Source organism: Phocoena phocoena, chromosome 5 (assembly GCF_963924675.1).
Source record: "Phocoena phocoena chromosome 5, mPhoPho1.1, whole genome shotgun sequence".
NCBI classification, from domain to species: Eukaryota; Metazoa; Chordata; class Mammalia; order Artiodactyla; family Phocoenidae; genus Phocoena; species Phocoena phocoena.
In genome coordinates this window covers 19,737,893-20,010,722 of record NC_089223.1, presented here as the reverse complement: position 1 = coordinate 20,010,722, position 272,830 = coordinate 19,737,893, and the positions used below count along the sequence as shown (strand labels likewise).

The 272,830-nt window shown below is 40.4% G+C and overlaps 2 protein-coding genes and 1 pseudogene across 3 annotated transcripts in view; 2 read left to right on the top strand and 1 right to left on the bottom strand.

The window, feature by feature from the left end:
- MANBA (mannosidase beta) overlaps positions 1 to 7,325 on the top strand; it is a 117,575-nt gene extending 110,250 nt beyond the window's left edge. The window contains exons 15-17 of the mRNA XM_065877569.1: positions 2,613 to 2,755; positions 3,606 to 3,863; positions 6,793 to 7,325. Coding sequence (XP_065733641.1) covers positions 2,613 to 2,755; positions 3,606 to 3,863; positions 6,793 to 7,017 — 626 coding nt within the window. The 3' untranslated portion in view covers positions 7,018 to 7,325. The remainder of the gene's footprint in view (positions 1 to 2,612; positions 2,756 to 3,605; positions 3,864 to 6,792) is intronic.
- Positions 7,326 to 46,865: 39,540 nt separating this feature from the next.
- NFKB1 (nuclear factor kappa B subunit 1) lies at positions 46,866 to 168,845 on the bottom strand. Of its 2 annotated transcripts, XM_065877633.1 has the most exons (24): positions 168,693 to 168,845; positions 145,919 to 145,964; positions 141,393 to 141,468; positions 137,157 to 137,197; positions 132,838 to 132,936; positions 103,825 to 103,973; positions 92,901 to 93,064; positions 90,932 to 91,090; positions 89,381 to 89,485; positions 80,779 to 80,870; positions 78,344 to 78,482; positions 72,235 to 72,378; positions 70,867 to 70,956; positions 68,992 to 69,177; positions 67,676 to 67,817; positions 63,958 to 64,072; positions 57,105 to 57,306; positions 56,507 to 56,676; positions 56,067 to 56,169; positions 53,338 to 53,462; positions 51,927 to 51,993; positions 51,454 to 51,626; positions 50,545 to 50,725; positions 46,866 to 47,822 (listed from the first exon to the last, which is right to left on the bottom strand). In XM_065877633.1, the coding sequence occupies exons 2-24, from the start codon at positions 145,955 to 145,957 to the stop codon at positions 47,665 to 47,667; spliced, it is 2,919 nt and encodes a 972-aa protein (XP_065733705.1). In that variant the 5' UTR covers positions 145,958 to 145,964; positions 168,693 to 168,845; the 3' UTR covers positions 46,866 to 47,664. The 2 variants fall into 2 exon arrangements, with proteins under 2 accessions (XP_065733705.1, XP_065733706.1); XM_065877634.1 differs by lacking the exons at positions 145,919 to 145,964; positions 168,693 to 168,845 and having other exon boundaries at positions 47,665 to 47,822; positions 137,157 to 137,194.
- Positions 168,846 to 254,207: 85,362 nt separating this feature from the next.
- On the top strand, positions 254,208 to 254,744 carry LOC136123118 (60S ribosome subunit biogenesis protein NIP7 homolog pseudogene; annotated as a pseudogene).
- Positions 254,745 to 272,830: the final 18,086 nt, after the last annotated feature.

The following is a 272,830-nucleotide window of genomic DNA, read 5'->3' as shown; positions in this document are numbered from 1 at the left end:
TGCCCCTTTCTCTCTCTCTTCTCCTTCTGAGACCCTGTAATGTGAATATTAGTGCACTTGATTTTGTACCAGAGGTCTCTTAAACTGTCCTCTTTTCTGTTTATTCTTTTTTCTGTTCAGCTTCAGTGATTTCCACTACTCTGTCTTCCATCTCCCTGATCCAGTCCTCTGTATCATTTCATCTACTGTTGATTTCTTTCAGTGTAGTTTTCATTTTAATTGCTGTAGTTTTCCTCTCTGTTTAGTTCTTTGTATCTTCCTTAAACTTCTCACTGTGTTCCTCCCTCCTTCTCCTGCATTCTTTGATCATCTTTAGGATCCTCACCCTGAACTCTTTCTTAGGTAGATTGCCTATCTCCACTTCCCTTAGTTCTTCATCTGGGGTTTTATCTTCTTCCTTTGTTTGGAACATGTTCCTCTGTTGCCTCATTTTGCCTAACTTGTTCTTTTTTTATTTCTATGTATCTGGTAGGTTGGTAATGTTTCCTGATCTTGGAGAAGTGGCCTTTTGTAAGAGGTACACTGTGCATCCCAGCAGCTCACTCCCCTCTGGTCATCAGAGCTATACGCTCTAGGGGTGCCCCCTATGTGGGGTGCGTGGGTCCTTCTGTGTGGTGGGCTTACTGATGTCGTTGGTCTAGTAGGCATGGCTGGCCTTTGGCCCGATTGGTTTCCAGGCCCTGCCTTGTGTGGACCCTGCCAGCCACTGGTTGGTGGGGCTGGGTCATGAGGCTGCTGGTTGCAGAACCCTGGAGGGTCCCAGGGCTACTGCTGGTTCACTTGTGGGCAGAGCCAGGTTCTGGGGTGGGTGGTTACAGGACTGGGGTTCCTGGATCTAGTGTTGGCCTGATGGTGGGTGGGGCCAGTTCCTGATATGGCTGGCTGCAGGTTCTGGGGTATTCCAGAGCTGGTGCTGGCCCATTGGTGAGTGGAGCTGGATCCCAGGGCAGCTGGCTGAGGCATCCAAGGTTTCTCAGAGCTGATGTTGGTCTGCTGGTGGGTGGGGCCCAGGCCCGGGAGTCCTGGGGCTGGTGCCAATCTGCTGTGTTGGCTGTGTCCAACAAGGTAGGCTGTAGGGCTGCAGTGGTCCTGGGGCTGGTGTCTTCCCATTGGTGGGTGGAGTTGGTGTCCAGGGGATCCTGGAGCCAGTAGGTGAATCTGGGTCCTGGGGCTAGTGCTGGCCCACTGGTGGGCAGAGCTGACTCCTAGGGTCTCTGGCTGCAGGGCCCAGTGTCCCAGAGCTGATTTTGAATTGTTGTTGGGTGAAGCCAAGGCCCAGGATGTTCTGGGGCTAGTGCTGGCTGGCTGGTGGCTGGGGCTGGGTCCCAGGATTTCTAGCTGCCAGGCCCTGGGGGTCCTGAGGCTAGTGCTTGCACACTGTTGTATGGCACTGGGTCCTGGGCCCTCTGGTGGACAGGACCATGTCCTGAGGTGCCTCGGGCTCAGGAGGTCTTAAGGCAGCCTGTCTGCTGGTGGTTGTCCAGCTAATTGCTTGGCCTGAGGCGTTCCAGTACTGGTGTGAACAGGCTGGTGGGTGAGGCTGGGTCCTGGTGCCAGTCAGCTGGAGGGAGAATTCCAAAATGGCGCTTGCCAGTGTCTGTGTCTCCAGGGTGAGCTCCAGTTGCTCGCTGCCTCTTTGGCAGGCTCTCCAAGATCAGCAAATGAGTCTGACAGGCTCCTTTCAAATGACTGCTTCTGCCCTGGTTCCTGGAGTGTGTGAGATTTCGTGTGAGCCCTTTAAGAGGAGAGTCTCTATTTCCCCCAGCCCTCCGAGACTCCTGAATTTAATCCCTGCAGGCCTTCAAAGCCAAACATTCTTGTGGCTGGGGGCTTGTCTTCCTGGTGCAGGATCCCCGGGCTGGGGAGCCCAATATGGGGCTCAGACCCCTCGTTCCTTGAGGAGTACCTCTGCAGTTGTAATTATTCTTGCATTTGTGGGTCACCCACTCCTGGGGTGTGGGTCTTGACTATGTGCAACTCTGCCTCTCCTACCCATCTTGTTGTGGTTCCTTCTTTATACCTTTAGTGGTAGATGATCTTTTCTGCTAGATATTGGTCTTTCTCGTAAATAGTTGCTCTGTAAATAGTTGTGATTTTGGTGTGCTCACGAGAGGAGGTGAGCTCAGGGTCTTCCTACTCCAACATCTTGGCCAGCCTCTATAATAGTAGTTTTGCTAAGTAATACTAGCGAAATGAATATTTGTAACAGATGTTCACTGCCAATGCTACTGACTCCCTTTTTCATGTGTATGTAGGGAAAAGGAACATCGGTACACTGAGCTTCTGGAAGCAGAATTGCATATGAGAAAGTGCTAGCTAGGAATCAGGTCTGGGCTCAAAATACTGCCAGTGGCATGTTTGACTTAACTGCTTGAGCTCCATTTCCTCATTTGAAAAGTGCGATGTTAATGGCTGCCTCACTCAGATTTGAGGCTGACATGAGGTGGTATTCAAAAATGCTACTTGCCCTCAACAAACATGGGTTCCCTCCACTGTCTGCTCTCCCTTCTACGCTCAGTGCCCTGAATTATGACAGGTTACACAGCTGGACCCTGTGGATGATGACTCCGACTGCTTGACCCTTGTTTCCTAACCCAACTGATTACTTTTAGAGTATGGAGGAAAGTGGAAAATGCTTCATTATTTTGCTCGGCATTTCTTCGCTCCACTGTTGCCGGTGGGTTTTGAGAATGAAGATGTGTTTTTCATCTACGGTGTGTCAGACCTTCACTCAGACCACAAGATGATGCTCACTGTAAGTTGCTTGGATTTTTTTCTCTCTGTGGTAGAGGGCGAATTTTAGATTTCTTTAGTTATTTGGTTCTATTCTTTTTTGGAAAAAAGAAAACAGAAATTAATTTGTATCAAAATGTTTCTAGTGCTTGCAGCAGAAAATGAGCTGTTCTTGGAATTGGAAAACCTATATTCAGGGGAAAATTCTGCTATTTATTCTATGACCTTAATGTCTTGGTTCAGTTTCCTCATCTGTAAAATGACACCAGCCTGCCTTCTTAAAGGATTTCTATGGATAGTGAATACAGTCATTAGATGACTGTGCATTGTAAACTGTAGAATGCCAGTTAAATCTAAGGTTATTTATAATCATGAGAAGCTGGAAATAGGCTAGACTTCACCGAAAGAACTCATTTAAAACAGTATGTTAAAGTGGAAATCAGTAAAATTATTCAGAATATATATGTGGAAAAATGAACTTGTATTTAAAACAATTTTAGGTAAAAGAAAGGACAGAAACTCAAAGAAGTCTTGGGTGGCTGCAGTTAGGAGGACATTGAGAACAGGTCGAGTCTGTGAATTAACTATAATGCGCCAGGTCCTGTGCCTTCCCTAGACTGCTTAATTCTCACAACAGCCTGTGGAGTTAGTGCTGTTATTATTCTCATTTTATGTTTGAAGAAACGGATACTTTGAGAAGTTAACTTCTTGGTTACATGACAAGTACTTGGTGGGGCTATGGTTAAACCCGAGTTTCACAGTCTCTTAACCAGTTCTGCTATTCTGACTTTCATCTATTATTACTCCTATTATTCTCTAAAAAAAATAGTAACTAAGAATGTTTGGTTTTTGTCTGTCTTGTTTCTCCCCAGGTGAGAGTCCACGCATGGAGTTCCCTGGAGCCCGTGTGCTCTGAGACGACGAAGCCTTTTGTGATGAAAGCAGGGGAGTCTGCTCTTCTCTATGATAAGCCAGTAGCTGAATTATTAAGAGGATGTACAAATTGTACACGACAAAGCTGTGTGGTTTCCTTTTACCTGTCAACTGACAGGGAGCTCTTGAGCCCAACCAACTATCACTTCCTGTCCTCACCAAAGGAGGCCAAGGGGCTCCACAAGGCAAATATCAGTGTAAGCACCAGTGGCCTGGGGTCACCGTGGCTTTGTGGAACTGTCCTGCTTTTTTGCAAAATTTCTCCTTGGTATTGAGCTTACCTGGGACCTGGGGAAGATTGGCCCCTTCCCACTGGAAGCAAAGAGCAAATAATTTTTATTATTTGTATTTGTCAAAGCTTAAGGTTCCTGCCACTCCTGCTGTCCCATCACATCTCCCTAGTCAGACTGGTGCAGTGGAGGGCAAGGCAGCAGGAGTCATCACCACTGACTGCTCCTCCTCTAGGTTCCAGGCTCTGTCTGTCCTGGGGGCTTTACTGCATCAACCGTGAAGTATTATCATCTGCATATACAAGTGAGCAAACCTGTTTGATAAACCATAGCCAGGAAACAATGGAGCCGGTAGAGGCACTCTTAATTTTGCATTTTTAAGGAGAGTCTATTCATTTAAAAAAGTTTCACTCTCCTCTCTGATTTATTGCTTCCATGTGGCTCAGTCACCAAATCTCTTTATCACTGCCAAGGGAAAAAAAGAGATGATCAGGATAGGATGTGTTGTTATAAAAATTGTGTAGCTAGGGCTTCCCTGGTGGCGCAGTGGTTGAGAGTCTGCCTGCCGATGCAGGGGACACGGGTTCGTGCCCCGGTCCGGCAAGATCCCACATGCCGCGGAGCGGCTGGGCCCGTGAGCCATGGCCACTGAGCCTGCGCGTCCGGAGCCTGTGCTCCGCAACGGGAGAGGCCACAACAGTGAGAGGCCTGCGTACCGCAAAAAAAAAAAAAAAAAAAAATCGTGTAGCTAGGAAATTTGGAATCTGTCTAGTTGATTGAAAACCTTTCTTTCCCTTTCCCCCCTCCATGTAGTGACTGAAACTTTCTAGAAAAATATTTTCATTCTCTATTTTTAATCAATTTTAAGTTTGTTTTAGATTTCATTGAAAAGACTTAAGTGAGAGGATTTTTTACATTTGCTTTGGAAATCATATCAAAACTCAGTCCTTGAAATGAAAGCATAGCTTCCTTCCCAATTAATAATGAAATATTCCCATAATGAAATCTGTAACAACTGATATAGGGCAAATATGAAGGAAATGACATACATTTACATAGCTTCTTTCCAGAAAAAAAGCACAAAACTATGTAGTAGACAAATCTGTGGTCTCTAGACAGGATTTCAACATCTTTCTTTCCTCGTCTGGGCCTCCATTACTTTGAGATAACTGGGCTGGGGGAGAGGTAGGACTTCTTCCTTTGTCCTCCCTCAATTGGATTTCAGTGAGACTTTGCCTATCCTAAAGGGATATAATAACAGTAATAATAGTAATGATAGCTAACGTTATTGTAGGCTTAATGTAGGCCAGGCACTTGGATGTACTATCGTCAGGGGGATGCTGGGGACTGAGTTTTCCTCCCTGTGTCCCTGAAGCCAGAATACAAGCTTGAGCTCTGGGCTCTGCAGTCAGATATGCAGAGAGGAGGTTTCCAGTCAGAAGAAGGCAACGAGAGTGAGCAGGTGCCAGTGTCCCTTCTGGCCTTGGCCTTGGGACAGAGTAGCTGAGGCTTCCCTGCAGGCTTGGTGGCAGCCAGGGCCAGCCACGTAAACTGTGTGCCTGCAACTGCTTTAGGGTCTTCATCAGAATAGGTGGGTGGCATGATTTGGGAATTTGACATCTAACTTCAAGCCTGCATCTCTGACCCTCTGAAAGCTACCGAATACATTTTGTTTCTTTTTTGCTTCTACCAAAGTAGGGTTTCTTGTTAATAACTCAGAACCCTGCATGCTGTCTCAGGCTAAGTTATATATAGTAAAAATTGCCCTTGGAAATTCTTTATGTCACACATAACCTATAATGTCAAACCTACAGCGTGGCATGTATGCATGTTGAAGAGTCATGTTTCATGACAGATGCACGGCTTGAATACCAGGTCCCACTCAACTGTGTACTCACAGTGAGAGAGGTTCACAAACCCCCAGCCTCCAGGAAGCAGCTCTGCCTCACTCTCTGCCTGTGCTAAGAGGCTAATGAATGACAAGACTTAAACTGTGCTCTCCTTTGCTGATATCGTGTGGGATTCACACGTTAAAAGTGCTAATGTAAAGCAACTATACTCCAATAAAAATGAATTTAAAAAAAGAAGGAAAAAAAAAGTAAGGAAGTTAAGGGTCAGATTACAAAGCTGAGAATTCACATTACAAAGACTTTTTCAAATATTTCAAAGTTGGATGGACTTATATCCAAATGAATAGGAAAATAAATAATTTCATTTAGATGGTTCAGATTAAATAAAACGAATACTTGAAAAATTCTAAATAAGTACAATGTGATAGCTACCTAAGAATGAACGTTAGTAAATCTGTCAAGAGTAATATGAAAAGCAAATTAATTTGAGCTGAATAAAAAAAAAAGTGATAATAATGTGACTTTACTGACGATGCAATAAAAGAGAGAGCGCTCTAGTGGTAGAGCTTTTGGAGATGCCCGGCCGGCTGCTGCCTAGATTGCAGGATCTCCTCAGAAGGTGAGCCCCGTGGCTGTGCTCTGCAGCCAGCTCCACACAGATTCTGAGAAAGTCATTTAAAACACCCAGCCCTGGTGCAGAAATGTGCCTCTCTTGATGAGACACTGAGAAAAAGGTATAAAGCTGTAAAAGCTACAAAGCCTTGAGATTCGTGTGAAATATTCTCCTTAATAATTGGAGACTACATATCCCCCCCCTCCCCGCCTGGTTTGAGATTAAAATTTGGTAATTTTCCACAGCCTTCAATACGTTTCCACGTATTTTTTAGCATCTGACCCAGTGCATGGAATGTACGACTTTAGCAGCTGCAGAACCAAAGCTGTAGGAAATGCACTCCTCGTTAGCCACATCGATGTTCTGTTAGGCGCTGTATATAGAATAGAGAGCTCTGCCCTCGTCCTTCACTTCATTTATCTTTTTCTTTCAGGCCACCATCTCTCAGCAAGGGGACACATTTGTTTTTCATCTGAAAACCTCAGCTGTTGCTCCCTTTGTTTGGTTGGATGTAGGAAGCCTCCCAGGGAGATTCAGTGACAATGGTTTTCTCATGACTGAGGAGACACGGACTGTATTCTTCTACCCTTGGAAACCCACCAACGAGAGTGAATTGGAGCGATCTTTTCATGTGACTTCACTGGCGGATATTTACTGAGGGAATCCAGGCTGTATTGGCAGGAGCTGAAGGCAACCAGAAACAAGTTGAAGAAGCCAGGAAACGCGTCTGCTTGCTGTCAGGTGTCTGCATAACCACTTGGTGAAGAGCTTGTACTAGTGCATTCTCCCAGGGAAGGCTGTGTACTCAGGTGATGTCCTCCTCCAACAAAGCTGTGCCTAGGTGCCGTCCAGTCTGCACCAGGACTGTGGTTTTAGCCCATTCCCCCACAGCTTTTGCACCACATGAACCAGTTATAACCCAGCTGCCTCTCCAAGCCCCGAAAGGAGGTCTGTCCACGTGCAGCCCTTTAAGGGAATCACAGGTATGTGATTATTGCCGTATCTGTGGAATCAAATGTGGAAGGTCGTGAGGTCATGTAGGCTCTCGTGGTTAGCTTTGAGAAATACCAAATAATCGGAATGAAACTGCTTTGTTGTTATTTCCAGAGGAAATGGAGATTCAAATGTCACAACAGAAAGAGATTTCTGGGTGGTAGCCGTATTGGTTGCTATTGCCGGAAAGTTTGGGGGGTTGATTGTTGTCATTCAGTTACTTTTTGGGTAGGAGTCCTTTTTTCATTTGCAACATTTTTAAAAAAATATTGTTTTAACAATAATAATTTATTTTTTCAAAGGCCATTAGAGTGATTCTTCTTTGGAGAAAAAGCTCATATTGAAATGGACATCACCATGGTCACTTCGGAAACTTTCGGGTGTCCTGACATAGGTCACCCATCGTTATGTATGGGCTTCATGTTTGGTTGAATCCAGTGAGCTTTCCAGTTCAAGGCTGTGGTTAGATTTGTACTTGGTGATCCTGGCAGCAAAGTGATGTTCCCTTTAACTTGAGTTTGAACCATCTTAAAAAACATTGATTAATTATAATTGCTATGAAATCATTTTATTCTGCATTATCATGTTTATAAAATCACACTGGTAATGAAGCAAAGAGGGCAAAGTGTTAATAAGTAGCCAATTTGGGTAAAGGTGTGTAGGAATTTTTTGTTCTGCTTTTGCGACTTTTCTGTAAGTTTGAAATTATGTTAAAATTTTAAAGTTGTATAAATTGCATTGACAACTTGGTGTTTCATTTGTGGCTTATTTCCTCATTCCGTGAACACTCAGTTTTGCCCAGTACCATGCTAAGCATTAATTTCCGTTTAGCTCTGGTCAAGTTTTTAGTCTATTTGATAAACTTGAAGAGTTTGAAGAATCTAATCCAGGATATTTGAGGGGTCTTCTCTAAGAAGAATCGGGTAATTGGTTATAGAGTGGACTGGCAGTGAGAGTTTGGCTTTAGAATCAAGACTAAATAGATAATAGTTTTGGTTTTAAAGCTGAGAACTTTTGGCTATGGTTCAGAGACTAAAAAGAAAATAAATGCAGCCAACCCAGGCCTCTCCTTCAGTATCTATGAGTTCCCTCATTTTATGTGTTATTTCAAAATATATATAACAGCCTTATGAAAGGCTGTGACTTGGGGATGTAACCCAGAAGATTCTTACCTGATAAATATTATATCACTTTCTTGTCACTGTTGCTGGGGGACAGGGAGGACACACCTCTCCATTCAGTAGAGCATTTTTCTGTGCTAGGTATCCTGTGAGGTGGGGCTTTGAAGTTGATGGGCCAAATTTACTGGGTTGGCCAAACCCAAAAAGTTTGGGTTTTTCCCTAATTCTGTAACGACCCAATACATTGCAATTCTGCCCTTACTAGCTCTGTAACCTTAATCTAGTTATTTAACTTCTACATTCAGTTTTCTTGTGGTACAGTGGGAATAATTACGCTCACCTTGTAAGTGTGGGTTTTAAAAAATAATTAATTAATTTATTTTTGGCTGCATTTGCTCTTCGTTGCTGCATGCGGGCTTTCTCTAGTTGTGGCAAGTGGGGACTACTCTTCATTGTGGTGCGCGAGCTTCTCGTTGTGGTGGCCTCTCTTGTTGCGGAGCACAGGTTCTAGGTGCGTGGGCTTCAGTAGTTGTGGCACGTGGGCTCAGTAGTTGTGGTTCGCGAGCTCTAGAGCACAGGCTCAGTAGCGCACAGGTTTTGTTGCTCCGCGGCATGTGGGATCTTCCCGGACCAGGGATTGAACCCGTGTCCCCTGCACTGGCAGGCGGATTCTTAACCACCGCACCACCAGGGAAGTCCCTGTAAGTGTGCTTTGAAGAATAAATTAAAAATGTGGTTCAAGGGCTCGGTCCAGTACTGACAGTGAAGGCTCTGTAAATGGAGACACCATTCTGGGGTGTGACCCTCTTGTCTAGAGAGGGCAGGGCTTCCACCCACACTGACCTGAGTCAGAATCCAAGTTCTGAGGCTTAGTGGCTGTGTGACTTTGGGCAACCACTTGATCTTCTAGATTTTAGTTTTCTCATCTGTAAAATGGAGATAGTAATCTCTAACCTTCAACGGTAGTGGTAAAGATTAAACAAATAGGGTCTGGAACAAAATAAATGCTAGTCATACTTTTTTATTTTTTGTGGTATGCTGGCCTCTCACTGTTGTGGCCTCTCCCGTTGCAGAGCACAGGCTCCGGACACGCAGGCTCAGCAGCCATGGCTCATGGGCCCAGCCGCTCCGTGGCACGTGGGATCCTTCCTGGACCGGGGCACGAACCCATGTCCCCTGCATTGGCAGGCGGACTCTAAACCACTGCGCCACCAGGGAAGCCCTAGTCATACTTTTTTAACATCATTATCACTCAGTACATGAAGCAAGGATAAAAATGAAGCAAATAAAGGCAGATGCCTTTTTTCTTTCTTTTTTTTAAATCAAAGTATAGCTAATACAATATTGGATTAGTTTCAGCTGTACCGCAAGGTGATTCACTTATATATATGTATTTTCAGATTATTTACCACTATAGGTTATTACAGTATATTGAGTATAATTCCTTGTGCTATACAGTAAATCCTTATTGTTTATCTGTTTTACATATAGTAGTGTGTATTTGTTAATCCCATACTCCTACTTTGCCCTCCTCTCTCCTCCTCTTTGGTAACCATAAGTTTTTTTTCTCTGTCTGTGAGTCTGTTCCTGTTCCTGTTTTCTTTTTTTTGGTTTTGTTTTTTTTAATATTTTTTGATGTGGACCATTTTTAAAGTCTTTATTGAATTTGTTACAATATTCTGTTTTTTTATGTTTTGGTTTTTTTTGGCCGCAAGGCATGTGGGATCTTAGCTCCCCAACCAAGGATCGAACCCGCACCCCCTGCATTGGAAGGCAAAGTCTTAAACACTGGACCACCAGGGAAGTCCTTCCTGTTTTGTATATAGATTCATTTGCATTATGTTTTTAGATTCCACATGTAGGTAATAGCATATAATATTTGTCTTTCTCTGACTTGCTTCACTAAGTGTGATATTCTCTAGGTTCATCCATGTCGCTGTAAATGGCAATATTTCATTTTTTAAAATATTTATGTTTTGGCTGCATCGGGTCTTAGTTGCAGCATGTGGGATCCTTTGTTGAGGCACGTGGGCTCTTCGTTGTGGTGTGCAGGCTTCTCTCTAGTTGTGGTGTGTGGACTCGAGTGCGTGGGCTCAGTAGTTGCGGCATGCGGGCTCTCTAGTTGTGGTGCATGGCCTCCAGAGCATGTGGGCTCTGTAGTTGCAGTACGTGGGTTTAGTTGCCCTGTGGCATGTGGGATCTTAGTTTCCCGACCAGGGATTGAACCAGCGTCCCCTGCATTGCAAGACAGATTCTTAACCACTGGACCACCAGGGAAGTCCCAATATTTCATTTTTTAAGGCTGAGTAATATTCCATTGTATATATGTATATAGCACATCTTTTTTTTAGTACTGTAGACAAGAGATCCACTTCAATTTTTTTTTACTTTTTATTTTTTTAATTAAAATTTTTTAATTGAATTATAGTTGATTTTTAATGTTGTATTAGTGTGTGGTATACAGCAATATACTGTATATACCAGCTGGTATACAGTAGGACCTTGTTGTTTATCTATTTTATATATAGTAGTTTGTATCTGCTAGTCCCAAGCTCCTAATTTATCCCTCTCCCACCTTCTTTCCCCTTTGGTAACTATAAGTTTGTTTTCTACATCTGTGAGTGTGTTTCTGTTTTGTAGATAAGTTCATTTGTATCATACTTTGGATCCCACATATAAGTGATATCATAAGGCATTTGTCTTTCTCTGTCTGACTTGCTTGACTTAGTATGATAATCTCTAGGCCCATCCATGTTGCTGCAAATGGCATTATTTCATTCTTTTTTATGGTCGAGTGATATTCCACACACACACACACACACACACACACATATACACATACACACATACACATATACATACCACATCTTCTTTATCCATTCATCTGTCAGTGAACATTTAGGTTGCTTCCATGTCTCGACTATTGTAAATAGTGCTGCTGTGAACATTGGGGTGCATGTATCTTTTCGAATTAGAGTTTTCTCCAGACATATGCCCAGGAGTCGAATTGTTGGATCATATGGTAACTCTATTTTTAGTTTTTTAAGGAACCTCCATAGTGGCTGCACCAACTTACATTCCCACCAACAGTGTAGGAGGGTTCCCTTTTCTCCACACCCTCTCCAGCATTTGTTATTTATAGACTTTTTAGTGATAGCCATTTTGACTGGTGTGAGGTGATACCTCACTGTAGTTTTGATTTGCATTTCTGTAATAATTAGTGGTGTGGAGCATCCTTTCATGTGACTTTGGCCATCTGTATGTCTTTTTTGGAAAAATGTCTGTTTAGGTCTTCTCCCTGTTTTTTGATTAGGTTGTTTGTTTTTTGGTATTAAGTTGCATGGACTGTTTATATACTTTGTATATTAACTTCTTATTGGTCATATTGTGTGTGAATATTTTCTCCCAGTATGTGGGTTGTTTTTTCATTTTGTTGATGGTTTCCTTTACTGTGCAAGAGCTTTTAAGTTTGACTAGGTTCAATTGGTTTATTTTTATTTCTTTTGCCTTGGGAGATTGAGCTAAGAAAAGATTACTATGATTTACGTCAGAGAATATTTTGTCTGTGTTCTCTTCTAGGAGTTTTATGGTGTCCTGTCTTATATTTAGGTCTTTAAACCACTGTGAGTTTATTTTTGTATATGGTGTGAGGGAGTGTTCTAGTTTAATGGATTTACATGTAGCTGTCCAGCTCTCCAATACCACTTTTTGAAGAGGTTGTCTTTTCTCCATTGACTATCATTGCTCCCTTTGACGTAGATTAGCTGGCCGTAGGTGCATGGGTTTATTCTGGGCTCTCTATTCTGTTCCATTGAGCTGTTTGTTTTTGTGCCAGATACATGCTGCTTTGATTACTGTGATTTCTGTAGCTTTGTGGTACAGTCTGAGGTCTGGAAGGGTTATGTCTCCAGCTTTATTTTTTTCTTCAGGATTGCTTTGGCAATTCAGGGTCTCTTGTGGTTCCATATAAATTTTAGGATTATTTGTTCTAGTTCTGTGAAAAATGTCATGGGTATTTTGATAGTGATTGCATTAAAGTATAGATTGCTTTGGGTAGTATGATGCCATTTTAACAGTATTACATTCTTCCAACCCAAGAGCATGGGTTATCTTTCCATTTCTTTAAATCACCATCAGTTTTCTTTATCAGTGTTTTATAGTTTTCAGTGTATAGGTCTTTCACTTCCTTGATTAAGTTTATTCCTAGGTATTTTTTTGACACAATATTAAATGGGATTTCTTTTTACTTTCTGTTTCTAATATTACATTATTAGTGTAAAGACATGCAACAGATTTCTGTATATTAATCTTGTATCCTGCTACCTTGATGAATTCATTTATTAGTTCTAATAGTTTTTGTGTGGAGACTTTAAGGTTCCCTATATAGAGTATCATGTCATCTACAAATAGTGACAGTTTTATTACCTCTTCCCTTCCAATTTGGAAGCCTTTTATTTCTTGTCTGATTGCTGCGGCTAGGACTTCCGATATTTTTTTGAATAGTAATGGTGAGAGTGGGCATCCTTGTCTTGTTCCTGAAATTAATGAGAAGGCTTTCAGCTTTTCACTGTTAAGTATTATGTTGGCTCTGGGGTTATTGTAAATGGCTTTTATTATGTTGAGATTTGTTCCCTCTATATCCACTTTGATGAGAGTTTTTATCATGAATGGATGTTGAATTTTGTCAAATGCTTTTTCTATGTCTATTGAGATGATCATATGATTTTTGTCTTTTCTTTTGTTAGTGTGGTATATCACATTGATTTGCATATATTGAACCATCCTTGTGACCCTGGAATGAATCCAACTTGATAGTGGTGTATGATCCTTTTTATGTATTGTTGGATTCAGTTTCCTAGTATTTTGTGGAGGATTTTTGCATCTATATTCATCAAAGATATTGGCTGTAATTTTCTTTTCTGTAATGTCTTTGGTTTTGGTATCATGGCAATGGTAGCTTCATAGAATGAATTTGGGAGTGTTCCCTCCTCTTCAAATCTTTGAAACAGTTTGAGCAGGATAGATATAAGTTTTTCTTTGTATGTTTGGTAGAATATCCCAGTGAAGCTGTCTGATCCTGGACTTTTGTTTGGAGGGAGTTTTTTTGTTTTTTGTTTTTTTAAATTACAGTCTGTTTCACTTCTAGTGATCAGTCTGTTCAAATTATCTGTTTCTTTTTGACTTGGTTTTGGCAGGCTGTATGTTTCTGGAACCTTGTCCATTTCTTCTAGGTTGTTCACTTTGTTGGCATATAACTGTTCATAATATTCTCTTATGGTTTTTTGTATTTCTGTGGTATCAGTTATTTCTCCTCTTTCATTTCTTATTTTATTTGGGTCCTCTCTCTTTTCTTCTTGGTGAGCGTAGATAGAGGTTTGTTGATTTAGTTTATCTTTTCAAAAAACCAGCTCTTGGTTTTATTGATCTTTCCTATTGTTTTTAATCTCTATTTTATTTATTTCCTCTCTGATCTTTATTATTTTCTTCCTTCTGACTTTGGGTTTTGTTTGTTCTTTTTCTAATTCTGTTAGCTGGTAGGTTAGGCTGCTTATTTGAGATTTTTCTTGTTTCTTGAAGAAGGCCTATATCACTATGAACTTCCCTCTTAGCATTGCTTTTGCTGCATCTCATAGATTTTATATGGTTATGTTTTCATTTTTTTAATAAATTATTTTAATTTATTTTCATTTTTGGCTGTGTTGGGTCTTCGTTGCTGCATGCAGGATTTCTCTAGTTGCAGCGAGTGGGGACTACTCTTCATTGCAGTGTGCGGGTTACTTATTGCAGTGGCTTCTCTTGTTGTGGGCTCTAGGTGCATGGGCTTCAGTAGTTGTGGCGTGTGGGCTCAGTAGTTGTGGCTTGCGGGCTCTAGAGCTCAGGCTCAGTAGTTGTGGTGCACGGGCTTAGTTGCTCTGTGGCATGTGGAATCTTCCTGGACCAGGGCTCGAACCTGTGTCCCCTGTCTTGGCAGGCGGATTCTTAATCACTGTGCCACCAGGGAAGCCCTGTGTTTTCATTTTTATTTGTCTTTAGGTGTTTCTGATTTCTTCTTTCAGTTCATCATTGACCCATTGGTTTTTAGTAGCATGTTGTTTAGTTTTTGTGTGTTCATTCTTTTCCCATTTTTCTTTCTGTGGTTGATTTCTAGTTTCATACTCTTGTGGGCAGAAAAGATGCTTGAAATAATTTCTGTCCTCTAAACTTGTTGTGGTTTGTTTTGTGACCTAGTATGTGGTCTATCCTAGAGACTGTTCCATATGGGCTTGAAAAGAATATGTGTTCTGGGTTTTTTTTTTTTTTTGGATGTAGTATCCTGTAGATATCAATTAAGCCCAACTGGTCTGTTGTGTCATTTAGGACCTCTGTTGCCTTATTGATTTTCTGTCTGGATGATCTGTCCATTGATGTCAGTGGGGTGTTAAAGTCTTCTAGTATTATTATATTACTGTCAGTTTCTTCCTTTATGTCTGTTAGTATTTGCTTTCTGCATTTAGGTGCTTCTATATTGGGTGCATATATGTTAATGCGTGTACTATCCTCTTCTTGTATCGATCCCTATATCATTATATAATGCCCTTCTTTGTCTTTCTTTATGGCCATTGTTTTAAAGTCTATTGCGACCCTGCTTTCTTGTTGTTTCCATTTGCATGAAATATCTTTTTCCATCCCTTCACTTTCAATCCGTGTGTGTCTTTTACCCTGAAGTGAGTTTCTTGTAGGCAGTATATTGTAGGTTTTTGTTTTTTTTATCTAGTCTGTCACTGTGTGTCTTTTGATTGGAGCATTTAATCTATTGACATTTGAAATAATTATTGATAAGTATGTGCTTATTGACATTTTAATCCTGTTTTCCAGTTGTTTTTGTAGTTCTTCTTTGTTTTTTTTTTAACGTCTTTATTGGAGTATAATTGCTTTACAGTGGTGTGTTAGTTTCTGCTTTATAACAAAGTGAGTCAGCTATATGTATAAATATATCCCCATATCCCCTCCCTCTTGTGTCTCCCTCCCATCCTCCCTATCCCACCCCTCTAGGTGGTCACAGAGCACCAAGCTGATCTCCTCGTGCTATGCGGCTGCTTCCCACTAGCTATCTATTTTACATTTGGTAGTATATATAAGTCCATGCCACTGTCTCACTTTGTACCAGCTTACCCTTCCCCCTCCCCATGTCCTCAAGTCCATTCTCTACACCTGCATCTTTATTCCTGTCCTGCCCCTATGTTCTTCAGAACCATTTTTTTTCTTTGTTTCTTCTTTTTCGTTTTTCCTTTTGTAGTTGACGATTTTCTTTCAAAGTATGCTTGAGTAACTTTCTTTTTGGTGTTTGTGAATCTATTGTATGTTTTTGACTTGTGGTTACCATGTTCAAGTATGTTGACCCATAACTATATCTATTTGCTTTATTTTTTTAAATTAATTTTTTTTTAAAATTTATTTTATCTTTATTTTTGGTTGTGTTGGGTCTTAGTTGTGGCACACAGGATCTTCGTCGAGGCATGCAGGATCTTTCATTGCGGCGCGCGGTCTTCTGTCTAGTTGTAGTGTGTGGGTTTTCTCTTCTCTAGTTGTGGCGCACAGGCTCTAGGGCATGTGGGCTCTGTAGTTGTGTGTGGGTTCCAGAGCACATGGGCTCTGTAGTTTGTGGCACGCGGCCTCTGTCACTGAGGTGCGTGAGCTCAGTAGTTGTGGCGTGCAGGATTAGTTGCCCCATGACATGTGGGATCTTAGTTCCCTGACCAGGGATCGAACCCACATCGCCTGCTTTGTAAGGTGGATTCTTTACCACTGAACCACCAAGGAAGTCCCTATCTATTTGCTTTAAAATGATAGTCATACAAGTTCAAAGGCATTCTAAAAGATCTATATTTTTATCCACCCTTCCCTCACATTTTGTGATTTTGGTGTCCTATTTACATCTTCATTCTTATACTTTTACTGTTAATTGTAGTTATAATCACCTTTACAGTTCTTTGATTTTTTTAAATCCAAGTACAGGCTTATTTAAATGATCTTCAACCCTTTTATATATTTGCCTTTCCTATTGTGATTTTCCCTTTCCTATAGATTTTTGCTTCTTTTCTATTTAGGGAAGACCTTTCAATATTTCTTTCAGGGTTGGTTTAGTATTGCTATTTTATTTTACTTTATTTTAGTATAGTTGCTTTACACTGTTGTGTTAGTTTCTGCTACAGTGAAGTGAATCAGCTATATGTATACACATATCCTCTCGCTTTTGGACTTCCCTCCCACCCCACCCCCATCCCACCCATCTAGGTCACTACAGAGCACCGAACTGAGCTCCTGTGCTATACATCAGGTTCCCATGAACTATCTATTTTACACATGGCAGTGCACATATATCAATGCCAATCTCCCAATTCATCCCCCTCACCGTGTCCACATGTCCGTTCTCTACATCTGCATCTCTATTCCTGCCCTTCACATGGGTTCATCTGTACCATTTTTCTAGATTCCACATATATGCCTTAATACATGATATTTGTTTTTCTTACTGACTTGCTTCTCTCTGTATCACAGACTCTAGGTCCATCCATGTCTATACAAATGACCCAATTTCATTAATTTTAATGGCTAATGTTCTGTTGTATATATGTACCACATCTTCTTTATCCAGTCCTCTATTGATGGACATTTAGGTTGCTTCCTGTCCTGGCTGTTGTAAATAGTGCTGCAATGAACATTGGGGTGCATGTGTCTTTTTGAATTATGGTCTTATCAGGGTATATGCCCAGTAGTGGGATTGCTGGGTCATATGGTAGTTCTATTTTTAGTTTTTCAAGGAAACTCCATGCTGTTCTCCATAGTGGCTGTATCAATTTACATTCCCACCAACAGTGCAAGAGGGTTCCCTTTTCTCCACACCCTCTCTAGCATTTATTGTTTGCAGATTTTTTGATGATGGCCATTCAGACCAGTGTGAGGTGATACCTCATTGTAGTTTTGATCTGCATTTTTCTAATAATTAGTGATATTGAGCATCTTTTCATGTGCTTCTTGGCCATCTGTATGTCTTCTTTGGAGAAATGTCTGTTTAGGTCTTCCACCCATTTGTTTGCTTGGGTTGTTTGTTTTTTTGATATTGAGCTGCATGAGTTGTTTTTATATTTTGGAGATTTATCCCATGTCAGTTGCTTTGTATGCAATTATTTTCTCCCATTCTGAGGATCGTCTTTTCATCTTGTTTATGGTTTTCTTTGCTGTGGAAAAGCTTTTAAATTTCATTAGATCCCATTTGTTTATTTTTGTTTTTATTTTCATTACTGTAGGAGGTGAGTCAAAAAAGATCTTGCTGTGATTTATGTCATAGAGTGTTCTGCCTATGTTTCCCTCTAAGAGATTTATAGTGTCCGGTCTTACTTTTAGGTCTTTAATACATTTTGAGTTTATTTTTGTGTATGGTGTTATGGAGTGTTCTAATTTCTTTCTTTTACATGTAGCTGTCCAGTTTTCCCAGCACCACTTTTTGAAGAGACTGTCTTTTCTCCATTATATATTCATGCCTCCTTTGTCATAGATTAGTTGACCATAGGTACATGGGTTTACCTCTGGGCTTTCTCTCCTGTTCCACTTATCTGTTCTGTTTTAGTGTCAGTACCATACTGTCTTGATTACTGTAGCTTTGTAGTATAGTCTGGAGTCAGGGAGCCTGATTCCTCCAGCTGATTCAACCAGCTGGTGTTGAATTTTTCTTTTCCAGATTGCTTTGGCTATTGGGGGTCTTTTGTGTTTCCATACAAATTGTAAAATTTTTTGTTCTAGTTCTGTGAAAAATGCCATTGGTAATTTGATAGGGATTGAACTGAATCTGTAGATTGTTTTGGGTAGTATAGTCATTTTCACAATATTGATTCTTCCAATCCAAGAACATGGTATATCTCTCCATGTGTTTGTGCCATCTTTGATTTCTTTCATCAGTGTCTTATAGTTTTCTGAGTACAGGTGTTTTGTCTCCTTAGGTAGGTTTATTCCTAGGTATTTTATTCTTTTTGTTGCAATGGTGAATGGTATTGTTTCCTTAATTTCCCTTTCTGATCTTTCATTGTTAGTGTATAGGAATACAGGAGATTTCTGTGCATTAATTTTGTATCCTGCAACTTTACCACATTCATTGATTAACTCTAGTAGTTTTCTGGTGGCATCTTTAGGATTATCTGTATATAGTATCATGCCATCTGCAAACTGTGACAGTTTTACTTCTTCTTTTCCAGTTTGGATTCCTTTTATTTCTTTTTCCTCTCTGATTGCCATAGCTAGGACTTCCAAAACTATGTTGAATGAAAGTGGCGAGAGTGGACATCCTTGTCTTGTTCCTGATCTTAGAGGAAATGCTTTCAGTTCTTCACCATTGAGAATGATATTTGCTGTGAGTCTGTCGTATATGGCCTTTATTATGTTGAGGTATGTTCCCTCTATTCCCACTTTCTGGAGAGTTTTTATCATAAATGGGTGTTGAATTTTGTCACAAGCTTTTTCTGTATCTATTGAGGTGATCATATGGTTTTTATTCTTAATTAATTAATATGGTATTTCACATTGATTGATTTTCATATATTGAAGAATCCTTGCATTCCTGGGATAAACCCCACTTGATCATGGTGTATGATCCTTTTAATGTGTTGTTTGATTCTGTTTGCCAGTATTTTGTTGAGGATTTTTGCATCCATATCCATCAGTATTATTGGTCTGTAATTCTCTTTTTTTGTGACATCTTTGTCTGGTTTTGGTATCAGGGTGATGGTGGCCTCGTAGAATGAGCTTGGGAGTGTTCCTTCCTCTGCAGTTTTTTGGAAGAGTTTGAGAAGGATGTGTTAAGTCTTCTCTAAATGTTTGAAAGAATTTCCCTTTGAAGCCATCTGGTCCTGGACTGTTGTTTGTTGGAAGATTTTTAAAAAAAATAAATTTATTTATTTATTTTTGGCTGTATTGGGTCTTTGTTGCTGAGCGTGGGCTTTCTCTAGTTGCTGTGAGTGGGGGCTACTCTTTGTTGTGGTGCATGGTCTTCTCATTGCAGTGGCTTCCCTTGTTTTGGAGTATGGGCTCTAGGCGTGCGGGCTTCAGTAGTTGTGGCACGCGGGCTCAGTAGTTGTGGCTCGTGGGGTCTAGAGTGCCAGCTCAGTAGTTGTGGCACACGGGCTTAGTTGCTCTGCGGCATTTCCGGACCAGGGCTCGAACCCATGTCCCCTGCATTGGCAGGCAGATTCTTAACCACTGCACCACCACGAAAGTCCCTGTTGGAAGATTTTTAATTGCAGTTTCAATTTCATTACTTGTGATTGGTCTGTTTATATTTTCTATTTCTTCCCAGTTCAGTTCTTGGAAGGTTGTACACTTCTAGGAATTTGTGCCTTTCTTCCAGGTTGTCCATTTTATTGCCATATGGTTGCTTGTAGTAGTCTCTTATAGTCCTTTGTATTTCTGCAGTGTCAGTTGTAATTTCTCCTTTTTTATTTCTAATTTTATTGATTTGAGTCCTTTCCCGTTTTTTTCTTGATGAGTCTTGTTTATCTTCTCAAAGAACTAGCTTTTAGTTTCATTGATTTTTACTGTTGTTTTCTTCATTTCTATTTCACTTATTTCTGCTCTGATTTTTATGATTTCTTTCCTTCTAACTTTGGGTTTTGTTCGTTGTTCTTTCTTTAGTTGCTTTAGGTGTTAGGGTAGGTTGTATTTGAGATTTTTCTTCTTTCTTGAGGTAGGGATTAAATTGCTGTAAACTTTCTTCTTAGGACTGCTTTGCTGCATCTCATACGTTTTGGGTCATCGTGTTTTCATTGTCATTTGTCCTCCCCACCCCCCAAGGCCTCTTCTGGCCATGGGGGTCCTGGGCCTGAGCCCCACCCCAAGACCTATGCCGGCCACGTGGGTCCTGGGCCTGAGCCCCACCTCCGCAGAAGTCTCTTCTGGCCGTGTGGGTCCAAGGCAGGCTGAGCACCAGCCTCCTCCAAGGCCTCCTCTGGCTATGTTGACCCCTGCGGCTATGCCTGTGGAGGCCTGTGCCCCAGCTGGTCTGCACGGGCATGTGTGTTATGGGACAGCTGGTGAGAGGAACACATGCAGAGATGGGGCTGACGCAGCGGGTCCAGAGACCTACCTAGAGGTCTTGGAGGCCTACTGGGGAGGCGGGGGTAGGCTGTAGCTCCCTGTGGGGGCAAGGACACTGATAGAGGAGGCACCAGGGAATTTTTAATTTATTTTATGTTTTAATTTTCTTTATTTTATTTTTGTTTTGCTGTTATGGTTCTGTTTTTGTTTCATTTTTATTGTTGTTTTTTCTAATATATTTTTTATTTTTCTAATTTTATTTTAGTTTTCATTCTTTGTTATTGTTATGCTCTTTTCTGTTAGTTGCTTTTATGGTGTTTTGTTTTTGTTTTTGTTTTGTTTTGCACACTGCGTGGCTTGCAGGTCTTGGTTCCCAGTCCAGGGGTCGGGCCTGAGCTGCTGTGTTAGGAGCACTGAGTCCAAGCTGCTGGATTAACAGAGAACTTCAGGTCCCAGGGAATATTAATCAGTGTGAGGTCTCCCAGAGGTCCTCATCTTGGCACCAAGACCTGGCTCCCCCCAGCTGCCTGCAAACTCCAGTGCTGGATGCCTCATGCTAAACAACAAGCAAGTCAGGAATACAGCCCTACTGATCAAAAAAAAATGAGATGACAAAAAGCATGCTACAGATGAAGGAGCAAGGTTAAAACCTGTAAGACCAAATAAATGACGAGGAAATGGGCAACCTACCTGAAAAAGAATTCAGAGTAATGATAATAACGGTGATCCAAAATACTGGAAATAGAATGGAGGCATGGATCGAGAAGATACAAGAAACATTTAACAAGGACCTAGAATAACTAAAGAACAAACCAACAGTGATGAACAACACAATAACTGAAATGAAAAATACACTAGAAGGAATCAATAACAGAATAACTGAGACAGAACAATGGTTAAGTGAGCTGGAAGATGGCATGGTGGAAGTAGCTGCCATGGAGCAGAATAAAGAAAAAAGAATGAAAAGAAATGAAGACAGTCTCAGAGACCTTTGGGACAACAATTAAATGCACCAACATTCAAATTTTAGGGGTCCCAGGAGAAGAAGAGAAAGAGGAAGGGTCTGAGAATATATTTGAAGAGATCATAGTTGAAAACTTCCCTAACGTGGGAAAGGAAATAGCCACCCAAGTCCAGGAAGCGCAGAGAGTTCCACACAGGATAAACCTAAGGAGAAACATGCCAAGACACATATTATTCAAAGCAACAAAAATTAAATTGAAAGAAAAAATATTAAAAACAACAAGGGAAAAGCAAAAAATAACATACACAGGAATCCCCATAAGGTTATCACCTGATTATTCAGCAGAAACTCTGCAGGCCACAAGGGACTAGCAGGACATATTTAAAGTGATGAAAGGGAAAAACCTACAACCAAGGTTATTCTACCCAGCAAGGATCTCATTCAGATTTGACGGAGAAATCAAAAGCTTTATAGACAAGCAAAAGCTAAGAGAATTCAGCACCACCAAACCAGTTCTGCAGTAAATGCTAAAGGAACTTCTCTAGGTGGGAAACACAAGAGAAGAAAAAGACCTACAAAAACAAACCCAAAACAATAAAGAAAATGGTAGTAAGAACGTACATATGGATAATTACCTTAAGTGTAAATGGATTAAGTGCTCCAACCAAAAGACACAGACTGGCTGGATGGATACAAAAACAAGACCCATATATATACTGTCTACAAGAGACCCACTTCAGACCGAGAGGCATATACAGACTGAGAGTGAGGGCATGGAAAAAGATGTTCCATGCAAATGGAAATCAAAAGAGAACTGGAGTAGCAATACTCATATAAGATAAAATAGACTCTAAAATAAAGTCTGTTACAAGCTGCAAAGAAGGACACTACATAACGATCAAGGGATCAAACCAAAAAGAAGATATAACAATTATAAATATTTATGCACCCAACATAGGAACACCTCAATATATAAGGCAAATGCTAACAGCCATAAAAGGGGAAATTGACAGTAACACAGTAATAGTGGGGGACTTTAACACCCCACTTACACCAATGGACAGATCATCCAGACAGAAAATAAATAAGGAAACACATGCTTTAAATGACACAATAGACCAGATAGACTTAATTGATATTTATAGAACATTTCACCCAAAAGCAGCAGAATACACTTTCTTCTCAAGTGCACATGGAACATTCTCTAGGATAGATCACATCTTGGGTCACAAATCAAGCCTCAGTAAATTTAAGAAAATTGAAATCGTATCAAGCTTGTTTTCCGACCACAACGCTATGAGATTAGAAATTAATTACAGGGGAAAAAACTGTAAAAAACAAACACATGGAGGCTAAACAATATGCTACTAAATAACCAAGAGATCATTGAAGAAATGTAAGAGGAAATTGCTGTGTTCTTATAGTTTTTGCATTTCTGAGAAATTCTTTCTCTCCCCTATTGTAAATGATAATCTTGCTGGGTAGAGTATCCTAGGTTGCAGGGTTTTCCCTTTCAGGATTTTGCATATATCATGCCACTCCCTTCTAACCTGCAAATTTTCTGCAGGGAAATTGGCTACAGCCTTATGGGGGTTCCCTTGTAACTGACTCTGTTTTTCTCTTGCTGCCTTTAGAATCCTCTCTTCACCTTTAACTTTTGCCATTTGAATCATGGTATGTCTTGGTGTTGTCCATTTGGGTTCATCTTGTTTGGGACCCTCTGTGCTTCCTGTACCTGGATGTCTGTTTCCTTCTTTAGGTTTGGGAAGTTTTCAGCCATAATTTATTCAAATACATTTTTTTTTTGACATTTGGGGAAAATTTTATTGCTCTTGATGGAACATGGCACCAGTTCAACGAATAAGAGATGGTTAGGATTCGTCACCTTTAATCGACAATATGCATTTATACGAAAAGTGCTTAAAGCCATAGTTCTGGAAAAAGTTGAGGATGAGAAATTTTTGTGTTGTATATTTTAAATACGTTAACTACTTCATTAAACAGATGAGCAATCTATTCCTATTTAAGTGATATCAGATTTGCTGTCAGTCTGATTATCAAATCCACAAATACAAAGTCAATTAAGGGACAAAAACATTATTCAAACTTATAAAACAAGTTAGAACATTATAAAGTAATTTTTATGCCAAAAATATTTGTTAATTATTGCTTAAATGTACAGTTGATTGCACTCGTGAAATTTTCCAAATCATAAGTGAGAAGATTTCTTCTGAATGCTAACATTTATCCCAAGGAAGAGAGAAATATTTAAGGGATGTGTAGGCATTGCTTAACCACTGTGGAAAATAGCCCAGTTTCCCCCAAACAATTTTAATAACGAACATCACTGTGGTGACTCAGGAACTGGAAACAAGACTACAGGATCATACTCAAGCTCTGTGAAGTCAGCCAGAGGATTTCTTCATGATAACTGCAGCCGGCACTTTGTCAGTCTTTAGAAGGTAGGATTTTATGTAAACTTCTTGTTCTAAAAGAAAAGGTCTGAATGGATAAATCGCTATGTAGAAGTACAAAGTTTTTTAATGCAGTCTTCTGTAAGAAGTAATTAAAATGTAAAAGCCAAACAATCTAACACTTTATCCATCAATCTCTCTCTCTGTCCTCCGACCATCTGAACCGTCAGTCACTGCACTGCTAATCCTCATAGTGAAACGGGTGCTGTCTTACTTAAACTAGCTCGACTTTCTGTAACAACAGTCTCAGGAGTGGCGTTTTTAAACATAATTTTACCCAGCATGTGCATCCGTCATATTTGAGGGCAGGCACAAGACTTCTCATAAAGTTGGTGAAGCTGTGGAATACCACCTGGGGCTGGAAACATGACCTGTATCCTCGAGGGGAGAGAAAAGCCAAACACTTGTAAATGAAGGGGATTTGGGATACTTAGGGTTGACGTAGAAAAGAAAACAGAATTTTATATTTTCATCATTTTTGTGAAGATAATGTCTCCATGATCACATTATCAACGTCATTCTTTATATGTGTGTGTGTACATATACATATGTACATATACATATATATATAATTATTATTTTTTGGGGTGATGCAGGAAGCTACAAATGAGAAAAGGACGCTGCGGTTTTAATAAGGGGAACAAAAAGTTCTGTTCACCAGTATAGATTCACATTACAGTACACCAGTATAGATAGCATTTTCTTGTCTATTTTTGGTACAGAAGATGGTACCTCTCTACATAACCTTGTAAGGCTTCAGTAACTAAAGCATAAAACAAAGAAAATACATTTTTGATGCCCTTCTCTCTCTCCTCCCTCTGCAACCCCTATTGTGCATAGGTTGGCACACTTTATATTATCCCGTAGATCTTGTACGTAGCTTTCATTTTTTAAAAAATTTGCCTGCCTGCTACTGCTGTTACGATTGTGTGATTTCCATTATTCCATCTTCCAGGTGACTTACTTGTTCTTCTCTGTCATTTAGTCTGCTATTCATTGCTTGTAGATTGGTTTATATCTCAGCAGTTGAATCATCTATTTTTTCTTTAATTTTTTATTTTTAACATCTTTATTGGAGTATAATTGCTTTACAATGGTATGCTAGTTTCTGCTTTATAACAAAGTGAATCACTTATACATATGTTCCCATATCTCTTCCCGAATCATCTATTTTTGACTGGTTCATCTTTGTAGTTCCTAATTCTTCGTTACAGTGATCTGCGTTTCTTTTTTTTTTTTTTTTTTTTTTAAACATCTTTATTGGGGTATAATTGCTTTACAATGGTGTGTTAGTTTCTGCTCTACAACAAAGTGAATCAGCTATACATATGTTCCCATATGTCTTCCCTCTTGCGTCTCCCTCCCTCCCACTCTCCCCATCCCACCCTTCCAGGCTGTCACAAAGCACCGAGCTAATATCCCTGTGCCTTGCGGCTGCTTCCCCCCAGCTATCTACCTTACTACGTTTGTTAGTGTGTATATGTCCATGACTCTCTCTCGCCCTGTCAAAACTCACCCTTCCCCCTCCCCATATCCTTAAGTCCGTTCTCCAGTAGGTCTGCGTCTTTATTCCTATCTTACCCCTAGGTTCTTCATGACATTTTTTTCCCTTAAATTCCATATATATGTGTTAGCATACGGTATTTGTCTTTTTCTTTCTGACTTACTTCACTCTGTATGACAGATTCTAGGTCTATCCATCTCATTACAAATAGCTCAATTTCATTTCTTTTTAAGGCTGAGTAATATTCCATTGTGTATATGTGCCACATCTTCTTTATCCATTCATCCGATGATGGGCGCTTAGGTTGTTTCCATGTCCTGGCTATTGTAAATAGAGCTGCAATGAACATTTTGGTACATGACTCTCTTTGAATTTTGGTTTTCTCAGGGTATATGCCAAGTAGTGGGATTGCTGGGTCATATGGTAATTCTATTTGTAGTTTTTTAAGGAACCTCCATACTGTTCTCCACAGTGGCTGAACCAATTCACATTCCCACCAGCAGTGCAAGAGTGTCCCCTTTTCTCCACACCCTCTCCAGCATTTATTGTTTCTAGATTTTTTGATGATGGCCATTCTGACTGGTGTGAGATGATATCTCATTGTAGTTTTGATTTGCATTTCTCTAATGATTAATGATGTTGAGCATTCTTTCATGTGTTTGTTGGCATTCTGTATATCTTCTTTGGAGAAATGTCTATTTAGGTCTTCTGCCCATTTTTGGATGGGGTTGTTCGTTTTTTTGTTATTGAGCTGCATGAGCTGCTTGTAAATTTTGGAGATTAATCCTTTGTCAGTTGCTTCATTTGCAAATGTTTTCTCCCATTCTGAGGGTTGTCTTTTGGTCTTGGTTATGGTTTCCTTTGCTGTGCAAAAGCTTTGAAGTTTCATTAGGTCCCATTTGTTTATTTTTGTTTTTATTTCCATTACTCTAGGAGGTGGGTCAGAAAGGATCTTGCTGTGATTTATGTCATAGAGTGTTCTTCCTATGTTTTCTTCTAAGAGTTTGATAGTTTCTGGCCTTACATTTAGGTCTTTAATCCATTTTGAGCTTATTTTTGTGTATGGTGTTAGGGAGTGATCTAATCTCATACTTTTACATGTACCTGTCCAGTTTTCCCAGCACCATTTATTGAAGAGGCTGTCCTTTCTCCACTGTACATTCCTGCCTCCTTTATCAAAGATAAGGTGTCCATATGTGCGTGGGTTTATCTCTGGGCTTTCTATCCTGTTCCACTGATCTATCTTTCTGTTTTTGTGCCAGTACCATACTGTCTTGATTACTGTTGCTTTGTAATATGGTCTGAAGTCAGGGAGCCTTATTCCTCCAGCTCCTTTTTTCGTTCTAAAGATTGCTTTGGCTATTCGGGGTCTTTTGTGTTTCCATACAAATTGCGAAATTTTTTGTTCTAGTTCTGTGAAAAATGCCAGTGGTAGTTTGATAGGGATTGCATTGAATCTGTAGATTGCTTTGGGTAGTAGAGTCATTTTCACAATGTTGATTCTTCCCATCCAAGAACATGGTATATCTCTCCATCTATTTGTATCATCTTTAATTTCTTTCATCAGTGTCTTATAATTTTCTGCATACAGGTCTTTCGTATCCTTAGGTAGGTTTATTCCTAGATATTTTATTCTTTTTGTTGCAATGGTAAATGGGAGTGTTTTCTTGATTTCACTTTCAGATTTTTCATCATTAGTATATAGGAATGCCAGAGATTTCTGTGCATTAATTTTGTATCCTGCTACTTTACCAAATTCATTGATTAGCTCTAGTAGTTTTCTGGTAGCATCTTTAGGATTCTCTATGTATAGTATCATGTCATCTGCAAACAGTGACAGCTTTACTTCTTCTTTTCCGATTTGGATTCCTTTTATTTCCTTTTCTTCTCTGATTGCTGTGGCTAAAACTTCCAAAACTATGTTGAATAAGAGTGGTGAGAGTGGGCAACCTTGTCTTGTTCCTGATCTTAGTGGAAATGCTTTCAGTTTTTCACCATTGAGGATGATGTTTGCTGTGGGCTTGTCATATATGGCTTTTATTATGTTTAGGAAAGTTCCCTCTATGCCTACTTTCTGGAGGGTTTTTATCATAAATGGGTGTTGAATTTTGTCGAAAGCTTTCTCTGCATCTATTGAGATGATCATATGGTTTTTCTCCTTCAATTTGTTAATATGGTTTATCACATTGATAGATTTGCGTATATTGAAGAATCCTTGCATTCCTGGAATAAACCCCACTTGATCATGGTGTATGATCCTTTTCATGTGCTGTTGGATTCTGTTTGCTAGTATTTTGTTGAGGATTTTTGCATCTATGTTCATCAGTGATATTGGCCTGTAGTTTTCTTTCTTTGTGACATCCTTGTCTGGTTTTGGTATCAAGGTGATGGTGGCTTCGTAGAAGGAATTTGGGAGTGTTCCTCCCTCTGCTATATTTTGGAAGAGTTTGAGAAGGATAGGTGTTAGCTCTTCTCTAAACGTTTGATAGAATTCACCTGTGAAGCCATCTGGTCCTGGGCTTTTGTTTGTTGGAAGGTTTTTAATCACAGTTTCAATTTCAGTGCTTGTGATTGGTCTGTTCATATTTTCTATTTCTTCCTGATTCAGTCTTGGCAGGTTGTGCATTTCTAAGAATTTGTCCATTTCTTCCAGATTGTCCATTTTATTGGCATAGAGTTGCTTGTAGTAATCTCTCATGATTTTTTTTATTTCTGCAGTGTCAGTTGTTACTTCTCCTTTTTCATTTCTAATTCTATTGATTTGAGTCTTCTCCCTTTTTTTCTTGATGAGTCTGGCTAGTGGTTTATCTATTTTGTTTATCTTCTCAAAGAACCAGCTTTTAGTTTTATTGATCTTTGCTATTGTTTCCTTCATTTCTTTTTCATTTATTTCTGATCTGATTTTTATGATTTCTTTCCTTCTGCTAGCTTTGGGGTTTTTTTGTTCTTTCTCTAATTGCTTGAGGTGCAAGGTTAGGTTGTTTATTCGAGATGTTTCCTGCTTCTTAAGGTGGGCTTGTATTGCTATAAACTTCCCCCTTAGAACTGCTTTTGCTGCATCCCATAGGTTTTGGGTCGTTGTGTCTCCATTGTCATTTGTTTCTAGGTATTTTTTTATTTCCTCTTTGATTTCTTCAGTGATCACTTCATTATTAAGTAGTGTATTGTTTAGCCTCCATGTGTTTGTATTTTTTACAGATCTTTTCCTGTAATTGATATCTAGTCTCATGGCGTTGTGGTCGGAAAAGATACTTGATACAATTTCAGTTTTCTTAAATTTACCAAGGCTTGATTTGTGACCCAAGATATGATCTATCCTGGAGAATGTTCCATGAGCACTTGAGAAAAATGTGTATTCTGTTGTTTTTGGATGGAGTGTCCTATAAATATCAATTAAGTCCATCTTGTTTAATGTATCATTTAAAGCTTGTGTTTCCTTATTTATTTTCATTTTGGATGATCTGTCCATGGGTGAAAGTGGGGTGTTAAAGTCCCCTACTATGAATGTGTTACTGTTGATCTCCCCTTTTATGGTTGTTAGTATTTGCCTTATGTATTGAGGTGCTCCTATGTTGGGTGCATAAATATTTACAATTGTTATATCTTCTTCTTGGATCGATCCCTTGATCATTATGTAGTGTCCTTCTTTGTCCCTTTTAATAGTCCTTATTTTAAAGTCTATTTTGTCTGATATGAGAATTGCTACTCCAGCTTTCTTTTGGTTTCCATTTGCATGGAATATCTTTTTCCATCCCCTTACTTTCAGTCTGTATGTGTCTCTAGGTCTGAAGTGGGTCTCTTGTAGACAGCATATATAAGGGTCTTGTTTTTGTATCCATTCAGCCAATCTGTGTCTTTTGGTGGGAGCATTTAGTCCATTTACATTTAAGGTAATTATTGATATGTATGTTCCTATTTCCATTTTATATATTGTTTTGGGTTCGCTACTATAGGTCATTTCCTTCTCTTGTGTTTCGTGTCTAGAGAAGTTCCTTTAGCATTTGTTGTAAAGCTGGTTTGGTGGTGCTGAACTCTCTCAGCTTTTGCTTGTCTGTAAAGGTTTTAATTTCTCCATCAAATGTGAATGAGATCCTTGCTGGGTAGAGTAGTCTTGGTTTCAGGCTATTCTCCTTCATCACTTTCAGTATGTCCTGCCACTCCCTTCTGGCTTGTAGGGTTTCTGCTGAGAGATCAGCTGTTAACCTTATGGGGATTCCCTTGTGTGTTATTTGTTGTTTTTCCCTTGCTGCTTTTAATATGCTTTCTTTGTATTTAATTTTTGACAGTTTGATTAATATGTGTCTTGGCGTGTTTCTCCTTGTATTTATCCTGTATGGGACCCTCTGTGCTTCCTGGACTTGATTAACTATTTCCTTTCCCATATTAGGGAAGTTTTCAACTATAATCTCTTCAAATATTTTCTCAGTCCCTTTCTTTCTTTCTTCTTCTTCTGGAACCCCTATAATTCGAATGTTGGCGCGTTTCATGTTGTCCCAGAGGTCTCTGAGACTGTCCTCAGTTCTTTTCATTCTTTTTTCTTTATTCTGCTCTGCAGTAGTTATTTCCACTACTTTATCTTCCAGGTCACTTATCCGTTCTTCTGCCTCAGTTATTCTGCTATTGATCCTATCTAGAGTGATTTTAATTTCATTTATTGCATTGTTCATCGTTGCTTGTTTCATCTTTAGTTCTTGTAGGTCCTTGTTAACTGTTTCTTGCATTTTGTCCATTCTACTTCCAAGATTTCGGATCATCCTTACTATCATTATTCTGAATTCTTTTTCAGGTAGACTGCCTATTTCCTCTTCATTTGTTAGGTCTGGTGGGTTTTTATCTTGCTCCTTCATCTGCTGTGTGTTTTTCTGTCTTCTCATTTTGCTTATCTTACTGTGTTTGGGGTCTCCTTTTTGCAGGCTGCAGGTTCGTAGTTCCCGTTGTTTTTGATGTCTGTCTCCAGTGGCTAAGGTTGTTTCAGTGGGTTGTGTAGGCTTCCTGGTGGAGGGGACTAGTGCCTGTGTTGTGCTGGATGAGGCTGGATCTTGTCTCTCTAGTGGGCAGGTTCACGTCTGGTGGTGTGTTTTGGGGTGTCTGTGGCCTTATTATGATTTTAGGCAGCCTCTCTGCTAATGGGTGGGGTTGTGTTCCTGTTTTGCTAGTTGTTTGGCATAGGTTGTCCAGCACTGTGGCTTGCTGGTCGTTGAGTGAAGCTGGGTGCTGGTGTTAAGATGGAGGTCTCTGGGAGATTTCCGCTGTTTAATATTATGTGGAGCTGGGAGGTCTCTTGTTGACCAGTGACCTGAAGTTGGCTCTCCTACCTCAGAGGCAGAGCCCTGACTCCTGGCTGGAGCACCAAGAGCCTTTCATCCACACGGCTCAGAATAAAAGGGAGAAAAAGTAGAGAGAATTAGTAGAAGTATGAGGAAAGAAAGAAGGAAAGGAGGAAAGGAAGGAAGGAAGAAAGAAGCAAAGAAGGAAAGAAAGGAGGGAGGGAGGGAGGGAGGAAGGAAGGAAGGAGGGAAAGAAGGAAAAAAAGACAGAAAGAAAGATGATACAGTAAAAATAAAATAAAGTATAATATAGTTATTGAATTAAAAAATATTTAGAAAAAAAAAAGGGACGGATAGAACCTTAGGACAAATGTTGGAAGCAAAGCTATACAGAGAAAATCTTACACAGAAGCATACACATACACCTTCACAAAAAGAGGTAAAGGGGGAAAAATCATAAATCCTGCTCCCTGAGACCACCTCCTCAATTTGGGGTGATTCGTTGTCTAAAGGAGGGAGGGAAGGAAGGAAAGAAAGAAAGAACGAAGGTAAAGTATAATAAAGTTATTACAATTAAACGTAATTATTAAGAAAAAGAATTTTTAAAAAAAAGTCATGGACGGATAGAGCCCTAGGACAAATGGTGGAAGCTAGAGTATACAGACTAGATGTCACACAGGAGCATACACGTACACCTTCACAAAAAGAGGAAAAGGGAAAAAAATCATAGATTTCGCTCCTAAATTCCACCTCTTCAATTTGGGATCATTCCTTGTCTATTCAGGTATTCCACAGATGCAGGGTACATCAAGTTGATTGTGGAGCTTTAATCCGCTGCTTCTGTGGCTGCTGGGAGAGATTTCCCTTTCTCTTCTTTGTTTTCACAGCTCACAGGAGCTCAGCTTTGGATTTGGCCCTGCCTCTGCGTGTAGGTCGCTGGAGGGCGTCTGTTTTTTCGCTCAGACAGGACGGGGTTAAAGGAGCCGCTGATTCGGGGCCTCCGGCTCACTCAGGCCGGGGGTTGGGGGATGGGGGAAGGAGGGGCACTGCGTGCGGGGCCGGCCTGCGGCTGCAGAGGCAGCGTGACGTTGCGGCAGAGGCCGGCGTGACGTTGCACCAGCCTGAGGCCCGCCGTGCGCTGTCCCGGGGAAGTTGTCCCTGGATCCCGGGAACCTGGCAGTGGCGGGCTGCACAGGCTCCGCGGAAGAGGGGTGTGGAGAGTGACCTGTGCTCGCACACAGGCCCCTTGGTGGCGGCAGCAGCAGCCTTAGCGTCTCCCGCCCGTCTCTGGGGTTTGCGCTTTCAGCCGCGGCTCGCGCCCGTCTCGGGGGTTCGCGCTTTTAGCCGCGGCTCGCGCCCGTCTCTGGAGTTCCTTTAAGCAGCGCTCTTAAACCCCTCTCCTCGCGCACCAGGAGACAAAGAGGGAAGGAAAAGTCTCTTGCCTCTTCGGCCGGTGCAGGCTTTTCCCCGAACTCCCTCCCGGCTAGTCGTGGTGCACTAACCCCTTCAGGCTATGTTCAAGCCGCCAACCCCAGTCCTCTCCCTGAGCTCCGTCCAAAACCAAAACCCGAGCCTCAGCTCGCAGCCCCGCCCGCCCCGGTGGGTGAGCAGCAAGCCTCTCGGGTTGGTGAGTGCTGGTCGGCACCGATCGTCTGTGCAGGAATCTCCCCGCTTTGCCCTCCGCACCCGTCGCTGTGCACTACTCCGCGGTCCCGAAACTCCCCCCTCTGCCTCCCGCAGTCTCCGCCCGCGGAGGGGCTTCCTAGTGTGTGGAAACTTTTCCTCCTTCACAGCTCCCTCCCACTGGTGCAGGTGCCGTCCTTATTCTTTTGTCTCTGTTTTTTCTTTTGCCCTACCCAGTTACGTGGGGAGTTTCTTGCCTTTTGGGAGGTCTGAGGTCTTCTGCCAGCCTTCAGTAGGAGTTCTGTAGGAGTTGTTCCACGTGTGGATGTATTTCTGGTGTATCCGTGGGGAGGAAGGCGATCTCCGCGTCTTACTCTTCCGCCATCTTCAAGGTCCCCCGATCTGCGTTTCTATCGATAATCTTTCTGAATCCCTTTAGCATTTTTTTTTAGGTCCTTTTTGAACTCAGGATCTAGTGGACTGGTGAAGTCTGTTTCATTATTTGTTCTTTCAGGGGATTTCTCTTGTTCTTTTAATTGGGAGTAGCTCCTCTGCCTTTTCATTTTACTTAACTGTTTCTCCTAAATTCACAGAGACAGAGAAAGTTATCTACTGTGGCCTTAAAGGGGTGTTTTTTTCTTTTAACTTTACTTACTTATTAGCTTTTGGCTGCGTTGGGTCTTCATTGCTGTGTACAGGCTTTCTCTAGTTGCGGCGAGCGGGGGCTACTCTCCGTTGCGGTGCGCAGGCTTCTCACCGCAGTGGCTTCTCTTGTTGCGGAGCACGGGCTCTAGGTGTGCGGGCTTCTGTAGTTGTGGCACATGGGCTCGGTAGTTGTGGCTTGTGGGCTCTAGAGCACAGGCTCAGTAGCTGTGGTGCACGGGCTTAGTTGCTCCGTGGCGTGTGGGATCTTCCCGGACCAGGGCTTGAACCTGTGTCCCCTGCGTTGGCAGGCGGATTCTTAACTATTGGGCCACCAGAGGAAGTCTCTAAAGGGGTGTTTTTATGTGGGAGTGTCCTGTGTATTCTCTGTGTTCAGTGTTTTTGGTGCAAGGACTGGCTTTGGTATGGATGCCAGCCACGCCTTTCCTAAGAGTGTGCTGGCTGTTTTCCCCTAGACTAAGGGGGAGTGGTTGGTGTTGTAATGTCTAGAGCCTGTGCTGGATGTGAGGTGGGGCTTCCTCTTTCCCCTGTGGCTGTCACCACCCTGTCAGTGGCAGGGTCTGCTGCCCAGTTGTTGGAGTAGAAGCCCTGAGGGTTGGGTTTGATCAGGTTCCCTTGCCCTTGAGTGTGTGCCCTGCCCCAAAGGTGATGCATGTGCCACCTGTGTAGGCATCCACGGTTCCGCTTAGAAGCAACCCAGGGCCACATCTCTTTCTCTGTTGTGTTTGTCCCAGATCTAGGGCTAGGCTGTGGTGTGGAGTGGGCTGGGACTTGGGGTCGGGGCGTTGTGTCTGCAGGAACTGAGGTGGCTTATCCCTGGATCTGTGTGCCCCAGGTCTGGTGCTAAGCCACGGTGTGAAGCGGGGGGAGCCAGGGCGCTCTCTCTGGGAAACAGCCGCTGCCTGCGCCTGCACGCTTCCTGGGCCTGTCTGCCCAAGATTCAGAGCTTAGATGCTGCTCGTCCTCGTGGTGCTGCCCGGTGCGCGTGCTGACGATGTCTGCCATGGCTGGACCGCCAGCCCAGAGCACGTGCTGACAGTGGTCTCGGTGGCTCTACCTAGGTCACTCCCCAGGCGCCCCAGTCTGTCTCTGTGTAGCTAGACTGAATCTTTGCCCAGATCTCACAGCAGGCGTGAGAGTGGACAGGAGTGGGCAGGACCTGGTTGTTTGACCCTTCATATTGGGAAGTGTGCTGAGGTGGCAGCCGCCAGGTCAAGGCTTTTTCTGCCCTGACTGTTAGCATGCCTGCAAGCGTGCACACTCCTTGCGAGTGAAGTCGAGGCTTCTCCAGCCCTTCTGTCTGTCCCAGCAGATTTCCCGATGGGCAAGGGGTCTTGTCTCCTCCTTGCAGGACCCCAGGACTGGGACGCCCAGATTGTGAGTCAACCGGTTCACTCCTCTGGGCGAGGGTCCACCCATGCGGACCTTGTTTCCTTACAGATCTCTCCCAGGAGCACAGGTCCCGGCCTGATGCTTTTTTCCCCGCCCTACCCAGTTACATGGAGATCTTTCTAGCAGCTTTGGGTGTATAGGATTTCTTCTGCCAGTTCCCAGTTAGTGTTCTGTGAGAATTGTTCCACAAGTGGGTGTTTTTTTGCTCTGTCTGTGTGGGGATTGGGGGGTGGGGAAGCTCTATGTCCTCCATCTTAATTCCCCTCCTCAAGGCAAATGTCTTTTAAGAATTTTTTTTTTTTTCGGTACGCGGGCCTCTCACTGTTGTGGCCTCTCCCGCTGCGGAGCACAGGCTCCAGACGCGCAGGCTCAGCGGCCATGGCCCATGGGCCCAGCCGCTCCGCAGCATGTGGGATCTTCCCGGACCAGGGCACGAACCCGTATCCGCTGCATCGGCAGGCGGACTCTCAACCACTGCGCCACCAGGGAAGCCCTAAGAATTATTTTTAAAGTGTGTGTGTAGGGGGGAGATGTCAGAAACTAATGAATTTATAAAGGAAGAATAAATTAATGAATGGACATAAATATATGCTGACAACAATTTATAAAAGGAGAGAAATGTGTTGTATATACATTATTTCTGTAAGAGAATAGTTACATCCAAAACGTTCTTTCACAGTTTGTATGTGGCACTGAGGTTAATAATTTCTACCATTTTAGTAGATTTATTTTGCCACGTTTGCTGGCATAGAATTGGATGTAGTCACTCTTGGCTTTGGATTTCTGAGAAGGCTTTTCTGTTAGTGGTTATGCAAACATTAATAGAATGGGAAGACCAGTATCCGGTCCTTCTGCCGTGTGGCTGCAAAGCGCATTCCAGAGAGTGAGATGGAAAGAGGTCAGCTCGCAGGATTACATCTTCCCAGTTTAGAATCAAGAAAACAGCAAAAATGGTAATATTCTCAATCACATTCACTAAAACTCTTCTCCTTTTTCCTCTTACTTGACTTTGGAAAATAAACAGGAAGATTTTGTTCGCTATTGGAATGAAAGTGAACCGGAGTACAGGAGAGATAGATGTATTTCCCAAGCATTCCTAAAGTGACACAGATTTGAGACAGAAGAATATTCTCTGGGGAGCAACGTAGGATAAGGCCATCTTGTTCAACACTTTAGGAAAGTTTTTTTGAAAGTTTATGATAAAAAAAAATAAATGAAAGAAATGTCAGTTGAGAAAGGAGTCTTAAAAGGCTGTCACTGTAATTAATACACGAGGGAGGAAAAGCACAAGACCAGCTGGTCAGCTAGGCTGGGCTCTGAGCTTGTGATCAGTAAGCTGAAGGGGACTAACCTGCCATGACATCCCTGAGCCCTCAAATAGGGGCCAAACAGTGAACAGGCTTTGCAGAAATACGGGCATCACGTCACTGTGTCATGTTTTATAACTGTCTCTCATTTTCTTTAGACAGAGGTTACTGAATCCTGCCATGAAAAGAGAGTATGCACCAGTGATGCAGCTGAACTCCTTAGGTCAGGTCTCAGCCTTTGCACGGGATTTATTGAGCACCAGCTTGTGCCGCGTTGTGCTATGTATGCAGTGAGTACAAAGGATGACAGCAACACCAGAATGGCCTAGAAATCTGGGGAAATGGGGTGTTGGGATCATGGAAATTTCTGGTTGACAACTGGTACTCATTCCTGTCTCATAATGTATGTGGGAACAACCCTTTGTTCTTATTCTGTAATGTTACTTATTACAGCTTTTGTAAGATTTACTGGATCCTGGGAGACAATTCACATGTTTCCTGTAGTTGGAACAGACATTATTGGCAGGCCATCCTACAGCTATTTCCTCCTGTTCTCTGCTAATAGAAGTGGCTATACGTGCAGCCCCAGGGACTGAATCATAGTTGGTTATACTAATCCTATTCTCCTTTGCCAGTGATTGGTCTAGGGTTAGGCATGTGACTCAATTCTGGCAAATGAAACATGAGGTGATACTTAATGGGGGGTTTTGAGGGAAGGTTTTCCTGCCTAATAAGAGAGAGACTTGAGGAGGAACCCTATGCTGTTGCCAAAGTTAGGAGGCTGTTGTGTGAGGCCTGATACTTGGAGCTGCTGCAGCCTTTTTGTGACCTTGAAGAAACAGTGTTGAATAGGGAGATGTCAGGGATGTTGAACTACTGAACTAGCCTTGTAATCATCTCACTCTGGTCTTATAAAAAAATAAGGCCTATTTGTTTAATCCAGTTGTAGTCAGGTATTCTGAGTTTATAACCAAAAGCATCCTACAACAGTTAAAGTTATGGGCTTTGAAATCACATATGTTTTGAAATACATATGTTTGAGTTCCAGATCTACCATTAGTAGGCTGTTTGACATTGCATATAAGTTACTGGGTCTTTCTGTACACGTGGGATAATAATAATCACACCTCATATGTTAACTGTGAGGACTAAATGGGTTGATGCATAGATATTGATAGCATACAATACTTACTCAATAAATGTTATTATCATTATCATTACCTCTGTGTTACATCATCAAGGAAAGCCTAGGGAGGTGGGCAGAACTGGCACTTGCTCAGGGCATTGGATGAGGGTTGGAAACAGCACCATCCAGGGGAGCCCATAGGAATGAGGGGGCAGCAGTGGCTCCTGGAAGGGGAGAGGTAAGGACCTTGATTCTGTCTCAGAGCTGTCAGCTCATCACTCTGCCTGGTCATTTTTTTTTTAATGTATTTACTTTATTTTTGGCTGCATTGGGTCTTCATTGCTGCACGCGGGCTTTCTCTAGTTGCGGCGAGCAGGGGCTACTCTTCAATACTGAACACGTGCTTCTCATTGTGGTGGCTTCTCTTGTTGTGGAGCACGGGCTCTAGGCATGTGGGCTTCAGTAGTTGTGGCACGCGGGCTCAGTAGTGGGGCTTGCAGACTCTAGAGCACAGGCTCAGTAGTTGTGGCGCACGGGCTTAGTTGCTCCGCGGCATGTGGGATCTTCCCGGACCAGGGATTGAACGTGCGTCCCCTGCACTGGCAGGCGGATTCTTAACCACTGCGCCACCAGGGAAGTCCCCTGCGTGGTCATTTTGAAAGTACGATTGGTTCAGGTCATACACAAGTCATATTTGGCCAGCAGATGATTTTGTAGGCCCACGCAGTGTTTTTAAAAGTTGTATTACTTATTAACATTTTTAAAAGGCAAGATTCCATGTAAAATCTAGATCTATCTCCGATCGTCTTACAATGATTTTTTTTTTTTTTGCGGTACGCGGGCCTCTCACTGCTGTGGCCTCTCCCGTTGCGGAGCGCGGGCTCCGGATGCGCAGGCTCAGCGGCCATGGCTCACGGGCCCAGCCGCTCTGCGGCATGTGGGACCCTCCCGGACCGGGGCACGAACCCGTGTCCCCTGCATTGGCAGGCGGACTCAACCACTGCATCACCAGGGAAGCCTCCGCAATGATATTTTTAAAAGAAAGTCTCTATTTGTTTAAGCCACTCATAGTCAGGTGTTTTGATTTTGTAATCAAAAGTATTCTTGTGGGTAAAGGCAGGGCTTGCAGGGAGACATAGCCAGACCTTGGAGAGGGCAGTACAGGCTCTTGGTCTGATAATAAACCTCCAGTATGCAAGTTTGGCTCTAACACGTACTGAACTTGGACAAATCACTTAACTTCTAAGCCTCAGTTTCCTTATCTTTAAGATGAGGTTAATAGGAATTACCATCTCATAGAATTGTCAGGACTACGTAAGATAAAGGACGTACAATGTCTAGGATGGGTAAGTGAGTTGTAAATGCTGGCTATGATGATTATTCCTCAAAGAATACAGTTGGCTGGGGCCGGGATGATCAGGCCTAGGGGTCTGACATTTTCCTTGCCAAAAGAAACAGAATGATTTAAGTTTTCTCTACCAAAGGAAAAATAATCGTCAGTCTTCTGTGACCTGAGTTGGAGGAGAAATTTTCAGGCAGTCAGCCGAAGAATTTCTAAATTTCTTTCTTTTGGTGAGCCTCCTTCCAATTTTACTGACGCAAAAATTTGAGTAACAAGAGGTATGCCAGCTGTTTGGTGATGGTGCAAAGTTCTGCTTCTTCCAGCAGAGGCCTCTTGTGCACAGGAAATGAGGCTGGTGGTGGCTGGAGGGGGCCCTGGGCCAGGGCACTGGTTTCCCATAAGCTCCCCCAGAGTAAAGCGGGGAGGGGAGTCTAAGGAAGAGCTTGTGGGGACCGCCCCCCACCCCCCACCCCCGTCCCCTGTCCAGGCTTCAGAGAGCTGGATGCCAGTGTCCTGGAATTCTGGAGTCTTTCTTGAAAGAAAGAGACGGGGAGAGAGAAGGAGAGAAGGAAAGAGGGATGGATAGAGGGAGAAAGCGGGGAGGAGGGGGAGAGGGAGGAAGGAAGGCAGCAGCTTTGTTTAAGCTCCCCGGCTCAGCGGCAGGGCACCCGTGAGGCTGATGATCCCAAGGGTCAGACCTGCAGAGAGACTCTGCTGTCTGCCTTTCAGTTTACTTCATTTCCCTTCATTGTTGCTACCTGGGCAAAAGGGCATCTAAATGATTTTTAATCCCAATTTAACTGCTACGGAGCTATGAAAACTTGGCACAAAGCCTCCAGCATAGCTGATTGATGGGGGAGAAGTCAGATGATCTCTTAAAAGCCACAGTGACGCAGAGCGAGAAGGACTGAAACCATGAGTTACTGAAACCGTGAGTTACGGCATGGTTTGCAGAAAGGCCCAAACTTCTGGTGATGGAGGGAGCAATGGAGGGTCTTTCCTGGTCCAGCATGGCCTCTTCTGTCTAAGGTGGTGACCCTGTGGGTGACTCGCTGGCCACACATTCTTTCTTGAAGCTTTAAACCTGGAGTCTCTTTGCCTTTCAGAACTAAAACGAATGGTCCCTGGTGCATTTGCTGTGTGCATATGTTGATCATCATTCAAGACGTGCTTTTGGTGAGGGAGGAAAGCAGTCGGGGCCAAACGGTGACTCTGACCTTCCCAGATCAACACTGGGAAGGAGAAGACGGCTAAGGGCTGCTTTGGCATCAGGCTGACTTGCCCAGTCGTCCATGAGCACATAAATACTTCCGGGGCATGTATGTCCCCGTCTGTGGGAGAGGTAAAGTCACCCCTGGTGCTGGGGCCCAGGCAGTGATGGAAGGGGTGCAGGGGGTGGTATTTAGGAAGGAGACGGGAATGTTTCTTTTGGGCGGCCCTGCTCCGGTGGTGGTACCTGCCTGTGGAGCTGCGGTGGGTCCTCACAGGGATGTGATTGCTGATCCTTCGGCCTCTCTGGGCCAGGCTGAGACAGGACTCTGCATTAACGCGGTGCCCCTTGGGGAGCATTTTGGATGCCCTGGCTTGAATTGTGGTGGGATGGAAGGGACACAAGGAAATGGGCAGGACCAGGCAGGGTGTTGAGAGGAAGCTTCTGAGGGCTCCAAAGCCAAAGAAGGAGAGTGAGGCTGAAGGAGGATGGGTAGGGAGAGAAAACTAGCATGACTCTGGCGGCCCCTCTGGGGTTCATTTGCAGAGACTAGCGTGAGTGCCTCACGTGCTGAAGCCACCGAGTCCTTTGTTGATGGGATGCCAGTTTCCCACTGGTGTACCAGCCTTCAGTGCCAGCACCTGGGCAGCTTCGCCTACCCCCTCTTGGGCACGTCTGTGCCACCTTGCCTTTCAGAGCAGTCGTGCAGTCCGTGATTGGCTGTGGAGAGAGGCCCAGGAGCACAGTGGGAGCACTGATGGCTGAGTCCAGCCCCTTACACTAGGCTGGGGACCTCCAGGCACCTCAGCATCTTCTGTCTGTGGAAAATGGCAGGAATTACTCCCCCTGCCTGCTTTTTACCTCTCAGATTGTTATGAGAATAAATATTTGAAAATATCTTGTAAAAGACAGCGTTCATGTTTACAAGTTCTGTTTTTATATTTTTTCAAAATTATGAAAGGAAGTTTATTTCAAAAGCAAAAGAGAACATTTACATTTGAACAAAGTGACAAACTGGTTGTCCTGCAAAAGAAAAAAAATCATGGCATGAAGTTCCTCATTTAAAATTTTTTTTTTTTTTTTTTTTTTTGCGGTACGCGGGCCTCTCACTGCTGTGGCCTCTCCCGTTGCGGAGCACAGGCTCCGGGCACACAGGCTCAGCGGCCATGGCTCACGGGCGCAGCCGCTCCACGGCATGTGGGATTCTCCCGGACCGGGGCACAAACCCGTGTCCCCTGCATCGGCAGGCTCAACCACTACGCCACCAGGGAAGCCCTTCATTTAAAATTTTTGAAGCAAAAATAACTTCAGTTGTGCATTCTTGCCTTAGGAAAGGGAAGGAAAACTGTAAAACAGGTTTGGAAAGAAAAAATCTCTCTCTGGCCAGAGAATAGACCTAGCAACATGGTTATCTGATATCCGGCATCAACTCGTCACCCTCCCTGAGCTGATGCCATCGTATTCAAGGTTTCATCTCACCATCTTTAGCACCAGCTCTGCTTCCTGAGTCCCAAGAAGGAAGCCTGGGAGATGGGATTGCTAGAATTCAGTTTCATCTGCTAGTCTTCTGCCAATTCTCTGCAGACTGAAAGAAAGATGAACTTGCTTGTCCCTCTCCTTTGGGTGGGATCCCAAGCACCACGGCCACTTGAAGACCTTCAGCTTTAGCATCAACATGCCCAGGGGCTCTTGCACGGCACTTAAGGGACTACAGACCATGGAAGCTGGAGAGCGGGAGTCCTCCTGAGTCAGAGCAGGGATAACAAGACTTTGCTGTGGTAACTGTCCCTCCCCTCATCCTACCTGATCTAATACCCTTGGTCATCTCTGAGGATTTCTGTAAGAGAACCTGTGACATTGTCCTTCCAATGCATCTTTCCTTCTTAATCCAGGGAAATGATTTTGCCCTTGATGATGGCCATTTACCATGATTGCAGGTGACTTTCAGAGTGAGTGGATGTTTGCACACAAGTTGGAACTTGAAGGAACTTCAGGTTCAATCTCCATCCTTTAGGTAAGGAATTTTGATTTGTGCCAGAAACCGCAACCTGTTTGCCAAAAGCAACCTCCCTCCTGATACTGGGAACAAAAGTAGATCACCCACGTAGGTAGCCTCCCAGCTCTTGCTGTGGCCATGGGACTAAAGTTTTTTTCCAGTGCATTGTGAGGGAGGAAGGGGCCCATTCTAAACCCCCACACGTACTTCTCCGTGCTCTCCCTTCCAGCTGACTGGACCATCACCCCCAGCAAGACCTTAGGAGCCAAGGGTTGGAGGGAGAGTCACTGTCAGCCTGGATCCCTTCATGACTATGTGGAAGAGAGACGCCCTACTCACCCCTGTCCCCTACTGCAAGTGTGGTTTATTGAAACACATGAGTGGAGACAGGAGATCCTGTGGGTTAAAAGCTTTATGTGTGCCTCAGTCCCCTCATCTGTAAAATTGCAACAAAGTTCTTACTTCACAGAGTTTTTGAACAAGTGATATGGGATAATGAGTCACCACTCACTGTAGAGCCTGGCAGGTGACAGATGCTCGAGAAATCTAGACCGAATACGTATCTTCGTTCCTTGAGGGTTGTTGTGATATCTTAATGAAATAATCATTTTGGAGAGAGATATCAACATGGAAAAGCTAATTGCTGGAGGTGAGAAAATGCTGTCTCAGCCCCTTCCTCCCTCTTATTCTAAGAAACTTTTAACAATTTGTGGACCTAGTCACTTGTCCAGGGTAATGGAAGCAGGCTATTACAGACACAGTGGAATCTATAATCACGGAGAATGCTATCCATTTAATTTCATGCCCCTCCTCAGCACCTCCCTCAACCCCAAACCCAAGCGACAAATCTAGAAAACCCATGGGCAGGAACTTGTAGTCTGTGGGATTGGTGGTGAAACAAAGCAGCAGCTATACTGAGGGTTATAGGGAGGAGATGTTTTCACGTCGTAGGTGTTTAAAAAAAGATGGCAATTTGGATGATTTATTTAGATGATCTTTAAGATATTGTCTAGCCCTAAGTTCTGTGATCCTTAAGAAAATAAAAGAATTTTAGTTCCTTCTTCTCTGGACTTCTGTGCCTCCCTAAGTCCATTACCTGCGGAAGCACAATCAGAAAGAAAGTTCCCCCAAAAACACAAAATAAGGAGGAGAAAGAGATGCAACTAGAGACCTCCAGTCTACGAATAATTTATAGTTAAGCCTCTTAGCCTGTTATTACAGGGAAAATCAAGTCATGTGAACATTTAAGCAACATATCTTTTTAGTGATACTCTGGGTTCACTTTGCATTTTGCCTGGGGTACATTATGACTCCATCATCCTTATACAGATTTGTATGGATTTTTTTCTTTCTCTCTTACATACAGGACTTCAGGTATGGCTAAAGAATAACCTGTGGAATCAGACACACCTGGATTTGAATCTGGGGTGAGTTAGTTAATATTCAGATTATCTGTTTCCTTATTGTAAAATTGGGGTTAAATATGTACCCCGTGGGGATGTCATGAGAATTATCACTAGAATTCATTAAAGCAAAGGGGCTGGTAAATAACAAATGCTCAAATCTGCCTGACTCCTTCCCCTCTTTTCTCCTGCTAAGATGCAGAGGGTCCGGTTTGTGGGTTTGTGGGGCTGCCCTCCGAGATGGTGCTGGGAATATCCTCGCCACATCCAACTACTGCAGGGGACTCCGGTGGGTAAATGAGCAGCGGGCTGGCTTCCTACAGCCAAAAAAGAAAGACTGCCGATCCTGAAAAAGTCTAGGTTATGCTTGCAGGGTATAGAAAGCTCAAAAGATGATGAAGGTTCTAAGGGAGCTATTTTTATTTAATTAATTAATTTATTTTTATTTTTGGCTGCGTTGGGTCTTTGTTGCTGCGCGTGGGCTTTCTCTGGTTGTGGCGAGCGGGGGCTACTGTTCGTTGAGGTGCACGGGCTTCTCACTGCAGTGCCTTCTCTTGTTGCAGAGAATGGGCTCTAGGTGCACGGGCTTCAGTAGTTGTGGCATGTGGGCTCAGTAGTTGTGGCTCACGGGCTCTAGAGTGCAGGCTCAGTAGTTGTGGCGCACGTGCTTAGTTGCTCCGCGGCATGTGGGATCTTCCTGGACCAGGGCTCGAACCCGTGTCCCCTGCATTGGCGGGCGGATTCTTAACCACTGCACCACCTGGGAAGTCCAGGAAGCTATTTTTAAATGGCTTCCTGCTGAGAGACAGCTTTCTGGGAAGGTTTATTTCAGGCCCATTGTAGCTTTCCACCTGTCTCCTGCATTCCTTCTGGTATTTTTCCTCATCTACTGGTCCTAAATGAAAAACACTCCTTCCTCAGAGGCACAGACAGCGTTGGTAGCCTTTTTGTCTGAGCACCATGCAGAGGCTCAGGCCAGCGCTGCAATCTGGGAGGAGAGAGAGGAAGTTTCTGGAACAGAAGCAGGGCTTCTTATTAAAGTAGGGGAATGTTATTTTTAGTCTGGGCATGAGTTGCTTCGTTGTTCCTGCTGTCAGCTTCTCTTTAAAGTGACCTCCTGGTGTGGGAATTGTTGGGCTAGAGACCTGGAAACGGTAACAAGCCACCCCACACCTAAGATTGAAAACATCAGCCGTTGTTTCATTTACTCCTGAATCTGCCACTGGGGCAGGCCTCCGCGTGCCAGCTGAGGCAGCGTGAAGGCTAGTCAGGTGTGACTCTGGCTGGAATCCTCTCAAAGCTTCACTCCCTCACACGTCTGCCGGCTGACGCCGGCGTTGGCTGTGACCTTGGTGAAGGCTGTTGGTTGAACACCTACACGTGGCTTCTCCACGTGGCCACTGGCTCCCAGCCTGGTGACTGGGTTCCAGGAGGGAGAGACTCGACCCAGGGGGACTGAAGTTGTATTGCATTTTCTTACCTAACCTTGGAAATCCCTTAGCATCGCTGCTCCCCTTGTCACACACCTGGCTAGATGTACAGGGAAGGAACGTAGGCCCCTCCCCTCGGGAGAAGGAGTGTCTGCACGATACCGTAAGGCTGGAGGCCTCGTCGTGGCCGCCTGGAAAATAGCTGTTTCTCACAGAGGAATGAAACTGGCGGAGGAATGGAGGCATGGGTTTGCTGTTGGAGAATTACGGGAACTCAGAGCTACTGTTTTTACTTTAAAAATACAACTTTCAAAAACTGGAATACAGGCATACCTCGTTTGATTGCGCTTTTCTTTATCGTGCTTTGCAGATACTGCAGGGGGGTTTTTTGTTTTGTTTTTTTAATCAATTGAAGGTTTGTGGTAACCCTGTGTTAACCAGCGCCATTTTTTACAACAGCATTTGCTCACTTCGTGTCTCTGTGTCACAATTTGGTAATTCTTGAAATATTTCGAATTTTTCGTTATTATTGTATTTGTTATGGCGATCTGTGATCTCTGATGTTACTATTGTAATTGTTTTGAGGTGTCACAAACCATGCCCATAGAAGACGGTGAGCCTAACTGATAAATGATGTGTGTGTTCTGACCGCTCCACCGAATGGCCGTTCCCTGTCTCTCTCCTTCTCCTCGGGCCTCTCTATTCCCTGAGACACAACAATATTGAAATCAGGCCAGTTAATAACCCTACAAGGTCCTCTAAGTGTTCAAGTGAAAGGAAAAAGTTGCACGTCTCTCCCTTTAAATCAAAAGCTAGACACGATCAAGCTCAGGAAGGTATGTCGAAAGCCAAGAAAGGCTGAAAACTAGGCCTCTCGCAGCAGTTAGCCAAGCCAATTCCCTTCCGTTCTCGAAGGGAATGAAAAGTGCTCCTCCAGTGAACACACCAAAGGTAAGAAAGCAAAAGAGCCTTATTGCTGATAGAAGATCAAACCAGCTACAACCTTCCCTTAAGCCAAAGCCTATTCCAGAGCAAGGCCCTCCTTCAGACATGTCTCCTGAGGAAGCTGCAGGAGACATGTCTCCTGAGGAAGCTGCAGGAGACATGTCTGAAGCTGGCAGGGGTTGGCTCAAGAGGCTGAAGGAAGGCAGGCATCTCCATAACACCAGAGAGCAAGGTGAAACAGCAAGTGCTGATGTAGAAGCCGCAAGTTATCCAGAAGATCGAAGATAACTGAACGAGGTGGCTACACTACACACCAAACTTTCAGTGCCGATGAAACAGCCTTCTATTGGAAGAATATGCCATCCAGGACTTTCATAGCTAGAGAGCAGAAGTCAATGCCTGGCTTCAGAGGACAGGCTGATTCTGTTGTTAGGGGCTAATGTACCTGGTGGCTTTAAATTGAAACCAGTGCTCACTTAACAATTCTAAAAACCCTAGAGCCCTTAAGAAGTACACTAAATCTACTCTGCGTGTGCTCCATCAATGGCACAACAAAGCCTGGATGACAGCACAGCTGTTTACAGCATGGTTTGCTGAATATTTTAAGCCCACTGTTGAGACCTACTGCTCAGAAAAAAGAGATTTCTTTCAAAATAGGACTGCTCATTGACAACGCACCTGGTTACCCGAGAGCTCTGATGGAGATGTACAACAAGATTAACGATGTTTTCATGCCTCCTAACACAACATCCATTCTGCAGCCGTGGATCAAGGAGTAATTTCCACTTTCAAGTCTTATCATTTAAGAAATACACTTTGTAAGGCTATAGCTAGAAATTCCTCTGCTGGATCTGGGCAAATTCAACTGAAAACCTTTTGGAAAGGATTCACCATTCTAGATGCCATGAAGAACATTCATGATTCATGGGAAGAGGTCAAAGTATCCACATTCCTACCGGAGTTTGGAAGAAGTTGATTCCAGCCCTCATGGATGACTTTGAGGGGGCCAAGATTTCGGTGGAGGAATGAGCTGCAGATGTGGTGGAAACAATAAGTAGAATTAGAGGTGGAGCCTGAAGACGTGACTGAAGTGCTGCAACCGCATAAAAAATCTTAAAGGGGTGAAGAGTTACTTCTTATGGATGAGGAAAGAAAGTGGTTTCTTGAGATGGAATCTGTACCTGGTGAAGGCTGTTGACATGACAATGAAGGACTGGTTTAGTGTGCCCCCAGCAGCTGGGCTGACAAGTCCTTTGTGGAAGAAGGATCTGGGTTGCACATCACAGTGTCCGCCACAGCACCTCATTCAAACACTTTTCACTTCTCCTCTCCCTTATTTTCAACCTCTTGAGTGAAGAGTTCAGCAAAGCTTCGTGCTGGAAGGCTTTTCAATACTTTATGCATCGCAGGGGCACTGGGAACACGCTGAGGGTTGAAGAGGAAACAGTTTTGCATGAGATGATGGCGGAAGATGAAGTGACACAGCCTAAATGCAATGAGCCTGGCAAGGATTTGACAAACCCAAAGCTTTCATCTCAGGTTGAAATATTTTTTTTTTTTTTGCTCATTTCTGGATCAAAAAATTGATTCTAGAGGGAACTGTGAATGTGAGAACCAGGCTATGGAATGATCCCGTGATTATAAGGAATAATATTTGTAGAGATCAAACAAGATGAGCTCATCAATTTACTTTTCCTTTTATTATAAAAGTAAAATAAAAAATAGCATTTATAAATCCAACATTTTTTCCTTTAAAGTATTTGATCTAAAAAACATATTTACAATAGCAAAATGCAGCCAAAGGGGGGAAATACCATTTTCAGGACTGATTGTAACCATGTTTAAATACTGACATGTACATATTCTTTTTTCAAATCACAGAGAGAACCACATTAGGAAAAGCAGTGAGCTTTTTCTTTTTTTCCCCCAGCCACTCAGCTTGCGGGATCTTAGTTCCCCAACCAGGGATCGAACCCGGGCCTCCTGCAGCAGAAGCACCGAGTCCTAATCACAGGACAGCCAGGGAAGTCCTAATGAGCCTTTTTTTTTTAAATCACACACCAAATAACTCTCACTTTAAAATTCATAATCCTTAATCTGAATGCACAACGGTGCTATGGACGGCCAGAAGGAACACCCAGTAGGGACTGTGACAACTTTTAATGACAGTGGGGAAGCAGCAGAGGGACAGCAGCAATGATAACAGAAAGCAGCTGGTAAAGCTCAACAAGCTACCGCACTCCCAAAGAGGCGTCAGCCCAGCCGCGGGCTGTGATCGTAGATACTATCGGTAAGTCAACTGAACTAAAATTCATTTCAGAACCAAAGAAGAAATCTGCATTTAAGGCCTTGAATTACACCCCAGAGCGATCCAAGCAGGCCGGTATTCCTCGGAGCACCTTCGGATGCACTTCCTTCCTCTGGACAACGCGATGGACTTTCAGAGCTTTGGTTTTACTCGGTGTTGGAAGCTACCAGCAGGCTAAATTTTGCCTTCTAGAGGTCCTTCCTGCCCGTAATCGTGGGGCACTTTGTTAATAGTTAGCAAGGAGCTGCCGCTGGTCAGAGACTCTGTGAAGCTGAGTTTGCAGAAGGATGTCTCTACGCCGCTGTCACAGACGCTGTCGTCCCGGAACTCGTCTGGGGGGAGAAAGCACGGACTCACAGAGGTGCACGGGGAACACGGCCATCCCCGCTGGGCTCCCGTGTGCATCTGGAAGGCTCGTGGGCCGCAGAATTCTGCCTGTTCCCCTCCACCAGTCACCACGGGCCCACCTACGCCGCCCCAGGTGTTGTTACTGTTCACGGGGTGGGGGGACAGAAAACACTGAGCTTTATAAAAAGCGTGAAAACGTCAGAGTTAGCCAAGTGTTTTCACCTCTCCTTCTTGTAATCTGGCCTCATGTTTATCAGAATCCTTTCTCAATGCTCTAGACTCAAAGTCTACCTTTTTTTTCTTAGAAATTAGGTGTATTTTTTCCACCCACTGAATTACCTATGTTATAGCTGGGCAAATCGCTGAACGTAGGCAAAATAAATTGGTGACAGAAGTAGGAAATAAAAATGAGATCTCCCTCTGGGCCTCGTATGCTATTAGACACTATACACTGCCTCAAAAATATTTTGGTAGCCAAAAAAGTAAGGTGATTTTGATGAAATTAGGTCAGATTCTCCTTTGGGAAGTGTCTTTAGGGATCTGAGCAATGTGAATCATTTCCTATAGGGAGAGCGTGACCAAGGAAACAAGTCCACTGTACACGAATCAAAGAGCTACCTTCTTGTATATTAAATTCCGATGTTAAAACGTTAAGACCTTAATGGCAGTGGCATGGCTATTGTTATTGGTTTATTCAACCCCTCAATCTTTATGGGTTTCTGTTATGTGCTAGGAACTGGGAGGTATTTTAAAAATGACTATAAATTGAGGGCTTAAGGCTTTTTAAAATATAAGTATTTACCTACTTCTTTGTGTAGACAGAGCGTCAGGTCATATGACAGGAGATGTGGGTGGTTTTCTGGTGGATACGCTATTCCTTGCTAAAGCATGCACAACACCTGTCCTCACTCCCCTAGGAAGGGCCCTCCCACCCCAGCAAGGTGAAACCAGTGCTGAAACTGAACGGCAAGAAGGAGCCCACCAGGTAAGGACCTCTGCAGGGAAGGGGACGAGAAAGCTCAAAGACCCTGAGCCTGGATCGGACTAGTGATCTGGGGGGGCAGAAGGAACAGGCGGCAGGGCAGGGGGGCAGGAGGAAGCGCAGGCGAAAGCGATGTTTGAAAGAGAGAGCAGATGAAGCAGGGACACGGTCTTTGCCGCTCACTGACCCATCTTCAATGCCTGCAACACTGCTGGGTGGGCATGCCAGACGTGCTCAGTAGAGATCTGTTGAATGGCTGAATGAAGGGGAGGGAGGAATGTCATTTTTAAAAAGAATCACACTACCTGTTGTGTAGGGAATGGCCTGAAGGCGGGCGGAGAGATTGGAAACAGGGAGACTGACTAGGAGCTGCCGCAGGCATCGAGGCAAGAGATGGAGGTGGGCTGGATGGGGGTAGTCAGGGCCAGCGAGCGTTCACACGCAGTCGCAACCTCTTGGAGGATGGCAGTGTTTGTGACTGCCATGGCCAGCGCCGAGCCTGGCTGTGAGTGGGTATCAAGAGTCCTGGGCAGGTGAGGACGAGTAAGGAGCGCCTAGGATGGGGCTCTGGAGGCTGCAACTTTAAAAGGTGAGTGTGGAGGTGAGCGTGCCAGGGGAGAGCCCGGAGGGGAGGCTGTCTGAAGAGCGGTCCCCCGGGATGCACGCTGCGAGCGGATGGTGACCAGATGTGAGCAGACGCCGGTCCTCGTGGTGAGAGGGGCCTGGTGCAGGGGTGGGGTAGAGGCCGAGTGCAGGCGCAGGGCATCGAGGAGAAGGAGAGGAGGTGGAGAGAAGAACGCTACAGAGTTCTTCCGGGAAGCCTGGCTGGGTAGGAGAACAGAGAAATCGGGCTGCGGCTAAAGGGGATGGGGGAATCAAGGGGATGTTTGTTTCCGTTTTATTTTGAAAAGATGAGAGAAACTACAGCACGCTTGCGAGGGGATCTAGTCGGGAGGGAGAAAACGCTAAGGCGTGAGAGCGAAGCGAGGGTTAGAGGAGCAGGACCTGGCCGGGCAAGAGGCGGGCCCAGGCGGGCTGGTGGTCTGATGGTGCAAAGATGAGAGAAGTCTAGTGGTTTCTCTGTTCTCGGTGGAGTGAGGCGAGGACACGGGATGAGTGAGGAGTGGGAAGGGGTGTGGGCAGTGTAGGAGGAGAGAGCATGAGAGAAATGGTTGTTAGGGCAGGAGAATACATTTGAAGGGAAATGGAGGACTGCGGCGCTGGGAGTCCATTAGGGCACGCGTTCTAGGTGGGGTGACGGGGCAGCGTTGTGGACGCGGGGGGAGGCTGAAGGGAGGAGAGACAGGACCACAGGAGGGGAGCCTGGGCAGCGGTGGGAAACGTCGCAGCGTCAGTCCACAGCCTGGGGCGCTAGTCCTGCCCCCACCGACCCGGGTCTGCACGTTTCTCTCTCTTTCGCAAATTTAAGCAGTGAGAGAAGTAATGCTTGCTTTCACCACCTGCAGCCTGCTGTTTTGGTATTTACCGTGAACCTGAGCGACTCGGGTGCCCATGTGGCTGTTGTGGGGACAGCCCCTCCCCTGAATGGTAGCGTCCGGAGGGGAAGACAGTACAACCTATGGTCCCCGAGGGAGATGGACGTAGCGGATGGCGTGTCCAGGAGATGGTGGTGGGGAGGACAGGCCACAGCCCCAGAGGCTGAAGGCGCCAGCCTGGCAGGACGGGGAAATGTCTCGATCGCTTTTTCAATCCTTTTTCTTTACCTATTTGCTGCCCTGTGGAAGCAGGCGAGAAGGGCAGCGAGTGGGCCTGGGGGGCAGCCTCCACCGGGCTGGTGGCCGCACTGCCCGACGTGCAGAAGGCCGCTTGGATCACTTCAATGGCTTCGGTGTAGCCCATCTGCCTCAGGGCCTCCACCAGCTCTTTTATTGTCCCCCCAGAGACCTGCGAGACAGAAATGAAGGAGGAGGATGATTCTGCATTCAAAGCTGTGCAGGGACAAACAGGCAGGCTGTGAACATGACAGCACGCCCCTTCCCCCGAGATAGTCGGCGGCCTGGGAGGTTGCTCTCAGGGCAGAGAGCAACTCAAAGATACGCGGTCTTTGAATCAAGGTTCCTGTTTGAGCTCAAAGACCACTCAGGAAATCACGGAGAAGCACTTTATAGTAAGCAGAGAAAGTGCCGAGGCACTAAAACTCTACCCAGAGTGAAGTCTACCCCATATCCCTGAAGCTCTGGAAACCACTGAGAAACGAGCTGATGATGAACTTTGCCACAGAAAGTAATTTCACCCCGTGTTTTTCTACCTTTTCGTTTTAGAAAGGAAAGCATCACCAGGAAATGGCTCTGCAAGGAGTCACGTCACTGGTTCCATGTGCTGACATGCGGTCAAGGCATGTTCTTGGGGAGGGCAAGGCATGAAGGTTGACTACAGTCTTTCGTCTTTGTTCAGCAAGATCAAAGTTCTGGGACCATCCTGACTCTCTCAAGGTGTCTGAAAACAGCCAAGGTGGGTTTCCTGCTGTCCTGGGTCAACCCTCCCAGGACACGGGTAATGACTGATTTTCTTCCTCAGAGTTAAGGGAGAAGGAAAGGGATTTTGCTCCAGCCAGTGGTGTTAACAGAGCAAAGTCAAATAAACGTAGTCAAAGATGTAAGGCGACGTGTTACCTCGTAGTTGTCCATGAGAGTTCTGGAAGGAGCAGGACTCAGCCGGAAGGCATTATTTAGTATCCCCAAACCTAATTTCTGTGCCAGAGTAGCCCAGTTTTTGTCTGGATCAGGAATTTCTAGCAACTTGTAGAGCTGCAACTTCGCATCTTCAGTCAGCTGTTTCATGTCTCCTGAAGAGAATAAAGAAGAAACACGACCGTCCTAACCGACCAGAGACGCTCCGGAGGGATGGATCACTGCCACACAGCTCACCCTCCCGCCCCGGGGAAGCAATCACGCTCCTTCACTTGGAAGTCAGCAGCAGCCCACGCTGTCGTAATTTACAGCCGGACCGTCTCCGTGGCACCCCTCCAGGGTCTCCTGATTCTGAGAGAAGCCCCTGTGCCTTTCACAGCACACCCTGACCCCCCCCTTCAGTGACAGGGTGGAGATGACACTGGCTCAAAGAACCCGCTTCTCCCACAACTCACCTTGTGCCAGTAAATCGTCAGATGTAAACTCTGGCTCATAGGGTTTCCCATTTAATATGTCAAATACCTGTTGGGAGGAAAAGCACGGGGAGATGTTGCACATTACAGGGACCATGACGGAAATCTGCTTCTCTGTAATATAAAGGACTCGGCGTGTCCTCCTCAGGAGGGGCCAGGACCCCAAAGACGGAGGAATGGGAAGAGGGGTCAGTACCATCGCCCGGGGATACGCGTGCCCTCTGGGGGGGCTCTGGGCCTGGGAGGCTGTGCTCCGCGGGAGCCGCCTGAGGTGGGGAAGAAGACCCAACCCAGCCTCACACAGAGCCAAGGCCACGGCCCTGCTGAGGGGCAGAGGCAGTCTAGGCCACCCAGTCAGCCACGTGTCGGTCAGCGATGTTCCCTGAGAGCTAGGGAGGGGGCTGAGCTCACGCTGAGCTGTGAAGCTGGGCTCTGCGGCTGCCCCTCCTCCCTAGTGAAAAGGCTTCTGAGAGCGAGTTTTACGAACGTGCCCAAACTGAGGTGTCCAAACGCTCACAGGGCTTGGGGTCAGCCTCCTGGCACCATCCACATTTTAACTGCGGGGCCAGAAAAGTCTTAGGTTAAAAGGGAGGAAAAAAACAAAACTGCATAGCTCTGGGGGCTGTTCTGCGCTCTCTGCAGTCACTTGGTGGCTGGCTGACCTGGGCGAGGACCACATGGGGTCACTGAAGTGGGTTATCTTTGTGTTCTGTGGTGAGGCTTCTGGGAAAACCAGGCGTTCAACGTAAAGAGAGCCGTGTGGTCTCTCCGCCAGGGTCACTCAGCTCAACCCACGCGGCCCGTGAGGGGCAAGTGAGCAGTTTTGGACAGGGAGCGGCACCTGGCCCTGCGAAGGGTTAATATTCAGCTAGGCCGCCCACCTCCTCCCTCTGGCTCCCCTCCCGGCGCCCAAAAGACCCAGTGACTGCTTTCGCCTTCAGATCTCAGGTCAGCAGAGTTCCGAGGAAAGCTTTAAGGCTGTTTACTTTGTTTACATTTGTGCAGATCCTCAGAAGAATCCCCATTTCTTTTCATGTTCAGAAATCACTTACCGAAGTTCAAGCCAACTGTGACATTTATCCTGGCTTCAGAAACTGAGATGGGAGCGACTGTGGTGTGAGTTCAGAGTGGGTAGCCTGTAGCGTGAATTTCGTGTCTCTCATCTAACTCTGATCTGATTGGGCATATACTTTTACACTCAGAACTCTGCTGACCTAGATCTTTCACAGATAGGCTTTTCAAGATAAATACAGCTCTTGACAAACAGACTTTCTTAAAAAAATAACAGGCATGTGCTTTGGGGAGTAAAGACCGAGGAAGGCCACCTGCTCTGACGTCCCTGGGCCTGCAGCTCCCTCAGGAGCAGCCAGCACACAGGCTGAGCCGCACTCACCTGCCAGCTGGTGGCCATATCCAGAGGGGTGGTTCCTGGCAGGACTCCTTCATCCTCTCCATCCTCGTCCCAAGAGTCATCCAGGTCGTACAGAGGCTCAAAGTTCTCCACCAGGGGATCTGCTCCTGCGAAGTCAAGTTAACACAGCGTTAGGTAAACCCCCATCTTGTCCATTTCTAACTGCCTGCAGGGGTCAGCGTCTATAAATAGATAAAACGTGTTTATTTATAACCATATAAAAACACATTTTCTACTGAAATATCCAGAAACCTGCTTTTAAACTTAAAAATTTAAATTTAAATAAGTTCTAATGCATCTTGACTGTAAAGGTGACTGCAGATACGCCATATGGCCAAGGACACTTTCAAAAACAAAAGACCTGGAACACGCTGACTCTCACATTTAACGCTATAGGATAGTTTTCAAGTGAACGATGCATCTTTAACCTGAGGACTGACAGCAGCAGTTTACAGGGACCAGGGTGCACGCTCAGGATTAAGGTCCTAAATGTTCAAATTGATGCCCAGCGCCGCACGTTTCTCAACCTCTTCACCTGCTGGCTCAAAAGAGCAAAGCTGCTTGCTGTCTAGTGCCAACCTGTTCCGCTTTACTCCTGGGTACGGCACTGATCCTTAAACGCAACATGCCAAGAAAACCTTCTGGTAGGATGTGCAGTTGTTGAAAAAGTTAGGGCCAATCTTGGAAAATCTAGTCTGTTCCTTAGCTAGCAGCGAGAAGCACCGGAAGTGACTCAAAAATTAAGGCTAGAGTTAACTTCTCAAAGGCTTCGAGAGACTATTTTATTGCTGCCTGATCAAGAGCAGGAAGTTCAGCACGCTCCCCTTTTGGAAAGAGGACCTTGTTTTAGTCTTGCTGGGAGGACGTTTGACTTTTGACAACTTCAATAATAGGGAGTGCCTAACGAGAGGATCTGCATGCCACTTCTTACTCTGCAGCCTGATCTCTGGGGCAGTAAGTGTCACCCGACCACGGAAACAGTAGAGAAACTAGGATGAACAATTTGCAGGACCAAAGACGGAGAAGCTGAACTAGGTCTGTTCCTTAAGTGATCTTCTTCATGACTCTGAGCTCAGGACTAGGTTTTTTGTTTTTGTTTTTAAATTTTGTTTATTTTTGGCTGCGTTGGGTCTTTGCTGCTGCGCGTGGGCTTTCTCTAGTTGCAGTGAGCGGGGGCCCCGCTTCGTTGCGGTGCGCGGGCTTCTCATTGCAGTGGCTTCTCTTATTGCGGAGCCTAGGCTCTAGGTGCACAGGCTTCAGTAGTTGTGGCTTGCGGGCTCTAGAGCGCAGGCTCAGTAGTGGTGGCGCGTGGGCTTAGTTGCTCCCCGGCACGTGGGATCTTCCTGGACCAGGGCTCGAACCCGTGTCCCCTGCATTGGCAGGCGGGGTCTCAACCACTGCGCCACCAGGGAAGCCCAGGACTGGGTTCTTCTTCTGAGTTTCTTCATTTATATACTGGAGAAACTGCTACTTGCTACTCCTTTCACGGGATACTGAGAATTAGAGAGAAAGCATTCTTGGAAGGGTCAGAGTTTCTCGTCTGAAGGCATTTCTTAATTATAACCAGTGACTCCCCACACTCTTCATACACACTGCAATCATCGTCTCTTGTTCACGGGAACGTCAGCTTGACAAAGGAGGAAAGAAAAGGCTGCTGCTTTTTCGGGATGTGATGTCAGAAAAATGCGGCGCTGCCAAAGAAAAGGTTCTTATATTTTTCTGGCCTCAGTTTTTTTTAGAAGGTATTTAATCTTCTCTTTTCTTGAATTTGTGAAGCATTTATTTTCTAAAAAAATTTTAATAACCTCTGAGGTAAATCACATAGGCCAGGACAGGCTTGAGATACCAATTCCATGAAACATTTTTTGAGGTTCTAAATACACAAGGCAGTAGAGATTCAAGGATGAGCAGGAATAGTTTTTTCTATATTTCACAGGAAGAGAGGATTGAATTGGAATAACACCTTCAAATTCTTGAGCAAAACAGGGGACAGAAACACAGCAGAGAGAATGGAGTCTGGAAGTTCAGGGTGACGAGGTGTGACTCACAGCTCTGCCCCTTACTGGGGCCCTGGGACCGGGATGCAGAAGTCTCTCTAGTCTGTTTCCTTGGCTATAAAATGGGACTAATAATGGGCTTTGTCTCAAAGGGTTATTGTGGATTAAGTAAGACTAAATGAGACAGTGCATGGGAAGTGCCTATAGCCCAACAGCCCAACAGAAGCGAGCGATGTTTAGTGCCTGGTACATGACAGTACTCAACACATGGCCCACTTGTTTTTTCCTATTACTTTGGCTTCTCAGGGACCTTTCTTGCAAAAGGAAGTCTTTAAATCATTTCTTATACCAATAAACTTTTCCTTCTGAGGACTTGTGACATGACCTGAGGTGGATACTGCTCCGAATTCTACAAGGAATTCGATTCAACGTTAAGAAGATCTCTTGTCATGGGAGTCAATGAAGACAACCCACATCCAAAACAAACAGGTGAACTGGAGAGTAAAAACTAACGTGACTGTCAGCACGAAGCCCAGGATTACTAGTCCAAACGGTGCCTCTACGGCAGCTGAATGTGATTTGCCAGAGAACTTTTATTTACTCGTGCCTTTCCGCAGCGGGTCTGTGGCTTAAGAAGGTGGCATGGCTGCTCTACCGAGGCTGGGTTTGCATTCCTGATGACATTTTCCATCACCGACCGCCAGGCTCCCTTACCTGCTGCCTTGAGAAGAGCTGCCAGCCTCGTGGACCCTCTCCCAGCTGCTATGTGCAGGGGTGTAGTTCCATCATAGGTGGTGCTGTCTACATGGGCATCACCCTAAAATCCCCCCACACAGAAAAGGGTTAGTCCAAGGTTCTCTCGCCCTTTTTTCCCCGCCTCCCCCTGTCTGCATGGCTCCCCGGGTCATATTACCAGCCCTGTTGCTATTTTGGGCAGGCTCTGCCATTGAAGAAATCCCCAGTTAGAAATAACCAGGTAAGGGGTGCCGGGAGAGCCTGAGCTCCTATTCTGAAGCGTCGAGTAGATAGAGTAGATGTTACAAAGGTAGAGCAGAATGTAGGGAGATAACCTGTTCGCGGCATCATTCTCCGAAAAGATTTCCCCCAATCCCCTTTGGGAATTGAATGCAAAGGCAGGTAAGCGCATCCTTCACCTCCAGGAGCAGGCAGCCGGCCAGGGAGATGTTGTCGTGCTCCACGGCCAGATGCAGCGCCGTGCGCCCCGACTTCCGCTCCTGAGCGTTGACGTCAGCCCCTGCGCCCACGAGCAGCAGCAAACACGGCAGGCTGTTGCTCATCATGGCCTCGTGAATGGCGTTCAGACCTGCAGCCCAAGCACAGGCACGGTCACGGGGAGGGAAGGCTGTCGGGGGTCAGCGTGTCAAGTGCCGACAGAATCTCTCCTTCAGACAGTCTTTACAGGTGCTGTAAGTCAGTTGTTCTGCATGTAAACCCAGACTCCTTTCACGTTCTCAGGAGACACTGAGCGCATATAAACATTCTCCGAATAACGGATGCTTTCTACATACCAAGACTGGTGTTTGCTCAGGCCTTTGCTTTTTCCTCCTACTGACTGACTATTCCAAATCATCTTTAAAGGAATTAGCTACAGCCAGCAATGGAAATTTCCATAAGAGATGAATTCTAAGTGATTGAGGAAAGCACTTTGGGGTGCCAATCAAATAACACACATTTACCAGAGAGCTGCTTTTTGTGTAGAAAGCAGACAGAGAGGGTTACACCGTCTCTTACCTTCCCCGTTGGGGTGGTTGATAAGTTGTGCTGCCTTCTTGTGCTTGAGTAAAATGCTGAGAATTTCATCGTGTCCTCCTTTGGCAGCCAGGTGCAAAGCAGAGTTACCCGAGCGGTCCAGAAGGGTGAGGTCGGCCCCGGCCCTCAGCAAGTCCTCCACCACAGCCTCCTGCCTGGTGATCACTGCCAAGTGCAAGGGTGTCTGGCGAGAACAGGCAGGAGATGACACTGGTCAGCGGCATACTTGTAACCCACAGGCTTATGAGCTGTGACTGCAATAGGTGGAGTGATACTGAGGGGCCATTTCTCATTCCCAGATTAACTTCTCACCTTTGCAAATGAGTTACTCTCTGTTCCACATCATATGCTAATGAAGTATTGGGATGGCCAAAAAAGTGCCTTTGGTTTTTAAAGTAAAAACAAGAGACACATTTTTCATTTTCGCCAAGAACTTTATTGAACAACGTATTCACCCTTTTGTTCCACTACCTTCTGCCATTTTTCAGGCAACTTCATAATTCCATCTTCCCAAAACTTTTTTTTTTTTTTTTTTTTTTTGCAGTACGCGGGCCTCTCACTGTTGTGGCCTCTCCCGTTGCAGAGCACAGGCTCCGGACGCGCAGGCTCAGCGGCCATGGCTCACAGGCCCAGCCGCTCCGCGGCATGCGGGATCTTCCCGGACCGGGGCGCGAACCCGTGTCCCCTGCATCGGCAGGCGGACTCTCAACCACTGCACCACCAGGGAAACCCTATCTTCCCAAAACTTTTTAATCTTTTTGCACGATGAACTGTTCCAGGTGCCTTTTACAGTCTTCCAGGTAACTGAAATTTTTTCCATTAAGAGAATTTTGTAAAGACCGAAATGAAATCTGAAGGTGTAATGTCTGGTGAATACGGCGGATGAATCAGAACTTCCCGGCCACGCTGTAACAGTTTTTGCCTGGTCATCAAAGAAACATGCGGTCTTGCGTTATCCTGATGGAAGGTTATGCGTTTTCTGTTGACTAATTCCAGATGCTTTTTGTCAAGTGCTGCTTTCAGTTGGTCTAACTGGGAGCAGTACTTGTTGGAATTAATCGTTTGGTTTTCCAGAAGGAGCTCATAACAGAGGACTCCCTTCCAATTTCACCATATACACAACATCACCTTCTCTGGATGAAGACTGGCCTTTGGTGTGGTTGGTGGTGTTCATTTCACTTGCCCCATGATCTCTTCCATTCCACATTATTGTACAGTATCCACTTTTCATCACCTGTCACAATTTGTTTTAAAAATGGAACGTTTTTGTTACGTTTAAGTAGAGAATCGCATGCAGAAATAGGGTCAAGAAGGTTTTTTCCCTACTTAACATGGAACCGAAACATCAAAGTGACTGACATAACCAAGCTGGTGCACATGATTTTCAAAGCTTGATTTGGATATTTTGAGTATGTCGGCTATCTCCCTAGTGGTATAACGGTGATCGTTCTCAATTAAAGTCTCGATTTGATTGCTATCAACTTCAACTGGTCTACCGGTCTGCGGAGCATCGTCCAGTCAGAAATCTCCAGCACGAAACTTCGCAAACCACTTCTGACACGTTCAATCAGTCACAGCACCTTCTCCATACACTGCACAAATCTTTTCTTGTGTTTCAGTTGCGTTTTTACCTTTCTTGAAATAATAAAGCATAACAGGCCGAAAATGTTTTCTTTCCATCTTCAATATTAAAATGGCTACACAAAAAAATCACCAATTTTGATGTCTTTTTTTAAATGCATGCTGATATGACAGCTGTCACATACAATCTAACAAAATTGTTTTGAATGAAGCTAAAGACAACCAAGTGCTGTGAGAGCCGTCTTACGGAAAAAACCGAACGAACCTTTTGGCCAATCCAATATATTTACTGGACTAACAGTCGCTCAATTATCAAGATTATTTTTTATATTTATAATTCTTAATAGCTTTCTTGTTTCTCACTACAGCCAAGTGATTGTTGATATGTTAACTCATCTACTAGTAAACTTAGTTTTCTTGAATTTCTAGGAGTTTACCTTCAGCTGAAAAATCATATGTTAACAAATCAAATCAAGGCTATGGTTTTACTGAAGAAGTTTAAATAAACTGCCCGATAGAAACCAATTAACAAAGGTGCTGTCATTCTATACTGACATGGAAAAAAAATGTGCTAAATTAAAAACTGCTGTTCCGTGGACTGGCTCCATGAGACCAATCGATAGAACTCTGTCACCCCCATTTTAGAGGATTCTCAAAGTCATACTAGGACCAGAGAACTACCTCTCACTAAGAGGGCTCAGATGGACAGACAAGCTGAGTTGCTGACACCTAATAAGTGTGTAAACAGTCCATTTGATTACCCTGCCCACGAGGCAGTACCTCAGTGAATGCAAATGAGATGTTTTGAAAACTGTTTTCAAAATCAGTTAAGACAGACACAATCATGGAAGTATCTTTCAAAGAACTGAGGCCACTGACACAGAACAGCAATGTATTTTTATACAAGTCAGTCTATTTCACAGAAGCCTGTGAAATCCAGCCTGTCTAGTGACAATTTGCCTAAACTTTCCTTCTCAGTAAGCAGTTAGTGGCTGTAGCAGTGACAACAGGTGGGCCACCAACATCCTGGCCGGGGCGCGGCACATGTAATCAGGATGAAAGATGCTTGTGCTGCCTAAGTCTCATTACAGTGATTATTTTTTTTATAATTAATTAATTAATTTTTGGCTGTGTTGGGCTTTGTTGCTGCGTGCAGGCTTCCTTTAGTTGCGGCAAGTGGGGTCTACTCTTTGTTGCGGTGCGCGGGCTTCTCATTGCAGTGGCTTCTCTTGTTGCAGAGCATGGGCTCTAGGTGCGTGGGCTCCAGTAGTTGTGGCACACGGGCTTGGTAGTTGTGGCTCGCGGGCTCTAGAGCTTGGGCTCGTAGTTGTGGCGCACGGGCTTAGTTGCTCCGCGGCGTGTGGGATCTTCCCAGACCAGAGATCGAACCTGTGTCCCCTGCATTGGCAGGCGGATTCTTAACCACTGCACCACCAGGGAAGCTGCTACAGTGATTATTTAATATAACAGAAATGGATTTTTTTCTAAATTTCCACTCTCACCCTTATTTTTTTATCCCTTAGAACTACATCCTGGCTTGAAATGAATCATGTCCTCAGAACTTTAGACATTATAGCCAAGAGCCTTCCTCTCAAAAAATAAATAAGTAAATAAAAGCTGTGTTTATAATCAGATATGTTATTTGGGGAGATGGGAAAAGGAAAGAGAATGATACTGGAAAAAAGATCTGAAATCACATGATACCATTCAGAGATTTAAAATTATCTGTAGTTTCAATATAAGTTTCATATCATACAAAATCTCTTACCATGAGTAAAAAAAATTTTTTTAAGTTTTTTTTCCTATGATCCCATGAAGGTTTTCTATGACATTTTAGGCTTTAGATCTTAAACCCCGGGATTATATCTTAAGCAATTACACAACGTAGGAATCCAGGAACTTTTCATGCCATGCCTGCTGGCATACGGACTTATACAGACATTCTGCAGAGCCAAGTACACAAATGCCCCAGCAATCTCACTCCTGTCTGTGTATCTGACACAAATCTACAAGGGCACATGGGTGAGACTCTTCCCTGAAGTACTGTCTGTGCAGGTAGGAAGAGAGAAGCTGGTTCAGTGTCCACTGTTGGGGAACAGGTACATAACAGGTGGAAGATGTAAACTATGGGATCCTCTTCAGGAGTAGAAACAAGGAACTAGCTGTACACACAGGTGCGTGGATAAATCGCATAAGCAGTGAAGGCAGAAATATAGTGACATGTAGCACAAAGCCACTTATGCAATTAAAAAATACGTGCATGAAGAACTATATGGACACACACAAATGAGTGCGTGTAAAACTGATGAAACCCAAATGAGATCTGTGGATTCTATCAAGGTCAGTTTCCTGGCTTTGATACTGGACAAGAGTTATGCAAGAAGTTACCACTGGGGAAACTGGGTGAAGGGTACATGGGACTCCTGGTACACTTTTTTTTTTTTTTTGTAACCACCTATGAATCTATAATTGTATTTAAAATTTAAGAAAAAGGTTTATGCAGATCGGGAGCACTATGTATAATATAATGTGGACTCTGTGTAAGGATATACTAAAATATCTATTTAAAGTTATATATTTTTTTATGTAACCAATACCTGGGAAAATACTTATAAACACAATAGTTATATTTGGGAGTGGGGCTGGGAGACGTATATGCTGCCAGGGAGGGTAACCTTGATTCTCTAATGTATATCCTTATGTACTATTTTAAAAACTATGAACACATATTTATAATAATTAGAAACATTAAACAATACATGCGTAAAAACCCCACTAATGTTTTACAGGAACATATGCAAATAAAACAGCTGATATCACACACACTGGAGTTGTTGTTTATGTTGTGCGGAGGGAAATGGGAGAGGAAAAGAGGGTTTAAAGGAAACAGGTTTCAGAAGTATTTTCAGAAAAATCTTAACCCTATGCACTTGGATTATTTTGAGTGTGTCTTTCTCTAGAGGGTGGGTGGCAGAGAGATTTGATCGTGACAGATGGCCACAGAAATGTACTAAGATTAGTGAAAGGTATTCTGGGAGAATGTTTAAGACAATTGCCAAATAATCCAAATTGCTTAGGGAACTAATTTCCCATCACGAATAGCTAAGAGGAAACCTTTACAACAGATAAATGGAAGTCTAGATCTTAGTGGGTTTCTAGTTCTCAAATAAAAGTTGCCATTGGGTGTGTGTGTTAAGACCTAAAAGGCAAACCAGGGGGATCCCGAATCCTTGCCCATCAGTGAGAACAATGTAAGGTGGGGAAAACGGACCTGCATTCTCCTGAGACTCCCCAAATCAGAAGGCACACAAGTGTCAAAGGTGGTGGTTTGAGAGTTTTTGTCTCCAGCACACTGGAGAGTCTCAATATATGTACCCAAACGATACAGTAAGGCGTCTGGCACATAATACATCACAACTACTAATATCCTGTTGTGCGGTGTCCTTTGCAGGTCCTATTTATAAACAGAAAAACAAGCAATTCCTTCAATCTGACCTCCAGGCAGTGAAGTTAAGCTGCCTTCGAAAGGAGGACTGAGAAGTGACAACATCCCATTTCTAGTTTTATTTGTACACTTGAGATGGTGAAAAGGGACAATCAGTCCAAAAGCCTGCGAGAAGCAAGCTCTAAGGGCCAAATGACTTTCCAAATACCAGCAACACCCAAAATGGTATGAAAATCTGAAGAAGCTATCCTTTAAATATATATCTAAAATTAGACCTCATCCTAGTTATTTTATGAGTCAGCGAAGAATCCCCAACTTCATTTTTCCTTTGATCTTAAGCATAACAGCCAAAGAAGAAGCCTAACGCCTTACATCCATTACTTTCCCTTATCGGGAAACACCTGTCCACAGATAAAAATCTATGGAGAGATACATGTAAACACTTCAGGACTTCTGCTTTGAGGAAATAAAAATGATTCACATCACCTGCTTTAAAAAACTGAGAACTGGAACAGAACCTTTACTGTGTACATAATTATGCATGATGGTTTACTGTGTACATAATTATGCATGATGGTCGTCTGTATTTTTAGAGTAAGGGATGTGCTTGAATCAGGCATCCGAGCATACCACAGAGGCCAAGGAAGTTTGGGAAGTCACTCTGGTTCGTGTGAAGGGAAGGAGAAAACAGGAAAGCCGAGAAGGCGGCAAGACCAGGAGGCTGTAGAGAAGACTGACGGGGCCGGGGAAAGGCAGCAGGAAGAGAGAGTGCCCCGGGAGGGAGGAGGGAGCAGCTCTGGAGAGCGGAACCCTGCTCACGTATGTCCTGCTTGTTCGGTCCCTTAGCCAGACAGGTTGGCCCAGGTCTGCCGGCTCCCTACACCCAGCATCCAGGCTTTGGTTCTGTCCAACAGTTTTAATCTCCTTTTCTCACCTGAAATCTGCATGTGCCCAACAGGCAGCCTAACTGAGTCTCCAGTCAACTCCCCTATCTGAAATATTTGAAGACCTCTGTAACAGAGGTCCTCAAGCTGCTTTTGAACCCACCTAATTTCTATGTAAACCTGATTTGGGCAAATCCCTTTGGTGTCCCGTTTTCTTCACCTTGAGCTTTCTGTTTCTGAAAGACACTTTTTCCTTCTCAAACAACCTTTTTACCTTTCTGTATTCTGATTCAGCACCCTTCATTTGATACGCATTTAATCCAGATGCTGTCAACATGTTTAGCAGACTTCAAAATTCTTGTAAATCACTAGCTTTTCAAACTTAACTTTTTTCCAATTGCATTTTTTCTTGACAGATGTGACATATTTATTCTATGCTGGATCGACTGCTTTGGCAGATTTCTGAAGTTTAAAGTTTGCAGTCCCCCAGCAGGCATTGTGGGGTGATTGCTATTACACCCACAGATCAAAGGATCCTAATTCATAAAAGAACATTCCCATGTAACGGGCTTTTAAGATATTACCTTCAGAGACATTTTGTTTTATTAACTGTTAACGTTATATGCTACTGTTAAGAAACACACGCGTGGGGCTTCCCTGGTGGCGCGGTGGTTGGGGGTCCGCCTGCCGATGCGGGGGACGCGGGTTCGTGCCCCGGTGTGGGGGGATCCCGCGTGCTGCGGAGCGGCTGGGCCCGTGGGCCGTGGCCGCTGAGCCTGCGCGTCCGGAGCCTGTTGCTCCGCAGCGGGAGAGGCCGCAGCGGTGAGAGGCCCGCGTACCGCAAAAAAAAAAAAAAAAGAAACACACGCGTGCACGTACAAACGATGGATTTTTATACAGTTGTCTCCTTGATATTTCTGCTTACCTGGTAGAGATCATTTCTCATGTTGATAATTTCTTCAGCAATCAAGCCGGATGTGACTTCTAGCAGATCTCTCACAAGCTGAGCATGAAGGTGGATGATTGCTAAGTGTAAGACACTGGAACAAAAATATAGTGGCAAGAATCAACTAGACTGTTCATGGAAAGAAAAAAAAAAAGATTCCCAAGGTAGGATTAGACTCACAGACTGTATCTGGCTCTCATACCTAGTTTTCTTTGGCCCCCAAGCCCAAGTGTCTCGAATCTATGAAACATCTTGTATCCAAGGTGGGGAGGCTTTACTGCCTACTTATTTCCAGTACCTGCCTGCTCTCTGGTCTCTGGGGGCATTCAGTTTGGACCCTTGAGGTGTAAAGGAACCCGGGCTTCGAGACAGAGAACCTATGTTCAAATCCCAGCTCTGCCTCTGTGCCTTGCACTTTCTCCTCTGACTTTTCCCTGACTTACCCCGACACACAGGTGACGTGTGTAAAATGGCTGCACTAGGATCTGTTCAGAAGAGTGTAGATATCTCACGTAGCTCTGCCACCTCCTCCCGAATACAGTGTGGTGGCTTTTTAAGATCTTCCTAGATCCCAAGAGGGGAGAATGGAGTCAGGCTCTTAACTATTGGGAGAAGACTCTAGACGCAAACTTCTGAAGGAACAATGTAACTGTATCTCTCCACCGAGTTAGTCCCTCTGCCTGGAATGGTTTTGCTCCTCTTCTCTGCCTCAGCGGCACCTCTTTATCCTTCATATGCCAGTGCAAACCTTACATCCTTGGAGAAGACTTCCTCAACTTCCTAGGCAGAGCAAGCTGTCTCCCCTCAAGTTTACTGCTTGGTTGAGCGACTGCAGTTTTCTGTACCTCTTCCTCTCTGGCCTGTGATCCTCTCAGAGGCTGGTTCCCTCTGGGTCAGCCTTATAGCCCTGGCGCACAGTTTAGGCACTAAAATAAGGATGACTGAACAAACTTAGGGCGAACACTAATGAGGCTGAAAATATTGGCAGGTGCCAATCATCACTCCTAGGAACAAATTTTTTTAATTGTTAAAAAAACTTAAAATTAATTGGAAACGACTCCACAATAAAAAGTGGCTACTATTTGTTTAGAGCTTCTAATACCAGACCACACCGAGCACTTGACATCCATCATCTGACTAATCCCAACCATCTTATGAGGTAGGTGATATTATCCTTATTTTTCAGGTGATGAAAGTGAGACTTACGGGTATAACAGAACTCAATCCGGGTCGTATATTAAGTCCAGGACTGTCTTGCCCCAAAGCCATCTCTTAATCCCTTAAGCTCTCCTGCTTCAGGGGCTCATGGGCACTGCTCTGTAGAGTTGCAGACGCACATGGAGGAGGATGAACCCTCCAAAGTATGGACAGGTTATGATGCCGAGCACTCTGAGGATCCCAGGGAGGCCGTACATACGGGATTTGAGGCACAGGCTGGATTTTCCCTAAAGATATTAGGTGTCATTTTATTCAGGCCACCTTCTTGGAAATGGCAAGTGTATATTACTTGGGATTAACGTTGACTCAGGAGAGCCTGAAAAACTAAACTGTGACTTCGTTATTTGAGAGATCTTTTAAATGAATGATTTCAGGGTTTCAGTACTGTCTTTTGAACCGTAGGGCTGGAAGAAGACTGCTGAAAAGGGCCCAAAGTCTGACGCAGACATGATGCACATATACCAAGAAAAAGGTCGTACTTCAAAAACTGCCTAAAAATTTCCATGTACAGCTCAGCATTTTGTAGCAGAAGTACATCCCCCCCTATCCCCCCCCATAGATTTTCACACCCTCATGGGGATTTCCCCAGTACCAGAAGCTTTTATTATTTTTTTTCTTCATTGTATTTTCTGTGATGACTAACGGCCACAGGATTCAGATTATTAGCTGAGTATGATAAACTCAGTGAAAACAAGGGACTGAGCTGTGAAGGCCAAAAGCTATCCCTTGTCTATATTCTTATGAGGACTCCTCTTTGGTCTCCCCAGGTCTCACCCCTCTGGCCTCCAGCTGCGACGAGCCCCGTAGGCCTGCTTGCGTGAGTATGTTTGGGGTCCAGGGCGGGGACTCTAAGGGTTCATCTCCTGCTTGGGCAGGGAAAGCCACCTCCCCAACCTCTCCACATGCATCCAGGTCCTTACACACATCTATACCTTCCCCTCAGTGCCCTCACCTGAATGCATGTGCCTGTGTCCCTTTCCACAATCCTCCCTTCGAACACCAGCAGTCCCTTTCTAACTTACCTATGCTCGTCTTTCTTAGGCTCATCAGCAGGTCCCTAGAAAAGTCACCTGAAATGCTACTGTCCTGTCTTGGTTAACTGCTTTCTCTTGTGGTTATATGCTACTGAATGCTAAATGGATTATTTAACCCTGTAAAAAACATTCTGCTGTTCATGACTTTACACAAAGAAGGCTGTACCGGTTCCTCTCATACTGTATTAACAAGGCCAGTGGTTACACCACATCCTTGGTTAAGCTGCAAGGAATGAGAACAAAGGTCTCTGTCTGAAACCCTGAGGCTGGCACTTTCCTAAAGCACTTGGTTCAGTGTTTAAACTGAGGTTTAAAACACAGCGCCCAAGAGCTCTTCCACAGAGAAGGATTTCTCATTGCTGACCCTATTTTGGGAAGGTTTTAGATAAAGCACTTGACTTGGATTTGAGGGCTGCTGTCACTCGTTATTTTTATAGGCTTTTGAGATCATTTTAGAAGTCTCAATGAAAGGACTAGGAGAACCGTTTTAGAAAGAAGCCAGGTGTCTTTGCAAATACAAGCTCAGTAACACCAGGAATGGGAAGCATGGTGCTTGGAATGTTAGACTCCCACACAACGCGGGTTAGGGCAGTCACAAGACTGATTCCGTCACAGCCTGGTGACCGTCAACAGAGGCAGTAGTAGAGGAACCAGTAACTGGGAGAGGATGACAACGGCCTCCTAACGATTTTGTTGCTGCTGTTGTGCTGTCTCTACTGGGCTTTTCCTTGAGAATATTATTATGACAAATATGCAGCAGGGATAACAAGCGCTTTAGGGATTTGGTAAGACCAAATTTTATTATATTATTCGAATAAATAAAGCAAATATTCCTATTCCAATAAACAAGTGCTTGTTTATTAAATATGATTCTAAATCGTATTCCAACAAGTCAAGCAGGGCTTTTCAAAGAGTACCATTCCCTATATACACTACCAAATGTAAAATAGATAGCTAGTGGGAAGCAGCCGCATAGCACAGGGAGGTCAGCTCGGTGCTGTGTGACCACCTAGAGGGGTGGGATAGGGAGGGTGGGAGGGAGGGAGACGCAAGAGGGAGGGGATATGGGGATATATGTATATGTATCACTTTGTTATACAGCAGAAACTAACACACCATTGTAAAGCAATTATACTCCAATAAAGATGTTAAAAAAAAAAAAAAAAAAGTACCATTCCCCACACCCATCTTAGTTTTCTCACCCAGAGTGCTGTACTCTTAGATGAGTATCCTGGCTATTTTAGAGCCCAAGTGGTGAGAGCCACAGGACAGGAGAAGGAGATTGTGCCACTCAACCTTACTGACACATTATTTTCCTTGAGAGGGTGTTTCAGTTGCAGGACCCAATAACTTTGATCAATTCTCATTTCTAGCCAGCATGCATACAATACTTTTCTCTCTTCGCCCCTTTAAAACAACCCTTGTTTGCAAAAGTCCTGACTTACCTGTCCCCATTCTCGTCCTGCACTGCAGTGAGATGGCGCTGGACAGCCAGCAGCATCTTCACATCTCCTGTCACTGCGTAGTCAAAAAGGGCATTGGCATGCTGCTTGGCAAGCTGCACAGCCTTCTCCAGAAAGAGGTTATCTGCAAGGCAGTGGATCACAATCACAGTTGAGTTTCACTATACCTGCTCTACAGGAATGCCATGCTTGAGGCCAAGACTGTCGGCATCAGTGTTCTGATACCCTGAGACACATCGACTTAGTGGAAAATGCTCCTTTTGGGGCTTTTGGGTTGTGTTCACTAGAAAAAGCACAGCTGGACATTGGCTCACTGACAAATATAGAGGCTGACCTCAAATAAATCTGTCTACAGTTTGTTCGGGGAAAAGAAATTCAGAAGTTTCTGTTATCTTAAGGGGAACAATCAATCTCCAAATAATGTTAACTGGGTTTTGCCACAATTGTAAATAAGCTCTTGGTGAAATAATCCTTCATGGGAGTCTTGAACGACTCTCGTTAGGCAAAAAGTGTCAAAAATCAGTCTCTGCCGCAGAGATACAGACTCTCCGAGAGCCACTGGTGTTTTTGTAAACTTTGCCTCCTGAAGGTCAATGGGAGGAAAACTGTGGCTTGCAGGTCAAATCCTGTGTGTGGCCTGTTTTTATACGGCCCCCTAGCTAAGCATGGTTTGTACATTTTTGAAGGGGTGTTAAAAAAAGAATATGCAATAGAAACCATATGTAGCCCACAACTCTACATATTTATTATCTTTCTCTTACAGAAAAAGTCTTCCAGGCATAATCTAGGATGACCTAGACCCATGACACATACTCTAATAGGTTCTGGTTCCAAATATGCACTGTCCCTCCTAATCCTAATTCGTCAAAGAAGGCATCAGGATAAAGGGAAAAGTCCTTATTTTCAGGCGAAATTCCACTTCAGTATGACAGTCGAGAGAAGGGAGACTGTCAAAGTTATGCAAACTGCTCTCTCTTATCTGTGGTGGAAATGATTTAGGTTCTCTCTCATGATACCCTAAAACTGCATGACGATGACTGGAGAAGCATATGTAAATTTATGTACTTTATATTCAAAGGTAACACTGGGACAGTGGAAATCCCAGTGTGAATAAAATAACCTGGCACATGCTTTTCAAAAGGCACACAGGGCTCTGAAGAGCACGCTGAACTAGATGTTGATGCATCGCCTTGAGGTCAACAGAAAATAAACCTGTCTTCTGGAAATAGGTTGTCCACCTAGAACTGACCCACGTCCTCACCAAGCAGTACAGTGCAGTCCTCTGTGTGCTCACTCACCCTGGGAGCTGTGCTTCTCTTCCTTTACTCCTACTGAGTACGCCAGATCAGCCTCAGTGCCCCGCCTGCAGGACTCTTTATCTTGCTTGGTGGTCTCTGCTGCCTGCCCGGAGAGATTTATGGCCTCTCTGTCATCACTCTTGTCATAACCTTCAGGGTCATTTTTAGATGGGGTGTCTATGGTTCCTAAGATAAAAGCAAAAATTCAGCTTTTCTTCCTCAGTGAAATCTATTAATTAAGTTATAATTCACTGTTTCAGCAAAGGTCAGATAAAGGTAGGAGGCAGGGTTACTGCAAAGGGAAAAGAAAAACAACAATTTAAAATTCCTTTTAAAATGGTCATAAGTAACATGTTTTGGAGCTATTCTAAAGTCACTTTCAAAAAACTTTTTTTAAATTGAGGTATAACATTGTAATAATTTCAGGTGTACAATATAATGACTCAGTCCTTGTACACACTGCAAAATGATCACCACAGTAAGTCCAGTTAACATCCATCAGCATATATAGTTACAAGTTCTTTTTTCTTGTGATGAAAACTTATTTAAGACCTTAAAATTTTTTTTTTTTACATTTCTAAAAATGTACACCTCATTCTGTTTATCTGTAAAGGAGAAAAATGAAATAAAGCTCTTCTAGGAATTGCAAGGAAGTGGAATTTTTAAAGTTCTTGAAAACAGAGCAGCTATTTTTTTCCCTAATGCTCAAGCAGGTTGTGAAGATGTGATCTCAATTCACATTCTTTGGTGTGGGAGCTATCCAGTGCACTGTTTCTGATCACAATCTTTCAGGTCCTACTATGCTACCTGACAGCTACTATGAGAACACCGAGATTTTACAGGCAGACCTGGTTCAAATCCTGGTTCTGCCACTAACAGATATGTACCTTCAGTGAGTGAATGATCACTTCTGAACCTTGGTGTGCTCTGTCTGTAAAATGAAGATACTAATATTTTCCTTACAGAGGAATCATAAAGATTACAGTTAAAACATGTAAAAGCACCTGACCTAAAACAGGTGTTGAAATACATGAGAAGACCTTGTTGTATTATTTCTTCAATGAGTACACTAAAATGGACATGTAATAGAAGTATGAACACATCATGTGACAACTGCTAATTAGGGGATACATTTTTTTTGTTGTAAATTTATTTATTTTATTTATTTATTGTGGCTACACTGGGTCTTCGTTGTTGTGCGCGGGCTTTCTCTAGTTGTGGCGAGCAGGGGCTACTCATTGTGGTGCGTGGGCTTCTCATTGTGGTGGCTTCTCTTGTTGCGGAGCATGGGCTCTAGGCATGTGGGCTTCAGCAGTCGTGGCACGTGGGCTCAGTAGTTGTGGCTCACGGGCTTAGCTGCTCTGCGGCCTGTGGGATCTTCCCAGGCCAGGGCTTGAACCCGTGTCCCCTGCATTGGCAGGTGATTCTTAACCACTGTGCCACCAGGGAAGCCCCCAGGGGGATACATTTGATGAGAAAAGACCATCCCTCTAAACCTCTAAGTGTCTTCAAAAGTGTAGTATTTAAGAAAAAAGAGAGAAAACAGCTAAGTTTGGTGACTTTTTTATGTTTGAATAGTCAAGTCTCTCTATATCCCTATTTAATGTTCTTTTCTTTCCCCTGTTCATGCCACATACAAAGTAAATGTATAAATTTAAATATAGTATCAGGAATAGAATCTATACTCTCCACAGGAAATAAGAATTTTTTGGAAAAGAAGTATCTTCTTAATTTACCGGCATTCATCAATTTTTTTCCAAGATAATGTTGTGGTGAGTAATGATTAAAAAAACAAACTTTTTGGCTTTAATTAATTTTTAAATAATTTTTTTCGTTCTTTTCTCAGTACTAAAAAAAAAGAAAAGTGTTACTTACCATGCTTCATCCCAGCATTAGATTTAGTGGTTCCAGGGTGGAAGGTAATTCCACCATATGTAGGAAATCCATAGTGTGGGAAGCCATACCCTGAAATGGCGAAACAAATGAAACCTTGTGATGATTTTTTAAATGAAAAGAAACTCAGCAAACGTTAGTGTCCCTCTCTCTGGTGAGAACAGGCTTTGGTGGGCCCGACACGGTCCTTCTGTTGAGACTTAGTGATAAGGCACATCACCGGGGGTCCTGGGACGATCAGAATTCGACTCTGGCCAGGTTACATTTTTGGCAACCCAGGCAGAGCCCAGGCTCTGGGCAGCGTGGAGGAGCTCATGCTGGAGAAAGTCTCCCACTCCTGCATGGAGGGGAGAGGGTAATGGTGAGTGGCTGCCACCCAGACTCAGACTTGCTGACACAGAAGACAGTAAAGTAACCCCTGGAGGGAAAAACTGAACAAAACAAAATACAGAAACATATACTGGTTCCTCAAGAGAAACATGCCCCCACTGGTTACTCTCATGCATTTCTGCTGGAAGCACAAGCTGGTAAAACTCTGGGAAGCAGTGAGTGTTAGTTGTCATACTCTCTGACATAGTAATTTCACTTCAGAGAATCTAATTTACAAAAATTATCTGGAATAAAAGAAAAGCAATGTGGATAGAGGAGTTCAGTGCAAACATTTTAGATAAGAAACAGGAAATAATCTTCAAGTAAGTTATACTACGGTTTGTTCATTTGATGAATTATTACAAGTCATTAAAATGATGCTTAAAAATGATGCTTATGTAAAATTTCTATTACCATCGGGAAATGCTTATGTTAAACCGTTAGGAAAAAGCAGCATACATGACTCTATACACAATCATGATAATAAATAGGTCATACGAGTAAATGGATTAAAACTATGCAAAATAAGGATCACAGCTGTGCTTGGAGAAATGTATAAATATGTATTATGATGTATGTACCTGCCAAAAAACAATAGTTAATCTTTGATGGCAGGATTTTATGTATCTACAACATAGTGCAAATATAATATGAAACCTTTCCAATGTTTCCAAAGAATACCAAGACAACTGTACCAAAAAAAAAAAAAAAAAAAAGGAGGGGGGAATATACCAAAATGTTAAGAGGTATCCTTTGGGTAACTGGCCTTCATGACTTTTTTCCTTCTTACAGTTTTTGGTATTAATCTATCTACATATTATAAGATGAACATGCATTTCTTTGGAAAAAAGTTTGCTGGGAAATTTTAAGTAATGTAATATATCATGTTCAGTAATGTCACAACACTCAACCCACAGACAAGGAAATCTAGGAGAAGAAAATCTGCCCTTTCAGATGTGAAAGAACAGGCTTGGTTCGTACCTGGGCCGGTACTACCAGCACCACCGCCTCCACCGCTGCTGCCGAACATGCCTCCACCTCCAGCTCCCGCCCCACTGCCGCCACCGAAACTATCTGAGAAATTGGGCATGAGCTTCTGCCGTTTCCTCTGCACTTCCTCTTTATCTGTATTTAAAGGAAGAGAAACCAGAGGAGAAAAGATTGATTCAGCTCCACTACTAGCCACAGAAAGAATACTGATTCTGATGGTATTTTTAAACATCTTAAAGGGAAATAGAAAGCACCCAAGGAGGAAGAGATGCCAAATGTCAAGAAGCATTATATTTATTCCAATAAGCACAAAGACCAAGAACCAGCCTCAGAGGGACCACAGAACAGTACACACCCAAATTCTCTCTGCCATTGTTTCTTAAGTCCCCCGTGTCATTCAAGTTAGTGAGAGACTAGACTGCCCATCAAAGATGAAGAGACTGAAAATACTGAATGAGAACAACATTACTGAGCATTTTCACTTGGTCATACAAAACAACTGTTACTAATCAGCTAACATTTATTATGCGTCTACAATGACCTAAGTGCTGAGGATAAAGAGAAGTATGACATCATGTCTTTGCTGTCAAGAACCCTCCAATATAATTTTAAGGTTGTAGGGGAAAGACTTAGAGACAAAGCACTAAAATGCTACATATGTTAAATCCATGGTGCCAACTAGGGTTCCAGGAGTTCAAGGAAGGACTTCTAGGGAGTCTCTGTGGGCTGGAAAATTCAGGAAAAGGCTTCCCAGAATCAACTGTGTATCAGGAGAGGGCAAAGGGAGGATGTTCTGGGAAGGGGATGTAGAGGGAAAGTAACGAAGGAACCAATGTGCACTGCGTGCTTATGAGAACAGCAGTGGATCAGCTTAGCTGAAGTGAAAGTTTAGTATGAGGAATTCTTGAGAAATGGGGCTGATTGGGACCACATTGCCAAGCACCTGGATTATGAACCTAAGGGATTTAATTTACAGGCAGGAGAGCCATGGAACGTTTTTGAACTGGGGAATGCCATGCATATGGTGGTATTTTAGAAAGATTCATCTGTCACTGGTGCATAGGATAAAATAAAGAGTCAAAGTGAGAGGCAGAGACAGTGCAGACATTAGGTGTTGGAGGCTGTTCCTTGGTGGTCACCACAATAATAAAAATGCGTGCATCCCAGAAAGACAATAAAAGATGGATCTGTAGTCATTGGTAACTCGAGAGTCTAAGACTCATGCAAGTCTAAGACCACTACTTGACTAAAATACAGTGATGCCCTCTGAGATTTTTGATTGGCCAAGTCTAGATACTACTGAGACTTTCCCCCCTCATTCCTCATGTGGTTGCTCTGTCTTTCTTTTGCTTCTCTCCAGCTCCACTGCCCCTGTGAGTTCTGCCAGTGCCTTTGTGGTCTATTGTTCCTTTCTTGTTTCTTCTTTCTGTTTCCCTTTCTTTCCCTTCTCTGATTTTCCCACCCTATATATTTTTTCTCCCTTCTCTCTTCTGAAATAAAGCACTGAAAGAAGTTTTTGGTTTTTGTTTAAATTAAATCAACAGTCAATATGGTATTCTTTTTTTCAATCAGCAGCCCAATACTTGACAACTGTCCTATTTCTGATTCTTCACATCAGTTCTGGTCACTGTTTATGTTCAGAAAAATCTTCACTTATTTCTAATTCTGTCGTCATTTCAGTCATCTCAGGGCTAGAAAGAATGCTGTTGTGTACTGATTATCTCGTGATCATCTAAGTGCAGTTGAAAGTTAAGCAGGGGAAAGTAGGGTAGCAAAGTACCTTAAAAAATAATCTTTTAAAAACGGATCCTGTCCAGACTCGCTAGGAAGAAAAAAGCCAGCATGGGTCAACTCTGAAGAAAACATGCTTCCACCAGAAAGGGGTGACCTCGAAGTGGAGAAACTTGAGCAATTTCCTTATCAAAGGTTTTGGACAGATAAAGTTTCTCCATCAGTTGTATCATAACTAAGTCACAATTATTACTTATCCTATAAACTGTTGATCTCACATGGGATATTAGTTCATCAGAAATATGAAATACAAGAGCAAGGCAGACAACACATTCACCTTTAGAAATAAATGTTATCTACTGACACGCTTTCTAGCAAAGAGATCATTTGGTATTTGCTATGTACTCCTTTTGACTTATAAAACAGGGACATTCACTGGTTATATTTCATTGTAAAATGGGAATTTTTAAGACTCAATTTAAAAATATTAACTATCCTACAGCCATTAAGATGTTAATAACAAGAAACTGATATAGAAAATTGCATGTGACAAGCTTTTTTTTTTTTTTAAATAGAAGAACCTACAGTCTGAATTTCCATGGAATTGAACATGGGGATTTTCACCCTGGGTTTACTTACCCTTGTGGTCTGCTTTTGACAGTGGAGCATGGGATGTACTATGAAACATCAACCTATTCTAAAAGGGACCTAAGTGGCCACTCACTACAAGTTCTCCTTTTACAGAAGAGGAAACCGAAGCTAGGATGTTGAGGGACTTGTATGAGGTCAGGGCTCAGTGACGAACAGATACAAGGTCTAATGAGCATTCCATTATATTAGGTCACCATTTCGGGGGAAACACTCCAACATATCTTTGCTTCCTTTAATAATTGATGATTTAAGATAACAGCTTAGTTCACAAATGTCGATAAAACTTTTAGCCTCTACCACCTTATGCCGTGCATGTGCCTTAAAAGTATCTCATTCTCACTTTCTGGGTTGTAGTTTGCCAGTAAACACGCCAGCATTTATCCTGAGCATACCTTTCATAATCTACAGATTATGATTCTGTTTCTCCCTAATCTCCATCTTTTCAGACTGAAAAGTCATTATGGTCTTTCTTTGCTTTTGTATAACAGTTCCTCAACCCTCTTCTTCCCTTGCCAACCATCCCTCTCCTGATTATTTTGATTGTCTTCCTGGACCCAACCATCTCCATGATGTTTTTATGAGACACAACGTCAATGACCATAAAGGATGCAGAGTTCGGGGCTGCATGATTCTGTACAACAAAAGGAATATGATCTATATTGCTTTGTCTAATGTCTTAATTGGTGGCCCCCAACAAGTTACTAGTCTTTCGGGTGAGGATGGCAACTTGGTTGGTCAAACAATAACTTAGCTCTCAGATATTTAACAAGCATCTACTACGTGACCTACGTTGTCCGAGATGTAGCAATAAATATGAAAGACCAAATATGTGACCTAAAGAACACAGGTAGGAGAAGACAATAGACACATAAATTAATAGGTAAGATAATTTTACATGTTGATAAAAATAAGTGAAGAATATAAAATGAAGCAATGAGTTCAGGAGTGACTGCAGGGGCTGGGGGCAGTGGAAGGTATATTCAAGGACTTCTGAGAAAGGAGCATAATGATTCCTCGGGTTGTATGGTTTAGATTGATCTTCACATAGCGACTCGGATGCTAAATGACCTGCTACTTTTCTGGCCAGTCACACGTGCCTGGTGCGATCATTTGTCCTGGTGATTATTTCAACTTGGGATTTTATAATCCAGAAGGTTCTCTAGACTAAGGTAATTTGTTATCTTCAATAAAATTGTTCTAATCTCACAACAACTCAACCACAATACATGTTGGCCATTCCTTCTGTGGAGCTCAACTACAAACTCTTATTTTTCCAGATGGTTTTCTACATTGTTCTTATAGATGGAGCTTTTAGTCAATGATAACATGGAAGGTAAGTGCCTCACGCATAAAGGTGAGATTTTGAACTTTCAGGAGACCCCATTCTCTAACTCCAGCCCTGGATAGCTCCTACCATAAGAGGGTAGCAAAGAAAGTAATAGTCTGAATGTGTCCCTGCTGTATCAGACTCTTTTCAGGCACCAATACCACTGGGAAAGGGACACAGGCAGCCTAGAAACCAAGCTCAGCTTTGAGTATTTCTAGGCTTACACATGTGTAGGTAATCTGGGTTTCCTTTTTATCTGATTCTCTGTGTTAGAAAAATTGACATTATTTTGAACATGCATTTTAGGAGAAGAAATCTTTTTTTTTTTTTTTCCCTCAGAAAGTGCAAAACAATTTTGTGTTTCTCTTCTGGGTCTACTTTTAAAGAAGGGTGCTTAATCCAAAGCAGTGATTTTCAAACTTCACGCCGACGGCCCGTTCGGAAGCCCTCAGGCAGTTCCTGGGCAGGGAGGGAAGTGAGGAGAGGTAAGCTTCCTTCCTGGACTAGCCAAGTGGGCGGACTTGCCACCTCCACTTCAAGCCTCTCCGGTTTATATACTGGGATTTCGCACGAAATGTCACGTGGAGAGAAAAAAAAGGATCCTGTGCTGACAGTGTTTTCAAAGCACCAGTAACGGAATGCACTATACATCTGACCCATCAGTGGAGGGGCTACAAGCTCAGAGAAGAAACAAGAAATCACAGAACCATTTTCTAAATGCTGCTGCCACAACATGAATTCTAGGAAAAGAAAGCCCTCCTCAAAGATCCCCCATCACATGTTGCTATCACAGGATTAGCAGCCGTGTGGATCGTTGCTGCGGCACCTTTGTGGGTTCCAGCCTCAGCCAGGACCTGGGCACCCTGTCCCTCCCCAGTCTCACTTCCCTCTAGTCCAGGGGTTTCTAATTATGTTTGTGCCACGGCCTCTTTTGCAGTCTAGTGAAGTCTACGGATCTCTTCTTAGAATCACAGGTTTTAGTATGTAAAATTCAAAATAGGATTACAAAAAAAACTAATTGTTTTAAAGTACACTTCTAGCCATGGAGCCCCATAGGGGTGAGTGGACTCCAGGTTAACAAATAACCTTTGAGGCCTGTTACCCTCATTCCGAGAGGAGTCTCAGTGTGAATTTCCCACCCTGCCCTCTCTTGAGTTCCAGTCCTGCCTTTTGAATGGCCTGTTAGGAATCTGCCACAGGAACCTAAAATGCAACATGCTTTAAACTGAACTCTGTCTTTGCCCACCCAGATCTACTTTTGCTCCTTTGACTCTTCATCAGTTCAACCACATCACAGCCTTCCCAGGCTGGGATTCCTAGAAACGTCTAGGACTCCTGATTTTCTCTTTTCACCCCCTACCCCAACCAGCACCTGGGTCCTCTTGACACCATCCCTGCACTGCCTCCTGAATCCACCTTCTCCTTTCACTCCACTGCATTAAGACCTTCACTAACTTCACCATTTCTCACTTGGATTCTTGCATTCCTCCTCTGACTCATCACTGTCTGCCACCCAGACAGTCTCCACAGTGCCTACAGAGAGGATCAGAGGCATCATTCCAAATCCAAACTGGCCTGGTCATTCCCCTTTCCAGAGTCAATGCAAAACTCTTTAGGTGCCAATCACAGCCCCACAGAGCCTGGCCCCGGCCTTCCTCACCTGCTGTGGCCTCCAGGAGTGCATCTCAGTGCTCAAAATGCTCACTCTTCCCTGAATAAACACTAGCTGTTTTAGCTCCTCACGTTTCCTAAGTCTAGGAAAGCCTTTCCTTCTCTGTTGCACACTCAACTACTGAAATACATCGCCAATTTTCAGGACCCTGAAGAAGCCTCCTTCTTGGTGGCTTCTTCAGAATCCAAGGTTCGTTCTCCTTGCATTCTTCTACGTTTTTGTGGATGCCTCACTTCTGGAACTTACCAGAGTAATAATTCGCACTGTAACAACTGAAGGAGACTTGCGATCCCCCCTTCTCGGCGTGTCCTTTGTGAGGAAGAGAATGCTGCCTTATTCATTTTCATAGCTCCGCAGTGCACAGTGCCTGAGGCCAGTTGACAGAGTGGCTGATTCTCCTACACAACAAGCCTTATCTTTTCATCTCAACTACCTGAACCCTGAGGTAGTCAATAAATGATAGATTCTCAAATTCAAAGAGAAATTTTCAAATGTCTAAATCTCATATAAAACTCAATGGAAATAACATTATTTTAAAAGGCTAGACTTAATTCTATGACCCCCAAATCATATATTACTTCTTTCTTCTCTAAAAAGAAGCACCATGGACCCAGAAACCAGTTACTAGGAAGCTGTTCAAAGGAGGAGACTACCTGATCTTTTCTAATCAGACCATCCTCTCGTTGCAACAAGCACAAGTGTTTAAACAACCAAGTTACCTTTAATTTCAGGATAGTAGAGAAAAGGTTTTGGTTCACTGGTTTCCAAATCAGATTTCCTCCGAAGCTGGACGAACACAGAGGCTGGTTTTGTAATGTTGACATCTTTATACTTTGGAGTTTTGAAGACGATGGCAAACTGCAGGATACAAAGATCCAAATGTTGGAGTAGGACTACATTTCTTTTCCAGCAACGCTACTCATTAAACACATTCTTTATGCCCAACGTTTAGACACAAGGTACTAAAAAGTATACAACACCTTAGAGAAACTTACAACCTTAGAATTCTATACCCATACATTTTTACTAAATTGCCAATGTGAAACTGAAATATAAGATTATGCCAATGTATTGCAAAACTTCATTAGTTCACTCGTCTAAAATTTCAAATGTCTTTCAGTATAAATAATCACGTGAATAAAATATGTTGCATACATCTTCTCCGTTTCCAAATTAGCCTTAAAATCCTCCAAGATTATTTACAGCAATATCAGAAAGGCTAGTCATGGAAAGAGAGAGTGAGGAAGGTGGTACTACTACCAGCCTGCCTGCCAGCCAATGAAGACAAAAAACTAAACCCTGTAAGAGAGACATCATGACAGGGTCAGTGTATTGTGAGGTGAGGATGGCCAAGGCTCTAGGCATACACAGGGCATTCGGTAACACCCATAAGACAGCCTCCTCATTGATATCTGGCAGTGCCAGAATAGTCAGGCATTTTCACAGTTCTTAGCTAGATTTTTTTTTTACTTGATCCACAAAATTAATAAGTTCAAGCTAACAGTTATGTACAGAACCTTCCACCAAACAAAAAAAAAGGATATAATTATTTTCAAGTACACATGGAACATTTTTAAAAAACTGATCATAGAGTCACAGAGAAAGACAAAAAAATTTCAAAGAACTTATATCTAAGACCACCTTCTATGACCACAATATAATGTTGAAATCATCAACCAAACATCTTTTAAATGTTTGGAAACTTAAAAATGGACTCCTGGACAAAAAATTTGAAAGAAAATCATGATAGAAATGATAAAATAAGAACCGAGCAATAATAAAAGTATTATGCTATCAAAATGTGATCTCAGCTTATAGCTTTAATGCATTTGTAACAAAACTTATTTTTTTCATTAAACTATGCTTGGGGCCGAATCACTGGTGCTGAGGGGCCCACTGCTTTGAGCAGCCACACAGTGTCAGCATTTAACACCCCACCTCAAAGATGTTTTAGCTGGATTTTTTGACTATGTAATATATTCACATGGATCAAGCTTCGTAAATATAAAAAGGTATACAATGGTGCACACTGAAAATTCTCCTTGCCATTCCTGTCCCTCCCTGTTCTGTTGTATTCTTCCAGAGTTTCTTTATGTGTATGTAAACATAAACATAGAGTCTTTTTTATATACACTTTGCTTTATATCTATCTTTTAAATAATTTTAATGTTGTATCTTTGAGACTTTTCCATATTAGTCCATAGAGTACTCATTCTTTTTAATAACTGCACAATATTCCATCACATAGATACACCATAATTTATTTAACTGGCCACTTACTGATAGACATTTGGATTGTTTCCAATTTTTTGTGAAAACTGTACTCCTCAATCATTCAGTGTAATCATTAAGATGAGGATTCAGCATTTTCATCTCTTAGTCCTATACTCCATTGTCACCAGGAGATCTTGATTTATCATGATGACATCAGCCTCAACTAGAAGACTCCTCCTTTCAAAACTTTTCATTAGAATACCCTTTTAACAGGTCTCCGCATATTACACTGGTAGCACATTGTTATGGACTAACTGTGTTCCCCCAAAATTCGTATGTTGAAGCCCTAACAGTGTGGCTGTATTTGGAGACAGAGCTTTTACAGGAAGAATTAAGGTTAAATGAGGTCATAAGGGCAAGGCCCTGATTGGTTAGGATTACTGTTTTTTAAAGAAGAGCAGAGAGCTTACTCTCTCTCTGCCCTGTTAGGACACAACAAGAAGGTAGGTGCCTGTCTGCAAGCCAGGAAGAGAGCCCTCACAAGGAACTGACACTGTCAGACCTTGATCTGGGACTTCTAGTCTCCAGAACCATGAGCTACAAATTTCTTTTGTTTCATCCACCCAGTCTATGATATTTTGTTATGGAAGCCTGAACAGATGAATACAACACTTAAAACATTTCTACTAAAGGACCTAAGGGCCACTGCCTTGTGGCTAGGTGATCAGACACCCAAATGAAATGCCTTGCAAGGTCTAATACAGCCTTGCCCATAATTCTATGGTAGGTAACTTTTCTGGAACACCTGCCAGTCACAGTGCTCTTTTATGAAAGTTAAATAAATATTTATGATTTTTCCTTGTTTTACATACGGAAACTAGTGAATTTCAATAAGGCAGAAAATGTAGAATCATCTTCATCGCCATCATCATCCACTTACTTGTCTATGAACATCTGTGGGGGAAAAATCTCCGAATCCTTCCCAGATTCCACCATTTTCCTCCTCCTCGTAAAATCGAATCTGGATATCATCTGCGAACAGTCACGTCCAGATGTATAATTTCACATAGTATAATAATATTCAAAAACATGAAAAATAAGCTGGTTCAAGATTCTACCTATAAATACTACGTACTTAACCTTTTTCAAAAGTAATTAATATAAAATACACTTGTGAATTATTTAAAATTTTTAGTGAAAATTTTCTATTAGTTACCATAGTAATGGGCCCCAAGATTCATTTACAATGACAGAATACTAGATTTACCTATTCAATCTGAGTTTTCTCTTAATCAGTCTTTTCCACTTCTTCATCCCTAAACCAATTCACTCCTGAGAAACACGAAGGATAGTGAGGAATATCAGAATCCCAAAAGGTGGTTCACTTGATACAGATTCACATAATAATATTTAACTAATATAAAGTTTACTATATGGCAGACACTGTTCTGAGGGATTTTATATGTATACATTAGCTGATTTAACCCTCACAACAACTTTGTGATGCAGGTCTACTATTAATATCCTCGTTCTGCAGAAGAGAAACTGGAGGTCAGAGAGGTTAAGTAACTTATCTAAGGTTGAAAAGCTGGTAAATGGAGAGGCCAGGATTTGAACACAGTGAAGTTTCAGATTCCAGGCTCTTACACATTCTACTATGCTACCTCCCTATAATATTTTATTAGTCCATATTGAGAAACTGCTAAATATATCATGTTGGTCTAGTCCCTTCGGGTTAAATTAGAACATCTAAATTTCAAACTTCAGTCATGGGTTCTATTCCTGCAGAAATATGACAATATAACTCAGGTTGGCATCTCCCTGGCTTCACTTCCTATTTCATAGGAAGGTGTACACTATTGACTTGCAAAAGCTAAATTTATATTTCTATTTACATAGAATTTTAGGAATATTAGGGTTGGATAAGACATACTATATACTGGTTAATACCTCTGCCTTCAGGTAGGACTACCCTGGACCTAGTTATTCAGATTCTTTAAGCTAGGTTCAAGACTTCTCTTAATAAGCCATTCCAATGTAATGATAATGATTAAGAGTCACATTTACAAATAAAGGCACTCAGATTGTGTTTACTCATAGTATGCACAACCAGAAATCTGGAAATGCATATTACTTGGATACAATGGGTTGAAAAAATACTGATACCAAAACCTGCAGAGAAAGTGTAAACATTTTTGGGATACAGATATATATTCATACCTTTACCTTAAAATCTTATCTCATTTTTTCTGACTTTTTATCTCAGAGCATTTAGCCTCAAAGGAGAATTTTCTTTGTTTTAAGCCATAGTCCTTTTAATAGGGGCTACATTTCCAGCTATGCAGTTGCTTACTTTGAAAATGCTCATTCTTGTAGTGAGTATATCTTTCTTTCTTTTCTTTTTAGTGAAGAAACTACAATTATTTTTGTTGAAAAATGTGAAAGTGAAATATTATATTTTTTGCATTATTATTTTTTAACATCTTTATTGGAGTATAATTGCTTTACAATGGTGTGTTAGTTTCTGCTGTATAACAAAGTGAATCAGCTATACGTATACATATATCCCCAAATCCCCTCCCTCTTGCATCTCCCTCCCACTCTCCCTACCCCACCCCTCTAGGTGGTCACAAAGCACCAAGGTGATCTCCCTGTGCTATGCAGCTGCTTCCCACTAGCTATCTACTTTACATATGGTAGTGTATATATGTCCATGACACTCTCTCACTTCGTTCCAGCTTAACTTTCCCCCTCCCCGTGTCCTCAAGTCCATTGTCTACATCTGTGTCTTTATTCCTGTCCTGCCCCTAGGTCCATGAGAACCAGTTTTTTTTTTTTTTTAGATTCCATATATATGTGTTAGCATATGGTGTTTGTTTTTCTCTTTCTGACTTACTTCACTCTGAATGACAGATTCTAGGTCCAACCACCTCACTACAAAGAGTTCAATTTCATTTCTTTTTATGGCTGAGTAATATTTTATTGTATATATGTGCCACATCTCCTTTATCCATTCATCTGTCGATGGACACTTAGGTTGCTTCCATGTCCTGGCTACTGTAAATAGTGCTGCAATGAACATTGTGGTACATGACTCTTTTTGAATTATGGTTTCCTCAAGGTATATGCCCAGTAGTGGGACTGCTGGGTCATATGGTAGTTCTATTTGTAGTTTTTAAGGAACCTCCATATTGTTCTCCATAGTGGCTGTATCAATTTACATTCCCACCAACAGTGTAAGAGGGTTCCCTTTTCTCCACACTCTCTCCAGCATTTATTGTTTGTAGACTTTTTGATGATGGCTATTCTGACCAGTGTGAGGTGATACCTCATTGTAGTTTTGATCTGCATTTCTCTGATGGTAAGTGATGCTGAGCATCCTTTCATGTGTTTCTTGGCAATCTGTATATCTTCTTTGCAGAAATGTCTTTTTAGGTCTTCTGTCCATTTTTGGATTGGGCTGTTTATTTTTTTGATATTGAGCTGCTTGTAAATTTTGGAGATTTATCCTTTCCCAGTTGCTCCGTTTGCAAATATTTTCTCCCATTCTGAGGGCTGTCTTTTCATCTTGTTTGTGGTTTCCTTTGCTGTGAAAAAGCTTGTAAGTTTCATTATGTCCCATTTGTTTATTTTTGTTTTTATTTCCATTTCTCTAGGAGGTGGGTCAAAAAGGATCTTGCTGTGATTTATGTCAAAGAGTGTTCTGCCTATGTTTCCCGCTTTATAATGTCTGGCCTTAACATTTAGGTCTTAATCCATTTTGAGTTTGTTGTGGTACACGGTGTTAGGGAGTATTCTAATTTCATTCTTTTACATGTAGCTGTCCAGTTTCCCCAGCACCACTTATTGAAGAGGCTGTCTTTTCTCCATTGTATATTCTTGCTTCCTTTATCAAAGATAAGGTGACTATATGTGTGTGGGTTTATCTCTGGGCTTGCTATCCTGTTCCATTGATCTATATTTCTATTTTTGTGCCGCTACCATACTATCTTGATTACTGTAGCTTTGTAGTATAGTCTGAAGTCAGGGAGCCTGATTCCTCTAGCTCTGTTTTTCTTTCTCAAGATTGCTTTGGCTATTTGGGGTCTTCTGTGTTTCCATACAAATTGTGAATTTTTTTGTTCTAGTTCTGTGAAAAATACCATTGGTAGTTTGATACGGATTGCACTGAATCTGTAGATTGCTTTGGGTAGTATAGTTATTTTCACAATGTTCATTCTTCCAATCCAAGAACATGGTATATCTCTCCATCTGTTTGTCATCTTTAATTTCTTTCATTAGTGTCTTATAGTTTTCTGTACACAGGTCTTTTGTCTTCTTAGGTAGGTTTATTCCTAGGTATTTTATTCTTTTTGTTGCAGTGGTAAATGGGAGTGTTTCCTTGATTTCTCTTTCAGATTTTCATCATTAGTGTATAGGAATGCAAGAGATTTCTGTGCATTAATTTTGTAACCAGCTACTTTACCAAATTCATTCATTAGCTCTAGTAGTTTTCTGGTAGCATCTTCAGGATTCTCTATGTATAGTATCATGTCATCTGCAAACAGTGATGGTTCTCCTTCTTCTTTTCCAATTTGAATTCATTTCTTTTTCTTCTCTGACTGCTGTGGCTAAAACTTCCAAAACTGTGTTGAATAACAGCAGTGAGAGTGGGCAACCTTGCCTTGCTCCTGATCTTAGTGGAAATGGTTTCAGTTTTTCACCATGGAGAATGATGTTGGCTGTGGATTTCTCATATACGGCCTTCATTACGTCGAGGTAGGTTCCCTCTATGCCTACTTTCTGGAGAGTTTTTATCATAAATAGGTGTTGAATTTTGTCAAAAGCTTTTTCTGAATCTATTGAGATAATCATATGGTTTTCATCTTTCAATTTGTTAATATGGTGTATCACACTGATTGACTTCTGTATATTGAAGAATCCTTGCATTCCTGGGACAAACCCCACTTGATCATGGTGTATGATCCTTTTAATGTGCTGTTGGATTCTGTTTAGTAGTATTTTGTTGAGGATTTTTGCATCTATGTTCATCGGTGATATTGGCCTGTGGTTTTCTTTTATTGCGACACCTTTGTCCGGTTTTGGTATCAGGGTGATGGTGGCCTCGTAAAATGAGTTGGGGAGTATTCCTCCCTCTGCTATATTTTGGAAGAGTTTGAGAAGGATAGGTGTTAGCTCTTCTCTAAATATTTGATAGAATTCGCCTGTGAAGCCATCTGGTCCTGGGCTTTTGTTTGTTGGAAGATTTTTAATCACAGTTTCAATTTCAGTGCTTGTGATTGGTCTGTTTATATTTTCTATTTCTTCCTGGTTCAGTCTTGGAAGGTTGTGCTTTTCTAAGAATTAATGCATTTCTTCCAGACTGTCCATTTTATTGTCATATAGTTGCTTGGAGTAATCTCTCATGATCCTTTGTATTTCTGCAGTGTCTGTTGTTACTTCTCCTTTTTCATTTCTAATTCTGTTGATCTGAGTCTTCTCCTTTTTCTTGATGAGTCTGGCTAATGGTTTATCAATTTTGTTTATTGTCCCAAAGAACCAGCTTTTAGTTTTATAGATCTTTGCTAGTGTTTCCTTCATTTCTTCTTCATTTATTTCTGATCTGATCTTTATGATTTCTTTCCCTCTGCTAACTTCATGTTTTTTTGGTTCTTCTTTCTCTAATTGCTTTAGGTGTAAGGTTAGCTTGTTTATTTGAGATGCTTCTTGTTTCTTGAGGTAGGATTGTATTGCTATAAACTTCCCTCTTAGAACTGCTTTTGCTGCATCCCATAGGTTTTGGGTCGTCGTGTTTTTTTTTTTTTTTTTTTTTGCGGTACGCGGGCCTCTCACTGCTGTGGCCTCTCCCGTTGCGGAGCACAGGCTCCGGATGCGCAGGCTCAGCGGCCATGGCTCACGGGCCCAGCTGCTCCGCGGCATGTGGGATCTTCCCAGACCAGGGCACAAACCCGTGTCCCCTGCATTGGCAGGCGGACTCTCAACCACTGTGCCACCAGGGAAGCCCTGGGTCGTCGTGTTTTCATTGCCATTTGTTTCTAGGTATTTTCTGATTTCTCTTTGATTTCTTCAGTAATCTCTTGGTTATTTAGTAGAGTATTGTTTAGCCTCTATGTGTTTTAGAGATTTTTAGAGATTTTTTTCCTGTAATTGATATCTAGTCTCACAGTGTTGTGGTTGGAAATGATACTTGATACGATTTCAATTTTCTTAAGTTTACCAGTGCTTGATTTGTGACCCAAGATATGATCTCTCCTGGAGAATGTTCCGTGAGCACTTGAGAAGAAAGTGCATTCTGTTGTTTTTGGATGGAATGTCCTATAAATATCAATTAAGTCCATCTTGTTTAACGTGTCCTTTAAAGCTTGTGTTTCCTTATTTATTTTCATTTTGGATGATCTGTGCATTGCTGAAAGTGGGGTGTTAAAGTCCCCAACCATTATTGTGTTACTGCCGATTTCCCCTTTTACGGGCATTAGCATTTGCCTTATGTTATTGAGGTGCTCCTATGTTGGGTATATAAATATTTACAACTGTTATATCTTCTTTTTGGATGGATGCCTTGATCATTATGTAGTTCCCTTCTTTGTCTCTTGTTTTAAAGTCTATTTTGTCTGATACGAAAACTGCTACTCCAGCTTTGTTTTGATTTCCATTTGCATGGAATATCTTTTTCCATCCCCTCACTTTCAGTTTGTATGTGTCCCTAGGTCTGAAGTGGGTCTCTTGTAGACAGCATATATATGGGTCTTGTTTTTGTATCCATTTAGCAAACCTGTGTCTTTTTTTTTTTTTTTTTTTTTGGCGGTATGCAGGCCTCTCACTGTTGTGGCCTCTCCCGTTGTGGAGCACAGGCTCCAGACGCGCAGGCTCAGCGGCCATGGCCCACGGGCCCAGCCGCTCGACGGCATGTGGGATCTTCCCGGACTGGGGCATGAACCCGTGTCCCCTGCATTGGCAGGTGGACTCTCAACCACTGTGCCACCAGGGGAAGCCCAAGCCTGTGTCTTTTGGTTGGAGCATTTAATCCATTCACATTTAAAGTAATTATCAATATGTATGTTCCTATTACCATTTTCTAAATTGTTTTGGGTTTATTTTTATAGCTGTTTTCCTTTTCTTGTGATTCCTGCCTAGAGAAGTTCCTTTAGCATTTGTTGTAAAGCTGGTTTGGTGGTGCTGAATTCTCTTAACTTTTGCTTATCTGTAAAGGTTTTAATGTCTTCACTGAATCTGAATGAGATCCTTGCTGGGTAGAGCAATCTTGGTTTTAAGTTTTTCCCTTTCATCACTTTAAATATGTCCTGCCACCCCTTCTGGCTTGCAGAGTTTCTGCTGAAAGATCAGCTGTTAACCTTATGGGGATTCCCTTGTATGTTATTTCTTTCTTTTCCCTTGCTGCTTTTAATATTTTTTCTTTGTATTTTTGACAGTTTGTGTAATGTGTCTTGGCATGTTTCTCCTTGGATTTATCCTGTATGTGACTCTCTGCACTTCCTGGACTTGCGTGGCTATTTCCTTTCCCATGTTAGGGAAGTTTTCAACTATAATCTCTTCAAATATTTTCTCAGTCCCTTTCTTTTTCTCTTCTTCTTCTGGAACTCCTATAATTTGAATGTTGGTGCGTTTAATGTTGTCCCAGAGGTCTCTGAGGCTGTCCTCAATTCTTTTCATTCTTTTTTCTTTATTCTGCTATGCAGTAGTTATTTCCACTATTTTATCTTCCAGGTCACTTATCCGTTCTTCTGCCTCAGTTATTCTGATATTGATTCCTTCTAGAGAATTTTTAATTTCATGTATTGTGTTGTTCATCGTTTGTTTGCTCTTTAGTTCTTCTAGGTCCTTGTTAAATGTTTCTTGCATTTTCTCTATTCTATTTCCAAGATTTTAGATCATTTTTACTATCATTACTCTGAATTCTTTTTCAGGTAGACTGCCTACGTCCTCTTCATTTGTTTGGTGTGGTGGGTTTTTACCTTGCTCCTTCATCTGCTCCCTATTCCTCTGTCTTCTCATTTTGTTTAACTTACTGTGTTTGGGGTCTCCTTTTCACAGGCTGCAGGTTCGTAGTTCCCATTGTTTTTGGTGTCTTCCCCCAGTGGGTGAGGTTGGTTCAGTGGCTTGCATAGGCTTCCTGGTGGAGGGGACCGGTGCCTGTGTTCTGGCGGGTGGGGCTGGATCTTGTCTTTCTGGTGGGCAGGACCACGTCCAGTGGTGTGTTTTGGGGGGTCTGTGAACTTAGTATGATTTCAGGCAGCTTCTCTAATGGATGGGGTTGTGTTCCTTTCTTGCTGGTTGATTGGCATTGGGCATCCAGCACTGGAGCTTGCTGGTCGTTGAGTGGAGCTGGGTCTTAGCGGTGAGACAGAGGTCTCTGGGAGAGCCCTCGCTGATTGATATTACATGGGGCCGGGAGGTCTCTGGTGGTCCAATGTGCTGGAGTCAGCTCTCCCACCTCAGAGGCTCAGGCTTGACACCCGGCCGGAGCACCAAGACGCTGTGAGCCACACAGCAGTGAATGTGGCGGTCTCAGTTATGAAGTCTGATTACAAGGGTCTTCAGTAGCTGCTCAGCTAGAACAGGCTGACTCGGGAGCACTTTGTCTACGAGGTTGTCTCCAGCAGCCCGTGGCTGAAAGAGTAGGTCTTCGCATGTGCTGCTGGAATCTTGAACATTTATATAGAGGTCTTCGCTGAGTTCGGTCACGGATTTGGTACAGGTGGTCTTAAGAACACCTTACTCTCTCAAGGCTGTGCGCATGAAACAGCTCCTACACCTGAGGATCTACAAGCTGCAGAAAGACGAGACTGCCCGGGGCCACGTGCAAGCCGTGATTCTTGCCACGTGCCCTGCTGCTGCCGTCGTGGAAGTGAGTGTATCTTTATTATACTATACCTTCTATCATTTTATTTAAAAAATGAGTGAAACTTGAGAAAATAACACAATCTCCTTCAGCTTTTGCTGACTTATCAATCTTGTGCTATATTTAATGAGAGATAAATGCCAAGAACCTTTCTGAAAGTGAAAATTATGAGAGGAGTATGCTCTGAGAATTTCCCTATAGTCCTTATTCTCTTTCTTTTTCTTAAATGACATCATAGTGTCATGTGAAGATATCCAGAGAAGCTCTCTGTGTTGCAATGAAGCATGGTAAGATAAACAAAATAAACAATTTTACACTATGTAAAACATTTATTCTGTGTGTGTGTGTGTGTGTGTGTGTGTGTGTGTGTGTGAAGCATGGGCTATTACTCATTTATTTAAAGTTCAGATACCAAAATTTAAAGTATAAAACCCCTGAAACATCACTGATTCCAATGGTCATTGTTTTCTTATTTATATTTACTTCTGTTGAAAATTTTTAAATGAATTAGTTGGGTTAACAAAATAACATGAACAACTTAAATTTGGAAGAGACGAAATGTATAAATTTTTAAAAGGAGTTCTATGGCAAGGAGGGATATTACTAGGCCCACTGACAAAAAGTGACTCAGAAACACACTCAGAATTATACTTCACATCTGGAGATCAGAGCATATATTTACCTTTCTGAACCTTGTCACAGAGAAGATAAATCTCTTCCCCTCCAGTTACGCATCCAGCTGTCCTGTCCATCCTTACTATTTTCAAGTTGGAGGCATTGGGGGCTTCTGTCCACAGGAGAAAAACAACAAACTTCATTATTTATCCTCAGCTTCACATGCTAACCTCCTATGAGGGACCTTAAAGAAAGTTTAAATAGATGCTTTCACTCATACTGCTTTAACAAGGATATAAATAAAACAAAAATGCCTTCTGAAACCCTCAGAGCACTTCTTGGGCATGGCTCATTCATTATCACCAAAACGGGACCTTAAAGAAAGTTTAAATAGATGCTTTCACTCATACTGCTTTAACAAGGATATAAATAAAACAAAAATGCCTTCTGAAACCCTCAGAGCACTTCTTGGGCATGGCTCATTCATTATCACCAAAACAGATGAGACACAAAGGAGCAGTATTTGTTTCTCCCACTAACACAGTAAGAGAGATTAATAGAGAAAGAGAAAGAAATTTTCTGATGTTTCAGGAAGTTCCAAGCTAATGGATGTGTGGAATTTCAATAAGGTCAAGACTTTAACCCCAAACTTATGTGCATGATACCATTTACAAGAGTCCTAGAAATTTAGGAGAAGCACAGTTTTCTAAAACTATTTATTAATTTTTATTCTGCAGAAAAGAAAAATGAAGATGTTATATTTCTTTTCCCCAAACGAAATTAGAATTCTGTGTGGTTAAGGGGTAAAAGTTTTGTGTGGTAATAGTATAAGGCTTCCCTTTTTTTTTTGGCTCCAACAGCTGCATTTTAAAGTGATCTTTGGTATGCGAGTCTACATCAGTTTATAAAGCTTTCACTTCCCTTCAAACATGTTTAAATTAGAGAAATCAGTTAGTTGTTGTACTTGGGGCATGGCGTTCTCTACTTAGACCCAACTCTATAACCTTTCAAGGAGCCTAAATACTGCCCTTGTAGACTTTTTGGAAATATCTGTTTAATAAATCCCATGCATACCAAATTAGAAATTTGCATGGTAAATGCTGAAAACCTCTGTAAAACTCTTTCAAAAACTCCAGGAACTATAGACTGAAATAGAATTTTGAAGCTACGAAATATCTGTACTGCTCACTTAGTTAACCTGACGTTCCTAACTTGATAAAGCTATAACATGCAAGAATGAAACTGGATAAGAGTTGTCTTTTATTAACTTCTCTTCAGAGCCCCAACTGAGATACTTTTCTCATCTAAGAGCACCAACAATATATCCTCGTAGTAAGGAATTCATAAATAATAAGAGATTTGGCATTGCACGTAGAAGACTACAACGGTGATCTGAGGAAGATTTATTGAGCACCTCACAGTATTTCACGTTTAATCTCAACATCAAATTTTAAGCTAAATTTCAGTATTCTCATTTTGTAAGACGATAAATATGAGGCCCCCAGTGATTAAGTTACTTGCCCCAGGAATCAGAGCTAGTCATAACTGCCGGGGCCGGGCTGGAAGTCTGTTCTTGACTTTACAGCAAGCCGCCTCCTGTCAGAAGTCAGGTACTCACTGCTATCATAGATGGCGTCCGATACCACGGGTTCCAGGCGCCTCGTGAAGCTGCCGGTGCTGTCTGGAAGGAAAGCTGTAAACATAAGCCGCACCACGCTGAGGTCCATCTCCTTTGTCTGCTGAAGAGCTGCCTGGCGGATGATCTCCTTTTCCCGATCTAGGACCAGACAACATGCGGTATTCATGCCCAGGGAAAGAGTAAAGCATGAACGTTTTAGATAGGATGCTTTTATAAAGCCCAAATAAAGAACATCAACTTAAAATAAAAGTCTATTTTTTTTCTTTTGAAATTCTTCATATTGCTAATACAATTTTAAGAATTATCTATTTATGTCATCCAAACGTAAAGGCATCAAAAAAGGGCCTGTATTTTCTCTGGATCACAGTAAAAACTGTCCTGCATGTGTCAAACTGCCTCTCTCCTATCTTCCCCTGCCCTGTCCCAAGACACAAAGGATGTGATGGAATGGAATGCAGTAGCCTGACCATGCCTCACTTGTGTGGAGGAATGTGAGAATTAAGTATTCCAAAAGCTCTCTGGGCACAGGGACTGTATTCATCCCACAGTGCCCGGCACAGTACCTGGCACTAAGCAAGTACAGCTCAACAAGTGTTTTTAAGGAGCCAAACAACTCCCCTGCACTGGGCTCCTTCCCTCCTGATGGAGCTTTCATACTGATGGACATAATCGTACTTAACTTATAATATCACAAGAGGTGATAATTCAAGTGATAAGTACTATAAAAGAGCTACAGTTGAAGTGATATGAAACTTCAAAGGAGGGGAGAATCCAGAGGCTTTGAAGCAGAAGAGGCATTGCTCTAAATCTTGAAAGGATGGTAGAACTTGAACTTAGGAGGAGAATGAAAAAAGGCATCCCAGGAAGAGGAAAGAGCAGGAATGGAAAGAATGTGCCAAAGAGAGAAAGTGAGAAATTGTGCTTCTATGGTGTAGTTCAGTGTGACAACAAGGGATGTAGTGGGAAACAAAGTCGAAAATGCAGATTGGGGCCAGCTCTTGGGAGGCCTAAAATGCCAGGGTATGGAATTTGGATTCTGGACACAACAGGGAGACACTGAGTAGTGGTGACCTGTAGGCTTCAGTAAGATCCATCTGGCCACAGGGTGTAAACTAGATTAGAAGTGGGGAGGGACAGAGACAGAGCATCAAAAAATGGAGTGAGGAGGGGAACCCCAGACAGCATAGAACAGCTGGACCACGAACTGGAGATGCAGCAGAGGTGAAAAGGAGGACTCAAAGGTGATGTGAAGGTTTTGAGGATGAATAGCAGAAGACAGAACATGGCTAATGGGAAAATGATTGTCTCTGGATTGCCTGAGTATGAGCTGGTGACAGGATGGCCAGACGAAAGGACGACACATAAAAGCAGAAATGGCATATGTGGTGGAACAAGGATTAGGGTTGAAAGAAAAAAATATAAGTGAAGGCAGGAAAACATAAAATCATAGCATTTTTATGATAAAGAGGATAGCTTACAATGAGCCTGAAGAGCCCAAAGAAAGAAAGATTCCTTATAATAAGGTGAGCTGGGGGAGGTATAACAGAGCAGGTGTTCTTTGAACCATGTCTTGAATTCTGAATTGGTTCTGACAGGTTGAAAAGGGAAGGGGGGGTGTTTTAGGTAGAGGAAGACACATACAAAGGTATGAGTATACATCAGTGTTCAGGAGGCGGTGATGGGGAGAGGTGGGTACAGGTGGGACCTCCGATAAAGCTGGAAAGGGGGCTGAGGCCCGGCTTTGTATGCCAGGCTATGGGGGTACAGATTTTATTCTAGAAGTAGCAGGATGCCATCAAAGGTTTCCGAGCAGGGAAAGGGTGAGAGCAGCTTGGAGTACAGACCAGGAGAAGGAGAAACCTGGGGCATAAGATGAGCACATGGTCTACACACAGGACAAGGAGAGCCAGAGCTCTCAAAGGAGCAAGGCTGGGAGAGTGATACTCACCTGTGAGCTGCCGGTCTCCTCCACCTTCTGCTTGTAAATAGGCAAGATCAGGATGCACCAAAAGTCCGGGGTTATAGCCCCTTATACATGCATCTGTCATTCGTGCTTCCAGTGTTTCAAATACTTTTTTCTTTGTCACATGAAGTATACCCAGGTTTGCAAAGCTGGAGATAAAACAGTAACAGCAACAACAACCAGAATTAGGCAGTCAATGACTAGAGAGTCCTGTTTTACCTTAGCTATGGATTGAGGAAAAAATGCACAGGCCCTCAATCACTGGCCCTCAAACACATTACTATTTCTGCAGTGAAACATACAAAGTAGCCTCACCAAATGGAATAATAAAGACTATAACCAGCTGCACATCATGTCAGGCTGGGTTTTGCCACCAAATCAGTCTGTGGTAAAATTAGAAAAATCTTTTCGTTTTCAAAGCTTACTAGACTTGCAAATTATGAATAAGGGAGTGGGGTGTACGTATCTTAATAAGAAAGCTTTACCTAGACTCATTTTAAAGTATTTTTCTAGGAGAGTTGTATAAAAAGAAATTTTAATTCCAAATATACTAACTTTTCTAACTTTTTTAAAAAAGAATATGCAAAATACTATATTTAGAAGATTTTTTTTCTTTTGGCTCATCCCTGGGTTTCTAGATGGAATTTAATGTCTACCAGGAATCCCATCTCCTCCTGGGCTATCTCTAAGGTTGGAATTATTTATGACCACTAGAATGTCCAACTCTACATGTACTCAGTCTTGAGGTATACCTTCAATCAGGGATGGATAACTTTTTATATTGTGAAGCCTACATATCCATAAAACAAAATATGTTAATATGCTAATTAAAGCAATTAAAGGGATCTTTAAATATATAAAATGCTCCAGCCATTCATGTTTTAAAATAAAGTACATGAAACAAAGAAGTGTATTCAATAAATGTAATACAACAAACAAACAAAACAGCACTTTACCAAGGAGACTCATTCGGTTAACAAATATTTATTTTGCTCCTTAGTACCAGGCAGTGTCCTGGATGCTTCTGTCAACAGTAAAGGAATCCCTACCTTCATGGAGTTCATATGCTAGTGCAACAACAGAGAGGAAACAAACAAGTAAATTTTATAATTGAAAAGGTAAAAAGTGTTACCAAGAAAAATAAAGTAGGAATGGGGAAGAGGAAAGGCAGTAGTAGAAGGCACGGCACTTAAAAATAGGAAGAGGCCAGACAGAGCCTCACTGAAAATATGTCAACTGAACAAAGACTTGAAGGAAGTAGGGGTGAGACATGGATATATGGAAAAAGAACATTTGAGGTGGAAGGAACAGCAAGTACAAAGACCCTGAGGTAGGATCATGCCTGGTGTCCACAAGACAACAATGGCAAACAGGCCAGTGTGGCTGGAGTGAGATGAACAAGGGGTCAGAAGTAAGTAAGGAGTTCAAAGAGATAAGTGGGGTACCATTCTTTTAAAGCCTTGTAAGCTTTTGTAAGGACTCTTCTTTTCCTCTGGCTTTTACTCAGAAAGAAAAAAAAATATTAGCAGGAATATTAGAGGAAAGATAGAAATATTATGATAACTGGATCAAATGAAATAAAGAAGAAGATAATGTTGGTAAACTAGGGAAAGAAAACATAGGAGGTGAAGGCTGAATGAGATGAGCACTCATACAGAGGCCCAGAGATGAAATGATACAGGTGTACAGACAGTGATGAAAAAAAGTAGGACAGCAGACACAGACACCGAAAAGAAAATACAGAATATAAGCCCCTTGCGAGCAGAGATATCCAGTGACTAGAGACCTGGGTGCTTAATAAATGTCTACTGGATAAATAAATGCATGAATTAATCGAGCACAGAAAAACACGCAATATGACACATTGGTATGCATGGAGGCACAGGGGGATTTTCAGAAACAACACCTCCGTATTTTGGCCTTTTAGGCTTTACTCCTATACAGACACCACCCATAACTACAGGAAAACGAGGCTGATCTTCTAGGTAACAGCAATGATAAACACGTGTACAGCACTTTACCACCTAGAAAGTGCTTTTCATGTATATTATCTAATTTAATCTCTGTGAAAAGTCATCATCTGTATTTTTCATTATGTGAATAATGGATTTACTCTGGAAATAAATGAAACAATACAGAAGTCAGTCTTCTACCTTAGGTAATGGTAGAGCAACACAGACCGATTGAACCTTGCATTTTAAACAACAAAAAACATATGAAAAAGTAGTTTTCAGACACTGGACAATAGGTGGCATAGGACAGTGAGCCTTAAGAAAAGGAAAACAAATAAGGTGAATTCTAAAATTATGCTGCCTTAATATCTAGAGAGCGCTTCCAGGCTGCAGTAAGGAAGGGGGAGCCCAAACAGGGCCTGCTGACCTCCCTGAGTTTAGGAGACAAAGGAGGTCAACAAGGGTAGAATGCACAGGCCGATACCTGAGAAGAAAGAACCATACACCGAGAGACACTCAGAGCATGTGTGTGAGGAAATGACCCAAGGCTGGGAAAAGAACAATCAGAAGCACAGGCAAAACAGCCCCTGGAGCACACACAGGGCTAGAATAGTTCAAGAAATCTTGTGATACACGAAGTGTTAGGGTGTACAGTCAGAAAGGTATTGCCTTTGTAATGGCATCAAGTTAACCCTAGACTAAAGGCTGCTCTGGTCTCCCTAAAAAGGCTTAATAGTAAGTCTAGAAAGGATCAAGCTATTCCCAAACTTAACTTCATCCCAATGCTCAAAAATATTTAGATGCATAGAAAATAAAAAAATCCAAGTACCCACAATCCAAAATTCAAAATGTCTACCATCCAATCAAAAATTACCAGGCATACAAAGAAACAGGAAAATATAACTCATAACGAGGAAAAAAATCATTCAATAGAAACAGATCCAGAAATGAAATGAGACAGAAAACAGAATTTGTAGGTAAGTACATGGAAAAGCTATGAGAGATATACTCCATATGGTCGAGAAGAAAGCATTAGTATGCGAAGGAGAGGCATGGAAGATATAAAAAAGACCCCCCCCCTCAAAACCCATAGAGATGAAAACTACAACGTCTGAGAAGAAAAACACACCAGATGGGATTAAGAACATATTAGACAGTACAGACAAAAGATTAGTGAACTTGAGGACACAGTAAAAAAACTATCTGAAATGAAACTGAAAAGATGAAAAAAATTTTAAAAAGAAGAGATCATTAATGAGCTGTGGCATAATTTCAAATATACATGAGGTTGATGTTTCAGAAGAGAAAAGAGAGGAGTGGATGGAAAAAATATTTCAAAAAATAATGGCCGAAAAGTTTTAAAATTTAATAAAAACTATAAACCCAGAGATCCAAGAATCTCAGTGAACCACAAAGCACAAGAAACATGAAGAATACAACACTAAAGCTTATCATAATCAAACTGCTGAAAAGTAGCGATGAAGAGAAAATCTGAAAAGCTGATAGAGAAAAAAACGGACACACTATGTACAGAGGAATAAAGGTAAGAATGACAGGAGACTTCTTTTTGGAAACAAGGCAAGCCAGAAGACAGTGAAGCAGCATATTTTAAGGACATGAAAGAAAAACCGTGTCAACCTGTATTTCTATACTCCTCAAAAATATCTTTGAAAAACAAAAACAAAATAAAGACTTTAAGATGTACAACTGAAAGAGTTTATCAGCAGCACACCAGTGGTATAAGAAAAATTAAAGGAAGTCAACACATGGGTAAGTACAAAATACTTTCTTTCCCTTATTTAAAAGTTTCTTTCAAAGATAATTGACGATTTAAAGCAAAAATAAAAAACAATATACGGTGGGATTTACAACATATGCAGATGTAAAATATATGACATAATAGCACAAAGGTCAAGAGAGGGGAAATGAAAATATACTGTTAACATGCTATACATAGAGAGGTATAATGCTACTTGGAGGTAGACTATGATAAGTTAAAGATGTATAGTATAAACCTAAAACAATGGCTAAAAAATACAAAGAGGTATAAATCTAAAAGGAGACAAATGAAATGACAAATAATCAATTAATCTAAAAGAAGGCAGGGGAAGGGGGAATGAAGAATAGATATGACAAGCAGAAAACAAACAGCAAGAGGGCAGATTTAAACACAGCCATATCAGCAATCATATTAAATAAAAGTCACCTAAACACCCCACTAAAAGACAGAGTATGTGAGACGGGATACAAAGTAAGACCCAACTATATGCAGTGCCTATTTACTTTGAATATAAACACACAAAAAGGTTAAAACTAAGAGGATGGGGAAAAAAATGTTCCAAGCTAACATTATTCAGAAGAAAGCTGAAGTAACTATATTAGTTTCAGTCAAGGTAAATTCCAGAGCAAAGAATATTACCAGGAATAAAAAAGAAGGTCATTTCATAATGATAAAGGGATCAATTAATTAAGAGGACATAAGAATCCTAAATTTTTATGCATCTAATAAAAGAGCTTCACAATACAAGAAGCAAAATCTTATAGAACTGAAAAGAGAAATAGATGTATTTATGAATACTGTCAGATTTCAATACTCTTCTCTCAATAATTAATAGAACAAGTAGAGAGAAAATTAGTAAGGAGAGAAAAGCTTTGAACAAACAACCTGACCCAACTGACATTTACAGAACATGCGTTCAATGTGATCAGACTAAACATTCTTTTTTAAGTGCACCAGTAACATTTACCAAGACAGACCAGGGCTTCCCTGGTGGCACAGTGGTTGAGAATCTGCCTGCCAATGCAGGGGATACGGGTTCGAGCCCTGGTCTGGGAAGATCCCACATGCCGCGGAGCAACTAGGCCCATGAGCCACAACTACTGAGCCTGCGTGTCTGGAGCCTGTGTTCCGCAAAAAGAGAGGCCGCCATGGTGAGAGGCCTGCGCACCGCGATGAAGAGTGTCTCCTGCTTGCCGCAACTAGAGAAAGCCCTCGCACTGAAACGAAGACCCAACACGGTCAAAAATAAATAAATAAATAACTTTTTAAAAAAAGGATTGACTTAAAAAAAAGACCATATTCCCTCCATAAAACAAGCCTCAGTATATTTAAAAGGAATCAAATGATACCAAATATTCTCTTACCACAATGGAACTAAATCAGATATCAATAACAAAGTTACCTAGGTAGGAGTACATTTAAATCAAGACTGGCCACGTAATAATTAATTGTTGAAGGTGGGTGACGGGTACAACGAAGGCTCACTATGCTATTCTTTCTACTTTTGTATATGTTTGGAAATTTCTATAATAAAGTGCAAAAGAAAAATGAGAGCAGACATTATTAGGATGAAAAACAGAAAAAAACAAGGACCATAAATGTTAACATGTGAGAATGCAAAATGGTGCAGCCACTTTGGAAAACTTGGCAGTTTCTTTTTCTTCTTTTTTTTTTTTTTGGCCACACCATGTGGCATGTGGAACTTCCCTGACCAGGGATCGAATCCCTTCCCGCTGCAGTGGAAGCCTGGAGTAGTCTTAACCACTGGACCACCAGGGAAGTCCAACAATTTGGCAGTTTCTTATCAAGATAAACATACTCTTAGCACACATCCCTACAATTCCACTCCTCAGTATTTACCCAAGCCAGGAAAAATGAAAACTTATGTTCACACAAAAGGTGGCTTTGTTCTGAAAAACTGGAAACAAACCAGATGTCCTTCAACAGGTGGATAAACTGTGATATATCAACACAATGCAACGATGCAACACTACTTATTAACTAAAAGGAATAAACTAGTGACAGACTCAGCAATCTGGAGGAATCTGAAATACATTGTGCTAAGTGAAACAAGTCAGACCCAAAAAGGCTACATATTGTATGATTGCATTTGCATATCATTCTGGAAAAGGCAAAACTATGGGGGTAGAACAGATCAGAGGTTGCCAGTGCCTAGAGTTGGGGGGAACCTGACTCCAAAGGGTCACACAGGGATTTTCAGGATGGGGGATGGGGGGAGGGAATAAAACTATTCTACGCCTTAATTGTGGTGATTATATGAGTATTTATCAAAATTCATAGAACTGTATACTTTAAAGGGTGACTGTTACAGTATTTAAATTAATTTCAAAAATTTTTTAGAAAGACAGGTTATCACAGTTAATAAGGGGTTAGTAACGGGACCGGGACTACAATCCTGTTTCTTACTCAAAATGCCATATTCTTACACATCAGTGGTTTTCAAAGTATACTCTCCAGACCAGCAGCATCAGCATCACCCAAGAATTTAGTAAAATGCAAATTCTTGGGCCTTATCCCAACCCTACTGAATCAGAAACTCTGAGGGTGGGACTCAGCCATCCGAGTTTTAACAAGCCCTCCAGGTGATTCTGATGGCCCCTAAACTTTGTGAACCACTGCTCTGCACTATGAGACAGGGCAATGAGATCAGAATCTCTGGAAGTAGGGCCTGGCATCCATACTTTTACAAAGTGACCAAAGGTGACTTTAATTAGCAGCCAGGTTTGAAAACCTCTACGCTGTGCCAGATGCTGCCATCATTATGATCGTCTGGGAACTGCCTCTGCCCTTTGGCTAGGTTCAAATCCCCAGGTCCTTGGGTTGGGATTCTAAAGTGCCTCCTCCATCTGGCCTTTCTTCACCTCCAGACTCAAATACTGACTTCACGGCTGGCCTGAGATTTAAAAGCAGCCCTTGACTCACAATACACACCCTAGGTTTGGAAGTTGGATACTTCCACTCTCAGTCCAGACCTTGTCCATTTTCTCCAAACAGCTCCTTTTCTGTGCATTAAGGTTGAACCATATGAAACTGCCAGTAGCTAACTGTTCTTGGATCTACAAAAATAGCAGTTTAATATGATCTGCATTAGTTCATTGAGGGAAGACTTGCTTCTGTCTTGCATTTTTATATTTCTATATCTACTTCGAGTGCTTACCATTGGTATATGCTGGAAATATTAGTTAGAAAAAAAGAAAAACTTCACATCTCTTTAAATCGGGGCTGCCAGGAAGCAAGCAGAGGGTGTGGTGATTATTGGTGAGGAAGGTGGCTTAAAGCAAAGTCAAGTAACAGTTTCCATCGAATGCAAATTTCAGAGAACTAAAATGCTGTTGAAACAAACTGCTGATATTCAGGATAGAAAATAAAACACCAAAGATTATTTTTATGAGGACAGGCACGAAGGACTAACTAAATAAGTGAGTAGGAAATAAAAAGTCAAAATTAAAGCTAACTAAAAGAAGTTAAAGGACAACCCCCTCAAATTAAACCAATCAAACTTACAATCATGACTTAGTTATCTAAAACATGAATAGTTTAATATAGATAAGAAAGTATCTTCGAAAATATAAATTAAATTTTACTGAGAACTCATGCTGAGAGTAAAGTGAAGAGAAACACTCCAAAGAAAGGTCATTCTTTTGGTTTTGATAATTTAGAAGTTATTTATCTTCTCAATGTCATTTTCCATATACCTTTTTTTTTTTTCTTTTTGGCCACACCAAGTTCGGCATGCACCATCTTAGCTCCCCAACCAGGGATCGAATGCATGGCCCCTGCGTTGGGAGCGCAGAGTCTTAACCACTGGACCACCAGGGAAGTCCCTCCATTTATCTTTTTTGATGTGTTGGATTGATGCCCAGCTTATGAATTTATACTCTTAACCTAAACTGTATTGAAAACTGCTTATCATGGTTCTGTTTCTAGTATTGACAAGTCTAAGGAATAACTCTGGCTATCTTCCTAAATTTCTCTATATGCTATTCTTACCTACAAGTTAGAACTAAATAAGAATAATCATTGATATCCTGTAAATACACATGAGGCAAGTTGGCTCACGTTACTTCATAGTATTAGCTAATGTTAGTTCAGTGTAGAATTTGGATGTAAAGGGCCTGGAGGTAGATTCTGTAGCCTAACATTCAGATTTTATAAGGGAAGAAATTAAAGTCCCCAAGAAGTCATGCAAATTGCCCCCAGTCCTACTGTTGTGAGTGACAGAACTGGAAATAGAATTCTGGGTTCCAGACCCCCAGCATGAGACTCTTTCTACTAAAATGCAACAGGTTCTGGCATTAGAAACTTAAAAAAAAATAAGAGCAACAAATGAAATCATGAAGGAAATACTGCATTTTGGGAAACACTGTATGCAAAAGTTTCTCAGTTAAAAATCAAATTATAGAAGGAGTACCAAGGTTTCATAGAGCACTCTGAATGGGAGAGGCTACTGAGTCTACTGTAACTCTTAGGTGGCATCCTCTTGATTACGTTTCTTGGTGAAACTGCATAGTATTAGAAAACCCCACAGAGCTGTGACCAGACATCTTGATGATCACATTTACAAGTTTAGATGCTCAAACTGTTGAACGAATGAATTCTTCCAACTACCGAACCCCTCATGCCAGCACTAAAAGAGAGTAACAGATTTCCTCACTTTCCTTGGAGACAAGGAATTTACTTTTACTCCTGCTGTAGGTCCCAAATTAAATAACCATTAGTTCCTCCCCAAGTCCTCAAAGACTACTAAGGCAAACCACAGAAACACCAAATTACAGATACCGTACTGGAATGTTTATAATAACAAACATTGTTAGAAGGGAAACTTCATGTATAATCTCCTCTGAAGGATATGATTATCACACACATTAAACAGGACCAAAGAGAATACACACTTTGTACTGACAGTAGCCTACTCAGAGTAAATCTGCAGACACTACGTGATCAATTAGGCCGAAACTCTTTGACAATTACCCTGCATTTCAAAGCTCTCATAGGTCAGTCAGGAACTGTAAGGGTATTCCAAAACAAACGATGACCAACTGTGACACACAAGAGGAAACAGGCCAGCCTTTCAAGAGGATGTTGAAACAAGGTCATTTAAAGCATAGTTGAATTTTTCAAATCAATTTAGGCTTCTTCCTCCAATCTAGAGGTTTTTTTTTTCTCTGACATCAAAAGAATCAGATTTTAGTGACTTAAAAGAAAGCTGTCTAGGTTTTTCACACTTGAAAATTTAAACAGTCAAACAAAGAAATACCAAGGAACATGAAAGTTCAACCTCCCCAATAACAGCCAACTTGAAACCTGATCAGAATTCAAAGCCTGAAATGTTACCATCAGCTTAATTATAGTTGATTTAAACAATTCCTTTCTTTTGAGTGAATAGTCTAGATTAAATGGGATTTTACTGTAAACTATTTAAACCAGTATTAGGAAGCCCTGAAAGATATTCCTGAAAATTAGACAAATTTAATTAAAAATTTCTTTTGAATTGAATTTATTTCTATAATACTTCATTCATTAAAAATGGCTTGTTTTATCTCTCTGACCAACCCTTAAATGAATGTCTCTTTGTATTTACATTTCAAGTCGAATGAATGCCAAAACAAATTTATAATCCTTGGTTGTGCACACTTTAAAAAAAATTGAAGTATGGTTGCTGTACAATATTATATGTTACAGGTGTACAATATAGTGATTCAAAAATTTTAAAGGTTATACTCTTTAGTTATTATAAAATATTGGCTGTATTCCCCATTTGTACAATATATCCTTGTATCTTATTTTATACCTAGTAGTTTGTACGTCTTAATCCCCTACTCCTATATTGCCCCTCCCCCCTTCCCTCTCTCCCCACTCATTTGTTCTCTATTATCTGTGGATCTGTTTCCTTTTTGTTATACTTACTAGTTTATTTTTTAGATTCCATACATGAGTGATATCATACAGTATTTGTCTTTGTCTGACTTACTTCACTTAGCATAATACCTTCCAGGTCCATCCATGTTGCTGCAAAATTTCATCCTTTTTTATGGCTGAGTAGTATTCTATTGTGTATATGTATATACACACATCTTCATCATATATGTATACATATACCACATCTTCTTTATTCATTCATCCGTTGATAGACACTTAGGGTGCTTCCATATTTTGGCAATTATAAATAATGCTGCTATGAGCACTGGGGTGCATGTACCTTTTTGATTTAGTGTTTTGGGTTTTTTGGATATATACCCAAGAGTGGAATTGCTGTGTCATATGGTAGTTCTAGTTTTAGTTTTTTGAGAAACCTCCATACTGTTTTCCACAGTGGCTGCACCAATTTACATCCCCACAAACAGTGTTTGAGAGTTCCCTTTTCTCCACACCCTCACCAACATTTGTTCTTTGTGTTCTCTTTGATGACAGCCATTCTGACAGGTGTGAGATGGCATCTCACTGTGGTAGTGATCTGCATCCCTGATACTTAGCGAGATCAAGAATCTTTTCATATGCCTGTTGGCCACCTGCAAGTCCTCTTTGGAGAAGTGTCTAATCAGGTCCTCTGCCCATTTCTTAATCCGGTTGTTTGTTATTTTGATGTTGAGTTGAATGAGCTGTTTGTATGTTTGGGAAATTAAGCCCTTATCATTTCTGTGCACACTTTCTAAGCAACACAGATCTGAAATAATATTTACCTATCCACTTCATGCTCAACATGTTCACACTGTAAATCGAGAATCAATAGTTCATTAAGGGAATCACCAAAGTATGAAATCATCCATAAAGTGTTGATTTCTGCTATAGCCAGTTTTCTTCTAATTTGTCCTTATCCTTATTTCCAGAAGGAAAATATTGCTAAAAGTGGCACACATGTCTCACAGGTCAAGTGACTGCATAATTTATCATCCAAACTGGGCCACTTTTGAGAGTTAAAGAGGGTGCTATAAATAATTAGGCCAGGACAACAGGTACAAAGTGGGTTGTATCAGGGAAATCCAGACAAGTGGGCACCTTACTCTTTGGAGTCCTCGGAGTCCAAGTGAGAGCTCAAATTTTCATTTTCTGGGGCTCTCTGAGGGTCTTGGAAAGACCCTTAATAAAAAGGGCCTGCTCCCTGGCTGCCATGTTTGATCTGCACCTCCCTTCCACCACATCATACACCCTCACTTACCCGACCACCATGTCCTTGGGTCCAGCAGCTACACTGCAGATGCCATCCTCACAGTGTTTTCCCACCAGGCTGTGCGCATGCAGGTGGATGTTTTTTCCATTTGTGACCAACTGAACAATAACCTTTGCAGGTCCCACATAGTTGCAGATCTATATAAGAAGCACATTTCAAAGTTAGCACACCTGACTATATTACAACATGGGAAAATGCTTAAGACACGCCAGTTAAGTATAAAAAGTGTGATATAAAATTAAGCATATCTGTACATATACGACCACAGCTCCGTTTTGAAAAATATGTGATGAACAAATGATGAGATGGAAATAAATTAAAATGCTAATGGCGGTTGTTTTGGGTGTGAAAGATATTCTGCAGGAAGCAGACCATTTAAAATACAGCACGTATTGTTAACATTGGAAGGAAGAGCACATCTTGGAGGATGCTGTATCCCCTTGCTACTAACCAAGAACATATTTTCAACTGCACCTTCATTGCATTTTTGGTCATAAAAGCTGGGTAAGAGATCAGTGAGAAGGGTATTGGGGTTGATTGATTGATGGAAACCAAGAGAAGGAAAGAGGTGACCAGAAAGAGTCCGTCCTAACTCTCTGCCATGAGATTAGGCAGGAGAGAGAGTCTTGCCCAGGGACCTGGCTATGAAGCTTGGCCATGGACACCCAAGCCCATGGAATTGGCCTGCAGTGATCTGTTTCTTTAATTCAAATAAGTGTACTACCTAAGTGCAAACCCTTAGATCTGAAGATTTTTCCATTTAAAGTAACTTATATTTTTTATTGTTATACCTTTAAAATGATGACAATAGCAATAAAAAGAAAACTGCAAGGAGATAATGACATTTTAAGTAAAGAGAGCTTGGACACCCTTTCTCCTCTAGTTGGTTCTCCAGCCCTCTATAGGAGACCACAGATTCCTTCCTTGAGAAAGCCCCAACACTAAAACCATACTCACAGAAAAGACCAATGGCTTTATTTTTAAACTTCCTGAATATTATAAGTCAGAAACCTGTGATAAATTCAGCCAAATTGTTGGAAATGCACTGTATCTCCTCAAAGGGTGGCCGGCTATCCTTGTTTGCCCGGGAATGAGGGGGTTTCCTGGGATGCAGCACTTTCAGGGCTAACCTAACTCCTTAGCTAACCTAACTCCAGGTCACCCTAACTCCTTAGCTCATATTGTCTCTTTTTGAGGAAGTATATGACCTAAATCCAGGACCTCCCAACTAGACAATCGTTAGAAATATTTCAATCTACACAAGCAACCCTTAGCTCAGGAGAGAGAGTAGATAGAAATCTCATGTAGCGATGGATCCTTGATGGATGTCTTTCTGAGATATACTTGAGGAAGAACCTACACTTGCCAGTAAAATTGCTTGGAAACAGACAGAATTCCTTTCCCCCAATCTACTTCTACTATAAATACCATCAAATGAATTTATATTCCATTGAGGCATGGTTTTGTTAGGATTTTTTCAGTATGGATTTTTTTCCCCAATCCAATCTCCCACTGTAAGAGTTGAGGAAAAGTTGATCAGAACTGGGATTATTCCCCAGAGGCTTTTGCGGGAGAGAAGTTTCCTCTCCTGAACAAAGGACAGACTCCCCTCTGTCCACAGTGTAGCTCCACTGGAAACCTTAGGGCCTCTCTGCCTGAACCCAGGCTCAGGACTGCTGCAAAAGTTTGCTTCCCAACCCACTAACACCCCTTCCCAAGGAGCAGGGCCACCTGTGGGAATGTCCTCCAGTCCTTGCAGAGCAAGCTAATCGCAAAGAATGCTTAGGATTAAATTAGCTTCTGACCACCTCAGAGCACAAATAAATAATTTCTTAAATAGGTTAAGCACTTAAAAAGCCCCCTGGGCATAAAACCAATTATGAACTTAGTGCTTTCCCTTTCATAACAGGTAGAAAGCCTTTACCCTTCAGGGTAGGACAGGAAATGAAAAGTTCTGGGTTTGCTCCAAAGTTGGCTGTTGTCCCTACATACTCCCTGGATTGCTGATGTCAGTTCTGTGTCTTGGTGTCAACATCTGAAATCAGCCTTTGTTATGATGACATATTTCACAGGGACTTCTTCGACAGTAAATAAACAGTGAAAGAGCATGAAATAGACCATGTCATTTCACTTTTAAGTGCACTGAGCATAGGAATTCAACAGTGTAAGGCATGACGAAATTCTTCACTTGGGTGAAATCAGGTAGGCTTTCCACTTAAGCAGGACACCAGAAGGAATCCACCCATTAAAGCCCAATCCCTTTGGATATCTGGACCCTTCAACGTTACCACTATGACGGAATCAGTCACAGGCACTGAAGGAAAGAGGTGGGAGGTCTCCTCAAAAAGTACTCACATCTTTTTCTTGCTATTACTTCATGATCGAAGGGTGGCAAGAATGAGGAACTGGGTAGTCTCTGAGGTAAAGGGCCTGAAAAATGTGCCAGTGACTAATGTGCTGTTTGATCCATTTGAAAGAGCTCAAGTCAGCATGGCATCATCTGGTTTTTCACACAGGCCACAGAGCAACGACAGGGAGCCCCCTGGGTTTTGTGGACTTTCCAAAATACTGACTGAAGGAAGAAAGCTGAGGCATGGGGACACACAAAAAAATACTATTTTCTATTTTCAGGCTCTATGGCTAATGAAGACAGTGGAATTCTACCTTAGGGGAGGGAATACTTCATAAAATGCCACTATGACAGAGAGCTATTTGCAACTGACTCAGAAATTCATTTGTTCTATGGAGAATCAGATTCTTTTTATTCAGCCTCCCTTTTACTTCTTTGCATAGTGGTTCCCTTGAAAATTAAGTTTGTAGAAAGCAACTGTGTCTGCCAGAAAGGGTGGGTTATTTTTTAAAGAGTCTGAGCATAGCAAGCTTTTAATAAACACTATTGGCTTAAATACAAGTTAAGCTATCACTTAGAGTCAAGGAGACAAAGGTGACAATCAGCTACCAAGGGACACAGGAAGAGCATGTACTTGACAGACAGACTAGCTAGGTTTGAAGACAGTTCCACTGTTTACTAGTTCTGTGACCTTGGGCAGTGTTCAGCTCATCTGTAAGATGGGGATAATAACAGGACCTCACAGGTTTGTTATGAGGATTAAATACATTAATGCATGTAAAGTCTTGAAGACCACTGCCCAGTAAATAACAGCAATACACAGTGTCAACCACTATCTTATTACTGTAATACATTCCTCTACCTAGAGACCTTTAAATAATACAACTGCCCTGAGGTGAATGTTTAGAAATCCCGTTTAAAGGCAGGTGGCTGGAATAAATGACCAATTCAGGCCACTTCTATTCCTAGGGTAAGACTTTTTTCCAGAGTGACATATTTATTTTACTGGGCTTTGTTATCTATTTATTTATTTATTTTAGTAATAATTATGTTATTGTAGGAATACCTATCATTCTTGGAGGTGCTCAGGTTTCCTTGGCTTCCTTGATGAAATCAAGCCTTTCTTCCAGGAGCTTTATGACTCAATACCTACTGATGACCACAGGCTAGATCTGCCTTTTGAGTAAGAAACAGAAACCAAGTATCTCAGATAATACCAAACTCTTAGTCAAATCACCTCCTTTTATTTAAAGCAACTAACTCTGTCATGCTCTGGAAAAGTGCATACTGGTTCTTTAAAGCTGATTAAGAGAAGTAACCTAGAATTTTCTAAGAATCAGATTTTGAAAGGTCCACTTTACTTGCTGAGTTAATTTGGACATATCACTTTGGCAGAATGTAGAGTCAACATGAATATGAGACGTGACACATGAAGTAGTTCTTTTCTGCTGAGCTTTTCCTCATGAAGTGATGATGATGATACCTGAAGAAGAGGAGGGGAAAATCCACACTTTTCAAACAGAAATCTACCCTAACTTTACTTGTGTATCTAACTTTGACCTCTACTGCTAAAGCAGCAGAGGAATGTGGTTAAATTCAAGAGCTCTGACGCCAGGCTGCTGTGCTCAAGCCCCTCTGTTGTCACTTAATAGCTGGGCCAGCAGGGAAGGATGGATAACATCACTGGACATCAGCTTCTCCACCTTTAAAATGAAAGTAATAATACATTTGCTTTTATAGGATTGTTTTTAAGGATTAAATGAGTTAAGTGCTTGGCACCTAACAGGATTAGCAATCTCAAATATAAACCCTCTCTCCTATCCAGGCTATTACCTCACCGACAACCAAAATGTATCCATTTATTCAGTGAGTACTTATTAAGCCCCTTCTATGTCCCATGCACTGCAGTAGGTCAGGGAATGGAGGGATATACAGCTGAGTAGAAAACAGACATAACTCCTGTTCCTACGGGAAATAAAGAGTAGGACCGATACTACTCAAAAATACCACAAATAAACGTAAGTGCATAACTATGAAGCACTTACACAGGACATGCAGAATAGGGATTTGACCTGGTCAGGAAGTCAGAGAAAGCTCCTTGAGGGAGTAATGAGGACTGAGCTCTCAAAGAAGAGTAAGAATGTAACAAGGGACAACGGGGTGGGTAGGGGTTGAGAAGAGTATTGCTGGCAGGGAGAGCAGCACAAACCGAAAGCTCTGTGGTGAGAGTCCGACTCATCGTCTCCTCAGTCGAACTTACTACCACCTCTCAGGGTTTCCTTCCCGTGGTTCCTACCACCTGAGGATGTCCCTTCCTTCTCTTCCCTATGTAGAACCATCCATTCTTCAAGGGTACAACCTAAATCTGAATCTTCCATGACACTCCCTTCACCACTTTAGCCCACAAAACTCCACCACTGTCCCTTTTTTGGGGAATGTGATAGGAAGAGGGCAGGAAAATTATACAGAGTTCATTGCAGCAAGAAGATGGTAAAACCAACTGGCAACTGAAGGGTTACTGTCTTACCTCTCTTGCTTGTTCAACTCCCAGAGCACATCTAGCTATACTTCCTCACTTTCTGTTTTTTTTTTTTTTTTTTCTTTTGCGGTATGCGGGCCTCTCACTGCTGTGGCCTCTCCCGTTGCGGAGCACAGGCTCTGGATGCACAGGCTCAGCGGGCCCAGCCGCTCCGCAGCATGTGGGATCCTCCCAAACCGGGGCACAAACCCGTGTCCCCTGCATCGGCAAGCGGACTCTCAACCACTGTGCCACCAGGGAAGCCCTCACTTTCTGTTTTTATGGAAGGGAAGGGGACTTGTTAACTCGGCCCATCTTCACATCAGCCCTGTGGGATCAGTAGTGCCACCCAATCCCACAGCCAAGGGAAGTGAGGCACACTACGATGGGTTAAACTGCCATCATTCCTGTAAGTGGAGTGACTGGGCAGCCCTTTGAACTTGGGTCTGTCCACCTTCAAAGCCCGTTCACATTTTCCAGTACACTGGCTACCACTTGGCTTAATCACTTTTTCTTCTGTATATGTCCAGTGTGCACAGTGTTTCATAGCTCTCCTTTGCCTAGCACAGTGTTCGTGACAGTTATCCCTGAAAAACCTGTTTGTTTGGTTTTGTTGGTGTGTGTTGTGGGGAAGAAGGTCTCAATGAAAGGTGTGAGGTGGCAGAAGTGCACTTGTCCCCCTGTAAGGCTTCTTTACAAACAAAATCATGCCACAGACATTATTAAACTGTGCATTGATTCTCCTCTGTTATGGTGCAAGTCATATTACAAAATGAAGAAAAAGGAGGAGGAGGAGGACAAGGGAAGGGGGGAGGGAGAGGAGGAGCTGGAGAAGGAAAGAAAAGAACATGATTTGCATAACATACCTCCTCTCAGTGACGCAAAAGAGACTTTACTGTGCTTTATTCTTTATTCTTTGTTGAGTACACAGGAAGCACTGAATAACCTTCATCAAGCAAGATAGTACAGAACCATATCTAATAGTTTCTGGCATAGGGTAGGAAGATGCTTGGTAAAGTTAGTTCCTTCTTTTTAAGCCAGCAGACTTCAAGCTGATCCAATCTGGGACCAAATCCCAGCTCTTTCTTCTTCCAGCTCTGTGGGCTTACACAAGATAAATAACCTCTCTGAGCTGCATGCTCTATACCTACAAAATGGGACAATAATGGGACCTCAGAGGGCTGTTGTGAGAACCACACAGTGTCTGGCACATGGCATGTACTATGGAAGCACCAGTTTCTTTCCTTCTCTTTTATAAAAAGGGGCTGTTTTGCACCTGGATTTCCCAAAGACCCTGTGAAGCAGACAGACTTGGCACTATCATCCCCATTTTGCAGATAAGAAAACAGTTCAGACAGATTAACAAATGACATAACCCAAGGTGAGACAGTCAAGATCCGGAGGATGCTGGAATTCATCCTGAGTCTTCTGAATGTAGGTGCAGTGTTCTTATAAGATGGGATGACATGAAAATATCCTCTTTGGCCCACTCACTGTTGATAACATGGTTGTTTTTCCAGTAGTGCTCCTGGATTTGCGTTGATTCTTTCACATTCTTTCGTCTTTTTTACTGCCCTACTTATTTGACCAACAGCACACGTGGCTCAGATGTTTGGGATTGGAAGGGCAAACTGGGCCATTAAACACAACAAAATAGACAAAGAGGGCTTCATCAACTATGTAGAGAAGTGGAATAAAATCACTATCTATGTAAAACTCCACTTTGCAAGTTTTGAGTTTTTTGTCATACTTTGACCCCTGGTTTTTGTTTTATTTGAATTTTCAGTTTCATTACATCAAATATAGCCACTTATAAATCATACTTCTTTCAGAAAATCAAGTAACACACTATTGCTAACTCTGGGGACTTGCACCTCAATAGGTGTCATTATCTCATTAATATATTAAAAATAAATGTTTACCCTTTGCATGGCCCAATTGTTCATGGTTACAAAATAATATGTAACTTATGGATGAACTGTGTTGCAAATGTTCATTTATAGGCCAGTTTTTTTGGAACCTGGCTTATAAACCTGGTTTATTCTTTTATTTATTTATTTTTTAAAATAAATTTATTTATTTATTTTTGGCTGCATTGGGTCTTCATTGCTATGCGCAGGCTTTGTCTAGTTGCGGTGAGCGGTGGCTACTCTTCGTTGCGGTGCACGGCCTCTTTTTTATTGCGGTGGCTTCTCTTGTTCCAGAGCACGGGCTCTAGGTACGCGGGCTTCAGCAGTTGTGGCACGAGGGCTCAGTAGTTGTGGTGCACGGGCTTAGTTGCTCCGCGGCATGTGGGATCTTCCTGGACCAGGGCTTGAACCCGTGTCCCCTGCGTTGGCAGGTGGATTCTTAACCACTGCGCCACCAGGGAAGCCCCCAAACCTGGTTTATTCTTAAATAGAAAATAAAACAGTAGTATTCTTTGCTACTGAATTTCTTTTCTACATCTCTTTACCCTCATTGCTGCACTACGGGCATTCTCAAATTCTTCTTTTTGAACAAAGCATAAAATATATAGTATTTAGTCAGACCTTTAAAAGATATCCCCAAACTAACCGCTTCTTACCGTCTCTACTGCTACTCCCTGGTTTCAAGCTGCCATGATTAGTTTCCTATGCCTCCCCCACTTCCCCATGGCCTGTTCTCCTAGGTGATCCCATTCAAGTCAGGTCATGCCAAGTGTGGACACTCCTCTACTCAGTCCTCCAAAAGTGAAAGCTGTTAAAGATGAATGAGTCGTCAAGGGGACTCAGTGTAGTGTTCTGGGTATATATGATTACAGTTTTCCATGGTAAGAAGTTAAAAAAAAACCCTCAGACCCTCTTATGGCTTTCCATCTTAAAAGCCAAAGTCTTTACAACAGCACACAGGCCCTGGGCCCTCTGACCCCACTTCCTCTTTGATCTTGTTTCTTACTCCTTCTGGAGCCACATCAGCCTCCTTGCCAGCTCAGCTCCTACCTGAGAGCTCCTGCCTAGAACACTCTTTCCCTGGATACCTGCATGTTCTTTTACCTCCCTTCAGGATTTGCAGAAATGCCATTTTCTCAGGGGAGCTTTCATGGGTTACCCTACACCCTATCTAAAATTTTAACACTCCCATCCCTGAGTTCCTTGCTGCTTTCCCCTGCTTTTTCTCCCTGCATTAGTTACCATTTAATATACTACATATCTTACTTATTTTGATTATTGCCTAACTTCCCCATTAGAACAGAGGCTCTGTAAGAGTGGAGACAATGGTTTCTTCCCTGTCATATCCCAAATGCCTGCAATAATGTTTGTTATACTGTGGGCATTCAATAATTAATCCTGTAGCAAATGCATGATTAAATAAGATGACTAAAATGTCAGCTATGGAAGGCGATTTATTAAAATATAAAGAGCTGTGTTAGGTAGGGGATGGAAATTAAGAAATTATATTCTTTCGTTATTTTGTCTTTTCAAAAAAAAAATAAAGGCTAGATCCTAGTGCAGCCTCTCAATAGGCTATTTAAATTAGAATGTGATTATTTACACCAGAGCAGAACATTAGCGTAAGTTGATTGAAGGGCATCTTGGTGTGGGCTCTATCTGGACCTGCAGTATGGTTAGAGGAATGTAACTGCTGAGGGTCAGGAACTCGGGCAGCTGTGGGAAAGTGAAGGGAAGGTGACTCTTGAATCATCTTGTTGGAAAATCAAGGTAACAGTGCTCCCGAAGTCCAAGACACCCCCTTGGACTTGCCCCTTTCCACCCCAACTGCTGTTACCCATAAGGCATTCTCCTGCTGTACTGAAGAGGCTAGGGACTTGACTCAAAACATTTTCTCTATTCCTTGCCTTACTATTGCCCTCAGGGATCAAGAATTCACATTTCTGGTTCACCCCAGTTTCACAGTCATGTACTCCCCAAATGAGAGGGCCCTTCTTTGATATTCACTCTGGTGACTGACATGAATAACCACTCCACAGGACCTTACCATAAAGCAGTGCAGGCCTACACCTCCAAGATCTCAAACTACTGGGCTCCCTTTCAATAAAGAGCACAGGCTCTGGAGTCAGATGGACCCGGCTCTGAATCCTGGCTCCTCCCATTACTAGCTGTGCCATCCTGGGCAAGTTACTCAGCCTTTCTGATGTGTTTTCTCATCTGTAAAATGTGAATGCAAATACATAACATCTGAATTTTCACAAGGGTTACAGGAGGCAATTTAAACTGTCTAATACAGTGCTTGCTTCATAGCAGGGGCAGAAGAGATGACAGTGATTCTGTTTTGTCTCTTCATGTTTTAAGCAGATATCTGCAGTAGAGATTTCCTCTGACTGTAATGAGAAGGTGAAAATGCATTGCATGCCAGGCTCTTCAACCTCTCTTCTCTTTACTGTCACCCAGGCTCAAAACAACCCCATTACTTTACATATCCGCTGCCAATTCAGAGAAATGTAGCTCTGTTCCCTTTTCTAGGCCCAACCACTCTGTTTTTGCACTTACTGTCAGATTTATTCCAGATCTCCTCAAATTACTCTCCTCCCTCCCTCTCCAAAGGACGCTTCCCCTTTATCCACAAATCATGTACACTCTTCTCCCTTATTCGGAACAACTCTTTCTCTGATAATGATGATAACAACTGTACAGGTTAGCATTTATTGAAACCTATGAGCCGGGCACTACAGTAAGAAATACAGAACCATTCTTTCATTTGATTTTCTCTATAATTCAGTAAAAAACATTCTTAAAAGGCACTTATACCTGCTTGAGTGCCATTCTCTTTTTTTCCTTATCAAGTATGCAAGAAAAGCTCTAATCACCAATGGTGAAACTCCAACTTAATCTGTAGTACCTTTGCAAATTAACTAATCCCTCTATGTCCCAAAGAAATAAGTGCTTCAAGGTCATGACTTACTCCATGTTTCCAAACTGACCAGCCATTTCTTATTCTTCATCCCACGTAACCTCTCTGTAGCCTAGGATGTGTTACGTTCCCTCCTCAAAATGGTCCCCTCCCACTTCACTAGACAGTTCTGCTAAAGCACTCTTCCTCCTCAAAAGAAGTCCTGCCAGAGATCAGTCCTTGGTCTATCTCTAACCATTACCATAATCACTCTCTTGACACTTTTATGCAGTCTCCTGGATTTAATTATCTAGTCCATGCAGGACGACTCCTCAATTAAGTCTCACGTGCTTACCTTCCTTTTAAGAATCTGTAACATTTCCAGCTGCTTGCAGGGCATCTTCCTGCCCATAACTTATAACTCAATTTGCCCACGACTGAAGGCCCATGAATGGCCTTCCTCTGAAACCTACTCCACCTCCTAGTAAGTGAAACCACCACCTTCTAAGCAACTGCACCAAAATTCTCCTATCATCTGGGATTCCTCTGTTGTCCTCTACATGTAACCAATTGCTGAATTAACTGATTCAGCCAGGTGGCACTCCCCCAAATCTCTGGCACCTGTCCCTTCCCTCTATTCTCACTCCCCTAGTTTATCTCTCTCAGCCTGAACCAGAGCTTAACTCATGAGGAATCACTGCAATTCTTCCCACTTGGTGTCCCTGTGCTTTTCCCTTCTAATCCCTCAGCAGATTGCTACCAGATTTATATTCCTAAAGCACAATGCTCATTATAGCATATCATTCCTATATTAAAACTTATATAATCTACCCACTTTCTACAAAATGTGGTCTAAATTCCTGAGGCTTGCATGATTTGGCCCTATCATACCTCTCTAGCCTCATTCCCACCTTTCTCTTTCATGTACTCTTCATTCCCGCAGAATTATTCACTTTTCCTATCCAACCTCAGAGATTTCTATTTTTGAGCCTTTGCTGCTGACTTTTCTGCTTGTGCTATTTTCTCTAGTTAGATTCATGCTTTCAAATTGCTACCTCTCAAGATCCAGCCCCAAATGCAATCTCTGCCTCAAAGTCTTCTCTGCCCACCCCAACTAGCGGGATCTTTTACCTTAGGGCCATTAGGTCATTCACTCTTTCATTTGAAAAGTACTACTTTATTCTGCAATTCCTACCTGGCAGCTATAGGTGCTGGTTCTACAGTGGTGAATAAAACAAACAATATCATATTTCAATATTTAAGGACATATCTTCGTTCCTCTATTAAACTGACTGGTCTTTGAGGACCAAGGCATTATTTAATTCTTTCTATTTCCCCAACCCCCAGGATGGAACCAGTAGTATTTAATTAAGAGCTGTTCAAAGAACTAATGACTGAATAAATCATTGGCTCCAGGCTACTCTGAGGAAGGAGTGAGCAGCCAAGTAGTTAACAGCTCCCAGGCACTATTAGGAAAGAATGCTGACAGCAGGGCCCATCAGGCCATCTTGCCTTAAGATCTGTTGAAGGGTTACAGTCACGTGACGTGGTTCATCTCTCGGCTATAACTATGAGGGATTACCCTGAGAAGTTTCTGAAAAGTCCTAGCAGAAGGTGAGAGCATGAAGCCAATTAACTTGTGAAATTCTACTGACTCCTTGGCTTGAAATCACATTTAGGAAGACCTAACCCTGGCACCATTTTTATTTCTAAGAGGAGTTTTTGAAGTACTTGTACTCCCTTAGGCTTTTCCACTGAGAAAATAACTTCCATTTACAGACAGACTGGCTGTAGAGGTGCTAAAACATCTTTAATTTTTATAAATTCAGTTCTCAGGGAGAACTTAACCCTGACATACAATTTCCCCATGGTGCTGGAGTTTGGCCAAGGTGGAAGGATGGGCGGAAGACAGTCATCAAGGGCTGGTTCCAGATAAAATAGAAGTGAGACTGGGAGGACTAGAAGCGCTGCCTTGGCCGCAAGCCCCATGTAATCTGGAGAGGTGATCTCACATTCATCATCCCAGCTAGACTCTGCCAGGGCAGCTACACAAGGAGGGCTTTCCCCATAAGCAACCCAGAGATGCGCGGGCACCCTCCCACTTGAAAACAGGCCTAACTTCACAGAGTCAGTTTACACTTCTAAATTACTAAAAAATACCCCAGGAGTGTGAAATCAAGACACTTTAACCTACCCCAAGTTGTCATTTATTTTCAAGTGTGATTCCAAGTTTGGAGAAAACAACAGGGATGAGAGCACAGTTTATAGGATTTAAATAAATTGTGCTTAATATAAATGCCTCAACATTCTTAAATTTGTAGAGGAACATTCTCCTGAAGTCTGCACATTTTCAGATAACATGGGTTAATTTTTAGAGCAGATTTTCAGTGCTCCAGTAAGCGGCCAGAGTTCCAGGTGCCAGTTACTGCTACGATCTTGTGTTAGGCCCCTAATCTCTTTGGGCTTCCGAATTCTTCATGTGTAGAATCACTAGATAACAACTATATGTCTTCCAGCTCTGAAATTCTGTGATTCCTAGTCATATATATATATATATATATATATATATATATATATATATATATATATATATATATATATGACACACAGGACAACACCCCAAAGATCACATTTTCAAACTAAAAAAAACAGTTTAAAATCACAGAATTTCTGAGTTGGAAGGATCCTAACAGTAAACTTATTTTTAAAATTGTGAACATTTTAAATACATTTAACACAATTACAAACTGAGAAAACATACAATCAACACTCAAATTACCTGTTGCAATGGGGCTTCTGATAGCATGGAAAATCAAAATTTAGAGACAAAGAAAAACCTTTATGTTAGGCAAAGATTTCAACTTTTCTCATTAAAACTGAAATTGAATAACCAAAGTGTTTATTTTCAGTAAATCCAAGAAGGGTCCTGCCCTGGGTAAGTTAAATCCTGATAATAAAGAACCAACTTTTCTGGGGATATGTCAAAAATGCTTCCATTATACAAGTAGGGGGGTGGGAGAGAAACATACAAGTAAACCAAAGACAGAATGAAAACTTTTAATCTATGAAGCTTTTTTTTTTTAATCCTTACAAACTACATAAAAGTAACTAGGAGGATTAGATCCCATGTAGCATTTATTGAATGAAGTATGACTGAAGTATGTGCAAAATAAAAACTTTAGGTTTTGGATTTATTTATTCTTTGAAAATAGAAATTATTAATATAAGTTTTAAATATCCTTTTAAAATAGTTTTAAAGTCTCTCAACACATTGTTTGATGAAAACCTAATTTGAGATAATTAAGAGTATCTTCTGACTCTGTGATATTCAAATTTACTTGGGATTAAATGTCATTGATTTCTTTCTGTTTAAAGGCATACAATCATCCTCATGATATATTTTTCTGGCTTAGAAAACCCATCCTATCACCTTCACTGAAATCCACTGGTTAGAGAAGTAATTAAATACTTTGGCTTTTAATGACTGAAAGTACTTACAGATATCACTTAATGTAGAATTTAATTTGTACTATAGTAAACACAACTGCCTGCACAAGAATTTGGACCACTCTGGGAAGAAGACAATTAACTGTTCCTTTCTGCAGAAGGAAAGTACATAAGATAAAGCATTTCAACTATTCTTCTGTGATTTCCTGTGGAAAACCCCTACAAAATTAGGAGAATTACAAGTGAGTAGAAAGAAATGGGAAATTTTCTTTGTCTGATTTCTTGTTGCCACTTTACTGGTTAATTTACATCCCAGACACTGATAGGGCAAAAGAGAAAACATAATCTAAGTGTCAGACTGAGGTTAACCAACATATTGTACCATCTACATACTATTATGTAAGCAAAAGGAGGAAGGGAGAAACACCAAAATTTCTAACATGGTCTAGGATAACATCAGCCAGTAATCTGGAAAAACAGTAGTACTTTAAACCTGCAAAAAACCCTACAATGTGATAACTTTATACTGTTCAGCCTATACAGACTAAAACAAAGTATTAGAAATAAATCATACACTTTGATGCTTGGATAAAATGTTCTGCAAGCTATTAATTTCTATTAGTTTTAGGAATTCTCCAGAAAAATTATAACTGCCCTATAACCAAATCTTGATTTTCCCTTATTATGAAGGTACAACTTATTAAGTAAAAAATCTTTTTAAAGGCATAAAAAAAAAAGAATTTACTTATCGCAAAGGATCTTAACATAAGTTACCTTCCCTGCCCTGCAGTCTTCCAGTTTATTTTTTGAACCAGTCCAGTGACAATGAACTTCATCCTGAGGCCATACATTCCATCCTCAGGCAGCTCTGACTCTCAGTGACAACTGAAACCTCTGCCTCCTGGGGCTTCCACTCAGTGCTTTTTATTTCATCTTCTTTTGACGGCAGGACACACCTCACCCTTCTTTCCTATGACAGCCATCCAAATATTTGAAGACGACCAAATTCTCCAGGCTATAAATATTCTCATGCTCAATGACCCTTTGAGGAAGGTTCGAGTTCTGTCACTATTCTGGTTTGAACACACACTCAAGTTTCTATTTCTCTACAAACAGGGTGCCCAGCACTGTACACAGTTTTCCTGGTGTGAGAGTGAGACCACCGTCTGCTCTTATATACTACTTCTATTATTCTATTCCAATGTGGAATTACCTGTTCGGTTGTCACATCACACTGTTGGCTCATGTTGAGTCCATTATTAACTAAAACTTCTAGAGCTCTTTGCATGCATATGCCTCCTACCCTGTACTTGTAGTATTTTGTTTTCTGGATGCATTCAACTCTTTTAAATATCATTGCTTAAGAATTTAGCCCTTGGTTCTGATGAAGATATGGATGTTGAAGTATATTTCTGAATTTTAAAACCCAAAAGTAATACACAAATTTTACATTAAAAAAAGAATTTAGCCCTTTGCCCCAGCTTTTCAAAATTAACTTGAACTTAAATTATTTATTATCTATCACTTTATGTCATTGCAAATGTGATACAGCCTCCACTGAAGACACTAATATATATATATGTATTATTATTATTTTTTTTTGCGGGCCTCTCACTGTTGCGGCCTCTCCCGTTGCGGAGCACAGGCTCCAGACGCACAGGCTCAGAGGCCATGGCTCACGGGCCCAGCCGCTCCGCGGCACATGGGGTCTTCCTGGACCGGGGCATGAACCCGTGTCCCCTGCATCGGCAGGAGGACTCTCAACCACTGCGCCACCAGGGAAGCCCGAGAGTGTTTTTTTTAAAACAGAGAATATCAACTAACAAAAATAAAAGTAGTAACAGAAACAGAAAATCACAAATTTATAATCATCAACTACTGATCATAATTGATTCAGGACAGAATCATCCATGGAAGCTAAAACCATTGGAAAAAGATGTTAAGGATGGTGGCATGTACCAGGGTAGCAGCAGTGGTGACAAGTGACTAGATTCTGGATAAGTTCTGAAGGCACAGCCAACAGGATGACCCAATGGTTTAGATGTGGGGTATGAGAGAAAGAGAGGAGTCCAGGATAACTCCAAGGTTTCTGGCCTGAGCTGGAAGGATGAAGCTGCCATTTCCTGAGAAAGGGAAGATATTAGGAGGGGCAGATTGGTAGGGAAGATTCGGAATTCAGTTTGTTAAGTCTACCAGACAACCAAATGACGTCAATCAAGCGGCTAAGCCTGGAGCCTAGATTTCAGAGTAGAAGTCTAGGCTAGAGAAAAGAATTTGGAGCCATCAGGATATCTATGTTACATAAAGCTCTAAGAGGGAGGAAACGGAGAAAGAGAAACTCTTCTGGGTCAAGTTTTAACTAAACCCTTTTTAACTAAACAAGCTAACTTTCTATTTAAGTTTCCATTTCTAGTTAAGCTTCTAATTGGTGAGCAACAATCGAGTGCCCAAAGAATGAAAAAGAATTCAGTTTAATTCAGCAGGTATTTTTTGTACATCTCCCAGCAGAAGAATATCATGAAGAGTAAGACATGGTGCCTGTCCTCAAGAAAGAAAGTCTAGAGACAGGGAGACAGGCACATAAGTGGGTAACTGAAATAACATGAGGAACAGTGATAAGCACAGGCAAAGATAGCATGGGCCTATTAAGGAGGGACACTCAGAGGTCAACTTACGCGGTTGGGGAAATGAGGGCAATTCAGAGCAGACTTTCTGAAGGAGTTATTACACTGATAAATATGTCAGAAAACTACATAGGAAATAAATTCTGTGACAAGGAGCTGAAATGACATTCCAAAGAGCTAAAAATAAATTCAGGATAAAACATCCCCACAATTCATAAAGAACATTTATAGAAAAAAACTTCATGGCTATTAAAAGGCAACTTAATGACAAAATACATTTTGTCATTAAGGATCAAGTAGGATTATCAGGGTAGGCTTTTTGAGCTTGTCTTTGACAAAACAAAGTAGCTGGATTCAGATGCTATGAAAGATGGTATGTGTACAAAAGCGGCAGTGAGAAGCTACATATGATCAATGAAATGCCTTACAAAGAATAAGGTAGACACCCAAAGCTGACATTCTCAGAGCACTTACCATGTGCTGGGCACTGCTCTTGACATATACTAACTCATTTGAATCTTCCCAACAACTCTGGGAGGTAGGGACTGTTTTCCTTCCCCTTTTACAGACACAGAGAGGTGAACCAACTGCTTCAAGGTTAAACAACTAATAAGGAGCAGAGATGGATTTGAACCCAGGGTAATGTGCTCTAGAGTCTGCTACTAATTATTTTGCTATATTACTTCCCTAGAGGTCTATAGGCTGCTGAGGAATGTTCATTAAGTTCATTAAGTGAAAAAGGCAAGGAGCAGAGTGTTTTATAGATTAACAGAATATGTGTGTGTGTATAAATGAATATGCTCTATAGTTTATATGTATTTGGATACACATGTGCTTATACACATAAACATACACATTCATAACAGTGCTCCTCTCTGGGGAGGAGGAGGATCTTAGAAGGGAAATTTACTTTTCACTATATATGTCTTTGTATTATTTGCATTTCTATGAATTTCTTTGTCACACTTTTAAATAAATAAAAAACTAGTTCTTACTTAAAAAATAGAACAATGGGAATGGCACACAGGCTAATTAATGAGGGAGTACACAAGATCACACAATTTCAGTAATGAAGGGGGTTGAGAAGTCTTAATTTGCTCATGGGCGGAGAAATTAATGGATATTTGTTATTTCTGCTCCCTCTCTGAATTTTACCAGTACTCATATTTTTCGCTTGGCGATCCACCTCCCCCATTCGGTCTGCATGTTTGAGGTACAGCTAACCCCACTACCAGCTCCAGGAGTGGAGCCTGGGAATGGCTGTTACCGTAATCACTTTGTCTTCCACTCCCTGTCCCCAGTGTTACACCTCCAGGAATGGGCTGTGAAACAACGCAAACCACTGAGGGCCCAGAACCCTCAATCTGCGACCCCTTTAACCCGTTTCAGCTTCCAGGAAAGCAGACTTGTCGCTGCAGGACTTGGTGCCCTAACAGAGTGAGCCTGAGGCTGCTGCGGGGGCCACCTTCCAGAGCTGAAGACGGGAGCCTACATAAGAGAAGTCAGAGCTGAGAGGCAGAGAGAAGCCAAATGATAGTGTCAGCTCCGAATGCAGTGGAGTTCGAAGCTAGCTAGCTTTTCCTTTGGACTTTTCAACTTTCTACTCAAATAAGTTCCCATTTTTTGTTTAGTTTTAGTTGGTTTTTCTCTCACTTGACGTGGAAAGATTCCAACAGATAGAGAAACTGAGGCAGAAAAAGCCTATTTCAACCTGGAAAAGTTTGGTGACATACCTAGGGTCTAAGTAATAGTGTCCCAACTCATTGACTGGGACTTGGGTCACCTGATTCGTAGTCAGGTGAGCAGGGGAGGAAAAGGAAAAGAAGGCTGCTGAGATGTGAGGAACAAGACGGAGCAGCAGGGGGAGGAGAGCTGTGACGGCGTGCTAGACTCTGTTTCCAATAAAAACCTGTTACTATTATGTCATGTTATCTGTCTCTTCTTTAGCTACATCATGATAGTACTAGTGCTCATTTGGGGAAGATAATCCTAGCATCTCCTGCACGTTGACCACTGTACAAATAATTACTGGTTACCTACTATACCATGAAATTTCTGGCCAACCCAATACTACATATTATTCCAGGTGCTGGACATCTACTACCAATAAACTGCTTCATGTAAGGAACTTAGCAGGATCTGAGTAAACCCACTAAGTTGCTAAAGTGGAGACATCTGTCCTACAGAAGTTAAGTAGGGCTGTGGTTTAGTGAGCAAAATACCATACTTGAAAGTAAAAGCTGGATTTTATTCGAGATAGTGCAATTTACGGTGGCACACACTGTATTTAAGGCCCACCATCCACTCAATGGAGAAATGTCACAGGAGTTACTTTATGAAATAAATTATTCAAAACACTGGCAAACTTTCCAACCTGAAAGGTTTTCTACTATTCCCTAAGTATGTAATAATGATATATAAGAGATGCCATGGATATGTGTCAATATCTTTCCCAGTGCATAATGGGGCTAAAATGGTCATTGTCACAGACTTTCAGAACCACTGGTTTATAAGCTTAATACCATAATACAATTATAATGGGTTGAATACTGTCCCCCCAAAATTCATGCCTACCCAGAACCTCAGAATGTGGTCTTACTTGGAAATGGGGTCTTTGCAGATGTAATTAATTAAGATGAAGTCAGACTGGATTATGGTGGGCCCTAAACCCAATGACTGGTGTCTTTATAAGAGAAAGGGAGATTTAGACACAGAAAGGCAGAGGGAAGACAGTCTTTGGAAGACAGAGGCAGAAATTGGAGTGGCACAGCTACAAGCCAAAGAATGTCAAGGACTGCCAGCAACCACCAGAAGGTAGAAAGAGGCAAGGAAGGATTCTTCCCTAGAGCCTTCAGAGGGAGCATGGCCCTGCTGACAACTTGATTTTGGACTTCTAGCTTCCAGGACCGTGAGAGAATAAATTTCTGTTGCTTTAAACAACCTAATTCATGGTAATTTGTTATGGCAGCCCTAGGAAAGTAATACAATACTTGTGCAAATTATCATATGCATAATGCCTAAGGGAACACAGTTAAGGAGTTTAAAAAGAATTTAATAGATTCCTTTCTGGCCTCTTGCTACCTATAAGATTTTATAAGAAATCATGTGTTACATCTAACAGTAAGCTTTTTTTTTTTTTTTTTTTTTTTGCGGTACGCAGGCCTCTCACTGTTGTGGCCTCTCCCGTGGTGGAGCACAGGCTCCGGACGCGCAGGCTAAGCGGCCATGGCTCACGGCCCAGCAGCTCTGCGGCATGCGGGATCCTCCCGGACCGGGGCACGAACCCGCGTCCCCTGCATTGGCAGGCGGACCCTCAACCACTGAGCCACCAGGGAAGCCCTAACAGTAAGCTTTTGACATGGCATGTTTACCATCTCCTACCTTAATAACCCCAGATAGAAGGAAGGACATGGTGTAAATAGAGTGGAAGCAGTACTAATTAGTGAAGTTGTGCCGAAAATAAATTAGTAGACTGGTGATGCTTTTGTGTAGCTCCATGATTCCATAAACCAATCAATAAAACTGCCATTCAATACTCAAATTAGTGTATTTTGGAATATAAAAATAGAAGCGACTACCACTTTTAAGTGCTTACTGTGTGCCATGCACTGAACAACTCAACTTATATCCTATGAAGCAGGTATTATCTATCTTAACTTTACAAATGAAGAAACTGAGCCTTGGCCAAGTTAAGTAACACTGCCAGTAAGTGGCAAAGCTAGGAATCAACATCATTTCAGCCATGAACTAACTGCCTTCAGAGCCAATGTTTTAAAATCTAAAAGTGTGGTCCACAAGCCACCTGGACCTCACCCTAGACTAGAACCTCTAAGCGCAGAACCAGAAATCTGCAGCTTTATTATCTCCTTCCAGGACTTCAACATAGACCCCTGTTACTCTTTCTCTTGTAACCTGTATCTCACCCTTTCTTTCAAGTTTTCCTTCTCTCTGTGCTACACTCCAGGAAATTACTTCAGATCTATTTTTAAATTTGGTAATTCTTCCATCGCTAATCTTGATTTTAACTCATTCACTGAGTTAAATCACTTCAGTGATGATATTTTAAATTTGAAATCCTGCTTTTCTTCTTAACATTAGGTCATAAGCATTTTCCATGCTGTACAGTCTTCAGAATTAAACAGTAGCATAATATTCTATTCCGTGGTTACACCATGATTTACCTATTCATTCTCCTGTTATATCTTGCCATTATATGACATGAGTCCTTAGAAATTATCGAAGAATTATCCCACTAAAAGACCCACTGTGACTTAGCATGTGTGGAGTGGGCCCCTGGCACCTCTGCAGTTAAAATATTCTTGGCTGATTCTGATGCACATCCGTGGTCGAGAACCATCGATTTAAGGAACCCCCAAAGTAGAGACAGACCCTTAATGTTACAATAATTTAACAGTATCCCATGGTGGTTAAGAGTGTGCACTCTTAAATGACACTGCCTGAACTGAAATCTTGGGCTCCATCCCCGAAAGACTGTGAGACCCAGGGTAAGCTTCTTAACTTCTCTGGACTTCGGTTTCCTCATTTATCAAATGAGGATCATAGAACCTATTTCAGTGGGCTGCGATGACTAAATGAGATGATATAAATAAGCACAGCAAGCCATCCTTATAACCGTTCTGTTGGGTGGATGGGGACCTAAAGGTGAGAGGCATTGTGTGGGAAAGTCTGCTTGCACCTTCCAGTCCACCTTCATGAGAGTTCAGAGAGGTGAATGGAGACTAGAGGATTCTGGTCTGGAATCTACCTGGAGGGTGGGGAGAGGAGATTGAGACTGCAGAGTAGTTTACAGCCTCAGCTCTAGATCTGCTGACAAGCGGAAAAACAGCTTGCCTGTGGAGGAGGTGTTGCACCTTTGGAGGCCGTACTACTGAGGCAGGAAAAAAGTGGGCTTCAAGCCAGACACTTAAATCTAGCCTCCTGTTTGCAGTTCCTGAGACAAGAGGTAGGTGGGCTCCAGGTTAGGCATTTACAGTCAGCCTCCTGGTTTGCTCTCCGAAATGGAAGCAATGACAGAGACAGGGTAAACAGCCAGGCTTTGTCTTCTGTGGACACCTTAAGGTAACAGTCATGGCAGGAACAGAGAGGGGCAAAACCTTGTTTCAGTAAAGGATCAGGGGATCTCTGCTTCCCCCCTCCCTGGGGCAAGGGAGACACTACACATGTGCAGAAAGGCTCCTTAGGGGTCAAAAGTCCGGGGACAACTCCAGGCCATGGTGACTCTTGCTTCTCCCAGATACCCTCACGTCGGGATCCATCTTGGCTTAGAGGTGCGTGGGCACCTAAGGGGAGGGTCCCGAGACAAATTAGCCAGGGGGGGACAAAACAAGATGATTGGCCAGAAGGAAGACAAAGACCCAGAAAACTGCCCCTTTATAAAGAATTTAAACTTCCCAAAGGCGTGACTCTCTCCCTCTGAGTTCGCCCGTGCGTCTTTCTGCACGTACTTTGTTCTCCCAACAAACTTTTTACTTTTCTCTTTACCTTCTGCCTCCTCGCCTGAATTCCTTCCTGACAAGGCAGGCAAGAAGTAGGGATCCAGGCCCTAGCCACTGACCCCTGTGGTCTAGTGGTTAGGACTTCTGGTCCGGGAACTAAGATCTTGCTTCCAGCTACCGCTCGCTGCTGCCTGCGTCTGAAATCAGTTCTCCTGTATATTATTACCTTATCAAGAAGAATAACCAGTATGTGACTTTATGAGACCCGAATTCCTGAATGGAATGAGGAAAGGCTATATAATCTTCAAACTGAGACTACTGGGGTTAGAAGAAGCCATCAGAGATTTGCTTCTGATTAAACAATAGTCCCAGGAACAATCATGTATTTAAGGAAAAACAGATGGAAGAAAAATGGGAATAGCCAAGAGAGGAAGGTCGCCAAGCCAGGATGGACAAAAATGAAGCTTAAAATTCAGACAATCTGTAAATTCAAGAAGCCTATGGTTCTCCTAATAATTTCTAAGGGTTACATTTCACAGCTATGATCCATGCTAGAAGTCTCCTCTCATGAGTAGCTTTCTCTAGTTCATAATGCAGACTATGAATACATACAGTAAATTTAGCGGGCTGTTTTTAAAAACATTCTATAAGGTAATATTTGGTTCTAGGGGCCAAATGAAAAACTGCTGAACTATGTGAAAGAAAAATATCTAGAAGTCTAGATTGCAGTTACACAAGGAAAGGAGTTTTGTCTGCTTGCCAAGAGCAGGACCTGACACATAGTACCCAATGAATATATGTTAAATAAATTTTCTCTCTTTTGGCTTCAACTACTAATGGTTAACTTCATATTTAATCAGCATCCCTATGGAAGAGCAAGGAAGAAAATGCAGTGAAGCCTACTTGCCTTTTTGGGCTGTTGATACTAAGTCTCCCACCTTTCCACCCTAAACCCAAAGTGAAGGGAGGTTTTCCTGGGCCTTGTGTTGAGCAACCTTAATTATTTCAAACTCACTGAAAATGGATTTTAAAAAAATGGAAAAATGGAAATATAAAATTAAAAATTACAAAAATTTTTAAGGCATTTTATATATCTTTTTTTATTAGCTGCTTTTTATTAGCAGTTTTTAAAATCAGCTGCTGTTAGAAAGCTAAAGTGACAGGTACTCTGCAGCACTGGTTCTTAACCATGTTTGAGTCCTTCCCTTTGAAAATCCGATAAAAAGTTATACTTATCCCCCCAGAAATATGTATACACATAAAATTCTGCATATAGATTTAGAAGTCCAAAATTCCTCTGAAACCGGTAAAAGGGATCCAGGTTACAAAGCCCTTCTCTTCAACATAGCGCAGAGCTCTGGATTTAGGGGATGTGGTTATTTTCCCTTTTAACATATGCAAATTGTGAACAGCTTAGGGGTATTGATAAAAATTTTTTAAAATGCTATGAAGTAGGTTTCATGTGCACGCCTAATTGATTATTGGTGATCTTCTTCCCTGCTTTTAGTTAACTGAATCAGATTAAATTACCCAAAACTAGTATTATAACTAGATCCTTAAAATGGCAAACCTCCCAAACCAGACAAGTCCATACAAAGGAAAGGGAGATTACACAAGGATATGTGATATCCCTAAATGCCACAGCAGATCAGCCAGTCTTTATTTGACCTTGACAGAAACTTAACATTTAGGATTTTTAAGTGAGAAATCACCAAGAGTGGAGACTTAAGAAAGAAAAAAAGCAACCCAATTGTGGGGGGTAGGGACAATAAAAAAGCTGTTGTTGACCCAAACATTTCAACACATACCTTCTGTTCAATATAAAACACTAAGGAAAGAAAACATATGTGTGAATCAGCTTTCAGAAAACATCTAATTAAAAATAGTTACACTACATCAGCTGTGTTTCAAGTTGTAGTCCATTGCATTTGGTATTTATAACTAAAGAGAAAATAAGAATACCAACTGGTCAGCTATTTGTATTTTAGAGTCAAGGTCACTGACAGCTTTCTGGTTGGCACGGAGTGGGCCATGCGGGAGGATGTCACAGCAGCTGAGGTTGCGTGCTTTCTGGCCACTCTGGAAGAGAATCGGTGAGGGTTTCTGAAGCCGCATGGGGCTGTTCCTCTTGGGCACCTTTCCACCTCTGTGAAGAGGAAGGTAGTTTGGCTAATACAAAAATCTCATGATTAACTTTCGGGAAAGAGGGAAATGAGCCTTCCCTGGCACTCCTCACTGAGTCAAAAACAGGCAGGGACAAGCTTCGCCTCGAGGAAGGTACTTGTGCTTTTCTGCCAGCCTCTCCCATTAGGAGATCCACGATGAAATTAGAACTGAGGAAACTTTAAAGGGAAACTTTGTAGGACAGTATAATAGCTTATTAAATGCTGAACAACAGGAAAGCTTTTCTTTAAAAAGGGCAAGATGTAAGAATTAGGCTGCATATTTACCTTCCCTAGATTTTTGAATATTATTATTTTTTCCTGTAGGAGTCAGAATAAACTCTACATTAGGAATGAAGAAATTTTATCTAGATGATAAAAACGAATCAATAGAATCAAAGTGAACACTAATCTTCAAGTGTTTTAGCCCAATTTTAATTCTTATTTGCCCTGAAAAAAAGACATCATGTATAATAGAAAATTTGAGTTGAAACCAGTAAAAATTAATGTTCTTGAAAATGCTGGGGCTTCCCTGGTGGCGCAGTGGTTGAGAGTCTGCCTGCCGATGCAGGGGACACGAGTTCATGCCCCGGTCCGGGAGGATCCCACATGCCGCGGAGCAGCTGGGTCCGTGAGCCATGGCCGCTGGGCCTGCGCGTCCGGAGCCTGTGCTCCGCAACGGGAGAGGCCACAACAGTGAGAGGCCCACGTACCGCAAAAAAAAAAAAAAAAAAAAAAAAAAAAAAAAAAAGAAAATGCTGGTATTCATGGAATCATACTTGTATAGTAAAAATATTAAATATATCAGAGATTGAAAATTCAGAGCAGTGGTTTACCTATGAAGAAGAAGAAAAAAGTGAACAATGGGTGTGGGGCTTTAGTTGTATCTTTTATTTTAGAAAGAGATCAGAAGCAAATATGGTAAAATGCTGATACAGTTGGCCCTCTGTATCCTCAGGTTCCACATCAGTGATTCAACCAACCACAGGTGGAAAATATATTTTTTCAATTCCAGAAAGTTCCAAAAAGTAAAACTTAAATTTGCTGTGCACCGGCAACTATTTATATGGCACTTACATTGTACTAGGTGTTAAAAGTAATCTGGAGATGAGTTAAAGTATACAGAAGGGTTGTGCAAAGGTTATATGCAAAGACTGCCCCATTTTATACAAGGGACTTGAGCATCCATGAATTTTGGTATCTGCGGGGATCTCAGAAACAATCCCCCAGGATACTGAGGGATGACTGTACCTGTTAAATCAGGTGGTGGTATATGGTGTTCTTTACGTCAATTTTTAAATGTCCCGTACACATGAAATATTTTATAATTAAAACAATTTTTTAAAAAGAATGTGAAGACTTCCACGGCAAGACCCGTGAAAGCTAATGGATTCTTTGACATGAAAGAAACATGCAGAACACCAGATGGTTCAACAGTCCTAATTCTAGAAATAATCTCAATATTGTAAGTGTGTCTAACCCTAGCATACATCCAGCTTATCACAAATAGGGTATTAAGCATAGGACAAAACTCCAGTAGCAAAAGGAGAACTGGGGTAGGCTCTTAGAGTTGCTTTTAAAATGATTTAACTTGAGGTATCACATTTGGACAATCAGCACGAGAGAAACCCAAGCAGGGTTATATGTTTACAAGCTCTATAAAGCCCAGCTAGAGGTCTGCAGCCCCCAAACCACAGGCAGCCCCTACAGCTTTGGGGCTGGCCCTCAACACTTTGCTGCTGCCTGTGTGTGACCAAGCGCATGCTGAACCACTAGCCTTCCAGGGGCCGCTCCGGGGTGCGTGGTGCGCTCTCCCAGAGGCAGGATGAGAAGAGAATGAGTGAGGCCGGAGGAGGGAGAGGAGGGTAAGAGGAGGGTAAGAGGCTGTAGGTGAGGAAAAGACAGAGCCTGGAACATTTCACTCTTAAGCCTGAACAAATGTCCTTTAATAAATACGGAGCATACGTAAATTTCAGAAATATCATTTCCTTCCAGTAAATGTAAATGCTCTCCCTCTGAAGTTCCTGTGGAAATGGAATTCGGCGAGAGCGTGGGGCACTGGCTATTACACCTCCCTCTGTTGTAAGGGGGAACAAGGACCACTCCATAGATGCCTCCGTTGCTCACACCCAGTGGCTATGCAGGTTTACAGCCTTGACTGAATCCATCTCCACTTTCACTTTCTCTTCTGTAACAGTTTATAACGGAGAACCAACAGAACTCCTATGTTAACTTTTAGGTATGCAGTTATCATAGAATATGGAATGTTTAGGATATGTTTTTTCTTCCCTTTTCTATCTTTCTCCTTAATATCCAGGCACACTAACTCAGAGAGTCTATAAGAAATTATAGAGTCGCCATGATCATCAACTCGAAAATAAGTATCTAATAATCAGGAAAAGTACACACGTTTGCAAAATAATATACTCAGGCAATTCTATATAACCTATGCACTACAGCTTTATATAGCAGAAAAGTATGCAAAGGAGAAAGGTTAAGGTTGATTAGACACTGCACCTAGATCAGTGGTTCTCGAGCAGGGCGCCAGGACATATGGGAATGTCTGGAGACACATTTTGGTTGTCACAACTGTAAGGATGCTACTGCATCTAGTGGGTATAAGTTAGGGATGCTGCTAAGTATCCTACAATGAACTGGAAAACCCTCCAAAGTATAAAGTTTTCTCACCCAAATCCCTGGCTAGTTGTATCTATCCCACCGCTTGTCTTGCAGCCTCACAAGTAGCGTGTGCTTACTGAACTACTGCCAGATACATGTACAGTTGTGAAGATCCTCCTGGTAAAGATACACACTGAGAGCAATTCCTTCCTCTGCCTAAATTTTACACGCAAGAGACATTTAAAAATTCATTTGTAAACCAAAAGGTCACCCTCAACTATCCTCTGTGAAAAACACTATATATTAAAAGTGATATTGGGGGCTCCCCTGGTGGTGCAGTGGTTGAGGGTCCGCCTGCCGATGCAGGGGACACGGGTTCGTGCCCTGGTCCGGGAAGATCCCACATGCCGCGGAGCGGCTGGGCCCATGGGCCATGGCCGCTGAGCCTGCACGTCCGGTGCCTGTGCTCCGCAACGGGAGAGGCCACAACAGTGAGAGGCCCGCGTACCGCAAAAAAAAAAAAAAAAAAAGTGATATTGGAAGAGCTCTGGGAAAACTGCCTCATGATTGACTATTTCCCTCCTCCCCATCCTTCTGATTAAGAGCTTCAAAGATAAATAAAATTACTTCCTTTAATCATTACAAAGAGCAGAGTCATTTAAACTCTGAGTGAATGATGACAGGCTAAGAGAACAATGACAGTTTGTAATAGACTCTCTAAACTATTCTTCATTTTCTTACAACTGGATTAAATGCTTAATAAATATATGTTGAATTAGTGAATAAAAATATAATTGGGTGAAACAGTGAAGCTGTAGCTGAAGTTCAATAACAACTAATCTTACACATTTACATTTTGACTTCCTTTATTATTAGTTGTTTATGTATCTAGATTTCCCACTAAGTATTAAACGCCTTGATACAGAAACTATGATTTGAGAAGAACATCTCATGTCCATTAGGTTGTTTTATTTCTATTTTGTAAACCACTACATGAGAAGGATGTATGAAGACTGAGCATAAATGGATACATAGTTTTTTTATTCGGTAACAAATTTATAACAAAGCTAATGTCATGTAGTTTTTGGTATCAAGAACTGTCACTTAGCCACAGAAGACTGGAGCAATAGGAGTAAGCAGTTCTTGAAAATACTGTAATTTATATTTTTTTGTACAGAGACAGTCTAGAAAAAAACTCCCAGTTTTTCTCTTAATGCTAATTCTTCAGTAATTATAATCAGTGTCAATGCAGATAACATGTATCTTTCAATTATCCTTATTACAAGTACACATGTATAGACACATACAATATTTATATACAGGACACACAGACACAGGTGTTAAAAAGATAAGTGCTGGATCTGACTCCCTAGTATCTGAGTACCCTTTACCCCTGAGCTCCTCTCCCATGTTGTCCAGAGTTGTAATTCTCTGCACCTTATCTCACCATTGTCCTCCCGTGTCCTGTCCCCTGGGTCCCGGCCCCCAGCACCCCAAATGCACACGTTCCATATAAGAGTTCAATAAGCAAGAGCCTGCTGTAGGATGATGAGCCATGGGTCCTTTGAGGACAGCAAGGCTCCTCTCTAAGAACCTCAGTTTCCTCACAGGCTTTACACTTTCTACCTAACAGGGTTGTTTGAGGATAGAAGACATAATGTACGTAAAGCACTTCGCAGATCTTTGGTGCTTAATAAATACTAATTCCCTTGTTTTATTGCTGCTCCTCTTTTCCTCATTCAGATTCTAAAGGACTTGAGACCATAAGACTGTGGCTAAACACATCATATTTACCCTGCCTAATGACCCTTAACAGGAAAAACATCTCTCATTCCACAGGAGAGCTCGGACAGGAGACTTAAAATGCTAATACAATTGGTAGGACCAATACTACATAATATTCTCAAGAGGTAAAGAATCACAGGATTTTGTTTTAGATCAGGGATAAGAAAATAGAAAGGGCTGGACCTAGAAGTGGGATATGAGGAGAGGGAGGGTATAAAATGCAAGGCTGAAAACCAAAGACAAATTTCCTTGACATCACGATTTTACTGGAGGTCTGTCTTGCTGCCCTTCACCTACTCACAACACCAAACCAATAAGAAGACTGAGGCCAAAAGAATGTTATATCCTAAGGGGCACTCACACCTTAGTGGGAACTGAGTTGATAACCTTTGCCAAAGCCTTGAATCACTGAACAAATGAAAATGTTTATAAATTATGAAATTGCAATTATGGACTGGTTTATCTGCAAAACTGATAGCAATCAGTCTATGAAACAAGACATCACATTATGAAAATAAAAAACTCAAATTACCTCAGCGGAAGATATTCCCAATTAAATAAAAAGAGAGAAAAAGAACCTGAAGGTATAGAAAAGGCTCGGCCAAGCCCACCACAGCATGTCATGAAGTACTACATTCCAAGCACCACCACATGTGGACGCGCAGTTGCTCAAGCAGCGGCCCTACGGTATTGCCAGGCTCTCTGTGGACCACGTAGATACGTTTTCTCGTTCAATCTCTAGAGACTTTATGAAGTAGAGACCATTAACACGTCTGCATTTTGCACATTCAGGCACTGAGGTTTAGTAGTGTTGGATAACCCAGGCAAAGGCACAGAGTCTGGATCTGAATTCATGAACTGAAGTTTTGTTTTTCAACTGAGGTTTGTTTTTCACTAAAACTCCAAAGAGCTGAAATCAAGCACTCTCTCAAAGACTTATTACAGTTTTAGGAAGTATACAACTAAAAAACCCTTTAAGATTATCAAGAAATAATAAAAGTTCTGTTAGTTAATGTTGAGACAATTTGTACTAAATGGAAATATTAACAGAGTTTTAAAATCTGTCACCTCTATTGCTAAGAGACACTTCTGTTTAAATATTATACTAACCACGTGAACACTCCAGCTTAGGCACAGAGGCAAATGGTAGTTACATTTAAAGGGTTCCTTTCTTTTGCTCCTAGGACACCAAATCTTCCAGAATTCACATGGAAAGGTACCACGAACTTACTTTGACCTGAGGATAGGACTTCTTGTTCTTTTCACTAGATGCACCAGGGAGTCCGCCATGGGAGGGGCCTTCACACACATAACGGAAACGAAATCCTCTCTGCAAAGGTAAACACAAGGTGAACAAGTTTGAGAAATACTTACGAAAAATTACAGGGACAAAGTTATACAAATTTCAAATGCTTGGTGTATTAAAGGAAAAACATAAACTGTGAAAGACTGTAGATGAGAACCACTTTTCCCATAACCTTATTACAAACATTGACGGTAACTGATATTTGTGCACTGAGCTGTGGCTTAAAAGCCAGGTCCCTGGCCCTGTGGAACCTCTCCTGCTGTGCTATGTGGACAGTAACCTGCTGCAGAGTTTAAGCCTTAGACTCGACGTGCTACAGCTTGTTTGCATCAGCTTCCTCATCTCGAATTGCTGCTGCCAAGCTCTGAAATTGGCCATATGACTCAAAGTTAAGCTTCTCTGACTCTTGAAGGAATTCCTTTATCGACTCCGATGACAGCTGGTCCAGGAGGGCATACAGAAATGTCTTGTTAAATATATCGCATCAGCGTTGTAGAACACACCCTACGCTAGACCTCACATCTGGTCAGCAACTCTCAACAGCTCAGAAGAGAAGAGTTTTAAGATTATCGCTATTATCAGCTCCAGCTGGCCATGTTAACTGACTTGAATAAATCCAAAATTAGATAGTCCCTTTAACTCAAGAATTTTATAGACATAGCAAATCGATTAAGAATTAGCTAGAAGCCTTTACTATGTGGGCTGATAAACACCTAAGTTCTATGTTTTTTTATCTATACAAAAAAGGTTAGACTAGACCATACTCAAGATCTATTCCAGTTCTAACATTTTATGACTTGCAAAGCTAACAATTATAACTGTGTATATTTGTATACGAAGAATAAAACATGAGCACTTATGAGAATGGCTCTCATCATCATATTAAGGGAGCTTTCAACATTTTCCCTGAAAGACTCAACTTTATAACGATGTCAAACAATTTGTGGTAGTGTTAGTAGTTTTAATTATACAGTCACTTGACCAGATGGTTTTCCTATTTTCAAATTCACCCTTCAGTGAAAAGAATATGTTAATACACTTTAAGGAACATCCTCACCTTTCATTTATGTTATTGTGGGGTTGACTTCATATAAACACTACTGGATCCCTAGGCATCAGAAGCTTCGAACACCCACTACTTGGTGGTGAGGGCTTTCTCCCTTGCACACTGGACAGTGGAGCCCAGCAAACACGAAGGTTTGACAGCTTTGAGCTCACGGACCAATGTAAAATTTCTGCCCTCCTTAGATGGCACTGCATTTCACTATGCCTCACAGGGTCTTGAAAAGCAGTCTGAGAGGTCCAGGTACCCTGAACTAATTAAAGCACCTGAAATTGTTTCTAAATTCTGTGAGAATTTTCTAATTTTCAAAGAGGATCAGTCTAAAGCATATTTAATGGGACAAATAAGGCCTGAAGTAAATTCCTTAGTCGGGGAAACTGCTTCAAGTCACACATGGGTCTGGTGTGTATGATCAACTCATCAAAGTGGCACCTAAAACAACTCTTGCAAATGGCTCCTCAGGAGATCCCAAACTTAAACACCTGGGAAGCTTTTTGAGGTTAGTCATTTGGAGACAATTATACTCTGTTTTGCTTCTCACAAAATTCAAACTAAAAAAAAAATTACAAATTCAGACCTATACCTTTTATAGACAAAGGCTGTTGACTTTTTTTTTTTTTTTCCGGTACGCGGGCCTCTTACTGTTGTGGCCTCTCCTGTTGCGGAGCACAGGCTCCAGACACGCAGGCTCAGCGGCCATGGCTCACGGGCCCAGCCGCTCCGCGGCATGTGGGATCCTCCCGGACCGGGGCACGAACCCGTGTCCCCTGCACCGGCAGGCGGACTCTCAACCACTGCGCCACCAGGGAAGCCCAAGTTGACTTATTTTTAATAATTAAGTGAAATTTCTAAAAGCATGAAAAAGCAACCCCGTGTGTAACAGCCTCCAGAATTGACTAGCCATAAAATAGGGATTTACCTGACTGCTAATCAATTTAAATACAAGTTTAGTTTTTAAATAATATTAGATAATTAGCACTTAATAATATGCAACAGAACTGGATACGCTAAAGATTAGTAGTCTATGCTGTGACTCATCTCTGTCAGAGCTGGGGAAAATTGTGGCAGAGACTCCAAAGACAAAGGAACATTTTTCTAGATTTTATTTTTTAAACTTAATAAATTAATTCATTATCTTTAATCACAAAATTCCTTCAGGACAATTGGAAAAATAAGTACTTATACATGTACTTTTCTATCTTACTGGAAGTGGTTTCAAATAGAATATGAGTAAAGAGACATGTCTTAATAGCTTGCTTATCATTTAAAAAGCAACAGACATTATTCATGGTTGGATAAGAGTATTAAACTTCCATGCAAAGGAATTTCTAACCTGAGGATAGAAATTTATTACTGTTTTTTTTTTTTAAGGAAGCTAGGATGTCTTCAAATGCATAGTCTGGATGCATTTCAGATTCTAAATTTTTGAGATTAAAGGTTTGCCAATCCACAGCCATTCATCTCAGTAACTCCATTTGCTTAAAATGAGTCATCAACCTCAAAGGCAAGGCTATAACCATCCGGTCAGAAAGTCTGACTTAAATACAATCTTCTTACTTTCACTGGAGTCAGACATCAAAATATTATCAGTTTGGTAAGCAAACACACTGATTTACTCAGATAAGCCGTTACACATCCACAAATAGCGAATTAAATTTTGAATTGTGGACCTACGTAACCCACCCTTCAAATAAATCATAAGTATCAATTTTTCCTTGTGACTACTGGACCCGTAGTAAGAAACTGCATTTAAAAATTCTTATTGTAGTGCTATGCTTATGAAAATGGATATTTGAAAAACACATTTTACCTAGTATGCAAATAAAGTTTAGTTGATTTCTCAGTTTCACAGACTCAGAAAATTTTCCAGGAGGCCAGACTACTGCCTAGAATGTTAAGGGATAACCTTCCATTGGGAGGGTCTTTGAGAGAGTCAGTGGCCTCCTGTGGGAACTCACCACTATGGAATTGGACACGGAGGTAAAACAAAGTCATGTCAGCAGCCTGTGGGGTCAGGGTGTGCCACCTGCAAGCGACTAAAACAACAGCCTCAAGTCTCACATGGCATTCCTGTCCCCACACCAAAAATGTTAACCCAAGTTCAACCTCATAAGGATAGTCTATTCGGTCATAGTTAAGATATTTACATCCTTTACATCTTGACCAAAATCCAAATACATATATAAGGCCACAATCAGAGTAACCACAACCATGCTTTATTTAAGTTCTTGACCTAGTTAGCATTTGTTAAGTGTTACACTTACTTGCCTGAGCTACTAAAAACATTTAGGAAAGGTATTGGATGATATAACTCAAGAGAGCAGGTACACTCATCCTCAGTCTCACAAAGATGTGCTAATAAGCACATCCATTTGGAGATTTACCGACTTTGTCCTCATTTTGCAGAAGACTATACCATTATTTCCATCCCTCAGTGACTGAAATCTCCTACAGGCAAATATTAGAGATCCTCTTCCCTCCTCTTTGATAGCACTGGTCCCATACAATTTCTAATAACTATTCACCCATGGGGGCATGGTGAGGAGGCCACTTCAAGCCAGGTATCCTCTATAGAATCTAGTAGTAAGAGGAAGAGCCTGATAAAATAAAATGCTCCTCTCCTGACTCCAAAGAGACTGAGTCCAAAGCTACCACCAGAGAGAACTCAACCGTCCATTCTAATACTTTCTCTACACCCTACTGGTACCTTTAGTATCTTAGGTTACATGTTTCAAAGACAGAACAGAGAAGGCTGGAGCTCCAAAGGAAGGAGGAAGGCTAAGAAGTACTGCATGTGCAGGGACATGTTGATGGACGTAACTCAGCGTACATGAACTGCATGCATGTGTATTCCCTTATAAATGAAAATGAGTGGAGATAACCTATGCCTCTCCTAGGAGTGGCTGGTAAGCAAAGTTAGTAGAGATCGTGGGATATCAAGGATCTCTAATTAAGTTTTATAGAACTACATACTAAGGCTCAGGACAGTGTGAAGAATGACTAAGAGAAATGTAAAGTGGATGAATAAAGTTGTCACATAATTTGTCAGGTTGTTGATCTTCTAGATAAGGTACTTCCTTTGTAAAATTCATTTATTATTTTATTTGGTGCTTGAGATGTTAATATTAGACTTATGGATCTAACAATTAAAGAGAAAGTCCCACCCCTTTCATCTTCTTACCTGTTTAGGTTGCTCTAATATTTGAAGGTATGGGCCATCTGCTAAAAACAAAACAACAAACAGAAACCAAAAGAAACTGTGAGGCTTCTCAAATTTGGTAAAAAGAAAAATATATACATATAAAAGAAGTAAAAAAACTGAAATTATGTTTTTAAATATAGGCTTCAAATAAATGTTTTAGCTAAAATTCCACAAGGATATATCTTCCTTGTTCGAATATTAAATTTATCCTTATTTTAACAACAGTTTTACACCGTTAGAGAGAACCACACTATATAAACGTCTCGTTGAATGGTGATGGCGCATTGCACAACCCAACAAAAGGCATGATGTCTGGCAAGGATTAAGGCGTCAACAGCCTTCACAATCATGTCCACTAACAAAGCATTTTTTAAATGACACAAATACCAGTTAAAAGCAGCAACCACTGCCTGGGCACTATGAAATTTTCTTTTGCCGTCATATCATTAAACACTGATTTCCATTCTTCAAAGAGAATGTGCTTAATGTGAAATTACAAGAGACTGAGCTAGTGCCTACAAGTGAAACACACAGATAATGATCTCAGGCTATCTGCTTTTCCTTACACTAAGTTTTTGGTTCCTTTCCAATACTCAGAATCCATAAGTACTGCCCTCATTCCTTAACTGGCTAGCTTGTTCCTCCTCCCTCCCAAATTTAATTTGGTCTCTCAGACATGGTAGATTCTTATTAACTCATAGCTTCTGATGTTTGTATACAACTTTTGAATACTGTGCTCTCATATAAACTCTGTTCTAAAACAAGCATTTTATAAAATTCTGAAAATAATTTAGATAGGTGCATACCAATTAATTGTTATAAAAACAAAGAATACTAGAAGCTTAATCCATAGCCTGACTATACCTGAGTTTGGAAACTCAAAGGAAAATCAGAAGCTCTGACAGTATAAATTCAAATTTGTTCAATATGAGGAAGTCCCTAAGCTTCCCAGCTGGTTTTTATGGCAACAGTAAAATAATCCATAGCTCTGCAATACATAAAGGCTCATGGTGTTTCTCACTTGTTTGAATGTAAATTAAAATGGTACTAAAAAAATTCTAGAATGCTTTGGTGTCCATTTCAACCTTCACTGTCTCTAGGCCAGAAGTTCAAGACTTATTTTAGATAAGTATATTTATTAAGAAAGCTAAACTTTCAGGTTGAAATTAAAAATAAACTTTAACTTGAGAGAGGATTTATTTTTACCTTTTCAGTATTATGATCAGTCAGGATAAGGCTAGAAAACTGTAGGAAACTAAGGTATAATTATTTCCTGTTATTATTCAAGAAATTTACAAGGAAGTCAGTTGAAAAATGACTGAATTTGAACTGAAACATACACAAGAAAAAAGGGTAGGGACTGACCAATGTAGTATAATTTAGGTAAATTATCTTCTCTTGTCTGTATGAAATTAATTCCTGGATGTATTTAACTACTTTTAGAAAAGAAACTGTTAGACTTTTAAAATTCCAAAAAATGGCTAGAATTTAATTTCTGATAAGGAGATAAAACTGATTAGAAAAGGAAATATTTTCACACTGCTAATATAAAGCCTGTACAACAATATAATAAATCTATTCATTAACATTCCCTCTAGAAAGCTAAGTGAACTTATGAAGAAGAGAAGTCTTTAAGAAAGCAACATTTGACAGCAAGGTCCAACTGTATATGAATAGCACAGGGAACTATATTCAATATCCTGTGATAAACCATAATGGAAAAGAATATAAAAAATGTATACATGTGTGTAACTGAATCACTTTGCTGTACAGCAGAAATTAACACAACACTGTAAATCAACAATACCTCAGTTAAAAAAAAGAAGGCAACATTTGGATGCCATGGAAGATATAGAGGAGTTGGAACACATTTACATCAAACTTCAAGTCTCTCACTTCTTATTAACTCTTCTAAAAATACTTGAAGTTTTGCTATTATTTTTGCTGTATGATTTAATTTCCTTTAAATATGTGAAATTTTAAGGTTTGGGAATTTTATTAGTGAAATGGGGCCATTTTTTCTCTTTCAGGGAACACACTCAAACATTAAATCAACTAGAAAATTAGATTTGATGTGCATATATTTGTTTTAATGCCAATTTTCCTTGGCCGCATTTCTATGCCATGAACTGACATCCTACAGCATAATGTTATAGACCTAGCAGTCGTGCCATATCCGATAGAGTTTTCCACAAGTAGCAAAACTACTAATGGTTTTAGATTTCAAGAAATATAAAACAGTCTACATGAAAATTACAAATTAATACTGGTTTATATTACCTCTCTGTCCCTCTAAAATGTGAATAAAACATCCATACATCTTGGTTTATAAAAACTGAACTATGCCACTGCAATGCAGAGGGAAAGTATGTGACAATAAAAATGATGAGGTAATAACTGGAAAATATGATTTTGAGGTATAATTATAAAAGTTTTTCTAATGTTATGGGCTAAATAATTCCTACAACATGAAGCTCTGACTACAGAATATTTACTGCGATAGTTCTTTTGATCATCTTATTTCTATCTCCATAAACTTGATGAAATAAAAACACTAAGAAAGCATCTGCATCAGGATATTGTTTGGCACCTACAAGGCATTAAATGGAAATGTATATGCTTCCTGAGGTCAGAGCCTTTCATGTTTTCAACAAAGTATCAGTACCAAGAAAAAGACTTTGATCCTCAGAATAAGAAGTTCACAGGAAACAGGGAAGCTACCAAGACATTTACTTGTTCACAGGAAACTGACCTAGAGCTTATACTGGACAGCACTTGAGGAGATCTCAGGTACAGTAGCCTACAAAATATGTTTTGTGGGGTAAAGAGAGAAAGGGCTCAGTAGCACACTTCGTGAAGCTAATGAAGGTGAAGGTACAGCAGATTTACTTTTTTCCCTTCCCATGAACTTCTAGAAATAATAGATATAAAAATGCAGAAAAACATCTGATCTAAAAAATGAGAAGTGCCAGAGTAACACCACTAATTTTAAATGACGATGACACAAATTGGATAAAGTCTCCCATTGAGGACAAGCAAATCCATGGTAAATAGAATAGCTGATGCCCACTTCAGTGATCGCACAACTCTCTCTTACATACAACTTCCAAAATTGACTCACATAGCTTGTGAACATCTGTCGAGTCCCCCTGGTGAAGTGAGGAGCACATAAAAAGAGCTATCACAACAAGCTTACGTAAGAATCAATAAATAAAAACAGAGACTGAGTTGACTGTTTTTAATCGGCCATATGAGATTAAACAATTTGTTGATGGGGATAATTAATAGAGTCATGTTAGGAGGAAGGATGATCCTCATGAGTTTATCCAACTGGTCAGAACATAAAGCAAAAAGCTTTTTAAAAAGATGATTCTTCTACTGAGATGACTTTTATTATTTTTGTACAATTTATGTTCCCAGTGTCTGGTATACTGGCTGGCACACAACAGGTACTCAAAAGTGTTTTTGGAATAGATCTGAGGAGTTGAGACTGCCTCACGTTTGCCTGGGACAAAGGAAACAGGAGTTATAAAGACACCAGAGATAACAAGATTGGGTGAAAGGGAAAATCCTACATGGAGTAAAGAAATTCCTTTTGAGCTGTGCTAGCAGATATCAGCAACAACTGTCAGTTATACAATGGGTAACTGGGGTCAAACGTGTTTGTGCAAACACAGTCCAAAAAAGTATACTGAAAGATTGTTGTGTTTTTTTTTATAAATTTATTTTTTATTTATATTATTTTTATTTTTGGCTGCATTGGGTCTTCGTTGCTACATGCAGGCCTTCTCTAGTTGCAGTGAGTGAGGGCTGCTCTTTGTTGCGGTGCAAGGGCTTCTCATTTCGGTGGCTTCTCTTGTTGTGGAGCACGGGCTCTAGGCGCGTGGGCTTCAGTAGCTGTGGCACACTGGCTCAGTAGTTGTGGCTCACGGGCTCCAGAACACAAGCTCAGTAGTTGTGGCGCACAGGCTTAGGAGCTCCGCGGCATGTGGGATCTTCCCGGACCAGGGCTCAAACCCGTGTCCCCTGCACTGGCAGGCAGATTCTTAACCACTGCGCCACCAGGGAAGTCCCAAAAGATTGGTTTTTAAAACATAAATAACCATTTCCTTTCCAGGTACCTCACTGACTTTCTAAAAGAATGTACAGAAAATCCTGAATTTAAAGAAAGCAAAAGCAAAATGACACGGCAACAGAGATGAGGAATTTTCTTACCTGTTGGCAGTGGCATATCTGGTGGAAATAATTCTGGATTAAATATTGTATGATTCAAAGGATCCAAATGAAACATCTATAAAAAGGAAAATTTAGATATTTCAGTCATTATTTTTCCAACATTGTATTAAAAATTTGAACTTGAAACACCTAAAACTTAACTACAGGAACAAAAACTAAAGCCAAAAACAAAAACCTGAAAACACTTCAAATCAGAATCTAAAAGATACACTCAGAAGACCTAGCTAAGTTCTCATATGTACGGAACTTTACAGGGGGCTATGTGACAAAGGGATTTCAGAAGAATGACCTAGCTGTGAAGTCCACAGAGGTAAGGACATGGTGTAGCTTGCTTACTGGTATATCTGCAGGACTCAGTGTACATTTATCAGAGTGGATGCTTAAATATTTGTTGAATTTATGATTTAAAGCTTATACTCTCTTAGAAATATAAGCATGAGAAGATAATCCCAGAAATCTGTATTTCTTTTATGATGATAAATAAACTCCTCCTCTAGCCATCCAACTTCAAGGCCTGAAAGAATTAGGTAGCAGCCCTAGAACAACTTACAGAAAAACTGAAAATACAACTTAGTCCAAAGAGCAAATAACTGAGCTCCCTCACTTTTTTTCCCCACCTTTATTTACCTAGCACAACACAAAATACCTGGAATTTAGTGGGTGTGGCAGGCTGAATAATGGCTCCTCCACGGACATCCACATCCCAATCCCCAGAACCTGTGAATGCTATCTCATATAGCAAAAGGGATTTCGTACATGTTATTAGGGTAAGAATATACAGATGGGGAGATTATCCTGAATTATCCAGGTAGGCCCTATAGGAGGGATGCAGGAGATCAAAGTGAACTGTAGGAGATACAACAATGGAAGCAGGAAGGTGGAATGATGGAAGGGGTCGCAAGCCAAGAAATGCAAACAGCCTCTAGAAGTTCAAAAAGGTAAGGAAAGCTTTCAAAGGAATGCAGCCCTGCCAACACCTTGATTATAGACTTCTGACCTCCAGACTGTAAGAGAATAAATTTTTTTTTTTTTTTTGTGGTACGCGGGCCTCTCACTGTTGTGGCCTCTCCTGTTGCGGAGCACAGGCTCCGGACGCGCAGGCCCAGCGGCCATGGCTCACGGGCCCAGCTGCTCCGCGGCATGTGGGATCTTCCCGGACCGGGGCACGAACCCACGTCCCCTGCAGCGGCAGGAGGACACTCAACCACTGCGCCACCAGGGAAGCCCTAAATTTGTATTTTTTAAGCTACTGAACTTGTGGTAATTTGTTACAGTAGCACCAGAAAACTAATACAGTGGGCAAACAATATATTTTGATTGAATTATAATCTAACAATAAGTTACTAATAATTACTTATCCCAAGAGAAACATTTTCTTCCCACTTAGTTCACTTAGGATTTAAAATTCATATTTCTGAGTTTGGCATTTATTTCAACCTAAGTAAGTCATCTGTGGACAACACAGAAACCAAACATGTTTCATTGTTTTATGATACGCTAGTTAGTAAATATGCTGGAGCTGACATTTTTTTAAAAAACACAAATATTTTACTTCTTTTCTTTACTAGCATATTATTGGACATTCTTGGGTACCTAAGAATCTGTATGCCTAGTTAAATCAAGACTAAGAAATGCAGTGCTTAAATAAAGAAGGCTTCAGATCCAGTTGTGAGGTATGCAAATTTTCAATTGAGGAACAATAAATGTACTCCACTTCAGTGCTTCAGAGTGAAGTTCATCTACACAATTCACCATTTGCTAAAAAGGAAATAAAGGAATGAAAAAAACATGTTATTATAAAAATGGGCCCCACCTTACAGAGAGAATTCGTCAGTCTCAGAGCAGAAAAGATGACCTAGCAGAAAAAAATATTTCCTATGGTCCTGCAGGTGGCTAAAACGAGTGGTTAGAGGGCCAAAACTCTGATCTTAGGAGAGACACATGCCCCACTTCAGACAAGAAGAGGGAAGCTGTGTTGTGTGCTGCAGCTTGCACTGTGCATTAGGTCAGCGGTGGGGGGTAAATTCCAGAATACATTAAAACACTGAGGACATGCACATTTCAGGAAATATATACCATTAATCTTGAGACAAGGAAACAAACAAACTTCAAGGACCTCTCCCTTCAAAAATGGAAATATCAGAACATGCCCAACCTCTGTTGCTGATGATCACAAAAATGCCCACTTAAGAAAAGCTTTCAAAATGAATGTTTTTAGCAGGTTTTACTCTTGTGTGGCATAAAGGACCACCTCTTGCTGTTAGGATTTCCCGCGTATAGACAGGAAAGCATGGTTTAAAACTAAGCTGACCAACCCTAATGCTGGTTAGAGTTTGCCTTTAATTGTTAGAGATAGCATATTAAAAGCAAAAGGTAAAACACAGGTTTTTTATAATATGAGTAGCCAAATGTTTTTCATGCTTCAATCAAAGCAAATGGTCTTAGATTTATCCTATATCATCATTTGTACAATAAAATTCAAAAGAAGTATCTTAATGTGAAAAGCAATGCATACTCATTCTTTCTAAACCAATCAGAACATTATCAAGAGTAACGAATGCTATGTAAGTCTATTTTATTTAAAGAAGTAATACTAAATCCCTTTAAAAGTATTGAGTTGGGGCTTCCCTGGTGGCGCAGTGGTTGAGAGTCCGCCTGCCGATGCAGGGGACACGGGTCCGTGTCCCGGTCCGGGAGGATCCCACATGCCGCGGAGCGGCTGGGCCCCTGGGCCATGGTCGCTGAGCCTGCACATCCAGAGCCTGTGCTCTGCAACAGGAGAGTCCAGAACAGTGAGAGGCCCGCGTATCGTAAAAAAAAAAAAAAAAGTATTGGGTTGGCCAAAAAGTTGGTTTGGGTTTTCCATAAGATGTTACGAAAATCCCGAACGAACTTTTTGGCCAGCCCGATATTTCGCTTTTGGTTTCTGATTCTTTGCATGCATAAATTTGGGAAATACATTTTTTAGGTGGCTAAAGTTTCAGTGTGAAATGATTACAAAATGTGGACCAGGGTGTCCTGGCACCTAGTGCTCCCTCTCTTTGTCTAACCTAGCAAATTACATCTTTCAAATCTCAGCTTACACAGACTTCTTTTGGAAAGTCTGCCTAACCCTCCTCTTCTTCCCAGGCAGCACGGAGTGGTCCTCCTGGACATTTCTGTCCCATACCGTGCAGACTACTACTACAGCACTTACCACCACGTGGAAACTATTCATGTCTCTGTCCCTCCTATTAGAATGGCAGCTGCCCGAAATGTGTCACATTTTTGTACCCCTCCTTAGCCAATGCTCTGGTACATAGTAATGCCTCAATGAACAGCTCATGAATGAATAAATATCAATATTTTAAAAACACTTAATATTTAATTACCCTAGAGTCTGAAAATTGCTTGCAAATGGTTCATTAAATATATATACATTATATAAATAAATCTCTTTCTTTCTCTCTATATAAGTATACATATATATGTATAGGGCAAAATATTACCAACCAACGAAGATTTGTTGGACTATCCAATATTTCTACAGGCTTGAAATTGAAAATTTTCAAGTACAAAGTTAGGAGGAAAAAAAAAAGGACACTGGTATCCCTTTATAATTGCAAATATAATTATAATGAACAGTTTTATATTCCCAAAGCACATTCATTGCCCACTAAGTCTTTTAAAGATCCCTGTGAGTGAAGACGGGAGGGGGGTGCTAAGTAATTCCTCAGGTTTTAAGAGCAGCCAGCACTTGGTTAAGATCTTTGAATTCTAAGTCCTTTTCACTACACCAGTCTGCCTCATTAGGTGAGTTTTCAATAAATACTTTGTCTTCTCCCCCAAAATGGTATGTTCAAGTCCTAACTCCTAATACCTCTGAATGTGACTTTACTTAAAAATAGGGTCTTTGCAGATGTAATCAAGTTAAGATGAGGTCATACTGAAGAATGGGCCCTCAATCCAATGCCTGGTACTTTTACAAGAGAATAGAGGAGGTTTGGATACAGAAACACAGAGGAGACAAAGGGAAGAAGGCCAATGTGCTGGAGTGACGAAGCTACAAGCCAAGGAATGCCAAGGACTGCCAGTAACCACCAGAAGCCAGGGGAGAACCATAGAAGAGGTTCTCCTTCAGATCTTCCAGAAGTAACTAACCCTGTCATCATCTTGATTTTGGACTTCTAGGCTCCAGAACTGAGAGAGAATATATCTCTGTTGTTTTAAGCTACTCAGTTTGTTGTAATTTGTTACAGCAGCCCTAAGAAACTAATACAAGTAGTTATCATTTGATCTGAAGCATATATAACTTTTATGCAACAATAAGTGACAGCAGGGTTTAAGTTACTCATTTTACATGACATGTCCTCTCAGACCTTACATAGAGGGACAGGAAAAACAATTTAAAAGAAATTTTTTACCACTTTTAGAGTTTTCCTGATAGTTACTATTGTTGCCTCTGTATATTTTAAAATATGAATACATTTACAAAAAATTATTAGTGAGATTATTAAAATACTTACTTGTTCATGCCCTCCCAAATATGGGTCGTCTTCTGCCATTCTGGAGCTGTACATCAAAAGAATACAAAACTGAACTGTAAAACTGGAAGGAACCTTAAATTCCACAATGCAGGAGTAAACTGTTTTATTCCAGTAAGACGAAGTATAACCCTTTTTTAAAGACCTTAAGAGGAGGATATGGTGTAGTTCCTCTTTGGAATCTAAATCTAACAGTAGAAATATTGCGTAATCAAGGAATTACCACTCACATATAACCCACAACACTGATGTCAACCTCACAGTAGTGTCCTGGAGTTTGGTACAACTAGTCTTCATCCTCTGTATAAAAATCATGCCATTAGATTCCTTAGAGGCCATTTCTTTTTGTCACCATCTAGACTTCAAAGATTCACTTAGCTCTTTGTATAGGTTATTTTCCAACCCTTCATGAATTCTGTGATAGTCCTAGAACTATCTCCCCACTTTCTACATGCCACTTGAGTTGAGAAGCACAGAGGGGGTCATATTGCTGTGAGAGGGCCTGGTCAGTGCTTTGCATAGCACAGGGCAGGACGGCTGCAATGTGCCGTGCTCTGTCCCCTAGAGCACTCCGCTGCTGCAGGCCACTTCCTCTGTCAGAGTGGTCCAGAAACACTGTAACATTAAACATGCAAGCAAAAGGCACAAAAATAAGAGCCCTTATTATCAAGGCTACAGTCTCAGATTTACTCAACCCCAGCCAGACACTAAAACAGCACAGGCCCTAGCAATCTTCTGTTACCCAGAGGCCTTGACAAAAATTAAGAGCCACATGACCAGATAAAAACAGTATCTAAAATCACATAGCATTTTGGATTTACTTAAGAAATATCCTTATCATTATTTTAAATATGTATAGGACAACTTTAAATTTACTTAGATCACAGTTTAGACATATTGCCTGAAAACCTAGAAGATAAAAAAAAAAAACAGAGCTGGAAGATTTGAAGCCAATTTTTCTCTTTCCTTTTTTCTCATGAAGTCTATAAAGCATTCAACAGCACTTGAATCTGGGCCTGTCCCAAAGTGTTAGCTGTCCACCAAAATCTGTTCTCTCCTTTTCCACAGTAATAGAGTTGTAGCTGGAAACACACTCAGCCAGAGTATACCCCACCCACACTCCTGTGGGGTTAGGGATGGTCATTAGAAGAAACGCTTGCCAGTGGAATGTCAGAACTATTTATTGTGTGCCATTTCCAGGTCTGGACTTAAGGCCCTTGACATCCTTCCTCCGTGTTTTTGTTTCTTCTCTGTCCCACTGGATTAAAACCTAGGAATGAAGACCTGGCACTTACATGATGATGAATGGCAGCTAAGACTGATGGTGATATGAGAAAGAAATCAAAGACTGTGTTCTTTAACCGGGTGTACTGTTGGGTCTCTTTGTTAGAACAGTTTAGCCCTCACTCTAATGAATATATCATTTAACATTCCAAAGTCCTCCAAAGAGGATTCCAGTTTCCAATGAAATCCTCTCCTGCTAGCGCCCTCTGTGACTGGGGAGGAGGGAAAGAGCATCGGAGGGTTCCAAGTGGAATGCAGAGTAGTGCTGAATTTCAACACAAGGGAAAAGAGCGGCTCTGAGTTCTACAGAACAAGAATGCCATGCAGATTTGCAAGAAAATATTCATCTAAAACAAGAAACTATTGATTGAAGATTTACAAACAGCTGTAGTTAAGACAAACAGCTAAAAAAAAAAAAGGAAAACAGACCTTTTAGTGAAGAAGAATTAAATCATTAGAAATTCAAGAGTTCTTCCACTGCTGGGTGTGTGACTTTGGATATATAACTAACCCACTGTGGTCTCTGTTTCCTCATCTGCAAATGAAAGACTTTGATAAGGGATGGACCTTTGAAAGGAATAGAATTTTGTTGTGCTCGGAATATGTTAGTTAGCTAATAAATACTTATTCACAGAACAAATCACCTAAATCATAACTCTTTCTGTAAACTTGGAGTTTTATACGGACTTAAGTATATATCCATATTAAAGAATCATTAGCATAAGTTTCACTTATATGAAGGATACCAGTAAATAGCGTTACACTGAAATACAGTGTTAACACTAGTTATAACATTCCATGTGAAAAATTCTTATTCTTAGAACACAGAAGCCCAAAAAGCTTCCAAGAAAAATATTAAGACCATTTTTTTTTGCCTTTAATGTGGGTTGATCATTTGAATCCTCTCAATCTTAGCCCACAGTCTTTAAAGGCAAAGGGAGACTGCTGACGTGTTAAACTGACAGAACCTGTTCACAACCTCTATTACACTGATTTTATGTATATATTTAAACCTGTGGATGGTTTCCTGAACTTTGATTGAATGTAAGGTGGCCCTGACCCTAATTTTAAAGACTCAACTAAATCTACTTTATTAGAACTGAGGCAGGGTTATTATCATGATCACCACTGTACAGCACATCTCAATGAAGATCTCTAAATCATAAGCACAGGACAAAACACCAAATTAAATACAGTCCTCCCTCCAATATCCTCCCCGTGATTTATGCACGAATGAGTGCCCAAAGATCATGGTTTTAAAAGCCTAACAGCAGCCCAAGAGACACTGGGTGACGGTTAAAATCTGAACTTCTACAGCTTCTGTGAGACAGAGTTCACTGTGAAGAGCTGAGGTAACACTAGGCTGAGAGTGATGTCAATGTCAATTCATGATTTAAAAATAAAATGTCAAACGAAACCAAGAATTATTTGGAAAGGATGAATCACCGTAATATTTGCATTAATTTTAAGAGCAGGTTTTATTTCAAAATTTTGAAATACCAACTAAGCCTTTGGGACTGAAGGATTAGGAAAGACCAGGGAAAGCCTCTACTGCCCCCTTGCTCCCCCAGCCCTTCCCCTCACTTTCCCTTTGCACACAGTTCTGTGCTTTTGAGGAAGGACCTTGAAACAGAACGGGAGACACTGAGTTGACTGGTGAGAAGATGGGCCTAAGCTCTGCCATCTCTCTCCCCCAACAGTGAGGCTTCCAGAAAATTTTTCACACCATGAAAATTCATACAGCTAGCTAGCAATAACTAAGATATCTCCCTGAGCGAATTGTTTGTATTTCTCACATGAAAGACATAATGTTGTAACTGGCTACGTTCTGAATATATGATGAGTTCTGCATGAAACGCCTAATGGATTATTTTCCACACATCTGTGACAATTCCACCACTGACATCAAAGGCCAGCATAAGTGGTTCTTAGTGAGGGCAGCAAAACCAAGGCCACAGGGCTGGACGATTAAGGGTAGAATTGGTGGCGCTCCCCTCCTTGTAACTGGGGAAATTTTCTAGGATCAGATATATTCACACTTTTTGACCAGGGCCCACTGTAAGAAAATATATTCTATTAGATTTCATTAAAAAAACCACTACCACTAAAATCCATTAAAATGATTTCATGAGCCACAAAAAACAGAATTTTAGGTGCCATCTAGAGAATAGAGTTGGGAATCAGAGAGATCAAGTGTCTCCATTTTCAAGTTTATTTTCAGCCACAATGGACATCACTTAGGTATAATTTTAGTACCTCATCTTGGATGAAATTACAAGAAAAAGAGTGACTTATTACCATCTCTCTGGATAATAAAGAGAAAGAATATATTGGAGTTTCTTTCCCCAGAGGAATTTTTTGGAGGAAACATGCTGTAAGGTTTATGCACTACATATGTGAAACATTATATGTGTACTACATATAATATGAAACATTCAAATAAAGAGTGTCTATTGACTCTGCAATTCCACTTCCAGGAATTTGTACTAAAGAATTACATGAGCAAGTGTGCAAAAAAATAAGTACAAGAATATTCACTGCAGCAAAAAACTGGAAAGAGTCTAAAAGTCCTTTGATAGGAGATTGTTTAATTATAATTATGCTACATTCATACAGTTATATGTTATGTAACTGCTAAAAATAATAATTCACATCCATATATAGTAACACAGGGACTTTTACTCCCTAAGTTATAAATTTCTGTTTTAATTTTCTAACTTAATTATATAATTGGAAATATATTTTTTAATAGAAAAAAAAGAGAAAATCAAATCCTGTCCTGAATTTAAAGTTTAACTCTGACATCTTTAACGATTAATGATATACAGTGAAGAAAACATAAAGTATGAATGAATCAAAAACTTCTAAGCACTACTGGAATCCTCTTCGTAATAAATAGAAAAAAATTTAACGTTAAAGTGGCTATTTATTTACATCTTTCTGATGATATACTGACTTAGTGATGATGAAAGAAAAGTAAAGTTAATGGTGATTTAGTTACTTTTCTCAGAAGAGCTGATTTTTTTAAGTTTTTGAAAAAGAATGAATATTTGTGTCCTACCATGTTTAGATTTGTATAAACTCATTTTCTATGTTTTTCCACTCCTCCATCCATTTTCAGCTCCCTATTTTTTTTTTTTTTTTTTTGGGTACACGGGCCTCTCAGTGCTGTGGCCTCTCCCGTTGCGGAGCACAGGGTCCGGACGCACAGGCTCAGCGGCCATGGCTCACGGGCCCAGCCGCTCCGCGGCATGTGGGATCCTCCCGGACCGGGGCACGAACCCATATTCCCTGCATCGGCAGGCGGACTCCCAACCCCTGCTCACCAGGGAAGCCCTCAGCTCCCTATTTTTTGAGTTGGGTACAATATGACCAATTAACATATAGAATAGCTACCTAATGAGTACAAATGCATTGTGCTTGGAGCTGGTATAGATAAGGTCCCTGTTTACAATGGAGTACCAATCTAACAACATTCAACTATTACGGCATGCAAAGCTTACTAGCAGTTAGGGATACATAGCAAATGTTAGCCATTTTATTAGGTAGCACAGTAAACATTATGTTTATAATAAATTACGGGAATAATAGGCAGTAAGAGTGTAGGCACTCTGAGAAGAATCAAGTATTTTTCTTCCCCGTCCTACACATTTACTGATACACTGCCACATTCCCTCCCTATCCTAACCCTTATCACTGCTGAATAAAATGTTTGCATTTTGCCTCCAGGGACATTTGGCAATGTCTGGAGACATTTTCATCTGTCACAACCCGCAGGTGGTCCTACTGGCATCTAGTGCGTAGAGAACAGAAATGCTGCTAAACATCCTATAATGCACAGGATGGCCCCTCACAATAAAGAAATATCCGACCCCAAATGTCAATAGTGCCAAGGATGAGAAACCTAGTTGCATGCCACAGCGTCATGATAGTATGCTGGTTCACATGGAGAAAGAACTAAACTTTACTGACTACCTCCCATGAGTAAGGAATTAGAGATAGTGCTTCATATATTTCAGTTAATTCTCACAATATTCCTGAGAACACTGAGGTTTAGAGAGAAGAAGCCATTCGCTCAGGTTGATAAGAGTAATGCTGGCTGCTCTGACTCCACGGACTATGATTCGAATATCACTTGTCTAAGAGGCAGAATTGATTTTCCTTCTGGACTCACAACTTTATTTTAATACAGCATCTTTGCTCTAGGTCTCCTGAATGTTCAGGCTGGAGTTAGTCTACCCATAGCACAGCCTGAAAAGCAGAACAGCACTGTGACAGTACACAAAACTTAAGGGAGTCCTTCCTGAGACAATCAAATGTGAAGTTAAAAATACGAAACAATGTTAATGCAAGTGGTAGTTGCTTTTCGTTTTGTTTTGTTTTAGATGTCTCCATTGGTCAAGTTCAAAGGATAGAAAGAGAATAAAGAGATTCTCTCTGAAAGCTGCCCACAGAAAACACCACACTCACTAATGGTATGATAAAAGTACGTAGTACATATTTAAAATTAAGGTATATTGAAATGCTCCTTGAATGCTTTCATTAATTTAGTCATTCATTAAAAAAAATATTGAAACTACTATGTGTCAGTTACCAAAGATACCAAAGTACACAAGAGTGAAGCAGTACCTGTACTCACAGAGCTAACAGTTGTGGCAGACTGAAAGCAATGGCTAAAAATTCTTTGCAACTCCACCTGACAAGAGGAAAAATCTATTTCTCCATCCCTTGAATCTCGACAGGGCTGTAACTTACTCTGACCAACACAGTGAGGTAGAAGGGTGAGTTTTAAATGCAGACTTCAAGACGCCTTGCAATGACCAACCATTCTGTTCTCTTGGAACACAGCTGCCATGTGAATAAGCCTGGGCCAGCCCACTGGAGGATGAGAGGCCACAGGGAGCAGTGAGGGGAAGTCCCAGCTGAGGGTCCCCTGGACCACACAGCACCAGCTAAGCAGCCAGAAGACTTCAGAGACCCCCAGAGTCAGGCGAGACCAGATGACCTAGACAGCCTCCCCAACTGGGAGAAATAACAAATGTTTGTTTCCTAGTTAGCTTTGTGGTGATTTTTTTATGTAGCCAAAAGCTAACTAATGCAACAGTTTAGTAAGTAGGAAGACAGGCAAAAACAATGCAACACGGTAGGTGTCATGGGAAATGGCAGGTATGTGGGGCATGTGTTAGACATCTTGGTGATTCAATAATTACACTTTCTTTGTTAGGGTCCTATTTAGAACACCCTTTGTACTCATTTTTACTTTACTGGCCTATTCAGTTTCCAGCGGAACAAAAGAAAGAAGGACAAGAGGCAAAACCACCATGGTGTAAACAGAAATAAAATTAGTACTGTTAAAACCTTCAAAATATAAATATTAATGAATTGCTGCTAGCTTTAAGCAGTGATACCATTATAAAACAATAATGTTTTTAATCCTTTCAACTCCCTACTATCTAACACCAAATTCATCACTCCTATGACAATGGGCCCCATTCCTGACTTTCCAGGTTTTGCCAATATATCATTCTCTCCTGTTCTCAGAGCCAAAACTTCAACATTTTCTCCTTTTCCCTCTGCTTATTTCACACCCATCCAGTCAATAATCAATTTCTTTTTTCTTTGTATTATTTCTTGTATCTGCCCCTCCTTTGCACTTTCCTTTCACTGTTACACCCTAGTTAAACATTCATTGCCTTACCTCTGAATAACAATGATAGCCTCCATACTGTTCTCCTTTACTGTGGTATTTCTTCTTCCTTAAGCCTCTTTCACATTATTGCCACATTACTTACAAGACCAAGTCGAAAGCCCTCAACCGTTCACCATATTGTACTATAAGCATCACCTTAATAGGCTCTCAATGCTTAATAGGTGATGCTTATCATATAATATGCTGAGTGGTTGAGGGCTTTCCACTATGTCCTAATACTACATCCTAACCAAAACCTTCTACAACAGGCAGACTGATCATTCAAAAATGCCTTGCTCATTTGCATCTTGTGTATTTGTTCACAGTATGCCCTGCATCCTAAAATGCCACCTTTCCTACTTAAATATTACCCAGTCCTCAAGCCTCTACTGAAATCCAACATTTGCCAAGAAACCCTATATTTCCTCTGTAACCTACAGCTTTATAGTCCACATAAGGGCTATAATACTTCTGTGTATTGATGACTGCACACTCAACAGCATACTGTTCTACTGCAATTTAACTTTACCTATTTGTCATCTTTTTAACTGGATATAGATGCCTAAAAATAGAGTTTTACTTCTTTGAATCGCCAAATTAGTAAATAAGTACTTTAAAAAAATTACCTTTGCATTAATGGTAAGAAACAGTGCAATTCCAGATTTGTCCAAATGTGGACTTTTGGTTTCAGTCATGACACTAACAATTATTGAACTTGCCCCATTGCCATACTCAAATGTAAAGCTATACAAAATACCTGAAGCAATAATTTAAGACACTGGACAAGAGACAGTATAAGACTGTATACCATAAGAGAATGGAAATACTTGAGGTGTGTTCCAAACTCACTTTTTGACTGAGGGCACGTTCCAAACTATGACACAAGGACGTAGAGCCCAAATAGAGAGCAGCAATCTCACAGGGGAGAGTATCAGAAAGGAGAGATACACAGAGAAAGAGGCTCATAAATCTCCATAGGGGACACTTCTGGGCATTGGCCAAATATAAAACTGTGCTAGTGCAGGACAAGATTCTGCAAAGCCTACTAGAAGATAGCTGCTGGGGATCCAAATCCAGGGACAAGGGGGAACAATGATAAGCTGAATTGAGATTCCAGAAGTTCCTGGAACTTCTGAGAGACACTGAAGTTCTAATCATCTAGGGTGAAGAGACATCACTTAACAATCTTAACATTCAGTTGTGACCTCAGAAGACCATGCAATGGGAGTAAAGGCTATACCCTAGAATAAAGGCTACTCTAAACTCATCTTAATAAAACCAGGTGATCCACCAATAAATTTACTGCCCGTTACAACAAAATTCAACAGTCTTTAACAGAAAACAAAGATCCATACTCTCTACAATGGGGTACTCACAACGTACAACAAAAAATGACAAAACATGCAAAGAAGTAGAAAAATATGACTCAGAAAAAGAAATATGACGCAAATGATGAAATGAACAGCCAGTACCTTTAAAACTGCCAATAGTAACATGTTCACGAATGTAAAAGGAAATATGGATATAAGGGATAAACAGATAGGAGATCTCAGCAGAGAAATGAAAACTATTAAAAAAGAAAAATAACCAATGGAAAATTCTAGACTGAAATGAAATTTCACTAGGTGTACTTATTAACATATTGAGCAATGTAGAAGAAAGGATCAATAAACTTGAATAATGGCCAATAAAAACTATTCAAGTGAAGCACAGAGAAAAAAGGCATCAAGAAATTAAGACACCTTCAGTGACTTATGAGACAACATGAAGTGGTCTTAACACATGTCTAATTTAAAATCCCAGAAAGAGGGAGAAGAGAGAAAAAATATTTGAAGAAATAATGGTGGAGAATTTTCCAAACTTGATTAAAAAAAAAAAAATCAACCCATGACCCAAGAATCTCAAAGAACCCCATGCTGGATAAACACAAACAAAACCACAGTTAGCCATATTACAGCCATACTGTGAAAAACTAATGATAAGAAAAAGAAAAAAATCCTAAAAGCGTCCAGGGACAAGGGGAAACAATGATAAGTATGATGGCTGATTTCTCATCAGAAACAATGATGCAAGTGCTGAAAGGAAAAAACTGAATCAGTGAACAATTCTATATTCAGCAAAAATATCCTTTAAAAATAAAAAGTGAAATGGACATTTTTCAAATAGACAAGAGCTGAGAGAATGTGTAGTCAGCAGGTCTGCTAAAAGATATGTTAAAGAAAGTTCTCCATGCTGAAGGGAAATGATACTAGATAGAAACTTGGACCTACATGGAAGAATAAGAAACACCAGAGGTGATGAATATGTGGGTAAGTATAAGACTTTTTTTTTGTTTGTTATTCAAGAGAAACATTACAATAAATTTTGGGGTTTATAACCTATGCAGAAGTAAACTGTATAACAATAACAACACAGAGGAAGGGAAGAGGACAAATGGAAGTAAAACACTATCAAGTTCTCACACTACATATGACATGTTACGGTATTAATTCATGGTAGACTCAAGGATGCATATTATAATCCCTAGAGCAACCACTTAAAAAAGTAGCCGACGAAGGACATAAAATGGAATTTAAAAAGTAAACTTGGTTTATTCAACAGATGGCAGGAAAGGAGGAAAAAATGAATAAAGAACAGAGGGCACAAATGGATAACAATTACCAAGATAGTAGGCTTAAACCCAACCATATCAATAATTACATTAAATAGAAATAGACTAAAGTCACCCATAAAAAGGTAGAGATGGTCAGACTGGACACAAAAGCAAGACTCAGGTATATGCTTTTCATGAGAATTACACTTTAATATTAAAGACTGAGATAGTCTCAAAGTATAAAGATGGGAAGTTATACCAGTTACACCATGGAAATACTAAATATAAGAAAGCAGGCTATACTAAAATATCATATACAGTACACTTCAAGAGAAGAACGATTACCAGGGACCAAGGGGAACATTTCATAAGAATGAAGGGTCAAATCATCATGGAGAAATAATGATCCTAATGTGTATGTATATATTAACAGAGCTTCAAGCTGCATGAAGTAAAAAGTGGCAGAACTAAAGGAAGTAGAAATAGCCACAACTATAGTTAAGACTTTTAACACTCTTCTCTCCATAACTGATAAAAGCAAATCAAGAGAACATCAGTAATTGTCACAGAAAATTAAGGAACACCACCATCAACCAAATTAACCTAAGTGCATGTACAGAACATTCCACCAATGATTGCAGACTACACATTCTTTTCAAGTGCACATGGAACACTCACCAAGATAGACTATATGTTGGACCACAAAACAAGTCTCAATAAATTTCAAAGAAGTGAAAACATATAAAATATATTATCCAAACACAATGAAATTAAAAACCAAGACTAGAAAGATACCTAGAAAATCCTCAAACACATATGATTAAGTCATGTGTTAAACTGGGTGTGTGCCTCTTAGAATCAACAAACATAGTAAATATAACTTCATTACCCTGTATGAAAGAAGCATCTAAATTCTTGCTGGACCTTGTCCATTGTAACCATGGGGGGCAAGGATTTTTTAAGAGAAGTGATTAGGATGCATTCTAATGCTTTCTATAAGAAACAAATCTTTGCCTATGGTGTTTTCTTAATCACAGATGACTGAAATTTATAGGATCAAAAAATATTTTGGACATTTTCTAACCATATTATAATTGTCATGTATATCAAATGGCAGATTCCATTCTAAGTAACATTTCTTTTTGTTTACACTACAGTAGGATAAAATCTGGTGAATATAAATTTGTATATCTATAAAAGTTCTCTAAAGATTTATAGTAAATTGGCTAAACCTTTACATGTTAGAACTGATGTCACTCATGGGAGATTGCTGCCTTCCATTTCCATATAAAAACCAATTCAATACACCTACTCAGTTTGAGGTCTTTCACTAAGGTGGCATTCAAAAGGGATTTGACTTACTGGACCTTGTTCTGAACTTTTTGCTTCCACATTTCTACTTCTACAGATTTCTTCCTCCCTAAAACTAGAGTACGATGGTGGGGGAGGATGTATGAATACGCACAGCACAAGAGGCTTTTTAGGGCAGTTAAATATACTCTTGTATGATAACCATAACGATGGATACATGTAATTATACATTTGTCTAAACCCACAGAATGCACACCACCAAGAATGAACTGCAGTGTAAACTCTGGATTTTGGGTGATTATGATGTGTCAATGTCAGTTCATCCATTGCAGCAAACACACTGTTGTGGTCGGGGAACACTGATAACGGGGGAGACTATGCATGTGTGGGGGAGGGAGTATACGGTAAATCTCTGTACTTTCCCCTCAATTTTGCTGTGAACCTTAAACTGCTCTAAAAAAATAAAGTCGTAATAAAAAAATAGAGTATGACCAAATTTTAATTTCATGTCTGACCTTTGTCTTGAGGACCAATTTGGAGTATTTGTATTTTCAGATTGAGGAGGAGGAGACCTCGTGGATTATGAATTAGAGATTAATATTCCTTTTTTTTTGGCCGTGCTGCATGGCACGCAGGATCTTAGTTCCCCCACCAGGGATCAAACCCATGCCCCATGCAATGGAAGCGCGGAGCCCTAACTACTGGACAGCAGGGATTTCCCAAGAGATTAATATTCTTTTGATCAAACATAGAGAAACTGATCACATTCTCTTAAATCTGAATATGATGACTTTAGTATGGATTTTCATTTTTACTAATTCTACCATATCAATAAAAATATATCCTTCATGTTTTAAGAGAAAAGGATTCATCATGTGGACCAGCAATACTTGGTTGGTTCTACGTATGTGGTGACAACTGGCCTGGAGGGAGAAAATGGTTTCCTTGAAGAAAGAATCACAACAAGCTTCCGATTACACACACACATAAATAATAATTTGCAAGCATCAAAATTAGGCCTTATACAGAGGACCGCTCAGTCCTTAATCTAGATATGAAGGCCTTTTCACAATGACCATGCCTATAGGTAAACCCTTCAATATATGCAGATGTCAATGTATTGGGTTGGCCAAAAAGTGCCTTCGGTTTTTAAGTAAAAATAAAAGACACATTTTTCATTTGCACCAAGAACTTTACCAAGCAATGTATTCACCCTTTTGTTCCGTTACCTTCTGCCATTTTTCAGGCAGCTTCATAATGCCATCTTCCCAAAACTTTTTCTCTTTTTGAGCAAAGAACTGATCCTGTGCCTTTTACAGTCTTCCAGGGAATTGAAATTTTTTCCATTAAGAGAATTTTGTAAAGACCGAAATAAATGGAAATCCGAAGGTGTAATGTCTGGTGAATACGGCGGATGAATCAGAACTTCCCGGCCACGCTGTAACAGTTTTTGCCTGGTCATCAAAGAAACATGCAGTCTTGCGTTATCCTGATGGAAGATTATGTGTTTTCTGTTGACTAATTCTGGATGCTTTTTGTCAAGTGCTGCTTTCAGTTGGTCTAACTGAGAGCAGTACTTGTCGGAATTAATCGTTTGGTTTTCCAGAAGGGGCTCATAATAGAGGACTCCCTTCCAATCCCACCATATACACAACTTCACCTTCTCTGGATGAAGACCTGCCTTTGGTGTGGTTGGTGGTGTTCATTTCATTTGCCCCACGATCTCTTCCATTCCACATTATTGTACAGTATAGACTTGTCATCGCCCATCACAATTTGTTTTAAAAATGGAACGTTTTCATTACGTTTAAGAAGAGAATCGCATGCGGAAATATGGTCAAGAGGTTTTTTTCCGCTTACCTTACGTGGAACCCAAACATCAAAGCGATTAACATAACCAAGCTGGCGCAAATGATTTTCAACACTTGATTTGGATATTTTGAGTAGGTCAGCTATCTTCCGCGTGGTATAACGTTGACTGTTCTCGATTAATGTCTCGATTTGATCGCTATCAACTTCAACTGGTCTACCCGACCACAGAGCATTGTCCAGCACGAAACTTCGCAAACCACTTTTGACACGTTCGATCAGTCACAGCACCTTCTCCATATACTCACAAATCTTTTTTTTGTTTCAATTGCATTTTTACCTTTCTTGAAATAATAAAGCATAACAGGCCGAAAATGTTGCTTTTTTCTTTCCATCTTCAATGTTAAAATGGCTACACAAAAATTCACCAATTTGGGGCTTCCTTGGAGGCGCAGTGGTTAAGAATCCGCCTGCCAATGCAGGGGACACGGGTTCGAGCCCTGGTCTGGGAAGATCCCACATGCAGTGGAGCAACTAAGCCCGTGTGCCACAACTGCTGAGCCTGTGTTCTACAGCCTGTGCTCCACAACAAGGGAAGCCACCACAATGAGAAGCCCGCGCGCAGCAACGAAGACGCAATGCAGCCAAAAATAAATAAATTTATTTAAAAAAAAAATTCACCAATTTTGATGTCTTTTTTTTACATGCACGCTGATATGACAGCTGTCACATACAATCTAACAAAATGGTTTCAAATGAAAATAAAGATAACTAAGTGCTACTAGAGCCATCTTACAGAAAAAAACGAATGAACCTTTTGGCCAACCCAATATAAAGTGAGAAGGAAAAAGGGTGAACCACCCTCTCCTCTATGTCTGGTAAGGTCTGATGCGAATACTTCTTTCTCCCGTGTCTCTTTGTCACTGATCTTAACTGCTCGGCAATAAGCAAAATATCTACTCAAACTCATAAATGACAAATTAATGTCAAAATTTAATTTTTAAATATTTTCACTTACATATTTTGTTCGGTGAGGAAAATCTGAAATAAGCTGCCCTTAGGGCTTTCAACAATAGGAGAGTTACTGCCTACTTGTGTAAAGCTCACTATTAGCACCTTGAAGTAATGAATTCATTCAGTCAACTCTTGATTGTTACGCGGACAAATATGAGTCACGGAACCAACATTTACGTAATCCAAGAGTCATTAGTGAAACCTTTTAAATGAGACTGAAGGGTAGGAATCTTGACTAAGAAGGGGCAGAAAGGGGGCTTTTGGTGTGCTGGTTACGTTCTATTTAATGTTAAGTGTGTTGACTTTGAGATAATTCATTAAAGCCATAATCTCACGATTTGTGTCCTTTTTTGGTTATGTGATTCTTCAATTTTAAAAAGGCTAATATAAGTAAAACATATTTTAAACTGAAAACATTAAATGATCTAATAAGCTCCATGAAATTGTGGATTTCTGTCTTGTTCAGCTCTGTATTCCCAGTGTCTAGAACCTGGCACATAGGAAGGACTCAACATGTATTCAAATAAATTAACGGTTAAAAAAAAATCCTACTATGCAGAAGTAGAACAGCTTATATAAAAAGCAAAGGTTCCCCACACCACCTCCCAACTCCAATCCTGCTTTTCCGAGTGACCAACTTTTTAACACTCTTAACTTTCTCTTTTTGGTTTTCCTGGGGGTTCTTTCCATATCCTTAAATACTATGTTTATATCTCTTTTCTTAATTGATCAGTTTTAGACATTGTGTTCTTGCTATGACAGATAAGGATTCAGCTCATACAACTACCACTTCCCTATCTTCTTCCTCCAAATATAGTTATAATCAGTGAGACCTTGAAGCAATTTACAATCAAAATACTGAATTTTATATTCAATTTCTGTATCATGTGTACCTTAAATTGCTTCGGAGGTATGAACATGAGTTCATAGTAGAGAATAATTAATTATGAAAAGATGCAACCCCAGAAACACCTGACGTCAGAAAGAAGCTAGACTGGGACCATAAATGATAAGTCATAATCCAAAAATGGACAGTTCCTCATCTTATCATATTGATAATCAAGAAGTGTCTTTGTACTTTCTTACATGAATTTTCCTTAAGTTGACCTATCTCAATAAGGCAAGAAAATCTGGAGTCTTCCAAATAACACTATTATATCAAAGAAACAAATACTTTTAGAGGGAGATGCTCATTTAGTCTGTCTCATTTTTTTTTAAGAGAGAAAATGAGACCCAGAGAAGTTAATTAACTTGCCCAGAGTCACACAGCTTAATCAATAGCAGTCTATCAATATTTTGTCTAGTTATTTACTTATTCATTTGGCAAACTTACTGGGTGCTGTGCTGATAAAAAGTAAGATAAAGTCCCTTCCCTCAAGATATTTTCTGTCTAGAAAGCATAAGAAGTCAAGAGCCCATGGACTGGGAGCACATAAATCTTCATGGGGAGGTCAGGGAGAATGGATAGAGGAGGGACAGAGAAATGGTGATGTGTACACCATGCCTGAAGGCTGAGTAGTCAGCACAATGGCTAGGAAGGAGAGCACACTCCTCACACAGGGAATGCATATGCAGAGGCATTCAAAGTGAGAAAATAGGGCAGATAGGAACTGAAAATTGATATGGATGACTTGAGAAATAGGGGATGGATGAGGAGCAAGGGTGGGGGTGAGGTGTGCAGGAATCAGCTTGTAAAGACAATGGAGATATTTCAGAAATATAAAGGTTGTGATATGAGCAGATCTTCACTTTAGAAAGCTGACTTTTATGCTGGAATGAAGGATGGAATAGAAGCAGGAGATTATGCATCAGGAGCAAATGAAAAACATGAAAGCTGGAAATTCAGTGAGGAAGGGATGAATGCTGGAGGTGAGAGGAGGCTGAATTGATAGAATTTGGTGATGGACTGGAGGAGAAAAGTGAGTATGCATGAAGAATGGGTTTCTAGATTTCTGGCATGGAAAACCTACTGAATGGACCACAGTGGGCTAACAACTGTATCCCCTAAATGTGCTGGGAGGAGCAATTTGGTGGGTGGGAATGATGATAAATTTGATATTGGCATACTGACGGGGACATCCATGTAATGATACTTAAGTGTCTCAGCAATAAAATTATTGTTTTCAGTTTAACACATATTTAGTACGTACAGAAAAACTGCCCCCCCCAGTCATCCATCTATTTCAACTTGGATTAATTCCTATTTGGCTATTATGTTAGACTTTTCAAGAGAAATAGGATACTTTCCCTGCCCATCATAAAAAAGCACTTCAAAGTAAATGACTGTTAAGGCAATGTTTTAAAATAGGAAGTATTGAAATCTTCCAAGGTGTGCTTGTTAAATTTAGTTAAATGTCTAAAACAGGAAACTGGGTAAACACATGGAGAAACCATAAAGACATTATATCAAATAAATGCTATGCTATAGCAAGAGAGCAAGGAAGTGTATTTAACTGTTATCAGATACCATGCTTTTGATTTTATAATTTCCCAAGTGTACTGAGGTCTGCTTAACACAACTGACTTAAGAATGTGGGGGAAATGACTATTGATTTCAATTAATCAAAAGTAGGATAGGGCTTCCCTGGTGGCGCAGTGGTTGAGAATTTGCCTGCCAGTGCAGGGGACACGGGTTTGAGCCCTGGTCTGGGAAGATTCCACATGCCGCTGAGCAGTTGGGCCCGTGGGCCACAGCTACTAAGCCTGCGAGTCTGGAACTTGTGCCTCGCAACAGGAGAGGCCGCGACAGTGAGAGGCCCACGCACCGCGATGAAGAGTAGCCCCCGCTCTCTGCAACCAGAGAAAGCCCTTGCACAGAAATGAAGACTCAACACAGCCAAAATAAATTAATTAATTAATTTTTTAAAAAAGATAAAAAGTTAAAAAAAAGAAAAAGTAGGATAAGCCACAGTGAAATGTCTACAAAACAGTTCTATTCAAGGACAACCTCTCACTCTTTTCATTATGACCCTCCTCTTCTCATCCATGATATACAGAATTTATCCTTTTCTCTGGAATTCTGATTTACTTTCTATATTATTTTTCTTTTCCACATTTAAGTCAAAAATAAAGTTCAAGATCTGATTTTATAGAGAACTCTCCACTAAAACTTTATCTATGCTTTCATTATCCTTTGTTTTGGCCAAAGTTTTCAACATTAACTTTAACTTTTATTCTTTACCTTCATGTTTCTTCCTTTCTACTTTAAATGTCCTCTATATGAACAGCCATTCATACTCCTTCCATCCTTCCACATTGTCTGTAAATTTATAAATCATACAGGTGCTTATATTATTCAGAGAGCATTATACTAGATGCTGTAACTTTTTAGGGATTCTTTTCCTCTGACCTCACAACCACACCTAGCCCCCATTTAAAAGAAAAATACACTTTATAAATCAAGTCTTAATGATCAAACACTAATAAATGGTTATATCTTAGAAAATAAACCTATACCTAAGTTAAGAACTGGTAGATAAAGTTCTTCAAACATCAATAAAACATAAGTCAGGGATTCATGTTAAAACACTAAAAAAAAAAAAAAATAGTCATTCTCTCCATTCCTAAAATTCTTGTCTTGGAAGGCATATTTTCTAGGACAATTAAGCAATTTATTTTCACTATTTAAATGAATTGCAGGCTTGAACCCAGAACCGATGAATAGGTAGATTGATTAAGGAATTTGTCATCACTTTTAATTTTTCTTTTTTCAAGCCTAATATTATTAGAATTGATTTCTGGAGATAAAAATGAAGGATACGTATGCCCTGACACTGAAATATACTGTGATATGTTTAGTAAAACCACACAATAAATAATAAAAATGATAATTTTGTAAAATAACTATTTTGACAAAATTCATTATAGCAATCAAGTTATTTATTTAATGTTAATTAAGCTCTCCCTATAGAGGTGTGCTTAACTTTATGTAGGTTTTGTAGTTTTTTAATTCAAGTTAGCAAAAAAAGAAAATCTCATGTACAAATGCTAGTGAGCCTCATATATCAAAAGGCTTAAATCTAAGAAAAATCCAAAGCTTTATTTTCCAGTATGAAATGTTTGAATGGTCCATACATTTTTTGACTCACACAGTGAAGACTGGGACAACATTAGAGCTCTGTGTTTTCGTTTATGCCCAGAAGCTATAGACTGAGCTGATTATGTAATGGAACACAGCAAAATTTATCTATTCTCTCCAAATCTTCTCACAGGGAAGCTATACACAGAGTACTTGGATTATTTTATTATTTTTATTATTCTAACTAACAAACACTGCTGCTATTCACTTTTCAGGTTACTTTTCAACAATGACAGCTTTACAATGTACTTGTTATATAAGTAAACATTTATTTTCTTCCTCAGTTTGTTGGCAACAACAAAAATGATTATACATATCTGTATTTGTAAACAACTTTTAAAATTAATTTTTAAAACTTGAATGTGTGTTTGTTAAGTGATTTGAAGAGAGGTCAGGGTCAGAACCAGAATTAATTAAGTCCAAAGCTGAGTGGACTGAAGTTAGGAGTTTTCAGTAAAATGGTTCTGACTCTCCCTGAAGGTATAATACCAGGCCTGGGAGTGTTGGCATTGTACCCTTTTCTAGTGTAGATGGTATATTTCATTTCATAAATTGTGTCCACAGAGAACAAATGGTTAGCTTCAGAGTTCCAAGGAAAATTTTCTGAAAATGCTACAAATAAGATATAATGAACAAAACCCTCCTGTGATGAGGCCCCAGGTTTTACAGTGCTGCAAAATCATTAAAGTATGAAGGTAGAAAGTATAGTAAATGTTGCCTGCTGGTTCCTGAGGTTTTCCAGCTATAACCTTGTCCCCCCAATTTTTTATAGGTCATAAGTATTTTATTCCGGATGTTATAAAATATTTTGGTTTTACTTTTTGATTGATTAATTTAGATAGGCTTTAACAATCTTTGGATTACAAAGCAGAGCTTGCAGCATCAGTCAGGCTCCATCAGCCAGAATTTTTTTCACAGCTTAAAGAAATCATCTATAGATTAAATTCATTAATATCTGTCAAAAGTATGGGTCAGAATAAAAGCTGGTTATAAGATTTTTGGCCTAATGGTGAAATGTAAATGAACAGTAATAAGCCAATTTGTAATAGGGAATTAAACCATCCGTTTCATTATTCTAATTTCAAAAACAGGCAACAAATCAAAGCAGATGAAACTTGTACTACTGATAATTAAACCTATTACTGCAAAAAATATAAAAGAATAACAATGAATTGATTTCTTTTTAAATTTTAAAATGCGATGATAAAATGTTTAAATACAATATTTTCATGATTAATATTGTAAGTTTAACAAATATTTTCATCCATAATCTACACTCTTGAAGAGTCTATACTCTTTAACAAATCACACTTTATATCACTTTTGTGTAAAACTGTTAGGGTTTAAATATTTTTATGGTGAAGCAGTGAGATTTCATTTCACAACTTAGTTTCTAAACTATTAGCTGATATTCAAGGGTAGGTCTACCAGCCTCACCTGAAAATATGAAAGCGTATTAATTTGCACCCAGGAACCCTCTCTAAAACAACAGAGACCAAAGGTATGAAACAAAGTCATCATTGAGAAAAGAATGCTACTTTTCCTCATCTAACAGTGAAGCACTAGATACTCATTAATGAAATATTGCAAAGATAAGTATCTTGGTAATATTACCCTACCTATTAACTGTACCAGATTATCTGGTTGCAAATATTAATCTTTTTTGATTAAAAAAAAATGCTCAAGGAGCCAAACTGACTTGCTAAACTATGTCACAAGTCCCAACTTTCCTCTCTGAAGATGAATGAATGCCTCTGTCTTTAAAACCCTTAAGGTCTCCTAAGCAGTGACAGGGTCAACTCAAAGGGGTATGTACGCTTCTCATGATTTACCTGCTCACCTCCAAGAACACTGTAGGGGAATTCAGTATTTATGGGAGATACAAGAGAGCAAATGAGAAGTCATTCTCAGAAAGCAGGGTCAATTGCTTCAGTATGGTTTGCTGGTCACCAAGAAGCAGCTGTCAATTAACTCTGATCAGACATAAATGTACACGTAGGAGCAGCACATCTAAAAGTGGCCCCCAGCACGAAAATTCTGTTCCTTCTCCTCCTCCTTCTCTTCTTAAAACATAAAACAATCATGCCACCTTGTATGATTCATATTATAAACAGAAAACCAATCAGCCAAACGAAACAACCTTCCTACTAAAAGTAAGGGAAATTAATGAGAAATTTTGCATAGCCATTGATTCTTACATATCCACTCCTGTTAATGTGATTGCTGTTCAATCTGTAGACTAGAAGAGCATAACCTGAGTATCTGTTCTTCGTGGTTAAACTACTCTGCATTTCCAGATACATTTTCTGCTGCAGTCATTTCTATGCTCAGAACAGCACTTCTACTAATAGGTTCTAAAAAAGAAAAAGATATTTTGACTACTTTATTAAAAATCTATATAGAAACGCAGATATCATTTTTTAAATTTATTGTTTTAAAATGTCAACTACTGTTCTTATTTCTCCTAAGTTCAAACTAATTGAAGGTTTGAAGTAACCACTTCCCCCAGAAGCCAGAACTTTCACCTCTTCTGAACAGGGGAATACCTCTCATAAATTAGGTAAAAAATAAGGGCTTGCTGATTGAATGATAGTCCAAGATTCCTGTGGCTGCCAATTCCTTATAAAGACCTTCCATCTACCACAGTGAGCAATCCCTGAAAGTCCAGGTAGTTAACTTACTTCATCAATTATCTGGAAGTCTGAAAGCAGTGGTAAAAACAGCCTGCATAAATATTAGTTTCTCAACTAGTGTCAATTTGTTCCAAGGAAAGTGACAAGAGAAATGTGAGGGCTGTGATCTCTAAATCTAAAATTCTGTCCATTTCAGACTAATTGAACTTTTACCAAGTGTAAGTCGGTCATTACAGATGATACTGTTTAAAAGGTAGAAGAAGGAAGTGCAAAGATCAAAGGAGCGCTTACAAAGGGGAACAACTATTTTTGTACATATACTCCAGTATTTACTAACGGGGTTTGAAAACCGGGCGTTTATTCAGCCCATGTGAATGCCAACTGCAGAACACAAGATAAAATTGAAAGTTCAAAACAAACAGATTTTCAAATCACCAACAATCCCTAATTGGATTATATAGAACTTTCTTTAAAAAGTCTTTCAAACAAGGTTAGAAGTGGTTTTCTATTCACGGCAAGCAGTATTTCAGTCCAGTAGGCTGTGGCCCAGGAAGACATTTTATCTAAATAAGCTCCAGAGGGCTTTGAGGAGTTGCAGGTATCAATGTGGATGAGTAAGTTCAGGAGATCTCATGTTTCCATTGATCATACGTGCTCTTCTCACTTTAGCAATTTAATTACATGATAAATTAATCTCTTTTTATTTCCTGTCTTCTCAAGTTCAGAAGCTCAAAAAAATACTCTGCTTTAAGTTATTTACATAACTTCTTTAGTGCATCAAACAGTAAAAGGATTCATCTCTAGAAAGCACAACATTAAAATCAGGAAAACAGCATGCTTCAGCTGAGGGCTTTATTTTAATCAGATTCCCATTTAAAGTTTTAGCAACAGGAATGCAATTTAAACTACTCAGGTGTATTCAATTGAGGTATTTTGCTAGAAAAATAAGCACTGAACATTTTGATCCTAAGCTTTAGTGTTTACCAAAGATCACCAGTCTGTAGAAGAACATTTCTATGCCAGAGCCATTAAATGGTTTAGTAATACCACAGTCATTCTCTCAGATTATGGGCTTTATAACAAAATCTTTAAGTTAAATATAGTTATTTAGTTATCTGCAATACTGAAAAACCCGACTTAGCAAAGTCCATGAAAACCTCTTAAATCTTGATAATCAAAGCCAAGCAACCAACCAATCTTCGTACAAATTTCCTAATTTACTACAGTAAATTAATGAGAAATTTTATGTAGCCATTGATTCTTACACACCACTCCTGATAATGTGATTCCTGTTCAACCTACACACCGGAAGAGCATAATATGAATATTTACTCTATTGGTTAAACTACCCTGCATTTCCAGATACTTTCTACAGCAGTCATCTCTCTGCTCAGAACAGCACGTCTACCAACAAGTTCTGAAGAAGCAAAAGATGATACTTTGACTATCAAAAATGCATATGGAAGCTCATATATTTTTTAAATTTATTATTTTAAAATGTCACGATAAGCTTTGTTTATATCATTTTTGTTTAAGAGGTCATGCACAACTCATGGTACAGCTGTCCAACTGTTTTACATAATCAGGGTGTCTAAAAAGTGTTCTAAGTGGGTAATTTCGCTCTCAAACGCCAGGCAGGCCCTGTAGGATCAGTACCAGGCCCTCCTTATCTTTTGAAAACTAAGGTACAGGTCCTATAGTAGGTGAGCATATCCTGTCCTGGCTGGCTGGCTGGTGTGTGTGTCTGTGTGTGTGTGTGTGTGTGTGTGTGTGTGTGTGTGTGAGAAGTGGGGGGCTTCTTTTGGAGGTAGGAGACCAGGAATAAGGCTGTCCGGTTCAATCTTGGGGAGCTGGGGAGGGCTTTCCCAGCCCAGAGGACTGACATGCACTTCTGCTTTCATTTCGTGGAACGCCCTTAGGTGAAATCTGCTTCTGCACTGCACCAACCACCTTCCCCTCACTCCTCCGCGCCCAAGCGCCCCTCATCCCTCAAGCCCCGACCCCCCGGCAGAGGAAGGGGAGATGGGGATAAAAAAAGTTTGCGCGAGTTCCCCTCCGCGCCGCGTTCCCGCCCGGCGGCTGGAAGGGGGAGAAAGAACGGCCCGGGCGGGCAGCCGCGGCCCTCTGGCCGACCGGCCCGTGCTTAGTCCGGAGGTGCCTTTCCCCCCTCGCGCAGAGCCCATGCGCCTCTCCGCTACTGTCAACCTCCTCCTCCGGTCTAGCCGAGCGGTTAGCGCAGGAATGAGGAAGTCCGAGCGGGGCCGGACGGGGTGCGGGGCGGGTGGGTGGCGGGAGTCGGGCCGCACTTAGCCGGCGCGGCCCCCGCTTGCCCGAGTCTGGCTTACCCTGCTGGCGGGTCCGCGCTCGGCCTCCTTGCGCCTGTGGCTCCCGCTCCGGGGCGGCGCGGGCCTGGGGGCCGCGGAAGGAAGAGGCGGCGGCCGGCCGGAGCCGGAGCGGGTCGGATCGGGTCCGGGCGGGCGCGAGGTCTCGCTGGGCCAGTCAGCGCCGCGCCATGGCCGCAGCGCGGGTGGAGGTAACGCCGGGCGCGCGGCTGCGGGACCACGGCGTCGCCGCCTTCCCGGCCGCGGCGGCTCCGGCCTGGGCTGCCCCGGGCTCTCGAGTGAGGCTGGCGGCGGGACGCTGGCCGAGGGCGGCGGCGAGAGGCCCGACCGACGGGAAGAGCAGGGGAAGCTGTCGGCGCGTCGCCGGGCCGCTCCGGTGGCGAAACCTCCTCTTCCTGCCCCGGCTCGCTGGTGCACTTCTCTCTCTTTCTCTCTCGCGCACTCTCTCACTTCCTGGCTGGAAATTCCCACTGACGTCGAGAGAGAAGACAGACAGACGGACACACGCGCGCACGCCGCGGGGGCGGGAGGTGGGGTCGCCGCCGGGGGTGGGGGAAGCCCGCACGCCTGGTGGGGAGGTGCCTTGCGCCCCCGGCCCGGCCTCGCCGGCCAGCTCCGCACCCACCCCTCGGAGCCGCTGCGGGGCGCAGGCGAAGGGGGCACGTTCGGCGCCCTGGACGCCGGCGTCCCCCGCAGGGCGCCCGCTCCTCCGCCGCCGCTCCGGGAGCCCCGAGGGCAGCGACGGACGGAGACGCCCCCTGGAAGCGCTCGCGGAGCCGACTCTTGCTGGGAAGCGGGCGGCGCGGAGGCGTCGGCCGTGAGGCTGTGAGAGTCAGCGGGTCCAGAGCCCCGAAGGACAGGCCCAAGCATCCAGAGGGGATGATGGGTCGGCATGGAGCCAGGCATGCTGTGTGTAAAAATAAGTCTCATCTGTATATTGCATTTAAGTGCTCTCAGTTACTCTCACATCTCTTTACAGATTAAACTGGAATGTCTGTAGCATAACTTACTTCTGTCCAGGGAAGTCTGAACGTCTACCGGTTTGGGGTGAGGTCTCAAATCTGGTTTTGACAGTTCTTCAGAACTTTCATTTACAGGGCATTGTCAGGCCTTTATGAGAATGCTGGTAGCAATGGTTTTGGTTCACAGCTCGGAAAGAAATACTGACCCAGCAGGTGGGAATTTGTTTTCTTCTGGAGAGACCGCTGCTAGAACCCGCAGATCACCAGTCACTAGCATTTGAGCTTCTTTACATGCCAGGCACTGTGCTAGGCGGGGCAGGGAATACCTTGGGGTAGATTAGTTCCCCAAACAAGAAACCAGAGCTGAAATAGATATTTTAGTGCTAATTATCTCACTACTGAATTCAGTGATAACTGTTTAAATTGAACTTTAAAACATCAGGAATCACCGATTCACCAGGCAGGGTTGCTATGGCATTAGATTGCCCATAGCAATATTCCCTTCGTGCCCACTCCTTGCCATGCCCCCTCCCTCCTCGGGTTATAAGAATCCTCTTGGTGGAGTTTTCAGCAGAGGAGTCGAGATCCATTTGTTTGGGTCTGGGGTGAATCTCTGCAGTGACCTTGGGAGCAACCAACAATCTTCCTTCAAGCCATTTCATTTAGCTTCCAGGGGCTGGTTAAACAGCTGGAATTCAGGGGATTTACAAAGACTGAAGACAATGACTTTTTAGAAACCCTGTGTTATTATTTACGGGACATTATTAGAAATTGTGCCAATATTGTGATTTTAGTAGATTAATATATAGTTTATAAGCAGTGATTTCTGCCTCTGTCATGAAACAACAAAGTGTTAGGGGAATAGTCTTCTTTTTCCTTATGGGGTAAGTGTGAATATTCACACAGTTCATTCTGCATGGGGTGGTAGCCCATCGCTGAAAGAATCAATAGACAGTATTGTTAGAAGAGAAGAGTCAGTGTGACATATTATGGGAACAAAAATTAAAGAGTGTTAATTACTTAAAAGGATTAAATTTCAAATTCAAAATTATCCCGTACATTGAACTTAAAATTGAGGTGGGCAGAGGGGGTGGTCTATTAAGCAGCTGTTTTAGTTTTCTAGGGCTGCTGCTAGAAATTACCACAAACTGGGTGGCTTAAAACAACCGGAATTTATTCTCTTACAGTTCTGGAGGCCAGAAGTCAGAGATCAAGTTGTTGGCAGGGCCAGGCTCCCTCTGAGGGTTCTAGGGAAGACTCCTTCCTTGCCTCCTCCTAGCTTCTGGTGACTCCTGGCAATCCTTGATGTTCCTTGGCTTTAGCTGCATCACTCCAATTTCTGCCTGTGTCTTCACGCGGCCTTCCTTCCTGTGTCTCCTCTGTGTCTCTGTATCCAAATCCCCCTCTCCTGTCTCCATTTTAAAGACAGGAGTCTTTGGATTTAGAGCCCACCATAATCCAGTATGATCTCATCTTAGCTTGACTACATCTGTAAAGAACCTATTTCCAAATAAAGTCATGTTCATAGGTATCTGGGGTAAGGACTTGAACATATCATTTTGGGGGACACAATTCAATGCACTACAGTAGACAAAACTATAAAAGCCCTCCATCTACTCTTTTTGGCTCACCAGTTATCCTTCCTGTACTCCCGCTTTGTTTCCCAATACTTTTTCTACACCCTATACATACACACACCTGCTTTCAGGAATGTTTCTTACAAATTCACCTACCCTCAGGTGTCAGAGGGCATTTGCCACTATCAGAACACAACAGAAAAAATGCCTGTGGAATTTCAGTCATCAAGATTGTGGAAAGGGCAAGATGTGTTGTATTTGTCACTAAATCTTTGAAATCACATGAATTTCTCTTCTCATAAAGCTGTGTATTGGAAATGTTGGCGTCCAGAGAATTCTGAGGTTGAGATCTATATAGTGTACACATCAACAATGAGAAGTTATATAGTGTGTAAAGAGTATTCAAAAATACAGACTCATACATCTGAGCCTTACGAACTCTAAGACCTATCTTGGGGATAGAACAGGAGTGAACTGTATTTCTGTAACGGGCACGGCTTGCTTCAGCTCAACATGCTTAGAAACACCCAGGTCACAGCTCTTGGCTGTGGGAGCCAAGATGAAATGGAAAGACTTCACTAGACTTGAAATCATGCTTGACTTAGAGTCCTGGCTTTGCCTTGAATTATCTGTGTAACTTTTGCCAAGTTTATATGAACTTCAGTTTTGTCACCTATACAATAAGCATAACATTATAGTGTATATTATATAATAAGCTGTATACTAGCTTTATATAATGCTTTACATTATATATGTTGTGTTGCTACGGTCTGAATGTTTGCATCCCCCTCAAAGTCATATTTTTAAATCCTAATCCCCGAAGTGATGGTGTTATGAGGGTGGTCCTTTAGGAGCTGAATAGGTCATGAGGGCAGAGCCCTCATAATTTGGATAAGTGTCTTTATAAAAGACACTCCAGAGAGCTAGCTCCTCCCTTCTGCCACGTGAGGACACAGCAAAAAGTCTGCAGCTGGGAAGAGGGCCCTCACCAGACCATGCTGGCACTCTGATCTCAGACTTTCAACCTCCAGAACTGTGAGAAATAAATTTCTGTTGTTTATCAGCCACCCAGTCTGTGGTATTTTGTTATAGCAGCCCAAATGAACAAACTAAGACATGGCTATGTAATATACATGTAACAACATATGTGTTGTTACATGTATATATACAATAATAACGTGTATTTTACATTATGACAACTCTACCTCATGAAGCTCTAGAGACAAAGGGGAGATAAAGAATGTAAAAGGCCTATGCAAATGTAAATAGTTATTCTAAGAAAAAGGACTTGAAATTAATTTCCTCAGAGGCTTAAGTGACATAAAATGCTCACACTGTTGACCACTGGGGCAGACACTCATCCTTGTGGCATCTCTCCCTATTGATAGCAAAGTGTTGCATTACACCTCTATTAAAGTACTTGTCATGTTCTATCTTGTGCTTGCACAGTTAGCAGGTCTTATTGGAAAAGCACTCCATTAGCCTATAGAATTGGGTACAAAAGAAAAAGAAGATAAAGCTGGGAAGAATGACCTCTTATGTAATAGCCAGGACAAAAGTGATTTGTATAGTGGATTATATCACCAAGAGTAAAACCAACAGGAGAGTGCAAAGAAATCATCTTCCTCTTAAGACTGTATAGAGAATCCAGAATTGTATTCCCTTGACAATGGAGACACACTGAAATGGAGACAAGAAATTTCAAAGAAGAATGTCACTGGTCTTAGAGATACTAGCATCTTTTCTATCAGCTCAAATGATATTTATGCACTACCATCACTGCCGTCAAAGAGTTCGCAAAACTCAAATAAGTGCTTGTAATTATAGTGCTAGGCAGAGTACAGTAAATGCTTTCATGGAGGTATAGTCAAATACTTAGGCATAGGTAGGGAGAGATATAATGTTGTTTGCAGTATTGCCTGGTGGTTAAGCTCTCGAGCTATGGAATCAGGTGCTACCTTCAAATTTGAAGCCAGTATCCGATTGTGCCCTTTGCAGAAAATAATTCACTCTTGTTCTTCCCTGGGTAGCTGTGTGACCCTAGATATAATTGTTTCAAGCCTCCTTTTTCTCACCTGTAAGATAGGATGATAATTACGCCCCACCTCATAGTGGTATTGTAAGGGCCAAATGAGATAAGGTGTGTGAAGCACCGACCAAGTTGCCAGATGTTCAGAAAACTCGTATTTATGTCGGTTATTATTAGTAGTACTGCTGTTTCTCAGAGGAACAACTTGATGAAGATGGCCCTTAATGGATGCCACGCATGGTGGATAAGATATGATGGTGAATTGACCAGGAGAAAGAAAACGAATGAGGGAAAGTGAGACTTAAAGACATGAGGTCTGGGTTTAAAACAGTTTGTAACAAAAAGACTTCGGAAGTGGAATTGTATGTTGTAATAATTAACGTTAAAAAAAATTAGATTTTTTCCCAGACACCCACTTGTCAACATTTTTTTTGGTCTAATATCACCTCTCTAAAGCACATTCACTGCACTTAAAATATGTTCAATACATAATAAAGAAATGTTTTAAAAGATTATTCTTTCACTTAAAATGTTATACACATTGTTTCACCAAAGAATTGGCCATAAAAATATATCCCATACACGAAGAGACTCAGGAAGAAGAAGGTGTGGGAGAGCCAGGATTTGGACCCAAGTCAACTTTCAGGAGGCTAAGATGCAGGTGGTGGAAGGAAAGTTAAAGTTTGTGTTAGGTGAGGGTGTAGAAGTCCTAGCATCATTTATCCTTTTTTTGAGGCAGTAAAGAAAGGAACAGGGTATCTGTTTTCCTCTTTATGGGAATCATAAAGTAGTAGTCTTTTGCTGCTTCTATACAATAATCATTTGATATTTACCAACAATATAACTGGGCAAAACAAAACTTTTATGGCACAATGTATCTTAAATAAATGAACTACTCAGGCTAGAAAGAGTTAACATTTTATGTTATCTTCTCATAATCTAAGTGAAGGATGATTTGGACTCAATATATTAGCAGTAGAATAATAATCTCTGTCATTTATCAAATACTTATTACTTGTGGCACAGTTTCCAGTGTATTTACATGATGTTTGGGATAAATAAGACTAGCTGCTATTTTCTAAAAACTTAAATCTCAGTGATTCAACACAATAAAAGTTTAAAAGTTTCCTTCTCTCTCACCCAAAATTCACTGCAGAAGCTCCTGGGTGGTGGCACACAGGGGCAGCTCTCCTCCACGTAGTAACTCAGCCATTCAGAATCCCTCCAGAATACAACTTCACCATCATTATGTGTTGCTTCCAGTGTTGCCTCAGCAAAGGAAGAGAGAGAGCATAGGAGATGTATGTCGTCCTTCAAGTCCCTTTGACTGAAAGTGACACAACACTTCTGCTCACATTCCATGGCCCCGCTCAGATGCAAGGGACCCAGGAAATACAGCTTTGCTGGGTGTTTAGGAAGAAGAAATAGGTTGGGTGAGCACAAAATTAATAACTGTTACACATGTATTAACTTATTCAACTCTCAGACAATCATATCAAATAGGTTGTCATTATCTCCATTTTTATAGATGAAAAGTCAAATAATTTTCCTAAGATTTCATAACTAGTAAGTAGCAGGGGAATCAGGATCTGAACCCACTTGATTTGCCTCCACTGTCCATGCTGTTAATCACTACACTAAACTATTTATCCAATGTAATGAAAAGGAGAAGGATGTAAGAGATTTTAGAAGATAGGGTCAATAGGACCTGCTTACCGATAATACATGCAGTTCGAGAGAGAGGAAGAGTGAGAGAGGGCTCTGAGTTTTCTAGTCTGGGTACTTAGAATGGTAACATCATAACTGAGAAAGAATCTGTGGAAATATGATGAATTCAGTTTTCATCATGTTAATCATGATAGGCTCAAGGAGATCACGTGGAAGTGACTAATGTTCAGTTGGAAATTCAAGCCTGATGCTCTGAGAGACATAGGATTGGTGATCTAAATCAAGAGGTAACTGCAAAGATGCGGTGGTTGTCATGAGAGTGTTTCTAAAACAGTGACCAAAGAGTTGGAAGAGAAGAGAACCAAGAACAGAAATCTGATGAGTAACTATTTCTGGAATTGGTGTGTGTGTGTGTGTGTGTGTGTGTGTGTGTAGCAGGGGAGGGGAGAGAAAGAGAGAGATGCTTAAAGACTGCTCAGGTGCGATTGAAGGTAGGAAGAAACGTTGGAAAACCAGAGAAGAGAAAGTTTCAAGGGTCAGAGAGTGCTCAAATACTGCAGACAGTTCCTAAAAGGTCAGAAAGAGAAGAAACAGTTGAATTGGGGAAATATGAAATCCCAAGCATGGCTTCAGGGGATGGGTGTGCAGGTAAGGAAAGAAACCACTGTTCACCCTGCTCACTGTTCAGAAGAAAAGGGGACTTTACTATAAATTCTCAAAATGCCACTGATGCCAGTAGCTCCGGTCCTAGGTTACTTCATAGAGCAGTTTCAATATAATGATGGGAGTCAGGAGCCACATGACAAGGGGCTGGCGAGTGAGTGGGAAATGGAGACAGGAAGGCAATAAATGTAAAAGAGTTTGGAGTGAGAAGCAGGAAGGAGAGAGAAATTAGTGTCATTCTTCATTTATCTAACATTTATGGAGTCCCAGGCTTAAAGGAAGTTTGGAAGGGTTGGGAAATAGTTTAATGAGTTATAGACTTAATAAAAGAAAGAAAATTCATGAAGGAGCAAGGTGCCAGAAGGGAAGTGGGATGTGTGGAGGTCACAGTCTAGGTGAAGGAATTGCAGGGGACAGGTCTTTCTGCGTGAGCAGCAAGGAGGACGCGGAAAGAGAAGCTCGCAGAAAGAGATTAGGCTCATCAGCTGAAATGCACACAATCAAAAATAACTATTAGAGGGCTTCCCTGGTAGCGCAGTGGTTGAGAGTCTGCCTGCCGATGCAGGGAACGCGGGTTCGTGCCCCGGTCCGGGAGGATCCCACATGCCACGGAGCGGCTGGGCCTGTGAGCCATGGCCGCTAAGCCTGCGCGTCCGGAGCCTGTGCTCCGCAACGGGAGAGGCCACAACAGTGAGAGGCCCGCGTACTGGGGGCTGAAAAAAAAAGAGAATGTATTTTTTTGTTGTCGTTGTTAGCACTGCCATACCAAAAATACCACAGGCTGGGTTCCTTAAACAATAGAAATGAATTTTTCTCATGATTCTGGAGGCTGCAAATCCAAGAATAAGGTGTCAGCTGCATTGTTTCTTTCTGAGGCCTCCCTCCTTGTTTTATAGGTAACTGTCTTTTCCCTGTGTCTTCACATGGGTCCCTCAGAATGTCTGTGTTCTAATCTCTCCCTTTTGTAAGGACACCAGTCATATAGGATCAGGGTCCACTCCAACGACCTCATTTTAACTTAGCTCTTGAAAGACTCTATCTCCAAACACAGTCACATTCTGAGCAACTGGAGGTTAAGACTTAAACATATAAATTGTGGGTGGGGCGGGTCAGGGGACACAATTCAGGCCACAACAGAAATATCTTCTACTGATCTGCATGAGACATGGAGCTAGAGGAACAACTCACCCCAGTTTTCCCAGTACTGTCTTGGTTTTAGCACAGAAAGCTCTTCGTCCAGGAAACCCTCAGTCCCCAGTTAACCAGGATGATTGCTCAGGCTACTTGAAGCCAACAAAATTGGTTTGGGTGACATCAGACCGGTTGATTTGAGACAGCTGCCAATTACTTGTTTTTATGGAGGGGGTTTCTGTCTTCTGAAAGGTTCTATATCTGGCTGTCAAAGCTATTCATAAGTGATGGTCTGATACTTATATATTGATATATACATATATCTTTATATATATAAAGATATATATATATATCTTTAATAGGATAAATGTGCCTTTGCATACATATATCCTGACAAGCCTTTACAGAAACCTGAAAGACATCATCATAATAATACCCATTATAATAGATCTCCATTCATCATATTGGTAGCAAGACTAAAAAAAAGTGTCAGGACTTACTGAATTGCAAATTCAAACAATGCTACTTCTCTGTTGACGATTTCACTGTTTCAACAATTTTTTTAAAACTTCAGATTCAGGATGCTTTAGAATTACACTCATTTCATGTAAAGAAATTGTTTCAACAGCACTTACTTAGTTTTAACAGATAACCTTTTCTGAGTGTGCGTGTGTACGTGCCCACACCCCACATGGCTGCAGGCAGATGTCATTAGATCTGCTGAAGTAGGGGAGCCCTGAAGAGAGTTTGCAGTGAGACTGTGTGAGCAACTAACCCTGGTGGTCCTGAGGCTGTAGTGCAGTGAGACCCACAGTTCTTGAGGAGAAAGGGGCTGCCCTACGGTGAGGTGCCAAGTCCTACTCACCTTCTCAGTGGAGTCTTTTCTGAACCCCAAAGTTGCCTAAGATCCTCCTCTTATTTGCTTCTCTAGTTCCTGGGCCATTGCAATTGATTTAGCTTATTGTATTGAATTGTATGATACGAGTAAATGGTTGTTGAGTCAGTGTTTGATTAATTTTAAATTTAAAAATATGTGAAAATTTCAAAATAAATAAAAGAGTAAAGTACATAAAAAGAAAAGCAAAGTTGATAAATATAACTAGTTGAACTTACTCTGTAGAGTGATCTGTGTGGACAGAAAACAGATGGCACTATCAACAAGTCATTAACAAGACTTTGATGAAGGAATTATTTTCAGGGGTGGGAGCAGAGTTAAGGGAAACCAATGAGGGATGGCAAAGCATCCTAGAGATAACAAGAACAGGGAAGCTTTACCACTCCTAGGCCTGAAAGGGCAAGGAGGGAGAGTGGTACCTGGAACCAAGGAAGAGCTTGTAGCTATAGGTGAAGTTTTAGAAAAGAGCAGGGTACTTCACTAGAGAAACGAGCCGTGGACAAGTCACCACATGGCAAGCAGGGAGCCAGTAGAATACATTACCTAACCTCTCCCTCCACCATGCACATCTGCAGTATTCCCTATTGAGAGGACCCCATTGGAAGCCAGAGGCACAAAGCAGGATGGAGAGAGACGGAGAGTGGATCTGCAGGAGCAAGTACAGAGTATCCAGAACAAAATGCAAATATGAAATAACCACTATTTTAAAAGAACTTAACGGGTCAATTTCTAGTGGTACATGCAGGCTCATTGCGTAGCTAATCCACCCTGACAGGGACAGAGGCTGTAGGGCCTAAGCATGGTATAATGCCTGGAAACATCTTCATAGGATGGAAGTGCTACAGAGAACACACTGCTATCCTTGTCACAGAGTGTGGCCTTAAACACTCAGCCATCCAGTTCCTTTTAAAAGCCTGTTAGAAGCAAGTCGTAAACAGGGAAGAGAGTCTACCGAATAGGACATGGGTGCTATTTACTCCATTTCAAATTCTATTCTTGGTGGAGCGGGGAGCGCTCAGGCCGCAGCCAGGAGGGCCGGCCGGCCGCGAGCACCGCGGAGACCAGGCCGAGGGGGCGGGCCCGAAGCCTCGGCCTCGCCTCCGCCCGCGCCGCGCCGCGCCGCGCCCACAGCTTCCCGGCCGCCCGCTCCCGGCGGCCTCGCGGAGCCCGGAGCTCTGCCCGGGGAGCGCCGCCAGCATGCTGCAGAAGCGGGAGACGGTGCTGCTCCTGAGAGCCTTCCAGGGCCGGACTCTGCAAACCGTGCGGGAGCATTACCTGCGGCCCCGCGTGCCCTGCAGCGGCCCGCTCCGCCCGCAGCCCGCCGTCTGCCTCAACGATGGGAAACTCTTGTCTCGCGACGTGACTCATTACATGATCCCAGATTGGAAAGTCGTTCAAGATTACCTCGAGATCCTTGAGTTTCCTGAATTGAAGGGAATTATTGTCATGCAAACGGCTTGTCAAGCTGTGCAGCATCAAAGAGGCCGGAGACAGTGTAACAAATTGCGAAATCTCCTGAAGGATGCGCGTCATGATTGCGCTCTCTTCGCTAATGAATTCCAGCAGTCCTGCTCTCTCCCTCAGGAAAGCGGGGAGTCCATGGAGAAGCGGCAGAACAGGAGCATCTACAGTGCAGCCGCTTGGTACTGTCACCACTGCCAGGACAGGATGCCAGTCGTTATGGTGACAGAAGATGAAGAGGCGAAACAGAAGGAGTGTTTGTGATTTCCTTCAAGGTATTTCCAGCTCAATTACCTGGACAATTTTGGGCCTGATTTAAAGGCTGCCCACGAACCGTGTGAGTCTACCGTTCAGTCTCGACGAGAAAGAGAATGAGAGTCAGTAGAGCCACGGGAGAGAATACCCAGAACATCTACCCCTGGAAGTGTTAGAAGCCGGCATTAAGTCCAGGTGCTACATCCTGGTGAGGGTCATAATGGAGAATCGGCACCAGGACCAGCCAGTGTGTTTTCTTCTCTTCTTTACTTGCCTCCTGTCACAGGCCTCTGATTTCAAAGGCTGGCAACAAGACGGGCCTGAGTAAGCCAAGGCCGTCAATGTTCAAAGTAATGTGGGAGTCTGCTCTGTAGACATTGCCCTCCAGTTTGGAGGTACTCTCTAGTGTTCTTAATTAGGTTACATACTGAGCATTATACAAGTAGCCTTTAAATGCCTCCTGTCCCTGGGAAGGAGAATATATTTTTGAATCAAGTTCTGGAGGTTTGGCAAAAGTTTAAAGTTCGGACTTCCCTGGTGACACAGTGGTTAAGAAAATGCCTGCCAGTGCAGGGGACACGGGTTGGATCCCTGGTCTGGGAAGATCCCACATGCGGCTTAGCAACTAAGCCCGTGGGCCACAAATACTGAGCCCACATGCTGCAACTACTGGAGCCCACGGGCCTAGAGCCAGTGCTAGGCAACAAGAGAAGACACTGCAATGTGGACACCGAAATGAGAAGTTGTCACACCACCAGGAAGAGTAGCCCCCACCCGCTGCAACTAGAGAAAGCTTGTGCACAGCAACAAAGACCCAACACAGCCAAAAATAAATAAAATAAAAATTAAAATGCTCATCCTAACAGAAAGACTCACAGACATAGAAAACAAACTTATAAAAAAATTTTTTTAAGTTGTTGAAATATGCCTTCTTCATGCCTTTGCCATTTTCCTGCCCTTCTCAAGGGCCCCTTTGTGATCCCTCAGAACCCAGGACCCAGGTGCTGTCAGGGTCTTGAGAAGGAATCAAATAAATTATTCAGACTTCAACAATAAATATATAAATTCTATTCTTATATCAAACTGGATCAGCAGAAAGCCTTCTAAGTACCAGATTACATTTGTCCATGGAAGAACAATTTTTGTTTATTTGAACCTAAATTATTTCTAAAGCATTTTATTTACCTGCTTAGATCAAGTCACGACTCAGTTGAAAATCTTCCAGTGTCTTTCTGATCACACAGCACAAATACCAAAGTCCTTACAGTGATCAAAAAAGGCCCTTCCACTATCAAACTCTTAGAGGAAAACATAGGCAGAACACTCTATGACATAAATCACAGCAAGATCCTTTTTGACCCACCTTCTAGAGCAATGGAAATAAAAACAAAAATAGACAAATGGGACCTAATGAAACTTAAAAGTTTTTGCATAGCAAAGGAAACCATAAACAAGACCAAAAGACAACCCTCAGAATGGGAGAAAATATTTGCAAATGAAGCAACTGACAAAGGATTAATCTCCAAAATTTACAAGCAGCTCATGCAGCTCAATAGCAAAAAAACAACCCAATCCAAAAATGGGCAGAAGATCTAAATAGACATTTTTCCAAAGAAGATATACAGATTGCCAACAAACACATGAAAGAATGCTCAACATCATTAATCATTAGAGAAATGCAAATCAAAACTACAATGAGATATCATTTCACACCAGTCAAAATGGCCATCATCAAAAAATCTAGAAACGATAAATGCTGGAGAGGGTGTGGAGAAAAGGGAACACTCTTGCACTGTTGGTGGGAATGTAAATTGATACAGCCACTATGGAGAACAGTATGGAGGTTCCTTAAAAAACTACAAATAGAACTACCATACGACCCAGCAATCCCACTACTGGGCATATACCCTGAGAAAACCATAATTCAAAAAGAGTCATGTACCAAAATGTTCATTGCAGCTCTATTTACAATAGCCAGGACATGGAAGCAACCTAAGGGTCCATCAACAGATGAATGGATAAAGAAGATGTGGCACATATATACAATGGAATATTACTCAGCCATAAAAAGAAACAAAATTGAGTTATTTGTAGTGAGGTGGATGGACCTAGAGTCTGTCATACAGAGTGAAGTAAGTCAGAAAGAGAAAAACAAATACCGTATACTAACACGTATATATGGAATCTAAGAAAGAAAAAAAAAAAGGTCATGAAGAACCTAGGGCTACCCCTGGTGGCACAGTGGTTGAGAGTCCTCCTGCCGATGCAAGGGACACGGGTTCGTGCTCCAGTCTGGGAAGATCCCACATGCCGCGGAGTGGCTGGGCCCGTGAGCCATGGCCGCTGAGCCTGCTCTGCAACGGGAGAGGCCACAACAGTAAGAGGCTCGCATACCACGACAAAAAAAAAAAAAAGAAGAAAGAAAGAAAAAAGAACCTAGGGGTAAGACGGGAATAAAGACACAGACATACTAGAGCATGGACTTGAGGATATGGGGAGAGGGAAGCGTAAGCTGTGACAAAGTGAGAGAGTGGCATGGGCATATATACACTACCAAACGTATGGTAGATAGCTAGTGGGAAGCAGCTGCATAGCACAGGGAGATCAGCTCAGTGCTTTGTGACCACCTAGAGCGGTGGGATAGGGAGGGTGGGAGGGAGGGAGACGCAAGAGGGAAGAGATATGGGAACATATGTATATGTATAACTGATTCACATTGTTATAAAGCAGAAACTAACACACCATTGTAAATCAATTATACTCCAATAAAGATATTAAAAAAATAAAGGCCCTTCCTAGTTTGGCTGTCTGCTGACTCTGATTTCATCTCCTGCCACTCTGCTGGTTACTCTCGCTGTTCCAGGAAAGGTTGCCTTCCTGCTCCTTTTACACCTCAAGCAGACTCACCCGCTGCCCCAGAGGTTATGCACATACCGTTTTCCATGCTTGGAACACCCTTGGAATATCCACATGGTTCACTCCCTCACTTCTTTCAAGTCTCTGCTAAAATGTCACCTTATAAAATAGCAACACTAGTCCTTCAATCTCTGGAATAGAGGTACAATTATATCTAAGTACCACTGTCAATTCGAGTCACTCTTTTTCTCATTGTGCCATCTGGCTATATTCAAGTAGCAAATCTTATAGTTCAGAATTTCCTTTAGTATCATTTGATTGTAAGTATCTGTATTTTGTCAGTGTCTTAAGATGCTGTTTCATTGAATATGTAACTTAGATTAGGAGTTACTTTCTCTTTGCACATTGAAGATTTTATTCCACTGTCTTTAATGTTCAGTGTTGCTTTTTAAGAAGTCAGGCTGGATCTTTTCTGATTTCTTTCTTTCTTTCTTTTCCAATTTCCTTGTGGTGAATGTAGATGTGGTCTACTTTTATATGCCCCACTTGGATTTTGTTGTTTCTTTTTGTTTTTTAAATAGGGCTTCCTGGACCTCAGGATTTAATATCTTTCAGTAATTCTGGAAAATTCTGAGTCCATTATTTTTTGCAACATTGTCTCTCCCCCATTTTCTCTAATCTCTTCTTCTGGAATTTTAATTAGGCATGTGTTAGATCTTATTACTCTAACTTCTATAGCTCTTAATATCTCTTTATCTCTTCAGATTGAATTCTGGTTAATTTCTTTAATTTTTTCTTTGAGTTCACAAATTCTCTGTTCAATTACATCTCATATGCTGTTAAATACATCAACTGAGTTTTCAATAATAAATTGTATTTCTTGAAGCTTTATTTTTAGAAATTCTTTGAAGTTTGAGTTGAAGCTGAGTACTCCCAAAGAATATTTGTTTCTTTTTGCCTGTACTCTGGGTGCATTATTAACTTGGTAACACTTTAAATTAAATTTCCTACTCAAGTGTTCTTGACCACCCACCACATACAGTGTGAGTGGTTATGAATTCTCAGGAGACAATTTATTCTCTTTTTACACGGTGACAAGGACTAGACAGGCAGTTCCTCGGCTGTTCCCTCCTGCCTTCAGGTTTGGGAATTCCTGACTTTCATGCAACATCAGCAGTGTGTTAATTTTGAAAATATGTTAGCCAGCATATCAATGTTATTTCTATCACTTATTTCACTTTAGTTACTTCAGTCTGGAACAGAACAATATGAGAAACACATGCAGTTATTACATATTTTTAAATGATTTTTTCCCTCTCGTTATGGCATCTATCATATATTTAACTGTTAATCTTTTAACTTTCAATTATATCTTGTTGAATAATTTATTACTTAAAAAAGTTTTCATCTGACTCTTCCAACAGTTCTATTTCAATGAAACACCTGTTTGAAGTGTTATCTTGGTTTTTTTTCTCTGGCTTGCTGGTATTACTAAGGCAAGATCTTATTTTCCATTTCCTGCTCAGACCTCAGGCTCTGCATGCACTAACTTATAATTACAGGTCAAGTGATTAGGGTCTCTTGTACAGTGGCAAGTCTACAAGGCGGAAAGTTTCCACTCTTGTGGGCTGGTGCTGAACCAACTGGCAATCTGTCAACATCTAGCTGAAGCTTGGAAGTAAGCCTCTCTTCTCCCAGATCTCCCTGGGTAAAAGCCAGGACTCTTTCCTAGCCTCAGGGGCTAGGAGCAACTCATCTCATGGGTGAAAGTCTCCTCCACATTATTTGTCACTAGCTGGATTAATTCAACCCTCGCAAAAGCAAGCAAACAAACACACACATAAACAAGTACATGTAGCTCTTTCCTAAAGGGATTCATAGGTTTCCCAGTACAGTCTTTCACTGGGAACCCTGAAACTGGGAACTTTGCTTTATGGCATATGCTCAAAACAGGAGAACGAGAGTGCCTTTCCTGTCAGAGACCCTGGAGCCTGCAACCTCAAGGACCCTATGCAGGTGCTTCCACTTACCTGCTGCAACTTCTTTCTTGTTTGGAGAAGTAGCTGAGAGAGGGGGTTGAGAGGGGAAGTTTGGGGAGTTGGGCTCAGTTGCCCATCTTTCTCACAATGCCTTTTGAATCACATGTCTACTGTTAGCGACAAGGAGGATCTGTCTCATCTGAAAGACTTGAACTAAGAGTGCCAGAGAGGTAGTTTGCTAAGGGAAAATTAGAGTGCTGTTATCAAAAGGAGGAAACACATATGATGGGAGGGTATAAACATCTGATATCTCCTATATTGTAGGACCTATGAGCCTTACACGCAGTAGATATACATAGGTTGAGGATTATTAAAAAATATGTAATTTAATTAAATACCAAGAATAGAATTCCATCTGGTCACATATTGTAAATTGTTAATATGGTTCTCAAATAAGAATATGCTTGTCTTAGTTAGGATGTTTTTCACTGCAGTTATAGAATCCTAATGAAAAATGATTTACCTACTATAGAATATTATTAGGTCATGTAGTTGAAAATCCTTAGATAAGGAGGACTTCAGATTTCAATCATGATTTTGATTCTATTCCTCTCAGAGGCATTTGTTTCCGCTTTTCTGTCTCTCTGTTAGCAATTTCCTCATGCTGACTTCCTTCTTGGTCAAAAGATGGCTTCCACCTATAACATGGACAACATGCTTTCTTTTTCACATTGAGACATTGAGGTGGGGATGGGGAGGGGGAGAGAGAAAGAGAAAGATCTTCTTATGGCTCTTTAAGATCAAAGAATTTTCTCAGAAGCGTTCAGCAACTTTTTCTTTAATTTTCATTGGCCAGAATTGGGTAGCACAAACATTTCTTTTTTTAATAGCTTTATTGATTTATAATTGACGTACGATAAACCACATATATTTAAAGTATACAACTTGATAAATTTTGACATATGTATACACAATGCAGTCATCACCACTACCAAGATAGGGACTGTATGCATTACTCCCAAACATTTCTTCAATGACCTTCTGTAGTCCTTCATTCCCAACTCCCGCCATCTCTAAGCAATCACTGCTTTCTACCACTATAGATTTGTTTGCATTTCCTAGAGTTTTATGTACATGGGATAATTCAGCACATACACATTTTTAAATCTGGTTTCTTTCATTCAGCATGATTTTCTTGAGATTTATCCATGTTGTAGTGTGTATCAAAAGTTCATTTCTTTTTATAGTTGAGTAGGATTTTGTTGTATGGATATACCATGACTTACTTATTCATTCCTCTGCTGATGGACATTTGGGTTGTTTCCAGTTTGGCGCTATACAAATAAAGTTGCTAAAACATTTATGTATAACTGTGTGTATAGATATATACTTTCTTTTTCCACTTTTTTTTTTTTTTTTTTTTGCGGTACGCGGGCCTCTCATTGTCGTGGCCTCTCCCGCTGCGGAGCACAGGCTCTGGACGCGCAGGCTCAGCGGCCATGGCCCCACGGGCCCAGCCGCTCCGCGGGCATGTGGGATCTTCCCGAACCGGGGCACGAACCCGCGACCCCTGCATCAGCAGGCGGACTCTCAACCACTGCGCCAGCAGGGAAGCCCAGATATATACTTTCTTTACTCATGGGTAAGTACCAGGAGTGAAATGGCTGGAGCATATGTTTGGCATATGTATAACATTTTAAGAAACTGCCATCCGTTCTCCCAAACAGGTTACATTATTTTATCTTCCCATCAGCTTATGAGACTTCTAGTTCAATCATATTCTTTTTTAAAATGAATGAATTAATTAATTAATTTAAAAAATTTTAGCTGTGTTGGTCCTCGTTGCTGCGTGTGGGCTTTCTCTTGTTGTGGCGATCAGGGGCTACTCCTCCTTGCGGTGCGCAGGCTTCTCATTGCAGTGGCTTCTCATTGCGATGGCTTCTCATTGCAGTGGCTTCTTTTGTTGTGGAGCATGGGTTCTGAGCGTGTGGGCTTCAGTAGTTGTGGCATGCGGGCTTCAGTAGTTGTGGCTTGCAGGCTCTAGGGTGCAGGCTCAGTAGTTGTGGTGCACGGACTTAGTTGTTCCGTGGCATGTGGGATCTTCCCGGACCAGGGATTGAACCTGTGTCCCCTGCGTTGGCAGGTGGATTGCTAACCACTGCGCCACCAGGGAACTCCCTTAATCATATTCTTTTTTTTTCTTTTTTTTTTTTTTTTTTTGCGGTACACAGGCGTCTCACTGTTGTGGCCTCTCCTGTTGCGGAGCACAGGCTCCGGACGCAAAGGCTCAGCGGCCACGGCTCACGGGCCCAGCCGCTCCGCGGCATATGGGATCTTCCCGGACCGGGGCACGAACCCGTGTCCCCTGCATCAGCAGGCGGACTCTCAACCACTGCGCCACCAGGGAAGCCCCCTTAATCATATTCTTGCAACACTTGGTATAAACAGTCTTTTTAATTTTAATCATTCTAAATGATATGTGTGGTGGTATCTCATTGTGATTTACTTCGCATTATCCTAATGTCTAATGATAATGTTAATCTTATCATATGCTTATTTTTCATTTGATGTATGTTCAAATATTTTGTCCATTTTCAGTGTGTTGCTTTTTATTATTGAATTTTGAATTTGTTGTAATTTCCTTCTAGTTTGTGAAGCTTATCTTTCATCCTCTTTTGAAGAACAGAAGCTTATAATTTTGGTGAAGTCTTATTTATTTATTTACTGTATTGCGGTTTCAGTGTTGTATCCAAGAAATCTCTGCTTAATTTAGACTTACAAAGATTTTCTCCTATGTTTTCTTCTAGAGCTTTCGTAGTTTGAGACTTTAAATTTAGATCTATGATACATCTTGATTTGAAAAAATATGTATATCCAATTTTTCCAGGATTATTTATTGAAAAGACTACTTTCTCCACTGAACTGCCTTTACAGCTTCTCAAAAATCAATTGTCTCTATGTGTGTGAGTCTACTTCTGGACTCTATTTTTTTTTTTCCCATCGATCTTTTTTCTAACTCTATGATAATAGCACACTTAAAATTTTTGAATTACTATATTACTTTATAATAAATCGTGAACTTAGGTAGGGTTAGCCTTCTGATTTTCTTCTACTTTTTCAAAGTTGTTTTGGCTATTCTAGGTTCTTTGCATTTTGGTATGAATTTTAGAAGCAGCTTGTCAATTTCTAGAATAAGTACTCTAGGATTCTGGATAACATTAAATCTACAGGTCAGTTTGGAGAGAATTGGCATCTTAATAATAACGAGTTTTCTGTCCCATAAATAAGGTATACATCTTCATTTATTTAGACAGTCCTTAATATCTCTCACCAGTGTTTTATAGTTTTCAGTGTTTAGGACTTTAACATTTTTGGTCAGAGTTATCCCTAAGTATTTATATTTTTAATGCTAGTTAAATGGGACAGTATTTAATAAATTTTAATGTTTAAGTTCAATTTTTCATTATTAGTATATAGAAATACAATTGAGTTTTTATTTATTGATCTTGTATTCTGCTACTTGTTAAACTTACTTTTTAGCTCTAGTAGTATTTTTAAATAGGTTCATTGCTTTTCTATGTAGGTTGTCATGTCCTCTGTGAATAAAAATAGTTTTACTTTTTTCTTTAAACCTGCATGCCTTTTATTTACTGTTCTTGCCTGATTGCATGGGCTAGAATCACCAGTAGAGGGTTGAACAGAAGTGGTGAGGGCAGACATCATTGTTTTTTCCTGATTTTAAGTGAAAAACATCTGGTATTTCACTATTAACTATGATGTTTGCTGTGTGCTTTGTAGATGTCCTCTAATACACCTTAAGAAAGTTCTCTTCTATTCCAACTTTGCGGATAATTTGTTTTTATATCATGAATAAGTATCTGATTTTATCAAATGCTTTTTCTGCATCAATTGAGATGGTCATATGACTTTTGTTTTTTAGTTTATTAATATATTGAAATACATAGATTGATTTTTGAATGTTAAATGAGCCCTGCATTCCTGGGATAAATTTCACTTATTATATATCATCTTTTTTATATATTGGTGAATTCAATTTGCTAAAATTTTGTATAGAATGTTTGCATCTATGCTCATTAGAGATATTGGTCGGTAGTCTTCTTATCTTATAGTGTCTTCTTGTCTGGTTTTGGCCTCAGGGTAATGATATCAGTTTAGAGTGACTTGATAAACAACCCCTCCTCTTCTTTCTGTGTTTGTGTAGAATTGGTGCTTTAAAAAAAATGCTTAATTGACTTTATCAGTCAAGCCTTCTGGATCTGGAGTTCTCTTTTAAGAAGATTTTAGAGATTGGTTCAAGATGGCAGAGTAGAAGGACGTGCACTCACTCCCTTTTGCAAGAGCACTGGAATCACAACTAACTGCTGAACAATCATCAACAGTAAGGCACTGGAACTCAACAAAAAAGATACCCCACATCCAAAGACAAAGGAGAAGCTGCAATGAGATGGTAGGAGGGGCGCATTCACAATAAAATCAAATCCCATAACTGCTGGGTGGGTGACTTAAAAGCTGGGGAAAAATTATACCACAGGATTCCACCCACTGGAGTGAAGGGTCTGAGCCCCACATCAGGCTTCCCAATCTGGGGGCCTGGCAATGGGAGGAGGAATTCCCAGAGAATCAGACTTCGAAGGGTAGCAGGAGTTGATTGCAGGACTTTGACAGGACTGCGGGAAACAGAGACTCCACTCTTGGAGGGCACACACAAAGTAGTGTGTGCATCAGGACCCAGGGGGAAGGGGCAGTGACCCTATAGAAGAGTGAACCAGATCTACCTGCTAGTGTTGGAGGGTCTCCTGCAGAGGTGGGGGGCACCTGTGGCTAACTGCAGGGACAACGACACCGGCAGCAGAAGTTCTGGGAAGTACTCCTTGGCATGAGCCGTCCTGGAGTCCACAATTAGCCCCACCAAAGAGCCTCTAGACTCCAGTGCTGGGTTGCCTCAGGCCAAACAGGGAGGAAACTCAACCCCACCCATTAGCATACAAGCGGATTAAAGTTTTACTGAGCTCTGTTCAACAGAGCAACACCCAATTCTACCTACCACCAGTCCCTCCCATCAGGAAGCTTGCACAAATCTCTTAGATAGCCTCATCCAGCAGAAGGCACACAGCAGAACCAGGAAGAATTATAATCCTGCAGCCTGTGGAACAAAAACCACATCCACAGAAAGATAGACAAAATGAAAAGGCAGAGGACTATGTACTAGCTACAGAACAAGATAAAACCCCAGAAAAACAACTAAATGAAGTGGAGATAGCCAACATTCCAGAAAAAGAATTCCAAATGATTGTGAAGATGATCCAGGAGCTTAGAAAAAGAAAAGGAGGCAAAGATCAAGAAGATGCAAGAAATGTTTAACAAACACCTAGAAGAATTAAAGAACAAACAAACAGAGATGAACAATACAATAACTGAAATGAAAACTACACTAGAAGGAATCAATAGCAGAATAACTGAGGCAGAAGAACAGATAAGTGACCTGGAAGACAGAATGGTGGAATTCACTGCGTGGAAAAGAATAAAGAGAAAAGAATGAAAAGAAATAAAGACAGCATAAGAGAACTCTAAGACAACATTAAACACACCAAGATTCACATTATAGGGGCTCCAGAGGGAGAAGAGAGAGGGAAAGGACCCAAGAAAATATTTGAAGAGATTATAGTCAAAAACTTCCCTAATGTGGGAAAGGAAATAGCCACCCAAGTCTAGGAAGTGTAGAGAGTCTCAGGCAGGATAAACCCAAGAAGAAACAAGCCAAGACACATGGTAATCAAATTGACAAAAATTAAAGGCAAAGAAAAATTATTAAAAGCAACAAGGGAAAAAAAACAACATACAAGGGAACTCCCATAAGGTTAACAGCTGATTTCTCAGCAGAAACTCTACAAGCCAGAAGGGAGTGGCACGATGTATTTACAGTGATGAAAGGGAAGGATCTACAACCAAGATTACTCTACCCAGCAAGGATCTCATTCAGATTCGATGGAGAAATCAAAAGCTTTACACACAAGCAAAAGCTAAGAGAATTCAGCACCACCAAACCAGCTCTACAACAAATGCTAAAGGAACTTCTCTAAGTAAGAAACACAAGAGAAGAAAAGGACCTACAAAAACAAACCCAAAACAATTAAGAAAATGGTCATAGGAACATACATATCAATAATTACTTTAAATGTGAATGGATTAAATGCTCCAACCAAAAGACACAGGCTCGCTAAATGGATACAAAAACAAGACCCATATATATGCTGTCTACAAGAGACCCACTTCAGACCGAGGGACACACACAGACTGAAAGTGAAGGGATGGAAAATGATATTCCATGCAAATGGAAATCAAAAGAAAGCTGGAGTAGCAGTACTCATATCAGATAAAATACACTTTAAAATAAACAATGTTACAAGAGACAAGGAAGGACACTACATAATGATCAAGGATCAATCCAAGAAGAAGATATAACAATTATGAATATCTATGCACCCAAAATAGGAGCACCTCAATACATAAAGCAAATGTTAACAGCTTTAAAAGAGGAAATTGACAGTAACACAATAATAGTGGGGGACTTTAGCACCTCACTTACACCAATGGACAGATCATCCAGGCAGAAAATTAATAAGGAAACACAAGCTTTAAATGACACAATAGACCAGATAGATTTAATTGATATTTATAGGACATTCCATCTGAACAGCAGATTACAGTTTCTTCTCACCTGTTCATGGAACATTCTCCAGGATAGATCATATCTTGGGTCACAAATCAAGCCTCAGTAAATTTAAGAAAATTGAAATCATATCAAGCATCTTTTCCGACCACAGCACTATGAGATTAGAAATCAATTACAGGAAAAGAAACAAAAAAACCCCACAAATACTAAATAAGCAAGAGATCACTGAAGACATCAAAGAGGAAATCAAAAAATACCTAGAGACAAATGACAATGAAAACACGATGATCCAAAACCTACGAGAGGCAGCAAAAGCAGTTCTAAGAGGGAAGTTTATAGCTATACAATCCTACCTCAAGAAACAAAAAACATCTCAAATGAACAATTTAACCTTACACCTAAAGGAACTAGAGAAAGAAGAACAAACAAAACCCGAAGTTACTAGAAGGACAGAAATCATAAAGATCAGAGCAGAAATAAATGAAATAGAAACAAAGAAAACAATAAAAAAGATCAATACTACTAAAAGCTAGTTCTTTGAGAAGATAAACAAAATTGATAAACCTTTAGCCAGACTCATGAAGAAAAAGAGGGAGAGGACTCAAATCAATAAAATTAGAAACAAAAAAGGAGAAGTTACAACAGACACCTCAGAAATACAGAGCATCCTAAGAGACTACTACAAGCAACTCTATGCCAATAAAATGGACACCCTGGAAGAAATGGACAAATTCTTAGAAAGGTATAACCTTCCAAGACTGAACCAGGAAGAAATAGAAAATATGAACAGATAAATCACAAGTAATGAAATTGAAACTGTGATTAAAAATCGTCCAGCAAACAAAAGTCCAGGACCAGATGGCTTCACAGGGGAATTCTATCAAACATTTAGAGAAGAGCTAACACCCATGTTGCTCAAACTCTTCCAGAAAATTGCAGAGGAAGGAACACTCCCAAACTCATTCTACGAGGCTACTATCACTCTGATACCAAAACCTGACAAAGATACTACAAAGAAAGAAAATGACAGACAAATATCACTGATGGATATAGATGCAAAAATCCTCAACAAAATACTAGCAAACAGAATCCAACGACACATTAAAAGAATCATACACCATGATCAAGGGCGATTTATCCCAGGCATACAAGGAATCTTCAATATGCGCAAATCCATCAATGTGATACACCATATTAACAAATGAAAGAATAAAAACCATATGATCATCTCAATAGATGCAGAAAAAGCTTTTGAAAAAATTCAACACCCATTTATGAGAAAAACTCTCCATAAAGTGGGCATAGAGGGAAGCTACCTCAACATAATAAAGGGCATATACAACAAACCCAGAGCAAACATCATTCTCAATGGTGAAAAACTGAAAGCATTTCCTCTAAGATCAGGAACAAGACAAGGATGTCCACTCTGACCAATATTATTCAACATAATTTTGGAAGGCTTACCACGGCAATCATAGAAGAAAAAGAAATAAAAGGAATACAAATTGAAAAAGAAGAAGTAAAACTGTCACTGTTTGCAGATGACATGATACTATACATAGAGAATCCTAAAAATGCCACCAGAAAACTACTAGAGCTAATCAATGAATCTGGTAAAGTAGCAGGATACAAAATTAATGCACAGAAATCTCTTCCATTCCTATACAATTCCTATACACTAAATAGCTAGGAATAAACCTACCTAGGGAGACTAAAGACCTGTATGCAGAAAACTATAAGACACTGATGAAAGAAATTAAAGATGATACCAACAGATGGAGAGATATATCATGTTCTTGGATTGGAAGAATCAATATTGTGAAAATGACTATACTACCCAAAGCAATCTACAGATTCAATGCAATCCCTATCAAATTATCAATGGCATTTTTTTTACAGAACTAGAACAGAAAATCTTAAAATTTGTATGGAGACACAAAAGACCCCGAATAGCCAAAGCAGTCTTGAGGGAAAAAAACGGAGCTGGAGGAATCAGACTCCCTGACTTCAGACTATACTAAAAAGCTACAGTTATCAAGACAGTATGGTACTGGCACAAAAACAGAAACACAGATCAATGGAACAAGATAGAAAGCCCAGAGATAAACCCACACACCTATAGTCAACTAATCTATGACAAAGGAGGCAAGGATATACAATGGAGAAAAGACAGTCTCTTCAATAAGTGGTGCTGGGAAAACTGGACAGCTACACGTAAAAGAATGAAGTTAGGATGCTCTCTAACACCACACACAAAAATAAACTCAAAATGGATGAAAGACCTAAATGTAAGACTGGACACTATAAAACTCTTAGAGGAAAACATAGGAAGAACACTCTGACATAAATCACAGCAAGATCTTTTATGATCCACCTCCTAGAGTAATGGAAATAAAAACAAAAATAAAGAAATGGGACCTAATGAAACTTAAAAGCTTTTGCACAGCAAAGGAAACTATAAACAAGATGAAAAGACAACCCTCAGCATGGGAGAAAATATTTGCAAACAAATCAATGGACAAAGGATTGATCTCCTAAATATATAAACAACTTATGTAGCTCAGTATTAAAAAATCAAAGAACCCAATCAAAAAATGGGCAGAAGACCTAAATAGGCATTTCTCCAAAGAAGACGTACAGATGGCTAAGAGGCACATGAAAAGCTGCTCCACATCCCTAATTATTAGAGAAATACAAATCAAAACTAGAACGAGGTATCACCTCACACTGGTTAGAATGGGCATCATCATCATCAGAAAATGTAAAAAAACAACAAACGCTGGAGAGGGTGTGAAGTAAAGGGAACCCTCTTGCACTGTTGGTTGGAATGCCAGTTGATACAGCCACTATGGAGAACAGTATGGAGGTTCCTTAAAAAACTAAAAATGGAACTACCATATGAACCAGAAATCCCCCTATGGGGCATATACCCAGAGAAAACCATAATTCAAAAAGACATATGCACCCTAATGTTCATTGCAGCACTATTTACAATAGCCAGTTCATGGAAGTAACCTAAATGCCCATCGACAGGTGAATGGATAAAGAAGGTGTGGTACATATATACAATAGAATATTACTCAGCCATAAAAAGGAACGAAATTGGGTCATTTGTAGAGATGTGGATGGATCCAGAGACTGTCATACAGAGTGAAGTAAGCCAGAAAGAGAAAAACAAATTCATATATTATCGCATATATGTGGAATCTAGAAAAATGGTACAGATGAACTGGTTTGCAAGGCAGAAATAGAGACACAGATGTAGAGAACAAATGTATGGATACCAAGGGGGGATAGTGGCAAGGGGGGTGGTGGTGATGGGGTGAAGTGGGAGATTGGGATTGACATATATACACTAATATGCATAAAATAGATAACTAATAAGAACCAGCTGTATAAAAAATAAATAAAATAAAATTCAAAAAAGAAAAAAAAGGTTTTAAACTATATATTCAATTTCTTTAGTTGATAGAGAATTCTTCAGGTTATTTATTACTCTTTGGTAGTTGGTGTCTTGCAAAGATTTTGCCATTTCACCTAAGTTGTCGAATTTATAATCATTATCTTTCTTTTAAAAATTATACTTTCTATTTTGAGAAAACTAGATTCACATAGAGTTGTGAAAAAGAATACATGGAGATCTTGTGTACTTTTTTTTTTAGCTATGTGTTTGCACACAGCTCTTTTTAAAAATTAATTAATTAATTAATATATTTTTGGGTCTTTGTTGCTGTACGCGGGCTCTCTCTAGTTGCGGCGAGTGCGAGCAACTAGAGAGATACGTTTTTGCAGTGTGCAGGCTTCTCATTGCAGTGGCTTCTCTTGCTGTGGAGCACCAGCTCTAGGCATGTGGACTCAGTGGCTGTGGCACACAGGCTCAGTAGTTGTGGTGCATGAGATTAGTTGCTCTGCGGCATGTGCAATCTTCCCAGTCCAGGGCTCGAACCCATGTCGTCTGCATTGGCACTCGGATTCTTTTTTTTTTTTTTTTTTTTTTTTTAACATCTTTATTGGGGTATAATTGCTTTACAATGGTGTGTTAGTTTCTGATTTATAACAAAGTGAATCAGCTATACATATACATGTGCTCCCATGTGTCTTCCCTCTTGCGTCTCCCTCCCTCCCACTCTCCCCCTCCCACCCCTCCAGGCTGTCCCAAAGCCCCGAGCTTATATCCCTGTGCCTTGCGGCTGCTTCCCCCTAGCTATCTACCTTACTACGTTTGTTAGTGTGTATATGTCCATGACTCTCTCTCGCCCTGTCAAAACTCACCCTTCCCCCTCCCCATATCCTCAAGTCCGTTCTCCAGTAGGTCTGCGCCTCTATTCCTGTCTTATCCCTAGGTTCTTCATGACATTTTTTCCCCTTAAATTCCATATATATGTGTTAGCATACGGTATTTGTCTTTGTCTTTCTGACTTACTTCACTCTGTATGACAGACTCTAGGTCTATCCATCTCATTACAAATATCTCAATTTCATTTCTTTTTAAGGCTGAGTAATATTCCATTGTGTATATGTGCCACATCTTCTTTATCCATTCGTCCGATGATGGGCGCTTAGGTTCTTTCCATCTCCAGGCTATTGTAAATAGAGCTGCAATGAACATTTTGGTACATGACTCTTTTTGAATTTTGGTTTTCTCAGGATATATGCCCAGTAGTGGGATTGCTGGGTCATATGGTAATTCTATTTGTAGTTTTTTAAGGAATCTCCATACTGTTCTCCATAGTGGCTGAACCAATTCACATTCCCACCAGCAGTGCAAGAGTGGCACTCGGATTCTTAACCATTGTGCCACCAGGGAAGTCCTCTTGTGTACTTTTTAAGCTGGTTTCTCCCAATGGTAATATACTGTAGCTAGGATATTGACATTGATACAGTCAAGATATAGAACATTTCCATCACCACAGAATCCCTCATATCACTCTTTAAAAGCCATATACACTTCTCTCCTTCCTCCATCTCTTCTTAACCCCTGGCAACTACTAATCTCTTCTCCATTTCTATAACTTGTTATATGAAGGATGTTATATAAATGAAATCACACAGTATGTAACCTTTTGGAATTATTTTTTTTCTACTCAGCGTATTTCCTGAGTATCAGGTGGTTGTGTGTATGTATCAGTAGTTCATTCCTTTATATTGCTGAGTAGTATTCCATAGCATGGATGTTCCAGTTTGTTTACCCATTGAAAGACACTGTTTCTACTTTTTGGTTATTGCAAATAAAGCTTCTATAAACATTCTTGTTTGAGTATTTGTGTAAATATAAATTTTCATTTCTCTGGGATAAATGCTCATAAATGTAATTACTAGGTCATCTGGTAGTTGTATCTTTAATTTTTTAAGAAACTGCTCAGCTGCTTTCCAGAGTGGCTGTACATTTTACATTCCAACCAGTAATACCTGAGTGATCCAATTTCTTCACACTCTCACCAACATTTGGTGTTGGCACTATTTTTAATTTTAGCCATTTTTATAGGTGTATTGTGTTATTTCATTGTGGTTTTAGTTTATACATTTTTTAAGGGCTAATGAATTTGAACATATTTTCAACATATACTTACTTCCATCTGTTTACCCTCTTCAGTTGAGTTTCTGCTCATGTTTTTGTCCATTTTCTAATTTCTAATTGTCCAATTTCTAAGTAACTCTAATTACTTAGAGTTTTGAGAGTTCTTTGTATATTCTAGACACTCGTCCTTTGTTGCCTGTGTGGTTTAAAAATATATTCTTCCAGGCAGTAGCTTGATATTTTCATCCTCTTAACTGAGTCTTTTACAGAGTGAAAGTTTTAAATTCTAATGAAGTCCAATGTATTATATTTTCCTTTCACAGACTATGCTTTTGGTGTCAAGTCTAAGACCTCTTTGCCTAGTCTTAGATTGCAAAAGATTTTCTCCTATGTTTAAAAACAGTTTATAGTTTACATTTTACATTTAAGTCCATGATCCATTTTGAGTTAATTTTAAACTTAAGACTAGGTTCGTTTTTTTTTTGCTTATGGATGTGTCTGATTGTTCCAACACCATTTATTGAAAAGGCTATCTTTCCTCTATTGAATTGCTTGTGCACCTTTGTCAAAAATCAGCTGGACAGGGGCTTCCCTGGTGGCGCAGTGGTTGAGAGTCCGCCTGCCGATGCAGGGGACGCGGGTTCGTGCCCCGGTCCGGGAGGATCCCACATGCCGCGGAGCGGCTGGGCCCGTGAGCCATGGCCCCTGAGCCTGCGCGTCCGGAGCCTGTGCTCCGCAACGGGAGAGGCCGCAGCAGTGAGAGGCCCACGTAACGCAAAAAAAAAAAAAAAAAAAAAATCAGCTGGACATATTTCTGTGAGTTTATTTCTGGGTTCTCTACTCTGTTCCATGGATTAGTATGTTTATCCTACTGCCAACAACTCATAATCTAAATTGCTTTAGCTATAAAATGTCTTGAAATTGTGTAGACTGGTTCCCCCACTTTGTTGCTCTTTTTCAAAATTGCCTTAACTATTCTAATTCCTTTGCCTTTCCATATATATTTTTATTCTTTTATTTTTGCTAGTTTAGTTCCTTGTCTTTCCATTATATTTTAGGATAATTTTGTTTTTACCTACTAAAAGTTTTGCTGACATTTTGATAGGAATTGCATTAAGCTTGTATATTAATTTTGGGAGAATTGACATATTTACTATGTCTTCCAATCCATGAGCATGACGTATCTCTCCATTTATTAGCTTTTCTTTGATTTCTTTCATCAGCATTTTGTAGTATTAGGCATATATGCCCTGTATGTGTTTTATTAGATTTACACCTAAGTATTTCATTTTTTTGAGTGATTGTAAAAGGTATTATATTTTTAAATTCAGTGTCCATGTGTTCATTGCGTGTGTGTGTGTGTATATATATATATATATATATACATATATAATGATTTTTTAAAGTATATCTTGTCTCCTGTGACTTTGCTAAACCCACTTATTAGTGCTTGGAGTTCTTTGAAGATTCATTTTAATTCTCTATGTAAACAATCCTGCCATCTGCAAATAGGGACAGTTTTATTTCTTCCTTTTTGTCCTGCCTTTTATTTGTTTTCTAACTTTACTGCAGCACCTAGAACTTGAAGCACTATGTTGAATAATAGTGCTGAGAGTGGGATCTTTGCCTTCTCCCAATATTAGGAGGAAAGCAGTCAATCTTTCCTCAGGTATAATAGTAGTTGTAGGTTTCTTATTGATGCTCTTGATCAAGGTGAAGAAGTTCTCTCTATTCCTATTTTCCTGAGAGTTTTTAAAAAACCATTAATGGGTGTTGAATTTTGCCAAATGCTTTCACTGCATCAATTGACATTCATGTGATTTTTCTTATTTAGCCTTTTATATGGTGGATTACATTGATTGATTTTTAAATATTGAAGCAGATTTGGATCCCAGGAATAAAAACCACTTGGTGATGATATATAAGTCTTTTTAGATATTGCTGAATCTTTTTGGTAAAATTTTCACGTCTATATTCATAAAAAATAGTTTTCCCTTTTTGTACTGTCTTTGTCTGGTTTTAGTACCAGGGTAATACCAGCTTCATAAAATGGATTACAAAGTATTCCTTTCTCAGGGAGCGGGGGGGTGGGGTGGGGCGTAGAGTCAAAGTGGCGGAGTAAGAGGATGTGGAGTTCTCATCTCCTCACAGGCCAGCAGTTGGGCCTGAGCTCCAGTGGTGGGAGTGCTGAGTCCAAGCTGCTGCACTAACAGAGAACTTCAGGTCTCAGGGAATATTAATTGGTGTGAGGTCTCCTGGAGGTCCTCATCTTGCCACCAAGACCCAGCTCTACCCAACTGCCTGCAAACTCCAGTGCTGGATGCCTCAGGCCAAACAACCAGGAAGACAGGAACACAGGCCCACCCACCAACAAAAATGAGATGACAGAGAAATATGTTACAGGTGAAGGAGCAAGGTAACAACCTAAGAGACCAAATACATGAAGAGGAAATATGCAATCTACCTGAAAAAGAATTCAGAGTAATGACAGTAAGGATGATCAAAAATCTCGGAAATAGAATGGAGACATGGATCGAAAAAATACAAGAACTGTTTAACAAGGACCTAGAATAACTAAAGAACAAACAAACAGTGATGAACAACACAATAAATGAAATGAAAAATACACTAGAAGGAGTCAATAGCAGAATAACTGAGGCAGAAGAACGAATAAGTGAGTTGGAAAATAGAATCGTGGAAATAACTGCTGAGGAGAAGAATAAAGAAAAAAGAATGAAAAGAAATGAGGACAGTCTCAGAGACCTCTGGAACAACAGTAAATGCACCAACATTCCCAGAAGAAGAAGAGAAAGAGAAAGGGTCTGAAAAAATATTTGAAGAGATTACAGGTGAAAACTTCCCTAACAAAGGAAAAGAAATAGCCACCCACTTGCAGGAAGCTCAGAGAGTCCCATACATGAAAAGCCCAAAGAGAAACACACCAAGACACATATTAATCAAACTAACAAAAATTAAATTCAAAGAAAAAATATTAAAAACAGCAAGAGAAAAGCAACAAATAACATACAAGGGAATCTCTATAATGTTATCAGCTGATTTTTCAGCAGAAACTCTTCAGGCCACAAGGGAGTGGCAGAATACACTTAAAGTGATGAAAGGGAAAAGCCTACAACCAGGATTACTCTACCCAGCAAGGATCTCATTCAGATTTGATGGAGAAACCAAAAGCTTAACAGGCAAGCAAAAGCTAAGACAATTCAGCACCACCAAACCAGCTTTACAACAAATGCTAAAGGAACTTTTCTAGGCAGGAAACACAAGAGAAGAAAAAGACCTACAAAAACAAACCCAAAACAATAAAGAAAATGGTAATAAGAACATACTGTATCAGTAACTACCTTAAATGTAAGTGCATTAAGCGCTCCAACCAAAAGACACAGACTGGCTAGATGGATACAAAAACAAGACCTTTATATATGCTGTCTACAATAGACCCACTTCACACCTAGGGATACATACAGACTGAAAGTGAAGGGTGGAAAAAGATATTCCATGTGAATAGAAATCAAAAGAAAGCTGGAGTAGCAATACTCATGTCAGATAAAATAGACTTTAAAATAAAGAATGTTGCAAGAGACAAGGAAGGACACTACATAATGATAAAGGGAGCAATCCAAGAAGAAGATATAACATTTATAAACATTTATGCACCCAACGTAGGAACACCTCAATATATAAGAGAAATGCTAACAGCCATAAAAGGAGAAACTGGGCTTCCCTGGTGGCACAGTGGTTGAGAGTCCGCCTGCCGATGCAGGGGACACGGGTTCATGCCCCGGTCTGGGAAGATCCCACATGCCGCAGAGTGGCTGGGCCCGTGAGCCATGGCCGCTGAGTCTGCGTGCGTCCAGAGCCTGTGCTCTGCGATGGGAGAGGCCACAACAGTGAGAGGCCCACGTACCACATAAAAAAAAAAAAAAAAAATGGGAAAAACTGACAGTAGCACAATAATAGTGGAGGACTTTAATACCCCATTTACACCAATGGACAGATCATCCAGACAGAAAATTAATATGGAAACCTAGGCTTTAAATGACACGTTAGACCAGAGGGACTTAACTGATATTTATAGGACATTCCATCTAAAAGCAGCAGAATACACTTTCTTCTCAAGTGCACAAGGAACATTCTCTGGGATAGATCACATCTTGGGACACAAATCAAGCCTTGGTAAAGTTAAGAAAATTGAAATCGTATCAAACATCTTTCCCAACCACAACACTATGAGATTAGAAATAAATTACAGGAAAAAAAAACTGTAAAAATACTCAAAGACATGGAGGCTAAACAATATGCTACTAAATAACCAAGAGATCACTGAAGAAATCAAAGAGGAAATCAAATAGAAACAAATGATAACAAAAACACTACAACCCAAAACCTATGGGATGCAGAGAAGGCAGTTCTGAGAGGAAAGTTTATAGCAATACAATCTCACTTCAGGAAACAAGAAAAATCTCAAATAAACAGCCTAACCTTACACCTAAAGCAACTAGAGAAAGAAGAACAAGCAAAACCCAAAGTTAGTAGAAGGAAAGAAATCATAAAGATCAGAGCAGAAATAAATGAAATAGGAACAAAGAAAACAATAGAAAAGATCAATGAAACTAAAAGCTGGTTCTCTGAGAAGATAAACAAAACTGATAAACCTTTAGCCAGACTCAATAAGAAAAAAAGGGAGAGGACTCAAATCAATAAAATTCAAAAAGAAAAAAGAGGAATTACAACTGACACTGCAGAAATACAAAGGATCATAAGAGACTATAAGCAACTCTATGCCAATAAAATGAACAACCTGGAAGAAATGGACAAATTCTTAGAAAGATACAACCTTCCAAGACTGAACTGGGAAGAAATAGAAAATATGAACAGACCAATCACAAACAATGAAGTTAAAACTGTGATTTAAAATCTTCCAATAGGGACTTCCCTTGTGGTGCAGTGGTTGGGAATCCACCTGCCAATGCAGGGGACATGGATTCGATCCCTGGTCCGGGAAGATCTCACATGCCACAGAGCAACTAAGCCCGTGAGACACAACTACTGAGCCTGGGCTCTAGAGCCTGCAAGCCACAACTACAGAAGCCCGTGCACCTAGAGCCCCATGCTCTGTAACAAGAGAAACCACTGCTATAAGAAGCCCACACACCGCAATGAAGAGTAGCTCCTGCTGGCTGCAACTAGAGAAAGCCCATGTGCAGCAACAAAGACCCAACGCAGCCAAAAAAAACAAAAACAAAGAAAAACAAAAAAATCTTCCAACAAACAAAAGTCCAGGACCAGCTGGCTTCACAGGCAAATTCTTTTTTTTTTTCTTATATACATGACTGTTTATTATTACTAAGGATACAGAAGAATTTTCTATGTTTGAAAAGCAATGAGAGGTAGGAGAAATATGACCAACTGATAGATTTGACCACTCACAATTTATAAACTCTCATACAATCCAACAAATACATTATACATGCATACAAGAATTAAATGACAAATAGCAAACTTCTTTTAAAAAATATAGTTCTTTGTTTGAAAGAATGCAAAAAAAAAAAAACAGGAATAAAGAGAGACAGGGATAGGGAATCTGGGTAGGGGAAGTGGTTGCCGCTTAGAGCAGTTTCGGGTGAAATAGTGCCGCATAAATGGTGCCTGACACACCTGTGTGGGGGAGGAGAAGAGTGGGGAGAGTGAAGCTGCATGGATCTCTATTTTCAGCATAGAGGAGTTGTCAAGGTATTTAAAATACAGCTCATTCTTCCCTTCTTCTACATGTTGGAGAGCTGTTCCTGGCCTTTTCTGAGCTGGATGTGAACTCTGAGAGGAAAGTCTCTGTGTGGAAGTCCAGATTCCTCCCTGGAATAGGTGAATACTATCAAACATTTAGAGAAGAGCTAACACCTGTCCTTCTCAAACTCTTCCAAAAAATTGCAGAGGAAGAAACACTCCCAAACTCTATGAGTCCACCATCACCCTGATACCAGAATCAGACAAAGATATCACAAAAAAACAGAAAATTACAAGCCAATATCACTGATAAACACAGATGCAAAAATCCTCAACAAAATACTAGCAAACAGAATCCAACAACACATTAAAAGGTTCATACACTATGATCAAGGGGGATTTATCCCAGGGATGTATGGATTCTTCAATATCCACAGATAAATCAGTGTGATACACAATATTAACAAATTAAAGAATAAAAACCATAAGATCATCTCAATAGATGCAGAAAAAGCTTTTGACAAATTTCAACACCCATTTATGATAAAAACTCTACAGAAGGTAGTCATAGAGGGAACTTACCTCAACATAGTAAAAGCCATATATGACAAACCCACAGCAAACATCATTCTCAATGGTGAAAAACTGAAAGCATTTCCTCTAAGATCAAGAACAAGACAAGGATGTCTACTCTCACCACTCTTATTCAACATAGTTTTGGAAGTCCCAGCCATGGCAATCAGAGAAGCAAAAGAAATAAAAGAAATCCAAATTGGAAAAGAAGAAGTAAAACTGTCACTGTTTGCAGATGACATGATACTATACATAGAGAATTCTAAAGATGCCACCAGAAAACTCCTAGAGCTAATCAATGAAATTGGTAAAGTTGCAGGATACAAAATTAATGCACAGAAATCTCTTGCATTAGTATACACTAACAATGAAAGATCAGAAAGAGAAATTAAGGAAACAATCCCATTCACCACTGCAACAAAAAGAATAAAATACCTAGGAGTAAACCTACCGAAGGAGGCAAAAAGACCTGTACTCTGAAAACTATAAGACACTGATGAAAGAAATCAAGGATGGCACAAACAGATTGAGAGATATACCATGTTCTTGGACTGGAAGAATCAATATTGTGAAAATGACTATACTACCCAAAGCAATCTACAGATTCAGTGCAATCCCTATCAAAAAACAAATGGCATTTTTCACAGAACTAGAACAAAAAATTTTACAATTTGTATGAAAACACAAAAGATCCAAATAGCCAAAGCAATCTTGAGAAAGAAAAATGGAGCTGGAGGAATCAGGCTCCCTGACTTCAGACTATACTACAAAGCTACAGTAATCAAGACAGTATGGTACTGGTACAAAAACAGAAATACAGATCAATGGAACAGGATAGAAAGCCCTGAGATAAACCCATGCACCTATGGTCACCTAATCTATGATAAAGGAGGCAAGAATATACATTGGAGAAAAGACAGTCTTTTCAATAAGTGGTACTGGGAAAACTAGACAGCTACGTGTAAAAGAATGAAATTAGAATGCTCTCTAACACCAAACACAAAAATAAACTCAAAATGGATCAAAGACCTAAATGTAAGACCTGACAGTATAAAACTCTTAGAGGCAAACATAGGAAGAACACTCTTTGATATAAATCACAGCAAGATCTTTTTTGACTCACCTCCTAGAGTAATAGAAATAAAAACAAAAATAAAGAAATGGGACCTAATGTAACTTAAAAGCTTTTGCACAGCAAAGGAAACTATAAACAAGATGAAAAGTCAACCCTCAGCATGGGAGAAAATATTTGCAAACAAATCAATGGACAAAGGATTAATCTCCTAAATATATAAACAGTTCATGCAGCTCAATATTAAAAAAGCAAATAACCCAATCAAAAAATGGGCAGAAGACCTAAACAGACATTTCGCCGAAAAAGACATACAGATGGCCAAGAGGCACATGAAAAGCTGCTCAATATCCCTAATTATTAGAGAAATACAAATCAAAACTACAATGAGGTATCATCTCACACCGGTTAGAATGGGCATCATCAGAAAATGTACAAACAACAAATGCTGGAGAAGGTGTGGAGAAAAGGGAACCCTCTTGCACTGTTGGTGAGAATGTAAATTGATACAGTCACTATGGAGAACAGTATGGATGTTCCTTAAAAAACTACAAATAGAACTACCATATGACCCAACAATCCCACACTGGGCATATACCCTGAGAAAACCATAATTCAAAAAGACACATGCACCCCAATGTTAATTCCAGCACTGTTTACAATAGCCAGGACATGGAAGCAACCTAAATGTCCATCAGCAGAGGAATGGATAAAGAAGATGTGGTACATATATACAATGGAATATTACTCAGCCATAAAAAGGAATGAAATTGTGCCATTCACAGAGACTTGGACAGACCTAGAGATTGTCATACAGAGTGAAGTAAGTCAGGAAGAGAAAAACAATTATCGTATATTAATGCATATATGTGGAATTTAGAAAAAATGCTACAGATGAACCTATTTGCAAAGCAGAAGTAGAGACACAGATGTAGAGAACAAATGTATGGACACCAAGGGTGGAGGGGGTTGGGATAGATCGGGAGATTGGGATTGATGTATGTACACTACTATGTATGAAGTAGATGGCTAGTGAGTGCCTTCTGTAGAGCGCAGGGGGAAAAAAAAGAGGTACAATGTGTTTGCAGGGCATATACTAAGTTAACCTTAAAAATGCATTCCAGTATACAGTAGGTGCAGACAAATACTGTTTGATTCCACTTATATGAGGTACCTAGAACTGTCAAATTCATAGAGTCAGAAAGTACATTGGTAGTTGCCAGGGGCCGGGGGATGAGGAGGGGGGAAGGGGGGGAAATGGGGAGTTAGTATATAAAGGGGACAGAATTTCAGTTTAGGAAGGTGAAAAATTCAAGAAATGGTTGATGGTGAGAGTTGCACAAAAATGTGAATGTACTTAGTGCCTCTGAACTGTACAGTTAAATATAGTTAAAATCGTATGTTTTATATTATGTGACTTTTACCACAATAAAAAAATTTTTTTTAAAAGTTGAATTACATGAGTGTAAAAAGAAAAAGTATTCCTTTCTCTTCTATTTTCTGGAAAAAAAATGTGTAGAATTGATATTAATTGTTCTTTCACCTTTGGTAGAATTCTCCAGAGAAATTCTCTGGGCTTGGTGATTTCTTTTTTGGAAGTTTTAAAATTATGAATTCAATGTCGTTAATAATGATATGGCTATTCAAACTATTTCATAGTAGGTGAATTGTGGTAATTTGCATTTTTTGAGGAGTTAATCTATTCCATCTAAGTTGTCAAATTTATGTATGTAGAGTTGTTTCCTTATTACCTTTCTATGTCTTCAGGGTCTGTAATGATATCTCTATTTTATTCCTGATGTATCTATTTGACTCCTTTGGATTACAGTTTTGCCATGGGTAAAATGAGAGGCTTTAACAAGTTCAGATCCCTTTATCTCTAAAGACCTACGATATTGTAAGCAACTGTGACTCAGAACAACATATGCTTATACTCATTTTAAGTGGAATATTTATTTCTAGCCTAACTCTTACAGAGCACAAATGATGTATATGAAGTTGGAATTCAAAGTTTTACAACAAAACTTTAGAGGTCCTTTAGAGTTTAGAGTTTAATAACGAAGAAGCGCTGAAGAGTTTAAAGGCTTCTTTTTTTTTACGGATAATGAAGGGGGATTTTTTAAAAAATATATTTATTTTTTATTTATTTTATTTTTGGCTGCATTGGGTCTTCGTTGCTGCGTGTGGGCTTTCTCTAGCTGCGGCGAGCGGGGGCTGCTCTTCATCGTGGTGTGTGGGCTTCTCATCACGGTGGCTTCTCTTGTTGCCGAGCACAGGCTCTAGGTGCACAGGCTTCAGTAATTGTAGCACACGGGCTCTAGAACACAGGCTCAGTAGTTGTGGCGCACGGGCTTAGTTGCTCCACGGCATGTGGGATCTTCTGGGACCAGGGCTCAAACCCGTGTCCCCTGCATTGGCAGGCGGATTCTTAACCACTGCGCAACCAGGGAAAGGCTTCTTTTAAAAACAGTTATTTTACAGAATAACCTATTTTACAGTTTGATTGAGATGACTCAATAACTTATTTCCAGTAACTCTAAATCCAGGCTTTAACTGAAAGGACATGAATAGTAAGCTGCACTCCCTCAAACAATTAGCATCTTTTTCTGAACAAGCTTAAATCCTGCCGAAGGAAGGAAGTTGAATACAGGAAATAACTCATTTAATGACGTGATGCATTGAAAAATACTATCTCTACCATCAGAACCAGCATCACAGACTTTGATCAAGCATTTCTCTATGCAGCCACTAATGCCAGATCAAAAACTTTGTGTTGATTTACCTGAATTGGTTTACTATCAATTGCTTTCTCTTTCTCTCGCATACATATTACTAGTGAGATTCGTTGGCAATTTGTGTGGGCCAACTGTAAAAATGCTTGTTATAGTAAAATTTACGTGCAGGAAAAGTCCAGTTGTCGTGGTGGCCGTGTTCATATAACCATAGGATCCTTTGCTAGATGAGGCATCATGATGAAAGAAAGAGGATCGAGCTTGGAGTCAAAGCCATCTGATTATGAAACTTTTTGCTGCAAGTTGTTAACAGTATGATTTGGGCAAGTTACTTAAACTCAATGAATTTCAATTTCTTTACCAAAAGTGAGATTAGTAGTAATTATCTTATGGTGTCATGAGACCTAGGAAGTGCTTATATAAAGTGCCCACCATGGTGTCTGCCTGATAATAACATTCAATAAGTGGTAGCTATTAAAATTGCTCCTCAAAAAAACCAACAATAATAATGATAAGAAGAAGAAAAAGAAATACAGTAAATTAATTTTTCACAAGTGCTTTAAATTTTGAACTAGGGTTTTAAATTTAAATGACATCTGGCTAGCAGGTACTGTTTCAGTAATTCTCTCAATTCCTGACAAAAATATTTAAGAAGGCCCAGAAAAAGGATGAAAACTCATAACAATGAAAACTAAAACTGACAGCTTTTTTTAGGTTATTCAAAGAACAATCACAACTTAGTCATGCTCAGAATTCATGGCCAAGTGGGTGGTTTTGTTTTGTTTGTTTTTTATTCTTTTTCCCTTGAACTGGAATAAACTTACTGTCTTGAAAGTAGTTGGAGAAACCTACCATTTGCTCCACTTATGTTATGTATCAATAGATAAAAGGTGGGCAGGAGTGTTTCTCCATGACACAGGCATTGTCTTTGAGGCATTCAGAGCCTTGTTCCTACCCTGATCCCAGCCTCCTTCCTGTTCCATTGGTACCTGTCTTTATATAACCAATTTGAAACTGCAACCTTCACATATCCATTTAGAAACAACAAGACAGGATATATGGAGTTCTGGTGATTATTATAGGCCGAGGAGTAGTGAGAAAAATAGTGGCTCATTGTATACAGAGAAATGTAATCCTGAAAGGAAATGACTGTAGTTAGGGTAGATATTGGAAGAGCAGTGGGCTGTGGATTATGTATATTCCATGGGATTAGAGGGTCAATGAAATTGGTAGTCTGAAGGTAGTCCCACTCAAACTCATAAAATAAGAAAATAAAAATAGTACATTTGCATATCAAGTAGTTTCCCAGAAATAGCACAAGAGGGGAATTCTCTTAACCCCAAAGAAGAGACTGAGGTAGGACTATGAACAAGTAGGACTCTGACAGCTGGCATTTATAATGACCAGGGTAGAAAATTTCCTTGTTAAATGGAATTAGAGAGGGAAAAGAAAAAAGAATTAATATGTGCTTTTAAGAAGAAAATAAAGACAATAAGAAGCCATTTTTTCCCCTGAAGATTCAGAAATATTGCATATTTTCAAAATGATTTACTACTAGAACCCAGAGAATGTTTTGGAAAATTTTTTGATAGAGTCATTAAAATGCCAGGAAAGATAGTTTTTATGAAACAGCAACATAAAACTGAAGAAGAGAATACAAATTAGCCTGAAGAGATAGCAGCATGAAATGTGCTAGAGAAACATGCTGGAGATAAAATCAGCTGCCTATGATAGGAAATTGTCAAGAAAATGAAAAATCCAATGGAATTAAAAGCAACAGTGCAGTTAGAAAAGGCAGACTTGATTTAACAGAAAATTTAATCAGTGATTTGGCAGAATTGCTTGAAAAAATTTTTCCAGAATGTAAGAGAATAGAAAATATAGAGGAGAAGATGGTAGGTATAAAGGATAGAGAACAATGATCCACATTTTAAATTATAGGTTTTCAGAGTAAGAAATCAGAAGCAAAAATCAAAGGCTAAAAATGAGAGAAAAACCAACCAACCAACACTTTTCTGAACAGAAAAAAGAAACCCTAACGCTGTGCTACGTTGGTTTAAAATACTTACCATGTTGCAAAGAACATTAGCAGAGAGAGAAGCATGGTAAACATTTCAAAGTTAAGGATAAAGAAAAATAATCTTTAAATCTTTACTATAATCATTTTGAAATAAAACGTATTACCAATAAAACAAAAGTTGGCAGACTTGAGAATTTTCTTTCATAGTAGTAAATATCAGTTTACAATGTAATATTTTCTACAGAAATTTAAAGGGATAAAACCGTGCCTCAAGAATTCTCATCCACTTAAGTTTTTATCTGCAGAGCCAATACGAGGACACTTAAAAATATATAATGGCTAAGAAAACAAACCATCCACATGCTTTTTGTTTAAAAAAAAACTTGACATATTTCAGATGACTATGAATTTAATCAAAATCTTAAAATGTGTTGTTATGCTATAAAAAGACTTACAGTGTGCATTGAAATAATTCAAACATAAAACTAGGTGTACTAGAATTCTCCAAAGTGGGGGAAAAGCCAGTAGTATATATACATATATACACATATAGATGTATAATGAGGAATTGGCTCATGCAGTTTTGAAGGCTGAGAAGTCCCAAGACCTGCAGTCAGAGCTGGAGACCCTGGAAAGCCATGGTGTAGTTCCAGTCTGAGGCTGAAGGCCTGAGAAACAGGAGGGCTGATGGTGTAAATCACAGTCCATGGCTGAGTCCTAAGGCAGGAGAAGACTGATCCCCGTTTGAAGACAGTCAGATAGAGAGAGTGAATTTTCCCTTAATCTTTTTGCTCTGTTCGGGCCTTCAGTGGATTGGATGAGGCTTATCTGCATTGGTGAGGATACCCTGCTTTACTCAGTCTACTGATTCAAATGTTAATTTTATCCAGAAACACCCTCACAAATCCACCCAGAATAATGTTTAACTAAATATGTGGGCACCCTGTTATCCAGTCAAGTTGACACATATAATAAACCATCACGCTAAGTTTAAATAATTGCTGTATGTTTGGTGATTAATAATTGAATGCAAATGTCAGAAACTGTTCTTAAAAGAGAATAATGTAAAACTTACATATAAAAATAAATCACAATAATGTGAGTCTAAATGTCCAGATAATATGAATAAAAACTGTCAGTTAGAAGAATGTGAACTCAGAGAAAGTTAAAAAAATAGCTAATAAAAAAAAATTTATGTGAAAGTGAGTAAAGAATGGAAAACAAGGACTTTTAGATAGTGAATAAATAGAACTTACAACAGGATTGAAATCTTCTAATTGTAGAAAATAAAATCAACCCAATCAGCAAATGACAGAAAACAGAGGAAGTGGCATAAAAGCCTAAAAAGAAAAAGCACAACCCAAGATAGTGTGAAATGTTATATGAAATATATCAGTTCTGATAATAAACTTAAATGCGTTATAAAGTTTGCTAAATAAGGAATATGAAAACAGTATCTCTATGCTATTCTCAAGGGGTATTTCTAAAACAAAGCACAGATTTTAATAAGAGGATGGACAAAGATTTATAAGGCGAGTTGAAAAAAGAGATGGAATTAATAATTTTAGAAAATGTAGCTATCAAGTGTCAAAATATTAAAAGGTTAAAAAGAAGGTCATTTTTTTTTTTTTTTTTTTTTTTTTTATGCGTTACGCGGGCCTCTCACTGTCGTGGCCTCTCCCGTTGCGGAGGACAGGCTCCGGACGCGCAGGCTCAGCGGCCATGGCTCACGGGCCCAGCCGCTCCGCGGCATGTGGGATCCTCCCAGACCGGGGCACGAACCCGCGTCCCCTGCATCGGCAGGCGGACTCCCGACCACTGCGCCACCAGGGAAGCCCAAGAAGGTCATTTTTATCATGTACACTGTACTGCACAACCAATTTGTAACAATCATAACCCTTTATGTGCTGACTAAAACAGCAACAACATACATAGTCAAGATTTATCAGGAGAAAAAGAAATGTACAAAAATACTACAGTTGCAGGAAAATTTAACATTATCTCAGGCTTTGTAAGGGAGACTGGTCACTTACTTTGTCTGCCCCATGTCATCTCCTTTGGGAACTGGCCTCCCCACACTGGTCAGACCCTTTTGGCGGGGTCAGTCAAGAGGCTGTTTCTTGGCTATCACAGGACTGGGAACATTTAGCAGATGCTTGATGCCCCACTCAGATTCCTTTGGCTCCCTTTTTACCAGTTCTGTGAGTCCTTCCCCAGCTTTTGTGACCTTAGTTGTTAAGGCTTTACACCTTAGCCCTTCAGAGATGGGCCTGTGGGCACTGGTGCTGCCTTGTCCACATGGAGAGCTGAAAGTGTCTGGACATTCCACGGCCTCCAATCTCTCCAGACCCTGGCTCCTTTATTGGATAATTACACCTCCAAGCTTGGAGGTGTAATTTATCTCGAGCTCCCTTACTAGGCTTTGGGAATTGGAGGCTTCTTCCCCTTCCCGTACAGCTTTCCCCACTCTCTTACTCTTTTCTCCTGAAGCATGTCCTTAATAAATTGCTCTCAAAGCAGTTCTTGACTCAGACCTGCCTCTGTGAAATTCCAGCTGAGATGGCGTGTGACCTAAACTGACGGATCAGAGTGGCTTATCTGTGTGACCCAAGGATTGGGCCTAAGTGGGTAACTTACCTAAGCTGGATCAGAGTCCTTTATTTTGACTTGACATGATGCTGGGAGAAAGAGCAGTCTATTCCTGTGATTACAGCATGCAAAGACCAATCAGCCTGGATTCCCAGGCACTATCTTGTTGCCATGTGGATAGGGCCTGCCTGAGAAATGAAAACAGGCAAGCAAAGCTAAGGGATGAAGAAAGACAGTCCCAATTCCATCATTTCAACCCCTAGACCCAGCCTTTGCTGAAGAAGTTTATATTTTAGAAATCCCAGTTATATTAGCTCACAAGTTCTTTTAATGAATTATGCTAGTTTGACTTGGGTTTCTGTTATTTGCAATGAAAATGTCCTTAACAACATAGTTCAAGCAGGAAAAAATAAGGTTTCAGAGAATTTGAATAACAATTAATAATGGATTAATAGTGCATAATCTCTGGAAATGAGTTGGACTGTACATCTTTAAAAATAAAGAATTTACTAGTTAAAAAACAACCTCACTTTATTCCTTAGAACATAACTTCTAAAGAACACATTCTCTAAAAAGTAGCCATCCTAGAAATTAATTTTAAAAGATTAAGGAAATACAGTGGTCCATATGGAAATTAGAAATCTTTCTCCAATAACTATGGGATAAAAGAAGAATCTAAAGTTAACAAAAAATAAAAATGTTAGTACTAAGGGGATATGATTTTAGACACAGTTCCTCCTTCTGACCCATACTTCCTTTCATTCTCCTTCATTGGTTCAATATTCAAACATCTAGGCCACTCTGCATTCCTTGACTCAGGGTAGAAAGAAATAATTTTTTCTTATGGTTCTGTAATTTGTCTTTGAAAAACTTTAGGGAAATATTAAGGTATAGAGAAAATGTTTGAGCACTGATGGTAAGATATTTTCTCCTGCTACACTCAGAGGACAGAAAAATATTTCTAAAGTTGGAAAGATAGTAAGCATAAGTGGAGGAGCCATCATCATTGGAGCTCTGTACAGGGCCCTTGGATCTTGCCTCATAAGCAGAGCTCTGGGAAATGGCATCTGCCTAGAGAAGGAAAGACTGACTAGTAAGTCCAGAATGACAGGGATCATAGAAAGTGAGCACAGCACCCTCACCTTAGGGTGGTGTCACATCTCAGTGTCATCTTGTTTGGACTGATGACAGTCAAGCCCTGAGGACCAGATTGGATGATGGATGTCTCAGCTGGTACCCATGTGGATGGTTGACAATGAAGAGCAGATGCCCTGCCTCTCACCTTGGTGCTACAATAAACAACCTGGCTGCTGGTGGAATGGGGTTTGATTTGTGGAAATATAAAGTAGGTTGGATTTCTGATGCATTTGAGTTTGTGACTAAAATTTAAACTCACTACACTTCGTATTAACACTTGTGGGATATGGTCAAAGGAGCTTGGGAAGCAGAACTTCACTTCTACAACTCCAGTCCCCCAACCACAAATTCAGTCTTTTCATGTAACTGGGGCTCATAGAGCTAGTTTAATATTTACTTTTATCTTTAGAAATATAACAGTTTTGATTTCCAGGGTTCTTTTTGCTTTTTCATTCTTTTTTTTCCCCAGGGTTCTTTTTGCTTTTGCATTCAATTTAGTTACAACAATAATATATTACATATTACAAAAATATTACAATTTATTACAATAATATTTCTAATACAATCTTGCTCTTTTTGCCTTTCTCTCTCCTCCTTTTTCCCCAGGCTCAGAACTTTTGCTTTTTTTGATGTAAAATCTTATGATCTAACTGACTTACAAAGCTATTTATTGTCTTACCACAAAATTCTATGTTGGTATGAAACTTGATATTACTACAGTCTTTCTTTTTGCATTTTTTTTGTAACCCAGGAAAACAGTTCCTTAGGAAAGGCTAAGGTGAAAGGCTTTTCTGTATCTCAAAAGAGAAAGAGAAAAGAAAACGCTAATTGCCCTTTTACAGAAATTATATCTTGAAATGTAAAAATACATTTTGTCTTAAATATATGTATTTTTATATCTCACTTTGGGGTCCACTCCCTCACTTGCGGTCTAGAGTGTGGTGGAAGGTGTCAGACAACTCTGTGTTTATGGATTTGGGGAATGTGCATGTGTTCTGCTACTACATTTTGAAAAGAGGTGAAGTCAGCTGAAGTATGAAACAGAAGGTGAGTTGAAGTACCCATCTCCATCTGCTTCAGGACTTTTAGTTCAGAGGGTGGGAGAGTTTGATATCTAGTGCAACCATCTCCCTTGACACTATCTTTAGTGAAAAAAAAATTCCACCCCCAATTTGGCATAAGATCTTCTGCATTTACAGAACTATTTTGAGTTTATAAACAAAATCAACTATATTCATGGGTATGTTAATGGAAAGTTGGGAAGAAGCATATTAGGCAAATTGAAACTCCTAAAGTCCTGAAAAATACTGTCTTTAATTTCCTTCTGGTGACCCACAAAATACAGAAGTACTTTTCTCCCTCTCATTTCTTTTGTCCCTCTAGTTTTATTGAGATATAATTGACATACAGCACTGGATTCAGCTATACAGTATAATGATTTGACTTACATACATCATGAAATGATGACCATGATAAGTTTAGTAAACATCCATCCTCTCATATAGATGCAAAATAAAAGAAAAAAATTTTCTTGTGATGAGAACTCTTAGGACTTAACTCTCTTAACAACTTTCATATGTAACATACAGCAGTGTTCATTATACTTGTCATGTTGTCCCTTATATCCCTAGTGCTTATTTACCTTATAACTGGGAGTTTGTATCAATACCTTTGACTGCCTTCACCCCATTCCCCATCGCCCCACCCCCTCCTCTGGTCATCACAAATCTGATCTCTTTTTCTATGTGTTGGTTGGTTGGTTGGTTTTTGAGGTATAATTGAACTACAACACTATGTTACCTCCTGGTACACAACACAGTGATTTGCCATTTCTATATATCACAAAATGATCACCACTGTAAGTCTAGTTATCATGGGTCACCATAAAAAGATATTACATTATTATTGAATATATTCCCCACATTGTACATTTGATACCCGTGACTCATTTATTTTGTAACTGGAAGTTTGCATCTCTTAATCTCCCTCACCTATATCACTCTTCTTCCCCCACCCCCAAAGACCACATGCTTGTTCTCTGTATCTATGACTGTTTTTGTTTGTTCTCGTTATGTTTATTCATTTGTTTTGATTTTTAGATTCCACATGTAAGTGAAATCATATGGCATTTGTCTTTATTTGTCTGACTTATTTCACTTTGCATAATACCCTCTAGGTCCATCCATGTTGTCGCAGTGACAAGATTTCATTCTCTTTTATGGCTGAGTAATATTTCATTGTATATAAATACATACCATATCTCCGTTATCCATTCATCTATCGATGGGCACTTAGTCTGTTCCCATATATTGGCTACTGTAAATAATGCTGCAATAAACATAGGGGTGCATATATCTTTTCTAATTAGTGTTTTTGTTTTCTTTGGATAAATACCCAGGATTGTAATTGCTGGATCATATGGTAGTTCTATTTTTAATTTTTTAAGGACCCTCCATACTGTTTTCCATAGTGGCTGTATTAATTTACATTCCTACCAACACTACACAAGTATTCCCTTTTTTCCACATCCTTGCCAACACTTGATGTTTCTTGTCTTTTTGATAATAACCATTATAATAGGTGCAAAATGATTTCTCATTGTAGTTTTTTTTTTAACATCTTTTTTGGAGTATAATTGCTTTAAAATGGTGTGTTAGTTTCTGCTTTATAATAAAGTGAATCAGTTATACATATACATATGTTCCCGTATCTCTTCGCTCTACGTCTCCCTCCCTCACACCCTCCCTATCCCACCCCTCTAGGTGGTCACAAACCACCTAGCTGATCTCCCTGTGCTATGTGGCTGCTTCCCACTAGCTATCTATTTTACGTTTGGTAGTGTATATATGTCCATACAACTCTCTCACTTTGTCACAGCTTACCCTTCCCCCTCCCCATATCCTCAAGTCCATTCTCTAGTAGGTCTATGTCTTTATTCCCGTCTTGCCCCTAGATTCTTCATGATCAGTTTTTTTTTCTTAGATTCCATACATATGTGTTAGCATATGGTATTTGTTTTTCTCTTTCTGACTTATTTCACTCTGTATGACAGACTCTAGGTCCATCCACCTCACTACAAATAACTCAATTTCCTTTCTTCTTATGGCTGAGTATATTCCATTGTATATATGTGCCACATCTTCTTTATCCATTCATCTGTTGATGGACACTTAGGTTGCTTCCATGTCCTGGCTATTGTAAATAGAACTGCAATGAACATTGTGGTACATGACTCTTATTGAATTATAGTTTCCTCAGGGTATATGCCCAGTAGTGGGATTGCTGGGTCATATGGTAGTTCTATTTTTAGTTTTTTAAGGAACCTCCATACTGTTCTCCATAGTGGCTGTATCAATTTACATTCCCACCAACAGTGTAGGAGGGTTCCCTTTTCTCCACACCCTCTCCAGCATTTATTGTTTGTAGATTTTTTGATGATGGCCATTCTGACTGCTGTGTGATGATATCTCATTGTAGTTTTGATTTGCATTTGATTTGCATTTCTCTAATGATGTTGAGCATCCTTTCATGTGTTAGTTGGCAATCTGTATATCTTCTTTGGAAAAATGTCTATTTAGGTCTTCTGCCCATTTTTGGATTGGGTTGTTTGCTTTTTGTTATTGAGCTGCATGAGCTGCTTGTAAATTCTGGAGATTAATCCTTTGTCAGTTGCTTCATTTGCAAATATTTTCTCCCATTCTGAGGGTTGTCTTTTGGTCTTGTTTATGATTTCCTTTGCTGTGCAAAAGCTTTGAATTTTCATTAGGTCCCATTTGTTTATTTTTGTTTTTATTTCCATTTCTCTAGGAGGTGGGTCAAAAAGTATCATGCTGTGATTTATGTCAGAGTGTTCTGCCTATGTTTTCCTCTAAGAGTTTGATAGTTTCTGGCCTTACATTTAGGTCTTTAATCCATTTAGAGTTTATTTTTGTGTATGGTGTTAGGGATTGTTCTAATTTCATACTTTTACATGTAGCTGTCCAGTTTTCCCAGCACCACTTATTGAAGAGGCTGTCTTTTCTCCACTGTATATTCTTGCCTCCTTTATCAAAGATAAGGTGACCATATGTGCGTGGGTTTATGTCTGGGCTTTCTATCCTGTTCCATTAATGTATATTTCTGTTTTTGTGCCAGCATCATACTGTCTTGATTACTGTAGCTTTGTAGTCTAGTCTGAAGGGCAGGAGCCTGATTCTTCCAGCTCCACTTTTCTTCCTCAAGATTGCTTTGGCTATTCGGGGTGTTTTGTGTTTCCATACAAATTGTGAAATTTTTTGTTCTAGCTCTGTGAAAAAGGCCAGTGGTAGTTTGATAGCGATTGCATTGAATCTGTAGATTGCTTTGGGTAGTACAGTCATTTTCACAATGTTGATTCTTCCAATCCAAGGATATGGTATATCTCTCCATCTATTTGTACCCTCTTTAATTTCTTTCATCAGTGTCTTATGATCTTCTGCATACAGGTCTTTTGTCTCCTTAGGTAGGTTTATTCCAAGATATTTTATTCTTTTTTTTGCAATGGTAAATGGGAGTGTTTCCTTAGTTTTACTTTCAGATTTTTCATCAATAGTGTATAGGAATGTTAGAGATTTCTGTGCATTAATTTTGTACCCTGCTACTTTACGAAATTCATTGATTAGTTCTAGTAGTTTTCTGGTGGCATCTTAACGATTCTCTATGTATAGTGTCATGTCATCTGCAAACAGTGACAGCTTTACTTCTTTTCCGATTTGTATTCCTTTTATTTCTTTTTTTCTCTGATTGCTGTGGTTAGGACTTCCGAAACTATGTTGAATAATAGTGGTGAGAGTGGGCAACCTTATCTTGTTCCTGATCTTAGTGGAAATGATTTCAGTTTTTCACCATTGAGGACGATGTTGGCTGTGGGTCTGTTATATATGGCCTTTATTTTGTTAAGGAAAGTTCCCTCCATGCCTCCATGCCAAACTTTCTGGGGGGTTTTTATCATAAATGGGTGTTGAATTTGTCGCAAGTTTTCTCTGCATCTATTGAGATGATCATATGGTTTTTCTCCTTCAATTTGTTAATATGGTGTATCACGTTGATTGATTTGCGTATATTGAAGAATCCTTGCACTCCTGGGATAAACTCCACTTGATCATGGTGTATGATCCTTTTAATGTGCTGTTGGATTCTGTTTGCTAGTATTTTGTTGAGAATTTTTGCCTCTATGTCCTCAGTGATATTGGCCTGTAGTTTTCTTTCTTTGTGATATCTTTGTCTTGTTTTGGAATCAGGGTGATGGTGTCCTCGTAGAATGAGTTTGGGAGTGTTCCTCCCTCTGCTATATTTTGGAAGAGTTTGAGAAGGATAGGTGTTAGTGCTTCTCTAAATGTTTGATAGAATTCGCCTGTGAATCCCTCTGGTCCTGGGGTTTTGTTTGTTGGAAGATTTTTTTTTTTTTTTTTTTGCAGTACGTGGGCCTCTCACTGTTGTGGCCTCTCCTGTTGCGGAGCACAGGCTCTGACTGCACAGGCTCAGTGGCCATGGCTCACGGGCCCAGCTGCTCTGCGGCATGTGGGATCTTCCCAGACCGGGGCACGAACCCGTGTCAACTGCATCGGCAGGTGGACTCTCAACCACTGCGCCACCAGGGAAGCCCTGTTGGAAGATTTTTAATCACAGTTTCAATTTCAGTGCTTGTAATGGGACTCTTCATACTTTCTATTTCTTCCTGGTTCAGTCTTAGAAGGTTGTGCATTTGTAAGAATTTGTCCATTTCTTCCAGGGTGTCCATTTTATTTGCATAGAATTGCTTTTAATAACCTCTCATGATCCTTTGTATTTCTGCAGTGTCAGTTGTTACTTCTCCTTTTTCATCTCTAATTCTGTTGCTTTGAGTCTTCTCCCTTTTTTTCTTGATAAGTCTGGCTAATGGTTTATCAATTTTGTTTATCTCAAAGAACCAGCTTTTAGTTTTATTAATCTTTGTTATTGTTTCCTTCATTTCTTTTTCATTTATTTCTGATCTGCTCTTTCTGATTTCTTTCCTTCTGCTAATTTTGAGGTGTTTTTGTTCTTCTTTCTCTAATTGCTCTACGTGTAAGGTTAGGTTGTTTATTTGAGATGTTTCTTGTTTCTTAAGGTAGGATTGTATTGCTATAAACTTCCCTCTTAGAACTGCTTTTGCTGCATCCCATAGGTTTTGGGTCATCGTGTTTTCATTGTCATTTGTTTCTGGGTATTTTTTGATTTCCTCTTTGATTTCTTCAGTGATCTCTTGGTTATTAAGTAGTGTATTGTTTAGCCTCCATGTGTCTGTATTTTTTACAGATTTTTCCCTGTAATTTATATCTAGTCTCATAGTGTTGTGGTTGGAAAAGATACTTGATACAATTTCAATTTTCTTAAATTTACCAAGGCTTGGTTTGTGACCCAAGATATGATGTATCCTGGAGAATGTTCCATGAGCACTTGAGAAGAATGTATATTCTGTTGTTTTTGGATGGAATGTCCTATAAATATCAATTAAGTCCATCTTGTTTAATGTATTATTTAAAGCTTGTGTTTCCTTATTTATTTTCATTTTGGATGATCCGTCCATTGGCAAAAGTGGGGTGTTAAAGTCCCCTACTATGATTGTGTTACTGTCGATTTCCCCTTTTATGGTTGTTAGCATTTGCCTTATATATTGAGGTGCTCCTACGTTGGGTGCATAAATATTTACAACTGTTATATCTTCTTCTTGGATCGATCCCTTGATCATTATGTAGTGTCCTTCTTTGTCTCTTGTAATAGTCTTTATATTAAAGTCTATTTTGTCTGATATGAGAATTGCTACTCCAGCTTTCTTTTGATTTCCATTTGCATGGAATATCTTTTTCCTTCCCCTCACTTTCAGTCTGTATGTGTCCCTAGGGCTGAAGTGGGTCTCTTGTAGACAGCATATATATGGGTCTTGTTTTTGTATCCATTCAGCTGGTCTATGTGTTTTGGTTGGAGCATTTAATCCATTCACATTTAAGGTAATTATCGATATGTATGTTCCTATGACCATTTTCTTAACTGTTCTGGGTTTGTTATTGTAGGCCTTTTCCTTCTCTTGTGTTTCCTGCCTAGAGAAGTTCCTTTAGCATTTGTTGTAAAGCTGGTTTTGTGGTGCTGAATTCTCTTAGCTTTTGCTTGTCTGTAAAGGTTTTATTTTCTCCATCAAATCTGAATGAGATCCTTGCTGGGTAATCTTGGTTGTAGGTTTTTCTCCTTCATCACTTTAAATATGTCCTGCCACTCCGTTCTGGCTTGCAGAGTTTCTGCTGAAAGATCAGCTGTTAACCTTATGGGGATTCCCTTGTATGTTATTTGTTGTTTTTCCCTTGCTGCTTTTAATATTTTTGCATTGTATGTAATTTTTTTTTTTTTTTTTTTTGTGGTACGCAGGCCTCTCACTCTTGTGGCCTCTCCCGTTGCGGAGCACAGGCTCTGGATGCGCAGGCTCAGCGGCCATGGCTCACGGGCCCAGCCTGTCCGCGGTATGTGGGATCCTCCCAGACCGGGGCAAGAACCCATGTCCCCTGCATTGGCAGGCGGACTCTCAACAACTGTGCCCCCAGGGAAGCCCTGTATTTAATTTTTGATAGTTTGATTAGTTTGTGTCTTGGCGTGTTTCTCCTTGGATTTATCCTGTATGGGATTCTCTGTGCTTCCTGGACTTGACTAACTATTCCCTTTCCCATATTAGGGAAAATTTCAACTATAATCTCTTCAAATATTTTCTCAGTCCCTTTCTTTTTCTCTTCTTCTTCTGGGACCCCTATAATTCGAATGTTGGTGCGTTTAATGTTGTCCCAGAGGTCTCTGAGACTGTCCTCAATTCTTTTCATTCTTTTTTCTTTATTCTGATCTGCAGTAGTTAGTTCCACTATTTTATCTTCCAAGTCACTTATCCGTTCTTCTGCCTCAGTTATTCTGCTATTGATCCCTTGTAGAGAATTTTTAATTTCATTTTTTGTGTTATCATCATTGTTTGTTTGCTCTTTAACTCTCTAGTTTCTTGTTAATCGTTTCTTGTATTTTCTCTATTCTATTTCCAGTATTTTGGATCATCTTTACTATAATTATTCTAAATTCTTTTTCAGGTAGACTGCCTATTTCCTCTTCATTTGTTAGGTATGGTGGGTTTTTGCTTTGCTCCTTCATCTGCTGTGTGTTTTTCTGTCTTCTCATTTTGCTTAACTTACTATGTTTGGGGTCTCCTTTTTGCAAGCTGCAGGTTCATAGTTCCCATTGTTTTTAGTGTCTGTCCCCAGTGGCTAAGGTGGGTTCAGTGGTTGTGCAGGCTTCCTGGTGGAGAGGACTAGCGCCTGTGTTCTGGTGGATGAGGCTGGATCTTGTCTTTCTGGTGGGCAGGTCCACATCTGGTGGTGTGTTTTGGGGTGTCTGTGGCCTTATCATGATTTTAGGCAGGCTGCCTTTTCATTTTGGTGATGGTTTCCTTCACTGTGAAAAAGCTTTTTAGTTTGATGTGGTCTCATTTGTTTATTTTTGGTTTTTTTTCCATTGCCTGGGGATACAGATCCAAAAAAACATTGCTAAGACTGATGTCAAAGAGCATACTGCTTGTGTTTTCCTATAGGAGTTTTATGGTTTCAAGTCTTACATTTAAGTTTTTAATCCACTTTGGTTTATTTTTGTATATAGTGTGAGAAAGTAGTCCAGTTTGATTTTCTCGTGTGTAGCTGCCCAGTTTTCCCAATACCATTTACTGAAGAGGCTGTCCTTTCCCCACTGTACATTCTTGCCTCCTTTGTCATAGGTTAGTTGTCCATATAAATGTGGGTTCATTTCTGGGCTCTCTATTCTGTTCCATTGATCCACGTGTCTGGTTTTGTGCCAGTACCACACTGATGTAGTATAGTTTGAAATCAGGGAGAATGATACCTCCAGCTTTGTTGTTCTTTCTCAAGATTGTTTTGGCTATTTGGGGTCTTTTGTGTTTCCATACAAATTTTAGAATTATTTGTTCCAGTTCTGCAAAAAATGCCATTGGCATTTCTAATATTGAATATTCTAATATCTAGAATTGGTATTCTAATTTCTAATAAGTGACAAAGGAGGGTTTTGTTTGCATTTCATGTAGCCACAAAAAAATGTATTATTCTATCTTCATTTCTTTTCTTCTTGCTTTTCCAAATATTTGTGTCACTCTAAGCATTTTATCCTCTTTTCAAACTACACAGGTACATAGATGTTAGTATTATCTCTTTTTAAGCTTGTTATTGTTAAGTGTATGCCAGGCTGAGCTAGATAGAATCTCATGAAACAGCCGTTTCGTGTAATGAAACATATGGCTGCTTGCAATTCATAGTTTACATGATTAGCAATAAAGCGTTTTTTTCTAAAAAGAAGGAAGGCTTCAAAACCGAATACTTTAATTTCATATATACATAGTCATGACTATTTCAAAATAACATTCTTAAAATTTAAAAATATTCTTGATTACAATTTTTTAAACGTCTCATCTGCGTGTAAAAATGTTGGATTACATTATCTCTACATATCCCCGCTAGCTCAAAAGTTCCCTTTTGAAACCTTAGTGTTAAGTAGAATTTGGTGGATTTTTATAAAACAGTTTGGGGGGACTTCCGTGGTGGCACAGTGGTTAAGAATCCGCCTGCCAATACAGGGGACACGGGTTTGATCCCTGGTCCAGGAAGATCCCACATGCCACGGAGCAACTGGGCCCGTGTGCCACAACTACTGAGTCTGCGCTCTAGAGCCCGCAAGCCACAACTACTGAAGCCCAAGCACCTAGAGCCTATGCTTTGCAACAAGAGAAACCACTGCAGTGAGAAGCCCGTGCACTGCAACGAAGAGTAGCCCCCGCTCGCTGCAACTAGAGAAAGCCTGTGCGCAGCAACGAAGACCCAACCCAGCCAAAAATAAATAAATAAATAAACAAACAAACAAATAAATAAAAACAGCTTGGGTCACGAACTTGCACATTTTTGTTCTGGAAATAATATATAAGAATTAACCTGTCTGACATTATATATATAATAATATATAAGAATTCACCTGTAAATACATGGCTTGCTGCCTGTTGTACCGTGTAATGTGGTTCCCAAAGATGTCAGTGCTGCCATTGCCACCATCAAGACCAAGCGTACCATCCAGTTTGTGGACTGGTGCCCCACTGGCTTCAAAGTTGACATTAATTACCAGCTTTCCACTGTGGTGCCTGGTGGAGACCTGGCCAAAGTACAGTGAGCTGTGTGCATGCTGAGCAACATCACAGCCATCGCTGAGGCCTGGGCTTGCCTGGACCACAAGTTTGACCTGCTGTATGCCAAGCGTGCTTTTCTTCACTGGTACGTGGTGAGGGCATGGAGGAAGGAGAGTTTTCTGAGGCCCGTGAGGACATGGCTGCCCTTGAGAAGGATGATGAGAAGGTTGGTGTGGATTCTGTTGAAGGAGAGGGAGAGGAAGAGGGAGAGGAATACTAAAGTTAAAATGTCACAAAGGTGCTGCTTTTACAGGGAAGTTTATTCTGTTTTAAACATTGAAAAGCTGTGGTCTGATCAGTTAATTTGTATGTAGCAGTGTACACTCTCGTGTACAATTATTGACCTATGCTTTAAAACACAACACTTTGTTATAGACCCAAGCTATCCATTTCTCTGATAGGTTTGAGTAAAGTATTCCCTGTCTTAAATGAAAAAAAAAAAAAGAATTAACCTGTCTATTCTTTAGAATTTTGAGTCATTCCAAACCATGCATGATTCACTTGTTTGTTCATCTTTAGTTCACTCTAGATGAAGGATTCACAAGTTGCAAAAAAAGGGAGACATTACCCCAGAATAAATTTTAGTCTTTAAAGTTTTATTAGAATAAAAATATTACACATTGATGATAAGGTAGAATTTTGTAGGGAAAGAAAAATAGGCCTTTAATCTAACATATTCTCAAGTCTTAAGAGTGTATCTCAACAAGATAAACACAGGTCACTTTTTTAAGCTAAGAAAGAATTTCTTTTTTCTAAGTTACTCTGTTTATAGATGAAAGCAATGATACATATGGTGAATACCTTTCTGTGTAGAAGCATAATTTAAGAGGCCAATTAACGATAAGAAGGGAAGCCTTTAAAACTGAGCATTGATCTGGGGCTGTAGCAACTAGAATAATCACATTTATGATGGTTATAATTGTGATTATTCTGTAGAATTATTGTTGGCCTGAAACCTTGCTCAGAAAGAAGCACTTCATTTCTGACTATCTGTCTGCCAGATTTGTCTGCTACTATTTGCCAGACATTCATGGCTATTATATTTGTAATGATTTTCCTATGGGAAAAGTATGAGAAACAAAAATAGAGCTCCTAAGGGTTGGTGAAGGAACAGTATCCTGGGACAAATCTCCTGCAGTAGTGAGAATAGATTAGGAAAAGGAAATGAATATTTGCTGAGTTTTTGTACTCTGTACTTTGGCACCATGACAAATCCTCCACAGATATAATGTGTGAAGCAAGTTGTTCATGGAGACAGTACTGGGACTACACTTTAGTCATATGTCTTTCAGTTGAAATCTATTCTCTCCCTGGGCCCCTCTTCCTGTCTTTTGAAAATTGCAATAACTTCTGTTTATTCCCACCAGCCAAGATTTTTGCTAAAGAACACCCTGTGAAAGACAAATATCATATGACATCACTTATATGTGGAATCTAAAAAATGATACAAATGAACTTACTTACAAAATGGAAATAGACTCACAGTCATAGAAAACAAACTTATGGTTACCAAAGGGAAAGTGTAGGGGGGAGAGATAAATTAGGAATTTGGGATTAACAGATACACACTAGTATATATAAACTAGATAAACAACAAGGACCTATTGTATAGCACAGGGAACCATATTCAATATTTGTAATAACCTATAATGGTAAAGAATCTGAAAAAAAAATATATGTAGATGTATAACCGAATCACTTTGCTGTACACCTTCAACATTGTAAACCAACTATACTGCATTAAAAAAAAAAACACCCCATGACACTGGGTTTGTTTCACTTTCAAGTACAAAATTACTTTATCGTCCTGTCCCAATGCCTGTTCAATCTAAACAGACCGCTGCCACCTTATCCTTGTCACCACCCTGCCCCTTCCAATCTAATGCAGTAGAATAGGTTCCCTCTGAGATATTATGCTTTAATTCATGCAATCCAACCAGCTGTAACCAATGCTGCCACCTCCCGGCAGCTTTTGAAGAGGTGAAACGTGGTAAGCAAAGGCTTGCCCTTGGTTCCCATGCTCCCCTCCTCAGACATGGCTCTTTTCACATTCATTCTCTTAGTGCTTAGAGCCATCCAGTTTTGGCTGCTTGTGAGAGAACAGAAAGAGCTTGGGTAGGTCAATTCTTCTACTACGTTCAACCTGATGGAATTTGAAAACCTACTTGGTGATTCTATTTTGCCATTTAACATGCAGCAGGGACAATACTTGATGCTCATGAAAAAACGGTAAAATCTTTGATGAGTACAAGCCTTCCTACTGATTATACTATACATAGAAGTTTGAGGTAGAGGCCAGGACTTTAACCGGGAGCGCTTGAGCATATTAACCCAAAATTAGGTGAAAACTTTCTTGCCACATAACTATACATATTTGCTTTAATTTTGATGGATATGATCCACTAACGCTTGTAATAATGTTATTGCTAGTAAACTGTGCCATGCATACAAAAACCTTTAAATTTTTATGACTAGTTCATACGCAACAGAACAATGCTAGTTCATGGGATTAAACTGCCAATTATTTTCAACATCTGATATCTAAACAACCTGATTGGCAGGATTCCTAAAAATATTATGTCAAAGAAAAGTTAACACAAGGACAATGATGGATTCGTTTTGATTTGTGAATTACGAAAGGTCGTTTTAATCCATGTTCCTATTGTTATTTCGGGGGAACAGTCAAAAGTAGATTTATCAAAGACGCTTACAATTTTAAAAATATATTTATTTATTTAAAAAATGAACCCATTACACGATAACATAAATAACATATTTATGTAAAATAACTATATATTCCAAACACATTTTTTCCCAAACGAAACATTTAGTGAGAAAAGTGGCATTATTTTCCAGTTTTGCTGTTTCTTTAATGTCTTGCTTAATGCGGATAACTGGATGCTTATATCTGCTTTTGCAGTCCATCTGCTGAAAATATATTGTTTGAAAGGCACTTGATTTAGTTACTGTTGAATGCCTAGGACCTACCATAAGGCCTAGGACATAGAAAGCTCAATAATGCTGATTGAATAAATGATTAATGCCTAGCCTTTTTATTTGTACAAGTGCCTGAATTCTTCAGATTAATTTATGAGATTCTGTTTAAACTTAACAGCGGATACGGCCTTTACAATAAGCAGATTCATACTCTGTACATGTTGCTGGTCGAAGTGTGCTTCAGAGATTAGCACAGAGGGCATCACCAAGGAGCTTGTGAGAAATGCTGAATATCAGACTCCACCCCAGACCCAAGGAATCAGAATCTGCATTTAAACAAGGTTCCCCAGGTGACTGAGATGTACATTAGAGTCTGAGAAGCACTGTTTCAAAGCATTTTAGTTGCCATTATTATTTCCATGTAGCGATAGAATCCATTTTCTTCCATAGATTTCTGCTTTCCTAAATAAAATTATTCTATGACTAGACTTTGCACTGCTTTCTAATTGAGTCTTATGCAAAATAAGTTTTCACATCTTTGTTTCCCTCTTTCTTTTCTAAGCTTTGCTCAAGCTTAGAAACTGTGTGAAGTCCTTCTCCTGAACTGTGTGAATCAGGGGGCTTTCTGTAAGGGAAACTCCCTTCTAGGGCCATCTGATTGAAAATTTTAACTTAATGAACTGATGGTTGGCTATTTAGATCGAGCTACTTACACAGTTTTCTTCTTTTAAAAGAATGTTGGTTCAGTGTGCTGCAGACCAGCAGGGATTTAAGGGAAGACTTCCTGCCACAAAATATTTGTAACAGCTCCTGAAGGAGAAACTAATTATTACAAGTCAGGTCTTTAATTTAAAGTTGTTGTTGTTGTTTTTCTAAGATTGCCCATGTATTAATTTATAGACGGGGTTGGATAACTTACTTGTTAATTTGTTATTTGCTTTTCACTTAATTAACTCAACAGCTTAGTTTTTATTAGAAGACAACTTTGGCCGTTTTTAGCTTGCTTAAAGTTATTAAAATTTTCAGTATAGAAAAGTAGTTACAATAGTGGTTATTTTACTTTTCAATTTAATGAGATGCTTAAGTGTGTTGTTTCAGAGTCAGTTTCAGCACACAAAGCAGCCTGGGCCAGTGCCAGCTGCAGATGTGCTTGGGGTGAGGCCATCCTTTGTTTGAGAAGAGGTCCATGTGCAGGTCTCATCGTGGTAGGAATCACTCTTTGTAGAAATGATCTGTTTGGGGAATTCCCTGGTGGTCCAGTGGTTAAGACTCTGTGCTTTCATTGCCATGGGCCTGGGTTTGGTCCCCAGTCTGGGAACTAAGATGCCACAAGCCGTGCTGGGCAGCCAAAAAAAAAAAAAAGATCTGTTTATTAGCAGTTTGTATAGGATCCTAGAAAGAGCCTGGGACTGGGACTTTGTGAAGTCAGACAGACTCAAGTCCTGTGACATCATGGGTCTCCTCAAACCTCTGGATCACTTTTTTTTTTTAAAGTTAAGTGCTACATATGGTCACTTTATCTTTGATAAAGGAGGCAGGAATGTACAGTGGAGAAAGGACAGCCTCTTCAATAAGTGGTGCTGGGAAAACTGGACAGGTACATGTAAAAGTATGAGATTAGATCACTCCCTAACACCATACACAAAAATAAACTCAAAATGGATTAAAGACCTAAATGTAAGGCCAGAAACTATCAAACTCTTAGAGGAAAATATAGGCAGGACACTCTATGACATAAATCACAGCAAGATCCTTTTTGACTCACCTCCTAGAGTAATGGAAATAAAAACAAAAATAAACAAATGGGACCTAATGAAACTTCAAAGCTTTTGCACAGCAAAGGAAACCATAAACAAGACCAAAAGACAACCCTCAGAATGGGGGAAAATATTTGCAAATGAAGCAACTGACAAAGGATTAATCTCCAAAATTAATAAGCAGCTCATGCAGCTTAATGACAAAAAAACAAATAACCCAATCCAAAAATGGGCAGAAGACCTAAATAGACATTTCTCCAAAGAAGACATACAGACTGCCAACAAACACATGAAAGAATGCTCAACATCACTAATCATTAGAGAAATGCAAATCAAAACTACAATGAGATATCATTTCACACCAGTCAGAATGGCCATCATCAAAAATTCTACAAACAATAAATGCTGGAGAGGGTGTGGAGAAAAGGGAACCCTCTTGCACTGTTGGTGGGAATGTAAATTGATACAGCCACTATGGAGAACAGTATGGAGGTTCCTTAAAAAACTACAAATAGAACTACCATATGACCCAGCAATCCCACTACTGGGCATATACCCTGAGAAAACTATAATTCAAAAAGAGTCATGTACCAAAATGTTCATTGCAGCTCTATTTACAATAGCCCGGAGATGGAAACAACCTAAGTGTCCATCATCAGATGAATGGATAAAGAAGATGTGGCACATATATACAATGGAATATTACTCAGCCATAAAAAGAAACGAAATTGAGTTATTTGTAGTGAGGTGGATGGACCTAGAGTCTGTCATACAGAGTGAAGTAAGTCAGAAAGAGAGAGACAAATACCGTATGCTAACACATATATATGGAATTTAAGAAAAAAAATATCATGAAGAACCTAGGGGTAAGATAGGAATAAAGACACAGACCTACTAGAGAATGGACTTGAGGATATGGGGAGGGGGAATGGTAAGCTGTGACAAAGCGAGAGAGAGGCATGGACATATATACACTACCAAACGTAAGATAGATAGCTAGTGGGAAGCAGCCACATAGCACAGGGATATCAGCTCCGTGCTTTGTGACCGCCTGGAGGGGTGGGATAGGGAGGGTTGGAGGGAGGGAGACGCAACAGGGAAGAGACATGGGAACATATGTATGTATATAACTGATTCATTTTGTTGTAAAGCAGAAACTAACACACCATTGTAAAGCAATTATACTCCAATAAAGATATTGAAAAAAAAAGTTAAGTGCTAGGTTTGAGCTCTAGTTTAATGGAAAGAATGTGCTCTTTGCTATCCTAGATTGAGAGCTCCTTGAGGGCAGCAACTGGTCTTTAAAGCGTATACTTCCCTGGCTTAGAAGAGGGCCAGCACACAGCAGGTGTCCAATAAATGTTTGTTTTCATTTTGTGGTATATTTATTTACTGATTTATTGTTTCATTTTCTCATGGAACATGATTAGTAAGGACAGTGACTTGATTTTTTTGCTGGTCTGTATGCCTCGGCCTCATATGATGCCTTGCACCTAGTAAGTGCTCAATACAAGTGAGGGCAGGAATGAAGTAGTGTCTAGGTGCTTGCTAACAGTTCAGGCACTACGCATTCATATTTTCTCACTTAATCCTTACGATATCCTTGTAATGCAACAGTAACTAGCGTATACTAGCCTAGACAATGTTCTAGGATCAAAGTTCTTTACATTTATTCACTCATCTGATGTTTGTGACAACCTTTTGATACTTGCAAGTAGGTATTACTGTTATACTTTTCATTTCCTTATGAGAAAACTCAGACAACAGAAGGGAGAAGTAAGTTGCCCAAGGTCACGCTCATAGAGAACCAATCTAGGTTTTGAACCAGGTGGTTTGGCTCTAATATCTGTGCTCTTAACCACCAAAATAAAGTTGCTCATCAATTGTCCCATTTTGTGAGTGAGGAAGTTGAGATTATAATACAGCTCACCCTTGAACAACATGGGTTTTAACAGCGTGGGTCCACTTATACACGGATTTTTTTCAACAATAAATACACAGCACTACACAATCTGACGTTGATTGAATCTGCTGATGTGGAACCACGGAGATGGTTGAACAGAGGATAGGGAGGGCAGGGCAGGCTATAAATTATTCATCAATTTCTGACGGCGTGGAGGGTCAGCACCCCTAACTCCCTGCACTGAGGGTCAACTGTACCTAGTTACCCCTTAATTGCACTTCTATAAATTACCAAAGCAGGGAGTTGGATGTGAGTTGCCTACCTATAGGCTAGGGTTCTTTCCACTACACCACAATTCTAGATGTTTCATTATGACCCTGGAGACAGGGATTTCCAAAAAGACCTGATATGTATTCCCATTGCCAAAAAGGTCAAAAAGGTTCATCATAAGAGGCACAGTAAAAACAAAACTCCCCTGCATTTCAACAAAGCCCTTTTAGATATAAACCTGTAATATTCTTTGTGGCTCTAGTCAATATACTTTAAGAAAAATATGTAAAGATGTTGGGGAAAGTCCAAGGATTACATAGAAAAGGGGTGGCAGAACTGCTGTGTGAGTGCATATTAGGAAACGAGGGTGCTTCAATCTAGGAAAACAAAACTGACAATGGATTTGCCTGACATCTAAGAATTATAAAACATATGACTGAATTTTTTTTAATTAATTAATTTTTATTTACTTATTTATTTTTATTTTTGGCTGCGTTGGGTCTTTGTTGCTGCGCATGGGTTTTCTCTAGTTGTGGCGAGCAGGGGCTACTCTTCGTTGCAGTGCGAGGGCTTCTCATCGCGGTGGCTTCTCTTGTTGCCGAGCACGGGCTCTAGGTGCACAGGCTTCAGTAGTTGTGGCATGCAGGCTCTAGATCGCAGGCTCAGTAGTTGTGGCACACGAGCTTAGTTGCTCCACGGCATGCGGGATCTTCCTGGACCAGGGCTCGAACCCGTGTCCCCTGCATTGGCAGGCGGATTCTTAACCACTGTGCCACCAGGGAAGTCCCTGACTGAATTTTAAAACAAATCCCAAGATACCATTGAAGCTTAAGGAATTAGGGTTTTTAGCGTTTAGTCTAAATAAAAAGTTTTAGACATTGGATTCTAAACTAAAGGAAGTACCTAAACCAATTTGGATGAATATATGAATGTGCTTTTAAATGTTTAAATAAGTCAGTGGACATATATTCCTAACATGGCATTGAGGAAAATTTGGCTTTATTATCTATTATCCTTGAGTTAGACATCCAAGAGATTGGCGTCTGGACTCACACAGGCTGGGGCTTGAATCTCAATTCTGCCTCTTACTTGTTATGTGACCTTGGGCAATATTTTAAACCTCTTGGTTCCTCATTTTCCATATTTGTACAGTGGGACACTAATGATCCTCACTTCATAGATTTAGAGATCATTAATTGATTTAATTTTGAATTGCAGTAAACTCATTGAATTTAAACACATGAAAAGGACTTAAAACAGAGACTGGGAGATCAGCTCAATGCTCTGTGACCACCTAGAGGGGTAGGATAGGGAGGGTGGGAGGGAGGCTAAAGAGGGAGGGGATATGGGGATATATGTATACATATACCTGATTCACTTTGTTGTACAGCAGAAACTAACACAACATTTTAAAGCAATTATACTCCAATAAAGATGTAAAAAATGAAAGTTAAAAAAAATAATAAAACAGAGACTGGTATAGTGACAAGGTTCAATAAATGTTAGCTAATGTCACTAGCTTTTATGATGAACTACCTGCTCTTTGTCCCAGTCAGTAGTCCTCAGTTGTAAGGAGATAATGCAGAGGTATTTCAGTAAAAGAACAGGATATATTATTCTCCCACACTGCAGAACTTCACTGTGGAACCCTCTAGTGGTATGCTGGATTCATCTGTGTAGGGTAGAGTGCATTGTCATTACTGTTCCCATCTGTCTGTATTTTCTAACAGAGAAGATTCGAAGACATTATGTCTCACAAAGATACTAAGAACTCTCTTATTAAACCTGAATCTTCTGTGCTGCTTCAAGTTGATTATATATAAGGCATGTGGGAAGGGAGCTCAATGAAGAAAATGACCAGGTAAAATACCTAGTGAACAATTCAATAAGTGGGCAGAAAACTCCCATGAACAGTGGACTGTGGCTGAGAAGTTACCTTGTTCCTTGACTCAGAGAGAAAAAAAGTCATACAGATACTGATACTAGGAGGCTAATTCTTTTTTCGTGTAGCAGTGGTCTAGCTTTTAATGCAAAAAGTGATTAGAAAGTAGAAACCATCTCATCTGCAATAAATTCCAGTGTGTACTTCAGAAAGAAAGTACACACTTGAAAGTACAAGTATGACCTCTGTTGTAGAGATGCCAGCCACAATCCCAAAAAGGCAGGTTTAACAAGGAAAACATTCAATTTTGGTAATAAAACACAAAATTAGATGATTGTGCATAGGTATTTGTTTTTCAGGATGACTGAAGGATTTTAGATAATTACACATATTAAGAATTGGTCAAAAGAAAACGCTGTTAAAAATTTTGAGAAACTTGAACACTCATGTAGTTGTGTTGTAAGTGGGTTCAATTTTTTCAAAGAGCCATTGATACTGTGTAACAAGTACCATAAAAAAATTCATGCATTTTGGCTGAAGTCCACTATTGGGAATTTGTTTTAATCAAAAAATTCCCCTGGGGCTTCCCTGGTGGCGCAGTGGTTGAGAGTCCACCTGCTGATGCAGGGGACACGGGTTCGTGCCCCGGTCTGGGAAGATCCCACATACTGCGGAGCGGCTGGGTCCGTGAGCCATGGCCGCTGAGCCTGCACGTCTGGAGCCTGTGCTCTGCAACGGGAGAGGCCACAACAGTGAGAGGCCCGCGTACCGCACAAAAAAAAAAAAAAAATTCCCCTGCCAAATACTCTCTTTTTGATCAAACTTTAGTCAGGCTCCTCTGAGCCCTCTTTTCAACTAGGCTTTGACCTTGGCCTTCCACGTCTGTCCTGGTCTCGCTGGGTCTGCATAGCCTAGTTTAGCAAGAATCCCCTCACCCTTGATATCTAATCATTCTTGATATCTGATCAAGTTCCGTATTCCTCACCTTTGATGTATAAGTCCTTGATCTGCCTTTAGGGAAAAATCTGTGAGATGAGTTTAGCAAGAATCCCCCTACCTTTGAAGTCTCCTCTTAGCAATTTTTCCATCCATTGATCCCTGCTTCTTGGCCATAAATTCCCACTTGTCCTTATTGTATTCAGAGTTGAGCACAGTATGTCTTCCCTACTGCAACAGTCTTGGATAAATTTTTCCTTACTGCTTTAACAAGTGTCAGATAATTTTTCTTTAACTCTGTCTATCCATCTTTGCTAGAGTATTGACAACAGCCTAAATATTTATTAGTAGGGGGTTGTTTTAAATAAATTTTAAAACATAATCTTTGAAATAGCACGCTGGCATTAATAAATAAACAGTGGCCAACACTAACAAGGCACTGTTATCTGCTTTGTACAGGTGCTTTATCCGCCAGACTTCCAAAAGAAACTGAGTCAGCAGGAGCCTAAGGGTGCAGCTTCTTCATTCTTTGCTCCATTCTTCTCTTCAGTGGCTTCCTCTGCTCCCTAGACCTCATGGCAGAAACCATGGCTTCTGCACCACTGCTCACCTTCTTATTGTGGAGCAGACCCCTCTCCTTTTCTCCCTACAAGGGAGAAATATTGGAGGAAACAGTTCTATCCTTTGTTCTATTCCTGTGGCGTGCTCCTCCTCACAGAAGGAAGAATTCACATTATTTAAAACTATTCCATCAAAAGTACATCTTCACAGACCATTTTTTTCTTTTTAACTATAATAGAGCTAAAAGATTAATAAAGGTCTAGTTACAATTGATTGATTTAAACTGTAACGTAATGGAAAGATTTTTTTCTGCTTGTTTTTTGGTAAGGGCAAAATTTCTATGTAAAATGAAAATATGGCAAAGAGAAAATGCCATGATGTTGATAATATTTTATTTTACTTAGTCCTAAAAGAGAGTTCCCATGAGCAATTATGATCCTATTGAGTAGAAACTCACAAAAGAAAAGCTTATTTTATAACCTACTAAGTTCCCTTATAGGGACAGTATTAACTCTTTCCTGTCAATTTAAAAGCTTTCTGAAAGAGAATCTATAAAGTGGGAAATTCAGGAAGCCCACGATTTTATATAGCTATTCATCATTCTCTCTGAATTTCTTGCACATGGCCTGTTGAATGAGAATTTAAAGCAATCTTTACATGAAATCTTAAAATTATACATGATCTTCCAAATCAAACTGTGAAGCCATTATATGGGATTTTCACTATATAACTGTACTGTTGGCAAGAAACTCATGGAAGTATCAAGTGCTATTCAAACATAGTTCTCTACAAGCCAACATTCAGAAAAACAATGCAGATAAACAAAAAGGATATATGTTAATAATGATATTATGAGGGACCACAGTAAATTTTGAAGCAAGCTACAAATTCTTTCTCTTTAGAACCCCGAGTCCCAATATTTTCATTAAGCCAAACCATTAGCCGCTAATAAATTTTAATCCCGAAATAAACCTTCCCTCCTAGACTAATGGTAAGAATTTAAAAAAATTTCTTTTCAGTCAAAATTCTAGACTGAATCAAAAGGGAAGGAAAAAAAATTCATCCTCCTTGCCTTTTAGTAAGATTCAGAAATCAAGAGCAAATTAAGTCTGATAGAAAGAGAACTTTATAATTCCTTCTTTTCAGATAAGGGATCAACATGTCAGCACTGGCTTCCTCCAAACTTGACAATGCCCAGTTCTTTCTGAGTGTGTGAGTGGCCGTGTTGGTGTATGTGGTCAGTCTGAAGGCTAAGCAAATGATTCACAGATGTATTCTAGCCATCTGCAAAATTAGAATGAGTAAATCATGACTCTGCATTTCCATAATGCTTGTCTTCATTTGCAAATGTTCACTCTATGTTTTCCCTTCCATGAACCTTTTGAATATAGCTTCATCTTGATTAATTTTCCTTAAAGTCACTTATGTTAACCGTAGAAATTATTAAAATCTGAAAACAATACAATGCTATGATTCTTCAAGGTGAATATGAGCTTAGAATATTTTAAATTAATGAATCTCTCTGGTAAAAATGAAATATTTCACCTCCCAGACCACTTGTTCTATAGGTAATTATTTTCATGACTTCATGTTATTCTTCCTGAGATTGTTAAAGCTTTAAAAATATTCGTTTAAATATAAATAGCAAACAATTGTATTTTGAGTTTAAAATAAATGACATATTAGAAAGCAAATGAATTAACAACAAAACAGAAACAAGTTCATAGATACAGAGAACAAACTAGTGGTTAACAGTGGGGAGAGAGGTGGGGAAGGGGCAAGGTATGGGATTAAGAGGTAAAACTACTATTTTATACTATGTATAAAATAAATAAGATACAAGAATGTAATGTATAGCACAGGGAATATTGTCAGTATTTTATAATACGTTTAAATGGAGTATAATCTGTAAAAATATTGAATCATTATGTTGTACACCTGAAACTAATATAATATTGTAAATCAACTATACTTCAATTAAAAATAAATAAAATAAAGTAAAATAAATGATATATTGAAAACTCTTTGAACTACTTTACAGATTTTTCAAGCTGTTAATAAAGTTTACTAGTGCTAAAATGCCCTTTCTGTAATAAGGTTTTATTATAGAATTATGTAGGTATCTAGTCAGAATGTGAAAAGGCAACTTTAAAATCTAAAATCCTCTCTTGATTATTAAGAAATCTTCCTCCTTCCTCTCTTCCTTCCTTCCATCCTTTCCTCCCCACTTCCTCTGTCTGTCCGTCTGTCAGTCTCTTTCTTTCTTTTTCTTTTTTTAAAAGATGATCTCAGTCTGGAATAAACATTCTTGCGAAATTTGCCAGGATTTTTGCCAAGCATAGTGTGTGTATGTCAGCTGTTTTCCGGAAAATAATTGCACCGTGTAACAATGTGTATTATTTTAATTAGTACTGAGGAATTTCTCCAAGATATTTCATCAGGTCAGTCTTTCTGACACAGGCAATGGCTTTTTACTTCCTGAAATGCTGACTAAGCAGATAGTGACATTTGACATTTTATATAGGTGAACAAAATAATTGTTACAATTAAGCCAGAACTCACAGAAGTAATAAATCACTTCCCACGTATACAAAAGGCTTTAGGACCTGCCTCTTATTAGAACAGGGCATCTTTTATAGTGCAGTGTTCAAATTATCCAAAGGAAATAGTAACCAAACTCAATTTGTGGGAAGGCCACTCTCTGGGAAGGCCCTGGCACACATGGGGAGATCAAAGTGCTTTGTCATAAGCTTCCAAGGCTTAGTCAGTCATCTGGGGCTGTTGTATTTCTAGGATACTTGCCTGTGCTTCTGTGTTAAATTCAAGAAATATTGATTCCAAGATCTGAAAAAAGAGCACTTTGTGAAACTGTGTTGAGAAATTAAGAAACCCGTAAACACAGTTTTTAATAGTGCTGGAGAGGGGGACAGAAAATTTATTTCCTCTTTCCACCACTGTTCCTCAACATCACTGTCAGATGAACTAAAGATTAGGAACAGAAGTGTTCATTTGAAAAGAAAGACATTTTGTCATCAACATGCCGTGTTACACAGTACCAATGTGATTTTCTAATGTAACAAAGCACACATTTGCATATTGGTTTTATATGTCTTCTGTGTGAATAAAGGTGAACACAGGTGGTTAGTCTGTTTTATTGTGAGGTTTTGTGGAGGCTGGCAGGCCACACGCTGTGGGTGAACTTGATCTCCTGTCAAAGAGGTGGTAATCACTGAGGTCACTCTCTCTGGGTAGAGGAGGTTTTCAGACTGGAACTGGACTGATATTGGTTGGCGGAAAGGATTCTCCTCCTCTTCTAGGTCTTCATCTCTTAGTCTAAATAAAATAGGAGACACTGGTCTGTGCTTGTAGGTGGCGGGTTCTGAGACAGTGCACAGGCACTCAGACCCTGGAATCTAGGTCAAGCCAGGCTTCAGAAGTGCACATCATAGTTTGCAAGCTTTATAATCTATGTAGACGATTGACTTTGCTCTGCTTCCACTTGGTTATTTATTTATTTATTGCCCTGTGGCATGTGGGATCTTAGTTCCCTGACCAGGGATCGAACCCACGCCCGCTGCACTGGACATGCACGTATTCTTAACCACTGGACTGCCAGGGAAGTCCCCCACTTGGTATCTAAAAATGCTGTATTTTCCCACTTTCTATCGGGTTCATCCCTCCATTTCTGAGTGTGGACAAGAAAATCGATATTAATAACTTGTCAGGACATGCTTTGCATTGCATAGGAATCCTGGGCTTTATTCAGTCTGGAAATTCAGGGAAGGCTGCAGTTTCAATCTGCATTGTTGTCGCAATCCCTTTTCATTGCCTGGTCCTACGGTACATTCAAAGTGGGGAGGCTCTACCTGTGATTTCCTCTCTTGTGCTTAACTCAGTGACAGGTACCCTGCTGAGACCTCCAAGGCCCAATAACAGGGCCCAGGCTCCCGCAGCATGTGCTATATGTGAGGCTCTGCCACATCTGGGGGGCTGCGTCTGGGTGGGGTCTTGGTCTCCAACTGTGCGGGGGTTCTGTGGGAACATGCAGCCTGGCCCTCCCTCTTGCTCTCGGGGCACTCACCTACCAGGGCTCAGCCAATTTTTCTTTCTACCCAGAGTGGCAGCATTCTTTTTGAGCAATTTAGCCTAATTACCTGATACACCTTCCAAATAAAGGCCTGACTTTTTTGGGGGGGTGGGTGGGTTAGGGGAGGGTTATTAGTGAGGATCAGTTCTATTTCTTTTTAGTTCCAAAACACAAAAAGGTCAGTTCCTTGCTACACTCCAGCCCCCAATGCTATCTCCAAGGGAATCCATTAGGATTTCTTCAGGCCCCAAGATTACCAAGCTCTAGTCTTTTCTACTGGAGAATTAAAATAAGGGTGGGGAAGGGATAATGATGGTTTGGTTTAATTTCCTCCTGTTGACATTCAAAAACCAAGGGATTAGTTAAATATTTTCACCTATTTACCCTGATGGAGCTAGTATAATTTTGTTTCCATCAAGCTCCCTTTAGTTATTTCTTTTTATTTAGTCAAGTCTTAATATGTTAGCCCTTTCGTAGTTTTACTTGTTGGCATTAAAGAAAGGCTCTGTGTCCAAAACTAGGCCAGGAGGTTAAATGTGAAAGGTCACTCCATTTCTCCTCATCTTAAACCAACCTAGTAGTTGTCAGAAGTAAGATACCTAAGGAGAAATTAATCTGTCAACCAGAGATGGGGCTTCATGTGCCTGCTATCCTTTCTTTGTGTGACAATCCTTTGACAGTTTAGGAAGATCTGTATTTTATGTATATTAATGAGAAGAAAAATTTTTATACAAAAAGCTACAGCTGTGTTGGATTCCTATGCATTATGTGGCACTTACTGTTTTCAACTAGGGAAACCTCCTAAACCATGCATCTTGGGGATGTGTTCCAAGGTGGCATAGTGTTTCTTTCTGATTGGCAGGAGAAATTAGGAAGAATTCTTAGCCTCAGAAGCAGGATGGAAGGGAAATGGAGTGATAATCACAGGGTTCCATGCCCCTTTCCAGCCCATTTCTTTTTTTACTTGTCAAGACAGTATATAAATGAACATAAGTGAGCCGCACAAATTTCTCATTGGTTTTCTGCCTCTAAATCTTGACTTAGTAAAGTTTTGTTAATTAGTGACTATATATAAAGATTTGTGTGTGTGTGCCAATCATAAGTGGAAGCAGAGAGAAAATTAGTGAGATTCTGTTGACTAGGCTGGGCATATTAATATAGGAAACAAACAGTTATTTTAATATTTTGCCACTTTTTGAGAATGAAATGATTAAAATACAAGAAAGTATATAGAAATTAACTAAATGCTTTAAAGCAGATATTATAAATATGTCTAAAGAACTAAAAATACTACACCTAAAAGAATAAACGGAAAGTATGAGAACATCTCACAAATAAAGAATATCAGTAAAGAGATAAAAATTATTTTAAAAAAACAAGCAGGGCCTTCCCTGGTGGTGCAGTGGTTAAGAATACGCCTGCCAATGCAGGGGACATAGGTTTGAGCCCTGGTCCGGGAAGATCCCACATGTTGCGGAGCAACTAAGCCCACGTGCCACAACTACTGAGCCTGCGCTCTAGAGCCCACGAGCCACAACTACTGAAGTCCGCGTGCCTAGAGCCCGTGCTCTGCAACAAGAGAAGCCACCGCAATGAGAAGCCCGTGCACCGCAACAAAGAGTAGCCCCCGCTCGCCACAACTAGAGAAAGCCTGTGCACAGCAATGAAGACCCAATGCTGCAGACAAAAATAAATAAATTTATCTAAAAAAAAAAAAAGCAAAAAAATTTCTGGAGTTGAAAACTACCATAACTGAAATGATTTGAGCTGTCCAAAATAAAGAATTGGCAAACTTGGAGATAGGTCATTGTGATAGCCAGTCTGAGGAACAGAAGGAGAAAAGGATGAAGCATTATGGAGGAAGCAGAGAAATCAGAACCTTCAAAATTGTTAATTAGATGTAAAATGATGCAGCCACCTTGGGAAAGTTTGGCAGTTCCTCAAAATGTTAAGCATAGCTTTACTACATGACCCAGCAATTCTACTCCTAGGTATAAACCCAAGAGAAATTAGAGCATACACTTCCAAAACAACTTTTACAAGGATATTCATGGCAGCACTATTCATAATGGTACAAAAGAAGATACTGTACAACCCAAATGTCCCTCAGTTGATGAATGGATAAATGAAGTGGCATAGCCGTACAATGGAATATTATTTGACAATAAAAATGAAGTACTAATAAATGCTATATCATGCGTGAACTTTGAAAACATTATGTTAAGTTAAAGAAGCCAATTACCAAAGAACACGATTGTACAATTACATTTATTTGAAATTTCCAGAATAGGGAAATACATATGGAAAGTAGATTCATGGTTGTCAGGAATTAGGGAGAGGAGGGGATAAGAATTGACTGCAAATGGATATGAGGTTTCTTTGTGTAGTTGTCCATAGACTCTGGAATTAGGTCATGTGACGGTGGCGCATCTATGTGAATATACTAAAAACACTGAATTATACACTTTAAAAGAAGACTTTTAGGCTCTGTGAATTTATCTCAATAAAATTGTAATTTAAAAAAAGAAATGGGTCATTTTTTAATGTGATCAACCTAGGTTGCACAGAATATTGTAAAAAAAAAAACCCCAACCCTGCAGTATATTTTCCTTTCTTTTGGAGTAGGTTATAGCTATTCTAATTTTTTTTAATGGATGAATAATTGCCCTCGAATGAGAGTAAACCATTTCTAACTCTTCATCAAAGTTCTCAAAGCCTCTTTAAAGGGAAATCTACTGCCACCTAGTGTCTAACTCCTAGAATAACTGAATTACTCTGCTTAGAAGTATTTTTAAAAATTGATAGAACCGCTTGGTGGCACTATGGACAAGTACATTAAAGGTACAACTTCCAATTTATGGACTAGTTGTTCTATCTCTGTTCATAAGAGTTGGTTAAATGTGACAAATACATTGCCTTCTTTTTCAGATTATCAGTGTTATATTTTCTAAGAAAATCTGGCATATCTTTGGAACTAAACCCTTATAAGTGATGAGAAACCTGAACATCTTCAGATTTAATTTTTTTAAAGATTTTTTTTGATGTGGACCATTTTTTAAGTCTTCATTGAATTTTTGTTACAACATTGCTTCTGTTTTATGTTTTTTGGTTTTTTGGCCATGAGGCATGTGGGATCTTAGCTCCCCAACCAGGGATCGAACCTGCACCCTCTGCACTGGAAGGCGAAGTCTTAACCACTGGACCGCCAGGGAAGTCTCCAGATTTGATTTTTGATTTTCGAAGATTTAAGGCTTTAAATAGTTCAGACTAGATTTTCTTTTCCTCTCTGTTCTCCCCTTTTAGCCGTATAAATGTAGTACAAACCAATTTCAACATAGGAAGAGAGGTTTAAAACATTTGTGCAAATATTAAATGAAAATATGACAAATTTCCCAGATAATCCAAAAGAAGAAAGAAAAACAACTCAAATGAAACTATTTGATAACAAGGGCTCTTTGTATTTAGAAAGCGTGTTGCTGGGTGTGGGGATAACTTGTTTTAAGCATTAAATCTAGTGGGAAAAATTTACCTTCTAACAAGAACATCTGCCTGAGATGATGATTCATTATAAAGTGACACACAGCTTGGATGCAGAAAAATCAAGAATTCTACCATGAAAATTTTTGTAATTTATTATGTGAGCATACGTCCCATCTTATTATTTTTTTATGCCATCAAATTTGGTAGTTGTAGCAATGGGAAATGAAATTAATTCCATTTCCTATAATAGGCAGATTCTTGAAGAAATTAGTCTAATAAGATTTCTTCATGGTTACACAAGGAAGAGAAGGATAAAACAAATCAATGTTTGAAAACATAACACCTGGTTAAAATAAACATTGTATCTCAAGCACATGAAAACATCAAATAAAATTTTGGTACTTAGTATCATGTAATATACATGTATTCATGTATCTATCCATCATATAGATATAACATACATCCATAAGGTCTACTATTGCTTTTGCAATTCTGTAAGTCTAATATATTACAGGTAAAGATATAACTACAATGATCTCATCTAAATACTGTTGCTAGTGAAACAGGAAGACTAACTGCCAACATACTTTTTCGGTATGTTCTGGTAATAATGATTATTAAGATTTTAAAGGCTTACAAGAAATGAGTTCTCATAGCTTATCACAGAGCAAGAGCTTTTTACTTGTTTGATTAGATTTCTTTTTCATCCCTTTTGGTCTCTATTCTAAATCACCCATCATTCTCCTCAACATTTAATTCACAGTGTTCTCCAAGCTTTGTCTGTTACTTAACTGAGAAAGTTGTGATCATCTGTCAATTGTCAGCCCTACCCCACACTTACTAGTATGTAAATCATTTCCCTTCTTCCTTTCTTCATACACTGAGGACAATGTACTCTTCCTGCCCAATACCAAACCCTCTCCTGGAGCCCTCAGTCTCTTTTTCCTTCCCCATCTCCATTGGGTGAACACTGCTTCTTTAATCATTCCCCCACTGTTCCCCATCTTCCACCTTAATCTTTCTGTTGGCTCTGATCCTGGGCCCACCACAAACCTAAAGTCTTTCTCTTCCTTTAGAAAGAAAGACAAAAAAAATACCACCAAAATACTAATAAAAAATTCTCAGAAACAAAAAACAAAACAGACACTACAAACAACAACAATAAAAACCTACCCTTTTGTGACCTGAAATTCCCCTTTACCTTGCATTCCGTCTTTTCCCTCCCTTTCTTTTTTTCTGTGTGTGTGTTAGTTCTGCTTTATGTCAAAGTGAATCAGCTATACATATACATATATTCCCATATCTCCTCCCTCTTGCGTCTCCCTCCCACCCTCCCTATCCCACCCCTCTAGGTGGTCACAAAGCACTGAGCTGATCTCCCTGTGCTATGCGGCTGCTTCCCACTAGCTATCTATTTTATATTTGGTAGTGTATATATGTCCATGCCACTCTCTCACTTCGTCCCAGCTTACCCTTCCTCCTCCCCATATCCTCAAGTCCATTCTCTAGTAGGTCTGCGTCTGAAGTGGGTCTCTTGTAGACAGCATATATACAGGTCTTGTTTTTGTATCCATTCAGCTAGTCTATGTGTTTTGGTTGGAGCATTTAATCCATTCACATTTAAGGTAATTATAGATATGTATGTTCCTATGACCATTTTCTTAATTGTTTTGGGTTTGTTATTATAGGCCTTTTCCTTCTCTTGTGTTTCCTGCCTAGAGAAGTTCCTTTAGCATTTGTTGTAAAGCTGGTTTTGTGGTGCTGAATTCTCTTAGCTTTTGCTTGTCTGTAAAGTTTTTAATTTCTCCGTAAAATCTGAATGAGATCCTTGCTGGGTAATCTTGGTTGTAGGTTTTTCTCCTTCATCACTTTAAATATGTCCTGCCACTCCCTTCTGGTTTGCAGAGTTTCTGTTGAAAGATCAGCTGTTAACCTTATGGGGATTCCCTTATGTGTTATTTTTCCCTTGCTGCTTTTAACATTTGTTCTATGTATTTTATTTTTTTAATGTATTTTATTTTTGATAATTTGATTAATATGTGTCTTGGCATGTTTCTCCTTGGATTTACCCTGTATGGGACCCTCTGTGCTTCCTGGACTTAACTATTTCCTTCACCATATTAGGGAATTTTTCAACTATAATCTCTTCAAATATTTTCTCAGTCCCTTTCTTTTTCTCTTTTTCTTCTGGGACCCCTATAATTTGAATGTTGGTGCATTTAATGTTGTCCCAGAGGTCTCTGAGACTGTCCTCAATTCTTCTTATTCTTTTTTCTTTATTCTGCTCTGCAGTAGTTATTTCCACTATTTTATCTTCCAGGTCACTTATCCGTTCTTCTGCCTCAATTATTCTGCTATTGATCCCTTTTAGAGAATTTTTAATTTCATGTATTGTGTTGTTCATCACTGTTTGTTTGCCTTTTAGTTCTTCTAGGTCCTTGTTAAACGTTTCTTGTATTTTTTCCATTCTATTTCCAAGATTTTGGATCACCTTTACTATCATTGTTCTGAATTCTTTTTCAGGTAGAGTGCCTATTTCCTCTTCACTTGTTAGGTCTGGTGGGTTTTTACCTTGCTCCTTCATCTGCTGTGTGTTTCTCTGTCTTCTCATTTTGCTTAACTTACTGTGTTTAGGGTCTCCTTTTTGCAGTCTGCAGGTTTATAGTTCCCGTTGTTTTTGGTGTCTGCTCCCAGTGGCTCAGTTTGGTTCAGTGGGTTGTGTAGGCTTCCTGGTGGAGGGGACTAGTGCCTGTGTTCTAGTGGATGAGGCTGGATCTTGTATTTCTGGTGAGCAGGTCCACATCTGGTGGTGTGTTTTGGGGTGTCTGTGGCCTTTTTATGATTTTAGGCAGCCTCTGTGCTAATGGATGGGGTTGTGTTCCTGTCTTGCTAGTTGTTTGGCATAGGGTGTCCAGCACTGTAGCTTGCCGGTCGTTGAGTGGAGCTGGGTCTTGGCGTGGAGATGGAGATCTCTGGGAGATTTTCGCCATTTGATATTACATGGAGCTGGGAGGTCTCTTGTGGACCAGTGTCCTGAACTTGGCTCTCCCACCTCAGTGGCACAGCCCTGATGCCTGGATGGAGCACCGAAAGCCTGTCCTCCACACGGCTCAGAATAAAAGGGAGGAAAAAAAGAAAGAAAGAAAGCAAAAGATAAAGAAAAGAAAATAAAGTTATTAAAATAAAAAATATGAAGAAAACAAAAATTTTTAAGTAATAAAAAAAGCCCAAAAAACAAAAAAAGGACATATCCCTAGGGCAAATGGGAAAAAGAAAGCTACACAGAAAAAATCACACACAGAAGCATATACATACACACTCACAAAAAGAGAAAAAGGGGGAAAAATATATATATATTGTTGCTCCTAAAGTCCACCTCCTCAATTTGGGATGATTCGTTGTCTACTCAGGTATTCCACAGATGCAGGGTACATCAAGTTGATTGTGGAGCTTTAATCCGCTGCTCCTTAGGCTGCTGGGAGAAATTTCCCTTTCTCTTCTTTGTTCTCACAGCTCCCAGGGGTTCAGCTTTGGATTGGCCCCGCCTCTGCTTGTAGGTCGCTGGAGGGCGTCTGTTCTTCGCTCAGCCAGGACGGGGTTAAAGGAGCAGCTGCTTCGGGGGCTCTGGCTCACTGAGGCTGGGGGTAAGGAGGGGCACGGCGTGCGGGGCGAGCGTGCGGCGGCAGAGGCCGGCGTGACGTTGCAGCAGCCTGAGGTGCGCCGTGCGTTCTCCCGGGGAAGTTGTCCCTGGATCACCGGACCCTGGCAGTGGCGGGCTGCACAGACTCCCCGGAAGAGGGGTGTGGATAGTAACCTGTGCTCGCACACAGGCTTCTCGATGGCGGCAGCAGCAGCCTTAGCGTCTCATGCCAGTCTCTGGGGTCCGTGCTTTTAGCCGCGGCTTGCGCCCGTCTCTGGAGCTCCTTTAAGCAGCGCTCTTAATCCCCTCTCCTCGCGAACCAGGAAACAAAGAGAGAAGAAAAAGTCTCTTGCCTCTTCGGCAGGTCCAGACTTTTTCCCGGAGTCTCTCCCGGCTAGCCGTGGCGCACTAGACCCTTCAGGCTGTGTTCACGCCGCCAACCCCAGTCCTCTCCCTGGGATCCGACCTCCGAAGCCCGAGCCTCAGCTCCCAGACTCCGCCCGCCCCGGCTGGGGAGCAGACAAGCCTCTAGGCCTGGTGAGTGCCGGTCGGTCCTGATCCTCTGTGCGGGAGTCTCTCCGCTTTGCCCTCCGCACCCCTGTTGCTGTGCTCTCCTCCGCGGCTCCGAAGCTTCCCCCCTCTGCCACCCGCAGTCTCTGCCCGCGAAGGGGCCTCCTAGTGTGTGGAGACCTTTCCTCCCTCACAGCTCCCTCTCACTGGTGCAGGTCCCGTCCCTATTCTTTTGTCTCTGTTTTTTCTTTTGCCCTGCCCAGGTACGTGGGGAGTTTCTTGCCTTTTGGGAAGTCTGAGGTCTTCTGCCAGCATTCAGTAGGTGTTCTGTAGGAGCTGTTCCATGTGTAGATGTATTTCTGATGTATTTGGGGAGGAAGGTGATCTCCACATCTTACTCCTCCGCCATCTTAAAGGTCTCCTGTCCGTCCCTTCTTTGTCCAGAAGTTTTCTCCACTTTTCGCCCTCATTTCACTCAACTTACTAAATTCTTGTTTCTTCTCCCACCACTAGCCTTGTGATAGTTGCCAGTGATCATTTTAACTCTAATTGGACCTATTTGCCAAATTTGAGAGAATTTATCACAGCCTTCTTGAAACTATCCTATGTTCTCTTTGTAGCTTTTTTGTAATCCCTTCTTGGTCTTTTCTTAACCTGATCATTCCTGAAATGTTGATTTTCCTTTGTATGATTCTCAAATTTTCTCTCTTCTAACTCTGCATCAAGAATTTTTAAGCCTAGGGTTCTTTAGGGGTCCACAGACCTCCTGAAATGGTGTGCAGAATTTGGGGTGTTTAGTTATGTGTAACTTTTTAGTGAGAAAGCTTTCTCAAAGGCATTCATGTCTCCCCAAAAGGTTAGTAACCACCATTCTACATGGTTTTCCAAGGTAATCTTAGCAATTAATTTAGTTTTTAAACAACTAATATACACGAAGTCCTAACCATATGCAAGTATAATAATTCTCGTTACTTTCAAAACAGTTGTATAAAGTAGGTGTGATAATCCCCATTTTACAGGCTAAGGAGACACAGTAGGTAGTTGTCATGGTTTTAACTCCTATTTATTTGCTGATGATTTTCAAGCTCACATTTCCAGCCTACATCTCCGAAGCTTCAGATAACTCATTAAGTCATTTCTGTGGATGCTCCATGGGCTGTCAAGCTCAACATTTCTGACACTGAATTATTATCTTCTTTCCCTGATCCATTTCTCCTGTATTCTACATTCAGGGGCCATGTTAGGGAGTCATCTTCATTGTTTCCTTTGCTCTCCTACATTGGACCAATCTTCAATCCTACTGAATTTAAATGGAAATTATTGCTGCTTCAGTTCAGGTCCCGATCATCTGGCTTTATGTATCAGTGTCCTACCTGCCTAAAATGCTTTGATGACACAGCATTGTGTGGTGACAGGATAAATGGGATATAAGGCCTCCCATAATCCAAACCCTACCTACCTCTCTACAACCATCTCCAGCCTCTCCCTTCCCATAAGTTACCCTTCAGTTACACTGAATTACTTGGTGTTCCTCCTAGATGTCCTGTTATTTCTCACTTGTATGCCTGTGCTCATGTTGTCTCCTCTGTCTGGAATGTACTTCACTTCCTTTTTCATCCAGCTAAGTCCTATTCATCCTCAGGTGTCACTTCATGAGACTTGAAGGCCTCCTTCCCTGGGCTAACATGATTTGCTGACAGAATGGATGAGAAAGAAAAGAAATGAAGATGACTTCAAGGTTTTGGCCACAGCAACTAGAAAAATGGGATTGTCATTCTTTGAGACAGGAAAGACTGAGGCTTTATGGGCTAAAATCATGATCTGGTTTTGGACATTTGGAGTTTGAATGACAGTTAGATTTCTGAGTGAAGTTATTGATTAGACATTCAGCTAGATGAGACTGGAATTCAGGGCCAGACTGAGATGTACATCAGCATAGAGATGGTACTTAAAACGTCATTAGACTGAGAGTACCAAGGGAATGAACAAAGACAGAGGAGAATAGACCCAAAGACTGAGTCCCAAGGCATCTGTGTAGTAATAATCTGTTTATGGTATGTGTCCCCACCAAATGAGATCATGGTGCTCCTGGGCTGTTTTAGTTACCTTTTCCTTCTAAGTACCTTGTATAATATTGCATGTATAAGCTTTGCTTAGTAAATGCTTTTTGAATAAAACGAATGAATGAATTGATGGATGAGCTAAAATGGGTGATATTAAACAGAGGTCACCAAGTCAAATATCTACAGGACTCAAGCAACAATGCAGGTAAAAGAAGCATCTTCAGTGTAAGTAATAGGGAGTGGTACAGGTCATGGGAAATTGAAAAGTACATGCTTTGGTGAAAGGGGGAAACCTGGACTTAACTCCATTTGATTGCTACCATGCACAATGTGGGTCAAAGGCAGCCAAGTTTTCTGATTTCAAGAGAAGCTGGAAATCTTTGACTTTTTTAATGTAAGATTTTCTGTGAGCCAAGATTCTGCAGGTCAGATGAAATTTGTCCTAAATCTGTTCATTATCCTGACAGGTCATAACCTCTGATCAAGTAGTTCAACATTATTTTATAGGTGAAGAAAAGCAGGTTTTTCTATTATCTCTTACTAGATAGGGAGCTAAACTTTACAGGCAGCAAATTACTTTTTCACCTTTTGGCTAAGATTTTAGGCTGCCTTTTGGCTCCAACAGAAAAGCAGAAAAACTGTAACCATGAAGGCTGCTCAATAAATATTGTTATATGTATTCTTCTGCTTTAACTCGATCGCTTAAATCACTCCTTTAATTTGGATTCCGGAGATTTAATTACCACATATATCAGTTTTCCCATCTGAAAAATGGGGATACTAATCTTTACCTTAATTATCTAACAGGGTTATTATGAGAATCAAATAAGATAATCTGTGTTTAAGTGATTGAAAGGCTTAAATACAATGCAGCTGTGATGTGCTATCACACCACTCCAGAGGTTAATCCAGGATAAGACATAAATAGCTGCCTAAGCTTAATGATCTTGGCCAGTTTGATATCATATAATGGGCTCCTTCCCAGGTACTTAATTGTTTTTCCCTCTAATTTTAAATTCTTATTAAACTTTGGGATCAGAAGATTATAGAATATTGTAATATGGAGTGTCTTGTTAATAGAAATTTAAAAATATTTCTTTCACTGAATAAGATATGAGAACCAACTGATACTCAAAGCATTAAAAATCCATTACATCTAGTTTAAGGAGATGTGACATGATACATTTCTTAAAGCTTTACTAGTTTTTCTAAGTGTTATTTATTTTCTGAGGAGTATTTCACTCTTAAAATTGTTTTCAGCAACGTAGTCATAAGTACTTCCACTTCTACTTGATTATGTTTTTCTGAAGTTCCAGTTCATACCTTGTATCATTCTATGTCATTTTGTTATTAACAAAAAGTTAAATGGCTTTTAAAATCAACGTGGTTCAAAAAAACACATAATATTTGCCATCTCAGTATTAATTTAGTATTGTTAAAAGTTGATAGTGTTGTATTATTCTTAAAATATAAGAAGTATTTGTTGTCTATTTTCCTTTCCATTGTTTTCTTCTAAAATTTCAGAAAAGATTGCTTGAGCATCACTTTTAGACAACTGAAATCATCTACAGATATGAAAAGTTTGGTGGATTTTGGTGGTTTTATTTTTATGATAGGGTCTCCAAGGTAGAAAAAACCTTTTTCCCCCCTATTTCCTGGATTTTATTAAAATTTTAAATTGAAGTTTAACTGACTTATTATATTAGTTTCAGGTGTACAAGGTAGTGATTCAGTATATTTATACACTCCAAATGATCATCATAAGTCTAGTTACCATCTGGCACCATACAAAGTTATTACGTTTATTATTGACTACATTACCCTTGCTGTACGTTTCACCCTTGTGACTCATTTATTTTGTAACTCGAAGTTTGTACCGCTTAATTTCCCTCACTTATTTCACTCATCCCACCACCCCCATCCCCTCTGGCAGCCACCTGTTTGTTCTCTGTACAAACTTGTTTGTTCTCTGTTCTCTTTGAGTCTCTTTTGTTATGTTTGTTCATTTGTTTCATTTTTTAGATTCCACATATAAGTGAAATCATATAGTATTTATCTTCCTTTGTCTGACTTACTAAGCATAATATCCTCCTGGTCCATCCATGTTGCTGCAAATGGCAAAATTTCATGACTGAGCAACATTCACATCTTTTTAATCCATTCATCTATAGATGGGCACTTTGGTTGCCTCCATACCTTGGTTATTGTAAATAATGCTGCAATGAACATAAGGGTGCATATATCTTTCTGAGCTACTGTTTTTGTTTTCTTTGGGAAAATGCCCAGGAGTGGAATTGCTGGATCATATGGTAGTTCTATTTTCAGTTTTTTGATGAACCTCCATAATGTTTTCCATATTGGCTGTACCAATTTACATTCCCACCAGTAATGCACAAGAGTTTCCTTTTCTCCACATCCTCACCAACACTTATTTCTTGTCTCTTTGATTCTGACAGGCGTGAAGTGACATCTCACAGTAGTTTTGATTTGCATTTCTCTGATGATTAGTGATGAGCATCTTTTTGTGTGTCTGTTGGCTATCTGTATGTCTTCTTTGGAAAAACGCCTGTTCAGGTCCTCTGCGCATTTTAAAATCTGGTTTATTTTTTGTTGTTTTTGTGTGAGTTCTTTGTATGTTTTGGATACTAACCCCTTATCAAAAATATGATTTGCAAATATCTTCTCTCATTCAGTTGGTTGCCTTTTCATTTTGTTTATGGTCTCCTTTGCTGTGCAAAAGCTTTTAAGTTTGATGAGGTAGCATTTGTTTATTTTTGCTTTTGTTTCTCTTGCCTGAGGAGACATTAAAAAAAAATATTGGTACAATTTATGTCAAAGAGTGTTCTGCCTCTGTTTTCTTCTAGGAATTTCATGATTCCAGGTCTTACATTTAGGTCTTTTTTTTTTTTTAAGGATCAATTTTATTTATTTATTTTTGGTTGCGTTGGGTCTTCGTTGCTGTGCACAGGCTTTCTCTAGTTGTGGAGAGTGGGGGCTACTCTTTGTTGCGGTGTGCAGGCTTCTCATTGCAGTGGCTTTTCTTGTTGCGGAGCATGGGCTCTAGGCGCACGGGCTTCAGTAGTTGTGGCGCATGGGCTCTAGAGCCCAGGCTCAGTAGTTGTGGCACATGGGCTTTGTTACTCCGTGGCATGTGGGATCTTCCTGGACCAGGGATCAAACCCGTGTCCCCTCCACTGGCAGGCAGCTTCTTAACCACTGTGCCACCAGGGAAGTCCCTACATTTAGGTCTTTAAAACATTATGAATTAATTTTTATATATGGTATGAGAAAGTAGCCCAGTTTGATTTTTTTGCATGTAGTTGTCCAGTTTTCCCAACACAATTTACTGAAGAGGTAGTCTTTTCCCCATTGTATAGTTTTGCCTCCTTTGTTGTAGACTAATTGACCATGTAAATGTGTTCATTTCTGGACCCTCTATTCCATTTCATTGATCTATGTCTGTTTTTGTGCCAGTACCATGCTGTTTTTGATAACTGTAACTCTGCAGTATAGTTTAGAATCAAGGAGCATGATACCTTCAGCTTTGTTCTTCTTTCTCAAGATTGTTTTTAATCTTTGGGGTCTTCTGTGTTATCATACAATTTTTAGGATTATATGTCCTAGTTCTGTAAAAAATGCCACTGGTGTTTTGATAGGGATTGCACTGAATCTGTACATTGCCTTGGGTAGTATGGTCATTTTAACAATATTCATTTTTCCAATTTATGAGCACAGAATATCTTTCCATCTGGTTGTATCATCTTCAGTGGCACTGGGAAACATGACCATTTTAAATTGAGGCAAAATAACTGAGATACACTATAGTGTGAATGAAATTTGCAATTTGACTATACATCTCCATTTCTACTTTTTATAGCTTAGAAACTCATTTAGGATTAATGTTTCTTTGTCACATTTCTGCTAATGAAGCTTAACAATTCTGAGCAAGAAATCCTAGAGTTTTCAGGATTTTTAAAGATTATTATTCAGAATAAATGTTTCAATAGAAACATTGTTTTAAACTGTAAGTTGGCTTCCTTTTAAGATCTTATATTATTGTTTTTATATAAATCAGATCATGGCTTGTAGTAATTTTTCATTTATTTAAAAATATGTGATACCTTCAGGGATTTCTATTATGAACAACCCAGCAGTTCTTTACCAGCTGTCTCTATTCTGCTTCTTAGCAAATCCTACCTACCACACATATACTTAGAAAGATTTCTTATCACAGGATTATGATTATTTATTAAATTATAACCTACTTCCTTTCAAAAAAGATTTGCGATATCTTACTGGATTGCACACATATCATAACATGAAAATTAAAGACACTTATTTACAGGGAAAAGAAATTTAGAATGTTGAGATACAACTAAAGAAAAAAGTTAATACACATAAATATATGCCACAAGGTCCCACACAACTCTTCAAAGACAACTACATATTTATACTTAGTTCTAAACTTCTGATAAGCCAAAGCTAAAAGGACAATATTATCACATAAAAAGAAATACTGTCTTAACAATATCAGTAATAATAATAGTAGCATAGTAATAGTAACAAAAATATTAATAAATGTAGATAAAACTAAATAAGCTAACATTTTTCTGGTTATGAAATTTGAGAAAATTTTCTCCTCAAATTTAGTATTTTGGATGCTTAAGAGTAGGACATGGCATCCTTAAGAATAGGACATAGAGTCATAGAGTGGAAATATTATCAACAATATTCTTAAGATCAAAACAACTAGTTTTGTATAGCTGTTGCCTATAGTATCCTTCAATGTAAATTGAGAGCCTAAGGCCAAAGCACAATGCAGTAAATGCAATTCTCTGTAAGTAGGTAGTACAAAAAACCAGAACTATGAAATAAGCTTTCTTAATGTCTAGATTTGTCCAGGCATAAATATCAAAACTATTTATTAGGCTGGGTGAACTTTATGCCCTTTAATTAGTCCTTCATGAATATTATTTCTTGCACTTTGACTTTTTCAAAAATTGAAGTATAGTTGATTTACAATGTTGTGTTAATTTCTGGTGTAGAGCAAAGAGACTCAGTTATTCATATATATGTGTGTGTGTGTGTGTGTGTATATATATATATTTATATTCTTTTCCATTATGGTTTATCCCATGATGTTGAATACAGTTTCCTGTGCTATACAGTAGGACCTTCTTGTCCATCCATTCTATATGTAATAATTTGCATCTACTAACCCCAAACCCCCAGTCCATCCCTCCCCACCGCCCTCCCCCTTGGCAACCAGAAGTCTGTTCTCTTTGTCTGTGAGTCTGTTTCTGCTTTGTAAATAGGTTCATTTGTGTCATATTTTAGATTCACATATAAGTGATACCACATGGTATTTGTCTTTCTCTTTCTGACTTACTTCACTTATCTTGCACTTTGACTTTTGATAAAAGTTGGCCAGTGATGGACAACTGATTATTTGACAAATGTTTTGGAATAATTATTTGGTTTTACTAATTGAAATACATGTATTTTTAAAACTCATATACTTCAAAAAGTATATATTTTAAAAATCAACTGAGCAAAGACATACAAGTGAATGTCACCTGATGAAAATTAAGATGCCTAACTTAGACTTTGTCTTGAGTTGGAATTGGTCTACCTCTGAATAGAGGAGGTCTGGGATGACTGTAGACAGTATGAAGATTTTTCTCAGAAAACAATTCTGAGTCTGCTCCAGGATAAGGGCAAATCAATAAACAAAGTTCCAAAGTTCTATGCTCTAGACCATGGCTTGGACAATTTTAGCCTGGAAAATTTTCAAAGCAGAATTACCCATAGAAAAATTTCAGAAATCCATTTGTGAAATGTCTAAGCGTGACAGCTTTCTAGTGATCCTTCTGGGGAAAATGACTTGTGAAATGTACCCCATACTAATAAAAATGATTGACATGCTGTTTAGAATTGTTGGACATAAACCAGTTAAACCTTGGAGGACATCTGCCAGAAATATGAATTTGAGTTTACAGATAATTGACCTTAAATGAACTCATTCTATTACATGTTAGGAATATTGTGTATTGAGCCCAGTACTACCACAGAATATTTCTCTTTTTAGTCCCCCCCACCCCCAAGGGGAATTATACTCGGGTTATAATATTGAGCTTGGTTTCTTTCAATTTCTAACAGTCTTAATAAGACTGCTGTTAACTGGGTATTTGTCTACGAGTTAACAAACTGTAAATGTCACAATTTTCCACACAACTGCCAAGAAAGGTGGATAATTAAAATAAGTACTCAGAGGACTTCTGAATTCCCACTTACTACCATGCACCAAAACTTTACGTTTTAGAGGTGCTCTCAGTGACTGAACTTGTGTATATATCATACTCGGTCACACAAAATGGCTCCTTTTCTCTACCAATGACCTCACACCTCCTTTATTAACATTTCTAATTTAACTCATGTGCTATATAGCATAGAGAAATCTAGGAGTAGATCAACAGACATCACCGTGGGAGGCTGGGGGTATGGAGGAAGGAAAAAGAAAGTTGGCATGTTCTAAGGCTTTAAAAAAATAACATTTTCGCTTTAACTTCTCTTCAAAAATTGCAAAAATAATATGAGTTTAGTGAGAGTGAAATAGAATAAAGATAAACAAAGAAAAAAATGAGCGATTAATATTTTTTCTCACCTCCTCTCCCTGCCACCAACCTGGTGTATATCCTTTCGCACATTTCTACATGCTCGTTCATTCACAAACTAACTGGTTAAATTAACCAGTGACATATTAAATTCCATGGGTCTTGAATTCAGCTGCTCCATTCTCTCCACGGATCTGGGCTTGGACTCTGTGTTTTCTTCTGGACCCCAAGCAGTTGCTGTAACATCTTGGGTTATGAAATGAGGTGTGTTAAGAAACATCAAAGAGCGCAACACAGATGGCACTGGGAGCTCAGCTAGTATGACTCAGATGGCTGCAGATGACTTTACTGACTGGGGCTGGAGATGTAATTCTAGGACAGCTTCTGCACACATCTCTCCTAGGTGGAGATGGCTGAAGAACCGGCTCAGTTGAGATTGTTGGTGTGTCTGTGTGTGCCGCTACGGCACGGTGGTCTCAGGGTAGTCAGACTTCTGTGGTGGCTCAGGTGGTTTCAAGGACGAGCAGAGCAGAAGCTCCACGGCTCTTTATGACCTCAACTTAGAAATCACATGGCAAGCTGTGCTCGCTCCTTGGCCAGGTGCTCCGGCTCGCGTTGCAGCCCCAAGCAGCTCAACTCCGAGGTAGCGGCCCACGTCGGGCTGCTCCCGCCACTGGGCCTCTGGGAAGCGGTCTCGGAACACCAACGCCAGGAGCCCTTCATCCTCTACTTCCCCAAGAGCAGCGGTGGTGGCCGTCACTGTGGCTGAGGCCGTAGCTGAGACGCGGCTGTCGCCCTCGCCGCCATCTTCTCAGCAATAGCATCTCTTCCCCTCCTCCTCACCCAGGGAACCAGCTCCGAATCTCGGATGGGAAGCATCCTGGGTGCACTTCCGGTCTCTATGGTTCTCGCTAGGCCGGCTTTCTTTCCCCGATGGTCCTCCAGGCTACAGAGTGTTAGCGTGGGGAACGACTGGAAAACGGCTAGAGAGGCAGGGTTTGAAGTTGCCAAGAAGCGGCTGGGGGTTGACCTTCTGTTTCCGGTGACTGAGGCACGAGGCCCCTGTGTTCCAATTGAGCTGGGAAATGCGGCCTCTGACTGAAGAGGAGACCCGTATAATGTTTGAGATGATAGCAAAATCTTCAGCTGCTGGTCGACAAGCCCGATGACACCTGCTGTTTCAGGCTGCACAACGACCGGCTGTGTTACGTGAGTTACGTGAGTGAGAAGATCTTTAAGTTAACTGCCAATATCATCGGTGACAAGCAGCTGTCTTTGGGAACGTGCTTCGGAAAATTCACTCAGACCCACAAGTTTTGGTTGTACATCACAGCTCTGGATTCCCTAAAACCCTATGCCAAGTATAAAGTGTGGATAAAGCCTGAGCAGAGCAGCCCTTCTTGTATGCTAACCATGTGCTGAAATCTGGACTAGGTCGAATCATTGAAAATACTTCTCAGTACCAGGGAGACATGGTGTACTCCATGACAGACATCCCTTTGGGCTTTGGGGTGGCAGCAAAGTCTACACAAGACTTCAGGAAAGTGGACCCCATGGCGATTGCGGTATTTCATCAAGCAAGCACTGGGGAATATGTGTGGCACGAAGAGACATTGATTTAAAACAAAGTCATCACGAGGACTTAGGGCTGTGTGGAAGGGCCTAGCTTTGTTTCCTTTGTCTGTGTAGGCTCCACCGTCATGTTGCATTTTGTCAACACTGTGACCTCTTCAGGGACTTCTTAGTTTAATATTCTCTCTATTATGGAGAAATGTAGGCTACATTCTTATAATGCAGAAATGGCTCAAAAATGGAGTTTCAGATCGTTGTGATTGTGGCTAAATAGAATACTGTGTTTTATATTTGAATCAGAGGGCTTCTTGTTTTGAGTAACAGTCTAAATTGTTGGAACGGAGAAAAAGAATATCTTATTATTGTTGTCTGTGATCACACTGTTTTCCAAACACATGATAAGAACATAATGGATTTTCTTAATTATTTATTAATACTATGAAAGATAGATATTGCCATATCAGAGTAGTAGGCCATGTCTGGGATTTTACAAATGAAATTTGGATAAAATAGTAAGATAAGTTTATTCTGCTGATTTTCTATATGGCAGGTGCTGTGGGTGTGGAAGAAAAACTTGGATTCAAACACCAGTTCTCACATCTACCAGCTGTATGGCCTTAGGTGAGTCATTAAACTTTAATAATTTTCATTTCCTTCTTCTGTTTAAAAAAACAGCTTAGGGCTTCCCTGGTGGCGCAGTGGTTGAGAGTCCGCCTGCCGATGCAGGGGATGCGGGTTCGTGCCCCGGTCCGGGAAGATCCCACATGCCGCAAAGCGGCTGGGCCCGTGAGCTATGGCTGCTGAGCCTGCGCGTCCGGAGCCTGTGCTCCGCAACGGGAGAGGCCACAACAGTGAAAGGCCCGCATACCACCAAAAAAAAAAAAAAAAAAAAAAAAACAGCTTAACCGTCTTCCTAAGAAAAGTTTTTAGGATTAGAAATCATGACTTTAAAGCACCTAGCACTGTGCCTGGCAAATGATAAGTGTTGAATAAGTGGTAAGAATTATTTTTATAATGCTTATACTAAATATTTCTGCTACTAAGAGTAGGATCATATGAATAGAATTTGATTAGATCATCTTGACTTTTACAAGCAGTTTTCTCAATCTTTCTTTTTCTTGAATGGTATAATCCCAGGCTGAATGTTATTTTTATCATCTTGATTTCCTAAAATGTAATTTCTCTTACAAATCTTTTGTTTTTTTAATTAAAAGAATTTAAATTGAAGTGCAGTTGATTTACAATACTGTGTAAGTTTCAGGTGTAGAGCAAAGTGATTCAGTTTTATATATTATATATATATATATTTTTTAATATTCTTATAAATCTTTACTTATCTGACTGGGCTGGACAAAAAGCACTAATCAGAGATCCTGAAATAATTCAGCTCCTCCATCTTTTCCCCATGCCTTCCAAAATTATTTTTTAGAATTATTAAAATATTTTTTAATAAAAAACATATCACAGACAAAAAATTTTTAAACTACCTGTATTGTAAAACAATATCTTTAGTGAATGTACTGCTTATTTTAAATTCCAAAGATGACATCTCTAAAAATAAAGCATTTTTCAATTACCAAAAAAAAAAGAGAAAGAAATCATATGGTATTGCCTCTTCTGTACCCTATTGGTGGACAGAGTCACAAGCCCAATGAGATCCAGGGGATGGGCACATGTGCTTACCTCTTGATGGGATGATGGGTACAGAATTTGTGGCCACTCCCAAAGAGTTATCCTGTGAAATATTTATCTAAGAAGCTTACATTTGCATTATATCAAAGTAGAATATGGAAAAACTAATAGGCTGATCATTTGTTTTGCTCCTTTAAAAGTTGCTGTTTTAAAAATAGGCCTGACTGTATTCTGAGTCTAACCAGGCAAGACCAATAGACTGCAATAGAGATTATAAGTGTCAAGGTCAGCCTGTCGGAGAAGACCTTGACTAAATCATGGCAAGAATTCTTTATTAGATACTTTATTTAGCTTAAGCTGTTAATCAGCTCTTCTAAAGGTGCAAACTTTCCTGAGAGTGAGGTAGAAATAGGCCTGGGTCACAAAGTTTAGGGTCATTGCCCTAAAAATAGAGCTGAGAAAAGCAAGCTTCTCAGGTGTCATGTGTGACTTCATGATCTCACTCAACACAATAATACTATTGGATTTTCCATCTCCAAGTCTGCCTTCATTAGTGGTTCCAACAGTGAAACTCAGGCCCTGCACAGTCACGTATTGTACCTAAGGTTTTATAGTGCAGCAGAAATTTGTAGTAAAACCATGACTAAGTGGTGGCCATGGTACTAGGTGCCCAGATATAACAATGATTAAGGTAGGGTGGGGCTTCCCTGGTGGCGCAGTGGTTGAGAGTCCGCCTGCCGATGCAGGGGACACGGGTTTGTGCCCTGGTCCGGGAAGATCCCACGTGCTGTGGAGCGGCTGGGCCCGTGAGCCGTGGCCGCTGAGCCTGCGCGTCCGGAGCTCGCAGCGGGAGAGGTCACAACAGTGAGAGGCCCGCATACCACACACACAAAAAATAAAATAAATAAGGTAGGGTGGCTGCCTTCAAAGAACACACAGGCTGGTGGGTGTTTCAGGCACGTGAACAGATAAATTGCAACATAAGACATTACTTGTAAATGAACCATGTGATCTCAGAGGGAGAAGATCTACCTGCCTGGGTGTTCACACTGGATTAGCACCTATAACCACTCCATCTCTGTCCACACCTGAGCCTTTGAACCTTCCCTTTATCTGGCCTACTAGGATGTCACTTCGATAGACTTCAAACCTGGTTTTTCCCTCTGCCTAGATTTTTTGCTTTCATGACTGACTTGGATATTTGTCTTTTGTCCTGATATTCCTCCTCCCTGCAATACTTTGTCTCAGCCCTGTTTTTTTGGTCTCTGTGCTCTAAAGGCTGAAGGTAAGAGATTCATTCATTAAAATATATAAATTGAACAGTATTCAATGCTGGGCAAAATGTTAGATGCCGGGGATACAGTGGCCAGCCAGTTAGAGTTCCTGTCTGTTGCAAGGAGCTTACTTCTAGTAGGATGCCTCCTAGACTCTTGGAATTAGGAGTCTGGGCTAGTCAAATGTGCGGTGGGTTAGACCCGGAGAAACTCAAGGAAAGCTTTCTAGCCAGGTGCCATTTGATCTATTATTATTATTATTTTCTAATGAAAAAAATAGAAGTTTTCCAGGTTGGGGTAGAGGTAGAGTAGGGGAAGGCCAGACATTTCACGCAGAGGGCATAACACATAAAAAACAGGAAGGGCATGGTCAATTTGGGAGATAAAGAGAAATTCATTTGAGGGTGTAGTGAGGCATATCAGAGATTGAAGCAAGAGAAGTAGGTTGGGGTCATATTGGGAAAGGTCTTGAATGGCCCTTCTTGTTAAATTTGGATTTAATCCTATAGGAAAGGGAGAGTCAGCAAATACTTAGAAGCAGGATCATGACAAAATTATATTTGTTGTTCTTTAAGACGATAAGCCCTGCAGGATGGTTGCAAGAGTGGAAAAAAGACAAGTAGCAGGAAGACCACTTAGGAGATGATTGTATTAGCCTAGATGAGAACGTGTGAGCGCCCGAGTGAAGAGATCAAAAGAGGGGACAGAGGTTAATTCTGCAATCGGGCTTTAAGGTGGAATCAAGACCACTTGGCAACTCATTAGAACACTTGATGGATGGTAAGATCATGAGTCTAAGACGGAAAAAGAGGGAAGAGGAGCAGATTTGGTATGTAAGGTAACACCAAGTTTTGTTTTGGATACTTGGCTATTCAAGTGAAGATGTTTGGGAGGCAGCTGGAGACTTTGATCTGAATCTGAAGAGGGAGAGAAGATGGGCTGGAGACCCAATTTTTTGGAGGCTTTAAGAGAGGCAAATGAACAGAAAGTTAAACAAATATTTGAGAAAGGAGAAAAACAGTCAACAAAGATTGTGGAATCAGTGAATAAAGAGGAGAAGCAGCAAAGATTAGCCTACTGGAAGGGAGGAAAAGTCAGATAGATGATTGGTGTTGCTTGACCAAAGTTCTTTGGGTGCCTGGGTCAAGTGTTGGCACATATGATGATGAAGGTGTAGTAAGGAACAGTTGTTGGCTCTGCTGCTTAGGACGTTGCCACTGATGGTTGTACCAAAGGTGATATCCTATATGGTTTTGGGCCCTCCCTCTTGGTTCTTGCCAGTCAGGAGTCAGAATAGAGTTAGAACACTTCCCAGGCTGGTCTCACTCCTGAGAAGAAGAGGATCCTAGAAACTTGGTACACTACTTTCCAAAAGTTGAAAAACATGGGAGATATAATCTGCCTCTTGGGAGATAATAACAGTTTAGCTTTAACTCTAAAACAACTTCTCCATTTCTGTGCCTGAATTTCATCTGCCCGATGCATTTGGTTGAATATCACTTTTGTTTTTTATTGTACTAGAGGTTTTTTTTTTAATTTTAATTTTTTGGCTGCGTTGGATCTTTGTTGCTACGTGCGGGCTTTCTCTAGTTGCGGCGAGCAGGGGCTACTCTTCGTTAATGGTGTGTGGGCTTCTCGTTGCAGTGGCTTCTCTTTGTTGCAGAGCATGGGCTTGAGGTGCATGGGCTCAGTAGTTGTGGCTCGTGGGCTCTAGAGTGTAGGCTTGCTAGTTGTGGCACACGGGCTTAGTTGCTCCATAGCATGTGGGATCTTCCCGGACCAGGGCTTGAACCCGTGTCCCCTGCATTGGCAAGCAGATTCTTAACCACTGCGCCACCAGGGAAGTCCCTGGAGATGTTTTTGAGTTGGCATGTTATGCAATTTTATGCTGGGAAATATTTCAAATTTTCTAAAAACATCCTCCCCAAGGAAGTGTTAAGAATTTTCTCTTTCCTCATCAAACATAAATATACAAGCTGACTACAAGAGAAGACTTTTGCCCAAATGTTATTTGTTTCCATAGTTTATGGAAACATTTACTTTCCATTGGGAAGTTTCTCTGGTTTCTCCTTGGATCATGTATCTGTAATTGATCTGATGCTCCATATCCTAGGCTAGCTTTGGTTACTGTTAGACAGGGTTTTAGTCTTCTAGGGCTGCCACAACAAAATACCGTAGACTGGGTGGCTTAAACAACAGAAATTTATTTGCTCACATTTATAGAGGCTGGGAGTCCAAGATCAAGGTGCTGTCAGGGCTGGTTTCTGGTGAGACCTCTCTTCCTGGCTTGTAGATGGCTGCATTCTTGCTGAGTCTTTATATGGCCTTTTCTCTGTGCTTTGCAACCCTGGTGTCTCTCTCTCTTCTTATAAGGACACCAGTACTTATAAGTTAACCAAGTTAAGACGTCCACCCATAGTACCTCATTGTTGAAATAAATTTTTAGGCTCAAGATGGAACTGCTCCTGCCTGGGGTGCCAAGTCAGCACATTGAAACCTAGAAAACTTTCATGTCCCTGTAAACCCTCTGTTTGACCGGAAACACGGTATATCCAGCCAGCCAATCCCCAAACACCAAGCCAACTCTGGGCTCTACACTTATTTCCTCATTTCTTATTCATTTTCTATTTTTCTCTGCCTTGTTCCTTCTTCTTTATCCTATAAAACTTTCTTGCCTTCTGCTCCATTTTGCAGTTCTCTGGACCCTTGGGAATGGAGACTTCCTGCTTCATGAAATGTTAAAGTTTGTTTGTATCACCTAAATTTTCTTCAATCATTGTTAACACTACAAAAAAGAGTTTTTTCTCTCCGATGTCTTCCACGTACACTACTGCCTGAGTGTGTTGTGAGAATGTGAAATGTGACAACTCAGCCTACCTGAGCCTCAGTTTCCTAATCTTTAAAATGGAGATAAGAATAACAGTCCCACCTATCTCACAATGGGATTTTTTTCTTTTCCTCTTCTCGGTATTAAATGCAATAATATTCAGAAAGTGCTTTACCAACTGAAGGTGCTATGTCTGAAATGTCCTTTCCCCAACTGCCTGATAAATGTTGACTCATTCTTAAGACCCAGACTAAATTATCACCTCCAGTGTGAACCATTATTTTTCTTTATCATAAGTGTTGACTGGTGGATGGGTGAAGTTTTTAACACCCCAGGGTCCAAATCTAATACAGGTAGAATATAAAAAGAGGATAGGTAATTTGCTGGAGTCTTGCTTCTCTAACTTGGAACGATACGGTCCTAAGTGTGTCCAGACACAGAGCAGACTTCCTGTCCCTTCCTTCCTTCTCGGCCCGCTTCTTATCAATGTGGTATGGAAAGAGCATAAGATTTGAAGGTAGACCGATCAGGGTTTAAATCTTGATTCTGCAACTACCTACATATTTGACCTTGAGCATTTTATATCCATGAGCCTCAGTGCTCTACGAGTCGATCTGATACTTCAGATTTGGTTGCTTCCTCTGCATGGGCATGAAGTGCAGGGCCTGTGGGTACAAGGGAGGGAAGAGAGGAGTGGTGGAGAGGGAGAGGGAGAGGGAGAGGTAGGAGTATTGAGAACAGTGAGGACAAAGGGCATTTGTCCCAATCTTTGTGTTTTAATTGCCACAGCTGTTCCCAAATTGGGATCTAGCTCTAAAATTGATAAATCTTTTACGTTAATTTCCCACTAAGTTAAGTCAGGCTTCTATTATCTTTTACAAGTGGTGCTTTTTGTATTTTGAGGAGACAGATGTCACAGTTAATGCACAGATTTCTGGGAACTAGAGGAGGAAGCAGAAGGCCCATCTGGTAAAGCAGGTGGGCAGGCCATGGATGACCGTCAAGCACGTGTGTGTTGGGTGTTGATTATTGTGTTGACCTGGTCTAGATTACAGGAGAGCTTGAATGTTCCAAGAAGGAAAAAAAATTTGGGGGGGGCACTTGGGACTGAACAAAATAAATTAACCGTCTCTGATTGGTTTCAGATTTGCAGATCTCTGAGGAATTTGAAAAGGGTGTGGCAATTAAGCAATAGTGGAAGCTCCACACACCGAATAAACTAAATATTTTGAGACTTGCACAAGTTCTGAAAATGGTCCAGGCAGTTTTACTAAACATCTTTTACATTTCTCAAAACTGAAATGGTTGAAGGAAAAAAAAAAAAGGAAACACCTAATGAGAAGAACGAACTAATTTATGAAAGGACAGAAAAGTTTTTTTATCCTAACACTTTCAGTAAATGCTCTTTTATTCAAGGATGATCTGTAATGCCCAGTAGTGACTTAGAGGTTTTCTCTCCCTGCCCTACCCAGCTGTGGAATACAGATTCATTCTTTTTATTAGAGTGATATTTTGTTCAATGGACAATGTTTATCCGTATCCATATCCAGTGATAGATTTAAAATATAGGTAATGTAGAAGTGGTTTGAGAGACTCCAGGGAAATGAATTGACAGGTAGCTAAGGGCAAAGTACTGTAGTCGTGACTGGGTTACAAACTGCTGGAAAGGGTGTAAAGATTCAAAGCAGACTTATAGGACTTGACAGCCTGTTCTTGTTCCACTGTCCTGGCTTTGATAATGCTGTGCTGTCTCCTGGTGCTGGAATGAGGATTCAAGAGTAGCATGCCATTTGTAAAGTTGGCACACTGTAGGTATTTTTCAAATGTTAGTTCCCTTTCCCTTAACTTCAAGTGCCAAAACCCTGCCCTTATCAAAATTACTTCCATCTTCAAGATGTGTGCGTGTGCATGTGTGTGTGTGTGTGTGTGTGTGTGTGTGTGTACGCATATATGAGATGGGGGTGTTCTTAATAAAATACACGTGTTGGTGCAGTACCCCCAACGATTAATCAATCTTGAAAACGATGCTCAGCTCTGGATCACTTTGTTTTCATTTATTTAAGGGGCAATAAGTTTCTATTTTTTATTGTACTTTGGGCATAGATATAACGGGAGGCCTAAAAATTGGGGGGTTAGGGGAAGAAATGTATGTAGAATGGAAACTGTGGCACCATGTCCAGTATATAAAGGGGCAGGCCAAGGGCTTCTTTTGTTGGGTTCAAAGGGAGGCAGAAAGTGGCTGATGTGAAAAGCCTCTTTATTGGGGAGTTCAAAATAAGCTGAGTGTTGCAGGACAAGGCCTCAATAGGCTGCTGTGAGATGAAAGTTTCGTCATAAGGACCATAGTCCTTGGACTTGGAGGCCATAGTCTTATTGATGTGGCAAGATTTTTGATTTGAAGAAAGGGCATACTTTGTAGGGAAATGGTAATAAGGCAAGATTCCTCAGGGTCAGTGGGGTGACTTAGCAACCCGATAATGTAGACAGGCATCTAATCTCTGAAAGGTATTTGCCCATACCTACCTAATAGTCTAGCTCTGATAATTCTGAGGTGGTGTGCTGACTGATATTCTCTTTGAAGAGAACTTTGAACTATAGTTTCAAACTAGAAAGAAAAAGTAATCAATAGTTAAAGAAAAGCAAGGCAGGTAATGAACCCTGGTTTAGGTGTTGAGTAGTTAAATGTACTGCGAATATATGCCAGGAATTTACACTGCGGAGTGAACTGGAAGCTGAACCTTCCCGGAAAAGATTTCAATAAAGACTCTTGCTTCTTTCTTTGGTTCTTGGAGGAGACTATTTCAATTCCCCTTTTTACAGGATGGAAAAAATAGTGCATGAGCAGACAAAGATAGTCAGAGTGACACTTGAGTTATGTAAAGCACAAAGTATCACACACATTTCCCTGCTGTAGGCCAGCACACTAGTGTGGACCCCAGCTCAGAGTTTTGTCAGAGGCCTGTCAGTCCTGCTTAATCAGGGAAAGAAGTTTGGCTTAACAGGTTTCTCTTTTCCCCACATCACACACTACAAAAACAAAAACCAAACCAAATAAAACACAACAAACAAAAGCAAAATCCCATACCAGACAATACATGATTTACCTCCATGGGGATTAAACATTACAGAAGCTGAACTCATGAAGTAGTGAGTGTCTGGTTAGCTGTCACTGTGAGGTTGTTACCATTTTTTAGTCTGGCCCAGACATGCTGTTCAACTGAAGAAGGTACTAAATCCAGGGATTTGGTGTTGGCATCTAATTATGGATCATAATTACTTGTGGGCTTTCAATGTGCCTGAAGATATAGTGACTGATGCAGGTCCAGGGCTCTGGACCTTTGCTCCTGGACTCACTATGGCCTCTTGCCTGAGAAGCTCTCCCCAAAGGAAGCTTCCTCACACATTTCTCTCAACTTCTACTCTTTCTGATCCAGGAAAGAGGCCAAGTGTTGTATATGTAATTCTTGAATATTTCCTTTGAAATTTGCATCTTGTGGTCTGTCTCATAACTCAATTTTATATCTGATATATTTGATACCTTGGGTCTTCTAGTTGCAACTTCCAATTTAAGGTTCTGGGGTATGGGAATGGGGGTAGAGACAGATTTGGTGATCCTTATTTTCTCCTTTATGCTTATCTGTATTTTCTTAATTTTCTGTAATAACCACATATTAATTTTAAAATAAGAAAAATTCATATGAAAGTATCACTCATTAATTTATCTTTTTACCTCTAAAATGCTCAATGATACTTGGACAAATTTGTAATTGATACTACTCGTGTATAGAAACATTGTGTACATAAACAAGGCAAAACAGTAATTCTTTTTTTTTTTAGATTTATTTATTATTTATTTTATTTATTTTTGTCTGTGTCGGGTCTTAGTTGCAGCACACGGGATCTTCATTTCAGCGTGTAGGCTTCTCTCTAGCTGTGGTGTGTGGGTTTTCTCTTCTCTAGTTGTGGCACGCAGGCTCCAGAGCACTTGGGCTCTGTAGTTTGCGGCTCGCAGGCTTTCTAGTTGAGGCGCACAAGCTCAGTAGTTGTGGCGCGTGGGCTTAGTTGCCCTGCGGCATGTGGGATCTTAGTTCCCTGACCAGGGATCAAACCCGTGTCCCCTGCATTGTAAAGCAGATTCTATACCACTGGACCACCAGGGAAGTCCCCCAAACAGTAATTCTATTGCAAGTAATTCTCATTGTATCCTATCAGGTGACACACCATGGCTAATTGTTCCTTTACTGGTGGAGCTAGCATTGATCACTTTATCAAGATGTGTCTGCCTGGGTTTTCTATTGTAATGTTGCTTTTTCATTTTAACTAATAAATATTTGTGGGGAGACACCTTGAGATCAGGTAAAACCTTGCTTCTTATCCCACCTTCACCCATCAATTTTAGCATCTATTGATAATACTTGTGTAAATTTATTATTACCATGATGATTGACAACTTGTGATTTTTCTGATTTCATCGTTCATTCTGCACTTATTAGATGGCATTCTATGCTAAGGAAGAACTTTCTTTTCGCCCATTTATTTATTCATATATTTATTTATAGTCATGGTCCCTTGGATCCTTATTTTATCAAATGGGTTATAATTTTTTACTATTATTACTTATTTTGATACTCAAATTGCTCCAGATTCGGCAAGTAAGAGCTTTTTCAAATCGGTTACTGAGTTTGTTTGACATGTCACTATCATTTTTTGGACATGTTCTAGGTTCATCTTGTTCTCTCCCTAATCAAGTCCTGGAATTAGGCACTAATTCCAAGTGCCTTGGTTCCATTTAATGTAGAGTGATATTTAGAAGCCAAAGACCTGGGTGATCACATTCTCTCATTTCACATATATGCAATAGATATCCAGAGAGGATAAGTTGCTTGGAAAGGTCACATAATTAATCAGAAGCCACAGTCTGAACAAGAAGTCAAGATATCTGAGTCCCTGGAAGGTTCTGTCTTCACTGAGTCTTTCTGGTGCATTAGAAAATGGTTTATTTTTTAAAGTATCAAATTGAATTTCCATATTACAGTGGAGATTTGTTACTTTTCCCTCCTCAATATACCATTTCTTCCTTTTGGGAGACATCCCATTGTCACTCTTAGTTCACCCTCAGCCATCACCAAGTGTGGGACCAACTCTACTCTCTAGCTCCAGGGTTGGTCATGGACTCACGACTGGCTAATATGAGTCCCTGGGGCATCTGTGGAGCCATCAAGAAGGAGTCTTAGTCTCTGCTGGGACTGTTAGACTGGTAGGAGGTAAGCCTGACACTGCTGTGGGCAAATACAGCCCAAAGATGGGCTTGATTACAGTTTAGGAAAAGTCTGACTATTAATGTAGCCCAGACATGAAGAGTTTCCTGAGGACATCCTTAAGCCCTGGATCAATTTGTGTGTGAAACCATGTTGCATCCCTGAACTTCACTGTTGTGTGGTCTAGTAAATTCTTTTGTTTGTCTAAGGCAATTTGAATTGGGCTTCTGTTACTTGAAACCAAAAGAGTAATATGTTCCCCTTAAAATCTTAATTTCTAAATCTGTGAAGCAGTAAAAGCATAGCTAAATTTATTTTCTGTTAAATTGATGTCGGGAAGTTTATTCCTTAATACTTTGATATAGGAGAAAGGAATGAGAAGTATTTGTTGAGTGCCTGGTCTATCAGGAAGAAAACTAGTCTCTTTGCTTAGTTAAATAACCCCAATTTCACCTATTTGAAGTTCCTAAGTGGTGAAGATTATTACTTAACCACATAGATCACCAGTGTAAACCACGTGATTTTTCAACATTGTGACTTCTCCCATTGTGGAGCACAGGCTCTGGATGTGCAGGCTCAGCGGCCGTGGCTCACGGGCCCAGCCGCTCCACGGCACGTAGGATCTTCCCAGACCAGGGCACGAACCCGTGTCCCCTGCATCGGCAGGCGGACTCTCAACCACTGCGCCACCAGGGAAGCCCCTATCTTTGCTTTTAATAGTTAGCCTCTCTAGACATATGATTGCTATTGTGAAATAATGGTGGTTCGTTTACCTCAGTTTAAAATAGAAATATTCTTAACAGGAATGGTTGATGGACTGTTCAATTTTCAGGGTGTTCATCCTCCTTAAAGTTGTTCCAAACTAGGTAGCTGCTTCAGGGAAACATGGGTAGGATGTTAATGGTGGAGTGACACATATAAAACAATTATACTCCATTTGCTTATTAATAGAAGTCTGGGACCTAAAAGAAACCAGGCAGCCAACTTATGAGATAGTTTTATATATTATAACATTTCTTCTAGTAAAATAGTTTAAAGAATGCATGTTCATTTATTAATGTGATTTGATTATAAAACATACACTTACAACTATTGTTTATATATATATATTTTTTAATTTTAATTTTTTTTATTGGAGTATAGTTACTTTACACTGCTGTGTCAGTTTCTGCTGTACAGCAAGCCATATGTATACATATATCCTTTCTTTTTCCAATTTCCTTCCCATTTAGACAACTATTGTTTAATATCTCAATTATAAAATATAAAGAAAGCTTAATATATTTTAAGTAAATTAATGATGATAATATTTATTCAGCACCTATGATATGTTAGACATTATTAATTAACTCATTTAATGCTCACAATAATCCCACTAAGCTGAGCAAATTTTATTCCTATTTTTGGAGGTTAAGAAATCAGTAACCTGGGACTTCCCTGGCGGTCCAGTGGTTGAGACTTCGCCTTCCAGTGCAGGGGGTGCAGGTTCGATCCCTGGTCGGGGAGCTAAGATCCCATATGCCTTTTGGCCAAAAAACCAAAACATAAAACAGAAGCAATATTGTAACAAAGTCAATAAAGACTAAAAATGGTCCACATTAAAAAAAAAAAAAAAAGAAATCAGTAACCTGGTGTCCAAGATCACACAATTATAGGAGGTGGATTTCTACAGAAGTTTACCTATCAAGGTAAGTTCCTTTGATCCTCCAAACAGTACTAAATTTTACTAAATTTCATGTGCTAGTGATGATGGTTAATTTTATGTGTCAACTTGGCTAAGGCACTATACCCAGATATTTGGTCAAACATTTTTCTAGAAGTTTCTGTGAAGGTGTTTTTTACATGAGATTAACATGTAAATTAGTAGACTTTGAGTAAAGAGTTTCAATTATTTGATAATAAAAGACACGTGTATTAAAGGAGGTTAATACTTTTGTTACTCAAGTAGAGTCACAGTTCAACATTCCGCCAAGTGGATCAGTTAGTCTTAATAACACTCGCTGAAGGAGCTTGAGATAAGCATATAGGGAGTCCTTACTTGCTCTCCAAGTTTCCATTAAGGGAGTCCCCAAAGTACAGTTATGTGTGTAGAGAAGCAAAAGTCCTCATAACACGAAAACGTTTACTAATGAACTTCTGCTTACAAAATTAATCTCCACTTACGCATCCCTTCCCTTTAACACCACTAGACATTATGAAGCCTACAGAGTGCCTTCTCTATCAGCCCCTGACTGATTTTGGGATGCCAGGATAAAAGGAAAGTCAATTGCAAAGTGAAATTCCAAATCTTGCAAAAAGGTAGGATTACATGCAGTATTGAACACAATGTTGAAGAACTTCTCAGCCTTTTACTGCAAAAGAACATTAGGCACAATTAAATCAGTTAGCAATAGAAGACAAAGGAAATCTACCCAGATGACAGAGTTTTTAGTTCTTTTTATTTTAATGAATATTTTACATAAAACAAAATGCATAAATTGCTGGCTTCGACAAATACTTCTGCCTGTGCAACTCAAATCCCTATTGAAATATAAACCTTTACCATCACACCAGAAACCTTGTGCTCTTTTCCAATTAATATTCATACCCACTGTTCCAGAGAAAACTACTATATGCATTTTTTCCCACCATAGATTAAAGTAGCCTGTTGTAGAAGTTCCCATAAATATATTTGTGCAGTATGTGCTCTTTTGTGTAAAGTGTCTTTTCATTCAAGACACTCTATGAAATTCACCCATGTGATTACATGTATCAGTAACTTATTCCTTTTTATTTTGGAGTCATATTCTATTATATAAACATACCACAGTTTATGATGGACATTTGGGCTGTCTGCAGTGTTTAACAATTATGAATAAAGTTGTGAAGAGAATTCATGTACAAATGTTTTTATGATCATACACAGCTGTCCCTTCATATCCCAGGAGATTGGATCTAGGACCCCTGTGGATTAAAAAATCCGCAAATTCTCAAGACCCTTATGTACAATGGTGTAGAACAGTCAGTCCTCTGCACCTGCAGGTCCCACAGCCATGGGTACGGAGGGCTGACTGTACTTTCATTTCTCTTGTGCAAATCCCTGGAAATGGAATTGATGTGTCTCAGACCACGTGTGTTTTGCTTTACAAGACACTTACAGACCTCTTCCTTAAGTGCTCATACCATTCTCATTTAGTTTTTAAAAATGACCATATTGGTTGTAATGTGGAGAGGATTGTAAGAATTCAGGAATAGAAGCTGGGAAGCCAGAATATTCACAGCTGATAGCCAGAACCTAGGTGCAGGTTTTACACAGAATTTCTGTAAAATATTTGTATGATTTTTAATTGTTAGTAAAGCTGATATCAGACTCAGAATGTGATAACTAACCACAGGGCCAGTCTCAGCTGTGTACTTTGGAGATACGTAAGGAATTTAAAACTCAAGTCCTACTTACGGCAAAGAGTCCTTCATTTTAGAGATGGTAATCCTCGTAAATCACGCAGGGAAGATATTCCTGTGAGCCTCTGTGCCATTTTCCAAGTGAGTGATGAGGTGTCAAATAAAGCTGTATTAGTTTTTTTTTTCTTCCCATCAGAAGGCTTATATACTTGTTCTTTTTTATTACAAAATAAAAGCAGATCCAGAAAAACCACACAAAGGAATTATATAGCTCTGAATTTTTATAAGCTGAACACTTAACTACCACTCAGCCCAAAATATAGAGTTTTGCCAGTCATTCCAGAAGCCCCTCCAGGTGACCTGTCCCATAGACCTGCCCCTCTTTCCAAAGGTAATCACTTTCTTCTTTGTGATTTTATCACTTAAGTATGCATCATTTGATACTACAGTTGATTTTGCCTATTAAAAACTCGGTATCTTGTATGTCTCTTTTGATCTATGGGCTTATCCTCCATTCTAGTCTCTGCCTTACAGTTTGTGGAAGAACCTCGACCATTTCACTAAAGTGTTTCACAGTCTGGACTTTGTCGATCACATCCTCATGGTGAAGTTCAACACGCTGTTTTATCCTCCATATTTCCTGAACATTAGCAGCTGGATCCAGGAGCTTGGTCAGACTCAGATTAATTCCATGGACCCATATGTCTGAGTGTTTTTCTGATGTTAGCAGACATTGACACTCATTGCCTCAAATCATTCATTGGGGGTCACTAAAAGGGTGATGCTCTAATTCTATCATTTGGTTTTCAATTATTAGCTGAAATACTTTTATTAGAGATGACTCTTTCACCTACTGTTGGGCTACCTAGTAGTACGATTTATATACGAAAGGCAGGATACATTTGTGATTAGTGTTCTTTACTCACCTGTTTTTATGTAAAAAATTGGAATTGGTTCCATAGCATCCTCTGAATGTGAGTGATTAGTCTTATAGATGTATAGGGTGAGGGAGTTTGAAAAAGATTTTGAAAAATTCTCTTACCTGGAATGCTAGCAATTGTGCTAGCATTCGAAAGGAATGACTGTTTTGTCAAGTTTTATATTGTGTGAATGTAATTGTGTGTGTGTGAGTGTGTGTGTGTGACAGGAGAAACAACTGGCACAATAAAAATGTTGATGAATAATTGTATTTTGGCTAATACGACTAGCACTCCTCATTTGCTACACAGAAAGTTTTCTGTAAAGCAAGACAAATTACCACTGTTTGTTTGTACTATGACATAACACACTGCATTCAATCACCATCTGTATGGAAGTTTCTGTTCTTATATAAAAAATTTTAAGTAGCCATTTTACTTACTTCACACATTCTTACAAAAGTATTATATTGCAGGACGAAGGAAAGTTAGGAATCATAGAAGTACCTGGTTAAGAGTTAGTTAATATGGGAAGATCTAAAGTTGATCTGACTTATATAATCTCACTTTATTTCTTTCATGCAGGAAGTAGAATAACTTCGCCTCCAAAAAATAAAAGAGAAGGGCCACACTTCCATGAAAAGGCTGTCCTTTGGAGGTCAGACATTTTGGGACATGGGATCGTAGCCCTAATCTGGGCACAGTGTCTGTGGCTCCCGTTCAGGTTGGGTGACTCCTCTGCACTCAGCACACCACTGCTCCATGTCTTTAAAGAGGGACAACCATAAGGTATCTTTGTTTACTCTCCAGAGGTGAAAAGGCAATTAAGTAAATGCTGCATATTTTTTTTCAAGCCTCAGATAGAATTGGGAACACACCTAAGTCTGGAAAATCCTGTCCCCAGGGCTTTTTCAGCCAATGTCCTCTCTTTAGGCTAGCCGATGGGTCTGTTGAGATTTAAAATCATTATTCTATATGTCCTGTGCAATAATTAAAAGGTATTATGAAATCTCCAGTGGCGCCCTAGCCCAGTTTTAGACTTCATTTCTCAGATATCTCTCATTCTCTACCTTATAAGGACTTCTAGTAGCAACTTGCATAATTGCTTGCATTTCAGGGAAGGGAACTTTAAAAAATATTTTTCAAATTCCCCTCCCCCTTAAAAATAGGACTATACTTAAGCAACACTAGGAAGTACTTTCTGTAAATAATCTATGAATTGTGTATCAAAGTTTAACACTGAAGTTGTTGCTCATTTCAGAGCTAAAATGGTTCTGTCTCTAACTCTGGCTTTGTTTTGATTATGTTATTTATTTTGTAAGTGATGTCATTCTCTTAATGGGGTTAAGGTGTAAACTGGTGAAATGGAAAACAGCATAGTTACTATTTAATGTAGAGGAATAATTAAGAGTGCCATTATGAACCAAGGCCCCCCCCCCCCCCCCCCCCACTGTAGACTACTGATTAGGATAAGCTGATTTTAGCCAGTTTCTATGCCTGAGTTCTGAATCCACTAGTCTTTTCACTGGTTGTTGGAACTACGTATTGCTGAAGCTGCCATCTGTGAGTAGGTTGATTGACGCAACTTAATCAGCAATCAATCTGTGCTAGCTGTGGCCGCTCTGTGCTACCTGAGGAGGTATAAAGGTGAATAAAACATGCCCCCATCCTTGACGAACATATATCCTAAAGCAGTGTTACCCAAAGTGTGGGCCATAGACCAGCCCCAGCCCGCAAACTGTTTCTTATCTAGTCAATTATGAAATAAGTACAGCAATTGAGAGAAAACGTTTAAGAAAGATGACAGAAATTTAACAGATTAATTTCATGTGTGTTGATATCATTCTGCTAGTTATTTATTTTTATTGTATTTTTTTAAAGTATTGGTCTGAGACAGACTGGAAATTTAAAAATATTGGTTCTATGCCACTGAGAGTTTCAGAAGCACCAGTTAAAGGTGTAAGTCAGACATGTTAGTTCAAACTTTTTGATAATGAACATCATAAAAAATGCCTTTATATGTTTCATATGTAAGTACACATACATATGTTATACATACATATGTAAAACAGAAATGAAACTCCTAAGAAATATTTACCTTTAGTCTAAATGATTCTTGTCTTGATATTTCTATTTACTTCTCTTTTATTGTATAAAAAAATAAATTGGTATTAACCCACAAAGTGGGCTGTTATGACCAATTTGAACACTATGTCCTAAGGGGTATGATTTAAAGGTATCTTTTCCTAAACCCTCTTATGGATGTTGCATTTCTAGAATTGGAAGTTGAGATTTTTGGTTCTCTGTTAAAGCAAACATCTTTGGAAAGGGGCTAAATATTGCCAACCTTGTATCTTAGAGTGAATGATTTATTAATTTTTCTGGAAAGTCAGTTATATTAGAGGAAAGAGTAGAGGAAACATAGAAGCCTGAAATGTGTGCCTGAAAGGGACCAAAGGTGAGAGAGATTTCTGAGAAAGAAATCTTACCTTTACCATTTTACCTAGAGGGTACCACAATAAGTACAAAATAAAATTGATATTTATTAAAAAAAAAAAAATTGATATTTATTGCTAAGATAAGACCTTAGTAGTTCATTCTCTGAATGAAGAAGAAAGAATCTGGAAAGGAGGTTAAGCCAGGACTGGCAAAAAGGACAGTAATGCATCATTTCTTAACTCTGTAGATAAGATATTAACCAGTATAATCTGGAAGGTGGAAGACTGGAAAGTGGTTTGGACCAGAAGAGGAAAGGCAGGAGAGTGTGGGGTTTACCTTTCTTTAAGCAAGGTGTGACAATGGCCCATAATAAAAGTGACTCAGGTCCTCAGGTTTAGGCAAGATGCC

Bases quoted from the DNA above. Each gene is read 5' to 3' on its own strand.
- NFKB1 (XM_065877633.1), bottom strand. From the start codon at position 145,957: ATGGCAGAAGACGACCCATATTTGGGAGGGCATGAACAA. The intron at 72,379-78,343 runs GTAACTTGGTTG...CTTTAAATACAG, and splicing joins CTACTATCCTGAAATTAAAG to ATAAAGAGGAAGTGCAGAGG. The intron at 57,307-63,957 runs GTAAGCAGAAAT...TGTTCTCGCCAG, and splicing joins TGAGAAATGATCTCTACCAG to ACACCCTTGCACTTGGCAGT.